Below are 288,358 nucleotides of genomic sequence, written 5' to 3' on the forward strand. Positions count from 1 at the left end.
TGCTGAGTAAAGAGCGGGCAGCAAATATTTCGAATAGACACGTAAACATAAAAGCTAGTTTTGGAAAGCGTTCCTGCCAATTAGTAGTATTACGACCTCGCATCAGAGAGGAGCGTCACCCGAAGATAAATAAGCTCTTGCTTTCTCTCTTCCTTCCTCCTCCAGCTTCCCTACTTGATTTCTCTGTTTTTCGAAAATTTTAATGAAAAAAACCCAGCTCCTCTCAATGGTGTAGTACAATAAGGATTAGCGTTTCGAATTATTAACAACTGATTTTATTAATATTCATCGAGGTGTTTATTGGAGAGATCCACTGGAAGAGCACGTCGTCTTTTAACAAGCTCAGCGCTGCTGCCTGTCATTCTTTGGACACTTCCGACAACCAGGAAAAACGGTTGTCCAGTGATGATGGTATTGGTGGTGATTTTAAAAGACCGGTATTTTATTTTTTTCTTATTAAAATCTTCTTCCTGAATGGATGCAGTTGATTCTACTTGAATATTTTAATAATGATGATGATGATGATGCGTTCTGTGTGTGTGTTACGCTCATTTGAAACAGGAAGCTGTGAAAACTGAACTTTTCAAGAAAACGTAGACTCACCCGATTATTACGTTAATATTTATAAAAGTAAAGCTTCCCCCACCCAATATCGCCAGGAAAATATTAGGCCCAGGTTTCTGGGATGTCCCGTTAATGCATTCTCAGATGTCTGGCAGCCTATGTACAATCTAAAATGGTTGGGATGGGATTATTAGAAAGACCACTCCAGCATGGCTATGTGGCTTCGGGGTCTCAGAGGGATTAAAAAAGTGGAACCGGTGTCCTTTTTTTGCACGAAAACTATGCTTTTCTCACATGATAAACACCATTGCTTCCACAGAGCTGACCTTAAACTAAAATGCAAAACGAACAGACAAAAACCCCTTAGGACCCTTTCCATTTTTTGTAAGTCTCTTTTTAACCAGGTGCTCCAAGTGGTGGAGATGCCAGGTTGCCGGTCTTGTAACTAAATGACACCGACTACCTGCCCACTGCCTGGGAAAACCCATGGAAATACCACCTCTCCCTCCCCCCTCCCCGTTTTCTTCCTGGGCCCTTTACCTGATGACCCCTTTTGTGCCTGGATTTCTTTGTATTCTCTGGGAACTTCTCAGGCCTTCCTTACCATCTAAGCATAACCTCCTCTGTCGGGGCCCTTCCTCTCCCCCACCCCGTCATTTCTATCTGCTGAGTAATTTGTACCCAGTGGCTTCCCTTTGATTCCTGCACTTTGAAATGCAAACCTGCCTTTCAATGCAAATGCTCCGGGAGCTTGGCCCAATAAAAAGCCTTTCCTCAGGGAGGTGCCTTTGCAAAGTGGGGAAGTGAAGGGAGGAAAAGAAAAAAAAACCAAACCACACCACTGACCAAGACGTTCAGGTGAGCAGCTAATCAGGAAGAAGCTGCGAGTGATCGGCAAGGGCAGGCCTGGGAAGAGGCGGCTGTGGCACAGGGCGCACACATTATGCGCGCAGGGCCACTTGGGGATGATGTATGTGGGATACCTGTTGGATAAGGACGCCACCAACATGTACCCCAACCCGGTCAGGCACCCCAGCCTGAACCTCAGCCCTCAGAATTACGTGCCGGTGCCCCCTCAGTACTCGGAGTTTGCCAGCTACCACCACGTGCCAGGGATTAACAGCGATCCTCACCATGGGCAACCCGCGGGCCCCTGGGGCTCTCCCTATACCCCCACCAAAGAGGACTGGCACTCCTACGGGGCAGGAGCCCCTTCTTCTGTCGCCAACCCGGGGCAGCTCGGATACAGCCCCCCTGATTTCAATCCAATTCAGCCACCGGGCTCTGGACTGCTGCCTCCGCCTATGAGCAGCTCGCTGCCCCAGCTCTCGCCAAATGCGCAAAGGCGCACGCCTTATGAGTGGATGAGGCGCCCCGTCCCCACCAACAGCGGCAATGGTAAGGAACCGTCTCCGTTTCTGTCCTCCTCCTGGCTCTTGGGGAGAGGGCTCGCTTAGGTCACGCAGGAGACCAACTTCTGCTGTTTCTCTGCCTTTCCTTTTTTCGCTCAGCAAGCCCCACACTAGTTTCCGTTGCTGGTTAGTAGGACTGGGCTGTCAACTTTATAAGGTTTACTCTTCATTATCTTTCGCCCATCAACTTGTAGACACAAGAGTTTGTGGTCAAGCGGCATTTTAACATGAAAGGGTGCTTGAGAGGTTGGCTGCAAACCCAGGGCCATTTCAGACTCTACGCTTAGCAGTTAAACCTGCAGAATATATGCGGTTGGCATGCGTAACCTTCATAGTGTACATGTAGATTTGTCCGTCAGTGAGGTGTGATTGGTGAGAGAGTCTATAACTTGGTGCTTTGCTTGCAAAAGGTGCCAGGTTCAATCCCTAGCATCTCTGGCCAAAAGAAGTGGCAGGTAGTGGGAGCCTCTGCCAGTCAGAGTAGGCAATCCTGGGATAGATGGACGAATGGCCTCAGTACGAGTTTGCTTCATATATCCAAGACAATGGTCGCAACTCAGCACAGAGTTAAGGGCACTTAAATGTGGATCTTAGCTAGTGTGTGTATGATCCATACTATATGTTAATCACATTGATTATGACTAAAGAGATTTACCTGGAAGTATGACTTCTTTTTCTGTAAACGTTATAGCCAAAATTATAAAGGTTATAGGTCTGAGGAGTGGGTGCAGTGGAGGATTTCTAAGAACATAAGATGGGATGAAGACAGTATGTAAATTAATAACATGTAGTTTATGGTTTGGGCTGATGACTGTGTATGTATGTGTTTGCTATAAAATGGATGGCTAGAACTTTCAAATAGCTACCTTTAACTGTCGACTTTTTCAGTATCATTGTCAAACACTTCACTCAGATTCTAGCACTGAGTCACAAGTTAATTTTTCTCTCATCTAGTAAGCCTGTAGTAAACTGACATTTTCTCAGTCTAGATTACTGACAGCCTCTGCAGGTAAATATTATGCTGAGAGACAACTCTGGTGGATAAAGCAATCTATGTTGATTGCAAATAGTTTGGTAACCTGGAAATTGCAATATGTTGATTGCAAATATTTTGATTGCAAATATTTTGGTAACCTGGAAATAATTTTTGTTTTATTTTGGTAGACCCTTTGAAAAAGGTCCAATTGTGGGGAAGGGGTTAATATACATACTGTATTTGGATGTGTTAGTTACCCATTTATTATTAAACTAGCAAGGGGGTGGGCAATCTTCTTACTTTGTCAACATTATTTTACATTTCAAGGGTCATCTTATGTGTTTCTGTTTTAAAATAAGAAATAATAAAGGTGGCATCTTGGGGAAAGTATGCCCCATTTGCGGGGGCTTGTGTTAATTAATCAAGGAGCTGCTGTGCTTATGAGCTCTCTTGTTTGTGGGGCACATCACACTTTGTTTTTAGTATATACTTGCTAGCAATGCAGTATTATAAGAATGTTCCACTATGTTCAATAACACACAGTTTATCTTGAATTGCAGTCTGTGTACACTGACAAAAAAGTGTCCATGTTCCAATTGTCTGCTACATATACCTTTTAAAATATAAACAATTGTTTCACATAAGATGCGAAGTGGCTCTGCTTAAGCACAGCCTCAAAGATGCACTCATGTATTTTTCCGGAAAAATCAATATTCCACATGGTGTCTAATCAAATTTTGGATCATTATAGGACATGGGCATGCCACAGTCTTGATGACCACCATCTCTTCTTTAAATGAGAAACTGTCGGATCACTCATTTGGGTTTGGGCTGATCTGTTGACAAATATGGAACTACTAAATTGGGTGATGGATTTGCTTTATGTGATGGTTTAGTATGCAAAGAAGAATGAAAAGATATTTTTGTATGATTGTATGGAAGAATTCGATGTTTTGCAAGGATGGCTTACACCTATGTATGAAAGGAGAGTTCCACTGGATCTGATATGCTTTGTTTTTGTGGAGATTCTGTACATATGTGTGTGTGGTGAGTGCATACATAGGCATCTGCACATAGTCAAGATCACTTAACACAGATTAGTTACTCTTTAATACTGTCTGTAATCATATTGTTTTATTCATAATCAGAGTGGTAAAAAGGTAGATTCCCACCTTTCAATTCTTGTGTTTGTACTCTAATCCAATTTAGTGAGTGCAAGTATGAAACCACTGAGTGTTATTTATATGTTCTTAATTAAGGCAAGAGTATGTGAGAATGATGGATCTGTAGGGTAGGGTAGGATTGTGGGTAGAACTATGTGGTTTTCTGTGAAAAATAGGTGTTGTACAAGAATCAGCTACTTAATATCACCATAAGAAGTTAAAATAATAAAGAGTTCAGTGGCTCTTTTTGAAGTGTGACTGCTTATGTGACAATAAATTGGGTATAACTAACACATTTATTGTGACATAAAGCTTTCACAGACCAGAATGCATTTCATCATGTGCAAAGTGTTCTTCTAATGCTGTTAAAGCAGCAACTCTTCATCACTTACCTAGAAATAAGCTCTATTGAACTAAATTGGACTTATGTGAGTAGTCAAGATCAAACAGAGTTACACTGGGAGTATTTTTAAAGAAACGTGAAGCATGGTTTGCAATCAAATGAACTGATTTCACATAGTATGTAGTTTTACAGAGGCCGTACTTGTGTGGGTGGGGTGGAGGACAGGTCATCTCTTTATAGTGTTTATGTCCACATGACAGCTATAATAGGAGTAGCCTATCATTTTAATCTTTCTGCTGATGATTGGGCAAACAAAGATTTGTAACTGTAATTTTCTAAATAAATAGAACTTCTGCAGAATTACAAAATGTACAATTAAATGCAAACTTGCATTCAGTGTTAAAAGGAATTAAAAGTGTAAAAAGGTGGGGAACGGACAAGAATATAGATACCTGTTGACAATAGATTACATAATAATTTAACTATCCTCACCAACAGCTGTGTGTGGTAGGTCCCAGAGCAAACCTCATGGCTGGGTATTTGATCTCCGCTGTCCAAATCTGACATTCTGCTCACTGTATGCTTGTGTCTCAGTTTCCTTTTAAAACATGATTTGGTGTTTCAAAATGTCACAAATCCAACTTGACTCACAGCGAAAAAATGGGATGTAAAATTATAAATTCTGGGGTACTTTTTTTTTTACAGGTGGGAATTATGTATGTGGCGTGGTCAAGCAATGCACCACATGTATGTATGTATGTATGTATGTATATGCCACCTTTCTCCAAGAAGCTCAAGGTGACATACTTGGTTGGTTCTCTTCCATCCAGTTTCATCCTCGCTACAACCCTGCGTGGTAAGTTAGGCTGAGCGCCACCCAGTAAGTTTCACGGCTGAGCAAGGATCTGGACCCTGGCCGTCCAAGTGCTAACCCAACGCTGGAACGTGACGGACTGTGGTTCTCATCCAGCGTTAGCCATACTCCGAGTAGAGGCGCTGAAACGAATGGATTTTTAAATCTCTTCCCTACGTTTCTATGAGGGGAAAAGGGCGCGAGCGAATTTTCCCGCCAAGTCCATAATCCCCTCTCGTTGCCTATATTGCCTTGCCGGGAAGCCGGGCCTCCCCTCGACAGGAGCTTTTCGTCCCCCTCGCGTGTTCGCGCCCACCCGGGAGCTCTCCAGCAGCCGGCTTCGGGATGGCGCTGAACTCTTGAACTCTGCGCGGGGTCGGGATTTTAAAGGGCTGGGCTTGCTGCCGGGTGGGAAAGTGGAAGTCTCTCCCCAGGGAAAGGCAAATGAACATGTCGGGGAAAGACCCCGCGGCGCTGCCCAGTTCAAAGGCGGCCGAGACCAGGAGCTGGTTCATGAAAGGGCCTGCGAGCGCCTCCCTCAAGCCCAGGGCAAATTTACAAGCGTGCCCCCTTTGTCATGCAGATAGGCAGCGGCCCTGCGTGCAGCGGGGCGCCCAGCGGCTTCCATTGTCCTCAGCTTCGGGGGCTGGGAAGCGGGGGCTCCTGGCGCCCTTTGAAGTGGGGGCAGCATCTGCAGGCACTTTCTGCTTCCTGCCCGGCTCCACTTCGGGCCGGGCAAACAAGCCCGCTGCTGGCGTGCAACAGGCCTCCGCTCGCTCCTGCGCAGAAGGGCCAGACTCGCACCGAGGAGAGGCCTGTCTTCGCCCGCTGAATGCGAGCGGCGAGATGTACTGGTGTCTCTTCATTTAAGCCAAGCGGCCTGATGCAATACTTAAGCATCTATCTCACAAAGAGGCGCTGGCATAATAGGTGAAAGCTTGCTTTTTCAGAATCTCCGCTTCAGCTGGAAATTTGGCATTGAAAATCCTTCAGGTTTGGAAATGTGTCGCTCAGTTCGGGTTTGAACCACGTTTTATATACCATAGGCCCAACCTTGCCAGACTTGATTTCAGCGAGAGAGATTTAGGCAGGAGTTTAACGTTTCCTTGAAATCAGCAAGACTTTTAAATATCAAACTTGTTATTTAAAAATACTGTAAAACAAAGCAGTGGGTTTTGTTTTGGTTTTAGTTCACCATCTTTATTCCTTGTAAAGAATGATTTTGCCGATCACAAAATTGCCTTCACTTGGGCATACAGTGGCCCAAGTCACAATCATGCCATCAAACTTCATGATTTTTGAATGGAATGAATGAATGGGTGAGTGGGAAATGAAAACCTGCTCTGGTCATATGAAGATGCACCTCCTCTGCAACATCTGAAGCAAGCACAATGACTTTAAACACCATCACCACCTTGATTCATGGATTCATCCGCAACAATAGTGACTACTTTTCTGCCATCTGACAAAGCTATGTTTTCCAGGAATGGTGTATGTCCCCATACTGTTTTACTTACCCCTCTACAGCCTTTTTAGTGAGAGATAATGCGTACGTACTGTTTTGTGGTATTGTGATGGCAATTGCAAGCATGTCTGCACCAAAGTAGATGTTGAATCATTTAGGAGTTGAGCAGGCTGTTACAATACAATGATATCCAGAGACTCCTGATTTCCTTAAATAGGTTGCTAAAGAAAAGTACAATGAAGTGGGCTGGCTGGGAAGGTCTCGGAACAGTCAATATTCCCCTTAGGAATTCCCCTTCTGGAGAGTCGATCCTGGGCTATTTCCCTGCAAGAAATCTTAACAATGTGTCAATTCTCCTGTACTTTACAGATTCTATGAAAATCTGTTCATCTGCAGATGTCTATTTTGGTTTTGTTCAGTGAATTCATGCATCACAAAATTTTGGAAGACATCTCACCTTGGACTGAACCAGTGCTGATTTAGTATTTGCATATGAGAGTTGAACTAAAGCACAGAATTAGGGGTGGGGATGTATTTTAGTTGGTGTTTTCTCTTGAGACTGGAACCATACACACGGTTTACAACGTGCATGCTTTTCTAGACAGGCCTAAGCAGGGGTGAGGGACCCATCACCTTCAAAAATACATTTTTAAATTGAGTTAAGTCTTAATGGTATGTGAAGCTCATTGCTTGCAGTGAATTAGATTAGTAACCTTTCTAATTGAGTATATGGTCAATTAGACTGAACTCTGGAAATGTACACCCTTAGCCCTAGATCCTCTAGGAACTTCATTTTTTTTCTTTAGCAAGGATAGGGAAACTACAAGAAAATCACAGCAGCTGCCATTTGTGTGAGTGGGTGGTCAGACACACAGGTTCGGGAATCTGTCATTCATGCATCTCAGACCCAAATATAAAAAGGGGGGGGGGTCAAATATTTGGTCATTTTCTAGCAGTATTTTTAGAACATGTACATTGGAAGTGCCTCTGGAGAGTACTGCAGTATGAAAGGCCACCACTGCATGAGTCACTGCTCAAATGGGGACCTGTAAGAGAAGACTGAAATTTTGTCATATTATAAACTTACTTTCTGGCTGCCCTGGCAGACTGTACTTAAAATAGAGCCAAATCCTGGTGCACCAAGGAAAAAAACAACCCAGTTTATGTAGCCTGCATTAACTATAAAAAATGATCTCTGCTTATTCTGCTTCTCTGAGTGGCAGTGAGGGGAAAGGAGTGAATTCTCCCAAGGCCTCTTCTGCTCTGAGATTTAGTTATATACACATTCTCAAGCCAATCTTCCCAAGCAACAACAATGAATAATATGAAATCTAAGATTGCAAAGAGGCAATCCAGTGTTTGATGTCCATGATGGGCTGGATAAGGGCTAACAAACAGAAACCAAAGCTAGTTCTTTTGATCAGTAGGCAGGATCTTGGTTTGGAGGTTCATTGGCATTGAAGGGGCATGCTATTTGGGGAAATTTGGACTGAGTCTTAGACCTGGTTTTTCAAATCTTGGACATGGCTAGAAACATCTTTCCATGAATAAGATTTCTGCGCCATCCACATACTTTCTTGAAAACTTAAAATTTGGCTGTGATGATCCATGCCATCTTGTCTTGATTATTTTAACATGCTGAATATAGGGCTACCTTTGAAGACCATTCAGAACATTCTGAAAAGTTGTATCAGAATGCTGCCAGCAGGTTTCTTATGCAGGTGAGATATAGTGCTTATGTTACCCAACTGCATTCTGCATTGGCTGCCCATTTGTCTCCCAGCATAAGTCAGAGTTCTGGTTGACCAATAAAGCCCTAGGGACAAGGTTATCTGAAATACCATCTTCTTCCATACAATCCTGCTGAGAATCGAGACCTTCCAAATATGCCTTTCTCACTGTCCCTTCAGCTATTCCTAAGACAACAATTAGGGATGGAATTTTCTGAAAATCTTTATGTCGACCTTATCCAGAGAGATTATTTCCCCGCCTAATTCCTGCCTTGCTCCTTGATCTCAGTGACAAGCAAGTTTTTTTTTAAACCAGCCCTGCTAAAAATAGAAACATTCTAGCATTTTATATGCATATTATATGCATATACATTCCAGGTTTCTTATGGTAGTGCTCACATAAAAGAGATACATGCAGCAATGCATATAACGGAATAATACTTGTGTTTTAATACTGTACTTATATAGGACAAAATGGTGCTTCTTTTATATACTAGATATACATATACGTATAATAGATGTATAATTTTGCATATAATTATCCAGGTTTTTTAAAAACACAAAAATGCATGAGAGGTTCTGACACAAACTTTTGTATTCAAGAGGTGATCCAATACTTGATTGGGTCAGAAAAGCCAGATTCTATGTCTAAATCCATCCAAAAATATTTTTTGCTCCACCCCACATGACCATGCACAAAAGGGCATTTTCTGTGGTGGTTCCTGCCCTCTGAAACACTCTTCTTCATGAGATAGAATCCTAGAATTGTAGAGTTGGAAGAGACCCCAAGGGTCATCTAGTCTAACCCTCTGCGATGCAGAAATTCCTCCCACAGCCATCCCTTGGTGGGCACAAACCACCAACCTTCTGGTTATCAGCCAAAGCCACTGACCCATTCCTCTCTATGGTTACTTCACTGCTTGTGTTCAATAGGACAGTTAAAACATTTCATTTTAATAAAGGTTTTGAGACCTCTTAATTTTGGGGGGCTGCTGTGAGTTTTACTGTTTTCTATAACTTGTCTTTATTTCATATTGTTTTTAATGTACACGGCTCTTAGGGAGGAAGGATGTACAATATTTTAAAAACAATAAACATGCCCATTATCAGGCTTCTGAATTGAGCTGAACCCTGTGTTCCCTACCATAGTCACTGCAGTTGATTTATTTGCCTATTTTCTCTCTGCCTCACAATAATGTGAATGCCCTACCGTAGCAGCCAGTTATATGAGAAGCGTGGACAAATTATGGAAATGCTAATGTGTGTAAATTGTGTGATGAATAAAGAGTCAGAAATGCATTGTATTAGATGAAGTATTCCTTTCCCTCATACTATCTGCACTGGGTTGTTGAACTTCATTTCTGCTGGATATTATTTGCATTCTGACATAATGTTAATTTATGGTTTACAGTTATGAGAATAACCTACACACACACACACACACACCACAAGAGCTTCCCCACTCCACTAGGAGATCAGAAACTTCTGCTTTGGTTTTAGATTAGCCAGGTTTAGGACATGGCTTTGAACCCATGGCTGTTAAAACAATCCAGTTTAATAACCAATACTCTGTGTTTATTGTGATAACCAAACACAACCATTGACTTGCATGGCTTGTTTGCACAAATACTTTTTCATGTGTTAGTGGTGACTTTAGGCAACTGTAACATATGACTAGTTTGCACAGAATGAATTGCAACCAATGGGAAAGTAATGTAGGTGCACGACTGAGAAATGAAATATTTGTGTGACCTTTTTCATAATAAGGTGCATGGGACAGGTGAATGATACACCTTCTTTGAAAGGAGCAGTAGGACCCAGTTTTGTGAGACCATTATGCCTGGAAACCCTGATCCTTTTCCAGAATGATTTTCCCAGTGGTCGGGCTGCATTTACTATGTTTCACGAGGCAGAGTTTTAATTTGTCTGTGTTTTTGATAGTTGGTAGACCCAGAATGACACTAGGTTTCCACTATTTTTGTTTTGTGCAACATCTAATGGGCTTTTGATATATGTTTGTAACAGCCACGGCATTGCAGAATACTGTATAGTAATAAAATATGGCCATTAGATGACATGTTTAATGTTTTTATAATGCCTTCGATTATAATGTCTTAATGTTTTTATAATGCCTTAGACTTTAATAAACCATTTAGAGAATGGTAGCTTAATAGAGAGGTCTTTTTGCTAGTTTTCTGATTGGTTATGTCGATTCATTGTAACACTTTAAGGGCCTCGAACTTTCATCTTTTTGATTTGTTTACTTCCCAAAGGGTCTGTAGAATAGAAAACATAAGAGAACTGGTACTGAAAGAATCACACATTTGTTATCTGTGTGGTTAACTTGAGAGCCTTTTTTAACCAGGAAAGGATTACAATCTAGTTCTGCTTAGAACTCATCAAAGGCTTGGTATCACCTTCACTTTATCAAAACTGGAGCCAGTTGGTATTTTGAGGTCCTGGGGCAGCAAAGAAGGTGTCTTATTTTGTGATGGTGGGAAACAAAAACATTGTAACTAGATTTTACTTAAAATGTTACACAACAGAGTTGTATTAAGATAAAATAAAATCTCAAAAACATTTCTAAATAAGTTAAATGATCTAGTTGGATTGGATTATGAGAAACTTATTCTCTCCTTAAATACAAATAAACAAAATAATTTTTTTAAAAAATAATAAACTACCGAAAAATTCATACACATTTCAGTTATAACACTGAAAGGCAAATATATACTTGTATATTATTATGAAAATGGTTTTATATAAAGTATCATAAATCAGGGTGAATAAAAAGCAATTATTTTCAAAAAAATAAAAAATTGGATTTTAAAAAAATTTAAATTAGATTTTTTAAATTTAAATTGGATTTTTAAAATAAAATGCTTTTGGAGGAAAAATCTTTCTAAAGATAGTTTTCTATTTAAGTTACATTATAGTCCAAAGGCTATTCATCAGGAAATAAGGATTTGTTTTAAGTTTTTCATGTGTGCTAAAACTCAGTCTAAATTTTTTTTTAATCGTTTAACCACATCAGTTAACAAACATGAATACATATGCTATAATGTTATTGTTTTAGTTAAATAAATTGTTTAAATTGTTATTAAGGAAATGATTATTTTTCTCCTTCTAATAAAGTACAGCAGAAAAGTTGTCCAAATATAAACAGTTAACTTATTAAACCTCACAATAATTTCATAATTATCTGTCAATGTATTTCTAATAGTATAACCAAATCAGTAATTTTTGATATAACTGTAAAAACTACTCTGAAAATTTATTATTCCAAAAATGTAACCTTCATCTGGTTGTAAATATTAAGATTATACCAGCAAGAATGAGTCTTTCTATTTAAAAAAATCATTTAAATCAAGTCTTACTGACTAGTGACTTAAATAGTTTTTTTAATTGATTTGATTTAAATCAATCCACCCTGTCATAAATACATAACATTTTTCAATGAACAGTATTTTATTGCCCAAAATAACTTCATTAAAATACACTTAGTTAATAAAACAATGCTCCAAATATTATTGAGCAGTTCTGAGATTGGTAGCACTTGTCATAAACCCCCAACCCCATAAGTTGTTATAGGGATTCTCACTAATACAAATGCATTTAATATCAAATCAGAATAAATGTCTTAGAACTAGGCACCTAGGTAGAATTTATTGTATATACATATGGTGCCAGACGTTTGTAACATCCAAAAGATGTGAAATTCTTTTTTAGAAACATAGGGTGGTATCCAACGCTACTCAAAGTAAACTCATTGGGTTTAAGTAAGAATTGATTTCTACTGTGGGTCTACTGTGAGTATGGCTTAGTCAGGTGTCACACCATGAAATTTCATTTCGAAATAGAAATTGAAAATATGAGCAACGAAAGGGAAGAACACATAAAAATACAAGATCACTAATTAAGAGAAAAGGGGAAAGAATAATAAAAAGTGAAGCTTAATTGGTTATATTCTTGGTATATGAGGTTGTGAGCCATGCTATTTTTCTAGAAAAAGAGGTGCCAGAGCTCACCATGAACTTCTCCCTCATTCTCTTAGAATGGCAATGAGAGGTGCCAGAACTGAGTGCTCGGGTGAGCTCCGGTTGAAAAAAAAAAAGCCCTGGTTGTAAGGCGATTATAGTAAAACAGCCCGATGATCTCTTAACTATTGAAAGCATCAGATGTAGAAATGATATAATTGAATCATAATGAGAAAATACTTGTACACATATAGAAAAACTGTTAATGCACATAGATTGGAATAATCTAATTCTTCTGAAAGTGCAAACCCTTTCATTTCATTTTGGCCAGTGCAAGTAAGTCACTTCATATACAGATGCTGTCCTATGTACATTAGGTACATTATATTATTTAAAATCTGTAATCATTTTAAAGCATTTTTAATAAACAAAGGAGTAACCCGCTCAGGAATAAGATTAACATAGAGAGCAAATAAAACTCTTAAATGAATCAAACAATCAAACATGAATCAAACAATCAGTTTGAATTGATTAATGGCTGGCATCATGCTGCAACTGGAGTATGCATTTGCCTTAAAAATATCAACAGTTTAATTATGCATGTTATAAATCATAATCCTAGATGGCTATATTAAAGGCTCCTTCTCAGCTCCTTATTGACTAAATTGCTACTGGGATGTATCCTGAGAGCTGCTGGAAAATAACGTAGTAGTGTTATTAAATCTTGGAGAACCTGGGAGAAAAAGGGACCTTTAGATGATATGATTTAGTGTTCAAGATATCATGAATGAAATTATTAAAAGCTTCTAACACCTTGATCAACAGGACTTAGATCTATTGATTTTAGTGGAATTTATATCCACTTGTTTAGTGTTTAGTTGGATAGGGATTTAGGTCATTTTGTTTGCTTATAACCAAGCACACATTTCCAGCTTGTGATATTGAGCCTACCAATTATTTAAGCAGGAGCAATTTCATCTAAGCCAGCCCAAACACCTTTTGCTTGAAACTAAACAGATATATAGGCACACGTACTTTATGCATCATTAGCAGCATTAGGGATTGGGCCAGCTTTAATTTGCTTGTTTGTAGCATTTTAAGACCACGTACCGCTAAGAGGAACAGCACCTTTCACAATTAACAAAAATCTAAGAGCATCAAACATAACTGCAACTTTATCAAATTATGAAAACACTTAATGAAATAAGAATAAAAATTTGTTGTTGTTTAGTCGTTTAGTCGTGTCCGACTCTTCGTGACCCCATGGACCAGAGAACGCCAGGCACTCCTGTCCTCCACTGCCCCCCGCAGCTTGGTCAGACTCATGCTGGTAACCTCGAAAACACTATCCAACCATCTCGTCCTCTGTCGCCCCCTTCTCCTTGTGCCCTCCATCTTTCCCAACATCAGGGTCTTCTCCAGGGAGTCTTCTCTTCTCATGAGGTGGCCAAAGTACTGGAGCCTCAGCTTCACAATCTGTCCTTCCAGTGAGCACTCAGGGCTGATTTCCTTCAGAATGGAGAGGTTTGATCTTCTTGCAGTCCATGGGACTCTCAAGAGTCTCCTCCAGCACCATAATTCAAAAGCATCAATTCTTCGGCGATCAGCCTTCTTTATGGTCCAGCTCTCACTTCCATACATCACTACTGGGAAAACCATAGCTTTAACTATACGGACCTTTGTTGGCAAGGTGATGTCTCTACTTCTCAAGATGCTGTCTAGGCCTGTCATTGCCCTTCTCCCAAGAAGCAGGCGTCTTTTAATAAGAATAAAAATAGTTGATGCTGAATGTCAGTGAATTTTTTACTATCCGCTCAGCAGCAATAATTCTAAAAAGACTCAGCAGCCAGGAGATGCCTTTTTAAATAAATAAATAAAGACCTCACTTGATGCCAAAAAGCAATGGGACAATGGCAGTACATGATCTTATTTTTAAGCAAGCTACCGTCTTCTACACAAGCTACAGCTTCTTTAAAGACAGCATGTGTAGAGTGGACTACAATAGTTTGCCAAGGTATAGGTGACTGGCCAAAAATTAGAATAGCAGCAAACTTTAGCACAAATGGGACAAACATCACATGAGACTTCAAGAGTAACACTGCATCCATAAACATTTTGAAACTGCAACCACTCCTTATTTTTTTTTACGCACACAGTAGCACTCATACCTAAACTATATGTAATGACGAAGATCATTAGTTTTTAAACAAATCACTAATAGTGATTTACAGGGGCGTAGTGTGGGGGGTACCAGGGGGCTGTGGCCTTGGGAGCACAATATTTGAGGGGGCAAAAACCAAGTGCCCCCATGTAGGCACCTCCAGTGCAGCCCAGCCCAGTCCAGTGCTCCTCTCCATCCACAGACTGGGCTCCCCCCTGCCTAGAGATGAGAAGGCCTGGGGGAAAACTGGAAAAATTGGGGTAAAAAACAGGGGTTTTCCCCCAGAAAAATTGAAAAAAATAGTTTGATATAGTTTGAATATTCCACACATTTCCCCCCCCCCCTTTTTTTCCTGAAAAAACTGGCTTTGGGAAAAAACAGAAAATAACATGACCCACCCATTTTTCCATCCCCCCCCCCCAGGCCTTCCAGCACCCACACTTTAGAGCTCCCAGCCAACTGACACCAGGCAGGTGCTTTCACTGTACTCTTTCCGGCAACTGCTCAAAACATTTTCGTTAGGACCAGCCCATCTGAACACGTAGAAGCTGCATGCGATTTACTTCCTTTTAACCACTGCTGACTTTAATCATCTTTTGAATACTCTTAAATACCTGCTTTTAACTGTGTTTTATCAATCATTTTAATGTTCTGTTGTATATTTTTGTAAACTGTTTAGAAGCTCTTACCATCATGCAGTTTATAATATATAATAACAAATTCAATTTAAATCTCTCTCTCTCTCTCTCTCTCTCTCTCTCTCTCTCTCTCTCTCTCTCTCCTTTTCCTTTCAAATAGAGTTTGAGCCTTAGCGCAACATACTATTCAGTAACTGGATGTTGGTTCCTTCTGGGCCTGGCATGCAAAAAAATTGCCTTATGTTTTACCCTGGCTGTCCTCAAGTAGAGATGGGAAGGCCTGGGGGGGGGGGAATTGGGGGACAGGTTTCCCCCCCCCCCAGCCGTTTTTTAGAAGTCCATGAGAAAAATGACAAAAGAGGAAGAGGAAGAAGAAATGGAAAATGATAGCAGTAGTTCAGAAAATGAGATAGAATAAACTGCATGTATATGTTGTATCCTCTGTCGGTTGTTTTTTTTAAAGCACCACTCAAAGTGTAGACCTTCTATGGAGCTTAAATATTGAGGCGGACCTTAATTTTATTTGCTGTTGGTGCTAAGGGGCAAATCTGATTATTATTTATGTTGATAGTTTCTTGCTTTTTTATTTGTTGCTTTTGATGGAAAGGGGGGGGTCATTACCTGTTTTATTGCAAGCATAATACTTTTATATAGACGGTGTTTCATGCAATTTGTAAAACTACTCCACACTGAACTTTTTTCCAAAATTTCCTTTTCCCCCGGAAAAAAACTATTTCCCCCCATGGCTTCAAAATTTCCGGAAATTTTACATCTCTACCCCTGCCCAGGCAGGCAGGCGGCTCAGCGCAGCCCTGCTTTGCCCTGGTGGGGCTGGGGTCGCTCCGGCAGCATTGGTGTTGAGGGCTGGGCGGATGTCTCCCACCCCTGTGCATGCCCACAGGCCCTGGGCACTGACAACTGATCTACGCTGCTGGTGATTCATATTGAGACTGTGGGGCTAGAGAAAGGAGATACTCCAGAGGCACGTTCCAGCAAAACAGTACTGAGTAACATTTTACTGAAATTAACTGGACTTGCCATTGCAACTAACTTGCTGGATTGTGTCTATAATGTTGTTTGGAATATTGTTTTATTTGGACAACAAAACAAATGCCTATTATTATTATTAAAAGCTACAGTCATTGTTAAATGTTGCTCTTTTCCTCTGCAGAAGATGTTCACAAACTATGTGTGAAAGTCTTGCACTTCTTTGCAATTTTTCACAGACTTCCTTGTGATTTTATTTTCAACCCACCTTTGTAAATAAATAGTCTATGAATAGTTCATTGCCCGTGTTTTATATGTGAGCTTTGAAACTCGCCCTTCATATAAGTAGTAATGTGGCATAATTTCCACTCTGGTTCAATACCTTTTTCAAAACAATGAGTCCCAATATTTTGTTGCTAGATATTCAAGCTTGGCTATTGTCATTTTGTCACAGTGGTTGCAAAGAATGGTGAAACGAGGATTTGAATGCAGTGACAAGCCGATGTTTCCAAGTTGCAGAAAAACAGTTGATTAGAATCTAAATAAATATTCTCAGAAATACTACTGTTTCTGTTATGGGAAGGAGATTAAAATTCACTCAAATTCTAGGAGATGAGTGTGTTTCAGTCTGAAAATACTGCTGCAGATTTCACATTAGAGCCTTTATGGAGTCTTTAGCAGAAAGGCTTTTCATCTTTGTGTGTAATTCCTATGTGTGAGTTCATTGTGGATTTTTCTCTATGATAAAACTTTGGGGTTTGTTTTCAATATGGAACACATCACTGTCAAATACCTGAAACTGATAGCTTCTCTTCTCCATGCAGAGATACATATAGAGGCATGCTATATGTACACACAACCATGCACGTACACACACAAGTCTTTCTTAAATTATTAACCACAGCATGCTGCTGACCTCATATGAGATTTGTTGAGCAGCCAGTCCTTTGTCCAAGGTACATACAGTCCTTAAGGTATGGTTTCTTTGAAGATGCATAGAATAGCAGCCTCCCTTTAAATATGCCTGTATATTTAACCGATACAGTGGATGCTTGGGTTGTGAACGTGATCTGTGCGGGAGGCACGTTCGCAGCCCACAGCATTCGCAACCCGCAGCACTGTGTCTGCACATGCGTGGGTCGCGATTTGGTGCTTCTGCGCACGCACAAAGCGTGATTTAGCGCTTCTGCGCATGCGCCAAAACCCAGAAGTAACCCATTCCGGTACTTCCGGGTTCGGCGCAGTGCACAACCCGAAAATGCACAACCTAAAGCATCTGTAGCCCAAGGTATGATTGTATATCTAATGTTCATTGTACATTGAATGCACTAAAATTAGAGATCCGAATGAACGTTTAGGGACTCCAGTGGTGGAAGATACATCTGCCAAAAATAAAAGCCCTAAAAGGATTTATACTGGAATAAAACCAGCTTTTAAATTGTAGGCAAGCAGATCTCATTCTCTTTTTACATATAATATCTCATGACTTGCATCATTATATTAACAAGAACAGTTCTGTTCTGTAGCATTGCTTGATGCATATTTCCTTGGAAACAATAAGGCTTACTTTCAAGTAGGTGTGCAAAGGATTACTGTTTTCATTCCACACTGGCACAGCAATCTACCTGCCCCCTGCCGCCACCAGGAAGAACTTTTTGCCAGTAAGAGCAGTTCGACAGTGGAGCAGACTCCCTTGGGAGGTTGTGATTTCTCCTTCCTTGGAGGTTTTAAAGCAGAGTTGGATGACATGTATTAACTAGCTGAGATTTCTGCATTGCAGGGGGTTGAGCTAAATGACCCTCTGGGGTCCCTTCAAACTCCACAATCCTGTGATTCTATGATTCCGCCCTGGCCTTGCGCAGCAGAGATGGGCGGGGGCGCGACTTCAGAGACTTATGATTGCAGTCTAGATCTATTACACAGAGTGAAAATGACAAAGGTGAAAACAGCTTAAAAGGCAGCAGTACAAAACTAAAAAGTTAGCGGATCATTTAAAGCAGCCTTCACCAACCTGGTGCCATTCAGATGTTTGGGACTGCAACACTGTGGCAGCTTGGGCTGATGGGAGCTGTAGCTCAAAACATCTGAATGGCACCACATTGGGGAAGACTAGTCTAATGAATGGCAGAGAGTCAACCTGGTGGATCTTCACTGTGAAGTCGCTCCACAATTTTGATGTCACCTCCAAGAAAACCAGTCTCTTATATACACCCACCTGAGCTGATGTATAGATGGCCATGAGAGCAGGACCTGTGAGACTGATCTTAAAAGCTGTGGGTCCACAAGGGAGTGGGCAGTTTTGGAGATTATCTGGTCCCTAAGGTGTTTTTGTAGCTATGCAAGGGAAAGCTATTGTCCAAATTAGCTCTGGCTCCTAAAACAATCCAGCCTAATCTAGATGGACACCTAGATATTCACCTGGTGAGTCAGCATCCACAAGCCTGAACTGAGATAAAACCAATTCCACTCCAAGACTGAGGGGGATGGGCAGAATCAAGGAGAGAACAGGAAAACAAGAACTCTGTGGTGTGGTGAAAGGCAGCTTGGGAGAGCGACATTTTGATCAGGAAAACGTCCTACTGAGAGAAGATTAAGCAGCCACCCCCATTCCACCACAGCCACTGCTGCAATCAAATTCAGAGCCCCTGAGACGGCATTAAAATAAAATTGAAGCTTGCTGAGAGACATGTATTTGCTACTTTATGCCTAGTTTGGTCCTATTATGAAATGCTGTGATGCCTAATCTTGTTTTTTTAAAAAAGAATCCCTTTACTCCACAACAGCTGTTTCGTAAATTATGGCGCTTTCCCCCCCATACACTGCTTGCTGGATTAAATAGTGTTCTGTACTCAAACATTCTGCATCTTTCCGCCTCTGTGGTGAATAATCTGCATGCACACTCCTGTCTTCTTCTAGGTAACCAGGCACACAGAAGAGTTTTAGTTCCTGTTGTGGCACACTTTAGAAAGTATGCCAACCTTGCTCATTATGCCAGGCAGCTTCACTGCTATTTTAGGTTTCACAGCTGAGAAGATGGCTGTTCCTTTGGGTTACGAAATAAGGGAGCACTTGTCCTGGTTGGAGAGGTGTTGTGTTTCAAAGGTACTAGCACAGGGAGCAGGTGTGGCATGCTTTTCACACAAAGGTGCTCAGGTAATTACTAATTATACTGCAAAGCCACAATCCACTTGTTTTAGGGCCCCACTGTTGAATATTCTGCTGAATGGCTAAGAATATTCTCTCAACTCCAAATGAAATCTATTTATTACTTCTTCCACACACCCCTCCTTTTTTGTTGCTATATAACCTAACACTCACCTCAGAGGACAGTTTAACAAGAAAAGTATACTATCCACAGTGAGAATCTATGCCTGCTTATTTGAGGCAACTTATTCCCAGGGAACTGTGTATAGGATTGCAATAATATAATGGGAATCACTGTATTTGTTTGGAGTCTGCTCTTTAAAATTATTTAGCATTTGGGATATTGTGGTTAGGTAAACCCCTGGTACAGTGGCACCTCAGGTTAAGAACTTAATTTGTTCCAGAGGTCTGTTCTTAACCTGAAACTGTTCTTAAGCTGAAGCACCACTTTAGCTAATGAGGCATGTAACCCGAGGTACCATCATCACTTGACTAAAAGAATAGTGGTCCCTATAAATTTCATCTCTTGTTTCTGACACACCTAGGGTGGTAGTCAGGTAGGTTTTACTCAAAATAGACCTGTTGGATTTAATGAACAGGTCTAAGTTAATTTCAGGGTGTCTGTTTCGAGAAAAATTTAGTTAAATACCCACCTCAGCTTGGAAAGGAAAATCTGTCTGAAACAAACTGTAAGCCACCCAATCTGATGCATTAGTTTGGAGATGTTTTTGGTAAGTACATTTTAGCTTGTGTCTTTAAGAAAACACAGCTTTTTTTATTGTCAGAGATTGTGAGCTTGCATGCACATGACATTGGCCTGCTTTGGATGACACACTAAGCCAAACGTAGGCTAAGCCAAACCTTAGCTTGGCCTAGAGCAGTCTGGCAGCAAAATGGACCAGTGGTTGTGATCTCCTCTTGGGAAGCTTGTACACTCACTCAATTTCATTAAGCTAAAGTTGTTTCGCATGTTGTGTGAACCAGGTAGTTGCTTCTCCAGTTACCCAGAACTGACAGAGATTTGGAAGTAAAATGATTCCTTATCAGCCTGACTCATCCCCCTGCCGCATGGATAACGATTCTTGAAACTGAGAGGAATTCCAAAATAGTTCTTGGGTATGGTGAGCGCGTGCTGTTCCAAGAGAACAATGTCATGGGAACTTATGCAACCCCTTGATAATGCCTCAAGCAATTCTTGGAATCCTACCAGCCATGTGTATTTATTTCATGTTGGTTGTGTGCTGCTGCCATATTGGGAGAGGTGCCATTGGTCTTAGATGTGCATTCCTTTTGTGGTCTCCCCCCCCCCCAAAGAGTTGCTATTTACTCAAAATCACAGATTCCTGAAATACTTTAACAAATGGCATTAATCTTCCCACTTTGGGCAAAATTTCACATTGGTTTTCTGTGAGAAAACTGCTATTTCAGAAGGCACAAAACTGGTTCATGGAAAATATTTACCCTCCAGCTCCTTTGTGCCCTTTTCCATGCCTGTTCTGATCCATTGATAGCTCATCTACTTCTGTTTAGAGTGACAGGGAGAGAACATGTCCACCTTGCCCTCCCTTGTCTTGCCATGCTTTGCTGGAAGCTTCATTGCCCACCACTATTGAGCAGCAGGACTTTTGCCCCAGTCTAGCAGTTCTGGTGATGCATCATGAATGACCAGGTAGGGAAAGAGTGTAGATGTGGATGGGCATGCACATCTGGATGGTAATCCAAATGGACATGCCATTAAACACTATGCCGAATATTCACCCGAAAGTGGAATGTGCATCATTTGTATGTAAGCCAGGATGTGAATATTCATCCACATTCTGCATCAACTGATCAATTTCATTTAGGCTTTAAATATACTCTTTTGTTATTTGGGAGTACATAAATATTGCAAATCAATAAGTACGACTGGAGTGGAGTGAGGGAGCAATGAGGCGTCAGGGAACACATCTGCAACCTTGCAAACAGTTTTGCATTCTGTTGAAAACGTGTGCAAACCATTAACAAGAGGGTGTATTTAACCGAGTGAAAAAAGACCCAAATGTTTGGCTGAACACAGGTGTAATTCCATTTCTTTTTTACGTCCATGATCTATTGAGATATTGATATACTGTAATTGGTTTATACTCTGGTGTGCCACTCCGTTTTCTTTGGGGACAGCTTGCCAGCAGAGAGTAGATTAGGTTATGCAGATTAATTGGGATAAATCCTGGCCCCAGAATAGCAAACGATACAGAACAAATCCTTGGATCATGACTAAATTAGTACTTAGGTGTTGATTGTTTTAGGGAAAAAACCTGAATGTGTATCAGTGCGTCTATGCATGTGCATACACTCAAAGGTGATTCCTTTTATGGTTTGTGTAGCATATTAAAGCAGTTCCCTTATCTAATGATAGCTAAGTTGAGCGCTATTAGGGTTACACATTAACAATAGTAACGATACCTTCCCTCCATACGGACATTAGCCTCCCCTTGATCCCCATTTTGAACTTCTTGCCTCTGGCCTCATTAACAGGTTTATTTGGGCTGATCAAGGAGGTCATTTACCTCCCATAATTGTGACAAGATTGTGGATGGGGGCGGGAATTCAAAATAAGTTAGCCCTTCTTATCAGAAGATAGTCGGGTGGTGGCAATAAAGTTTTCAAATATTAAAAATTGGACAATTGGGCTCAATGCCTACTATCAGGAAAAGTGGTTTAATGAATAAAGAATAGGAGTTAATTGGAAAGCAAAGATAGCAGGAGAGCTGCCTTTGAAGTTAGGGATTAGGGCTGGGTGATATCTGGTTTTCAACATCACAATATTTCACCAGCTAAACATCGCGATATTTCAATATATCACAATGTTTGAAATAAGGCTGAAACTATGTAGAGGTGAATGTGGTAATGCCCTGGCAACTGCTACTACTTACGGGTTTAACTCTAAAACTGATAAATTTTTACTTACCTTTAACATATTGTTAAAACTGTTATGTTATAGTACTACTGTACTGATAATGTTTAAATTAGCACATTATCTCTAAAACTAAAGCTGTAGAAGTAATTCAGTAGCATAGATATCAAAGGTAAGGTGAGACAGTTTCCTAAAGAATTAATTACATTACTAAACAAGAAAAAAGCCAATTCACAATCACTGTCACAATTTTAGATATTCCAATATATTTCACTATTTAACCACTATAACAACTAGTGGTTAAAAACAGCTTCTTAAAAACAACAAACAAACAAAATAGTTTTAAAGACACCCAAAGTTTGACGTTCTGCTCGAATCAGTAAAACTTAAATCCTATTCAAATATGAATTTTCTGACAAAATTGTCTCCAGCTAGATTTTAGGAGTGGGTCTTACCACTTTGTCATCAGAGGAAGAAGGAAGTTCTCAAATGGGGAGGGTTTGCATTCAGATAAACAATATATTTGCGACAACTGCATGTAAAAATGCTGTTAATTTTTTCCATTGCAGATTATATTTTGTTTAAAAAAGGTGTGTGGGGGGGAGTATTCAAGGCTCACACTCTTCAGTCAACCTTAGAAGGGATGTGAATGCCTATGTATAATGGGGAATGGCTTTGCTGAGGCTGGCAAACTGTTCTGGTAACGCCTATATTTACTGTCCATATTACCAGCAGAACATCCTCTTAATGGACAACTGAGCATGGTGGAAACAAGGGGAAAAAATCAATTGATATATGGATGATACATACCGGATTTTTCCGTGTATAAGACAATGTTTTGTACGATTGGTGGTCAGGTGGGTGTGCGATTGTTGGCAACCCGCCCCCAAAAAAGCTCAACAATTCGAAGCAATCTCCCCCCCATTTCCTTAATAAGGGGTCCCAAAAATAGGGGAGTGTCTTATACATGGGGGTGTGTCATACACAGAAAAATACGGTACATAAAATCTGGCATGAAATGCAGTATTACCATGCAGTGGAATGTTGGATTGATATTTAAGAAAACTGTAAGTATGCTGTTTAACATATACGTGAAACAGCTTGATGGGGTTACACTTCCTCTGAAGGAGCAGGTACATAGCTTGGGGGTCCCTCTGAATGAATCCTTTGCTTGAGGCTCGAGTGGCCTCAGTGGCGTAGAGTACCTTCCATCAGCTTCAACTGATGGCCCAGTTGCACCCCTATATGGACAGGGATAACCTAACTTTTGTCATCTATGCTCTGGTAACCTCTAGGTTAGATTACTGAAACACATTATGCTTATGGCTGCTCACTAGGGCAAGATGGTTTCAAATTTCACTGATCCTGGCCAGACTGCACTGGCTAACAGTTAGTTTCCAGGCCCATTTCAAAGTACTATAAAGCCTTAAAAGGCTTTATGAGGCTACCTGGACCCTGAGATCCTCCTCTGAGGCCCTTCTTCTTGTGTCTCCTGCATGAGAGGTCCAGAGGGTGGCAACACAAGAACAGGCCTCCCCATTTGCAGAATGCTCTCCCCAAGGTGGCTTGCCTGGCACCGTTACTGCATCTCTTTAGACACCAGGTGAGATCATTACTCTATAATCAGGCCTTTGGCTGCTTAACATTCTATGGCCTTTAAATGAGTTTGTCGGGGGAGGGGAGTTATTGGTTTTGTTTTTGTTTTCATTGTGCATTTTGTGTTCTCATTTTGTATTTTTATGTTATGAACTGCCCTGTGATCTTTTGCTGAAGGGCGGTCTACTACTACTACTACCATTACTACTAAATAACAGGTGTTCAGAAGCCCATCATTTCTGTCTTTCTCTTTGATAATCATTTCAAATGACACAGGCAACTCCCTATTTACGCAGGGGTTACGTCGTTTTTGCCATATTCGCACTCTTTGGGGAACTGTTTTTGCCTCTTTAGGTGCCATTTCTGGGTTTGCGGCAATGTGGGCGGTCACACATGACTTGATTGTGTGTAAATGGGGAGTTGCCTGTTGAAGCAATACACAGAAACCTGTCACATGAAATGATTTAGGTATAGTTGTCTTTTGTATCCAAACTACCAATCTTCCATGCTTTCTGGTCAACACACATTCCACTAATACAGGGGAATTCCCACTTATGTGGGGGGTTCTGTTCCCGGCTACCATGCACATCAGCGGGATGTTCTTAAGTCCCTTCCCCCCCCACCCCCTTTCAGCACTGAAAATAGTGTGTGTGTCAGCAGTTGCATGTGTGCTGATCGTGCACGAGTGGGAAATGCCTGTATGTCAGAATTCGCAAATTGTAGCTGATACATTTTCCCTTTCCCCTTTTTTCCTAATAGCCCTCTCCCCACAAACCCATCTGATAACTTGGAACTGATATAGTAATTGTGTTCACTCTCCACTCAGTCATTAGTTTTTTTCTTCTGTTTATGAATCATCCGCATTTCTGTGCTCTACACATATTTGCTAATTATTGACATGGATGAGTAATGCAGCTAAGCCAGGGGTTGCCAACCTTTTAGGGGCCACAGGCACATTTTGAATGTTGAAAGTGCCATGGGCACCACCCCCTCTGGTTATTTCTCCCCCTCCCAACCAGACAGAAAGCAGATCTGTGTACGCATGCACATATTCTTTGCTTTCATAAGTGGTCTGAGTAAAAGTCAGGTGTAGTAGAATTAAAATGGATCCTCTTGAACTTGCAGAATGTGTGACATGGTTTAATGGTGGTTTTCAGGGGATCCCTTGAAAAATTAGAGTAAATAAGGATCCGTGTCTCAGATCCATGTTTTTGTGTCATGGCAATGCTGGAAAACAGTGGATCTGTAGGGGGTTTCCAATGGATACAAAAGTGATCCATGATTTGATGGTGGCTTGGGATATGTGTGAACCCATTAAGATTATGAAATTTCAGGAGGATCAATTTTACTGGATCTGATTTTGTGTGTGGCACGTGCACCTCCTCTCACTCTTTGTCACACTTCACCCTTTCTCTCGACTCTTGTGGCACAACATTTTCTCCTCTCAGCTACACTCAAGTTTCCCAAATCACTCCAGTTTTCCTCTTTGCCTCCCTGCTTCCTCACTTTTCCTCTTGGTTACTCTGCTTCCTGTTAAGCTGCCCAGAAGCCAATCTGAGACTCAGAAAGCACAGAGCTGAAAGAAGTGGCGAAGAGTGCCACTCTTTCAACTTCCTCCTCCAGTTCTATGTAGTTTTTAGGAGGGTGAGGGAAGATAACCACTCTGGCTACTTAGTAAAGATAGTGCAGTGAGATGGGCGAGGGGATTAAGAGCTTTCACAGGCAGGTATCAGGGGAAGTCCTCCAGGGTGTTGTTGTGCCCATAGGCACCATGTTGGCAACCCAGAATGAAATAATATATAGGCTGTATTGTTTGTGGACGCCTCTTAATACTCCCCTGCTTCCTTCTAGTTCCTTTGAGTGACAGAATATTCAGATTATTTGACACTACTTAACAGCCTGATCCTATGCAAAGTTAGACATGCCTAAACCCACTGATTTTTTATATGCATGGGATGGACTGTTAATCCTATTTGGCTGGCTGATAAAATAGATTAGAAAAAATGAGTTATCAAGTATGAGTAATTAACGACAAAACAAGCATGCAGACCTTGTGTTTCTCCAGTTAATTGGGGGCTGGGATGGGGAGGTTTAAATTCATGAAATGTTTGAAATTGAAAGACAAAGTCATGAAGAGCGTTGTAAATGTTCTAGTGAGATGCCCATCAAATGGGCCAGAGGCGGGAACATATTTCAGAAAGTGGTGATATAGATGGACTGTAGCTGAGTGTGTTGGCGGGTTGTGAGTCAACCTCCACTAAGTTTTCCCATTCTTAGGTGGGTTTTGGACACCTTTCTTTTCCTCTGCATCTTTTTCCTCCAGGCTTGCCCTCCTATATTGTAACAGGGCTCCTATGCCTTTAAAATGCTGCATGTCCAGCACAAAAGTAACAGCTGCTGCTGCTGCTACCCTCATCTATACACTCTTTTTCTTCTATGTAAAGCTGGTGTTGTAGGAAAAGAGCAGAGGGTGAACTTATAGTAGGAATGGGAGAGCATAAGATTGTGGGTCCCAAATATCAATCAGGTTGCTTGACTGTTTAAGTTACATCCCATTTGGATTACTGCACTGTGCTCTATGTGGGGCTGGGGGGCTGCCTTTGAAAAGTGATCAGAAACTTCAACCAGCTCAAAAAGCTGCAGCAAGATTGCTGGCTGGGGCTGGCTATAGGGAGCATACGATTTCCTTGCAAGAACAGCTTCACTGGGAGGGAATGCGAAGGTGCTTGCACTCTCTAAGACAGAGGCACTGACGCAGGAATAAGATGGAGGGCTGGTCGCGTGTGCGCAACGTCATGACGGCGGTGTCACGCATGACGTCACAATGTTGTTTGCGATGCCTGGATGGGCGCTGTTGCGTGCAACATCCAGACATCACGCAGCATCTCTCCCAGGAGAGACACATGGCTCGGGCACGCTGCAGGCCCTGCGGTAAGTCCCACCCCCTGGGTGAGTGGTACCCAGTGTGCCCCCCCCCAGCTACACCTCTGGTGAATCCCCTAGGGCCTGTTGTGAATCATGGAGGCCAGTGTAATCAGTACCTGTTTCAGCAGTGGGCACACAGCAAAATGGCATTCATGCAGGCATCACGAGAAATACTTGTGTGGAGAGGCACATCGTGGAAAGCCAGTGACAGCCAATGTGGTACAGTAGTTCTCGGACAGTGCATTGTCCCTCTGTGATGGCCTGGGAATCCGATTCAGAGGCTGAACCGGAGGAATCCCAGCCTGCACAGGAGTCCCCACCTCCAGGGCCGGCTGAACTGGGGCAGGGCCTTGATTCTGAAGCGCCTGCACCTGTGCCGGATCCTCAGGAGCAGGAACCAGGTGAATCCACTCTGGCTCCGGAGGTGGTTGAGGACTCAGTGCCTACAGGTGAGTCTCCCCCTGGGCCCAGTAACCCTTCAGCTTCTCCTGAACTGCAGAGGCTCAGGGCAGAGAGGCGAAGGGAACTGGTTTCTCCCAGGAGGAGTGCTCGCCTTAAGGCCAGGAGAGGTGGGTCTCCTGGGGGCCGGGACCGCCCCTGGCCTCAGAGAAGATAAAGGCCAGTCAGCCTGGTCCCAGGTTGTGGGAGCAACGTCGTTGATGAGCTGTTTCGGCCAGCATCCAGTCCTGTTTCCCCCAGAGTTCCTGTCCTTGCCCGGCTTCCCTCTGTGGACCCCGCTTAGCCCGAGGAGGACTGTCTGCCGACCCTCAACTCAGGTCCTGGACCTCGCCCCACGGTAACCTCCCCCCCCCCGGACCAGCACACCCTCCCATACTGCTCACTTGACTGTCTGGATTAGTATGTAAATAAAATGCTGTAATAACTATTGAGAGCCAGTGTGGTGTAGTGGTTAAGAGCGGTAGACTCGTAATCTGGTGAACTGGGTTCGCTTCCTCGCTCCTCCACATGCAGCTGCTGGGTGACCTTGGGCTAGTCACATTTCTCTGAAGTCTCTCAGTCTCACTCACCTCACAGAGTGTTTGTTGTGGGAGAGGAAGGGAAAGGATATTGTTAGCTGCTTTGAGACTCCTTAAGGGGAGTGAAAGGCAGGATATCAAGTCCAAACTCCTCCTCTTCCTCTTCCGAACTGAAGTCAATGCTTCCTATTTAGAACAGAATTTGGCCTACTTTTGCTAATATACTTCAGCAGCGCCAGGGCCAAAATCTGGTGCTCGACATTTGGTGAGCAGCTGGAGATAAGCAATTGCAATTGCCAGGCAGAATTCTCACCGACAACTGATGTTGATCCCAGGCATTAAAATTAATGAGCAAATGCTCTGGATTTCTCACCCGCTGGGTGCTGGTTTCAATGCCAATCTTATTGGCAAAAGTTAAGGAAAAGACAGCTAACAGACATCTGCTCTTCTCTGGACTGGTTCCTGTTCAGTGGACTGAGATTCCTATTCAAAAGGATGTTGATATCTTAAATGGTCCTGCCTGATGTTTTGGACAGAATTTATTTATTTGCTGTTGAGAGTCAAATGGTCATACGGTACTCATGCACTGTGTCACCATAGAGCCCACAAACCCCATAGTTCCCTCGTGGGGCTTCCAAGCCTCTGGAATAATGCAGAGGTGTAGAAAGTTAATTGTGAGGACAGTTGCAAGATTACACAGCCTCATTTCCATTTTTGTTCCCTACTCCACTGTGCACAAGAGCTCCAATGTACATGACTCATAATTAGTCTGCAGGGGTCCAAGCTGGATAGCTGATGTGAATGTCAGGCTGCCCACAGAGAACTCTGCTCAGTTAATTTCTGGTGGATTTAAATTAAATTCATCTTGAATGCTAACAAATTGAACAGGGTGCTTGAGAGACCCTGCAATGGTTAATTAAATATATGAATTGTTTCTATTCTTGAAATTACTGCCTCTTCTTTTAGCAGTGAATGTTGATCCTTATGCAACCTACCTGGCACCATCCATGCACAAAAGGGGAAGTACCAGCAGATCTACCGAAATAAATAAGAAAGGGGGGGGGGACCCTAAGAGGGTGGGAACCGTAAAGCAGCCCAGTGAGAGCAAAATATGCACAGTGGCCACAACAATTGCTGACTGACAGCTGCAGCAGAGAGATGGAGGAAAGCAGAAAAATGAGTGAGAGGGAGAATTGGATGGAATATCGTGGATGAGAACAATGGCTGGACTGGAACCCTAAACAGGAGCACTGCACATGGCTACGTTTTGTTACCAGTTCCACATGTACAGCTGTTTTATTACTCACAAGGGTTTCTAGATGGCAACAACACAAAACACACACAGGGTGGCACACACCTTTTGTGTTGTCTTAAATTATGTACAAGCTAGCCTGATTTGTGCAAATTCCACAATATGTAATCCCCTCTCAGGGGTTTGCCCTCTGTTTGCATTTGTCTCTTGGGGAATGGACACTTGCTGCCATTACGGGGAAGGAAAGGATGTGTACGATGTGGAAATGTCTCTTAGCGCACTCCTTATAGACAGAGGTTTCTTTGTAAAAGTGAATTGGGGCACAGAAACAACATGACTTCCGATGCCAATGGCAATTGCTAGGTCACACCTCAACTACGTGAACATCAAGTAAGAGCAAAACAGGGCACATCAAGGGAGCGACTGCAGCTGCTAAGAACGTGCTGCTGTTAAATGGGAAGCCTGAATACCTCTGAAGAATGGAACACTGGAATGAAGAAATGTCAACACTGGCAATCAGAGAAAGCTGCGTGGTGTACCACTGAAGAACTGGAACTGATATGTATCTTAATACTTGGCCAAAGTACAAAAAAGCATACATTTAAGAATACACTTCCTGTAACTTTAAGAAAAATCTATAGCTAGAAGTTTTAAAAGGCACAACATGAAATACGAATTTTAACTCAGAGAAACATTCCACCTCCACTACCGCTCCTGCCATTCTCCACCAGCTTACCACTTTGCCATTCCCCGCCTCTCCTGTCCTCTTCCTCCTTTTCCCATTGCTGCTTTCTTCAATGTTGTTGTTTCAATTAAATTAATGTACTTCCCTTCATCAGATGACCACAAGACGGTTATGGCAATACATTTTCCACATCCCTTCTGCTAATTCAGTGTCTTACTGTTTGCTGTTTATTAGGGAAGACCAGAACGAAAGACAAGTATCGTGTTGTCTACACAGACCACCAGCGCTTGGAACTAGAGAAGGAATTCCACTACAGCCACTACATCACCATCCGGCGGAAAGCAGAACTGGCAGCGACGCTGGGACTCACCGAGCGGCAGGTTGGTACAGAAGGGTCTTGCACAGGAGTGGGGGGTCCTGTTGGACTCCCCACTAACTCCAATCAGCCCCAGCTAGCATAGCCAATGTTCAGCAGTGGCGGGAATTGGGAATCCGGCAACAACTGGAGGGCCACAAGTTCCTCGCCCCTCATGTAGCAGGATCACAAACCATCACAAAATGTAAAGCATTACAGTGAGCATCTCAGGCACAGATGCCAGTGCAAATGTTGAGGACAAAGACTGCAATCTTATACACACTTACCTCGAAATTGACCCCACTGAATACAGTGGCTTACGTTTGTGTAAATACGTATAGGATCAGGCTGTGAATGTGCTTCATGGTTGGTTATCCTCTGTCTTGCTTGGCAGATATCAAATGTAGGCTAGATACCTACATAACTGTTTTTTAGTTAGGTGGTCCAGGTTGGCGGGTAGTGATGGGCCAAGGAAAACGTGGTCAGATGATGAGCCCTTTATAGCATTGGCATCATTCACCTGCCTCAGTGTAGGTCCCACTTTCCTCCTCACTGTTTGACTATGACTGAATAGTTCTCAGCAAGAAACCTTAATGCTCAGCTATTACTATGTGGAACATTAAAATGACACAGAAGATTGGAAGTCCCCAGAAAGGTATCTGATTGCAGACTATTAGGGGCATTAGAAAACAGCAAAAACATCCTAAATGAATTCTTACCGTTATGTATCCATTTTGCCTCTGCTCTGAATCATGCCATGCTCTTCCTCCTCTCAATTCCTTTTCATCTCTGCCTTTCCTTGGCCACTATATATTCTTTTACTTTGCCTGTCCCCTCATTTGTCTTCTTTCTGTAACTTGAACCATCTCATAACTACAGTACATACACACATCATTTTATTTGTATGCCACTTTCCATATTTCAAACCATGCTCAAGGCAGCTGACACCACGAAAGAAATCACGTAATTACAAACATAACAAAACTAGTCATAAGCAATAAATAAAACACCAAAAAAGTCACAACCAAACTGAACAATTTCAACATAAGTCATAATGCATTTAAAAATATAGTATCAATAACACTAATACTAATAACACTAATACTAATAAAGATTTGTATCAATAACAGCACACACACCTGAACAAAACCCCCTATGCACAGCCCAAGAGTCTTTTCAGAAGCCTCAACTTTTGTAGATGGAGTCAGTCAGGGCTCCGCTGTCCCACGCCAGGTGAAAAAGGCTGACAAGACAGGTCTTCCTGGACTCACAGTGAAGATGGTCTTGTCCTGGGCATCCATCTCAATCCTCTTTCTCTCCCATCTTCCTCCTTTATATTCTGTATGGCCTTTACCGCCTTCTGCGTTTGTCTCTGCAGGTGAAAATCTGGTTCCAGAACCGCAGAGCAAAGGAAAGGAAGGTGAACAAGAAGAAGATGCAGCAGCAGACCCAGCCTGCCAGCACAACCACACCGACTCCTCCAGCAGTTGGCACCCCTGGTCCCATTGGAGGCATCTGCAGCAGCACTACCAACCTGGTTTCCTCATCACCAATGACTATCAAGGAAGAATTTATGCCTTAAACCCAGCCCTTCCAGTTGAACTGCATATAAACCAAAACAGCAATACAGTGGTACCTCTAGTTAAGAACTTGATTCGTTCTGGAGGTCCGTTCTTAACCTGAAGCTGTTCTTAACCTGAGGTACCACTTTAGCTAATGGGACCTCCAGCCGCCACCGCACTGCCAGAGCATGATTTCTGTTCTCATCCTGAAGCAAAGTTCTTAACCTGAAGTACTATTTCTGGGTTAGCGGAGTCTGTAACTGAAGCGTCTGTAACCTGAAGCATCTGTAACCCAAGGTACCACTCTATACGGATTAACCACAAGAATCGGCACTAGCTGGCATACTCTCGAAACTTACACAGAGGCAATGCTATCACTGCTGAACCAATGAAGCCATTTCCTCTTTGACCCACTGGGTTATTTTCTATGATACCACTGCAGGGGAGAATCATGGACTTATTCCTAGGAATAGAAGCAATAGGCTCCTTATCTTTTCTGTACTTTTCTTTGGGAATGACTTGCTCCTGTTGCAAAATATTTAAAGAGAAAAGAAAATGCAAGCATGGATGCTTTGGGGTTGGGGGGAAGAAACGGACAACCAGGGTACTTAGGAAGTGTTTCAGGAGCATTTGCCAGTATCTGGCATCTGACCACAACCAGGCCTTGATATCTTGGCCAGAAGGACTGAGCTTGTCAGGTCAACTATCCAAAGCCAACTCCAAGCCATCACAGAAGCCCATCCACACTAGGCAATGGAGGTCAGGAGGCCAGTGCCACACACCTGAGTTACAGTTGATATTTGTAGCACTAGGAGCAAAAGTCATTTAAAAAGCAAATAAATAGGGGCCAAGTATGCAAGAGCAAAACAAAAAAATTGAGATTAAATGCTGACACATACAAAACAATGAAAGAACCTTAAATGAGGTAATAAGGTATAAGGGAAAGGAAGCAAAGGGTTGGCTTCTGCACAGCACTGTCTCTTACTACATCAAAGATTGAATGCAAAAATGTCCTTTGGTTGAGTTTTTTGTTTTTTGTTTTTAAGTTTTATGTGCCTGCACAGAGTTGTATATTTTGTCCAGTGCTGGGCCCTGGTTCAGTTCCTGGTAGGTGGAGTGGCAGAATTCAAGACAACAGCCTAGCAGCTTTCTGACTCAGGTTTGTCCAGTTTCCTCCTACCACTTCCTTACATGATGTTTGAGATGTTGAGGAACATATCTTTGAATGGATTGCCAGGGCTTTGTATTGGTTGTTGCCTGCTGATTTGGCTATACAGCCATACCTTGGATCTCAAACGCCTTGGCTCCCGAACGATCAAAGCCTGGAAGTGAGTGTTCCTGTTTTCGAATGATTTTCGGAAGCTGGACATCTGGTGCGGCTTCCACTTGGCTGCAGGACCATCCTGCAGCCAATCAATAGCTGTGCTTTGGTATCCAAACGTTTTGGAAGTTGAACGGGCTTCTGGAATGGATTCTGTTTGACTTCTAAGGTACAACTGTACTTTCCTTCTTGCTTTTATATATGCCAATATTTGAATGACTTGCACATTGAGATGAGTAATGGCCGTTACACTTCCCCCTGAAGGTGGGGAACCTTTAATTACGGTATCAGCCTGAGGCCTGCATTACTTTCTGGACAACCTTCCAGGGGCCACATGGCTGTAGTGGGCAGGGACAGAAGCAAAAGTGGGTGGAGCAACACATGCAAATTTTACCTTTATACAGTAGGCTAGTTTCTACACTTATACACACACATCCCTCTAGCCTCCATCCCGGCAAGCAAAAGACATTATCAGAGTTCAGGGACAGATTTCAGTCAGTCAAAAGCACTCAAGGAGGGTGTGAAGCAGGGGAGAGGGTGTGGTGGTGGGGAAGTCTCAAGGGGCAGATATGAGAGACTTGGAGGGTGGAATTTTGCACCTGAGGTTTCCACCCCTGCCCTGGGGAGATGGAAAACCTAAGCACAGCCCACAATTACTTTAACTTAATGTACCAGTTCCTTGTTTCCACATGTAAAGCACTGAGGCAGAAATAGAGAGTAAAATGATTAATCAGTGAAAAATGGACTCGCTTGTAACCAGACTTTGGAGCATGCAAAACTTGTTGATTTGGTGTACCAATATGACTTGCTGCAAAGCTTCATGAGCTTATTCCTGATCTTCATTCAAACTGTATTACTTGGAAGTAAAATGAATCTTCTAATCCTGGAAGACCAATGGAAGTTTGGAGAAGTGGCGATAAAGCTGATGTCTCCCCGATGAAGGTTAACAGTTGGCTGAATCAGACCTACTTTCATTCATTCGTTCTCCACCTTTGATGTATATTAGGCTTTGAACGCTTAGTTCTCTCCTCCTGAGTATTCCCTCTTGACACCAGTGCCTTCTGAGCTTGGTGTCAAAACCACTGATGTTTATATTTCTTCATAATGGCTACTCAGGCTGGTGATATTTTTTGTATTTAAGGTACATTTTTTAAAGCCTCTTTAAAAATAAAAAATACATTTTATGTATTTGTTATTCTATCCTTTGTACACTGTGGTGAGATTTGTGAATTCCTCAGTTTGAAATTGGGGCAGCAAATGGCCTATAAAAAAGTTTGGCATTGAAAATAACGTATGTGATCTATTGGTGTTGAGAAGTGGGAGTTAGGACAAGTTGTTGTACAGTAGCAAACATGGGTCTGAACCAGCTTTCATTGTTCAAACATACATTTTTAACAGGCGACAATCACACTGCACACACAGCACTGAATGTGTGCTATGATCTTCTAGGTTGCCATGTGAATTGGGAATCCAAATATCTCCCAACAACATGACTCCTCCATTCTACTTTTTTTGGCCACTGCACTTTGGTTGATTGTGATGGGTGGTCTTAGTCAAAGTGACCAGTGACATTGTGGATGAGGAATTTTGTGATGCTCTTGTAGTAGTCTTCCCTGCTAAAGTTGCTATCTTCCAGATACTCATGCTGATGGAACTGCCATTGTGCTAACATTCTGAGCCATTGTTTTAGGACAGCCTAGGTTTTTTATATAGAAAAAAAATCTCTTATTAGCTGCTTCCAGTCCTCATCATATTGTTCCCTGACTACTGCTAGACTGCATCAGGCTTGACAAGGCCATTCTTGTCCAGGTTTATCTCCCTCACCACTAACATTCTTGCAGATAGTCGCTCAGATTCAGAAAGAGGGAGACCCCACCGTGGTAGCAAGACCAGGGTGGGAGAGTGCTAGAGCCCTGTCGAGTCAAGCTGCATGGGATCAATTCCAGTCTGTTACCTCCGGGGATGTGGACTGGCTGCTTAGACAAGTGAAACTGACCACCTGTCTCCTTGATCCTTGCCCATCCTGGCTCATAAAAGCGAGCCAGGAAGGGCTGGGTGATGGGCTTTGTGGGGTGGTAAATGATTCCCTCTGTGAGGGAACTACTGCATTGGGCTCTACATGGGGCAACATTTGAAGGTGACTTGGAAACTACAACTAATCCAGAATGTGGCAGAATGTGGTGACTGGGAGCGGCTGCCGAGATCATATAACACCAGTCTTGAAAGACCTACACTGGCTCCCGGTACGCTTCCGAGCACAATTCAAAGTGTTGGTGCTGACCTTTAAAGCCTTAAATGGCCTTGGCCCAGTATACCTGAAGGAGCATCTCCACCCCCATTGCTCAGCCCAGAAACTGAGGTCCTCCTCCAAGGGTCTTCTGCTGGTTCCCTCACTGTGAGGAGCAAAGTTACAGGGAGCCAAGCAGAGGGCCTTCTTGGTAGTGGTGCCCACCCTGTGGAACATCCTCCTTTCAGATGTCAAGGAGATAAAGAGCTACACAAATTTTATAAGACATCTGAAGGCAGCCCTGTATCAGGAAGTTTTTAATGCTTGATGTTTTACTGTGTTTTTATATATGCTGTAAGCTGCCCAGAGTGGCTGGGGAAACCCAGCCAGATGGGCAGGGTATAAATAATAAAATTATTGTTATTGTTATTCTTATTATTACTACCACTACTACAATCTGGTGTTCCTTTGTGCAATGGTTCTGTTTTAAAATGTATGCTTCTTATTAATAACCTGATTCATGAGTTTTAAGGTTATTGGTAACCTAACCTTCCCTGTGTTAAAAGGCTGCAATTCACTGCAAACCATTTCTTATCCCTTTGCAGCCTTAGTCCATTGAGGTGCATTGTGATTAACACAGTTCAGGAATTTGGCATGTCTTCTTGCTGTTGGTAATATAGTTTTTAATCTGGTGCCTCATGCTATAAGATAGAGCTCACACAACCCTTTCAGGTCTTGAATTTCCTTTCCCATTCCAGAATAGGTACGACTTGTACCAGAAGCCAATATGTATCTCTAGATAATATTTTCCCCTTTAACTGGATACCTATTCCATTATGTGCTGTTTGGATTGTTTTACTAAACTATTAATTTGAGCTGTGCTGGCACTTTTGGTTTTGAGCGTCTTTGTTTCTCCTGTCCTTGGTCTATAGTACATTTTGTATGATCTGAAGGACACAAAATATCCTTGGGATTGATGAATAGAGACTGCATCCTCTTCAGGCCCTTTTTTTAGCTGTATGATTCTATAAGAACGTAAAAGAGTCCTGCTGGCTTAGGAAAGTGGATCATGGAGTCCTATCTCTGGTAAGTAGCTAAGATCCAGCTACAGAAATAATGTAAGAGAGGAAACAGGGCTATTACAGAGTGATCATTACGTATTTCCACCTTCCAGCAACGAGGTTCAGGAATATCTTAAGAATTAGCTCCTTGTTCACACTGATAATTTTATCCATCCATGATTTAATTAAATTCTCCTTTGAGAATGAATACACTTGCATTGTGCGGAAGGGATCCTGCTGTGCTTGTTTTAAACCTGCTTCCTATGCTAAATTTGGGGATCACAATTCGTTTTTCGCAGATACGGCGAAGAAAGCTCTCTTCCTTCTCACTTGCACCCAGTGGCAGGGTGTGTGTGTGTGTGTGTGTGTGTGTGTGTGTGTTTTCCAGAGGCTAGTTTGCTTTGCATAGAAGCCTGGTAAAGGGAGTTCTTGAGAACTGTTGCAATCTTGACACTGGGGGCAGCTGAGGAAAGCAAGAGAAGGGAAGGGCTTGCTTCTTCCTAGGGTCAAAGACCAAGGCCAGCAAACCATAAACTATCAGTTGCGCTGGGCTTCTAATCTCAGTTTATGGCTGTCCACAGGCTGACGAGCCTCCCATCCAAGAACAACAAACACAGAAGGAAGGCATGCAATACTATCGCATCGGGATAGTACAAGGGGCAGCTGGCAAGGGTACATTCGGGACCCAAGGAAATTGCTTTGAAAACATGAATGGTACACCTTGGCCTCTCACAAGCTTAGTTGTTCTGTTACACACATTCCTTCCACTAGCAGAGCATCAGGACCAATTTTGCAGGTGGTACTTCTCTCAAATGGTATGTGGAGTCATAGTGTCACTTGAGGGCAGACAAAGAGAAATGGTGGTGAGTTATCCTAGTTTCTGTCAAATTCAATGTCTTGCTAGTCAATCACATGACAGCAAGATGGCCTTGTGCGCCTCTTATTTTCAGTTTTATTTTTTAATTCAATTTATTATATCCCACCCTTCACCAGCTCATGAGCCCCTCAAGTCATCATTAAGCAACCAGGAAAATCAGTGCAAGCAATTAACAATTCAGATACTTACAGTATATAAAATAACAATACGCAATGCAACAGCAGACAAATCACTGGTTTACATCTGGCGCATCAGGTACTCTCGTCACAGAAACCTGGTCAAAGATGTGTGCTTTTACCCATCACTGAAAGGTAAGCAATTAGGGTACTATCCGTACTTTGAGGGGAGGGTATTCTACAATTGAGGTGCCACCACAGTAAAGTCCCTGTCATGTCACCACATCATTAATTTCATCCAGTGATGAGGCTATGAGAAATGCCCATCCAGCTGATCTTAATGCACAGGCAGGTTGATATAGGGGGAAGTACTATAGGGAAAGGTCCCACTGGAAGTCAAACTGGTAGCATATAGGCAACTGATATTGAATCCCAGTATCTGGGGACTATTCCATAACCTGGGTGGGATTAGATTTGGCAAGCGCCTGCTAGGCTATAAAAGGTCTGCAGCATTTTTCAGGCCCTTGTGATGGAGATCAGACAACACATTTCAAAAGATGAAAGTGATAAAGTACATTTACGAGTTGTGTAAAAGGCACCAGGTACCGTAAGTGAGGACCACTTTTTTAAAAAATTCTCGCATATACGGTATACAGAACTCCCTTTGCACCTTTTGGGCTGCATCTATAGGTTTCCCCCTCTGTGTCAAATAACTGGGGCCAAATACAGTAAGTGTATTTTAATTTTTATAGTACAGTGGAACCTCGGGTTGCGAATGTGATCCACGCGGGAGGCACGTTTGCAACCCACAGCGCCGCGTCTGCACATGCGTGGGCCGCAATTCAGCACAATTTAGTGCTTCTGCGCATGCGCCAAAACCCAGATATAACCCGTTCTGGTACTTCTGGGTTCGGCCCGGTGCGCAACCCGAAAACACATAACCTGAAGCATCTGTAACCCAAGGTACCACTGTACATGGAAGATGGATCTCCAAGGAAGGTTCTGGACTCTCCTTCCTTGGAGATTTCTAAGCAGAAGTTGGATGGCCATCTGTCATGGATGCTTTAGCTAAGTTTCCTACATTGCAGGGGGTTGAACTAGAAAGATGACTCAGCTCTATGATTCTGTTTTTCTGCTTCAACAATATTATGTTCCTATCATTTTATGCAATTATGTTTTGTATAAATTATTTTTTAAAAACCATGTTCTATTTACAAACAAAACATTTAAATAGCTACCTTTCTACCGGTATGATGGGGGGGGGGCATGGGCATAGCCAAGATTTTTGTTGGGGGCAGGCTTTTTTGGGGGGGGACAGAACCTCAGATTTGTATTGATTTTTACTTATTTGGGGGGCAGCTGCCCCCCTGGCTATACTCATGGGGGAGTCACAGGAAGGAAACAAGGTCGGGAGGGGGCCACGATAGGAAAAAGGTTGGGAAACACTGGTCTAGGTGACAAGTATATCAGCAATCTCTACAAGCGAGGGGCTATCTCTAAGAAACAATGTCTTCAAAGGCTATATGACTTTGGTCAGCAACTAATTTTTAACAGCAGAAGTCATATTTTGAACCGAACAAACATTTAGAGACTCAGCCGCATTGGGTCACATAAGCTGAACCCCAAGGAATTACCTCTCCCAAATTCCATCTCAATGCCAACAGCACTTCCTTTTAGCATTACAGCTGCTCACCATCATTCTGCATATGTGGAGCTTGCTCACAGAGCTTTGTTGCTGTTCCTGCCGCAGATGAAGGGGTGAAGGAATCTTTGCCTGCATCTTAGTATGTGTGAAGTTTCCATGTATGCTGGTGGTTGAATTTGGCCCCAGAGCTCCAGATACCTGCTGCTTCTTTATAATTTCGCTGTATTTCTGCATCTTTATCCCAGCAAGCTAGATAAATTAGTAGCTTATTGCAGCATGCCAGGATTCACAGCTTATCATTGCATATGCAAGTGTCAATGCGGGTGAGGAATGCACATGCCCTACTTAGGAGAAAGAAGTAAAGGTAGGCAGTGTAATCTAGAATGGGACAGAGCTAATAACATTGAAGAGGCAGAAAAGGGGAGAACACAGGATAGCTCAGTCGGTAGAGCGTGAGACTCTTAATCTCAGGCTTGTGGGTTCAAGCCCCATGTTGGGCAAAAGATTCCTGCATTGCAGGGGCTTGGACTAGATGGCCTTCCTGGTCACTTCCAACTCTATGATTTTATGAGGAGAGAGGGAGAGGGGAAGAGGGAGAACACACGCTGGGGATTCACTGACTCAACAGCAGTTCTGGCCATGTATTGAGATGATGAACTTCCAACCGAAACTCTATCAGGCTTCTGCCTGTTTGCACAGCAGGGTAAAAGTCCATGGAACAACAGGCTGGTCCCTGTGGTTCCCGCCAGGCATGTGTGCACAGGGAGCAGGTGATGATGAGAAGCAGTCATAAAAGTGCCCTCTGTCCCCACCCCCGCTCAAACGGCTTGGCCCAGGTTATGAAATGGGCTCAGGTGCGTTTGCCCAAAGTCATCTCCCCACCTGTGTGCACTTTCAGGAGCTTAGCTGAGAGAGTCCTGTTTGCCTTGAACCAGAAGTGAGTGCAAATGTGCAATTTGGCTTCATCAGCTATCTACTGATGCTTGTTTCCTGGTTTTTCATGCTTCTACTTAAAGGGGGGGGGGATTTCAAGGTACCCCCAGAAGGTCACATCAGGTGCTCTCTTCCGTGGTTCTGCACGAAACCCAAAAGGCAAGAAGAATGATTTAAGTCACTGCTGTTTGTTTTCTGCAATTGTATCTATGTATACTTTCTACATACATTTGGGGCTCTGTGGCATAATTTTGATCTCTGCTTTTTAGTCCTCAAGGTTGTAGTAACAGATGGCAGATTAATGGTCTAGGTGGTTCTCTTAGATTTTAGGGAAGAAGATTTCCCCAATGTTGCTTGGACATTTTTTTTTTAAGGAAGAAGACAGCAATTAACAGGGATTTCATCTAGCACATAAAACATGTGCTCTACAAATGAGCTATGGCTTTTCTGGAAAAGGCTCCCTTGGTTTTGAAGACTGAGGAGACTAAAGAGTCCGTAAAGTGGGGGGGATCTAAGTACTGTGATAATTCCTGCCATCCAGTTACCACCCTTTTCCTTAATTAGTTTGGAATACTTATATACTACTACCTCATTAACCCGTTTCTGTATCTGTCTTGCTGCATTTCCCCCTAAACGTTCTGGAGTCTGTCAAAATTTGGAATAAAGCATTTCAGGTGAAGCCATTCCATGCAGAATAAGCCAATAAAGTGGCACGTTTGTCTTTGTTTGCATAATGCATTTTGTGCCTTTTGAACCGTGTGTATGGGTGAAGAGACTCCTCTAGGGAGACCTGCTCTTTCCTATAGAGAAGAAGGAATTTCAGCAGGAGAAGCTGCAGGAATCAATGTTTGTGCATCAGTGCAGGCCTCCTTCATGCATTTGCCAGTAGAGGGAGCAAGGATATTGGGTGAGGGGAGGGGGGACTGGCTCAAAACAGGAAGATGTCACAAATGCTCCTGATCCCCGAGCTGCTATGGTTCAGTCCCTAAATCCCTGGGTCACAGTTCAGTGCAAATCCATTTAGAAGTGGAAAAGTACTGAGGAGGTAGCTAGTCAAAGGAGGGTCAGGCAGGTTAGAAATGGGCAGGCAGGGAAGATGAAAGTAAAACATGAATTCAGCTCTCGCTGTGATGAATTTGGAACAAAATAAGGACCTGTCTCATCTTGACTGAAAGCATTTGTATACGTGGCAGCTGCTAGCCTAATCTAGCAGTCACACTGTGTTCTGCTGCCTGAGTGTGGGGGTTTTTTCCCCCCAGATGGCACAACACAGACCTAGACCAGATCTGCTACCTTTGTTATGAAGTTGGCAAATCAGAGCTGATTACTTGCCATTGGATAAAGCAGGTGTGGGAAACCTCTGACCCTCTGGAAGTTGGTGAACAACAACGCCCATTATCCTTGGCTGTTGGCCATGTTTGCTGGGGCTGATGGGAGTTGTAGTTCACCAACCTCTGGAGGGGCAAGAGTTCCCCACACCTGGCATAAAGTAAGGCAAGCAGAATGTGGGGTGGCATTTAGGATTTGTGGGAGCCAGTGTTAGGGACAGTAGTGCTTGCGACAGGGCAACCTGGAAGCGTGAGGCATGGTTCCTTATTGACAGGGAGACAGGCAACTGAAAATAGAGAAACAGGGCAAAGAACTGCTATGGGGCAGGTCACAGAAGTTGTGTGCCAAGTGGTTGGGGCTGACAGGATCCAACAACCTTCTACTTGCTAACAAGAAAGTATTTCTTAGAGCTCAGAAATGATACACTCCATTGCTAGAACCAGTAATAGAATCATAGGTACTTTGTTTGGCTTGGCAGAAATTCAGTTATCAAACCAGGCAGTTGCTGTGAATCTAGGTGAATACTAGACAGGCATTCCATTCAGTCTCAAGCCACATAGAAAAGGTTGGTAGCACTTTAGTTTTTGTTAAAATCAAAGTAAATCCTACATACCAGAAATCTGCTTCCCCCCGGAGTAGATTACCAGTGTCAAACATAGCATGAGAAATGGAAGTGTGTTAAGTACAGCTTTAGTGTAGGTGTCTTTTAACACTACTGCTGATAGCGTTCACTCCATTCTCTTCTTTCTGATAATGCCTCCGAAACATGTTCAAAGCCCAGCTCATTGAAAAGCAACAGATCTCTTGAATACCACTCCACTGATGATGAAGTAACAACACAGTCATAGGACATGGGGATCTGCCTTGTATTGAATGAGACCATTGGTCTGTCAGGTTCAGTGTTTCCTACACTGGTTAGGGTTCCAGCGATTGTTTCCTCCCAGCCTTTTCCAGGAGATGTCAAGGATTGAGCTCTGCCACTGAGCTATGGTCCAGTGTCATGTTCCCCAAATATACCAAGATGACTCTGGGAAATCGTCAAAGTCAGACATGGAAGCAACAGTCCCAGCATCTTGCTTGATCCCCAGAAACAGGTATTGAGAGGCATAATCACTTGCTTCTGTATACAAAAAGACAAAAAGTCCTGTTAGCCGCTGGCAAACCTCCTGCTCCAGGCATTTGTCCCCTCTTCACTTACTGCTTGACACAGCCTGCAATCTCCATCTGACTCCGAAGCAGAGCTGTGTGCCAAACAGCCAACCTGCTGCTGCTAGCCCTCCCTGGCAGCTCACTCTTATTCTGCCTCATTCTCTAGCTAGCTAATGTTAACAACATACTCTGTGCTGGTCCAGAGAGGGACAGAAACATACAGAGAAAGGGAAGGTTTCTCCTGCTCACTTGCTGATCTATTTATCTGCATGGTTCTTCTGTCTTCCCTATTGTTGCAGAGAGAGAGGGCGGGGGGAGGGAGAGGGAGGGAGGGAGGGAGGGGGAGAGAGAGAGAGAGAGAGAGAGAGAGAGAGAGAGAGAGAGAGAGAGAGAGCGCATCTCTGGAACAAGTGGAAGAGCCAGAGTGCGAACAAGCGAACTGCAGGGAGGGAGAAGGAGTGCATAGCAACGCGACTCCACGATGAAGAACCAGGAGCACCATCCTCAGAAGGTAAGACGAGGAGGTAGCGAGCAGCTTGTACCGGAGGCACATAATTAGATGCCACAAAAGGGGAAAGTGTGTGTGTGCATGTATCAGGGGAAGAGAGCTGTAGCAGGTGCCTTTTTCTGGATGGCAAAACAATCCAGGCTCAGGACTGCACATCCCACAGTCCCTTTATCCTTTCCCCAAGGTAAGGTTAGCAGGGGATGCTTCCTCTGGGACCCAGACCCTTCAGAGTAGCAGGTTGTCTGCTGCTAAAGGTGGAGAGAGACAACACCTTCTGCCCCTGGCAGGACCCCAGGAAGCAACAGGTGGGGCAGGTGGGAGGCCGGGGGTGGCTGTCTGTCTGTCATTGCACAGCCAGCTCTTCTCACTCTCTTTAATTAGCAAGGGGGGGGGGCTGTGCCTATACCTGAGTGCACCCGCTTTTCACCAGCCAGCCTCATCACGCAGGTGTTTCTTTTTCCTCTGGAAGGCAGGTGTTTCCACCAGGGGATGATGCATGCTATATGGCTGGGGGTGGGATTTAGGTAAGGAAGAATTGGGTGGGGAGAGAGAGGATTGCAAGTCCCCTGTAGTGTTTGCATCAGTGCTTGTCCTCCCACTGCATCCTATCTGCAACAGGTGCTAAAAGGGAAAGAGCGCCCAGGGAGACAGGCTAGAGATGTTCACATCGGACATGCCTGGAGCAGGAAATCGGGTCAGGTCTATCAAGCCCCTCTTTGCTTCTTTCCATATCCACTCCCTCTCAGCTTGCATCACCTGGCCGGCTCCTCCCTCTTTCCCCCTGGGAAGCCTTCTTCTGGCAGTGATTCTTTTCCCCTTTCCCCTCCCCACTTTTACACCACCCAGGCAGAATCTCTTACATAAGCATGCCAGTGTGGCATAGTGGTTAGAGTGCCAAGTAGGACATGAAAGAGCAGGGTTCAAATCCTCACTCAGCCATGAAGGTCACTTGGGGCCAGTCACAACCTAACTTTACCTCATAGGGTTGCTGTGAGAATAAAATGGAGTGGGAGTGGAGGACCATGTGCTGTATGCCACCCTGGGACATGAATGTATTAATGTTTATTCATTTATTTATTATCCTTCCCCACATCTCCCACTTCTGACTCCACTGTTGGCTGTTCCAAGACATTTTGCAGCAAATTAAGGTAGAGCAGTAAATAGCACCCAGTGCCCCCCATCCCAGTTCAAGGCCAGCCAAGTTATTTTGTCCCTTGAGGCAGAAAATCCCACACGACTCCAACCACCATTCAGAGTGTGCTGTCTGAGAAAGTTCACAAGATTTGCAGGGATAAGTAGTCTATAAGCAAAGCCATCCATCCTGTTTCTGACTGGTGCTAGCAGGGGTGGACTTTGGTAATATTTTGTAATATGACGTCCTGTGTGAGGCCAACATTTGGCGCCCCAAAATGGCTCTTCTAAGTTTTGAGCCCCCTTGGCTCGGCACCACCCTAAATCTGGTGCTAGTGCTAGTCTTTGAACCAAAAGGCTCTCTCACTGCGGCAGGTAGCAGGCAAAGCAATTTTTTTAAAAAACAAGTTACAACCTCCAAGAAAACCCCCTAATTAAAATGCGCAATGAAACAATTTAATCAAAACGTTAGAATAAAAATCCACAGTCAAAATGCACAATAAAGCAATCCCATTAAGGCAGCAGCAGAAGATTCAAGTCGGGAGCTATGGGGAATACTTGCTTAAATGGGGATTTGCTATGATTTTGATGAAGCAGTGAGCCTTGTTTTGCTCTAGTGACTTTCAAGGTGGCTTCCTACCGTCTCCAGGTCTCCACCTCCCATCCAGGTCTCCACCTCCCATCCCAAATTTTGAGAGAAATGAAAAACAATTTGTTTCTGGGCTAGTGGTGCTGGATAAGTAGGTGAAAGTACCACCATTTCACCAAATAATGAGCCTTCACCAGCACAGAGTGGTGGAGATGCCATGCAGCCTCAACCAATTGATCTGAACACCTCTGAGAGGCATGAATTTATCTAATCCCCAGGACACTTACTCATGTCTGCTTTCCCCCCAACTTTTGTGTGTGGCATGCACACTGATGGGGTTCAGACAATAATATCTCAGCAGCTTCAGAACAAGGCAAGGTATTAAACCAGCTTCAAACTGAAGTTTAATATCATAAGCAGCTGCTCTACAACAGAGCTAAGCCCTCTCTTTTACGCACATGTGCGCGCGCACACACACCTCACATAAATGTAACTTAATGCTAAGGTCCCTCTTCTCTCTCCCTGTAATGTGTAGCTGAGGAAATGAAAGATATGGCATCATTACACTGTGCTAAAGTAGAGTAAGGGGAGGCTACTACATATCACATCTGGTTCCAACCAGATCTGAAGTCAAGGTCTACAAAATGGGACACTCCCCAAAACTGTGGAGAAAAATATTCATTTTGAAGTGTTTCGGGGGAGGGGGTGTCTGTTGATTTCTCCAGCTGCCAGCTTGTGACTCAGATGTGGCACAGATGCATTTCTTAAAGTGAGGGATTTTCTCTCTCTCCTGTAACTCAGTGTTCTTGAGTGTGATGTGGAACTAATGACCTAAATCAGTAAAATAAAGGCTTTTGTGGGGCTTACGCACACTCTAAGAAATGTTTTTCGTATTCCAAAAGGCAGTCTATCACATTTATCTGGTGTGTATTGGAATAATATTTGTCCTTTTTGCCTTTTTACCACAATAGTCACCATATACTTTCTTTTTATATATATGCAAAGCTAGCTTATCCATTGTTCCTTCGTTTATCTAAACTATTCCCCACCCTCCCGCTCTGATTCTGCCCTTGTTTTTTCTACTCTGAACTATTTCTGTTTGAGGATGCCTTCATAGAATACCTAGCTGTCCAAAGGACAGGAGAAGGGAATGGCAGAAAGCTGTTAAAAATTTCCTGCTGAGGAACCTGTGCTGGAGTCTCTCAGTCTCCCAGCAGAGTTTGGCATTATAGATTAACCACAATGCTTAAACTTTGCAGCCTGGGAAGAAAAGCTTCTTGCCTCAATTTGTTGTTCCAAGCGATGGTGTGTATGATTGAATTTTTTTTCTTCAGGAACAGAAGGCTGCCTAAGAAAAATGAAAAGCAAAGATGCTCAGAATGCCACCAGGATTCTAAAGAAAGCACCAGATTGTAGCATGGAGAGACAAACATGTCACTCCAAAGTATAGCAGTGATCACACTCAGTGGAAACTAGCCTTGGCCAAAAAATGGGGTAGGGTCTTTGTCAGAATAAACTTTAGGCTGATTCATATAACTTCAGTTGTGGGATAACCCTTCATTAACCCTTCCCGGTGCTCAATTTGTAGAAAGCCAGGTGCTAGAAACTGCTCTCAGGTATGAGACATATGTACTCTACATATGCTCAGAGGCATACTCTTTCTTCAGACATCCCATGGCATAGTATATAGGTTCCAGGAATGAGCCATAGAGCTATGGCCTTCCTGGACAGACATAACCTGGCCACTGGTAACTTCCAGGCTGGATTACTGTAATGCACACCATATGTGGCTGCCCTTGGGTCCAACTAGTGCAGAACATAACAGCCGTACTGTTGATGGGGGCATCTGGCCGAGAACCTGTGACACCATAGTTAAAACAGCTGCACTGGCTGCCCATCTGCTACAGAGCCAGGGTCAAGATCCTTGTATTAATTTACTAAGCCAGCCTGAACCACTTAGGTCCAGGGTACGTCAGGAATCACCTCAACTGTTATATCCCAGCTCAGTCACTGAGCTCATTGCAGGGGCATTGTTGGTCGTTCCTCAAATGTATGAGGTCTTCTTGATAACAACAAGAAATAAAGCCTTTCATGTCATTGGTTCAGTCCTGTGGAACACTCTGCCACTAGAGATTCAGCTGGTGCCTTATGTTCCAACTTTTCAACACCTGCTGAAAACTTTTCTATTTCGCTAGGCTTATGCAGTCAATTAAGAATACATCTTTCCACAATGGTTAATTGATTTCTGTTTTTAACTTTTTAATATGCTTTTTCTGTATTGTTTTGTGTATTTTTGTTGTAAGCCGCCTTGATATATATATTTTTACAAAATAGCTGCATATAAATAAACAAATAGAGGGATCTCTGGCTAAAATTCAAGTTCTGTGGGCACCCTTCCCCTCTCCCATTTTAATTAAGTATATATTTGGCAAGCAAGCTCCCATGAGTCCAAAAGTGTGTGCAAGTGACTATAAGCTGTGATGTGGACATTTTCATACAGTAATTTATGTATGTGGCTGGATATCACAATGAACACTAGTTCGTTAACTGCCTTCCTCATACTATGCCTCTGCTTTGCTTTGGGGCAGTTAAAAAGAGAGAGAGAGAGCCAAGTATTGTGTGGGTTGATTCATTGCACCTGAGATACTGACACTGATAAGGAAACAATAACCAAGGACCAAGCTTAGAGTCTTCTTACTCATAGTGGTCTCATAGATGATGAAGGGCATTTAGACAAAAGAGAGTATGGCAGGATGGGGACAGAAGGGAGAGATTAAGCAATCAAAGGTAAGTAGTATAGACCATAATGTGGGCTGAAAATGGGGTTCAAGATAATCTATTAGAACTACCATTCTAAAGATTACTAGTTAACATTGATTTCATGCCAAGCAGGTGCTAGAAAAAAAATCCTAAAGGATTTTGACTTATTTAGTGAACATGTTTCCTAAAACAAAGGCATTTATTTTTATTTTTATTTTCAAAAAACCCTCCCAAAAAGAAGTGTTCTGGAAAGTTCTGGAAAGTGTAAGCACAGAATGTAATATATATATATATATATATATATATATATATATATATATATATGCATTACAATGCCTGCTGAAATGATTTCTTTATTTCAACTATTTATATACTGCTTAATCACTGAAGTGTATAAGTGCTGTACATAAAGATTACAAAAGTAATACCATGGATAAAATCAGTTAAAATTGTTCGTAAAACAGAAAACTTCCTTAAAATTTACTGCTTTCTTAAGTGCGTACACACACATATGCACACACAGTCACTATTATTATATCAATAGAAAAAAGTCATCATAGTTTCCTTGTATACCTTACTCAGCTAAGCATTTTTAAAATACATTTGCCGCTTATTTTAAAGGCACTTTCCCACCCTAACTTGCTTTAGAACACAGATTCCATTGCACCTAGCTAGTTTGTCCTACTTTCTCTGTGTGCTGCCCCACTCCTTTTTCTTACAAGGGAATGATTGCAAGATCTCATTGCTTCAGCAAAAACCCTGGAAAAATATAAACCGTTACTGCAAGAGGTTTAGAAACTGGAGGTTCACATGGCGTAATGGTGAGACTTAGGCTGTGTACACATGGATACCATTTACTCCAGCTTCAGTGCACTCCCACTACTGGAACAGTGAAACTGAGTACACATGATATTGGCTAAAACCCATCTGTATCCTGCAGTTTCTTGAGAAATTCTCTTGTTCAATGCATTTCTCCTTAAACCACCTTCCACCTGATTTGAAAACATAATCTGAGACAGCCATTGCACATGCATTGATGGTAGCCCATTTGAAGATGACCTCTTCATCAAATAGGACAGGCATAGACAAACTCAGCCCTCCAAATGTTTTGGGACTACAACTCCCATCATCCCTAGCTAACAGGACCAGTGGTCTGGGATGATGGGAGTTGTAGTCCCAAAGGATCTGGCAGGCCGAGTTTGCCTATGCCTGAAATAGGAGTTTGGTGCAGAGAAACTAAATCAGGTAATGGGCATGGGGTAAAGACATGGTTTGAAGCTCTATTGAACCCAAATTAGGTGATCATTCTGATCTGGTTGGGGCTGCAATCTCCTGAATGATCGCGTAGACACTTTTTGAAGTTTCCTGGATCCTGCTCTGCTCTTGGGTGCCCTCAGTGACCATAAGCACTTTTCAGCATAATTGGCTGATGCACCAGTTGTGTTCCTAGCTGGAGAAGACCTGGCCAGTTCTTCATGCCCCTATTATGCCCAGTTTAGATCATTGTAACCTATTCTATACATGGCTGGCTGCCTTTCCAAAGCACTTGAAAGCTTCAGTCGCTTCAAAATGTAGCTGCCTTGGTACAGTATGATGCTTTCTGATCTTGTCATCCCAGTGATGCTCCCGTTGTACCAACATGAATTTTGGTTCCAGGCTTAATTTGAAGTCTTAACCTTAAGGCCTTAAATGATCTGGGGCCAGCTTGATTTAAGGACTGCCTTTTTCCTTTTGCTCATGCTCAAGCACTCTGTTCAACTGCCACTCTGTTGGTAGTCCTGCTGCCTGAAATTTGGCAGGTGGTGACACAAGATGGCTTTTCCGATGGCGGAGCCTAGACTGTGGAATGACCTCCGCAGAAAGGGCCATATGGCTACCTCACTTGCTCACTTTTCAGTGAGAAGCTAAAATGTGGCTTTTTAAAGGAAGCTTTCGGTCTGTATTAATTTTATCTTGTAGCTGCTTAGCGTTGCTAATATATTTTAGATTTTAAAATGCTGTGTTGTAAATCACTTTGACAGCCTTTGGGAGGATTAATGGCATATAAATGTGTTCAGTGAACAGATGAATGGCTATTATGGTGCCTGGAAAAATATATAGTACCATGAAGGGCATTTTTAGTAGATTTTCCCTGGTTATATTCATTTCTACAGATGTTGGCACTGTCCTGTCCATATAGTTACTTTCTGCTTTGATGTGTTAGGTCTAGATTATTACAAATGTAAGTGTGTATGTGAGAAAGCAAGTGAGTGTACATGATAATGAACCTATCCACATGAGTTACAGAAATGTCATAGGCATCTTTTGCACTAAGATGTACAGACGTTTCTCTGGGTATCATGTTCATATATGTGCCATGAAGCCTTGGGCCAGTCACCATCTCTTGGTCTAACCTAAGCAGAACCATGTGCACCACCTTGAGATCCTTGGAAGATAGAGGTGGTATATAAATGTAATAAAGAAATAAAAATATATAATTGCATCTATGAGGTCTGAATACGGATACACATGTTATTCACATGTGTGTTGTATTAGCTTGCCCATGTACAGACATGTTTGTATGGCTGGGTCTGAGCAGAGATATGTGCGCATGTAAGTGCAAGAGCGTGTAAACATATGGCAGGTAAATCTGTGCTTCATTATTTCCTCAACAACTAACACTTTCTTCACTTGTCTCCATGGAAACTGAACAAGAGGAGCATTGCTACAACTGTAGCCTATTGTGGGAGAGGAAAGGGCAGCTACTGGAGAAAAAAAGGAGAACCAACGTTTAATTTGGGCCAGCGCTCACCAGTGCTCTGGCTGTTTTCAAGGAACATATGAATTAATAATAAAGATCAAAGAGTTCTCCTGAGTTTCGGCAAGTGAATCTTTCAGCCGCTGCTGAGTAGCCAGAGCCTGTCCCCTCATGTCAAGGATTTTAAGGGAGAGCTTTCAAGTCAGAGTGTGTGGTTTCCATATAGGGTTGAGCCCCGTCGCCTCTCTTTTTATGAAATTAAGAACCAGATGCAGGCAGCTTCTTGTGTTGGGAAAATATATTTGGAAGCCATATCAAGTGAGGATCATTTTAAGTCAGGCTAGTTCAGGCAGTGTCTTAGCTAGGCAGGCAGTTCTTAAATGAGGCAATGGAAGCCAGAGAGATGATGGGTTGCTGTTTTTTAACTTGGCAAACCAAAGAGGGTTTGTTGGGCCAGAGAGAGGTAGCCAATGTACTCATTATATGTTATACACTCCAGGAGTTATGAGACTCCAATTCCCATCAGCCTCCGTCAACTAGATCATTGGTCAGGGATGATGGGAGTTGGAGTTCAACAACGTCTGAGGGCACTATGTTAGCTATCGCTGGCCCAGGGGTGTGATTCAGGTGCAATAGGGGCTAAGTTAATCCCTGACAAACATCATGCAAGCCGGGAGAGCAGGACTGGACATGGAGAAGTGGTGTAGCTCTGCCAGAGAACAAGCTTTGCATGATGAAGATCTCAGATTCAATTGCTAGCATCTCCAAATATGGCTGGGGAAAACATCTATTGGAACTGAATCCCCGGAGAGCGTAGTCAGTGTAGAGTAGACCAAGGGTAGTCCATGTGGTGCTCTCCAGATGATGTTGGAGTCTACTTCCATCAACTCTAGCTGGCATGGCCAGGGATTAGGAAAGATGGGAACTGTAGTCCCAACAATAACTGGAGGTCACAAATGGGCTGGCTCTGTATAAAGCAGACAGGCAACAGCTCCTGCTGTGGACCTCTGAGGCTGAGAAGATTGACTTCACTCAGCTCATGACAGATGCAAGTCTTTCCTTGCAGCTCCCATTAGCCCCAAGCAGTATGGGCAGTGATGATGAAAGCCACGATCACTCAGTGGCAGATCTCCTGGTGTTTCAAATTTCACTGGTGCCCTGCGTGACGCCAAAATTCAGAGCTCCTCCACCTCTTGGGCTCCCCAGAAGGCACCATGCCCAGTGCGACCTAACCAGTTGTGCTCCCCTAAGTTTGCTGTAGTCCAATAACATGGAAGCCCAAAGGTTGCCCACCCCTTCTATCAAACCTTTTCTTTAAAAAAAAAAAATCATTTCCCCTTGCTCTCTGAAGTTTCACTTGCATTTCTTTCTGTCTTCTTCCAACAACCTTGTCTTTAATTCCTCACTTCTGCGTCTTGTCAGCCAGTGATTCCAGACTTGCTAATGACGCCAAGCGATCAAGGAGATGGTGACCTGGAGATTGAGTACCCTGAAGACAGAGGGAATTGGACAGGCAAGCTGGATTTCCTTTTGTCCTGTATTGGCTACTGTGTTGGACTGGGGAACGTCTGGAGGTTTCCATACCGCGCTTACACAAATGGAGGAGGTAAGCCCTGGGCTTTTCTTACCTCCTGTGCTGGAGGGCTGCATCTCTATATTGAAAACTGACAATAGAAAACTGGTGTCAGGTAGGAGGTGTGTGTGCACGCAACTCCCACAGCAGCAGCTGCAACGCAGACATGGCCCAGAAGGACTCCCCAATGCTGCTGCTTTGCCTGTAGCCACAACCAACTTCAGGAAACACACCAAGCAGACACCTGATTTCCTGCATCAGCTTCAGCTTGGAGTCACAAACGACTGTGCTGGTCCCCTGGGTTGGATGTGCATTTGCTCTTGGCTGGTGCACAAGCACCCTGGGGACACTGCTGAGTTACTGTCTCTCTCTGCAGCTTGCAAGACATTGATCTGGCAGGTGGGAGCGTACACTGCCCACCCCAAACGACAGCCACACCTGAAATGCAGGGCAGGGGGGATGGACAGACACCAGGGACACAAGTGATATTGCAGTGGTATCTAAAGAATATCTGCCTAGGCTATGGTCCCTTTAATTTTTACAAAACCAGAATGGGGACGGGGTGATCACAACAAAAACTGCCAGGAAGTCGACACCTAAACATACAAAATTCCTGTAGTTCACTCCAGCTCAGTGCTGGATGAAAAGGCACAGGTCCCAAGATTGTGTACCCTATTCATGGGTGCTAGTCCTCTGTGACCCATTTCCTATACCCCTATGGTGTCCTGGATATACAACTAAGGACACATTTATCAAGGGGCTGGCTGCCATGCCATATGAACTGTTTACTCTTAAGCAGGCTTCAGCATGATGCTAGGCACCTCTGTCAAATGTCCTGCGTGTTTCTGAAAGCAACGCTGATGAATCAGTAGGAGGCATACATCCTTCTGAGTCAGTGCATAGTGCAGCTTGCATGAATTCAGGATGTGAAAGGGCAGCACACTCCTGGAGATACCATCTTCTCCACTGGGGAGAAAAGTAACAACAACAACAAGATTCTAACCATTCACTGTAAATCTTTATCAGTGTTTTCCTTATGCCATAGGGGTGTCGGTCCCAGAAAGCTGACAGAATTCAGAGAAATAATTTGATTTTGCTTAGTTGAATCTTCTGGTTAGTGTTTGATGAATAGTGTCTTCAGATTGCTTTTCTAAGAATGGTGGGTGGAATTGTTTTTCTTTGACAAAATTGGCTGGCTTTCAGTAGAGTAGAAACTGAACCCTTTGAATTGACAGAAAATCTTGTGAATCTCAGACAGCTGCCAAAAATGCAAATTTGAAAATATGTGCCATGTAGATAGTCTTTGACAATTTAGGTTTTTTCCCCATTTTAATCCACTGATTAGGATACAATGGGGATTTAATTGGGTTCTTGGCTGAACCACAGTCACTCCAGTGATCTTGTCAAGTCATTTAGATTCAGCTTTCACCTTAAAGTCCTTGCTCTAAGTCCCCCAGATCATCTCAGTTTCCTATTACTGTACCTATTTCCTCATCTTTGTAACCAAAGATGCTAAGGAATGATTCTCGACCTTCTACAAGCAAAGCATGTGCTCTATCACTGAACTATGGTCCCATCACAAGCAAGTTATTATGATAGGGGGTACCTCCAATTCTAGAGTTATAGAGTTCTCAGATGGCAACCTGGGCATTTGCACATACATTTAAGGTAACTGGAAATCAAGGGAGCTATTGTAGACTTGGCACTGCTCAGACATGCAAGGTTTTTTTTTGCAGTATCCACACAATGACATCAAAGTGTCATCCCGTTCTCCTCACTCCCATTCTCACTTAATCCACATTTACTGTTTGCAGTTTTTGTTTTAACCTATTGGGTTTTCCATAGAAATGTTCAATCTAGATTAAAGTTGCAGCCTGCACTGTAGATCCTACATTGAGCTGGTGTTGCATTAGATGACCTCCAAGGTCCCTTTAGCACAATGAATCTATGCTACATAGGGAAGTTATATAACAAGGTCTCACATTTAACTGTGCTGCTTGCCCAACATCCAGTCATGCCCCCTGTGCCTTGTGTCACAATTTTCTATCCTACAGGGGCATTCCTTGTTCCTTACTTCATCATGCTGGCGATCTGTGGGATTCCCATCTTCTTCATGGAGCTGTCGCTGGGCCAGTTCTCCAGCTTGGGGCCTCTTGCTGTTTGGAAGATAAGCCCTCTGTTTAAAGGTATGTGTGCATGCAAGGCAGTTCTCAGCTTCCTTGATGTTTCTGTCTCCCTCTCTTCTGCTGAGAACTATAAAACCAGGGTCCATTGTGTCAGTAGCAAAAAGGCATAGCAGCAGCTGTTGCCACTGTCTCCGCTCAGCATGGAGCAAACTTAGAACATAGGAGTCTATGGGTGCGAATGGGTGGTACACAAAGGGATCAGTGAAGCTGCATGGTGAGAGGCACAGAGAAGGCAGCCTTTCTCTCTCTCATTGTTTCAGAGTTTTAATGGTCCAGTCTCAAGCTCCGAGTTGCATAAGAAACAACCCCAACGAGGCCAATATTTTCACATGGCTTGTGTGCTTTTAAATGCAACAGCTTACACTAGAGATGGTGACAAATGTGACAGCCAGGATGAAAATTACTGGTGTGGATAGTTATAAATGGATAGAGATGCTTAGTCCCTTGCTAATTCCAGTACAAGCAGACACAATCCACACCTCCCAGATGAATGTGCAGATTGGAATGCAACTATCCCTTGGGATTTCACAGTTTTTCAATTTCTGCAAAAAAACCGATACTAAAACGCATATAGAAATGTGTAGTTTGAGACAAAATATATTTAGGGTGATTTCAGACTGGTGTTTACAGTGGTACCTCGGGTTACAGACACTTCAGGTTACAGACGCTTCAGGTTACAGACTCCACTAACCCAGAAATAGTACCTCGGGTTAAGGACTTTGCTTCAGGATGAGAACAGAAATCGTGCTCTGCTGGGGCAGCGGCAGTGGGAGGCCCCATTAGCTAAAGTGGTACCTCAGGTTAAGAACAGTTTCAGGTTAAGAATGTACCTCCAGAACAAATTAAGTTCTTAACCCGAGGTACCACTGTACTGTGGTGTTGGTGTGTCTCACGTATACACGTTTTTTGCAGTATCCAGCCTGTATTCCTTCCCCACCCCCTGGCATGGCATTTAATCCAGATTTACCCTTTCCAGGAAGAAGAGGTAAAACAAATACCTGTTTGCATTATCTCAATAACCTGCTTGCATATTAACTCCCCTCCTCAAAATCTGGAAGCAACCTTTGCAATGCATAGCGATAGCCACCAGCTGGATGGCTTCAAAAAAGGATTAGACAAATTCAAGAAGGACATTGCTATTAGCCACAGTGGCTATGTACTGCTATGCCTCTGAATACTAATTGCTGGAAACTGCAGGAGGGGAGAGGTCTGTTGTGCTCCACTCCTGCTTGCAAGATTCTCAAAGGCATATGGTTGGTCACTGTGAAAATAGGATGTGGCCTAGATAGCAGAGCTATTTTCATGTACTTATGTAATTTGTGAGAAAATATGTGTCTAAATGTAAATTTTAGTTTGGATTTCTTTTTTAAATGTAGATTAATTCAGAAATAGGGCAAAATGGATTTATGAATGTAGACATGCAAAACTGACACGGACCAGGAATAGGCTGGTTCTTCCATCCTCTGTACATAATCATGTAACCAAAGCAAATGAAGCTTTCTTCTCCAGTGGTCAAGTGCCAGCCTATGTGGTTATGGCTGACTCAGATTTTCTGGCATGGAAATGTTCACTATGAACAGTGCAGCATATAAGCAGCGCCCAAGGAGCTGTTTGAGTCTTGTTGCCGTTATGTTAATCTGTCTTCCATTTTTGTTCCCTTTTCAGGTGTTGGCATGGCCACAATCCTGATTGTCTGCTTGGTGGCCATTTACTATAACATGATCATTGCCTACGTTCTCTTCTACCTCTTTGCCTCGCTGACACAAAACTTGCCCTGGCAGTACTGCGGCAACTGGTGGAACACAGATCTGTGCCTGGACCACCACATCATGCGCACGGGGAATGGCGCTGTCCCCTTCAACATCTCTAACACTGTCAGCCCAAGTGAGGAATACTGGAGGCAAGTACAATAGGCCAGGCAATGTTTAGGTGACCACTGACGACCATATTGGATCTGATTGACAACTACACACTCTAAATCCCCAGCCCTTTTGGGACCCTTGGCCCAGTCCAGTTTATGTTCCTAAATTAGGTGGTTTTCCATGGCAGATTTGCTTTCCCTTGTACTAAGAGAGACATGATGCTCCTGTCCATTAACCGCCTCCCTTTTGTCCTAGTCGTTATGTCCTGCACATCCAGGAGAGCTCGGGGATTGGCGATCCTGGAAGGATCCGCTGGAATCTATGCCTGTGTCTTCTCCTCGCCTGGGTCATTGTGTACCTATGTATCCTAAAGGGAGTCAAATCCTCTGGCAAGGTAAAGTATGAATTGGCAGCAGGCACTAGTGTGTTTGAAGCTATGCTTGTTCTGGAACTATTAGCTAGACTCAATGGTTAGCCTCTTCCCCTCCATTGCATTCGCAGTGGCCCAGCCAGTAACCCTCTATACACTGGGGCTTAATGTGTATGAATGGCAGGGGGGCGTGTTTGGCTTTACATGTGGACATTCCCCACATATTTTAGAATTTGCTGCCAAGGTTCTAAATTGTATGGGGAGCTCTGCAAGTAAAGCAGCCTCCCAGCTGCAGATGCTCAGCCCTCCGATGCATGGAGGGAGACAGGACAGGCTACAGGAGACCTAACAGAGCTGGTGGGACCAACAAGTACAGCTCCAGTCTCCTCCCTCGCACAATTGGTATCATTATCTGTCAGTAACCATGTGTACCCCCACCCAGCTGCACTAGGAGGAATGTCTTGATGGTAAGAGCAAACTCAAGTCAATTTCCAACAGGGGTGGTGGGCTCTCCATCACTGGAGTCTGGACAACCATGTCTTGGGGATGCTCTAACTCTGAATTTCTTGCAACGTGCAGAGGATTTATTTATTTATTACATTTATATGCTTCCATTCCTCCAAGGAACTCAAGGAGTCATAAACCGCTTTTTCTTTCTCCATATTATCCTCACATAACTTTTATTAGATAGGTTAGGCTGAGATTTGGTGACTGTCCCAAGGTCACGCAGTGAGCTCCATGGCTGAGTGGCAATATGAACCCTAGTCTCTTGGGTCCTAGTCTAACACTCCAACCAATACACCACAATGGTTGGACATTATGAGTACACAACAACTGCTCTGCATAATCTGTGGAACACTGCAAGACTTCTACAGAGCTGTCCTGTAGACAGCCACCATCTCCACATTTTCTTATGCATACTGAAATGAACCACTGCAGCTTCAATCAAATACCTTTATCCTCTTGCAGGTTGTATATTTCACAGCTACCTTTCCTTATCTCATCCTGATCATGCTCCTGATTCGAGGTGTGACCCTGGAAGGAGCCTGGTTAGGAATCAAGTTCTATCTCACGCCACAGTTTGACCTGCTACTGTCTCCCAAGGTGAGGTTTATGCCATGTGATTTCACTGTAGAGTGGAGCTTAATTACATAGACCTGCCCTTTCAGCTGCCACACACAAGTGCTCGCCATGTTCAGACCAGATGTGTGCAGCAGGGGGCTCCTCAAGCTTGGCGGGATGCACAAGGAAGGAAAAGGCTTTCGTTTTAGAAGAATATTTAGGGGCTGGATAGGCCAATCAGGTTTTAATTGGACCCCACTTGTAAGCAGAACAGCCCTTGCAAAAATAAAATTGAAAATCAAATGAGATTCCAGTGCTATGTAAGAATAGCATTTTAGATCCGTCCATGCAAAATATACATCATGAGACCAGAGCAGCATGCTATATTAAATGTGTTGCTGCTACCATAAACAGCAGTTGTGTATTTTAGCACCTCCCCCTATAAAATCAAAGACAACTTACCCATTTCCAGCCCCCTTGTTTCCATCAGCATCACTCACTTCCCTCATATGAGACATTTATATGAAAATATAAAGTGGCTCATATATATATATATATATACTGAGCCTCATTTCTCATTTTAGCCCATTGTTCCCTATTTTGACTAGCAGCTGCTCTCCAGATCCTGCTCCTAAACCTGTAAGTGGAGATGCCAAAGACTGAATGCAGGCTCTTCTGTGTACACAGCATGTGCTGGACCACTAAGCCAGGGCCCCTTCCCATGCGTTGACTTGTCTGAGATTTACTACATGTATTGCATACACTCTATAGAAATGCACTTAGGTGGGTCCAATCGAAACACAGAGTTCTCTGTGCATTAGAGGAAAAAGCAAAAGTATAACATGTGTTTACTGCCTTCACTTCTGCTGTAACGTGCAAAGTAGAAATTAGCATGCATCCTTTATGAGGAGATGTACAGAAACACTTTAGAATCATTTAACTTCATTATGGAATAAGTGCAGACATTGGCAGATTATTATTATTTATTAAAATTGTATACATTGGCAGATGTGCTTTGGCAAAGCTCTTCCTTAATGTTTTGTTGTCATGAGAGGTTAGGTAAAGGTAAAGGACCCCTATACAGTTAAATCTAGTTGAATTCAACTATGGGGTGCGGCGCTCATCTCCACTTTCAGGCTGAGGGAGCTGGTGTTTGTCCACAGACAGCTTTCCGGGTCATGTGGCCAGCATGACTAAACTTCTTCTGGCGCAACGGGACACTGTGACGGAAGCCAGAGAGCACGGAAACGCTGTTTACCTTCCCACTGCAGCAGTACCTATGCTTTCGAAGCTGGTATGCTTTCAAGCTGGTTAGATCATCCTTAGAAAAAGCTTCACTGTGCAGATGAATGGACTGTTTTGTCACTCAAAGCAGAGTCTTGACTCTTCTGCATTTCAATGGACTTCTCCTTTACCTCTTGTTTTCAAACACTGTTTCAGGTGTGGATTGAAGCAGCTTTACAGATCTTCTACTCTCTTGGGGTAGGATTTGGGGGACTTCTCACCTTTGCATCATATAACACCTTCCACCAGAACATTTACAGGTACATGTTTTCAGTGTAACATGGCATGGAGATGGAACATACAGAGGTGGTTGCTCATCCATGTCATCATGGATGTTAGCAACACTCCCTGATCCCTGAATGGAGGCTGTATAGAGTAGCAGGTGAATGATGGATGTGGCAAGAGGAAGGAGACAAAACGTAACTACCAGAAAACAAGTGGGAATGTACAATGGAAAGGAACATAGACTAAATCAGTCAGCCTTTTCCCTGGCTCCCCACCATCCCTCTAATGGATGCTTTGCGACAATGAAGTCAAAGGATGAGATTCACCCAACAAGCCCTGCCCCATCAGAGAAAGCTCTGTGCAAAGACTTCCGCTTGCACAATGGGGCCTCCCACCCTTTCCTTCCCCTACACCCCCCAAAATTGGCTTGGGAGATGTTGGGAGATCCCCAACAACAGCATGGGGTGGGGAGGAGAGAGGGGATTGTTCTGGTTCTGCTGAAATGCTTGTGCAGAAGGAAGGTTTATTGTGGCACAACCACACAGAATTACAGCTCATCATGGAATTCAAATAAAATCAACATAAAGATCCAGTGGCGTAGCGTGGGGGGTGCAGGGGGGGCCGGCCGCACCGGGCGCAACATCTGGGGGTTAGGGTTAGGGGGCGCAAATCCATGGGTTAGGGGGCGTAAATTACTTGCCTTGCCCCGGGTGCTGACAACCCATGCTACGCCACTGTAAAGATCCCATGAGAACTCTGTTTCTGCTCTTTACCCTCAGCAAAACATATGCTCCTTCATATTTCTACAGGTGACATATCGATATTTCCATGTAAAACCAAAGCCCAGCAGAGTAGCATTTTCTAAGATATGAACCCCCAACTTAGATCCCAATAGATGGCAAGTATGGCAGCCTAATTTGGTTGTGGTGTCATCCTTTCCTTCCTCTTGCCTTCCAACTCAGTACATCAGGGATGAAACCCTCTGGCTCAGGGGCCAAATGTGGCCCTTCAATCCTCTCTGTCTGGCACCAGGAACTCTTCACAGACCACACACTGTCCTGAGCTCTTCCCAGCTGTGCTCTGCAATCTCCTTAAGTCTTTCTGCCTGCCTGGAATGTGTCCTTGAACTCTAATCATGCTTCTTGCTTGGTGGTGGTGGTGTGTGTGTGTATACATGTGCATGCAGAAAGTAGCCTACTGTTCACAGGTGGCATTCACACTGCCCACTTTTGCCTCTAGTCCTGCCTACTGATAGCATGTGACTGCCAGAGCTGAAAATGGCTCCCCACCACTGCTGTGGGGTCTCAAATGGCCAGTTCATGATGCTAGAGACTGCTGATCCAGTTCCTGTATTTTTTATTCTGTAGGGATACATTTATAGTTACTGTGGGCAATGCTATCACCAGTATCTTGGCTGGCTTTGCCATCTTCTCTGTTTTGGGCTACATGTCCCAAGAACTTGATGTCCCCGTTCAGGAAGTTGCCAAAGCAGGTAAGGCCTGAACATTCCTTCCCTCTATCTTCTGTGCAAGTGTGTGTATTATCTACCAGGTCTTCCAAGCATTACATGTCTGTGTGCAACATAATGAAATTGGCTTGCAAATGATTTCTGAGACTGCAGGACATCGTGAACAGAACATCCTCCTTTTACATTTTAATTTTTTATCTTCCTTATTTTAAGGGGAATATTCTTTTTTATAAACACACACACACAAAACACACACACAGAGTGGAATTGCTGCATAATTTCCCTCTGGGTATACAGCTATTCTGGGAAATTTAGAGTATTGTGACCATTTTCTAATTATGCTCTAGGTAGTTTCCCATTTATGGTCTATATTGCTCATCTAGGAATCAGCTCTGTTGCTTTAACCCTTCCCTTTCTAAATAACATTGTTTTTATATCATTTTTTTTCTTCCTTCCCACTCTAAATTACAGCACGCAAGGTGTGGTAGGGTGTAACTGCAATTGTGATCATGGTGAGAGAAAGGGACTATTTAACTCCTTCCACACAATGGTCTCAGTAAAATTACACACACCCTCCAATATCTGGGGCTGCTCACTTTGCTAGCAGGTGTTAGAAATCTGGAAGCAGAGTTAGTGTCCCACTTCCAGCTTAAATCAGAACAGCAACAACTGGCTTCTGCTAGATCATCCATGTCTTGAAGCATCCTAAGTTGTGATTTAGGGTATCAACGACTTATTTCCTGAGCCTTGGCTTTCAAAAAATACGGTCCAGAAAGCAAGTAGTACTTCAGGGACTGGAAACCGTTTCTAGTTGGGAAACACTGCTCTATGCCAACTCTAGACTGTTTCTGTGACATCTTTCCTGACATCTCTTACTATAAGTTGCCCTTATGTCTACAGCCATGAAACACGACTCTCTCTCAGTAATATCTTCTTGCCTGTAGCTGTATAATCCCACTTGTGATTCTTCTCCTCCTTTGCCTGTCTTCTAGGTCCAGGCTTGGCATTTGTGGTGTACCCACAAGCCATGACAATGCTTCCTCTTTCTCCTTTCTGGTCTTTCCTATTTTTCTTCATGCTGTTGACTCTTGGCCTGGACAGTCAGGTAAGAGTGTACTCTGCTGTGAGGAAGGACTTGAACTATATGCCCACAAGCGAATGGTGCTTATGGCTTACAGTACAAGAGAGCATCTGTTATTATCTGTGTGCAGTTTGCCTTTCTAGAGACCATTGTTACTGCAGTGACAGATGAGTTCCCATATTACCTGCGGCCAAAGAAGGCTTTTTTCTCAGGCGTCGTTTGTATTGTGATGTTCCTGATGGGGCTCATCCTCACAACAGAGGTAAGCAAAATGGACAGTCAAAGACTGCAGCAGCCAGACCTTTCTGTTGATCATTTAAGTTGAGGATTTACAGGGGCAATTGATGTGTTCTACCTCTTTCCTCTCTCTCTGTGCCCTCCCTAAATGTTCTAGGGGTTCCCCAAACCCTCTGGAGCAGATTTGGGGAGGGCATAGGGACACACAGGGAAACAAGAGGGGAATGTCCTGTTGTGCAATCAGAAACCCTTGTGCTGAAGGGACTCAATAGAATTCCACCTGTAATTTGAGCTGTGATTCAGAAAGCAAATCATAGTGTTTTCTGTGCCCTGATAGAATGAGCCCATGAAATTCCTAGAGTGACTTCTTTGGTACGTGACACCCCCCATTCATACTTCCTAAATATTCAGGTTATTAAAATGCTGATGCTGGCCTGTAGAACAGGATGTATTGACACAAGTAAACTCACTGAGTTGACAATCCCATGTCTTGATAGAGGCTTTGACCATTCACTGCTTCTTCTCCCTAGGGCGGGATGTATTGGCTGGTGCTGCTGGATGACTATAGTGCTGGATTTGGACTCATGGTAGTGGTCATTACCACCTGCTTGGTGGTGACACGTGTCTATGGTAAGATGAGATACACTGATAGTGTAGACATTCAATTCTGAATTGCTGAGTATGTGTTGAGATTTTTAAAGTGACATTGATAAATACAAAGAGATATACGCTGGCTTTTGTGGGGTAAGTAAGACTGCCAATAAGCTATGCAACATCTCAAGATGCATGTGGCAGTGGGTAAAATACCGTATTTTTCGCTCTATAACACGCACCTGACCATAACACGCACATCGTTTTTAGAGGAGGAAAACAAGGGAAAAAACATTCTGAATGAAACAGTGGATGTATCATTTTTGTGCTTCATGCTGTGGCCACAGACATGTGATCTGATGGTGAATTTGGGCTGACCCAATGCAAAAATCCTGAGAATCCCTGTGGATCCATGCTTTGTAACCACGTTTTTGCACCATTGCAGCCCCAGGCAACAGTGGGTGCGTGATTTTTGGGGGGCAGGCTGTAGCCATGGACATGCTATGTGCTCTGATGGTGAATTTGGGCTGACCCAATGCAAAGATCCTGAGGATCCATGTGGATCTATGTTTTGTAACCACGTTTTTGCACCACTGCAGCCCCAGGCAACAGTGGGTGCGTGATTTTGGGGGGGCAGGCTGTAGCCATGGACATGCTATGTGCTCTGATGGTGAATTTGGGCTGACCCAATGCAAAGATCCTGAGGATCCATGTGGATCCATGCTTTTTAACCACATTTTAAGTGGGGAGGGAAGGAAAAACACAGAAGGGACAAGGAGCAGGAGAGGGGTGTGCAGAGAAGCAGCTGGCTAAGAATGCAGGAGAGGGGTATAGGGAGGAAAGGAAGGCAAAAGTTTTTCCTCACCTACCCACCCAAGCCAGCCAGCTCCCGCTCTCTCTCTCTCTCTCTCTCTCTCTCTCTCTCTCTCTCTCTCTCCCTCCTGCATGTTTTCAGCTTTCCCCTCTGCTTGCCTGGAGGGGAGGGGCTTTCCCTGCTCTTTGTTCCGTTTGAGCAAACACAGCAAGGAAACAGAGGTGGGTGGGCAGTAAGACCCTGAGGCAGAATGCCGGAAAGCAGCCGCTTCCTCTTTTCATGTTTCCCTTCTAGGAAACGCGCGATTTGAATTTTGCCTGCTTTTTTTTGCCTCCCCTTGCACTATTTGGCTCCAGGGACCACACATTCGCTCAATAACACGCACAGACATTTCTCCTTCCTTTTTAGGAGAAAAAATCTGTGTGTTATAGAAGGAAAAATACGGTAATAACTTAGAACTGTACCACCCCTGGCTTTCACACTGCACCAAAGGAGGTGGTGGTGGTTGTTACTACAACTAAAAGTCTCAAAACCACTAATATATAATAAATACAGTACATATAAATAAGTTTTAACATTTAACATATTGTTTGTTTTGTGGATAAGTCACACATCTTTATGTACTATTAAAAACTGCTTCTCTGGAAGTCAGTTGAACTGTGTTCGATGGAGTTTACTCCCAGATAGCCTCAGGCAACCATCCTTTGCATTATTACTTGGGGCCAAGCCACATTAACCATAGTGGGGCTTACTTCTGAGTGAACTTGCATAGGGTTGTGCCGTTAATGATTTAGTGGAAAACAGCTGATTTAATATCCCATTTCTTACACATCATTTTGTTCTCTGCAGGCATGAAGAGATTCTGTCGTGACATTCATATGATGCTGGGTTTCAAGCCAGGGATATACTTCAAAGCCTGTTGGTTGTTCCTGTCTCCAGTGACAATGATGGTAAATATGCTCCAATATCCACAGCTGGACAATACCCTCATCAAAACCATCTAAAATGTCACAAGAGAGTGAGAAGCTTCTCAAATGGAAACTACAGACTGGTTAAAGGCTTGACCACATTTCTGCTTGCCCTGTGCCTAGAAAGAACACGTCCAAATGGTTTTCCGCTTGTCCTGCACGTTCTATTTTTTTATATATATATATAATATTTATTAATAGTTTTTTTTAAAATTATAACATAATAAACAAAACATACAAAAAACATCACATTTCATAACATATTTTCTTATCCTTTTTGGACTTCCTCACATCTCCCTCTCCTACGTTCCAAAATATAAAAATTAATTCAGCAATTTATCACCTTGTCCCCACCTTATCTAATTTTCCAATGTTATATCTTAAATTTTAGATATATTCATTTAACTTTTAAAAACTTTTTAGTTTAGCCTAATCATTATCTAAAAGTTGATTTTTTCCTAAATTTAGCTTATCTTCATAGTTCAGTTTATCTAATTCAATGGTGCCAAGTTGTTTGTGATCAAGCATCCTCCTTAACATTCATACAGTTTACAATATTTTTGCAAATAGTCCTTAAATTTCTTCCAATCTTCTTCCACCGTCTCCTCTCCCAGGTCTCGAATTCTGCCAGTCATCTCAGCCAGTTCCATATAGTCTATCAGTTGCATCTGCCATTCTTCCAGTGTGGGTAGATCTTGGGTTTTCCAATGCTTCGCAACGAGTATCCTTGCTGCTATTGTTGCATACATAAAAAATGTTCGGTCATTCCTTAGCACCCTCTGGTCAACGATGCCCAAAAGGAAGGCCTCTGGTTTCTTAGGGAAGGTATACTTAAATACCTTTTTCAGCTCATTGTATATCATTTCCCAGAAGGCCTTAACCCTAGGGCAAGTCCACCAGAGGTGAAAGAACGTTCCTTCACTTTCCCTGCATTTCCAACACTTATTATCAGACAAGTGGTATATTTTTGCAAGTTTGACTGGGGTCATGTACCATCTATATATCATTTTCATTACATTTTCTTTCAAAGCATTACATGCAGTGAAATTCAGCCCAATGGTCCATAACTTTTCCCAGTCCTCAAACATAATATTATACCCAATGTCCTGTGCCCACTTTATCATAGCCGATTTAACCATTTCATCTTGTGTGTTCCATTTTAACAGCAAGTTATACATTCTTGAGAGTACCTTAGTCTTAGGCTCTAACAGTTCCGTTTCTAACTTCGATTTTTCCACCTGGAATCCTAACTTTTTATCAAGTTTAAAAACTTCTTTAATCTGAGCATAATGTAACCAATCTCGCACTTTGTCTTTCATTTTCTCCTGACTCTGCAATTTCCAATTATCTCCATCTTTTTCTAATATTTCCCAATACTTCGGCCATTTGGCCTCCATTTTGAGTCTTTTCCGGGCCTTAGCTTCCAATGGTGAAAGCCACCTTGGAGTTTTGTTTTCCAATAAGTCTTTGTATTTTGTCCAGACATTAAACACTGCTTTTCTGACAATATGGTTCTTGAAATTCTTATTGATCTTAACCTTGTCATACCATAAATATGCATGCCAACCAAACGCATTGTCAAAACCTTCCAGATCTAGTACATCAGTGTCTTCGAGAAGCAGCCAATCTTTCAACCAGCAAAAAGCTGCTGATTCATAGTACAGCCTTAAGTCTGGCAGGGCAAAGCCCCCTCTTTCTTTCGCATCAGTTAATATCTTAAACTTAATTCTGGGCTTTTTGCTCTGCCAGACAAATTTAGAAATATCTCTCTGCCACTTCCGGAAACACTCTGTTTTGTCCACAATCTGTAATGTTTGAAATAAAAAAAGCATTTACAGCAGCAATTCGGCCTAACAAGGAAAGTTTCAATCTTGTCCAACTTTCTAAGTCTCTCTTAATTTCTGCCCAGCATTTCTCATAATTATCTTTAAATAGACTCAGATTTTTTGCTGTTATATTTACCCCTAGGTATTTTACTTTTTTAACCACGTTCAACTCTGTCTCTTTCTGAAACCGTTCTGACTCTGTAACTGTCAAGTTTTTCCCCAATACCTTAGTTTTCTGCTTATTTAACTTAAATCCCGCTACCCGACCAAACTCTTGAATCAATTGTAATACTTTTTTCGTGCTAGATTCTGGCTCCTGAAGGGTCAAAACTAGATCATCTGCAAACGCTTTAAGTTTATATTGTTTCGCTCCGACCTGAATACCTTCCACCAGCCGGTCCCCTCTGATCATGTTCAAGAGCACCTCCAGAACAGAGATAAATAACAGTGGGGAAATCGGGCAGCCTTGTCGTGTTCCTTTTTCAATTTTGAACTCTTCAGTAATCACATTGTTAACTATCATTTTAGCCTTTTGTTCTGAATAAATTGCCTCAATCCCGTTCCCAAAACTCCGTCCCACCCCCATCCCTTCCAAATTTCCCTTCATAAATTTCCAAGAAATATTATCAAAGGCTTTCTCCGCATCTATAAAAATTAAAACTGCTTTTGTGTTGATATTTGTTTGCAAAAGTTCCAAAATGTCAATTATGTTCCTTGTGTTAGCAAACAAATGTCTTCCTGGGAGAAAGCCTGCCTGGTCTTTGTGAATTACCTGATTCAAGACTTTTTTAAATCTACTTGCTAATATGTCTGCAAATATTTTGTAATCCACGTTTAGGAGGGAGATGGGGCGGTAGTTCTTAAGTTGAGTCTTTTCAGTTTCCGATTTGGGTATCAATGTGATAAAAGCTTCTTTCCACGATTCCGGCGCCTTTTTCCCCTCCAAAATTTCGTTGCTAACCTCCAGCATTGGTTGTATCAAATAATCTTTCAATGTCTTATAATACTTGGAGGTTAGTCCATCTGGCCCTGGAGATTTGCCCAATTGCATATTCTGAATAGCTTGTTCAATCTCTTGTCGTGTTATTTTAGAGTTCAAGATTACTCTATTTTCTTGTGACAATTTTGGTAATCCATTCTTTTTCAAAAATTGTTTTATCTCGTCCTCATCTTGCGGCCCTTGAGTATATAATTTTTTGAAGTATCTCTGGAAACACTTTCTAATGTCCACAGGGTTCTGAATGTTTCTTCCTTCAATCTCTAAATTTGTAACTGTGTTTAGTTTCTGTCTCTTTTTCAACTGCCATGCTAGCAGTTTCCCACATTTATTCGCCGAATCAAATGATCTTTGTTTCATTAATTTGAGTTTCCACTCTATTTCCTGGTTTATCAATTTAGAATACTGTGCTTGATGGAGTTTAATTTCTCTAAGAATCGGCTGTGACTTCGGATTAGATCTTAGCTTCTTCTCAAGTTCTTTGATTTTCTCCAAAATCTTATCTTTTTTCTCATTTTGTGTCCTTTTCTTTACAGCATTCTGTTGTATCAGGAACCCCCTCATCACGGCCTTACTTGCATCCCTGATGATTCTTTTTTCCACCGTAGTGTTCAAATTTATCTCAAAATAGTCCTTCAAAACTTTTTGGGCCTTCTTGGTAATCTCCTGATCTCTAAACAAATTGTCATTCATCTTCCATCTAAAGGAGCCGGCTGGTAGTAGTGTTATGTTCATCTTTACAGCATTATGGTCGGAGCAGGTCTTTGGGCAGATTTCCACCTTTCCAATCTTAGGTGCCAGACCTCTAGATATCCATATTTGGTCGATTCTCGTCCATGTCAGTTGGGCTTCAGAAAAGAATGTTCCTTCTCTTCCCAGGGGGTTCTTTGTCCTCCAAATGTCAATCAAGTCCATGTTGTCAGTTAGTTCAAAAAAGGTCTTTGGTAGTCTTCCATCTTTTGTAAGATTTTGATTTTGTGACTTATCCATGTTGGTTGATACCACGCCATTCATATCTCCCATCATAATGATGTTGTCATAGTCCAGATAGTCCAGGACATTCTCATGCAACTTCTTATAAAATTCCGATTTCCCTTCATTTGGTGCATAAATTCCTAATATCAAAAACTTCTCTCCTTGATAATGTATCTCTATTGCCAAAATTCTTCCTTGCTCATCTTTAAATAAAAATTTAGGTGATAGGCTCTCCTTTGCATAGATCACCACTCCTCTTTTCTTCACTCGGTCCGAAGATATAAATTCTTGGCCTAATCTTTTATTTATTAGCACTTTTCTATGGAGCCTTGTCACATGTGTTTCTTGCAGACAGATAATGTCCAATTGTTCTTTTTTCAATATACGAAATAATTTCCTCCTTTTTTCCGGAGAGTTGCACCCATTAATATTCCAGCTCAACAGTTGCAGAGACACCCTGAGCAAATCTGTTATTTCTCAAGGGGTGGTATCTTTTTCTCTGGATCTTCAGGTTCCAAGGGAGTAGGTACAGCAGATGCTCCAGGCCCCAAGGGTGTTTCGATTCCTTTCTGAAGGTCCTCTCCATAAGCAATCAAAAATTTATCTCTATCTTCAAGTGTTTTAATCTTGACTTTCTTCCCTCTGAAGGTGAAGGATAATCCCTGAGGAAATTCCCACCTGAAAATGATTGAATTACTCCTTAACAGTCTCAGAGACTGTCCTGCACGTTCTAGGCATGGGTCTGAGCACTTTTGTATTTGCCCCGCTGCTATGTGGAACAAATAGTGCTAGTGCTATGTGGAACAAATAGCAATCTGCAGAAAATCCAATTGCCATTTGTTCTGATTCAGCGCTGCAGATTTTGGCGGAAGTATGGATAAACCTTCAGTCTCTGCCAGGTGGTAGTTTTGAATCATTTCCCCCAGCTCATCTCATTCTCCCCTGGTCTGTTAGCAGGGTCTTGTCCTACACCTCCTGAGATTAACAGTTCATCTGTAGGACAGCACTCCCTACAGCTGACTCAAAATGGAAGGGGAAATGCCTCGTGCAATTCTATGATGACACTCTTTGTTTCAGGCTCTGCTGGTGTACAGCATCATCAAGTATGAACCATCAGAGTATAATGGATCCTATCGTTTTCCATTCTGGGCTGAGATTCTGGGCATCCTGATGGGAATCATCTCCTGCCTGATGATCCCCACGGGGATGGTTTTTGCTGTGCTCCACGAGGAAGGAACACTCTGGCAGGTAAGCAGCTTCCGGGGTCATTTTCTTTGTTTTCTCATACCCTCCAACATTTCTCTGATGAAAACAGGGATGTCCTAAGGAAAAGCGGGGCATTCTGGGATGAAATCAGAGACCAGGACAGTTTCTGATGAAAACAGGACTGTCCTTGGAAAATAGGGATAATAATAATATTATAATAAATTATTATTTATACCCCAACCATCTGGCTGGGTTTCCCCAGGCACTCTGAGTGGCTTTCAACTGAATATTAAAATACAATAGTCTATTAAACATTAAAAGCTTCCCTAAACAGGGCTGCCTTCAGATGTCTTCTAAAAGTCTGGTAGTTGTTGTTCTCTTTGACATCTGGTGGGAGGGCGTTCCACAGGGTGAGCGCCACTACCAAGAAGGCCCTCTGCCTGGTTCCCTGTAACTTGGCTTTTCGCAGTGAGGGAACTGCCAGAAGGCCCTCGGTGCTGGACCTCAGTGTCCAGGTAGAACAATGGGGGTGTAGACGCTCCTTCAGGGACACATGGAGAGTCTGTTTTCTCATGGGATCTTTGTTTTTGCAACTTTTAGGTCTACTTTATATGACCATTGTGGCTACAATGAGAAGATTGGAAGCTTTCTCTTTTGTTTTAACTAGCCTCAGTTTAACACTTTGTCTAAACAGAGTTGGTCATACCATTAGGTACAGTGAATGAAACTGCAATCATTCCCCTCTGCTAGGACAACTGGTTGCCAGTTTCATTTTATTTAGCCATTTAAAAAGAATGTGTGGAGAAAGCAAAGGAACTTTCCTTGCCATCCAATCTTCAAAAAATTGACTTTCCAGAGATACTCTAAATACCAACACCCCACACTCACTATCTTCATTTGAATTACTTCCTTTAAATAGCTTTTAATAAGGTCAAGTTTCTATATTGCTGGGACAGAGGTTGCCATCTAGTGGTGTTTATGTGCATTGCATAAACTTGAAATATTTTCAAACATAGAACCAATATGAAGATCTGTAGAAAAATAGCAGAGCCTTGCACTTCTGCTTTGCAGAAAAGAACATGATATTGCTGCTAATCTCAGACTATATTGCATATTTGCTGTGCACTGCTGAACAGGGCACCTTGTGAAATTAACAGAACTGTCTGCCTCCACAGGTGCTGATAACTTCTTTGGAGTTAAAAAGTTAACACTAACAGTAAACAAACACCAGTGCTCTGTGTTCATCAACCTTACTGGCTGTGCAAACACTAATCACTGTTTGGGTTTACTTCATTGGCAATGCCTTGGGAGCTTTGGAGATGTTCTTCCATGCTCTTTCACAGAAATGCTTTGGGCAGTATCAAAGCAATTTTGGACTCCCAAAGATGGACGTTCTTTTGGATGTCCTTCACGGTACCTCCTGTAATTGTTTGTCCTTCTACCTGCAGAGAATCCAGCAAGCTAGCAGGCCAACCATGGACTGGGGTCCATCCCTGGAGGAGAACAGAACTGGCATGTATGTGGCTACTCTGGCAGGCAGCCAGTCACCTAAACCTTTGATGGTCCATATGCGGAAATATGGAGGGATAACCAGCTACGAGAATATAGCCTTTCAGGTAGATAAAGAGATTGAAGAGGATGAAGAAGAGTCCATGATGTGAATGAAGTGGCAGCCTCCCAGCTCACCCCCTATGTGGGGGAAGGTGGAGGGAACGCAAGGAAGCAGACCACTGAACATTTGCACAAAGTTGCACTTTGGCACTTCCAGATGCATTTAGCATCTCATAGCAGTGAACTCAGCATAACTTTGCTGAGAATCCCAGTGTTGTTGAGGTTTCTGTTTGATGTGGAGAGGTGTGCAATGAATCTGTGTCTTGCTGCTCTAATGTCTAGGACAGGTCACTTGGATCCACTCATGTTTTCCCTTCCTCACCGAAGCAGTGATGAATTCCTCAGGGTCAGGGCCTAGCATCCCATAAACTTTCTTCTTCCTAGATAATCTATCTCCCCACCCCCTTGATGGTCACCTAGCTATTCGTTTGCAGTTTTTAGCCTACATTGTTTCACTCAGTATAGCTCTCTCAAAGCTGCCACTACGTTCTGTGGCCTAACAACTAAGTCAAGGATGGGGGACCCCTCAAGCCTGGGGATCAAATGTTGGCCCTTGAGGCACTCATTGGGTCACACCCCTCTTTAGCCCTGCTTTGCACTTTGAAAATGCTTCTTGCTTGCCACTTGCCAGTGTAGAGGACAGGGAGAGATGTGTGAGCATGTGTAGAAATCATCTTACATGTAAACACAATTTGTATAATCATTGGAATGTAGGGTTGTATCCAATGCAGAGTAAACCCATTGAAGTTAATGGGCATTGCTAGCTTAGATCCATTCATTTAAACTTGGCTGGATAAAACCCATCCAGTGCCTGAAGTACAGAGCAGAGGGGCAGACATGCAAACCTTCTACTATGTCAGGCAGTTTGTCCATCTCATTCATCGTTGTCTACAATGTGTGGCAGGAACTCTCCCAGGCTCTTTCAGACAGGATTTCCCCAGGCCCACCTGGGGCCTTTTGCATATAAAGCATGTTCTTTACCACTGAGTTACAGACACCTCCTCCTCTTTTTGAGGAGGAGCTATCACAGCTATCACTGGACTTAGCTTTGTATGGCCATATGTGCCCCAATGCCACACACTACCTGAAGTACATAGTGGAGGGGCACACATGCAAACATGATGGATGGGTGAGTGACTGAAATGGCCCAAAGTGTAGTTTGCTCTTCAGTTTTCAAAATGTATTGGGTTGGCAATTTTGCTTGTGAGGCTTAAATTGCAGTTTTATGCTTGAATCAGTGTCTAATGGGAATATAAAAAAAAAGCCTACAAGAATGACTAGAATGTGCATTCTATTTAGCTTCTGAATTCTATCCCCTCACACCACTCAAAGGTTGCATAAGTAGCAGGAGGGAGGATTTATGTGCACTTTGGGTCCTATACATGAAAACAGCTTCCTATAGCAGGGGTAGGCAACCTAAGGCCCGTGGGCAGGATACGGCCCAATCACCTTCTCAATCCAGCCCACGGATGGTCTGGGAATCTGTGTCTTTTTACAATGAGTAGAATGTGTCCTTTTATTTAAAATGCATCTCTGGGTTATTTGTGGGGCATAGGAATTCGTTCATCCCCCCCCCCCAAAAAAGATAGTCCAGTCCACCACTGGCCCACGGTGGACCGACCCACTGCTGAAAAAGGTTGCTGACCCCTGTTCTGTAGCAACCACCAAAGAGAGAGAGGAAACACAGGATCTGAGGAGGAGTAGTTACAGCTGAGAAGGAAGCCAAGCTGAGGGAGGAGTTAGCAACCAGCAGCAGTCAAACTTAGCTCAGTGCAGATCCTGGGAGCTTGCAAACAGACCTCGCAAACAGGGGTGTTTGCCAGGGCGTTTAGCAGGGGAGGCTCGGAGTTCTGTCTCTTGGTGTGCACAGGACCAGAGATGTGGTGGGAGAGGGAGCTGCTGCAGTGACCTGTAACACCTGTGCCATGTTTGCCATTCTGCCAGAGAACAAGCAGCAGTACACTTGTAGCAAGTGCAAGCTGGCCGTCTTTCTTCCTGAAAGAGAAGGTGCTTGAGGCCCACCTAGCCACACCTCAAGCAACAGGACAACTTTTGCTGAGATTCCTGCATTGCAGGGTTTCGGACTAGATGACCCTTGGAGTCCCTTCCAGCTCTAAGATTCTATGATTCTAAGAGGCAAACTTGGTTCTGTTAGCACTGCCACTTCTTTATATAAAGGTTCACAGTATTTCAAGGCACCCTCTTTCCTGAAGTGTGTGTTACAGTAAAACCAGGAAAGATCAAATCTGACATTCTAAGTCTTATTTTTCAAAACTGTATGAAATGCTGCTATTTTACGAAACAATGCAGATCAGAGTATCTATTCTTTCATCCTCTAAAGAGAAACAACAGGTAGGAGCAATTTTCTACCTCCAGCTTTGGGGAGAGCTTTAGTGAATGAAGATCAAGAAAGGACTTTGGTGTGAGGCCATTACGTATCTGCCTCGCTGTCAGCGAAAGTACAGACTGGAGGCTTGTTGTATTGTGTGGGACCTGTGAATAGACTGGGTTTTCTAATACATTATGAGGGAAAAGGTACCTGGGAGCTTTTCCCTTACATGGCTTGATTTTCTAACAGTTGGCCTTTTTCTGTTCCTTCTTAAACCAATATGCATTGGGAAATGGGCTATTTGTAGAAGCGCAACGCAGTTCCCATTTCCTGGCACAGATACACGCTGTTCTTCTGTGTGACTGTCTGCATTCTTTTCTCTAGTGGCCTCTGTAGTTATAAGTCGGGGGGAGGGGAGGCAGTCCATTAGTGAGCAATATTTTAAGATTTTGCTAAAAATAATTGGCAGAAAAAGGGGGAAAGAAATCTCTCTCGCCTCTAGCCTGGCATATAAATGTGCTGTCTGTAGTCTGGCTCCAGATGATTTTCTGGGACTGATTGTGCACACAGGCTTTTCTTCCTGAGTTGGCCAGCAAATGTGTGCATCTATGTATGGGTGTTCCAAATCCCAATGAAAACCCCTGGAGAATCCAGGCTTCAGAAAACTTTTATACACAATCTACAAAGCCTCTTTTGGGTGTTGAGAAGTCCCTGTTTCCTTACAAAGCAAATAGATGAATGGAGAAATAACTCTGATCAGGCATTTCTAAAATTCTAAAATTCAATAGGTTCCTGACCTCATCTCTGTGTTAAGTGCACATGTGAGTCTGTGTGTCAGAATCTTCTTATTTTTATGTAATTATGGACAGCACAGGCCACTCCCCCTTTAAAGAGCAGTTCTAATGCTCAGCTACAGTGGCCAGCATTTACAGTGTATTCCAGCTACTGATATGTGTTCTTGAGTGAGCGTGGGTGTGTACTGTTTGACATTAAAATAAGGAAGAACCAGTCTGCTCAAGTGTCATGTGTCTGTGGAACACTAGTCTTAAGGAGTGATAGTAATATCCATATGAATTATTGCTATGTATCTTTTAAAGTCTGTGTTTTTATTTGTTTAATGAATTTATATACTGCCCTATACCTGCAGGTCTCAGGGCGGTTCACAGAAGAAAAACACAAAATACATAATCAAAATAAAAACAACAGCAACCCAATAACCCTGCCCCCCCCCAAGAGGCCTGAAGGATCAGGCCAAAGGCCCATCTTGCCCAAAATGCTGTCTCCCACAATAGCCAAGTAGATACCTATGAGAAGCACACAAGCTTTAAAGCACATTCAAAGCACATTCTTTAAAAAAAAAAATATTTATTAACATTTTAAAGACTGCAAAAGAAAGACAAAGAATTAAACAAAACAAAACAATACAATACAAAAACAAAAACACCACACAACACCAACCCCCAAACATTAAATTAACAAAACCAAACAAACACAATTTAAAACACATCTAATAAGTTCAGTATCTTAACTTTCATTTACTTGTTTCAATGACCTCCTCACACCTCCCTTTTTGTATTCCACTTTAATTAACTGTTTCAGCAATTCCTTTCCATCTTCCTCTGTTTTCTGTCCTGTAATTTATCTTAACATATTCGAACCTTATTTTTCCCTTTAATATATAATTGTCTTAACATATTTTAACTTTATTTTCCCTTTAATACTCTAATAATCTATCTGTACTTAATTCCTTGTAACATTTCTACTAAAGCCATATAGCTCCTTTCCAACATTTTTCTAACACTCATTAATTTTACAATATTTTTATAAATAGTCTTTAAACTTTTCCCAATCTTCTTCCACCGACTCTTCTCCCTGGTCCCGGATTCTGCCAGTCATATCCGCCAATTCCCTATAGTCCATCAACCTGGTTCTGTCCGATGCTCTTAATTCTTTTCCAAGTCCCTTCTGCGAGTCTTCTTCATATTTATACATGAACTTTACTTTGTCTTCCACTGATCTTATTTTCATTTTCCTTCCTTTGAGGCTAAAGAGTAGATCTCGGGGAAACTCCCACCTAAAGATGATTTTATTCCTTCTCGACAGGGCAACCAAATCTCCGTAGTTAAATCTAAGATCTGAAAGGTATTTCAGGACGTCTTTCAAAATTTCCACTCTTGACTGTTGTTCTTCTAAGTTCCTCTGGTATTTCCAACAGTCTCTTATTTTGTTCTTCTCTTTTTTCCCTCCTCTTCCAAGTCCGAGAGCCCTCACAGTTTTAATCTCTTCTTGACCCAAGTCCCGGTCCCAAAAGTCATCAAATTCCTGTGTAAGGAAATCTATCAAACTTTCCTTCTCCAGTTCAGGTAGGGCTCTGATCCTCGAAATCTGATTTTCTTTAAATTCAGTCATAGCAGGCATCAACTTTTGGTCATCAAATTGCATCTGTAAGGCTGGGACTCTCCCTCTCTCCAATTGTGTTACTTTAGATTCAACGGCAATAACTTTCTCCCTAGCCTTCTCCGCAGTTTGCCATGTGAAAGTAGATTCCTGTGTCAGTTTCTGAATAGTTTCTATATTGGTGTTCACTTTTTGTCCCAAATTGTCAATTTTGGTAGTTACCACATCCACCTTTTTGTGAAGCTGTTCCAGTGAGTCACTTATCTTACATAATACAACCACTAAGGCCTCTTCTGTCAACATTCTTAACCAATTCAAGGTCCCCAGAATCTCACAGGTTTTTATCTTGCAGCTGGAAATTCCCCCAGCTCAACTCTTGTGACAGTTTCAAAAGCTTCCTCTAGAGGGAAACAGTTCCTCTAGAGGGAAACAGTTTCTATTTGTATTAGTCCTTTTAAACTCAATTCAAACAATAAAGTTAGTTTCAATTTTCTGTTACTTTTACTCCTTTTTAAACGCAGACGGAGACCATGGAAACAATGTATTCCTCTTATTTAACTAACTGTCAGTGAATGTTCTAATCACGGTCAGTCCTGTTGGCAGCTCGTTTCCAGGATCGGAGCGGTGATATATTAACTCTGTTCGCTCTCTCCTGCAGGTATACTCAGTCCAAAACTTTCCCCCCTCTTCTCCTGCCACCAAGGGGGGTTTAGTATTTTTTACTGATGGAAATTTAGTCCTTTACAATAGGCTTCCTAAGACTTCAGCTTGCATCCTCATTGCTTCAATCTATTTACAAAAGGGGAAGGTGGACTTCCTGTTTTAGACCTCCCCGTTTCGGCACCAAATTAAGATGTTTAAAAATCCAATTCTCCGCTCTACTCACGGGTAGTTGCTTTAAGATCAAATTGTCCACAGGATAAGCCAGCACTCTCCGGCAACAGCTATGCGGCTTCGCTCCGTGGAAGAAGCAGTCAATTCGAAGCACCGCGCCGCTCACCCCACGTCGCTCCGGATCCCCGAAACCGGGTTTCCCCGTGAGTAGGGGAGGCGCAAAAGGTGCCAGCCGAATCCCACGTTCACAGGCTTCACCCGCCTGTGATTTTTAGTGGGTCTCCGCCTTCTAGTGGGTCTCTGCCTTTCTTTCCCTCAAGGAATTCTGGCTTTCTAGCTTGTTAAGAGTTGCTGGAGAGTGTAACTCTGTATGGAGTAAACTACAGAGCCCAGAATTCTTTGAGGGAAAGAATATGCTTTAAGCGTATTGTGTGTATGCAGCCTTCAAGGAGCTTTAAGCCTCTGTAGATGTGCGTCCTATTTTAAATCCGTAGACAGGTAACTGTGTTAATCTGTGTTTATTTTATTTATAAAAATACATATAAAGCAAAAATTCATTAAAATTCATTAAAATCAAAGCAGTGTGCAACAGCCACACCCACACCATGTAAAAACCAAAATCACAGATCACAGCTTTGACAAAGAATTTGCAGCAAAAACAGCAAAGAGACTTGTATCTTAAAGGCTGCTAGCACGCCATAAGCTCTCATGAACTAGACTCGAGTCTACCTCATTAGGTACATGTCAAGTGTAATCCTCAGTTGCATGTATATATAAAGAGGGGTAAGTGGGGATTCTGAGCAGTGGGGTCAAGTGGAAATGAAATGCAAATACTGCAGCCAAAGACAATTCAATAGAGCATTGCTACACTGACAGTGTACACACCTGTGAACAAGGCACCCACTCATTCTATCCTTCCCTGCATGCATGGGAAGGCTTCCTTACCCAGTTCCCCTTTCCATGACCATGAATATCTGTGTGGCGTGACTATTTTTTCGCTGCCTTTTGCAGTCTCTGGTGAAACAGACGAGCTAAAGGAAAGCCCTGATGGTGTAAGGACTCTAGCGCAACCAGATGTCCCGGTTTCATGAAGTACTTACTCTTGAGCAGGGCTTTCTTTGCAGACAGCCACAAACAACACGTGTTTTAAAGGAAGAAGCTGCAATATAAGGGAGTGGGGCTAAAAGTGCAGCACCACTCTGTGGTCTACACAGTGATGCCCTACACATCAGCTAATATGAAAACAGACCACTTAAAGTCACTGAGAAAGCATCTGTCCACTACTCATATTTATCAAGTGTCAACAATAGGAAGGAAGTGGCATGGGTTAACTAGGCCTTTAAAAACAACCACCACCTGAGACACCCCTCTAAGCATAGTTTTAGACACACTCTTTGAGAACCTGATAGTGTGGACTCACTGTCCAGCCAAGCTCATGGTACTGCACCCATTGTTGTTTTCTCCCAGGTCTGATTCCCAGGTTCTGAGGTCTGATTCCCACCCACCCACAGGTTGCTCTCTTAGAATGGTAAAGTTGGAAGTGACCAGGAGGGTCATCTAGTCCAACCCCCTGCAATGCAGGAATCTTTCACCCAAATTGGGGGTTGAACCCACCACCCTGAGATTAAGAGTCTTATGCTCTACCAACTGAGCTATCCCATACTACAGGATTTCTAACTATCAGCTGGCTGGATGAATGCCACTTTGAAATCATGATGTCTGAGGTGACAAGAAGTGAAATAAAAACTGTATCTATGGATATTTCTGTCATGGCTCGCAGGTTGTCTCTGAATATTATAGTCATCAAGTGATGATGAAGATGCATATGTGAAACAGTTCTTAGAAGAGTGATGGACAACCTCTGCCCCTCATGCCCAGTGTTGTTGAAGTACGACTCCCATCGTCCCTGAGGATGGGATTTATAGCCCAACAACATGAAGTGCCACATGGTTCTCCACTCCCTGCCTTAGAGTCACCTGAACACAGATAGCAGGGTTGCAATCAATTATTTCCAATTATTCCAAGAATGCCAGGAATAGTAATGGCTGAAATTGAAAGCACAGCTGCTGTTTTTTTCTCAATGATACTTGAGCTAATAGGTTACAAATTCAGGAATTAACCACTGAGATATTTATGAGAAAGAGAGATTCTATTATTAGAGTCCAAACAATGCAGAATTCAGCATTTAAAATAGGATCCCTCAAGATTTGTGACTACAGAGCGAAGTGCCTTAAAAATAAGTAAGAACCTAGAAAGGGGGGGGGTGACACAAATTTTCTCATCAGGTCATTGAACTGTAGCCAATTTCTCTCCTCATTTATCTGAAAGGGAGGCATCAGAGACGAGGAAGCTTTGAAATGCTAGTTTTGAGGTGCATGGCAATTTGAATGTTGATGGTACCAGGCCCTCATACATACATGCATACATACATTGCAGAATATTCCTTCCCTCTTTTGTTCTCCTCCCACCTTGAGGCAAGCGTTCTGAGGGGGTTACCAGAGATTTATGTGTAAATCATTGGGGATGGAGATTCACAGCCCAAATTCATTTAAATGGCTCCCCCCCCTCCGTTCACAGGGATGCAAAATGTGTGTCCTTCGATTCTCTCTTTGCCTCAGGAAGTTGAAATCATAGACAAGTCACCACAGCGAAATCTAAGGAAAGGAATCAGCCTGCCATGTGAATTATTTAAATGGACTTCAGGGATGGGGATAAAGGGTAAGGTGACAGTTCAGAAGAGCAACATCCTGTTTACATACCTCCTTTGTGGAAAAGATGTTGGATTCTCTAATGTGTGGTGTCATAAAATAAAATGGAGCTGCATGTTAAAATTAAGATCTTGGATTGAGTTAAGCCTAGCACTTCTCGTTTTAATAATGAATAAAGGACAGGAATTTTCCCTTTTATTTCTCTACTTACATGCTGATTTACAAACGTCAGGAGAGTATCCATTTTGCCACATGTACATAAATAACATTCTATATCCAACTGCACCAAACCACGTTTCATTTATGGGTCATGTTTTTAATGCCAAGGTGCAAACATTTTGAATGACAGCAATAAAAAAGGAAGTTTTCCATATATATTCAATGTTTTCTCCTTGGCATCAACAATCTCTCTCTCTGTGTGTGTGTGTGTGTGTGTGTGTGTATAAAAAAGAGAATGTGTGCTATTCTTATTTATTTCACATTTATATTCCACTTGATTGTAATAACACCTCAAAGTGTTTACAAAAAGATTTTACACACACACACACACACACAAACACGAGTTACTTTCCAGCTCCGCAATGGAAATGCTTTTCAAAATGTCAAGGCTTCCCCTGGGGCAGCAATTCCATTTGTCATCAGCTCTACAGGAGAGCAACACTGGCAGTGCATAATGGACTGCAGCTGCAAGTTCATAATGTCGGCAGATTCCCACACCCTGTTGCTTTCCTTGCTTCCCAGCAAAAAAAAAAAAAAGAGAGAAAGGGAGAGGAAAACATTAAATACCAGATTAAGATTCAGAAGACCAATCCTGGATGTAAATAACACTAAAGCCAAGTAAAGGGACTTCCTTTGGAGCCCCTGCTTTCTCAGCGCATATCACATGGCACTATTTATTTCATCACATGGCACTATTTATTTCATTTACAATATGCCAGCCAATAACAATGTTTTCTAGATAGCTTACAGTTGCAAATAGGGGAAAGCTGTTGCAACACCCTGTAGCTATTCTCCCTCAGGTGTGCTGCTCATATCAGAAGCAGATATACGTAAAAAATACTCCAGGGACATTACCCATTGCTCCTGGTCATTCTGACCTCATTGGCAAGAACGTTCTGCATGAGGGAATGTGGTCCCTCAGACTGAAAAAGACCTTGCAGCTCTAGAGTGGAGTAGAACCAGACAGAAGATCCAGAGTGAAATCCTCCTTCACCCATGAAACTCACAGACTCTTGGTTTGCTGTGTCTTTTCAAGGCAGTGGGGGGAGCGGGGTAGGGGGAGAGAAACTTAAGGGCCTTGAGGGGAAAGGTGTTGTGTAAATATAATAAATAAAAACTATGCCTTGCGAGATCTGTCCATCAATTCAAATGCTAGTCACTTCACATCAGCGATAGTGGGACACTGAATTTCTTGCTTGCTCATTCTAAGGTGACGTTTCCAGACAGTTCAAATTTTACCTCTTGGTGGAAGCCATAGTGGATGAGGCAACATCCACAGTATGTATTACTGTGCTCTGCTCTTAACTAGGGCTGGGCGATATATCAGTGTATCATCCAAAACTGGTTTCAAGTCCATATCATAACTGACTGGGTCAATTTACAGTGTAGCAGGCTAAAAATAGAAACCCGGGATGCGGCAGGGAGTCCCATGTAAGAATTCCCAGGACTTAATGACATTTTATTTTCAGATTAGTTCTCGTTCTAGTGTATCTTGGTATAGGAAACTAGCCTCTTAAACCACAGGACAAGCTTTAATTTAAGAAAAGGTCTGAAATTCTCTCTCCTATACCCTTTAAAAGGTGGCTCTTTGGGGGGGGCTATTGAATTATTTTTATTTTAATGTTATATATTGTGATTTTTAAATGTAATGAAATGAAAATTACTGTTTGCTCTGCACTATGCTTTACAGAGCAACATGAATCAAACAGGCAGTCTAAATCATGGGTCACCAACATGGCACCCATGGGCACCTATGTGCCCAAAGAGGCCTGTCCTCTCTTATCCCTATGCTGAAGTCTGACTCAGTGCAACACTACAACAGAATAGGCTGCAGTGTGTACTTGGTCATGAAGTGTGTGTAATGCCCACAGTTTGCAGAGGTACCCATGGGCCTTTTTTTTTTTTTTTTTTTTTTTTGCATCTCTTGATCTAAATTAATTACAGGCTTTATACAACTTCCTTTAATGTTCTCAATGGAAAGCATTTCAGCCTAGAATGATCACTCTTCCAGTTCTACCACCATCCTTCCTTCCTGAAATGATTTCCCTCTCTCTTGTTGCCCCTGATGTTTGGAAGGACCTCCCAGCATACCTGCATGATGCCTCCTCTCCCATTCATTCATTCAACCTGGACAGCTCTAAAAGGTGATTAGACCAATACATGGATAAGACTACCAGTGACTACTAGCCATGATGGCTATAACCTACCTCCAGTATTAGAGACGGCATGTCTCTGAATACCAGATGCTGAGGAGCACAAGTGGAAAGATCACCACACGTTATCGGCACCTGGTTGACCACTATGAGAACAGGTTGCTGGCCTGACTATCAGTGGATGTGCCTTTTTAGGAAAATGAGTCAATCCACTCAGAAGATGGGGTTAAACCTCTTTTGACAATAAGACCACACCATCTGCATAACAATACTTTCCATTCCATTTCAGAACTTCAGGTGGGGAAACTACATTGTTATAGCCTTATTTAACTAGAAAGGAATTGAGCAGGTTTCTTTGCTTTCTCAGTTCTAACACTCTTAATGCTGGAATCAGGCAATTGTTTCTGCAGCTTAAAAGTCAACTTCATGCTAAGAAGAAGAGACTGCAGATGCCCTTCAGAGTTCTTGCACTACCAGTGCCTTCTGCAGAGCTTTGCAAGCTGCTAAGCTCCAAGTTAATCATTAGAAGAAGACCTACTATAAACCTAGCGTTTATGGAAAGTTTAGTTTATGATGGGGGATGGGAAGAAGGGGTTGCAATAAAGATTTATTACGACAATGAATGACTTGCTCTAACCTTGACACCGTTTACCCAAGGAGAGGCTGGTTTAATTGCCCAGATTGCCTTTGATTGGGTGAGAGTCGGGGAACCCAGGAACATACTGAATTCAGACGGAACAGGAAATAGGAAAACTATTGGTTTGTGCAAATATAACTAATTAACAGGTAAGTTACTGGTTGGCTCTGAAAAAGATCACAGGCAAACTGTGCTGAATCCTGCCCTTTTACAACACAGTCCAGTGAGGCCATAGTGCAGTAGGAATGTAAGAACGTAAGAAGAGCTCCGTTGGATCAGGCCAAAGGCCCATCTAGTTCAGCATCCTGTTTGCACAGTGGGTAGCCAGATGAATAAGGGAAGCCTGCAAAGCGGTGTGAACCAAGGAGCTGCTCAAACTGATGCATTCCTCAGTTCTGTTGTGCACAGGAAAAATGACGGCATGGAGACAGGTTTGTGTAGACCAGGCTGCACATGGAAGGAGCAAGCTGCCTTTTCAGTTTTCAATGAGGGGGAAATGAAGCCACGGGCATAGAAATGTCTGACCATCTCCATGTGTTCAGTTTGGGTCTCCCTTGTCTTTCACCACATGAACCAATCCATCCTTGTGCATCACACACATAATGTGACAGTGCAGTGAGGATTACAGATGTATCCTGGAAAATGCTATGCCATTCCATGCCACCATATCAAAGTTTTCTTTTCCTGAACATCCCCAAATTCAATGCAAAAAAGGGCAGTCCTACATTTTACTAACACTAGACAAATTGTTCTCACAGCATTAATTCATTTCAGGTCACCATTGTGACCTAAGATGTGAAGAGATCCATGTGCTGTTTCCTTCTTATGCAACACAAACAAGTGTTGTGTGAGGCTGCTCTTATATATAGGCTGAGCCAGGAGGCGGGAGGGCAGGGACGACCAGCCTCCGTTGCTGGACCCCTGTGGTTCCTTAATGCAAAGGCACTTTTCACATGCAAATGATAACAGGATCATAAACAGGCTGTAATAGTAGGCATGCTTACTTCATGGTTAACTCCATCAAATAAATAGGACTTATTTCAAAGAAAGCGTTTCCAGGGTGGCAGTGTGAATATGAAACATACCGTTACTGATCTTTTAGAAATCTAACTTGTGGGACAAAACTCTATCTCTCCCAGATTACATGTTGCTCCTCACACCCCATCCTCAATTATATTTTCCTGCAGATTCCACTGGTCCCATGCAAAGGCACATGGCTAAGGCTATGTACACATTATCAGCTTAAAACGCAGCAAGGTTGTCATCCCCCACTGCCCTTGAAGTCACACACTTGCATGTTGCTGTACACACCAGAGAGGGGTGGGATGTCTTCATTTCCTATTTGCGTCCCTCACCACTGCAACTCCCAGAACTCCGATGCATGAAGCTGTCATCTGTACATGTACAATGGTTGGCTCAAATGTACGCCCTTCAGCTTAATGGTGAAGTGACTGTGGCTTATGTTTCAAATCAGATGGAAGCTGGTTTAAGGGCAATGCATCAAATAGCAATATTTTTGAGGAAAATTCAGGATATACCGTATTTTTCGCTCTATAAGACGCACCAGACCACAAGACGCACCTAGTTTTTAGAGGAGGAAAACAAGAAAAAAAATATTCTGAATCTCAGAAGCCAGAACAGCAAGAGGGATTGCTGTGCAGTGAAAGCAGCAATCCCTCTTGCTGTTCTGGCTTCTGGGATAGCTGCACAGCCTGCAGCTCCATAAGATGCACACACATTTCCCCATACTTTTTAGGAGGGAAAAAGTGAGTCTTATAGAGCAAAAAATACGGTATATGGACTGTAGCTAATGCCCTTCAAATACCAGTGGTGGGAGTGAACTGGAGCCAGAGTAAACAGAATGTCAGATGTATGAACCAGACCCTAGTGTGTGTGTCCCCGTTCCCCAAGAGCTGCTTCCTGAAGTTCACATGCAGAACCAAATCACAAAGCAGTGTGAGAAGCCTTCCGGACAGGTGTTTTGAAAAAATCCCTATTCTGAGGGATAGGAGTTCTTCCTCATCAAATGGCAATTTTGGGGTGAGGATGAGAGTGGGGTAGGGGAAGGTGAGTTAAGACTGAGGTGAAAAATCTGTTGCCTTAGTACAGTAAGGAAGTTTTCCTCAGAAGCTGAATTCTCATGGGAATAAATCCAAGCTGTCCTGACTTGATCTAACACTTCCTCTTGCTCCTAGAAAAGATGTTCATAAAACATTTACAGAGCTTGGCGCCTATGTCAAATAAATTCATCCAAACATCTTATGTCACTGCTATGCTGCGGAGAGAGGGTGGAGAAGCAACAGTACACACTCCCATGCTCTGTTTATTGTTGCTGTTACCTGACTGTGACTATGGTAATTGTTCCATGGGGGGGTGGGGAACCCCACGTCATCAACAGATACACACAGTAGAGCGGTAGAGCAACCCTCTTCAATGGGGGGGAGGGCTACACAGAGGTCTAGTACAAACACAAAAATTCATAATTTACATGGGGAAAGTCATTTGGCAAAAAGGCAAGAAGAGAGAACAGAGCATCACGTCCAATGTACATATGTAAGTTAATGCGACGTCCTTCATGTTCAGGTCTGTGCAGATTGTACACCCAGGTTGGGTAAGGCTGATAAAAGAGGTCACATTGACCACCCTGCAGCAGAAAGTATGGCCACCTTTGTCTATGCATAACTAAAACATGTGTGACCAAAGGTCTTCTAAGACTCCAGCTCCAGCCTAGTGCCAGGACTATCAACACAGAAGGTTCATAGTACCAGAACTTAACCTATTCAACCAAGCTTGCTGTATGTCACAAGCAGAAAACAGGAATATTGCACAAATATATCTATATGTAAATATAACTCAGATTAAGCAATATGTGGTACAAATGTCATAACCAGTCCAATCCTCCTCACCCTGCATGGAGCCCAGAAGGCTTGTGGGAAACACAGATTAAGTACAGAAGACAGGTACAAGATGCAGGGCCTTTTCCGTTGTGGCCCCCAAGTTATAGAACTTTCTCCACAACTGCATGTAAAAAACCCAATTATTTCAGACTACTTTTTTCTTTAATGAGGTCTCTTAATGCTGGAGGTTTTAAATTAATGTTTTAGTATTAGTAATTTATTGGATTCTATGCTGCTCAGTTGATTCATCCATCCCACCAAATCTTGCACTTACCAGTGCCATTCATTAATAAGGCAAAAAGAAATGTAAGGTCACTATTAGAATGCAGGGAAGCAATGTAGGTTTCTTGACAATGTTTTCAAGGGACTGACCAGCTAGCAATCAAACAAAGAAAACTCTTCTGGGAACTATTGCTGTAAATTAAAAAGAAGCAATTTATTATTTCTGTCAGCGATGGGCCTCAGTACTGTTTTGGTTAGGATGGATTTTACTGTAGTGTTTACAGCAGAATGATGTACATGTTTGTTTGAATTACAGTATTTTGCTAGATTATAATGATTGTGTTCATTTATAATATATAGTTTATAGGGAATAGCTACTTCATTTTGAAGGAGGTGAAGACCTGGCGGGGTTGTTTAAAAATCAGCAAAATAGCTTTGCTTATATAGTCAAATTGAAACTCTCCTTATCTAGGAGAGAGCCAGTGTGGTGTAGTGGTTAAGAGCGGTAGTCACATAATCTGGGGAACCGGGTTCGTGTCTCCACTCCTCCACATGCAGCTGCTGGGTGACCTTGGGCCAGTCACACTTCTCTGAAGTCTCTCAGCCCCACTCACCTCAGAGTGTTTGTTGTGGGGGAGGAAGGGAAAGGAGAATGTTAGCCGCTTTGAGACTCCTGAAGGGGAGTGAAAGGCGGGATATCAAATCCAAACTCTTCTTCTTCTTCTTCTTCTTCTTCTTCTTCTTCTTCTTCTTCTTCTTCTTCTTCTTCTTCTATATTCCTCAGTAGAATATCTCAATGGGAAGCCAGCCTCAGAAATTCAAATTTCTCTTCTAGCTTTCAGTTGCATGTAGGCATTCTGCTACCATTGACACTAGAACCCTCTAACAGCTCATGAAGATTACTAAGACTACATACAGTGAGTACCCAATAAATCTGATGTGCAATATACTTTCCTATACATGTTCCACGGGACGCGGGTGGCGCTGTGGTCTAAACCACTGAGCCTAGGGCTTGCTGATCAGAAGGTCGGTGGTTTGAATCCCAGCAACGGAGTGAGCTCACATTACTTGGTCCCATCTCCTGCCAACCTAGCAGTTTGAAAGCACGTCAAAGAGCAAGGAGATAAATAGGTATTGTTCTGGCGGGAAGGTAAATGGCATTTCCGTTCACTGCTCTGGTTTTGCCAGAAGCAGCTTAGTCATGCTGGCCACATGACCCAGAAAGAATGGTCTGTGGACAAACGTCGGCTCCCTTGGCCAGTAAAACGAGATAAGCGCTGCAACCCCAGAGTTGTTCGCGACTGGACTTAACTGTCAGGGGTCCTTTACCTTTTTATACATGTTCCACTATTCAGGGATGCCAACCTTTTTGAGCTCTTAAGCACATTTTCAAACTGGAGGTCTTAAGTAATGCCCTACTGTAGGTGTGGGGAATCTTTGACTCTGCAGATGTCGCTGAAATGTAACTCCCAATATCGCCACCCACTGGCCATGCTTTTTGGGGCTGGGAGTTGTGGTTCAACAGCATCTGGAGAGCCAAATCTTCCCCCCACACCTGCCCTACTGGATCATGCCAAAGGCTCATCTAGACTGCAGCCTTAGAGACTTAGTGGGGCATCATAAATTGTAAAGCTCACATAATATCCTTTGTATAAGTATTCATAAGTTGCTGACCGGCCACTGCAAGGTGTTAATGGGTTTTGTCTCCAGAGAGCTGGAATGAAGGCACTATTAGGATTTGTAGTAACAATAATAGGCTATGTGGAAAAAAAACCTGCATATGATGTACACTGGGGTCACAATACCAAAGTGAGCAAAGAGTGGATTTGTGCGAAGGTGGAAGGGAAGAAGACTGAAAACTAAAAGCAGGTTAAACGCATAACAAGTCTTGATTGCAGCAAAATGAAATGTAAGTGGCAAAGAAAGAAATTAGTTGGTGGGCTTTGGGCAATGCCTTATTAAAGGAATTTTCACTGGCGGGGAACAAATTCCAAACAGCTTTTTTAACTATATAATATGGCACTTTAAAATCTTCATAAAAATACATATCACATAAACAAAATGAAGACTATAATAAATGTATTTTAACATTAAATGTGACAAAAATAAATTTGGCACTTACATTTCAGAGTAATCTTCTCTGACTGTTACTCCAGTATAGAGCAGTTTCATTCTTTGAGAACTTCTTGCTTCCGCTGTATCACCACAGTTTATGGGCAATATGCACATCCCCAGGCCACCACTTTCAATTATTGGATTTTTTTATTTTAAAAATCCTCACATCAAGCCTCATGCCTTGATAATAACTGAGTCCATTTTGATTGGCTGCCTCTTTTGTACAGCAATGCTGGTTAGATTTTGTCAAATCCTTCTGTAATTCAACTTCTTGTGAAGGGGGGAGTGATTTGCCCTCATTTTTAGGCAGTATTCTGTTTTGTTTTCATGCACCTCACCTGAGACTCAGGCTGCTCAGCTGCAGGCTGCCATTTAGGCCTTCCTGTCTCTCACACAGAGGAAGAGTGCAGGGAAGTGCTTGCTTGTGCTCTGATTGGCTCTCCAGTAAAATCTTCCTCTTGGCCTTTATTAAGATAGGGCAAGATATTTTGTTTGCAGGCCAGCGGGAAATTACTTACATACATACAGGATCTCTCTACAATCATGTAGACTAGGGAAGGGATTCAAGGAATGCACGGGATTCCCAAAGTAGATGAAAGCAAGTTAACTCTCTTCACAGTGACCTCAAAAGTACTCTCTCATTTATTATGTTGTATTTAGCAAGGCAGAGTGAGATTCTCTCCCTTCTCTCATTCCCTCTTAGCACTATGAACAATACAAAAGCCTGAGTATGGGGAATTTTCCCAGACTCTTTTCTGTCTGCTTCCAATTCTAAGAAAAGAAAATTATTGAAGTGGGCGTGTAAATACCTCCTCAAGTTTTCCTCACATTTAACACTCAAGCTTACGTCCCCCCCCCCCCCGCCTGCCCCCCCAGGCAGCCCTGTCATGTCCATCAGCATTCACAGCTCCCAGCTGGGCCTTTAGAGAGGCTTTCAATGAACTTTCTTGTCATGTTCCCTGTCTGGGGAATCTGAATAAGACATTTTGGAGGGGTCAGAGCAAAAAGAGCACCAGAAGGGGAGAGTTGGAGTTTCCTGAGAAGGGACACAGCATTGGCCAGAGGAGCCCATGTCTTCATACTGAATAAAGAAACTTGGTGAACACAAAAATGCACGTGAGGAGAATTCCTTCACTTTTTTAGATGTTCTATTAAAAAAAAAGCTTTGGCTTTTGGGTTCAGCTGCTCCCAAGGTCTGGAACAGCATGCCTCGACTTCCCTGAGGCATTGGCTTCATTGTGAGGCTTCCAAGAGAGCTCACCAAGCCATTAAATCTCTGGGATGAGGCTTTTAAAAATGAAACTTCCATGCCCAAAGGCAGCTACTCATGAATTATTCCCCTCAGCAAAAAGGGTGACCCTAGACCAGTGGACCCATTAATTAGCAATCCTATATTTATTTGCAATGCAGCAACAGGCTGTATACATACAGTTAAGGCTGCAGGACTGGGGGAAGCTAGGGGCCAAAAGATCCCTTTCTATTCAGTGTGTTCTATTATGTGCAGAAAGGACTCCAGTCAGGCAAATATGCTCTCTCCCAAGATCCAGTCACTCACCCAACGCAATATTAGGGCTCATATACACAGTTTAAAACTCTCCCATATACACACACGGTGTAGGAACAGTTAATGTATTAAATTTTATTTACACTCTTTGAATCCTTGAGTATAATTGCCCATCTCATTAAAAAAAAACCCACCCCCATCTCCCTACATGATTATGGCCTTTCTCCTTTGGTGCTAGCTTTCCACAGACAGGAATTTTAGGAGGGGGAACTCCACCATACAAAATGAAATAATCCCAAGAAACCTGTGCTGTGTGTCATGTTCCACACAGAGTTCCATTACTACAACTGCACAAACTTCCTCACAGTGAGCTGCTGACATCTTGTGGGCAGAGATAGTGTTGCACGCTTAACCTGCTACAGGTCAAACTTAAATCCTTTAAAAATGAAGGTGAGCAAGGACAGGTTGAAAAGTCTCTTCTTCACTCTCTTTCCTTTGCAAGGCTGCTTCTTCTTCTTCTCAGCCATCTTGGTTTTGGTCTGAGAGCTACATAGAAATTAAGTAACTCCCCTATTTTATTTTAGTTTTTCAGGGACATATATTCTTAGATGCAGTTGGGTTGCTTTTCCTCATTCTTGTATGACTCAGAGATCCTTGATATACACAATATTCATTCAATTTCATCTAGATTTAATTTGTAACCAGATATCCAAGTAAAAACACCATTGTCATTTAGCACCTCCTAGTGATGTTAGAATTCATTGATGTAAATAAATAATATAGAGGCTAATTTTAATCCTGATTTCTATATATTCTATATATTCTATAGTTGCATAATATTTTAACAAGGAGTTCTATAAGCATAGTGAACTGCAGTAGATATGGGAAGAGGATATGGGAACTATAAAGATATGGGTATCCTTATCTAAAACCCCTCTAAAAACAAAAATCACTCATGAAATTATTTCATCCATGTTACAGTCTTGTTCCTTGACAGTAACATCATTCAATTACAATGGTACCTCGGTTTAAGTACTTAATTCGTTCCAGAGGTCCGTACTTAACCTGAAACTGTTCTTAACCTGAAGCACCACTTTAGCTAATGGGGCCTGCCGCTGCCGCTGCGCCGCCAGAGCACGATTTCTGTTCTCATCCTGAAGCAAAGTTCTTAACATGAAGTACTATTTCTGGGTTAGTGGAGTCTGTACCCTGAAGCGTACGTAACCCGAGGTACCACTGTAATGCAGTAACATCATCCAATTAATGAAGGTTTTCTGTTAAATATATTTCCACCTGACTGCTTCTAAGACCTTCCTGTTCACCTTACAAAATGCCTTTTGGACATTTAGGCAGTACATGTTTCTGAAGGCTTAACTCTGTCCTTATCCAGAGAGTCATGCTTGAAATAGTGGGCTGTACATGCACTGCTATGCTCACATATCTGATGGATGATGTCAACTCTGCCCAACAGGTTGGGGGGTGGGGGGACAGATTCAGCAGTCATCATGAGTGGTGGTTAAACTACCTTTCATGCAATTGAATGGTAATTACAACTACTTTATGAAAAGTAGTTCAAAATGACATATAGTCGTACCTTGGAGGTCGAACGGAATCCGTTCTGGAAGTCCATTCAACTTCCAAAACGTTCAGAAACCAAAACGTAGCTCCTGATTGGCTGCCAGAAGCTCCTGCAGCTAACCAGAAGCTGCAGAAGCCCCGTCAGACGTTCGGGTTCCAAAGAACGCTCGAAAACCAGAACACTCACTTCCAGGTTTGCAGTGTCCAGCAGCCAAAACGTCTGAGTACCAAGGTGTTCGGGATCCAACTGTATTTTAAAACTATTTTTGTTTATCACTACTAGGAGGGGGGGGGACCTGTTATATAAACAACTGATCATTTACTATCATAATGAACATTGTGTATAAATCTCAAGGGCCCTTCCAGGCTGGTGTTTTTTGGCAGGTGCACCCTGCAACCTGTCACTGACACAACATTAGCGGTGATTTTTTATTGAACCATCCTCACATCATTTCACTTTGCTAGTTGTTCTGCAATGTGAACAACACTGCATTGTTGCCCTTGGGAGAGACACTCTTGCATTGTGGCACAACGAATACAAAAAGCTCTCAGACATTTGTGGTATGAACATTACATTATTTTCCTAGGAAACTACAGGACACACAGTAACAGGAAACAAAGCAACATGTTTGTCGTGAAACGGCCGCAGGGGCAAAGAGGATAGAAAAAGGTTTTGAGTATTACTGCACCAACACCATTGGCACAAATAATCACGAATGCACAGTAAACAAGATGTCTGGATGGGCCCAAGAGAATACAAAAGGAAACACTAAGAAGAATGCAGGCATGCCTGCAATTACCAGCAGAGGGTGTGGCAACCCTTCTATACTTCCTACAAAGTTAGCCGCTAGGGCCTTGCTCAGTTTGCAGCATTTCTAAAGGCTACGGTATTGATTATTCTGGCACAGGGATAGGAAACCTGTGCCCCTCCATAGGTTGCTGCTTACAGGCTGTGGTGGCTAATGCCCATTGAGACTGGTAGTGCTGATGGCAGGGAGACCCATAGGAGGCAGAGCCAAGGATAGGCCATTCTAATTTTGTCTCCATCCTCCTTTCTCAGATCTGCAAGGGACAACACTGAGGACCAAGGAAGAGGCTGATAAGGCAGTGTCACCCCTTGGAATGAATGTAAGTAAGAAGTCAGGTAGGGCCACATTCACACTACTGGACCAGCCTCCATTGCCAGCAGCTCAGCCTTGATCAAATAGTGCTGATGAATATTGTATTTTAGATTTTTGTTTTAATGTTGTGGCTTTTAGATTTTGTTAACCACCCCGTGCTCTGTGTGAGAAAGGGGAGGATAGAAGACAGTAGTCGTAGCAGCAGCAGCAGAGGTGTTGTCGTATTGCTGTTATTTTTATTATTCCCTCCTCAGAAGCGAAAGAGGGCAAGCTAGATCTTTGTGTGAAAAGATAACAAGGGACAGAATTTTAGCGGACACCCAACTTGTGTATATTTTAAAGGAATAAGCCTCCAAGGGACCTCCTTACAATAAACCTCCAGAGGTTTCTAAACCACCACCCGTCTTTCCATCCAAGTATATCAAGAAGCATAATCACAATTGAAGGAAACATCCCAAGCAGGAAAAAGCACCTGAGGAGTAGAAGACAGGCCCTAAATCACCAAAGAGGACGAGAACTTTCAGTCCTCCTTTCTGCTCTGCCCCTGAGTGTTGTATTCCAGATATGATACCCCTTAAAGACAGAAGCATCACAATGAAATAGAAAGTAAAACAGAGTCTGGGAGTCATTTAGTGACAATCAGCATTTTCCATACTCAAGAGTTTGTAGCTATTTTATTGCACTTGAAACACCAAGAATAAAACTGACAATCCCCATCTCCCCCACCCCAAAAATATAGCATAAAATTTTAGCAGTGATCATTTTGTTCACAGCCACAGCTTCAAAAAACTGGAACAATGAATCCAACACAGTCACACCGCTTTACAGGTCTGATTCACTTACAAAAGATACTGAAGGATTTTGGAATATTCCAGTCACATCAAGTTAACAAACATGAGAGGGACGCTCTCTGACTGTTTTGTTTGTTTACATTACAAAGCTGCTTTTTTTTCTTCCCTTCTTTTTTGATTTTTTTTTTTTTGCATTCATGTGAAATAAATATTTCCATAAAGATTTCATATATTTATATGCATATATATTTATATCTTTATATATATCTTTTTATATACATTTATACTTTCTTCTCAAACCACTTTTCCAGCTTCTCCCCCCAAATGTTACAAAAGCCAAAAAATTGTGCAACAGTTAGAAAAAAAAACAAAAATACCAAACTTTGCCTTCTCGCGGATTTTCCCTTACCAAAAAGGGGCAGGGAGCAGGACAAAAAGTGGCTGATTTGCAGCCATGCAAGAACTAAGGAGGAGGAATGGAAGCCATCCTAACAAAAAGGAGAACATGTGGCATAACTGAAGGAGAAAAGACAACTGGTATTCTCAGTTAGGTAGGAAGCAAAGTCTGAACATATAAGGCTTTGCTCATCTATCTGGAGTATATTTGAATATATTTATTTTTTCGTTCCACCAGCACAGTGGCAGCTGTAATGTACAGTGGAAAGGATTTCCTAGGAATCATTCTGTCACACATAGGAACCTAGGAAGCTGCCTCTTACTGAGTCAGATCCTTGCTCCAGCTAACTTCACTTATACTGACTGCCAGCTGCTCTCCAGGGTTCCAGGCAGGAACCATTCCAAGCCCTACCTGGAAATGTTGGGGATCAAACCTGAGAACTCTTGCAGGCAAAGCAGATGCTCTGCTACTAAGCCGCGGTCCTTCCCTACTGCTAACTTCATCTCTAGCTGGAAATTAATTTCTGGGATCAGTTGTGAAGTAGGTAAGATGACTAGACTTCAACAAGAGCAGGCTAACTTTGCAGTTGTTTTCGCATCAGTGGTAGAATGCTAGGTGAGGTAGCCCAGTTTCCCCCCACCTTGTCCAATTCAATAGGCATAAACTGTCCCTGATACAGGTATATCCCGATTCATCTTGAAAGTAATGAAATATAGAGATTACTCCTGTGCAGCTGTAGAAAATGCCAATAAATGCAGCACACCTTAATCCTGGTTCTAGATTGTTATGAGGAGTCAGGTATCCTCTTGTTGCTGTTTGTTAGATTTTATTTCAGATTAGTTTGTCCCTCCTTATCCCTCTCCTTCCTGGTTATTGTGCCTTTTATTGCTCTACACTGCTTTCCTATACATCCATGGTTTCTTTCTGTTCAAGACCGTAGATGAGGGATTTTTTATTTTATAAAATAAGCACAAATATAGATGTGCAGCCCCTCATGCACCAATAACTTTGATGTGGGATGCCAAAGGGGTTGAAATATTTTTGTGGGGTTGTGTAGAAGCTGAGGTTGTGCTGTGGGAAAGCCCCTCTATTCCACTTCCACAAAGGGTAGCGGAAGGTGTTTGTGAGGTTTCTATGGGGAATGGGTTGAAATGCACGAAAGCTTATAGTTGTGGTTAAAAAGGCAGGGGTACGCTAATGCAGGAGGAGGTCCAGGACAATGCTCTGGATAAGGGAAATAGCAAGATGTTTGAATAAACATTAGCAAAGGGCATTGTGATGGGAAAGGTTAGCATGGGTACCAGCAAAACCCAGTGTCACATTACTGGGACAGATTGTAAGATAAAAGTGTAAGCCATTTGCAGCACTTCCTCCCCAGGACAAACCATGACAAAATAGGCCTGTCCAGGCACAACTTCAGAATTTTTAACTGGTGTTTCCTCTTGGATCATATCACTAGGCTGTGAAAGGGAAGGTGTCACTGAACATTTGACTTGGCTGATGGTGACAGTGATGGTGATGAATAGTCAGAGCACATTTTCCAACAGCATCCCTTCTTGTTGGAATTCATAAAGCTCATATGGAGCCATGATCTTGTTTTGTGCTCAAATAGATGCTGCTAACAGCCTACCACATACTAGAGAGGAAATTCCAATTACATTTGTACCTTTCACCATCTGAAATCTGCCTCACTGCCTAAAACCGAGGGGCAAACTACACATTGTCTTGCAGGGGGTTGGAATAGGTGACCCTCAAGGTCCCTTTCAACTCTATGGTTCTCTGATTCTGTTTTATATTACACACAAATGCACACGGTGAAACCCTGCTAATATTTATAATGAAAAAGAAGCTTCAAGAGTCTATAGTTTTGAGTGTTGTACTAGGAGAAATGGAATGCCCTGGCAGGTGTTTTGTTGTGTTTCACCCACCAACACTACACACAAAACTGTTTCACCTCTGTGGGAATTCCAGGAGCGTTTACCCCCCTAAAGCACTTCAACTCTAAAGCACTTCAACTCTATTGTGGGGAGGATGGGGAGGTGGGGTGGCTTTGGGGCAGAAAGATGGAAAGCATTCCTTTCCCTTTACCATGCCTTCAAAATCCCAGCCCCTTGATGCTGCTTGTGGGTTTGCTACATGCATTTCTGTGGAACATGTACTGCCTTACTGGCATCTGTAGCCTATGGAACCAGAATTGCACTTGGAAGAGGTACCCAGGCTATGTGCTCCAGAAGTGATTAGGATTCATAGGCCAGTGGGCCTCCATGATGGCAGAGAAAATGCAAGCGTCCTTTATTGTGGAAGCCAGGAAAGGTGAACTGGTTTGTCTCTAGGTATTATGCCACTGATACGGAAGAGTAAAGGTGGGGTTTGGGGAGGTACAGACAATGGATCAAAATCTGGGGTACAATTGCTTTCATGGTCAAAACAGGGTTTCAGAAATGCCAGTGGCAATCAGGGCGAAGAATACATGAGAGGGCCTTGAAAAGAACTTCATGGTAGGAGGCCCCTCCTTAAAGTGCAGGTGCTTAATCAGATGTTTTGGGCAAAACTTTAATGGGATGGATTAGATGCCTTGTCACCTGTCAGGTTCCCCTCTTCACTGGAAGACTTGAGAGAAGTCAGGCTCTGCTAGGACAGACTCCCCCTTCTCTTTGAAAGGTTGAGGTTTAGGTTTGGAAAGGATGTCAGAAATTACGAAATATAAATTCAATGCAGGAAATAGTATTAATGTTGCCCAAAGAAACACAGTCAAGGCAGCTAATGCTTGACAGAATGTGTGCTTGGGAAACAGGAAGGGCCTCCTCATTCCTGAAGTACTCATCATAATACACTGGAAGCAAAAGCCCGGTGCAATGGGTACAGCCCAGACAAGCCAGGCTATCAAGGTTTATCAGATTCATCACCTGAGCAGAGGTTTTCACAGAGAAATGGGTCAAAAAATACCCAGTGGTCAGGAAATTTCAGTGCTGCTCAACTCAAAAGGAGAGAACTTCGTTGAAGTCCAATGTAAAATCAAGATATGTGAACACTGGCAGCTGAAAAATTAGGCCTGTAGTTATAGATATGTAAAGATGAGCTGCCATGTATGTTTTAAATGCTACTAGTAGGTGAGGATAATGAAACAAAAATGAAACAAATTGACTGAATTCCAAGTAATTTGAGTAGGGAAATGCAAACAGGTCCTCAGGTCTATATTTTTATGGCAAGCCCCCCTGATATGAAAGCCCTTCTCACCTCAGTATAATTTTTTGTATTCAGTTGAGCATCAAAAAAACTCCAATGATTCAATCATGTTATACTTTTTCTGTTAGAAATTGGAAAATGGTACACTGACAGCCCCTTCTGAGTAAAAAGCAAACTCCTGTTTAGGCAAATCAGATCCTGTCAAACGGCCCTCCTTCCCCCTTAGTCACTTCCCCCCCCCCTCATCTCCAATGGGAAGTTATTCTTGCACTTTGCAAAACTTGGCTTTATATTGACAGATGTCTGCCCTGCCTTACAAGATGGAAAGCTAAGCACTTCAAACCACGGAAAAGGCAAAATTACACCATTCAAAATTTACACAGAGAGTTTCCCCCACTGTTGTTGCTGCTGTTGTTGTTGTTGTTGTTACTGTCCCCAAACAAGCATGTTTGTTTGCTTTGAAGTACACGTAGCTGTCTATAAAGTTAAATGTCATGCAAATGAAGAAAGTGCCATTTATAAGTTCCCTTGGTAGTAGAAGTGCACGGTAGTTAATCTCACATCAAAGAGTAAAGACTTTTAAAGTTTCAAAAAAATAAAAGATAACAAGAAACGGAAAGACTGCCAAAAAAATTAACAACCATCACACTTCCCATACCTGTACTAGAAGGCAAGAAGGTGATGCCAAAAATAGAAGATCTTTCAGCCACTCCATATGCCATCAAAACAACAATGGTGTCAGGGACATACTGGCTTGTGAAGAACCCATTCCTGCATTCCTTGAAGATGACGCCGGTGTTTTTAAAAGCAGATGCTGTCGTTTGACCCCAGTTTGGAAGTTTCCTCAGTCTCTCCATTGGGTTCCTTTCATTAGGATGTGCGATTCTGATTGCTAAACCTTTCTCATGGCATATAGAGAGTACACGACCACAAGGAGTCCTATTATGGCGTAAAGCACTCTGAGATTTGCCAGAAGCCCACATCAGAAATCCTGCCCACATGTCCAGCTTATTGTGCCCTTTTGCACTTTCAAGAACAATTTGCCACAAAGTCAACTCCAAATGTAAACAATAACATATTAAGCCCCACCCACCCCATCCCAACTTCATTAAAAATCAGCCACAAACCCAAACAATTGATATTTCTAGGTATTACATAAAGATCCATTTTAGCAAATACTCAAAATCCATTTACGAAATAACACGGAAGGGTTTTGTTTGTTTGTTTTTCATATAAAAAGGCATGCGCTCAAAGTACAAGAGATAGCGAAAGGTTTCATTTTGTTTGTTGAAAGCATAATCAAAACGCCTCAAAGTGTCATTAGTAAAGCTTGCATTCTCTGTCTTTGCTGGAAAGTGTTGGCCTCTATTTTTATGTCAAATTGAAGGGGCAGTTCTGTTTCCATAGTGCCCGCATCTTCAATGCTGTCAAATTGCCTGAAGTGTGTATGTGGGAAATTGTGGGACTAAAAAGGTTCAGCCTCCCCTCTTCCTCTTAATGGTGAATCTAAGTCTTGAAGGGACAGAGGGAAAAAGCATGACTCAAAATCCTGCCAGAAAGGAGCAAAAGGCCAGTTCAAAGAAAACTGAATTCTAAACAAAATGAAACATCTAGGAGATCCTTACTAAGCTGAATAAAGGAAGTTCCTATGGTGTGCTGGATAGTGGCAGAAACTGCCTCAACTATATCACTGCATTACAAATAAGGTGAAAAATACCCTGCTGCCATGCTGAATTTCTAACCTATCATTTCATTTATTTATGTGCTCTTAGACACATTATAATGCCAATATAGTGTTAACAGTTTCATTTCATGCACGTTGAAAAGAGAAAGGAATTGTCATGAACCTCAATTGGTCCAGGCACACAAAAAGGTACGTTCTCTGGGAAGAGAAATGGATTCTGCATTTTATGCGCCATAAAGCCATATTCATCCCAGCAGAATTTTACTAGGCTTTAATGAATATAGGCTGATACTTGTAAGATTTTAACTTCACACAGAACAGAAGATGTAGATGTAGATATGAGTGACAGTGGCGCAGTATGAACTGCTCCGGATTTAGATACTGAATGGTGGCATAGAAATATTTAAAAATAAATAAAATGACTGAGGTCATGATCAAGCAAGAATCTTGCGTTGCATGTATGCTTATCGATCTGGAATTTAGGTAACGCAGGTAATACAGTATAAAAGTATTTTTGATTTTGGCTGAGATCATAATCGAGCAAGAACTTTGCATTGTGTGGATGGGCATCAATCTGCCATTGCAAGGAGGTGGCTTCTGATTCTGCACTGGAACATGCTCCCCTTTCTCTCAGGCCCCTTAAGACTTAGTGGAAAACAGCAAAGAGACCAAAATAAACCATGTCCTTGTGGGGAACACAGTTAATTTTAAGTACTGAACCAGGGTGGTTCCATGAGCTCTATGGGCAGTAGTGGCTGAAGGCTACCCCCCACATTGGGTTTCTCCTGTTAACCACAGAAAAGCTTTTTCATGCAATAGGGTGTCTTGCCCTGTTCTACTACAATGGCACAAAGTGGCAAAACGCAGAGCGTGTGAAACAGAAGGAGAAAAAGTCTATTAAATTCTTGGTTTATTTTGGTGAGGAGCTCTGTGTGTGAAAGGAATTCCAGCAAGAACCAAGGAGGAGAGTCAGCAGCAGCAGCCAAGTTCCCTAGGTAAAGGATAGCAGGGATCTTCCCTTTGTAGTGAGGCAGTGAGAAACCTGGCCTGAGGGGCTGATGCTTCAGCTGAAAAACACAAAAGGAAATGGCTTTTTACTCCACCAAAATGGTGATCTTCCCATCTGGTTCTCCCCCCAACGCCAGCCACCCCCACCCCAAATAATTACTCTTTTCTATTTGTGAAGCCTTGTCCTCCAGCTGGCATCTACCTCTCAAGCTTTGTGGCGGGGCAGGGGTGAAGGAGTGAAGAGCACGAGAGGACAAGAGATGTCCAGGAGAATGTAAAACATTCGGTCACACCCACACTGTACACTGAAAGCATTCTTTGGTGTCATGGCTTCGCCCCAGAGAATCCTGGGAACTGTCATTCATTAAGGGTGTTGAGAGTTGGGTTGGAGACCCCTCACAGAGCTACAGTGCCCAGCACCCTTAACTAACCACAGTTCCCAGGATCCTTTGGGGGAAGACATGACTGTATAGGAGTGCTTTCAATGTGTGGGGTGGATGTGATTCATGTTGAGGGGGCCCACCTTCTTTCCGCAACTACCACTACTACTTTTCAACAGCCTTGCCCTGAAAAGAGAGCAGCAGCAGGAGGAGAATAAGAGAAGAGCTGGGTGAGGGCTGCACCATCTCGGTAGCCGCTTGCACCCCAAACTACTAAGTGCCACCATCTCTCAAGGGGAGAACAGAGCATTCAGGCAACCCAAATGAAAAGAACAGGCAGGAGCATACACCTAGCCTCAGACAAGCATAAGAAGCAGTACGCCTCTTTAGTGCTGCTGAGACATCACTCTTGCAGTGCGAGCTGGATGGGGAATTAAAATAGCGGTTCCGTGTAGCACAGATCTTCCCCATTAGCATCCTGCAATGCCTATACACATGATGAAGGAGGAACAGGGCATGGCAGCTATTGAAAAAAAATAGGGGAGGGGAATTAATTTTGTTTTAAAATATTGGCTTCCTCCGCCCCTTTATGAACGTACATTCACTCTAGAGTACCAGTTAACTTTTTTTCTTAAATTCCCACATGCCACAAGGCATCTCTGAGAAGCAGGGGACAGAGGAAGGATTAGGCCTGCATTGCCTGACATACCATTTTAGGTGCTTTTAAAAAATGGTCCTTCCTTGTTATACTGAAGTGCAAGTGCAGCAAGGCATTTTCATTAGAATTCCAAGCTCTACAGCTGAGAGAAACCAGAAAATGATGGGAGGGAATCCCCTTGCTTTCACTGAGCCCCAGAGAGGCTTGTAAAATAGTGAGCAGTCTCCCTAACCCTCTCTGGCTTGAAACTGTAAGGAGCATCACAATGTCATTGTGGTTCCCTACCCCAAATTTGTGCATGCATCTATTGCTGTACATGCAGCAGTGCAATAAGGAAGTGTCAAAAATAATTTTTTATCCCTAAAAGTCTAACAGTGGCTGCACATGGGCAGAAGTGAAAGCCAGTTTAATCAATAAAGGTAAAGGTACCCCTGTCCGTACGGGCCAGTCGTAACCAACTCTAGGGTTGTGTGCTCATCTCACTTAAGAGGCCGGGAGCCGGCGCCGTCTGAAGATACTTCCGGGTCACGTGGCCAGCGTGACGAAGCTGCACTGGTGAGCCAGCACCAGTGCCGCACACGGAAATGCCGTTTACCTTCCCACTATAAAGCGGTCCCTATTTATCTACTTGCACTTAGGGGTGCTTTCGAACTGCTAGGTGGGCAGGAGCTGGGACCGAACGACGGGAGCTCACCCCGCCGCGGGGATTCGAACCGCCGACCTTACGATCAGCAAGTCCTAGGCACTGAGGTTTTACCCACAGTGCCACCCGCATCCCAGTTTAATCAATAGCTCTCTGCATAATCATGCTGAACAAGCTAGTGGGTCGTCGTCGTCCCCCCCCTCCTGTTCAGCTGGAAGAATTGCCAAAAATTAGATATGGGATGGGGGATATGGCAAGGTAACACAGAAAACACCAGAATGCAACCATCTGACAAAAATGTCATCTGGATTCTCTATGGTACCTAAATAAGGGAAGGATGGCAATTCTTCAGAAAACAGTTAGTGTGGATGCAAACAGGAAAAGCAGCTACCGCAAATAGGGTAGATGATTCTGTCAGTTTCACTTTTTCTCTGTCCCCCCCCCCAACCTTAATTTAAGTTCGCCACATTTCTATCAGTCTGTGATTTTTCTTTTTAAAAAGTCCTCATTAAGATTTGCTTGCATTTTAGTGCACATTTCTCCTAATATACATATTTGTGCAAGTAAATTATCTAATGCAATGCATTTTAGCATGTTGCTTTCACTAATATATATGTATTTTATGAACACTTGCCCCTAACAGACATATTTTTGTTCATATTTTCTGAACATTTTCTGAATTTCACAAGTGGGAATTACACAGGTTTGCACGACATTTTTCCTCCATCCCTAACTGCAAACAAATTTGTTTAAGCCCCAGCGGAGTGTGTTCTTGTACATCACCTTGAACACTTTTTTATTTAAGCAGAGAGGCAATTCATACAAGCAATGAATGAATGACTCTAACTTCAGTAGTAGTTTTCAACAGAGTGAGTAACCCCTATCACGCTGGCCACTAAGGGCTAGCTGTGGAGTCTCATCAAACCTGGACAAAAGATACTCTTCTCTGCTATCAGGGATGCCCATATGGAATCTTCTTGCACTCACATCAGAAACAGATGATCAGACACACGTGAAGTATCTGATGCTGGACTGTATCATTCCAGAGTGCAGGTAGGGGCTTGTGTGTTTGAATGTTCCCGCCTATTAAAAAACAAACAGTGTATACCCTTAACTTCATTTCTGCACCTTCGCACCTTGTTATCAAGAAGTTTAGAGAGTGATAAAATAACACAGTTTTTCCCTCTTCACTTTCAACTCTACCTTATGGATAATAAAGTTATTTTCATTTCTTTTGATGATTTAAACTGGCAGTGCATTTGTTAACATGAAATACGAGGATGCATCTCTCTTTACTGAGAAAACACCTATGACAGTCATAACATCACAGTAAGAAAATGAATGGGGATGGGGAGAAGAACGTGGGAGCCCCAATTCTGAATGACATCACTAAAAGTTGAAACTTCTAAACCAATATAAACCAGGTTGGGTTGGTATTTTGCAATTAATTTGGCATGCTCTGGCATTATAAATATCTCCTGTCATGTGACCAGATTCGAACATCATGTTCACAAATAATTTGACATGGTGAAATTACCATGTGAAAAAGTGACCTGTGAACTGGGTCTGAGAGAGAGAGCGAGAGAGAGAATGTTAAACTTGCTCTAACTCCAAGAACCAGTCATTAGACACTTCTATTCCAGGCATGTCATTGCCACCAATAAAATACCATTCTGAGCCTACCACATTTGGGGGGTCTTCTCCATTCTGGCAGCATGCACATGGATCTTAACAAATCATTAAACAATAATGTGTGACTGTAACTGGTGGGACGTTAAACTAAATATGCATGAATTGCCTTCAAATCTCTTGTAATTTAATGCCATGAATGCATCCTTGCATAAAGGCAAATGAATAATCCCCATCTGGGGTTCCCACTGTGGTGCCTGTGGGCACAACAGCACTCTCAGGCATCTGTCAAGGCCCCCTCCAATTTTAAGTTTTGTTTTAAAATCGTGGTTTGGGGCTTTTTGTTGTTTGAGGGGGAGGTACCTGCATTGGGGGGGTGTTGCATTTTTTTATTTAAAAAAATCTGTTTTATTTGTTGAGAGTGGTGGTGTAGGTGTTTGATATTGAGAGACGGGGGAAGGGGGGTCTGAGCACTGTCAGTTTTTCTTCTGGGAAATGTATTTTATTTTGTGGTGCCCACAACAGTTACTTAGATTTCCAAAAGTGCCCCCAGGCCCAACAAGGTGGGGGACCACTAACATAGATAAAAGTTATTTCAGGAAGATTTTGACCTAGCTACAAATATTGTTAAGCCATGCATAGATGTGTTACATTTGGCCTTCGCTGCTGTTCTTTCCTTCTACTGCCTTGCTTATACTCTCACCTTTAATTTACACTTATCTACTCCTGTTTACACTGTGGAAACGGAATATTCAGTTTTCAATGGTATGACAAGAGTGGCTTTGAGAGGGATCACCAAGGCCTGGGGATGACTTACTGTGGTAAGACAGAAGGTGCTCCAGATCTGTGGAAGTGAACAATTTGCCATTTGCCATCCCGGCGGTGCCAGATTCGGGTCTCCTCCGACTGTGCAGTGCGAGGGATCCCACTGGTGTCGACGTACTGCGTGATGCGGATGTAGGCAATGCAGGCAGATTCATCTCCCATTAAGTGAATGTGAGGGTTCAGGATGGTAGTGTGCACCGGTTTGCTGTTTCTAGACCACACTGGGGGTTGAGGGGAAAGCCAGTGAGATCAATGCTGCCTGCGTCTCCCCATAACTAGGACTCTTTATAAAATCATTGTAGCAACAAGGAAAAAGAAGGAGTATGCAGAATATTCTAGGCTTGTTTCAGTTTATGTCCCAATCATAGGGAGATTATTCTCTTAAAAATTCATTAAATTGCATTCACTGACCAGTTCACATTCTAAAAACTAAAAACATTGTTTGGGATTTCAACATTGACAGCAAAAGTACTGTAGCTTGCCAGGTGGAACAATCCCCCCTCCCCCCCTGTGTTGTTCTGTGGGGGGTCTCCTGACCCCCACCCCAGCCAGTGGGGATGGGGCACTGCGCAAGCAGAAGCCCTCAAACAGGGCTGGTGCTGACAGAGTTCATTAGGTGAATCCTGCTCATCCACTCTACATTCAACCATTTATGATTTGGTTTGAAACTTTGGAAATGAGTGAGAGATTAAGAGCACAAGCCTAACCAAGTCTACTTAGAAGTAAACCTTCAAATGCATACCTATAAGCTTACAAAGCTGACACATACTATTGGTCCATCCAGCCCAGCATGGTCTATTCAGACTGGGAATGACTTTGCAGGGCCTCAGACTTTCTTACTAGCCTTGATAAAGATATGCTTTTTAACAGGAGGTGTCAGCAATTAAATCTGAGTTCGTGCTGTATCTCTGATATACTGTCCTGCCCTTAAATGAATGTGCTAGTTCAGCCAAGTTGTTCTTATCTTTTCAGAAAGCTCAAAAAGAGATAAGACAAATTTAAGGGATGTTGGGCCTCTCTATTGCTGTGAACCAAAATGTTCAAAGGATGAAATTTCTCCTCTGACAAGCAGAATCTTGGCAGGTAACAGGATAGAAGATTCCATCTATATGCCTTCAAATCTCTTAACATACTTTATTTTAAAACAAACTGGTTGTAATTAAGAGGCTGGTCACTGGGCTAGAAGGCTGATGAAGTGACCCAATATTGCAAATATTTCCATTCTGATAAGAGAGTCAAAGGGCCTTTTGACAAGGCAGAGGGTGCTTACAGTTTTCAAAGTAGAATCTATGGAAATCCAACCCCTCCACCAGGTTCCCTAGAGCTTCTGGTTCAAAAGCTGTCATCCCAGGGTCACACATTTTCCTGGAAGAGCCCACGAAAGAACCAGGGTCAGGGTGGAGAGAGAAAAGGAAGTGAAATAACCTCATTGTCTAGTCACATGTCTTCATTCCTATGGATTTAACACCAATGAAGTTAACCTGTCTACGCAATACAAATACACAATTTATTTCTCATAATATATTTTAATTTCTTTTTCTTAGCTCTTAAGCATACCACTGTGCTCAGTGACATACTTCAATAGTTTCTCTGCTTCTTGGCCTGTGACCTTAAAGGACATGTTTTCCTCAGTTTTGAAGAGTGAGGGGCTGCAATAATTTCCTAAAGGACTGAAGAAATTGTCATTTTGATGGCAGGTTAAAGGAAGCATCTGTAAAATCCTCCTGCAGGATGGACAAGCTCCATGTCTCAGGTGCCCTTTATTTGCCCCAGAGCTTTCCCCGCAAAAACTCGCTCTTTAAAGCTCAATCGTAGCAAATGGCAATCCACGAAAAATCTGAATTGAAATTTGCTCTGATTTTGATGTGTTGGTAGGTGGGCTTTTTCTAGGCCCAGGTAAGTGTGAATAAACTCAGAGCAGTGCTGGCTCCCAATGTCTTTCCAAGCACGATCTGCAGGGCTGGTGTTAATAGCCTTGAATGGTTATGGTCTGTTTCATATTAGAGAACACTCCCTGCTCCTGTATGAGACCACCCACCAATACATCAAAATCATCTGACAGGTCTCTGCTTTAACTTTCATCTTTGTCAGAGGCTAGAGGGAAAACAACAGTAAGTAGCGCCTTCATTATGGAACGCTGTTTTCCCGAAGACTCGCCACATCAGCTCATTTTTATTTTTAGAAAGTTAGTTAAAAGACAAAAAATCCTTTTGTTCCAGTGGGCTTTGGGGAGGGAAGGTGGGAGGGTCGTTTTGTTGATTGTGTGAGCTGGCAGAGATTTTTATGTTTCATAAATCTACTAGGGAAGGTTCTCTGTCGACTCTTCCTTGCCACTAATTCGTTCTTGATTTGTTGCCTATATCTGTAATCTAATCCGATATTGCTTCATATTGTTTGTATTAATTGTTGTTTTATGCCATGCTGCTAACTGCGTGGGGGACTTTATGGAGCCATCCTTGGGCAGATTCAAAACAAATCAATAAAATATATCCAGCTTTCTTGAAGTTAGCAGTTCCAGTGTGCTGGCATCCTCCCTTAGTAAACAGATGGGTTTCAACTAGTATATTTAAAAATAAATAAATAGGTGAAAGGCACTCATTTAACCCATTACCCACAATGGAAATACTATTATAAATTACGGAGGTTAACTTTGGGTTCCTCATTATCTTGTTAAGCTTTAATGATTTAGTGCTAACTATTTTGAAGTTATGCTGAGATGAGCGTAAAGTAAGATTCATTTAGGAACATGGGAAGCTGTCTTATACTGAGGCAGCCTATTGGTTTCTCTCAGCTCTACCTGGGAAGGCCAGGGATTGAGCATGGAACTTTCCGCACGAAATGCAGAAGCTCCAGCACTGACCTGTGCTCCTTCCCATAACATTACCGTGCTAACTGGTTGATTCATAAAGACAGAAAGGGGTTTTGTTTGCACGTTTGTTTTCAAACAGGCCCTTCTTGTAGACAGGAGAAAAACAAACTCAGCAGCCTCTACTCTTCATCAATAAACCCATGCTTCTTTGTTCTCTTAACCAGGAATCCAGGGCCTTTGCTTGCTCACTCAGCAGTAATAGCTGCGATTTATCCTTGGCCAGACTGCAAAATGAATCCATCCATTTTAATTTTGATGGGAGATAATAATGACAGAGTGGCTTAGTATGAACAGAAGAAATGGAAAATACAAGTTCTTGAAGTCCATTTCTAGCTGTCCTTTGAAAACCCATAAAAGAAAACCACTAATTTGCTTGCCTTCAGAGCAACCTGACATTTCAAAACTCTTTTTCACAGTAAGGCCATTTGAAGGATTTCCTGCTAACCCTCTTCCTCCATACTGGGCCAGCTCAGGAATATACTTCGCTCTCTTGTTAATGTCAAGACACCCACTGGGCACACTCACGTGTAGGACTCAAAGTCCCCATTGCTTATTGCTTCAATCAGCTGCTCCGTCACCTTAATGATTTCCTGTTTTCGTACTGTTGGTTTAAGGGGGGGGGGGAGAAGGGAGAGAAAATATTGAATGTAAATAAGACAGTGAGAAAGGGCATTGTTAGAGCTGTGTGGATGTCACAGTGCTGTGAACCGCAGAAAGTGGTAGTGCACGTAGAACTCGACTTTCTAAAAATGCCTGCTTTCATTTTAAAAAGCACCTCAAGTTTCTAGTCCTTCTTGCTGTGAAGATCTCTGGGGCAATGCCTTTGAAAATCTCAGCAGGCGGCCAAGAAGATCAGAGGTTGAGGACAGGGCTTCTTTGCTTCTACCCTTCTCAGAACTACCAAAACTAGAAAACTGAATTGCTTGCATACAGAATATATTTATTAATTTTTATTTTTTTACGTACAGACAGCCCTGAATAGTCTGGCAGAAGGGGAGGAATTTAAAGAAAGACTTACTAGATGCAGAGATTATAAAAACGGCTGGGAAAAGATACTCCTCCAGAATGAGGAAGATTTAGAAATCTTTGGTTCTGTTTCTACCTTACAGTGGAAGGGCTGAGGGAAAGGCCAGCTCAGTATTTAGTGATTGCCTAGAGCGGGGGTGAGTCCATGCAGCCCTCCTGATGTCGCTGGACCACAACGCCTGTCCATTTAGCTATGCAGGCTGAAGGTGGCAGATTAGTTCCCAGCCTCGGAAGAATCAACTACAGGGCAAGCCTTACCATAAACACCTCAGCTGTGGTAGTGCTTGGCAGGTGACACACAAGCAGCCTTCAGAGGCATTTAAAGACATGGCTGGTGCTTTCCTGCCAGCCTGCACAGCTCTTTCAACACAGTGGCTGAGGCACAGACAAGCAATTACACCAGGCTTAGGGAGGCAAGGTTTTGTTGCTCAGCTACATTACACCCCAGCAGGGAGAGGAACTGGCAGAGGAAACAAATGGAGCAGCAAAGAGACCCTGGCAGAGGGGGAAGGATAGTAAGAGGGGGTAGAATGAGAACAAAAGGCATCAGTGCAGACTAAGGACTGAGAAGAGGCGGAGGAGAGCGTTGTTACAAAACGGCACCTTTCTTGGCGGAAGAGCAGCTTGTTTTCACTTTTGGCCACGAGTGAGTGCCTGCCACTTCATTTAAAAACAAACCTTGGCAGGGCAGGCTGCTTTCCTGGCACTCTGAGCAGCACTGTTAAAATAGCCATGGTGGTATCTCCTATTGTATGTGCAACTTTTTGCACAGTGGACAGTCTCAGACTATGGCCAGGGGGTGCGACAATCACATATGCAAACACGGCTCGCCAGTTTGTGGGAGCTTCCCACACCAGTAGCAGCATCTTCACTGGAGAGATGGCTCTGGACACACCAGTCAGGAGACCCACACAGGTGCCAAGTGGGACCTGTTGTATTCAGAGGCCTGAGACTCTTAGTGGCCTACAGCACAGCGAGGTTGTCCCCTTCTACTGGCCTGCTGTGTTTCAAGTTGCAGTTGCACACTGTACACACCAGAAAGGGGGCCGGGATGCCTTCACCTGATGTGTGTTACCTGTTTGGTTTCCCTGCCAAACTCCTATGCGTTAAGTTGTCATCTGAGCATGTGCAATGGTGGTCTCAAATGTACACACCTCAACTTAACGGTGATTGTAGCTTATGTTTTCAAATCAGATGGAAGCTGTTGTGAGGGAAAACACACCAAACAGCAGGATTTCTTTAGAAACTACTGGTTGTTGTTTTGTTATTATTATTAGTAATATTAGGGTTAATTGCAGGATTAGTATTAATTGATATCAAGCATAAAATGAATAAACGAATGACATGTTACAAGGTGCTCCCTTCTTCGGGCTTGTGTTTAAAAGCTCAAGATATGTGAGGAGGCAATTTTTTCCTTCCTTTAAGTTTCCAAAGGTTCAAAACATTGGTAAATATGTAATTTTGATCTCTGCATAGGGAAGCTGTTGTGGGGATGGCAGCTTGATGAGCTGAGAAATGCCAGATAGGGAAATAATTAAGCACACAGTATCCCAAGCCACTGGCTTCTCTGCCCAAAGCCTTCCTCACACACAAAAAGCCTTCCTCACAAACCTTTTCTTTTAAAAAATGGTGCTGGGACTCGTTACAGGTACTTGCATCTCACGTGCTGTTAGCCCCTACACCCTTGTGAACAAATGACTTGTCATGGGAGGCTGTGTGCCCCGATTATATGGGATTATTATTCCTGAAAGGCAGGCTTGAAGTAGTGGCTGTGAGGTTTACCTGGATCCCTGGGTCAGAATCTGTGTGGGTTGCTTGCAACAACAAAATATGAACAGCCTCTTTGTGCCTCCCCCCCCTCCCCCAAGGAATGAGAAAATGTGCCAAGTCAAGTTCCTCAGGTTTCTTTCACTGCCCTTCAAAAGATAGATGCTCTAAAGTTTGGAACAACAAACTTCTTTCAAAAACAAACACAGAGACCTCACCATTACCCTCCTTTTCACTTTAAAGAAGCCTTGAAGACAATACAAATTTTAGGATGCTTCTTTTCTGTCCTCCTTCCTTACCTCTGCTTTTTGTTGGATCTGCAAGAGGGCTGAAATCTCTTAGAAATCCAGCAACACATTCAGGGAACTGGATCTTCCAAAAGACTGTGCCAGAGCATTCCAATGTGCTTATTAATAAGGCTAAAATATGGGTGTCCTGTGGGTAGATCTAATTCCCTATACTAAAGAGACAAAGTGGTTAATGATAAAATGCGCAGGGAAGCCTTTCCTCATCAGCAGTGTTTCTATCATTTCATATTAATTTGCCACACACACACACTCCTGCCTTTCCTGTGGGAGTTATTCCCAGAGAGACAAATTTTCAATTAACTTTAATGTCAGGCCAAAGTCCATGTCCACAGCAGATGAGTTCCTTTCATTTGGGGAGACTTTACAAATTAACACTGATTTCCCAAGCTATTATGGGAACGCTGTGGCCTTGTCAGGCAGTAAGAAAGAGGCCTCACTAAGGTTCTTCCCAAAGACTGGTTTAAAATGGTGACAGTGAAACTACTTCCATAGAGACTCAGTGGAGAAGAGGAATGGAAAAGTCAGTGTTTGCCAAGTTGTTAGAAAAATCACAACACACTGCAAGCTGAACCGAGGGAGAGCAAGGGATTTAAGTATCTAGGGCAGCCTTTTGCAAACTTGAGTCTCCAGATATTGCTGAACTTCAGCTCTCATTAGCTCCTGCATGCATAGCAAACGGCCGAAGACAATGGCAAAGGCGAGGCCGGGATTGAAAGGTGCATGACTGTGAGTCCTTCGCATGCTGCCCTGCTAGCCCTATGCCACTTTGCGAGGCTGGAATCTGATCTGAATGATTCACCCGGCAAATCATTCAGATCTGATCCCCGCCTCGTCATGTGGTGCAGGGCTGGCAGGAGGTGTGAAGAGCCAAATGTGCAGTGCTCCCCAGAAAAATGTGCCCAGGGTCATCACCCTGGCAGCACCCCCCCCTCCAACGCTATGTCCCTGAGTAGGTGTGGTGCAGTGGTATGTACAAATGAGGTCTAATTGGCTTGCTAATTCACAAATGGTAGTCACAACAGCGGTATTATTCTGTAGGAGAATTTTGCGCATTGCACATAAATTGATACAGGACCACTTATAATGAAATTTGAGTCTTTTAGACGCATCACAATAAATTTCTGCACACAGTTGATTTTTCTTTTACTTCACAAAATAAGTTTTAGATTGCAAATTCACAACAGAATAGTTTTGTGACAGCTGAACAGTTTTACTGACCAATCCTGGTCAGTAGGCTATAGAGTAAGGATGAAGTTTTCATTCATTGAAAAATGGATGAAAAATAAAACCCTAAACTTCAAATTTCATGTTAGTATTTGAACAGCTCTACCTATATAGGCTGACAGCAAGAATTGCCTAGGGGTCCATAGTCACACAAGTCATGCTTACTGGAAGTCATTGACTAAAAAGGGTTTCCTTTTACCTCTTCCGCCACAGTCTTATACTATACCTTTGGTGTCTTCATCCTCAATGGTGGTGTTTGTGCTCTCTGAAGATTCCTGGAGAAAGAACGGAGAGGACAGAAGCAAAATAAGATGCACCCAAATGGCTTCCCCCCCCAGAAAAATCCTGACCGGTAACCCATCACCCAGGTTCTACCTCAACAGGACCAAACACTGCAAAGGGACGAGAAACCAGGTAAGCATCAGATAAAAGCACTTGTCAGTAACCACAGATTTTGCTTTGTGACTGTAATAAATACTTGTCTTGACTTTGAAACCACAACTGAGCCGGAGGTCCGATTGTGAAGCATCTTGCAGGAGTGAATTCACTAGTATTCCACTGCACTACTATCAGGAGTGAGAGGCTTGACATCTCCTACAGCTACAGCTAGCAGGGAGCAAGAAGGGCTGTGTAGGAGTGAAAGACACCATGTTGACTACAGTTGGGAGAGGAATGTACAAATTAACAAAGAGAGGGAGCTAGGATGAGAGAGTGAGGGAGATTGTGCAGGAGTGAAAGAGACCACATTGACCGCATAGTAAATAAAGAAATGTACACTCAAACAGAGAGGGCTGCGAAGAACCACATGGACCGCCAAAGGCTGACACACACCTCTTTCCATAAACAGCCAACTGGTACACAGATTAACACAGAGAAAGGGAACCATTTGCTTCTCATCAAGACAACTCTGGTAGCTGGACTGCAACCACCAGTTCATCCCACCAGAGACATATTGCAAACAATATTAAACAGCAGATTGACCAAGGCCGTGCCAGCCATTTGGTCTCCTGTGACCGAACAGTTCCAGCAAAGCCATATAAGATGGCCTTTCCTTCATGGCTGCTTGGACTGGTGCAGCTTGCAGATCTGCTAGAGGAGAAGTTCCATGGAGAACCTTTCGCTAGAAAATGGAATTAGGTTCTCAGTGCTCTTGGGCTTCAACTATCCTTCTGCTCCAGCCGTTCCTGTTTAGAAGGATCCCCATAGAGGAGGATGCTGCTCTGAAGGAATTACTTTCATCCCTGCTCTCCACACCTCAGAGTGATTCCCCAAAACAGGGAGGGCTGGAACATGTTGAGAGGCCCAACATTATCAGCATTGAGGAAGACAAAGGACACTCACCATTAACTGAACGCTGGAACTGGACTTTCTTTTCTGGAAAAACAAGGAGAAGAGATAGGACAAGAAGAGACACAGAGTGAGAAAGAAGGAAGAGAGCAGAACATGGGATCCAGTAGGTCCTAGGACACCTTTTTCCGATCCTACTAGAAAGGTGAAGAGTTTGTGAATAAATCTGATGCTTAATGCCAAAGAGAAGTCAAAACTCTCACAATGCAAACCATGCCAATCTAACTTTCCAGCATAATTAACAAATCCATCAGCCTTGTCCACTATTCTATGTTTGGACCCACAGATGTCTGCATCCCTATGAACCTTAATATCCTGACCCAGGGCAGGGCTCCACCTTAACATCTCTCCTGCCATTTTCTAACCCAATCCAACAAAAGATTTCCAAGCTGAAGAGGAATCATGTTTTGAGATCCGTAAATACTAGTCATCAAGCTAAAACTGCCACACCAACTTAACTTGTGGACACAACAATATCTGAATACAGCCCTCCGTAAATGAAATGCTATACTTTTCCGACCCTCCTTGCCACTGTGACTTTGCATCATTCTACTTGTGGCAGCAAGAAGCTGGAGACCTTAAAGACTGGAATTGTTCACTTTGAATCCTAAAAGAATAAAGCCAGAAGAAATCCAAATGATCCTCCACTGCACCGAATGAGGATGGGCATTTTACATCTATTGCATCTCTAAAAGCCTTCATAGACAGTTACACTAGTGTTGAACAGTCTTGTTATTCACTAATCTAAATCTGCATTTTCACTGTGATCAAAATTTGTTGCTTCTCATCCTGTCTTCAGTGATAACTCTTCTAAGGTCACGTCTGCACATCATTTTGGCATGATAATTCAGGTACCAGTAAAGCACTTAAAAGTCTTCACTATCCACACTAAGATGCAAGCATCTTGCCATTTGCAATGGTTATGAGATAATATCAGTGTTTATTTGGAGCAGCCCAGTTATAATGCTGTACACTGCACCAAATCAGAGTGGGGGTTGTTTAGGTGGGATGTGAATGCCGATATCAGAGCTAGGAGAGGCTTGCTAGGGCATGAAAAATACAAATGAAGTAGATGATGGTCAAACTTTGAGCCAAGTGACGCCCTTTTTCTAGATTTGTGCAAGTTCAGCAACAAGTATCTGGGTGAGAAGAAACAGAGCAGTGTGCAGGAATGTGCTATCACATAGCTTTCGCCAGGGATTTCTTTTAAAAGTGTGATAAAATCTTGAGAGAATGACTGAAACCACAGGCAAACTGCAATGTTTACATGGACTACGACTGCAGTTTTTAGGAGTGGAAAGTCTGATTCATATAATCACAGCATTGTACCAAAGGTGGTAAATCAACACAATGCCAAATGGTGGAAGTGAGTTTATTTGCATTGCAGACATGACCTAAGAAGCTCCTTCTACGCCTCAAAGTAGTACTGAACAGCTCACAGCAGAAATCCTGCAAATAATTCAAGATTTAAGACTTTTGTCTTTTGATTCTTGATGAGCTTCTCTCAACACAGTGCTTTAATGTACATCAAAAGAGAGGCACATCATGTCAGATTCCTAATTATCACTCAAAAGAGTCTTGAATAAGTTCTCTATTTCCTACCCCACAAATTCATTCTTGGCTTCTTCTTGCCTTCTCCACACTACTTCTTTCTGTCCTGTAGATGAAACTTGGAAAATGGATCTAGATGAAATCCAGAAAATGCAGCATCTGAACAGGCTTACCATAGGCATAGTGTAGAAGCCTCCATCCTAACCTTCTTCACTATTATTTATTTAAAAAGGTATCAAAACTGCATATATCTGGTGAGATGAAATGTGTTCTATGAGCTACAGTAGAAAGAGCCCATGGGCACTTGGCGATTCTGACTGCTTTATTTCATCATATGATATCCTCAGCTAGCCCTCTATAGCTTCTTCTCCAAAGCCAACAAAAAGACAGAGAACAGACTCTACTACAACTCTTAGATTTGGTACTTAAGCTATATAAGATGGAGGTAGCTAGGCTCAGATGCATGGTGGCTCCACTGAGAACATACCAAGAACCAAGAACTGTCTAGGAAACCTTACTGGACGGTAACTGTAGAAGCAATTGACGCAACATGACGCAACACAAAAGTGGTGACCTTATTAAAGTAGGACGTACATACAATAAAAGGATGCAACACAGGGCAGTGACTTTATTAATTTAGGATGTAACAGGAAGTGACATGGGGCAGTGATTGCATTAATTAACAATGTAACAGGATGTGACACAGGGCAGTGAACTTGTTGAGTATCCACTGGTTACATGAGGGGCAAAGCCTCTTCTCTCAATAAACTATTGGTGAAAGGGGTCCGTCGTCCTTTCTACTCTCCATGGATAGCATGTTTGCAGAAGTGGCACATAAATATCTACTTTTTCACTAAAAGGTGTAGCCAAAGTAGGGGGTAATATCCTTTCTGCAATGGGGGGTGTTGCCATTATCATGTTACTCCAAACACAGTAGGTAGGTTCTTTCTGTTAGCATGAACTGGTTAAACCAGAGAGTTTCGTCAGAAAGGCAAGCTAACCATGAGATCGTGAACTAAACCCCACAATTTGTGGTGCCAACAGCCATCTCCTTCTACAGAGGGGGATATCAAAACCAAACAAGGTGAGGGGGAAGGGGAATCTGCAGCCAAGCCAATTTGACAATCTAGCCAAGTGGGATTCCACTGCTGGAATTGAGGTCTGTCCATCTGGGGTATTTCTGCAAGGAAATGGGGGTGAGATGAAAGTGCCAGGAGTGGCTGTTAGCATTGGAAATAGGCAGATGGGCAAGCGTAAGTTTATCTCTTGGCCAATGAACACTGTTGTCAGAATCTTCTTCATTCTTTGAAGAAACCTTTGCCACATCCTCAGATAGTCACCAAGTCTCAATTTGGCACCGTGGAAAGAGATGCCAGGCACCTGTCCAGAATACTCCAGTTTGGTTTCCAGAAAAGAAAATCATTATAGTATCAGCACAAAGCCATTCTTTCAAACGCTAGTATTCAAACCTCAAAATTATTTCAGAGCTGGAATGGGTGATGTCACTGGAATGAGCAAACCTGTTCATCCATTAATCTGCATCTCTGCCAAATCAATGAACCAGGTTTCAAGGCATGACATGAGTGCTGCAAACCCAAAGGGACCAATGTAGAATCAAAAACCTGGAGGAGGCGAGTGTGTGGTGTGTGTGTGTGTGTGTGTGTGTTGGGGAGGATTTCTTGTGTCCCTAGTTCTGTTTTCAGTTTTAACCCCTTTCTCCCCTCCTTTTGGGTTGATGACAGAAACATCTATATTTTCTCATTCCTCCCATAGTTTCAGTTGATCAGAAGATAGTTCATCAGGCCACCGTGGGAGACTCAGACTCAGATAAAACAGCAATGACCTATCTGAAAAGAAAAGGTAGCAGCTGGGCCCCTCGCCACTGCTCAGAGGCTCAGTCTAAACTGATGTCCACAGGAGCCAATCAAAGAAAGAGTCATCCTTGCTCCCACTCCCAATCCCATCTCCCTCTCTTCCATATTAAGTGTCTTTCAGTTTGTCTTACCTGTCACAGCCCCCTTTACAGTATTAAGAAATGCCCTAGAGCCAATTCAAATTGTTGGGCAGGGGGATGCGGTAAAGCTCTCTTGGCAGATCCATAACACAAATCAACACAGGTGTTGATTTGTTTGGAAGTGCTTCCTTGTCAAGATATTCCTTCACACAGAAAGATAACAAGCCAGGAAGAAGGCCTGCCTGATTTCTGAGGCACACTGTGGGATAATTCACTCCCACACAAGGACCAGAGGAGCATCAACCTCCAGATTTCTGAATCAGTTGGACTTGTGAGTTGCTGTCCTCTTGTGGGGCTGTTTCACCATGGCCTCCAAACATTTGGATTGGCTCTATTTCCCCGAAATGACAGTAGCATAGTAACAGTAAAACGGTAGGAGAAAGGCACAAGCTTTTTTTTCCTCCTCTTTATGAAAAGAAAGCAGGAATGGGAAGAGATTATGAGGATATGAGTTAGCCAAGCAAATTGAACATGAGTCAAGGCATCCATTACTCTAAGCAGCAAACTTTGCTTAGGTAAAGGTATTTGTTTTTCCTTTTTTGCTTTCAGAGTGTGGAAATGTATTTCATGATGAGAAGAGGATGATGCAAGAGATCCACTAATGCAAGGCCTTAACGCAAAGGGCCTGGGCCACGCAGGGACCCATGACCACACAGTCCACCAGCCCAAACATTCCTGCCTTCTTGAGTACAGGCAAGCTGGTGGCTTTATGAGCCCAGGACTTACCTTGACGCCATCGTTCTTCTTGTTGCCACCACTTTTCCCTCCTGTGGAGAAAAAGTACCACGTCAAGAGGAACAGGCACGGTATCAGGGTCAGCACACTGAGAACCAGCAACATGGGGGGAGTTGTGTGAGAGCAGCAGAACGCAGGAACCGAAGATCACAGATTCAGTGCCACCGCCTCCTCTGCTGGTAGCGAACTTGCTTTGCAATGATCCAGAGTTCTGGAGGAAGTCTCTTTCAGAAAACTATGAAGCTCACCAGCTGGATTACTGGGATCCTTCCCCGTGAAAAGCCACAGCCACTTGTACTCTCGGACTCCCAAATCTTTGAAGGAACCAGCAGAATGGCCAGCGACGGAGAGAGAAGGGAGCTGACAGAGCATTCTCTGATACTTGTTTCCTTCCTGAGAGGGCTCAAGGATCCTTCAACATGGCTTACAGGGATTCAGTCCTGCCCTGTGCCATCACCCTCACCTCCTGGGCTTGCCTGCCCTGTTTCGCGGTCTCAGATATGAACGCTAATGGCTCAACTACGATAAGATCAGCGTGCAATTGCCTGCCTGCCTGCCTTTCTCACACTCTGCCTCTTTCGCTAATTTTAGACCCCCATGCTGGTGGGGTCATGTGCTACAATTATGACATCCTGACAGCTGCAGCCCACATTTTGACAATGATGAAAAGCAGACATCTTCCCCCATGCCTCCCTCCCCCATGACTATCCCAGAGCCAGCCTCGTCTCCTGGGACTGCAGCCCACTCATAATCCCTCCCTCTTCCCTCTGTTGCCTTCAAATAGATTCTGAATGCATAAGACACACAGATATGAAGCATGGCATAAGCACGCTTGGCCTGACTGCAGCTTCTGAGCAAAAGATGACCCGGATAACCCTACCATCAGTAGCAATCACTACTCTGGTTTTGGGCGGGGGGGAACACACATCTGAACATGGAAGACAGAAAACTAAATAAAGGATCAAGATTTGAATTCCCTGATTTGAATTTCAGTGGTGAACCCTTATCACTTTTAGAGCAATCTCAGCTGATTAACTCTCCTCCACCTCCACATTTTTTCATTTTTTAAATACAAACTTCCTAAGAGTGTCATGGTAGACAATCAACCCTAATTTCCTAGATTTTTCTTCAGTGATTTAATTATGTCCCCATTTGACCTTGTTTACTCCATTCAATAAGCAACCAGCCTGCATTAGCTAAGCATCTAATGTTATCTTTCCCTACAGTTTAGCATTTATTTATTTAAATTCTATCCAGCCCTTTCCCCTTCGTCCAAGTGCTCATTGTGGCTAAGTGTTCTAGCTTATAATATGCAGCCCCGTGCATAGTTTGTCACATGTGTATTTTGCACAGGTGTACTTCACCACATGTGCATGCTGTAGGAAGTCACAACCAATTGTGGTTTCACACTGCATGTACTCCGTGTTGGAACACCAAATATTTGATTATTATCAGCTGTGATTGTGTACATACATTTGGCACATTATTTCCTACATGAAGCAGGAATGAGGAACCTTTTTCAGCTGGAGGGCCACATTTCCCTTTTGAACAAGTTTCTGGGGCCACATGCCACACTACTTCTAATAATTTGGCCACATATTAAATGTAATCACAAACAATTGTCCCCCTGCATTTTCCAAGGAGCTAGTTTTTGCCATGTTTCAATAAAAATCTCAGCAGATGGAAGTCATCCTCGGAAGGTCCTCATAAAGTGCTTCTTGGAAAAGCCTCTTCAAATTCTGCCTACCTTAAATTAAAATTTAAAAAACAGCTCAGAAGGGGCTTTTCCTGAACACTGGCCTTTTGAGGACACTTGTAAGCAATTCCTGTGTGCTGGGAAGGAACCTTCAACCTATCTAGTTCCTGTGTTCCAAAGAGGCAATCACAATTTTGTAATCCTTCTCCCCTAATATCCCGCCTCTTCCCATACGGTATATTTCAGGTGGAGCTGCATGTCCACACAATAGCTCCCTCTCCAGAGTACAAGATTAAATCTTGCCCCCGCCTTTTTTGGGGTCATCCATAATTTAAAGCAAATGTAAAATCCTGCCAAATCAAGGTGATGCTGCAAATCTTCTGTTGTGTGAAGGGAAGAGGATTGGCAGCTGCACTTATCCACTGACGGCAGCCTTTCCAGCAATGTGTCACAAAGCGTTTTAGGAATGATCAGTTGTGCTTTGTCACTTCTTTGTGATCTTTGGGTAAACGATTAATAACTATTTATGAATGTGACGGGGGGAAAGCCACAAGTCAGTGCCTGAGTTAAGGACTGACATCAGCTTTCTGCCGTTGACAACTAAGCCACAATCCAGCACAGAGTCGGGCACACTTAAGCCTCTTGAAAGAAGTAAGTTGTGCAGTACTGCACAACCATACGTGTCTCAATAGGACTTACTCCCCGCCTCCCCAGATATCTGTGTATAGGATTGCAGCTTAAGTGCACCTAACTGCGATCAATTGTAGTCCTGGTTGTGTATAATTACCTCCAAACTGTGAGCTTTTCACTTTGAGTAGTTATCACAGCGTGGAACCAGGGGGGAGAAGGAAAGAGGGGAAGCTTAGTGGAGATATGTGTGTGTGTGTGTGTGTGTGTGTGTGTGTGTGTGTGTAAAAAGCTGAACTGTAGAGTGTGAGGTCCTATGCATAAGAAGTAGTTTTCTTTCTCTTTCAAAATTACGAAGTGCTCACTTTTAAGTAGTAAACACACCTCAATACCTCCCACCTGTGGAGTGGAAGAATGCATGAATCTTATTAAGCTATATAGTAAATCCTTGTCACCTCTGTAGCATCTCTAACATACATTCTTTCCACGTTCAAACTGTGCTGCTTGGAGACCTTTGGAAATAAGTCTGGGGTGGGAAGCCTGTGATTTTCCAGATCTTGTTGGACCCCAGGTTTCATCAACTGCAGCCAACATGGCCAATGGTAGGAGGTCCAGCAACATCTGAGGGCCACAAGTTCCTGAAATAAGTAATATGTGAGCTATGTCTGGACACCAAACGTTTGAGTCATACTCCAGGAATAGGTCTACAAGACATCGAGTGCTTTCTTTCCAGGCTGCCACGACAAGGAAAGCCTTGCTGAGCTAGATGCCCAGTGAAATGAAAGGAGGCTGTGCACAGAAACAAATCTTGGATGAAGTTCCTGACATAGCAGACAGCGACAATGCATGTCGTGAATATTTAGGGAATTTTAAAATGATTGTTTATACATCAGTACTCCCCGCCGCGCTGTGGGTTAAAGCCTCAGCGCCTAGGGCTTGCCGATCGAAAGGTCGGCGGTTCGAATCCCTGCGGCGGGGTGGGCTCCCGCTGCTCGGTCCCAGCGCCTGCCAACCTAGCAGTTCGAAAGCACCTCCGGGTGCAAGTAGATAAATAGGGACCGCTTACCAGCGGGAAGGTAAACGGCGTTTCCGTGTGCGGCTCTGGCTCTGGCCAGAGCAGCGATGTCACGCTGGCCACGTGACCCGGAAGTGTCTGCGGACAGCGCTGGCCCCTGGCCTCTTAAGTGAGATGGGCGCACAACCCCAGAGTCTGTCAAGACTGGCCCATACGGGCAGGGGTACCTTTACCTTTTACTCCCCGCCACTAGCAAACTAAATTATTTTACCAAGGCACTTGATCTATGCTGCAAATCTATGCATGCTTTCTTCTAAGTGAGTAAGCACCATTAAACACCATTTACTTCTGAGAAGCAACGCACAGGAACACACAGATAGTTATTCTGTGCCACTTTCCCAAGCATAACCGATAACAGGGCTGGAGCCCAAACTTAGAGGCAGGCTGCTGGTGCATTTATCAATTCCATTTGTCAAGCTTTTTTTCCTAAAATGTAACTCCAAGAGGATGGTGAAATCTGGGGAATGTTATAGAAAAGGAACATGGTGCAAACAGACCTACCCAAACATCCAAAAGGTTTTGGTGTATTGGGGGGGGGGACCTTAAGTTGTGCTGGTTTATACCAGGGATGAGAAACCCTGCCTACTGCCCCCAGGGACTCATGTGGTGGTGTAGGTAAGTGGTCAGGTGCTGCATGCCAGTTGGCATGGCTGGCACAAGCAGGGCGGGCACATGCAGGTTGGCTGCCTGTGATTTACCTAGTAATAAACCCCCTGAGTATTAGCAGTGTGTCAGTATGGAAAATGAGAGTACAGTATCAGTTCAACCACACCCAGACTTTGCCTATTCCCCTGACTGCACCGCAACCAGGAAGACCCAAACATCATATTAAAATGCAAGCTATCTCCAAAGCATGTGGTCTTCATTAGTAAATCAAAAGTCAACATCCCTGGATTTTTAAGCATAAGTCAAAACATCCTTATAGGATTCCACTGCAATCCCAGTATCTTGCTTTCCAAATTGTATCTGCTTGTACAGTGCTGAAAGTAGAAACCTGCAAGGAAGCTGCAGAAATGCTAGAATTTCAAGACAAGCAATAGGCAGCCTTATCTACTGAGTAAAATCCAGCAAATGGATTTATGCATGGAGCAAGTCTGGGACATACAAGTTGACCTTCATTAATGCCAAACCAACAAGGGTCAGAGTGTAAATTTAAAATGCTTCTCCACTTTTCTTTCTTTCCTGCATTAATGTTTAGCTGCAGGTAGAAATGGCAGAAGAATTCCAAAATGCTATCATAGCAGGGGTGGGGAACCTCTGACGATGCAGTTGCTGTTGGACCACAATTCCCATCATCCCTGACCATTGGGCCATGCTGTTTGGGGATGATGGAAACTGGAGTCCTGAAGATGTTGCTGTCCAACAACATATTCAGGATCGAAGGTTCCCCACCCCTGCTTTAGAGCCATGCATGAAGATGCCTGTGCCCAGTCTTTTCCAACGAGAGCCAGGGTTTAGGGAGCCTGTCACACTGGCCGGTCATATTAAGCACATATGACTAGCATCCAACATATGAAGAGGCAGCAAGTCAATACTGTCCTGGAGAGAGTTGGGTTACCTACCAGAAAAATTCCGGGTTGCTAGCATTGTAGTGAGGATTGCACCCTGAAATACACAAAAGACAAAAAGAAAACAGGGAAGCAAGAAACATCACTGGGTTCAGAATCAGACCCATCCCTTCCCCCAACCCTAGTCTCCTTCCTCTTAAAGGCATCTAGTGGGAAATGGAGCTGGCTGGGGCTCCAAGAGGGATGGCTCTTTGGCGTGGTTCCAGGGGTATGATGAATATAGTTCGGAGGTGGTATTAATAGATATAGCTAACTGTTTGCAGAAAACAAGTCACTGGATAGTGGCTCAGGGATTTTTAACTACTCTGCAAGTTTCTCAATGATGGCAACAGGGGTTTATTATAACCACCTTATAGAGACTCAGTATCCTTTCTTGCAGTGTTAATGGGATTTCATCCTCTGATGAACAAGCAACCTCCACGCTCTGATGAGACCAGGACAACTGACAAGTTTCTAACAGTCACTGATGAGGAATTCCCATTGTGTCTCGAGGGGAACTCCCCATATCTCATCTCCCCATAGAAGCTGCAGTAGCAGCTAGACTCTACTAGACACATCAGCGATAGAAGCTCCCTGCCCTGCCCGAGAATAACCTGCTTTCCTATTGTTCAGAGCTGTGCCCAAGCCCCAGAATGCTACATGGTACTCACAAACTTGATATATTGTGAAATTAAAAAATACTGGACATTTAGAGACAGGTCTATATATGCGGCATGGTTGGTTTGTTTTTAAAAAAGCAATTCAATTTTAGCACCTGATAATAAAATCTACCACAGCTACCACTATTTCTACTACTATTACTACACATATCTGTTCTCACATAGCATATTGTCCCATAGATGTCAAAGAGCAGATCAGTCTCCTCACATCCATTTTATAGATGGGAAGACTATGGTACAGTACTGAAGTAACATCTTCAGAGCCATTCTCTGCAAGTTAATAAAAGAACTGGTTATAGATCCCTGCTCTCCTTTGCCAAGCATTTAACACCGACTATCTCTCAGTTACGACTGCCTGTTTTCTTACTGGAAAAGAAAACACCTCACAAAAGGAAGGGGCAGTACTGTGCATAAAACTGTTTCTACTTTGTCAAAGAAAAACAGGATGTAGACACGCATATTGCCGCTGGATAAAGATGCTGAGCTGTACCCGGACATTCTCTGTCCGCTAGCACAAGAGCTCTTGTTGTACTAAGGTGCAGGTGAGTTTTAATGTTGCACAACAGTTAAATCCTGTGCAACAGCCGAGATAGTGAAAACTTGTTGTGCAGCAGATTGTTCAACCTGTGCAACAAAGTTACAAGCAACCTGCTAATGCCTTCTCTTCCACAACAAACGTTCTGCAGTTGGAAAACATTTCACCAGTGGAACAAGTGTACCACTAGGGGACTAGAAAGCGCCATGTCAGATATACCCTGCATGATGGAACTTAGCATTTACTCCCACTGGTTGCACAGGACTCAAAACTTCCATCCAAATATAACTTTCCAAGAGGGGAAGTGAAAAAGGTCAACTGGGCTATGCCTCTTTGTTACTCTTGGTCTCTCTCCTCATTTTTGTGGGTGGGTGCGGACACACAGAGCATTTCTCAATTTCCCAATCAATTTCATGAGCTAGTAAGAGGACATGTATAATAGGATTACATTAACATAATTGAAGCAGTAACAGATTACTGGAGGAAAAGTAAACACAAATCATTATCTGTTTCCTTGCTCAGTAATCTTATTAGCCTCCAGCCCTGAGGCTGGAAACTTGCACAGCATTCAAAGGAAGAATAACAGCATGTGGAGATATCCAACAAGGCCTCAGAGGAAGGTGCTGATGATAGCACTGGTGGCAATAAACTTCTTAGCCTATACTGAACTTTCCCCCTGGGCATAGGGCTAGCAGACAGTGATTTGAAAATGGTGAATTTGGACCCTGATCCCAATTTCATTGTCTTGAAGGACGTTCCATGGAAATCAATGGAAGTGCCCTTAAGGAATTCAGATTCAGTGATTCCTAGGAAGCAACTTCAGTTTGTCCTAGAATCCTTTAAAAAAGGGGTTTAGTCTAATCAGTGTTCACTTTTCAGGAATTATTTTAGTGGACTTTATCAAAAAGCAGAGTCCTTGACGTGCCAAGAAATGGTGACACTGCAGGCACTGCAGGCTCGAGTCAGCCTGAAATGGGTTGTCTCTTCTGCAGACACTAGCATCTAGTTATACAACAACAATCAATGGGGGCAGTGGGGAGCCACTGCTCTACTTTATCCTTTGTCATTCAGTGCATACAACCCAAAGACTTAATTAAGATATCTAGGAAGGCCTTTCCTTTCTCAGCACGAAGGTGGCCATTCTGAAAGCCAATTTCTTGGAAGCCTCACAGCTTTCTTGGAAAGTCAATTCTTTGGAAACCTTTATGAACACGGGAAGGCAGATGAAATGGAAAACAGTCTGGTGATGTACACCCATTTCCTAGAAGACCACCTACAAGTCAGAGAAGAGGCGTGGATTACCTTTAGCTTCCTTCTGGCATTGAACTTCTTCAAGCAGTCCACAGTCTCCTGCCTGTGCATGCAAGATGCCACGGTGGAACGGTGCTGTAAGGCAAAAAGAAAGTTGCTCAGAAATGGAAGGGAATAGAAAATAGAGAGGTCTCCCCCTCCACATACCCTGCCTTTTTTTTTTAAGCAACCTGGCTTCTTTTACATGTGGTATTCCTTGGTTTGCATGAACCCATGTGTCCTAATCAGAACTTGTTCCCTGCCCACTGTAACCAGGTAAGATCAATAAAATCTTTTGGGGAGCCTGTGTTTGGAGACTCCAGCCTTTGTGCAGTGGGTTAGCCTAGATAACTCTCAGCTTCTTAAACCTTTGTGCAGGATGGTTATTTCATGGCTACACATACAAGTCTGATCTCTGTGTCTCTTGAATGTGCACTCATATATTAGGCATATGTTTGAATTCTCCAAGCAGTAGCAAATAAAACTTTAATGGTTTGTGCAAACTAGTTTTCCTGCTTATTCATTTGTTCCTTATTTTGCTACACCAGAGATTCTGGAGATGGTTCATTAGGCTGATGGTGGCTTAGGTAACCCTCCCCAGTTTGATTCTCTTATGCACTGATGGCTCAGACTATTGTCCTTTTTGAGCACAAGGGACATTCAAAGCAAAGAACTGAATATAAATGTTCCAGCCCCTTGGGAAGGAAACCCATAGTTTAGCAATCTATGTAGTTGTGGCAGCAACACTTGATAGACAGAAGTTCACAAGTAAAAAATGTTCCAGGAAACTGAGGATATTGCTTTAATGATAAGCAGTGGGGTTTGGGGAAATCATCCTATATAGGCTCCCTGATTCTGAGTGGATGAGAGCTAGAGTTTTTTTATTATTATTATTAAAAATAAACTTGTCAAAGTCCTCTGTAACAGTTTTATTCCAAGAGCACAGCTGAGTTACAATACTGGACTGGCTGTGGAAATAGTAAAAGTGCAACTCAAACTGTTATTTCTATAGATCAGAATGACTAGGTCTGGTGGAAAACAGGAAAAGTGATTTTAAAAATTATGTGCTTTGCACTCCTCTGAAGCTGTTTTTTTTCCCTGGGAGCCCATCTTGATTGCTATAAGTGGACTGCATGAACACAGACAATAAGTGCAATCAGCAAATGGTTCAGTGCTTTTTTGGAGCCACATAACGAGCTTGCCCATAATAAGCATATACCTATGGCATGTACCTCATGTGATACAATGCTTATTAATCAGCATGCAAACAAATGATTACTCTGCTGTGCGTGTGCTACATAACTGAACTACAAAATACATAACTGTATTTTGTCCCACTGAGACCCTCTAAAAAAACTGCTTTTCATCCAGACAATCCTCAGGATCTGGGCAGTTGCACTTACTGATATCCATGGGTGCTTCAGAGCTTCAGCTGCTGTGATACGTTTGGATGGGTTGATCGTCAACATTTTATTGATGAGATCTTTTGCTTCAGGAGTGACAGTATCCCACTCGGGAGAAGGAAACTGTAAGAGCAAAGGGACAGCACTACTCATAACAATGTGATCAGGAGCTCCCACTCCTTTTTTGCATCATGCAGTTTGGCCTATTTGCACACTCTCTTTTTCACACAATACAATAATGCGGATTTGAGATAGGGAAGGGATAAAAGCATCCATTTTTGTAGGAAATGGTCTCTGACATGCACAGGATACTGCAAGAGTTTGTTAATATTTTTACCACTGATTTCCACCCAGCAGCTTTTCTTAAAAGAACAAACAAACAAAAAAAACAGTTTCACATGGCCAACCTTAAGCCTGGGTGCATTTCTTGCTAATCACAGTCAATGCAAGGCAGTAAACATAGCACAGAATGACCACTGGGTGGGGGCCAGCTGCTGAAAATGCTCTGCCAAACCCTGTTCTCTGCTGAACTGCCATCCAGCTGCAGGTTTGCCAGCTTGTTAACACACACAGCAAAAAATAAAAGCATCCACGGAGCAGCCCCGCTGCATGGCCCATTTGGCCTTGGTGTGCACTGAGGGGAAGCCATAAGGCCTTGCCCTTGAACTGTCACAGAGTGGGGTGGAAGAGGTTGGCAGCTAGACACTATCAGTACTTTGTCCAGTATCTTTTTGGTGTGGATTTTCACAACTGAACTTTGTAAACTTTTATTCCTACATTCATCCACTTGGTGGGTAAAGCTGGAGGAGAGCCAGGTGCATGGCTGCAATTTGCATGTTCATTCCAGGTCGTCCCATTTGTCATCTGGCCCAGATCCACTTTCTTTGTTCCCTTAATGGCCCATCACCCAGGCGATTGCCTCACCTGGAAGCTAGCCTGACTATTCCAAGAATTAGGAGGGGGCAGGTATTAGAAAGGGCTTGGTATACAGCCTACTCCCCCTACAAAGCTCACAACACTATCAAAAGCCCTGCATGCCTTAGGATCAGGTACCTGAAGAAAACCTGTTCCTACATAAGCTTGCCTGCACATTGAGGTCAGCAAGGGTGTTCCTGAAGTGAGGGAAGTTGCAACCAAAGAAAGGGATATTTTAATTGTCACTTAGTTATGGAAATCCTTTCCCCAGAGACTCTCACCTGGCTATCTTTTCAACAACAGGAAAATACCTTTTTCTTCTCCCAAGCTTTTTAAGCTTTGAGTTTTAACCATTTAAACCTCTGCTTTTATTTATTAGGGGGGGCTGTGCTTTAATTGGCCTTTTCTGGTTTATTTATTTCTTTTACTGTTGTAAACCATAGAATCATAGAATCATAGAGTTGGAAGAGACCACAAGGGCCATCGAGTCCAACCCCCTGCCAAGCAGGAAACACTATCAGAGCACTCCTGACATATGGTTGTCAAGCCTCTGCTTAAAGACCTCCAAAGAAGGAGACTCCACCACACTCCTTGGCAGCAAATTCCACTGTCGAACAGCTCTTACTGTCAGGAAGTTCTTCCTAATGTATAGGTGGAATCTTCTTTCTTGTAGTTTGGAACTATTGCTCCGTGTCCGCTTCTCTGGAGCAGCAGAAAACAACCTTTCTCCCTCCTCTATGTGACACCCTTTTATATATTTGAACATGGCTATCATATCACCCCTTAACCTCCTCTTCTCCAGGCTAAACATGCCCAGCTCCCTTAGCCATTCCTCATAAGGCATCGTTTCCAGGCCTTTGACCATTTTGGTTGCCCTCCTCTGGACACGTTCCAGTTTGTCAGTGTCCTTCTTGAACTGTGGTGCCCAGAACTGGACACAGTACTCCAGGTGAGGTCTGACCAGAGCAGAATAGAGTGGCACTATTACTTCCCTTGATCTAGATGCAATACTCCTATTGATGCAGCCCAGAATTGCACTGGCTTTTTTAGCTGCCGCGTCACACTGTTGGCTCATGTCAAGTTTGTTGTCAACCAAGACTCCTAGATCCTTTTCACATGTACTGCTCTCAAGCCAGGTGTCACCCATCTTGTATTTGTGCCTCTCATTTTTTTTGCCCAAGTGCAATACTTTACATTTCTCCCTGTTAAAATTCATATTGTTTGTTTTGGCCCAGTTCTCTAATCTGTCAAGGTCATTTTGAAGTGTGATCCTGTCCTCTGGGGTGTTAGCCACCCCTCCCAGTTTGGTGTCATCTGCAAATTTGATCAGGATGCCCTTGAGTCCATCATCCAAGTCATTGATAAAGATGTTGAATAAGACCAGGCCCAAGACAGAACCCTGTGGCACCCCACTAGTCACGCTTCTCCAGGATGAACCAATTGCTTAAAGGGATGAACCAATTGCTTAAAGGGTCATATACAAACCCATGAAATAAATAGATACAAATTATTTCCTTTAAAAAAAGAAAAAGAAATATCCCCACTTAGCTCACTATTTTTTTCCCTCACAATTAACTTGTGAGGTAGGTTAGGCCAAGAGACTGAGACTGGCCCAAGTTCACTCAGGGAGCATCACAGGTGAGTAGGGATTTGAGTCCAGGTCTCAGAGTCCAACCTACTAACTACTTCACCGCACTGGTTCTCAAATAAGCTTTCAGACCTGGTGCTCTGTCTCTCTGTGTGTACGAAACAAAGCGGGAGTTGAGAACTCTTCAAAGAAATGATGGCATGTGAGAAAGGAAGAGAAAACAATGAAGGGATTTGGGAGTGGGATCACTTACATCATAGGCTCCAGCTTTGATCTGCTGGTATAGTCGATGTTGATCCTCATCCCAGAAAGGAGGATAGCCAACCAGCAGAATATACAGAATAACTCCTGTGTGAGACAGGGACAAGCATCGTTATGTAAGCTCCAGCCACACACAGGTGGGAAAAGTGGTTAGTTCAGTGACTCAGAAGCCTGGAGCAGCAGGCCTACACTGTCTGTGAGACTCAAAACTGAAGAGGATGTGAAAAGGCTCCTTCTTGTCTGAATTGTCAATGGTAAGTAGGAGCATTTTTATAGTTCAGGCTGAGTTGTCAGTTAGCATCAGAACCTGCCTGACAGGGGGCACTAACAAATGACCAGCTCACTGAGCAATTGGCTATTTAATTAGCATTCACTCATTAACTTGTGGGTAGGTTAGAGTCAAAGCAAGTGTTAACACACATTTTTCAGTGTGTTTCCCCGTCACTTTCCTTACTGCAAAAAATCCTATGCTTTGAGGAAGCCATTTCTTGTCCAGTTGTTATCTGAGGGAAGCACCCTCTGTACCAAACAAAGAAATCACTTGCCACTTAATTGTCAGATACCCTGAATCCAGTTAGTAAAAAGTATCTTGTCAAGTGTCCAGAACAGCATCCATCCTAGCTAAGTAACAACATCCAGGAACCGCAACACTGCAGTCTGCTCTGTGGGCTTGTTTAAGTCCAGTCTTTCCTCCATATCAGTTCATACAGCTGAACGTCGGTGGGGCAAGGAAGAAATCCTATTTCTCATCTACCATTTCTACCTGTTCTCTTACACACTATCAGGTCCCTATGTCTGATCTCAGACACCCAAAACACTGTCTGAGGTTTATTATTTTGAAGAAATTTCTTTATCAACAACACACATCACAATGTACTGCATATACTCTTTCTGTACTGCATATATGCTGCCCAGGAAATTTTCTTCCACTCTAATAGTTTTTTTTGTATGTGGGAATTGAACTTTGAACATCTGGGAATGCCTTGGCAAACTTTTGCAAGGATTGGCACCGTTATGCATGCTAGCAGCAGTAATGCAACATTCAGACACATCAGACCCTGCTCAAAGATTCTTTTGGAATGAAAATGTAACATCAGGTGTATGCTCCTCATCTGTTTCCTACAACATTCTGCAACCCAACACAGGAAAAACTGTTCCTTCCATGTGTGTGCTGTGAAAATGAGGCTGAAGGTAAAACGTTTAATTAAGTGAGTCACTGATGCATCAACATGCCAAATAGGCAACATACACATACAATCTGGCCTCATGAGAAGGCTTGTCCTTTTTTGAGAGCACTATCTGATTTATTTATTTTTAAATCACTGAACTTGCATGATGAGCAACATATGACTGTTGAGAAGCGGACTTTCTCATAGAGACTGCCTGAGACTCCCCTTAAGACTCTTATCTTCAGAAGTGGCCCTGCTGAGGGGATGACTGCATGTTAAGACATTGCACCAGGACACAGTTTCAGTTCCTACCGTTCAGAAGATCTTTGTGGTTCATTATTCACATCAAATATTTTTTTTAAAAACACATGCCATAGGAAGCCAGGTGTTTTGCCAGAAAGGAACACATTCCATCTGAAATAGCACCCATTCATAAAGTTTAATTCAGGCCACCTGCGTTCACTTTCTGCTCTACTGTAACTACTTGTTTGGGTTACACAAGTGAATTAGGCTTACTATGTTTCCTTTTTTCATTGCACAATATGGATAAGAGCTCTTCCCTGAGTCTCAAAAGAATGAGGAGGATAAATAGATTAATGAATGAGAGACTCCTTGATGCTATGGTGAGGGGGGAATATAATGGACTCTCCAAGTTAACAAACATCCAGAAACACAATTTTTAATCTCCAAATTGCTCTTGTGGAAGTTACTCTCTGGTGAATGCTAATCCTATAAATCCATAAACTTTGTAGCATAATGCTTCCTGGCTGCTAAAAGCTCATTCAGCTAGCTAGCCATTCCTCCCACAGGTCATAGGAGTAGGGTTTTGGTTGTAAGATTTTCAGCCCATCGCTTACAAAACATTTCTATGGTTTCCTCTAGCACACATGATTGTGGAGTCACAGATTCATACATGAGTTTGTCATATTGACCAGAACAACTTTGCTATTTTTACTTTAAGAACAACAACCCATCAGAGGGAGCACTGAAGTGGGGAGGGAGCCATGCCAGTGCTTTTACAACTGCATTCAAATACAGAGCATAAAATATTTCCCTTCAAAAAGCTTCCCTTATTTTATCATCACAACAATTCTGTGAGCTAGGCTGTGTGGAGAGACTGTGACTGCTCTAAGGTCACACAGCACTCTAGCCATTGCACCACACTGGCTCACATGGGGGTAAAGAATTCTGGCTTTCCATTTGATCCACGGCAGAGGATGACAATGAATGCTCACATCCTCTTGCATGATGTGCTACTAGAATTCTGTTTCCTGTAGAGTTTATCAGTCCACTGACACTAGTTCACACAGCAGCACTGACATATCTCAGAGGTAACCAAGCCCTGTGAACAAGCTAGGGACTGTACACAGTACGAAAGATGGGGAGAGAATCACAGCGGCCTCCATCTCATTCCTTAAAGTTTTATCTTGCCTGTTTAGCCACTTTCGAAACATAACCTCACTTACCACATGCCCACAAGTCCACAGCTTTGCCATAGGGGTCCTTTCGGAGCACCTCGGGCGAAAGGTAGCCTGGAGTACCTGCAAAACCTAGTAAGGCAAAAAGTTACAATATGCAGCTAGTTACACATCATGGGGTCCAGCGGAGTCTTCAGCAAAAAGCACAAGGCAGCTATCAGTCGAATGGGAAAAGAGAATTGCTCTCTAATATTCCCACCGAACCTAGTGTTTGTTCTGCACTAGATACATGCTATCCTGGAGCACCTTTGCTGAAAATCACTCCTAACACCTCTGATTCAAGTCTTCCTGTGCTTGTAGAGCTAGTGCCACAACCTCACTGCCCATCCACAAGAGAAAAGTGTAGGTAGTCTTGTGGTAACCTGATATTGGTTTCCGGGCCCAATTCAAAGTGCTGGTTTTGACCTATAAAGCCTTAAACAGCTCAGGACCGCAATGCCTCAAGGACCACCTCTTTCCATATGAACCTACCTGGACCCTGAGATCATCTTCTGAGGCCCTTCTTGGTGTGCCTCCTCCTTGAGGTGTCAGGAGCGTGGCAACACGAGAACGGGCCTTCTCTGCAGTGACTCCCCATCTGTGGAATGCTCTCCCCAGGGAGGTTTGGCTGGCGCCTTCATTATACACCTTTAGGCGCCAGGCAAAAACGTTCCTCTTTAACCAGGCATTTGGTTGATTCGATTTACATCCTAGGCTCTTTTAAAATGTGTTTTCTTTTGGGGGGGATATTGGGTTGCTGTTTTCATTTTCATTAGGTTTTCATTTTCATTCATTTTGTGGTTTTATATCTTGATTTTATTCTGTGAATTGCCCTGAGACCCCTGGGTATAAGGCGGTATATAAATTCAATAAATAATTATAATAATAATCTTTAGAAAATAGTCCAGAGGGGAGAAGCCCCCAAACCAGCCCCATAAGAACTCAATGGCCAGCTTCACAGCTATCTCTTTCACCTCCGCAATGCCTTTCACTATGTTGGATCTAACCCTTCCTCTCCAGAGGGGGCAGAGACACTCCCTCCATCACCTAGCTACCAAGCTCCATCACCTAGCTACCTAGGTACCAAGGGAGGTGTGAACAGATGGGAGAGATCCTGCCTTCACGTCGGAATGTTAGGTTGCTTGCTAAGGAGCTGAACCACTCAATGCACTAAGTTAAGCCTGCCCCATATAAAAATGTGTATAGCAGAAGCCATACTAAAAGGTTGAGGAATGTTTGTGAGGATTAAAAAATAATAATAATCGTAAACTGATGTAGAAAAGTGGAGTATTGAATTTAACACTGTAAAATGAGAAATCAAAATGGACATGTTTGTTTTTCCCAAGTGTCTATGCAGTCCTAGTTTGCCCCTCAGAAAATAGGCTGCTACCCCATCTAGGACAGCATTTTCTGAGCTAACAGAAGGATCTCTTCTAGCCTTGTTGCTGAGATCCTTTTGGGACTTTCTGCATGCAAAGGTTTGTGCTGTGCTACTGAGTTATGCCCCCTCCCCTAACAAATTGCATCCGCCAAAATGTTTTTGTGGTTTGAGAAATTATAAATGGATTCCCTTAACAGCCTATGTCTACAGCTCAAAGATACAATAGCAATGTAAGTTATGATGACCTTAGTAGGTTCCATTTATAGCTGCAAGTTATCGTGAGTTCATTAAACCACATCTAGTACCCAAGTAGACTTTTTAGAAAATGCAATTAAATGGCTAAACAAATTGAAGATATGCCACTAACTCAGTAAAAGAAACCTCAGGGGAGAAGAACTAATATAGTTTAGCTAAACATATTGGCCATCGTAACTCAGTTAAGTCAGGGGACTCTACGTAGTCAAAATCAGGGCGGGTGGCATTTTTAGAACTGAAGACTATATTGGAGCAACTGGATCTAAAAATGCTTTGCATATTTCAGCTACACAAAATCCTCACACCTTTTACACAAAAGGCAACAAACCATAAATGGTTGGTGTGTTCCGTTTCTTTCAGTAATGTATTTACTTAGCCTCTTACAAAGCATGACAGATTGCCGTTTGGGGGGTTTGCTTTCTCAGCTTTTAGTTTCCAAAAGCTTATTTATGGAACTAAGGTGGCTAGAACGTTTCTCAGTATTTTTTTACCAAGCCTGCCTGTCAGTCATATAGGAGTTCCAAAGGGACCAGATATATGGAAACATGGGTCTTTTGTTTACCGCTGAATCGAAACAAACGTCAATCCATGGAAAACACAATTGGTGTTTGTTCTTCCCCACACCTTGACCTCACACACATGGCAAGGAATTCCTTAACCCAAGCCAGAAAAAAGCTGGGACTTTGAATGCCACATCACCATACTTCTCAGACCCTTCCTTCTCCTAGCCGATGTTCTTAAATTATTAGTTATGATTGGCCAAGATTATAATCAAATGCATCAACCACATCAAATGTGCTCCCACGCCTAATTAGTAATAAAATTGTACTGTAATTGGTATGCCTGGATTCTTCAGTTGCAATTAATGAAGGCTTCCTGGTCCGAGAGTACTTCATGATTGCACCCATACTCAGGCACAGATAGGCTGGTGCCTGTTGCTTTCTAGCAAAACATTTTGCTCCTTTCTGGGAGGCAGGTGTTCCGGGAAGATGGAGTGTGTAGTGGATCCCACAGGAGTCCCCCTCAGACATTTGTAACACTGCTGCAGGTTATCATGTTCCTATCTAATATGTATTTACACTGCATTAATTATGGTGCATTATCCCATTTAGAAGTGCAGCAATCCTGTTCCATATTTTGATTATCAAACTGAAGCTTACTGAGCTGAAATATGAAAGAGCCTCATTCACTTCCATGCAGCCCCTTCACTCCAAAGCAGAATGACCCATAGAAGAAAAATAACACAGACCATACTTAAGGCAAGTGTGGTTAACTTGTGGTCCTACAGATGTTGCTGTACTACAACTCCTAGCATCTGTGACCCCCCCCCCCACCTCTCTATGTAGTGATAGTTCTAAAATATTCAAAAAAAGGAGAATATGTTTTGGTTGGTGGTTATTTGGGAGTTTTTCCCTGAGGTACTAACCACTGTCATACACCTACTCTGCAGCATAATAATCCACATGTTTATGGTTTCTAAAGCTTATGCAACAGATATGTACAATGTACTGGGCCTAAGGTCCGAAGATCCTTAAAATATTCACAGCAATTGAGTCCCTTGTTACATGAGTGTAACTAGATCCACAGAAGTGTTACACCCATGACACCCAACTTTCCCCCACTCACCAAACCAAGCCTGCTGCTCCCCTTCCACTTCAATGGCAAGGCCAAAGTCAGCCAGTTTTACAGCAGCTCCCTTCAGTTTGGATGCCAGCAGGAGGTTCTCCGGCTATGGGAGGAATCGGTTAGAGGATAAACATACAGAAGCACAACTCTGAAGGACCCTTCAAATCTGCTTAGCCCTCTTCTAATTTCTGAGTCTTTAAAAAACACCACCTGCACATTTTCAATTATAACCATACTGGTCAGAAAGCATGTCTATGGTGCAGCCCTCCTCTCTCTGCCCCATGCTCAGCATTGTGGATACTTATGTACCCCACTCCCCTCACCATGGGAAGGTGTGGGATACACAGCACGGGTGGCGCTGTGATCTAAACCACTGAGCCTCTTGGGCTTGCCGATCAGAAGGTCAGCAGTTCGAATCCCTGTGACAGGGTTAGCTCCCATTGCTTGGTCCCAGCTCCTACCAACCTAGCAGTTCGAAAGAACATCAAAATGCAAGGAGATAAATAGGTACCGCTCCGATGGGAAAGTAAACGGTGTTTCCGTGTGCTGCTCTGGTTCGCCAGAAGCAGTTTAGTCATGCTGGCCACATGACCCGGAAGCTGTACATCGGCTCCCTTGGCCAGTAAAGCGAGATGAGCACCGCAATCCCAGAGTTGTGGTCCCTTTACCTTTATGTACCCTGCTCACCTCACCATGGGAAGGCATGGTATACAACATTATTTATTTCCCTCGAGACTGCTTCCTGAACTTCCACTTGTACATTCAAGCACTAAACATCAAGCCCAGGGTGCTTCAGTGTGAATGAAAACAAAACTGGAATGCTCAGAGCTCTCCAAACCAACTGAATGGGTGACCGAGTGGCAACTGCAGTGCCAAGTGAGTATAAAGTGATGCAACATGGGGCAAAAAAATCTCCCTAGAAGCCTATCATCACCAATGGCTACTAGTTATGCTTGCTATATATGCTGCTTCCAGGATCAGAAGCAATAGTATCTGTCTGAACTCTAATTGGTGGGGAACAACCAGAGGAGGGGCCTGTGTCCTATTTATGGACTAAGCACTGTGGGAAACAGGATGTTGAGCTATGGATGCCTTTGGTCTAACCCAGCAAGGATCTTCTTATGTACCAGCTTCTGTTCTCTCCTGGCCACTTAGCGGGAGCCCTGTCACATGGCTGCGTGGGCCATTTTTCTTGGTAATGAGTGTGAGCAGGGAGTTTAGCAGCACTTCAGTAGGTGGGAGAAATATAGAGGGTGACGTGTATTCTGGAGGAGGGAGAAGAAGGAGCGAAATAACAGAAATGAAGCGTGTGTTTTTTAAAGCAACAGGCAAAGGAATCGCTTATGGTGGTGATTGCAGGTGGGGACAAGGATTTGGAAACAGGACATTCAGGAAGGGCTGTCTCTAAGGGCAACTGCCCCAGGTACTGCATGTTGGATGCCCTGTACTTGATAGTGGCAGTCACAGTCAGCATGCTTGCTGCCTGGCCAGCCCAGCTACCTTCCACCCAGCTGGGAAGGTTCTCCACCTCCTCCCTTCCTAGAGCAAGGGAGGGAGGGAGGGAGGGAGGGAGGGAGGGAGGTGGAGGAGGAGGTGGCAGAGGCAAAAGGGAGATGAAGGCAATGGGGAGAGCCGAAAGGTGTCATTTTTCCTGGGCCCCGCATTCCCCTAGAATGGTCCAACGTTCACATGTCACAAATCGGTTTTTAAAAACTTACTGGATTTTCCCTGGAAAGGATTAAACTGTGGGTGGGATTTGATGCCAACAACATGGCATGCATGCTGTGAAAATTTTGCATGCATGGTGAGCTCCCATCCCATAATAAGCCAGCCCACAGATAGAACAACTCCCTAATTAGTGAAGAGGTAGCTCATATGGCTGGCTGTTTTGGCAGACAACAGTGTACTAACAGGGCTGTCAGCTGCACCTCAGGACCTAGGATTGCCAACAGCACTGAGTGAAGAAACATAGATCAGGTTTTCTTCTCTGCTCGGCTCCCTGACTCCCAGATCACATTCAGCAACCATGTTATTAGTGCATCCACTATAGAGAATTATGGTCAAGTTGCATGCTTACAATTGCAGTTGCCAGCAAGGAAGCAGCTGGCTGGCTCAGTAATCCCAAGGCAAACAGCAAAAAAACCGCCCCTTGGTTTCTTATTGAGTCCCAGGTACAAGCTACTTGCAGTTTGTTTGGGTTTTTTCCAGTGAGACACAAAACAGAGTGTGAATCCTCTGACTGCTGCTTATGTCCAAATGAGAAAACATCTTATTTGGAGTAGGAGGTGGAATACTAGGATGGTGATATGCCTCAGCTAGCATCTTTTGGTCAGATTCTGACCATGCCATGTGGTACTCATTTGGCTTATGAGCTACTGCAGAAATGTGGGAAACTGAATTTAAGATTGAGAAAATGAGAAACAGAGAAAACAAAAACCGACAGATTTTTCCAACCCTACCTTTGGTTTGAAGTATTCTTGGATACACTTACATTTTACAGCTGGGTTAATTAGGAAGGCAGATTTAAAACTGGAGGTGGCCACCTGTATCATTTCAGGCTGAGGGGAGGGCTCACATGATTGAATGTTCCTTCATAGTACAGTGGTACCTCGGGTTAAGTACTTAATTCGTTCTGGAGGTCCATTCTTAACCTGAAACTGTTCTTAACCTGAAGCACCACTTTAGCTAATGGGACCTCCCGCTGCTGCCACGCTGCCGGAGCACGATTTCTGTTCTCATCCTGAAGCAAAGTTCTTATCCTGAAGCACTATTTCTGGGTTAGCAGAGTCTGTAACTTGAAGCGTATGTAACCTGAAGCGTATGTAACCTAAGGTACCACTGTACAAAAAAAGTCCCTCCTTGCAGAAAGCTAGGTATCAGCATGAAGGATTTTAATCAAGCTTTCTCCCTGATATGCTAATTTTCTATGGACAGGAATTTGTTTTCGGAGGAGGAGCATTCAGTCCAATGCAATTAGAAGGTCGTACAGCTCCGAAAGTTTACTACTGTACGTCTGTGAAAACTAGGACCTATGAAATCTATAGACTTCAACCACTTAACAATTCTATTTCTATCGAAGCTATGCTATCATCTACTTTCTATCAAAGTAAATCATCCAGGGTATGTATGCTGGGTGTAGGAGTTGGCTGCAGAAGGGATACACTTTTAGTCTTACAGTTTATAAATATTTTACCTTCAAATCCCGATGCACTACACCCATCTGGTGGCAATGTAAGACAGCTTCCAGGATCTGTTGAATGCAGTGACTAGAGAGAGGAAACACAGTCACATTACCTTGGAAGGGGTAAGGAGATGGCTTTAGGCAAGGTTTCCTAGCAGAGTCCTGTCTGCACTGCTATCTTTTTGCCATTTCCTATTTTCCCCATCTCCTTTCCTGCTAGCAGCCATGAAGAATGGCTCGGTGCCTTTCTCTGTGGAGCCAGGCTTACCAACAGGACGGGAAATGAAATAACCATTGTAATCTGATTGCCATTGAAACTCTATTACAGGAGGGCATTATTGGAGGCATTCGGGTTCTTCCGTGAGAGGAAGAAAAAGCAAAGCTGGTTGCTTTATGAGCATGCAGTGTTGCAGAAGCTAATGAGCAAAAACCACTGGATCGGTTTCTCACAGAAATTATGGCAGTAGATGGGGTGGCAAGTTCATGATCACTTTTCTCATGTTGGTAGGTGTCACTACGACAGCTTGATGAGACACACACATCATGTTGCAGGCATGTGGAAAACAGAGAATGAAGGCCCAGGTGCCAGAACAGCTGTCTGCAAAATGAAATGGCTTTGTTTACGTTTTTGACAGATGCTAATAAAGCAATCGTTTATAATGTTCTGGGCATACAGGAAACTTAATAAAAGCTGTTTGCTAAGAAGCACACCAAGCTGATATGCCAGGTGATTGTAAGCATGTGTGTGTTGTTAAGGCTGCAAGTCTATGCTTACTTACTCAGAAGTTAAGTTCAGTTGAAGTTGGTGTGACCTATTTTCAAGTAAGCATCTTTGCACGGCAATCGTCATCTCACTAGTTTAATTCATTGTCCCACAAAGCCAAAGAATCAACCTCCACCCCAGCCCAAGAGTCACTATCCAAATTAAAAGCTGGCAAACTTTCAATTAAGGGCATTTCAGGGCAACCTGCTTGTTGAGCATGCATCCTGATTTATTTGCAGAGCAATCACACAGTGCTGGTTATTTGATGAGCATTTGCCCAGATAATTTGTGCAGAGGTTAGATGGCATTGCATCAAAGCAAGTGCCATTTTACACTTTCCACTGTATTTCCCAAGCACTGGGAAAGGACCAGGGAAAGACAGAGGCTGTCGGTGCTGAGAAGGGAGCAGATTTGTCTGAGATCAAGGTGAAAAGGGAAGACGGAAGTGGGCACTGCAGTTGCAGTGTCTGTTTTTGTAGCTGCTCCCACCGCAGCTGCCTATATCAAGAAGGAAGTAGCAGGGCCAAAAAGGGCTGGTTAAGGAGGTTTCATGGGCCAGATGCAGTCCGTGAGCCATCAGTTCCCAGTCCCTCACCTAGAGTCACACTGTATCACAGATTGTGCCTATATTGTGTATGAGCAGCTGCAATGGCTCCACTCCCACCCCAAAACAAGGCACACACCAGTACTTTTTCATTTACCCTGATCATTGCTGGCCCATGATGTCTGTCATCATGAATCTTACTTTTATTTGGACTACTGGCTGTCTTTGGATTTTAATTTTATTGTGTCTATTTTGCATATATGCACACACACACACACACACACACACACACACACACAGAAAGAATATGCACTGTATTTTGTATTGTTGTTGGACACTGCCTGCTTACATGACAAGAAGCATAGTGTAGCAATACAAAAAGATTGAAGGCAAAACTAATCAGTGACAGAGACAGAGATAAGCAGCAGGTTCTCAGCCTTGTTGCCTGTCAGCTTCAGAGATGAAGTGTTGTACAGTTTTTCCTAGGCACTTATTCTTTCCCCCATACCCACCTGGCATCTGCTTCACTATAGTATTCTCTAGCAACGATGTCCTCAAACAGTTCTCCGCCTGTCACCCTGTGAAGAAATTAAAGAGGAATCAGTCCCAGCTCCAGACATCCTCCTGCTGCAAGGGACGGAGGAGAAAGTCAAGGCAGTTCACGTTTAAAGGGGGGAGTGTGCTAAACCCACTCTTTCCCAAGTAACACACAAAACAAAGAACCATCTTTTGAAATGCACACTTCTCTGAATTTTGCAATGAAGTTCTGCAGCCAAGTAATGTATACATTATTTTTTTAAACCATATACTAGGGTAAAGCACCCATAAGAATGCCTGTATTAGTGGCAATGAGATACAAAATGTATTTTATTAATGAAAACAGCTCTGAGCACACACTTTGTATGCAGAAGGTTGGAGGAAGAACTTTCTGATGGTAAGAGCTGTGGGAAAATGGTGGATTCTCCTTCCTTGGGGATTTTTATGCAGAGATTGGACGGACATCTGCCATGGATGCTTTAGTTGAGATTTCTGCATTGCAGAGGGTTGGGTTAGGATGACCCTCAGGGTCCCTTGCAGTTCTATACAGTTTTATAATTCTATTATTCTAGCAGTGCTATTCATCCTATCAGATTTTTTTGCCTCATTCTGCAAACTGTAGGACCGTAATTCTGGAGGAAATGATGAAATGGGCTATCACCATTTCCCCTTTGTTGTCTTAATATCTTGCCTCGTGTGGGCCATATGCTAAGCATGCAGAACAGCAATCCCCTCTCAAGTGACCTTGCCAACCTCACTACTTCCTCGCTAGCCTTCTTAGAATTTCTCGTGGAGCATTCCTACTGTGATTTTGCTTGCTGGATAGGAAGGAGAAATTAAGAGCAGCCTGAGAAGGAACAGGTTGGAACGGGAGATGTATCAGTGCTGTCTTGGATGCCAGACCCCTTGTCTCAAAGCAGTAACAAAGAAAAACTGCAGCGCCAGGCAGGATCTCTTAAAGGATTTGGAGAACAGTGCAAGAGCAGCTGGTCCTCCAGAGACTTCACATTCAATATGCTAATTGTTGCTCTAAGAAGCTTGAAGGGCTGATCTGCATAAAGAGCAGTGCTAATTCTCTTAAAGCTGGATGCTGCAAAACGCTTTGCGAAATCCAAGCCACTTAGCTGCTCTGCTTTCTAAAAGGGTTGGACACAAGCTACCCAACACTGATATCCAACTGTGATAGGGCACCAACTTAACCTGGAGACAGCTTTTAAGGAAGTTGAAGGTTGTTTGGCAGAGCCATTGTAGTCTGTGATGCACTACATACCAATTTATTTGTCTCTTGTCAAATGAGTTTTGCAGGGTTTTGACTCATTCCAAAATATCTGTTTGCCTCGTGATGGTAGAGAGACAGAAAATGTGTGCATGAGGCATGTGGAAAAATGGCTCCATCACACCACGTTCACTTTTCAGTAGGTGGGTGGAGAAACTCTATGATCTAAGTCCACTTTGGACTGAGTAGCTCTCAAAATGTGTGTGTGAGAGAGAGAGGTAATGCTCCCGTAGTGATTCACAGAGTACTTAACATGCATATGAAGATTTATTCATGTTCCGCCATTACTTACAGGTCAAATATCAGGTAGTGGTGTGCCTCCTCTGATATGCTGTCATGAAGCCTCACTGCAGAGACAAAAATGGAACAGGTTACCAGCCAGAATAAGCTTATTATATTCAGAGGTAAATCTACTGGTCTTTCACCTTGGTCCATTGAGCTGAAATACTTCCCTAGTGCAATGCAGGCTGCAAGTGTATGAAGTGGAACCACACTTCCCCTCACCTATATTCATGTATGTATTTATTTTCTGACATTGACAGCCTTTCCTCCATCACTGAACCCAAGGTGAGATCCATGTGGTTCCCAGAGGGCCACCGATCGACACACTTACCAGACTCAGGCCCACTTAGCTTTATCAAAGTAGTGGCGTCATATACCATCAGAACATGTCCTGGGAACCTTCCCCATCTTGCCATATATTCAATGCTTCAAAATGTTGAAAAGGAGGTAAACCTTCTGCAACATACATGCATCCAGGGAGTATTTTCTGATCACTGAAGTCGACTTTACTGACCTTGGCAAACACTGCCGTTTTTCTGCTGAAGGTCTTTATGACTGCAGACTGTCAAGTAACAGAAACAATAGTTTCCATATAACACGGAAGAGGGAGAAAAGAAACAGTGGATTTCAATGGAAAGAAGGCAGACTACGGGCCAATTCATGGGACCTATTGTGTGTGTGCCCAGGTGTGGGTTGAATGGATTTGCTTTTCAGCTGAGGATGTGCTAAAGTGCTCGTTTGTTTGTTTATAATGTGCCTGAATTACTTGTCAGCCTTACACAGTGGAGCCAAGTACATTTGTTTCTCCATTCAGCTCACTGATGGCTAACTGGATAGTTGGACACGCGATGAAATGATCGGGCAGCTTTGCCAGGGACTCTGCTGCAGTTTGAATCCACCATTCCCCATATCTCATCCATTTTCAGGGAAACAACAGATCTTTATTGTGGGATCGGTGCATCTCATGCATACAAGGTTGGTTGGTTTTTTTTACTGCATTCATATGAAATCATTGTCATCAAAATGCCAGTCTGTATTGTTTTCTCCCTTTAATACAGATTTACCCTTTCCATGTAAATTAGATGCATTTTTTTAGAAAAAATGCCTTATGTGTATGATATGCCTTATGTGTATGATATTTCAACAAGAGCTTTGTGATCTTACCACCACCACCCCACAAAAAAACCACATCATTTACCTCTAGCTGCTAGATCGTGCAGACTCACAACAAGGAATGGATGACAGCATCTCACTCTGACTATAAACTTCCCTGAGGCTTTGGGCCAGCCATTGTTAGAATGAGTCAGGCCTAGCTTGGGAATTCCAAGTTTATATTCTTTTGAGAACTGGGCTGCAATTGTATGCAGCCTAAAACACTAACATCCGACAGATTTCCATTTTAGGGTGAAAGCTGAAATTCTTCAAAGGGAAAAAACAAATCATACGGTTGACCAAGGTGGCTCTTCCCACTATTCAGGGTTGTACAGTTAGAACCCAGCAGCTAATAACAGCCAGTAGATGCCCCAGCCCAGGTGACAGCAACCTCTCTATATCTCCCTTCACCCTGCACTCAATGCCTAATATCTTCTCCATATCCCCATATCCCAAAGATTGCTGCCATTTGCTTGGCTTGATAAACACAGCTTCAAAGGCAGTCTTGCTAAGACAGTACTCTGGCAGGCAGGGCAGGGTTTCTCTAGCAGCTTGGGTTGGTGATGGCATTCCCTCTGACCTTTTCCCTCCTTATTGGTGCCAGATATCAAATTATCCTGGCATCCTCCAAGGATAGCTTCCATAACCGAGGGAACACTCCTCCTCCATCATCCACAACTCAGGCAAAAAACTGGGAATGGAATAAGAAACACGGAACAGCCTTGATGTTCTCTGTGTGAGACTTCACACATACAACTTCCAGGGAATCCATTCTATATTTTTCACAATGTGGGGGCTGTGCTTAAATTTAACAATTATATTTTTTTCTGAAGGCTTAAAAGGAATATTGCTGCACCTTTAAGGGTTGCCTATAAGAGACAATTTCACCAGGTTTGCTTTTTCTCATCAGGGAAAATACTGTGATGAAAAAAAATAGCCCTTAGAAGAAAAATTGACAAGAATTATTACAGTTGATTTCCACAGATGTAAACTTGACAGAAATGGTTATTATCCTCTGCAGTACAGAGTTTGCACTACTGCAGCCTGGTTTAGCTGCTGAAAATGTGATTAGTCAATCGCTTGGGATGTCACAATGCCACTTAGATAAATGCACATTATCAAAATATCCCTTGACCCATGCATAAAAAGGTAAAGGTAAAGGTAAAGGTACCCCTGCCCGTACGGGCCAGTCTTGACAGACTCTGGGGTTGTGCGCCCATCTCACTTAAGAGGCCAGGGGCCAGCGCTGTCCGGAGACACTTCCGGGTCACGTGGCCAGCATGACATCGCTGCTCTGGCCAGAGCCAGAGCCAGAGCCGCACACGGAAACGCCATTTACCTTCCCGCTGGTAAGCGGTCCCTATTTATCTACTTGCACCCGGAGGTGCTTTCGAACTGCTAGGTTGGCAGGCGCTGGGACCGAGCAGCGGGAGCGCACCCCGCCGCAGGGATTCGAACCGCCGACCTTTCGATCGGCAAGTCCTAGGCGCTGAGGCTTTAACCCACAGCGCCACCTGCGTCCCAGTTTGACCCATGCATATTTAAATATTACTATTTAATCTAATCTCAGTATGTTCTAGAATGATGAGATATTTCTGAAAAGTGTGTGTGTGTAAATGCATATTCCCAATGGTGGGCAAAAAAATGGAGGGAGAAACGAAAGAGGGGGGAAATGGGTTTATATGTATTTATGAAAAATCTAAGCAGAGCAATTTCAGCTACTGAAATTTTAATCACAACTTCTGCATAACCTTTGGAAAATATCCAGTTATCTGATTCCTGCTATCACCAGAAAATTATTTGGTGCTAAGATACATTTCCAAATGTAAGAACAATCTAACAATCAGCTGCAAGAAGCCTGGGAAGACACCCAAAGAATCCTTAACAAGAAGAATATGAGTTGTTTCATATAATAACAGAAATGGTTATTATGAACAATCAGAGGAAGGGATCCACATAATTCAGAGGCTTGCATGTCATTCTTGATTTTGAAGGAGGTAACCTCTCTACTTCCCATATTTCTTTAAACATTTAATATTACCCACTAGAACATAATTCCAAAAAAGGCCAGGATAAAGAGGATGCTGATGTTGCCTAATGAAAAAATGTTTTTTAAAAATAAAATTTAAAAATCCACAAGTCATCTTCTCACCGCAAAATTATTCCATTTACAATATAGGGGATTGTTTTAAGGAACACTGAAATAATACATGTGAAGTGCCAGTCTAAAGTGATCTATAATACAAGTGGGGCAAGTGCCACAGGAGCCAACTCTTAGTGACCAAGGTCCTTTTGCCCCTCCCATAAAATATTTGAGGGGGCCAGGGGCTCCAAAGTTGATGGGAAGTGCCATTTAAATGGTGTGCATGTGCCACGTATTGTGAGTGATTATGCGAGGCAGGGCTTTCTGGGACCCCCAATACTTTATTCAAGCTGGCACCCTAGGTGAGTGCCATTGCACTCAAGCCCTGCATGCGGGCTTCCTATAGGTATCTGGTGAGAACAGGATGCTGGACTAGTCGGGCCACTGGCCTGATCCAGCATGGCTCTTATTTTGTCCTTATGTCTTGTGTTCTTAATAGATAACATGATGAGGAACAATGACATATGAGCAGAATGTGGGACAAAGAAGAAACAAAGTGCCAGTACCTGAAAGACAGGTAGGTAGGGCAGAGATGAGAGAAGAATAAAAATCTGCCCTCTTGTTGCTCTGGCAAGAGGTCTTTCTTGTAAAACACATGCTTCCCCTTGCAACACTTCATCTTTGTCCCCTTGCAAGTTTGACATGAAATTCATTTTTCAAAGTTATCATAAATACATCACAACCTTTATTAAAACTTTGCCATCTAATTTTGATTTGCACTGAACTTGCTGTGAGATTTATTAGGGCATTTTCATTCAAAATTATCACATCATTATTTCAGAGAATGATGGGTTTTGCTATGCTTGAATGAATCTTTCTTTCTTTCTTTCTTTCTTTCTTTCTTTCTTTCTTTCTTTCTTTCTTTCTTCTTTCTTTCTTTCCACCTCTGTGTATTTGAAGATTTGAGGCATGGCCATTACTCCTATCTATTTGTTTTATTTTTCATCTTTGGCTTCTGCATTTTGCTGCTAACTTTCAGAGATATGTGCTTACCCAATTTCCCTCATTTGTGCTAAGAGTTATTGCTTCCTCTTTTTTGTTGGTATTTTAATAGAAATGTTAATAAATTTATGTAATCATAATGTTTCCCCACCACACCAATCATTTGTTGTTGCTGTTTTCTAAACAAAACAAAAAACAAAACAAGCAAACCTATATGAGGCCAAACAATGAGAACCATGCCTCATGTACCTTCTGTCTACTTTGGTCTTCAGTCATAGTCTTCCTCTATATACCTCTACTGAAAGGTAAGTCTTGATCAGTACAGCTGAGCTAATGGGTTTAGAATTGTTCTGCTAACACCAGTATACACTTAATTCTGGGGCACAGTGAGGCAGTTGCTTCTGGCTGAATGGCAGGGAACAGTGAAGAGGTACAGAAAAACAGGTAAGAAGACATCAGGAATCACAAGACAGAGAAACCAGTAGGAGAACACTTCAATCTCCCAGGATATTCTATACAAGATCTCAAAGTAGCTGTCATATTACAAAAGAATTTCAGAAACAGACTGGAAAGAGAAGTTGCTGAATTACAACTTATTACCAAACTTAAAACCATGGATAGACCTGGTCTGAACAGAGACATTGGATTCTTATCTCATTATATATATATATATATATATATATATATATATATATATATATATATATATAAAATATTTTATTAAATTTTCATAGTACACAATATACATACAAGATCCCTTCACCAAAAAAATAGTACTTTTTTAACCACATTTAACTCTGTCTCATTCTGAAACCTTTCTGCTTCCAAAGATGTCAGATTTTTTACCAAAACCTTAGTTTTTTGCTTATTCAATTTGAATCCCGCCACCCGACCAAACTCATATATCAGTTCCAAAACTCTTTTCGTACTAGATTCTGGCTCCTGTAATGTTATTACCAAGTCATCTGCAAAAGCTTTCAATTTATACTGTTTCACTCCGACCTGTATTCCTTGCACCAACCGGTCCTCCCTAATCATGTTCAAAAGCACCTCTAGGACTGAAATAAATAACAGAGGGGATAAGGGGCAACCTTGTCGTGTTCCTTTTTCAATTTTAAACTCTTCTGTCACCACATTGTTAACTATCAATTTAGCTTTTTGCTCTGAGTAAATTGCCTCTATTCCATTTTCAAACCCCCGTCCCACTCCCATCCCTTCCAAGTTTTTCTTCATAAACCTCCAAGAAATGTTGTCAAAGGCCTTCTCCGCATCAATAAAAATTAACACTGCTTTTGTGTTAATATTAGTTTGCAAAAGTTCCAAAATGTCTATAATGTTCCTAGTATTATCAAACAAATGTCTACCTGGAAGAAAGCCTGCCTGATCTTTATGAATTACTTCATTTAGCACTTTTTTAAATCTACTTGCCAAAATATCCGCAAAGATTTTATAATCCACATTTAGGAGTGAGATGGGACGGTAGTTCTTAAGTTGAGTCTTTTCAGATTCCACTTTAGGTATCAATGTGATGAAAGCTTCTTTCCACGATTCTGGTGCCTTCTTCCCCTCCATGATCTGGTTACAGACCTCCATTAGTGGTTGTGTCAAAAAATCTTTCAATGTCTTGTAATACTTGGAGGTAAGACCATCAGGTCCTGGAGATTTGCCTAGTTGCATATTCTGAATGGCACCCTCAATTTCTTGTTGCGTTATTTTATCATTTAGGATTGTTCTCTTTTCCTGGGATAATTTTGGTAGTCCATTAATTTTTAGGAAATGGTCTATCTCAGTCTCTTCCTGCGGCCCTTGCATATAAAGTTGTTTGAAATATCTCTGGAAGCACTTTCTAATTTCCTCTGGTTTCTGGATATTCCTCCCTTCAATCTCTAAATTGATAACCGTGTTCAATTTTTGTCTCTTTTTCAACTGCCATGCAAGCAGTTTCCCACACTTATTCGCTGATTCAAATGATCTTTGTTTCATCTGTTTAATTTTCCACTCAACTTCTTGATTTATCAATTTAGCGTATTGTGCTTGGTAAAATTTAATTTCTCTCAGAACCTCCTGTGATTTAGGTTTTGATCTCAATTTTTTCTCACCATCTCTTATCTTGTCTAAAATCTTATCCTTTTTTCATTCCAAAGTCTTTTCTTTATTGTGTTCTGTTGTATCAAAAACCCTCTCATAACTGCTTTACTTGCGTCCCAGATTATTCTTTTTTCCACCGTAGTATTCAAATTTATTTCAAAATAGTCTTTTAAAGTTTTTTGGGCCTTCTTGACAATCTCCTGATCTCTTAATAGGGTGTCATTCATTTTCCATCTGAAGGAACCGGTTGGAATAAGTCTCATTTCCACTTTCATAGCATTATGGTCGGAGCAGGTTTTTGGGCAGATTTCCACTTTTCTAGTCTTAGGTGCCAGTCCTCTAGTTATCCATATTTGGTCGATTCTTGTCCATGACAGGTGGGCTTCAGAAAAGAAAGTTCCTTCTCTGCCTAAGGGGTTCTTTGTCCTCCATATATCAATCAAATCCATATTGTCAGTTAGTTCAAAGAAAGTTTTAGGTAGTCTGCCCTCATTTGTTAAATTTTGATTTTGTGACTTATCCATATTTGTAGAGACCACTCCATTCATATCTCCCATCATAATGATGTTGGTATAGTCCAGATAGTCCAGAATTGTCTCATGCAGTTTCCTGTAAAATTCTGATTTCCCCTCATTCGGCGCATAAATTCCTAATATTAAAAACTTTTCTCCTTGGACCTGTATTTCAATTGCCAAAATTCTTCCTTGCTCGTCTTTAAATAAGAGTTTTGGTGACAGGCTCTCCTTTGCATAAATCACCACTCCTCTTTTCTTAACTTTGTCCGATGAAATAAATTCTTGGCCTAGTCTTTTATTAATTAACACTTTTCTATGAAGCCTAGTCACATGTGTTTCCTGCGAGCAAATAATGTCCAATTGTTCTTTTTTCAATATATGAAAAATTCTTCTTCTTTTTTCTGGGGAATTTCCGCCATTTATATTCCAACTAAGAAGCTGCAGAGACATCCTGGATCAGTCTGTTAGTCCTGTGGTGGCATCTCTTTCTTTTGGTCCTCTGGTCCCGAGGGTGTAGGTGCAGGTGTAGGTATAGGTGGAGGTGGTGGCCAAGATCCTGTTGTTCCTTTCTGTAGGTCCTCTTCGTGGTCGTTCAAAAACTTTTGTTGATCCTCTGCTGTTTTGATTTTAACTTTCTTTCCTTTGAAGTTGAAGGATAGTCCTTGAGGGAACTCCCACCTAAAGGGAATTGAGTTGCTTCTCAGTAGTCTTGTTAATTCTATATAAGTATCTCTAAGGTCCAAAAGTTGTTTCGGGATGTCTTTGTAGATTTCTGCCTTGATGCCTTGAATAACAAGTGATTTTCCAAAATGAAGGCCTAGTATTTTATCTCTCTCTTGCTTAGATCTCAAGATGATCAGACAGTCTCTGGATCTGTCCTTCCTCACCACTCTTCCCAATCTAAAAGCAGTTACAATTTTAAAGTCCTTATCTTCTTCTATACCCCAGAACTTTGTAATTTCTGATGTCAAATAACCAATCAGATCTTCCTGTTCAAGTTCTGGGATAGCTCTCAACCTAAGATTATTTTCCCTATTCTTCAGTTCCGTCATAGCCAGGTAGGCCTGCTGTTCCTTGATCTGTTTGTGCAAGGGCTTTACCTCCACTTTTAATGCGTCAACTTTCTGATTGGCTGCCTCTGCTTTCTGATTGGCTTCCTCAGCCAATTTACGGTTTTCCACAGTTGCTTCCTGAATATTCCCAATTGCTTGTGTGTGTTGAGCAACTTGATCAGTCAGTTTGCTAATAGTGGCTGTTGCTTGGTCAATTTTGGACGAATGCTCATCCGCCTTTTTATTTAAAATTGTCAGTTGTTCCAAAATTTGATTTAAAACTGTTTCAGATTCTCCAGATGCCATATCCTTTGGTGCAGTTTGCGCAACTACCTCTTCTTGTACTAGAACAGCTGGGACAGAAGATCTGCGTGGCTGAGAAGTCAAAGTTGTTTGTACTAGTTGTTTAGCTTTCGTTTTAGCCAATCTTGCTTTCCCTGTGCCACTCATTCCAATCCTGACTACGTGCCAAGGTTAAATTGTATACAGTCCCGTGGGAAAGACAGTTCCAAAGAGTAAACAACAAGGCAGCAAAGAGTCAAAACAAAATACAGTTCCCAGAAAATTATAAATCCAAAGTCCTCTAGGGGGAGTACATTTCTACTTCAGCAGAAAGAAAGGACTGTTCCGCCATTAAAATCCCAGCAGTTAAAAACAGATTTAAAGAGAGCCTTCAAATTCCTTTTGGTTTGCAGAGCTTCCTCAATGTTAAAACAAAGTCTTTGAAGATGTGCAAGATACAGTTCCCCAGTTTGTAACTAAACTGTAGCGCTCAAATGTAGCACTTTCAGAATTAAAAACATTTCAGCAATTTGACAGCTCTTTGTTGCCCCGGCAGTCCGTGACTTTGGGCTTCTCAGTTTATGAATCCACAAAGGAGAGGAAAGGTCCAATCAAAAGCCAGCAAAATTAAAGCAAAATTGTCTCTTTTCAATTATTATTAAAAACAAAGTTCAATTATTGCGCGAAAATCCACGCTTTTTACAGCCCTTTTTGAATGCTTCCAGCTTGTCAAAGTCTTTGCTTTGATCCTTTAAGCACAGTTAGGAGACGGACTTCCTGGTTACGTCTCCCGCTTTTAGCCGAATTTCAATCACTTTAGTCCCAAATTTTTAGGATCCCCTACTCACGGGTTTGTAGTTTGAAGTCTGATGTTCCAGGAAAAAAGGTCGGCGCTCATCGGCAGCAGCCGCACGGCTTCACTCCCGCAGAAAGAGCGATGAACTCACAGCACCGCTCCCCCTTCCACGCTCCGGAGCCCCTTACGGGGTTCCTTCCTCGTTTCTGGGGGGGCTTCTGGTGCCCGCCGAGTCCCACGGCCACAGGCTCACTCTGCCTGTGGTTTTTCTTAGTGGGTCTCCGCTTTGCCGTAGCGGACGACCCTTTTCTGCTGGGCCCCTCTTCACAGCGCGAAGAGGACCGCCATTGCCGTTTCGCGCCGCCTCCGGAAGTCGGATTCTTATCTCATTATACATGATAAAGCTATTTTTAGCCATCTCACCCCTTGCTTTTTCCTGTAAGACCAATTGCAGTTGTTAACAGTCGTCAACAGGTTAACCACACCTATCAGCCAATCACCCATTCCCACCACCCTTCTGAGTAATACCCCTCCCCACTATATATAAGGGTCTGGTGACTTCTGTTTCAGTGTATCTGAAGAACTGTGCATACACACCAAAGCTCATACCAATAACAAACTTAGTTGGTCTCTAAAGTGCTACTGGAAGGATTTTTTTTTTTTTTTTTTTTTTACTACGGCAGACCAAAACGGCTACCTTCTAGATAAGAAGAAGGGCCCTGTTGGACCTGCCTAAAGGCCTACCCAGTCCAAAATTCTGTTCTCACGCTGTGGTAAACCACTGAAAGCAGAACAACACTCCCCAAACAGTATTTAGAGGCATACTGCCTCTAGCAGTGGTCATAGAACATAGGCATTGTTGACTAGTGGCTATTGGTAGCTTTACCCACCATGTATTTGTCTAATCCCCTTTTTAAAGCCTCCCAAGTTGGTGGTCATCACTACCTCTTGTGGGAGCAAGTTCCATAGTTTATGCTCTGTGCATGTCAGGTGCCCCCTTAAGTGGCCTGCTGCTTTCAGTTGCGGTGGACCATGCTGTGCCAGTCCAGCTGACTTCTGTATGTGGAAGGGAGTGTGTGTGAAAGGGAGTGGCATCATCTGTGCTGTGCCTCACACGGCAAAATGTATTGAACTGACTCTAGTTACTTCCTTACTTTTGGCTCAAGGGCTGTGGAATTATATCCGTGAAATGAAGTATGCTCTGTGAGTGCTTGGCCTGGGATAAGGCTCCTTTCGGGTCCCCAGCAAAGAGGCTGAGCTGTTCCTTCATGCTAACAGCAATGTACCCTACAAGCAGCTGCTTACTCACCAGGCAATGTCAAAGTCCTTCCTCCTCCTCCATCCCAATTTGCCACAAGAATTAGAAAGGAAACAGTGGGGGGGGGGGGCTGACAGTGAGAGAGAAGGGCACCAGAAGCTGTCTCTACATAGATTCGGTTTGTTATGCTCTCTTGAAGGACCAAATGGTTCCATAATTGGATTTCACACCTCAATAAATTAATGCCAGCTATTCCATTCAAGTGATGTTGGTTAAATCAGATTGGTTAATTGAACACTAAAGGAAGAGAAGGATCCCGCCCCTAAAAATGACCAAGTTGGGTGTTCTAAGCACATCAGGGTGAGCTGAGACAGCATACACATATCTGTACACAAGACACAGTAAAGGTAAAGGTACACCTGACCATTGGGTCCAGTCGCAGACAACTCTGGGGTTGCACACTCATCTTGCTCTATAGGCCGAGGGAGCCAGCGTTTGTCCTCAGACAGCTTCCGGGTCATGTGGCCAGCATGACTAAGCCGCTTCTGGCGAACCAGAGCAGCGCACAGAAACGCCATTTACCTTCCCACCAGATCAGTACCTATTTATCTACTTGCACTTTGAACTGCTAGGTGGGCAGGAGCTGGGACCGAAAAACAGGAGCTCACCTCGTGACACAGAGGTGCTATCCCCACCCACTTTACAACCTTAAGTGGCATCCTTTGTAGAAACCAGACTTTGTTCCACCAGGTGACTTTGACTCCTGACCTCTCTCTCTAATTCTAGGCTATCTATTCCACCCATTCAGCCCTGCAGAACTACTTCCCCTAAATTTCTCTGTCTCTTGATAATGCCTTACCTGCTCACTCTGATGATAATCTCTCTCCTGATTGCACTTAGTAAAATTCAGCCCTCCATCCAAAGACATGAATGTTCCTATATATGTGTCCATGGAAAAGGAGCAAGCAACTCTCACACTGTTACTTACCGTAATCGCCACCTAAGATCTCCTTTGGTTCACCTGGCCAAGTCTACCATCTTAGTCTTTCTCTTAATTGTATCTTCCCTAATCTCTTTGTCTGATTTCTCTCCCCAGTATTTGATCTGGGCTAGGAGAAAAGTGATAGCTGGGATAGAGCACAGCTGGGATAAAGTGAGGGAGGGTTGGATCGTTTAATTAAAATGTCTCCTAAGGCAGCTTACAAAAACAATGAACCAGTTGAGCACCATAAAACATCAGGCAATGGCACAGTGTCCTCCAATAGATCTTAGAAGGCCAAGCCAAAGGCCAGCTTACAAGGTACCAGTGGCTTGTGGTGAAATTTTTCATAGAGGTACCAGCTTGTGAGAACAATGGGGGGCAGTGTTGCAAGCATGAGCATTGTGCCTCCCTCCCTAAGCCAGGCAAAAGGTTCCTAGGCTTTGGGAAGGAGAAGCCAGGTCTCTGACATGATACTGGGGCCCTCCTGCTTCCTTCCCAAAGCCAGGTGGGTTTTGGGAAGGTGTTGGGAGGGCTCTTGGACCCATCAGAGCATCACACCTCCTTCCCTGAGCTGGACAGAAGCTTCCCAGGCTTTGGGAGGGAGGGGAACATTTGGGGCACTAGCCTAGTCCCCCAGTCCACTGATTGCATGCCACTGAGTCCAACCATGGTTGTTCTGAGGGGGTTCCCAGCAACAGAATGGACCTGCCTGCCTTTTGCTTTGCTCTTTGCTCCTTGTTTTGTTTTCTCATCCTGCCTGTAAATAAAATGTTTCTCAAGGAACAACCTTTGTATTCTTTGCCTTGTCTGAACCCTAAAAGAACCTCTGCTCTTGGCAGAACATTCACATGCAGAAGGTTCCATGTTTGATCCCTGAGATCTCCAGGTTGGACTGTATGCATAGGAAGCTGCCTTGTACGGAGTCAGACAATTGGTCTACCTAGCTATCACACAGGCAGTGGCTTTCCTGTGTTTCAGGCAGGAGACCTTCCCAGCCCTCCCTGGAAATGCTGTAGTCCAGAACAGGCAGCTGAATGATTGCATGGGCCATAGAGGCTTTGTTTCAGAAAAGGCAGACTTATGGGGATTTAATACTGCATAGCCTCTGTTAAGAGATTATTCAGACTCGTCCACCAACAGGCCCTGGGATCATGAGACTCCTTGAAGAGCTGTTCCAGTCAATAAAGAGTCGTTCTGGGGAAGAAAAACAAGGACTCTCTGCTTCTTGCTCTGCTCAGCCAGAACCTCCCACTCATTCCATCAGGAAGGGTCCAAATTGCTTCGCCTGCTTTCAGCTCTCCATCTTTCTAGAAGTCACAACATAAATGCAGTTGCATAAAAGGCATGCCTCTTTTATGAATAGCGAGCAACTGAATTATTCAATGAGCATGAAAAGGTTTGAATAGATGGATTGGAAAAGGCACACCAGACCTTCACTGTTGTAATTAGAGGCAGAGCAGAATAGAATGACTCCTTAACACGCAACACCACCGAAGCATAAAGGAGACCACTTTAGAGCGATGCCTTTTGACTCTAGAACTGACCACTTGGATTAAAGCAGAGCTGCTTTAAAGTGGGGGGGGGGATGCTAGGGGACCCATTCATCAATGACTACAGTCGATATTCAACCATAAATCCAAAACTAAGCTTAACTATGGGTGCAGGTGATGCTATACAAAATGCCTCTCTGAGCATTCAGAATCCAGCATCTGAACCAAGACTACATTATTCTCTCTCTCCCCTCAGCAACACTGTAAGGAAGATTAGCTAATTATGTGTTGAGTGAAGGAATTCAGCTGCAGGGAGGGAATAAGCCACCACAGTAAAGCTAGTTACAGAGCTGGATGCAACAGGCTAGGACAGGCTTCCTCCACCTTGGCCCTCCAGATGTTTTTTGGCCTACAACTCCCATGATCCCTAGCTAGCAAGACCAGTGGTCAGGGGTGATGGGAATTGTAGTCTCAAAACATCTGGAGGGCCGAGGTTGAGGAAGCCTGGGCTAGGACCTAGTCCTCCCTTCCACTCAAGACTGCTGCTTACCAACTTACAGCCTTGGGCAAGGAAGCTCTCCAGCATTCCTGTAGCAGGGAATTGTGAAAACACATAGGCTACTGGGGTAAGCTTTGCAGGACGCAAGGGATGTTGGGCCACAGTTAGGAGCCTATTTTGACCCCCTACTGCACTGACCAGGATGCATGAACATTACACAAGCATAAGACAGCAAACTGATTGATAACATTAATCTATTTTGCTATTATCATTTTACGTTTACTTATTTATGTAGTTTGAGAGGGACAAATCACTTCATAGAGTACCCCTCTTTTTATTATGTTTCAGACAGGGTGGAGTCAAAGTGATTGCCTTCCTCACAATTTTAAATAAAGTGAAGATTCAACACAGAGGACGTGTCTCGTAAACTAGGGTCAACCCAGCCCCAGAAGCCAGGGGTTCAGCCCTTTGCACATGGCTCTGTGCCACCACAGATATCACTCTGTTCCTCCTGGCAGCATCAATTCTCCTCTTTAATTTCAGCCTGCAGCATTTTGGTTCATTTTAGATCATCAGTAGATAATTACCCTGTTTGTGCTGCTTTCATTGGGAACTGTACTCCTGAGTTTCCAGGCAGCAGCGAACAGTGGGGGTGTGAAGGGAGGAGAGGAGAGAATGGCTTTCTGGGTATAAATAGCTACCAGATTGGTCTTGTTCAGTTATCTTGCTCTGTTAACACAATCCTGTCTGTTCCCACAGAGTAGCACTGCCACTCTATGCAGCTCACATCTGTGTCTCCAGGGAGAAGGGCAAAAAAGGAGCAGGGGGCAGAGTTGCCAGATGACCAGAGGGAACCGTGGCACGGCCTGTTCTTGTGCCTTTAACAGCAGCTTTGAAAATCAGCAAGTGAAGCTTTTTCAATATGGAGATGAAATGTAGGTTGCAGCCCTTATTTCCAAGGTGTGTGTGTGTGTGTGTGTGTGTGTGTGTGTGTATCTGTTAATTTCTGAAAATCAAGCTGCTGTTCAAAAGCAGTGTTACAGCGGCTCAGCTCGTTGAAAAGCTGGCAACCCTAATAGGGTATCAGATGGCTCAGCGAAAAGATTAGAGTTAATGATATATACCATACATTTGAAGCACACACACACACACACACACACACACACACCAAGAATCCTAAGAACTGTAGTTTACCCATTACAGAGCTACAGTTCCCAGCACCCTTAACAACTATAATTCCCAGGTGTGTGGGTGGGTGTGCTTTAATAGTGTTCTAAATGTATATGCAGCCTGTGACATTTGCATAAAAACAGGAAATGCAGAAGAAATAGCTTTCTTCCAGCCCTGCAGAACAAGCAGCATCCCTCTTCTAACATAAAATATTAAAGGTGTAGGGGACGACACAGGAGTCCTGTCACTCTCCTTTGCATCTGAGCACCCTAACAAAAGGGAAAGCTAATGCTGCGTGCAACAAAACAGACACAAAAATGAAAAACTGTGGTTTTCAAAGCAGGCCCACTGAAATTAATGGGTCCATCTTTGCCACGTCCATTAACTTCTATGGGTCTACTCTGAGTAAAAATGAAGAATGACCTACAAAAGAGCAATTTGGTATCTAATGATATTGAACACTCACTCCAATTAATCTTGGTTTTCATTTGTAAAAGGGTGTGCAGGTGCGTGTGAAGGTTTTATGGCTGCAGAGAAAATGCACACAATAAGAGCTATGTAAAGCAACTGAATGAGTCTGCAGAGTGTCACTCTCAATTGTCTTCAGAGGCATAAACTGCCTGTTCCTCTTCAGTGTGGGATTAACTCAAATGCCAGAGATGTGAATTCAGATGTCAGCAATGTTAACTATTCCATCCCTTTGAGAAAATAGGAAAGCCATGGCTGCAGCACTCCACAATTTATTGCAAGCTCGATTGCAAGCTGTGTGCAGCGATTCTCACAGAGGGAGTACATTTTGGAGTTGAAGAAAAGAAGGGACAGTACCAACAATTTTTCTCCAGCCCAGTCATCTCCTACCTTAGGGTAGTTCTGTAGGGCTGGGAGGAGTTTTGATTCAGTTTGCATTTAAAGGGAAAGCTACTTAATTCACACCTTCTAAAACAATGCGAGAGCTGAAACACAGTCATTCTCTGAAATTTGCACTTCTCCAAATGTTGCAGTGTAGTTCTCCAATCAATGTTTACCCAACAATATGCATACTATTGAGGAGGGGAAACATGCATTAAAATTAATAAAATGGATGGTACATGACCCCAGTTAAACTTGCCAAAATATACCATTTGTCTGATAATAAATGTTGGAAATGTAAAGAACACGAAGGAACATTCTTTCACCTCTGGTGGACTTGCCCTAGAGTGAAGGCCTTCTGGGAAATGATATATAATGAGTTGAAAAAGGTATTTAAGTATACCTTCACTAAGAAACCAGAGGCCTTCCTTCTGGGCATTGTCGGCCAGAAGGTGTTAAAGAAGGACCGAACATTTTTTATGTATGCAACAACGGCAGCAAGGATACTCATCGCTAAGAGCTGGAAAACTCAAGATCTACCCACACTGGAAGAGTGGCAGATGCAGCTGATGGACTATATGCAACTGGCCGAGATGACTGGCAGAATTCGAGACCTGGGAGAAGAGAGGGTTGAAGAAGACTGGAAGAAATTCAAGATTTATCTACAAAAGTATTGTAATTTGGTTGAATGCTAAGAAGGATGCTAGATCATAAATAATTGCCTACCATTGAATTAGATTTGAATTTGACGATAAGTGAGATTGAGGGAAACATAAAATTTTTGGAGATTAGATTAAATTAACTGAACAAGATTTAAGAACATAAATAAGATGATAAATTGCTGGAAAAAATTTATAATGATGTAAGTGGGAGTGGGAGACGCGAGGGAGTCCAAAGAAGTTCTGAAAAATGTCTTATGATCCATGTTATATTGTTTATTATTTTTGCATTTTGTATTTAAAAAATTTCAATAAATATTTATTAAAAAAAAAATTAATAAAATGCCTCGTATTAGGGGAAAACACTTGCACAAAAATGTTTTTTGTTAAGAGAAATTATTCTAATGGGGATTTTTTATTATAAAAATCACAAATTGCAGAAATGTAGAGAACTGAATGTGAGATTAGAAAAATTAAAATCTGGGAGAACTGAAATTGACAGATCTTGGTCTATCCTTGGTTCCTATATCACAGATGTTGCAGCTGATGGTGTATACAGCACATTGGAGTGCAACTGGCATCATATCCTGGATGTATGGATATGATTCTTCTGTGTGTATTGCTTCATGACACCCATGTAAATCACACACAAAGACACTGGGTAGTTTGGGAGACAGAGCCAAGGTGATCAAAGACAAACAGCATCAGATGCTGAAACCAATGCATTCGGGTGGGTGGGGGAACCTATGGCCCTTTAGATATTGTTGATCTTACAATAGCTCCAGCCACCATGGCCAACAGGCAGGGATGATGGGAGTTGTAGTCCAGCAACATGTAAAGGGCTACAAATCCCCTACCCTTGCATTAGGGTGACCCATTCCACCAATGTTTGTGGAACACCTTAGGATTGCTTGTGATTTACACACACACACACACACACACACACACACACACAAATATATTGTACTTTGTATCTAATGGTTTGAGTTCTGAAACTTTTGGCAAAAATGATGACCACCTGACCACAGAATAAAAGATCAGATATTGATTTGTTGTTCTTTTAGAAGTTTGCATTTTAATTGTGTGATAAAATCTATTTCGTGAATAGGGTTTCTGTTTTTCTTCCTATGTCTACATCTCTGTTTTAACAGCCTTCCACTCAGAAATGTATACATTTCTGTATACTGAGTTGCTGGGCAAATGAACAGCAGTATTGCTGGTAAAATAGGAGATGACCTTAAAAAACAAACCACCTGGTAGCACAATGTGTATTGAACAAACCAAAATAGCCTGGCAGAGATCTGAACTTGGTGCCAGATGGAGCCACGGCATTATTGTCAATGCTGTTTATTTTTAACTAATTTTATTGTATTGCTGAGATTTTTTAATGGTTGTTTTTAATTGCTGCTAGCTAGCCTGAGGCTTTTTATAAGCATGTGGTGACATATGCACTGAAGAAATAGACAAATTACATTTCTTTTCCATTAGAATGAGTTTTTCCACACTGGTGTCTACATTCAATTTAAACAGCATTGGTCTTGTTAGTGGGTAACATTATGCTAATAATAATAATAATAATAATAATAATAATAATAATATCTTCAAAAAGAAAAGAACATTGGGAGTAAAAGAGAAAAGAATCATTTCCTTTGTCGTCCCAGCACCTGATTCTTACCCCACATGCATCCCAAACTCCATTGTCTTCTTCTTATGTGGATTTTTATTTTTTAGCTCTAGAGAAGCAACCCTTCAGTTGGGGCAAGGAAAAGAAAAGGAGGGGGAAAGAGGAAAGGCCTCTGTTGTCATAGTAACAGCTTGGTCCAGCTCAGTCTGTGGTTCTGCCTGATGTAAAAGAGACCTGACGCTGCTGTGCAGGCATTTGCCCAAGACAGATTGAACCTGACAGGCTCTTTATGATCTGAAACATTTATAAAGCAGGGGCCATGTGTGTGAGCATGTGTGTGTGTGTAGAGAGAGAGAGAAGGAAGGGTGAGATGGAAATCAGAGCAGTGGCAACAGACTACTGTTACAGACAGAAAGAGGGCAAGAGGACCAGCCAAGGATGTTCAGCACATTCCACCAAAACATATTCTGCACTCAAGCTTCTGGATAAAGGATGGATCCTGCAAACAACTGTGGTGCATAAACCAAGTATTGTGCTTTGAGGCTGTGTTAAGATTCTGTGGTTTTTATCAGCTTATATGTAGATCTGTAAGCAACCCAGAGGACTTTTTTGTTCTTGGGTGGCCTGAAGTTGTAAGAAGTCAGTTTGTCAGTGAATAAAAGTGATCTGAAAAGTAAAGATGGAAAGCCTTGATGCACACAGCACATGGGGTTGCCAACTTTTTAAAACTAGCCCTAGTTCTATGCCCTTGATCTGTAGACATTAGCAAGTGCTTCCTTGCCATGAAAAATTCAAAAGCTTGTTGCTTATCAAGCAACTGTTAAAGGCACAAGAGGAGCCACTCGCACAAATCAAAATGATAGAGTGGGAAATACGGGGCAAGGTGATCCTGAAAATAAACTGGAGGGAATGGCTCATTTTAGTTATACATACTAATGCACAGATTATGGGAAACAAGCAAGGAGAATTTGAGCTCCTAATAAAGGACAGTATTACTGAAACACGGTGGGAGGTGAACCTGAAGCATTTCCTACTATAAAAAAAGTAAGTAACCCAAAAAGCTTCCCCTATTATGTCAAGCACCTGGAGGAGAAAGCATTTTTAAAAGCAGGTGATTTTAGTAGCAACTGGAAGTGAATATGCACGCCTCCATTTGTGGACTACAACCAACAATCTTTTTTGTTCTCATTGGATGTTAGGAGGTAGTCCAGGGTTGAAGAATCAGACTACTATGCAGTCTAAGCAGTATGTCTCGGGAGACAGTCTCACTGGGAATTATTCACAAGCAGTTGCACATAGAATAAACTGCAGCTTTGCTTCTCAAATTCAGCAGCCATTGAAAAATATTTAAAGGTGAGACTTACAGCTTGTGCCCCACTTGCTTTCATCCCCAGCTCCGAGCAAGCCATGCTTTCAAGGGCAGATCAACATCATCATCCTCATCATTAGGTGAAAGAGCCAGGTAAATCAGCATGATAAAGAGGTCCCATTCCTTCACCCCAAATCTTCATTGTGCTAACATCCATCTTATAAGTTAATTCTGGTCTATGTGTGCAATATCATCCTAAAGCACCAAAGCTTTATGCTAGGTGTGTTTAGCTTTTATGCAGCGTACAAAAGCCCGGCAGGTTCTCTGCAGCTGATACCGCTGCTTTGACTAATAGCCATCATATAATGGAAAGGTCTGTTAGCCAGGCCCGAATGCTCCCATTAGGTAGGTAGCTAATGTCAAGTCATGAACAACTCCAGCTCTAGGAGCACAGGAACATGACAGAGCAAATCAGCATCATGGCTTTGGCTTTTGAGGCTAATTCTCCCACCCTCTCTTCTAGCCTGCTTCTTTCATATGACACATATTCATCCAATTACTTCTCAGTGCTATGGATCAATGCGTCGAGAATAACTACTACTACCCACCTTCATCACTATTCTGTTCTGTGAGTGAGATTGGTTGGTTAAAGGAGAAGCTAGCCCCTACATGTTAGGAATCTGAACTTAATGCTTCTGAGAATTGTCTGTTTATTTATTAACATATATGAAATTTATTATAAAAACACAACTTTTAAAAAAATCATGCATAGAAGAAAATAAAACTCAACCAACACAGAAATAGTCATAGAAAACAAAACTGAAATCAATATTAGCCCCATTTAGGTACTATTCCAAACTGTACAGATTATTTAAAAAAAAATTCCTTTCAGTAGCACCATAGAGACCAACTAAGTTTGTTATCGGTATGAGCTTCCGTGTGCATGTGTGTGTGTATCTGAAGAAGTGTGCGTACACACGAAAGCTCATACCAATAACAAACTTAGTTGGTCTCTAAGGTGCTACTGGAAGGATTTAGTTTGTTTGTTTGTTTCGACTATGGCAGACCAACACGGCTACCTACCTGTGCAGATTCTTATTACTTTGTACCTTTTTACCCTCTTTTTTTGCCCAGCTATTTGATTTGATCCAATGCTAATTAAAGTCATTGGTTGGTTTTTCTTGCTTTTAGCAGCATTATAATTCAGCTCTTTGAGGTTTTCTGAGGGCATAAGGTAAAGGTAAAGGTACCCCTGCCTGTACGGGCCAGTCTTGACAGACTCTGGGGTTGTGCGCCCATCTCACTTAAGAGGCCAGGGGCCAGCGCTGTCCGGAGACACTTCCGGGTCACGTGGCCAGCGTGACATCGCTGCTCTGGCCAGAGCCAGAGCCAGAGCCAGAGCCGCACACGGAAACGCCGTTTACCTTCCCGCTGGTAAGCGGTCCCTATTTATCTACTTGCACCCGGAGGTGCTTTCGAACTGCTAGGTTGGCAGGCGCTGGGACCGAGCAGCGGGAGCGCACCCCGCCGCAGGGATTCGAACCGCCGACCTTTCGATCGGCAAGCCCTAGGCGCTGAGGCTTTAACCCACAGCGCCACCTGCGTCCCTCTGAGGGCATAGGGTTGCTTAATAAATATGCAGTTTTTATTAATTAATGGCAAAGGAACCAGATTCTTTTAAAGATACAGGAAGGTATTCAGCTACAGTATTTCATGAGCATAAGGATTTCTGCTTGCACAACAGAATTTCTTCCCTTCTCCTCCCCCCATGCATTTGCCTCCCCAGATCTGCTCCAGAGGGTTAGAACATATTTAGGGGAAGCAGAGGGAAAGAACATTTCGTTGCACAAGCAGGAATCCTTGCACTGGTGGAACAATCCCCTTAGCGCTACACTGAATACAACCCACACCTTCTGAGATTCTATATTTATTCAGAGCTTAAACCAGAATATCTTGTCATTAAGAAATACAATCCCCCCCCCACCTCCAGGTAGTGCTTTATTACTATTGGGTCTCCTATGTAGAACATGGCTGTATACATGGGATGCGCAGCTATTGAATACAGTATCTTTGGCATTGTTCGTAACAAGCAACATTAATCCCACAAGTCCAACATATGTCTGTTTCTTTTCCCCTCCTAATTTTCAATATGACACATTTTTTTCTATGTCCCCTGTGTCTGTGGACTTCTTTGGTGTACTACTGCAGTGCTTTAGCAATTGTCAAGTTATGGGAAGGGGAGAAGAGTTTAAAATCTGTATTCTTATTATTCTTTTTCTTCTTCTTTTAATGGTTTTGTTGATTTCTTTTCCCCATTGATGCCTTTGGCAACTCCCATCATCCGCAACTATCCGCTAAACTGGCTGAGGATAGTGAAAGTTGTAGTCCAACAATTTACGGGGACCCAAGGTTAAAGAACACGGCATAACATGAAGTACTTGCTGCCAACGTCATACTTAGGTCACCACAAGCATAACACTAAGTGGGAAAATCTGGATTGTATCCAATACTGATCCTGCTCAGAGCAGACCCCTTGAAGTTAACAGAAATGACAAACTTAGGTTTGCTAATTTCAGTGGTCTACTCTAATTAGAACTTAGTTGGTTACACCCCTCTGCATAGGAGCCAACTCCTAGGGGCCATGGGGGCTTCGGCCCAGCAATAAAATATTTGAGGGGACTGGGCCCCCCCAAAGGCGATGGTCATTGCCATTCAAATGGTGTGCATGCACTGCATCACGTGATTGATTATGTAGGGCAGGGCATACCTGGGCCACTGCAATATTTTATTCAAGTTGGCACCCCCGGCCCTCTGAACTGATGTTTGAAAGAAAGTCCCATAAACAGGAAAACAGTTCATACAGGCAGGGCTAGCATACGTGGGCCTACAGGCAGGTATCCTTGGGCACCTTCATAGGGCCCACTGCTGATGCCTACCACATCCCCAAGACCAAAAATATTGGCCACTGCAAACCGGATCTAGTCACTCTTTTAGTTTCCTGCAATACCCTGACCTGTCATTGATCTGGGGTTTTGTGGGACAACAAAAGGGGTTCTAGACCCAGCTGCACTGAGCTGGTATAAGAGACAGGCATGTCTGTTTACAGAGGAAGGGCCCACCAAATGACACTTTGCTCAGGGACCCCTCAAGCCTAGAGAGAGGCCTAGTCATCATCTTTCAGGACTGTACCACATCAGATTGAAAAGGGGGGTTCACATGATGGAATGCTGTTCCATACCAAAAAGTAAAATACAGGTGACCCTCAACTTTCATGGAGAAACACTGGAGTTGACACATTCCCATCAGATGAATGGACTCATTATCCCAAAGAGAAGTGAGAATTCTTCCCTACCTATATTAGGATGCTTCAGGAGACGGCAGATCCGAGCCTCTCGTTCCAGCTTCTGATGATCTGTAGGGAAAGATGGCAACAAATCAGTGTGTCTGAAAGAGCAGCATGCATGCTATCCTCAGCTGATTGTAGGCTAGTCATTAGCTCTTCATATTATTCCTCTGGGATTTATAGCATGCAATCCAGGCAGCAATAAGAACTTGGGATAATTTAACAAAAGTTATCTAAATATTCAGCTAAGGGGCAAGTACCTATAGAATTGCTGAGGCAAACTTTTCCAGCCGCTGTCAGAATTGTCAGCCTTTAACGTCCTTAAGAAATCTAAATCACCCACCCATCCACTTAGTGGCTATTCACCCAAAAGCCCTTCTATGACCAACCTGGAAATGATTATTCTGTCTGAAAATAAAATTACTTCCTTGAACTCTAGGAAAAAATGATATAGGAATGATTTCTTGGCAATATCCACAAGTACCTTGAAACTAAGCTAGAGCTGACAATCTCCTGTGTTATGTTCCACTTTTAAAAATTAATGCTAATTTATAATACGCTTCTGTTTGTGCCACTTCCCCAAGGGACAAGAAGTTCCAGGGACAGTGTCATAGTGCTTACTTCCTTTCAATGAGATTACACCTTTTGTAATATATGTTTATCTGCAACACACAAAAAAATGCAAGTAAGCAGTCAGGACAATGAGAATTGATAGTCATCAAAAAACAAATTATCCTCTGATTCTGCAGGTAGCTATAACCCCTTGCACCTCATAGAATTGTAGAGCTGAAGGAGACCCACAGAGTCACCTAGTCCAACCTCCTACAAAGCAGAAATCACAACCTCAAAGGTAAAGGTAAACAACCTCAAAGGCATGTCTTTAAAACACAAGTCAACCTAGCACTGGCTACTTTCAACTCACTCAGGATCAAGCCACACAAAAATCTGGAGTTATTTTGCATCATAGCAAGCAGGGCTCGCATCAATAGCAACAAGATTTTTAACAAAGGTGGGTGAGTGAGTGGAAATACCCACTGCACAACTTCATTTGCAGATAGTGGGGAAACCTTTTCTTTTGGCATTTAAATTTAAAAACAAGGGTCTCTTGGCCAAGACCGATTTTACAAATGTGAGTTCTTCCCTAGCAAGCTCACTGACTGCTGGTTGAATATAACGTCCTACAAACAAACAGCCTAAATGTCTAGCTCGGTTTTGTTCTGATGTAGCAGCCATGTGCCTCTTTATGTCCCCACCTCCCATTTTCCTTGCTCACCTTCCTAGTAACAAAGCGCCACTTGTCCCCTTTCTCTCAGCCTCTTTCTTGAGATAAACACACACAATTAGGTTTGTGTTGAAGTAAGATATGAGGAATCCAGCAGTGTGAACTTTCTGCTGCCTGTTCCCCATTGTGTTGCAAATGTGCCTCGGAGCTTGGGGACAACAGTCTCACACTCCGCCAGAGGTGCCAAACATCAAAAGCTTAACAAGCTCCAGCAGACCATGAATGGTTATGTATGTGCGAGCACAGCACTGATCTTTCACTGCTGTTTTCTTTTAGCCTGCCTATCCCAACAGGGCATATGGCAATAAGAAAAGCAAGCTTAATTCTTCCTTGGTGTTCTTTTGCCTCGTGGCAGCCTCTGAATTGTCAGATTCCCTCCCCACAGAGGGGCATCTAGCGTATCTGTTGTATACATTCCCCTGTACTCTGAAGACACACACAGGCCTCTGGCCTCTGACAATTTATATATTTTTGTAGGCTGGACCTCTTCTGTTTTTGTTTAACCTACACTGTGCTGCTTTTCTTTGGAATTACTTCCTTTGTTTTAAATAATACATACCCTCCAACATGATGTCCCTTTCCATCATCACCCTCACTTTATTATTTACACCCCACCCATCTGACTGGGTTGCCCCAGCTACTATGGCCTGCTTTCAACGTATATAAAAACATACTAGAAATTAAACATTTTAAAACTTCCCTATACAGGGCTGCCTTCAGATGTCTTGTAATCAGCATTCGAAACTCCCATTGTTCTAGGCGCATTTTGCTACAGGGAATTTCATAAAGGCAAGCAGTTTCTGAGCTCTGGGCACAATACAGCACATAAGATTTCAGATTAAAATTGCCACTGTTCCTAGGAGGTAAATCCCAACCAAGTTCAATGGGGCTTCCTCCCAACTAAAGCATGCATGGATTGGGGATCTGTAAACTTTTCTTTTCAACCCAACATTAAATGTTATTTTAATGTATGATGTGCTTTGAATTCAAAATATACTAGCCAGTTAGTTATGATGGTTTAAGCAGCACATGTTAAAGTGTTATCTACCTCAGACTCTCACAGTGATGCTTAAAATCAAAACAAACTTTGGAGTGGGATCACTGAACAACCCTTAAGTCTCAGGTTTGCAAACTGGACACTCAAGGTGGATGTCTCTGCCATCAGTTGTATAGGCCTTTAATATGTGTTAATTGTGGTGCCAAAAAGATATATTTATATGAAGGTAAGGAGGTGTAGGGAGAATCCAGGGCTTGTCTGCAGAGTGGAAGGAAAAGAGGACCTTTTTCTGCCTTCCCACTTTCAGCCACTCTCTGAAGACTGCAGAAGGGACCCTCTTAAGAATATTAGAGGGGTGGGCAGGGAAAAGACTAGACCACATGAAAAACGAGCATAAGATTTGAGCTGCAGTTCATTCATTTTCAGCTTTGTATTCATGTTATTAAAAAAAGTGCACTTAGACATTCCATTGTCGCGCCCATATCCTACATTTTAAGGTGCCATTTAGCTCCTAGCTTTCATATCTCAGTTTCTAACGCTGCTTCTAATGGCTGTGTAGTTACTTATCTCCTTGGCCTGGGGGTTACATAAATCAATAAATCCCAACATTTCTACAATGAAACTAGGGACATTCCTAAGGAAAAGCAGGACATTCTGGGATCAAACCAGAAACTGGGACATCTTCTGTAAATCCAGGACTGTCCTTGGAAAATAGGGACACTTGGTAGGGTCTAATTATATGGTATTGTTGGAACATGCCCTGGGGCCTTATGGGTGAAGGGCAGGTAAGAAATCTTATACAGTGGTACTTCTAGTTACGAACTTAATTCATTCCAGAGGTCCGTTCTTAATCTGAAACTGTTCTTAACTAGAGGCGTGCTTTCGCTAATGGAGCCTCTTGCTGCCACTGCGCCACCGGCACACAATTTCCATTCTCATCCTGGGGCAAAGTTCTCAACTTAAGGTAACTCTTCCCGGTTAGCGGAGTTTGTAACCTGAAGCGTTTGGAACCTGAGGCGTTTGTAACTCAAGGTACCACTGTAAATAAATCCACAAGAATCACTATGCAAGAATCACTATGCTTGCACAAACACATCTGAAAGAACATGAAGTTGTAGAACTTCACTGTTTTGACTATGCTCACCCTCGTGATACACCTCAGGAGCAAAAATTTATCGGCCTCACATCAGTAGTAAAAAGGATTGTGAGCAATCACCTTTCTGGCGGGAACTTGATGTTCCACAGAATTTGCTCCTTGAGCTTTGTGGCAGTCCCAGATTTGACTATCATAGGGCCCTCCCTACAAGGCACCTGTGCTTCTACCTTCTTCAGGAACAGTTTCCATTTATGACTATACAAAGCTGCTTTATACTGTAGAAAACCTAATTGACGGTTGTCAAACAGCAGGTTTTCCCAGAGAAAGCGGCAGGACAACAACAACAGCCTCTTGGACCTATGACTTGAAATCACTTGAAATCATGGGGCAAATGGGAGTGTGGATGGGCCCTAAGTTTCAACAGGGGATGAGGTCTAAGGGATTGAGCCAAAGGCTTGTTCTAAATCAAGAGAGAAGAAAGGTATCACAGTTGTTCTGGAGGACACTGCCTGCATAAGGGGGAAAGAGCAGAACTGAACAAGTTTGGATGATAGACATCCTTTAATTGGAGGTGCTGAAGCTTGAACCTTGAACTTTTATGGATGCAGATCATAAGCCCTACCACAAAGCTGTGGCTTTTAGCGACAAGGCTCACCCTCTGCAGCTGCGTAAGTAGGAAGGCGCTGTGAAAATGAAAAACAGCAGGATATAAAATGTGGTTCTTCACACAGAATTGACTTCGATCCTCTCCCTGGCACTGGCAATGATACTCCTAATTTGATTAAAGATTATATATCAGCCATGGGATCTCAGCACCAGCGTGAACCTTGCATTCTCAACAAAAAAAGGGTTAAAAGAGCTGCGCACAGATTCTCAGATATCTTCAACACTCTTGAGCCTTGTTAGCTGAACTAGCAATGGTTGTTTTCAAGAACATTGAAATATAGAATCTTGTATTTGTTTCTCTCCATTTTACAGTGTAGTGCTTTGTGCCCATCGCTCTACATTTTATTGGCTTCTTAGTACATAGAATGAATATCCTGGGAGCAGAGTGCTCCCCTTGCTAGCATTTATGAAAGTGTTTTATTGCACCAGGCACCAACAACTGAAGCAAGTGTTTCATCATCATTATTGGAACACAGCACAGCTCAGCCATTGCATTTAGTGGCTATTGAGAATGGAGCAGACCTTTTGCACTAGCCTCCCTGGCCACAGAGGGATTCCTGGATGCTGTAGCTTCTGGTAGTACTTTGAATGCAAGAAGGATTCCGCAGGCTAATGTCACTGAGTCTGACAGGCAGCTCTTCCTAATACAAAGCTAACATTTTCCCTAATTCGGCTCCACTGCATTTCTACTCATGCACCTGCCATGTAAAGCTTTGAATAATCCTTTTCAATCCTTGGCGTTTACATCTAGAGACTCATCATTGCAGCATTTTCTTGCTATGCTATGCTATGCAGACATAGACACAGCTCTTAATCTTTCCCACCTAAATCACCTCCTCCTCATTGAATTCATTGTTGTCTCTGCTTACAATTCCCTCCCATTGCTTTGTCTCTGATGCGTGCAGTGAGTGCGGGTGTGTGTGTGCAAGAAACAAAGGAGGCAAACCAACAAAAATGAACCAACAACAACAGTTTTCTTCTTCTCATGGGCACACTACACCTCTTCTTCTAATCTGCTTTCTGGAAAAAACACACTGGCTCTTAAGTTTTCAATATGTCCATACCATTGGTGCCACTAGCTGCCAAAGACTGCAGAGCCATCAATGGTCTAAGCCATTATAAGGCAGTCTTGTTCTCTGTGCTATAGTTCTGGCTGCAATTCCAGCAACGGCAGCCAATTATGTGGAACAAGAGCGAGGAAACACACATCGTAATGATGTCAGAATGTCGGGTTAACTGGACTAGACATTGCAGTGGGAAGTGGGGAGCTTCACGCAGGCTTCCCATTTCCAGCAAGAGCTCCTTGTTCCTTGCAAAGGGAAATAATCTTGACTTCATTGACTTCAATGGGATTTAAGCAGTTGAGGTGTCGCCACCATTCTCTGCATACTTCTGTCAGAGGAGGTACCATGAATTGAGTAAACATGCATATGACTATGCTGTATGCGTAGGATTGCAGCCTCAATCTAGAGGGGTAATAAACCTTTAATTCTATGATAAACTGGTTGAGGAGGCGCAGTGTCTATTTCTGCATACTTAATGGTACTGATTCAGTACTGAATTTGTACCGAAGATGCAACCGTACCAATTTGACAGGTCAAATGATATCTACCTTGGATTCCCTCCTCCCACACACATCTAATGATCTTGCTGATGCACAGCTCAATATTTTATTTGATCTGTGTACAACAGCCCAAGGACTGAACACCACGCCCTCCCCACCCAGCTCCCCTACTGTACTAGGCCTTCGGTACTCTTCACAATCCACAAACCCCAATCCTGGCTACCAAGGGCGCTGCTCTGCATTCTCCTCAAATGCTTTTTCCTGGCTGGAATGCCTAATCTTAAACTGGGATAATTCATCTTGTTGGCCTTGATGGAGGAGAAAAGATGTGAGTGCTGGTTAGTGGGTGAGCGTATGTAGAAACATCTGGCTTTTAGTGTTTCAAGGCAAAAGAGTGCCACCTTTTGCTCCACCCATTTTTGCCTCTGATCCCGCCCACCACGGGCACGAAGCCCTTGGAAGGTTGCCCTGTGATGAAATGCCATCCCTGAGACTGAAAGGACCCATGCATGTAGCACTAGGTCAACCTTGTAAATAAGTCCATTCAATCCCGCAGAAATTCCTACTAGCCTGCTTAGTGCTGTCAAAGGAACACAGAAGGGCTCCTGTACCCACTGCAATTTCTACACTGAGTGTGGAGAAGAGGGGCTTTCCCCTCCTTGGGCAATCCACTTGTTTTTTATGCAGGGCACAGAGGGGAGGCTGGGCTCTCCACTCATCCTCTGCCGACCCTCCATGCAATTCCTTGTTGCCAGCAGTGAGTGCTTAAATACAAGGTCGCATTTGATGCACATTTGTAGTACTTTTTTAAAAAAGAAATGAATAATCCCTAAGTGGTACATAAATACAAATTAAGTGTAGGTTCCTAAATTTCTCAAGTGGGTTCTGTCAGCTGCCAAGGAGGCAATCAGCTTGCTTATACCACTCACACTGTCCTGAGGAGAACACCTCTCACCTAGCGTAGGAACAAATGTTCCTCTTTTGGCTGACAAAATGTCGCAAAGAATGGTTGAGCAGCACGAGAGAAAGCTTTCTTCCCTGTGACGTCTGTCCATGTATTTCCAATTGCGTCAGAGTTATTGGCGTGCATCAACCATATCCTTCTCAAGAAATGAAGGAAAAATAGGAAGCAGACTTATACTGAGTGGAAGCCCCGGTTGGTCCAGCTCACAACTGTCTACACTAATAGAGGAGGCTCCTGCCATAGCTGCATACCGTCCAGCTTTTCTGGAGCCAAAACTGGGACACACAACTTCTGGGATGAGCTCTCAGGTGAGTCACATGACATGTGCCACACTTTTTTCAGCGTGAGATCTCACACAGTGCCCAAAAATGAACATTTTTGGGCGCCACACAGCCTGAAAATGTGCTTTTGGGAGGAAGTCAAGTGCTTTAAATGTTTAGTGTGGTTGTATTCAGCTTAAACTCTGCCCAAGGCCTGGTCTGAAAGCATGGCAGTTGCTGGTCCTACCTGGAAATGCCAGGAACTGGTTGTGTTTATATTTCCTGTTCAGGCATATAATGCCTGAATAGGCTTATCTTGGAGTAAACCCAATATTGTGGACTTGGCTCAGGTTTACATGCAATTGTTAGGTGGCTTTAGGCACCTAATAACTCTCTCAGCTATCCCACCTACAATGTGCAAATAACAATGTGAGATACTACCCAGGGCTGTCGTAAAGGAGATATGGGAAACCTTTGGCCCACCAATTTTGGCTGAACTATAACTTCATCAGTCCCAGCAGGCATGACAAATAGCTATGGATGATGGGACCTGTGGTTCAGCAACTGTTGGCAGCCAACCATTTCCGTGAAATGTTGTGTGAATTGCTTTGAATCCTTTAAAATGCTTATTATTTCTAGAGAGGGATGTTTCTTCGAGCCCCCTGACCAAGCGGCAAGGCAGAACAATTTGTTTTGTTCTGCTGTTGCCATGTCATTTCCAACAAGTTGGATGGCTGTTTGCTGTACAGTATTTAACTCCAGTTGCCATCCTGTGTGGGTTTGCTGCAAACTCCACTTGTTCTATTGTGAAAGAAGAAAGTATCCTCCTTCAGTTTCTGAGGAGAGCCAACAGGAAATAATGATCACTGTGTGAACAGAATGTGTGAGGATACTCAGATATAGCAAGGAGCAGGGCAAAGCAGCAAGAGGAGCCTTTTTCCTTTTCAGAAAGGACGTAGTGTGTGTTTGGTTGTACATGGTAATATTGCTTCTATTCATGCTTTTTAAAAAGGCCAAGAGGTGCTATGATATCAAACACATGACATGGCAATGAATTTGCATTGGGTCCTGTAGTAGTACTGTACTGTTATGTGAAATCTGTAGTTCTTCCAGAAGGTTTGGAAATTGTCACTCACTTATCAACATCAGCAAGATTGTCTATGTTTAAATAATAGTAATAGTAGTAGTAATAATAATAGTAGTAGCAGTAGTAGATCCATCTTCTGTATCAGAATGTCTGAGAATTTGGGACAAAGAGTGTTTGGTTGGGTTGACAGGGAGATAATGGCATCATTTAGATAACACACCAAACAAACCATGGTTCAGTGTAATATGAATGAGCACAGCTTTTTGGGAACTCCTCCTTCCTTTGCCTTCCTCCAGCATGGTGAGGAGGAGGATTTTTAGGCCTTTTCTCTTTGTCTTATTTAACAATAGCACCCCATTTTGTGTAAGCACACATCATGGTTCAATACAAACCATGATTAGTTTCAACAAGCCAGCCTAATAATCCATGGTTAGAAATTGGCTTGTCTGGAAACTAATTTGTCTCAAATTTCAATTGAATTTTGTTTATGCTACGCATGATGGGGATAAAATCCCAGAGCCCATGCAAGTAGGAGTGATTCCACAGACCACATCTCACTCCTCCGCTTTGACCCTGACTCTCCCCCTGAACAAACCCTCCTGCCTCACACTGAGGATGCTATAACTATGTATTTTGCAGAGCTTCCAGAGGGTCACTCCAGCCTGGTTTGTTGGGGTTCGTAGTTAATAAGCCTGGTCATTCTCCTAGTTGGAAATCATCCCCCCAGGGATCAGTGGTCCCCAGCATCCTGCCTGAAGCAGTCACAGGCCAATAAAATTTGCTGGTGGACAAAGCACAGCAAGCTCCCTGCCTTAAGTACAAAAGCTGCAAACAGCAGGGTGTTACTGCCATTGTAGATAGCTGGGGGGGGGAGGGGGGTGCACCTGTTCTTTTAACTGTGACTGGCAGGTGAGATCTCACTCTCCTGTTTTGCAAAGAAGTGATCGCTAAGCATTTCATTTTACCTTCACAGCCAGGGAACAAAGAGGCAGGGAATTTTATCCTCCCACTCTGCCCTTTTATACAGAGGTATTTCCTTCATTCCCTTAATACTGAAAGCGATGTGAGAAATGTAACCCTCCTATACAATCACAAGCTTGAAGGTGGGGCAGTGGGGGGGGGGGGAATAGCCAGGAGGCTCTACAGGATATCTCTTGAAACACAGGCCTAGTTTCAACTGTAAACAGTTGATTCATGTGTGGCAGATGTCTGGCTCGAAGGGCAATCCAGCCAGATGGGTGGGGTATAAATAATAAAATGGTTATTATTATTCTTATTATTATTACTCAAGAGGGGGCAATGACATTCATGAAAGGCAGAAGAATGTCCACCCTTCTGCTTAGACTGCCCTTAAACCTTAGGCTGCTAAAAGATTGTCAAGGAATCAAGAACTCTGTTTCTTCCTTTTGCACCTGCTGTTGGGGGTCTATACTCTGTTGGACTAGAGCCACTGGCAGGGAACCAGTTAATTGAAGGAGAGAAGGTACCCAAGGCGGTCAGATAGATGGAGGGAAAGATGGCTCTGCAAAACGACAGTCCTATAAACGTCACACACTTTGGGTTCTGGCATGCATCCCCTGACAGATTACAGCCAAGTGAAGGTAGCACTCAGCAAAGAGAAGTCCCCCCACTACTGAACCAGACATACCTTTTCTCTGACATACTGAGTAAGTTCCGAGTTCTCTGGGCTCACTTTATGGCTCCTGTGAACAGGTCTATCACTAGGGGGTTTGCACTGGTAAGTGGGGCGCACGCTTTATCTCAATGGGAACTAATGGGATTATCTCTCTCGAGTGTTTGCTATCAGAACTTTGAGAAGTGAACCCTCTCCCTGGATAAAGCGTGAGTGGATGAAGATGAGTCTAGCTGAAAAGCTGAGATGGATGCCTCTGTCTGAAGACCTGAGGTGAGGTAACAGATCTGCTGGTGGGAGTGCACATGCTGCTAACTTGCATTTTTGCTATACTTGTGTGGTAGTGAAATAAACAAAATGTAACATAACCACAGTAAGTGTTCACAGCTTTCTCCTCCAAAGGAAGCCAACTCTGCCTCTGGAACTTCTCACTGTTTGGGGAAGCAGAGCGTGCAGAACACAATGAACTTTTTGGGGGGTATTGTTATTGTTGGTTATTATGGTATGCATTTTTGTGTTTTTATACTGTAAACCTCTCTTTGATCTTCGCATGAAGGGTGGTTTAAAAATGTAATAAATAATTGCATACATAAATAACACTATGTCTCCTGTTTCTAACCTTAAGCACCAATACCGTCCTAAGTAGACATCATTGTCTCTTGGGAACATCAGAAACAATCTGAGACAAGCCAGTGCTTAACAAATATGAATTTATTTTATTTTTTCTTTTATTGCAAAATCTAATTATTTGTGACAACCTGTCTCAGAAACATGGACCCACACCAGAGGAGGAAAAGTCCCATTGCACTAGCAGCAGTCCTTCCATGAGTGCAATTATTTAGTTGAATACCACCCCCAGTCCACATGTATGTCTACACGTGGGAGAGAAGTATATGAGGTCTCTACATCACTGTCTGCAGAATACTTTGAGATCATCAGCCCCATATAAGGGATCTGGAAAGAGCCAGAACCAGACAGTTATAAACCTTTCCCTTGCTTTTACCCATCTCCTGTCATATGGACTGAAATGCTAAATGAATGTCTCCTTCTTCCTCAAAGCAACCTCTCCTTCTGTTTGTGCTATTGCAATCTGTCACTATGAAATGAGAGAAAAGAAGGAGCAGCAGTTAGTGTGGAGGAGACGGCCAGAATGTTCAGCACAATCCTCACATACACAAAAGTAAGTCCCACCCTTTTCAATGGGGCGTATTCCCACATAAGTTGATATAGATGCAGCCTTAGTGGTCCACCTAGAATAGATCTGGCTGTCACATTGGGCCCCAGAATCCACACCAGACTGATGCAGAATGGATTATATTTGGTGATAATAATATGTTGTTATGGGTTTGATTTGCTTACCTTTTCAGGGCCAACTCCATACATTACATTTCTAGGTATTGTAAGCAATGCCTACAAACACAATGCCACACAAGCATACTGATCAAGGACCTTCGTATGACTGCTTCTACCTCCTAATGTTGTTGTTGTGATTATTAATTTTGGCCCTCCTCTTCACTGCTGCGCACACAAGCAGTTTACAACACATAGGTATAAAGCATGATACAAAAGCTCTCTGAAATTAAAATGGGATGGTTTTAAATGACTAGATTTGAAGCTTTCAGTAAAACCAATATCTGAGACATTTTCATTTTCTTATTTTGATTCAGAATATGTATGCAGCGTCTAGGCAACATTATGAGAAAGGTTGACTGGATAAAATTTGACCCTGAAAGCATGCTCTCAGTAGCAACCTTGGTTTACCTCTGTGTGAAACAGCCCTAAAATATATAGAAAAGCTGTTGGGTGGATACTGAAAACTATTTCCAACATGGTTGCCAGGATACAGAAAGCCACGTGACCAGGTTTTCTGTAGCATCTATCTACTTGTGGAGCAAGTTTTAGCACACAACCCACTATCATGCATCTGTGCTAAGAACTCACATGCAGAGAAGTCGCAAGGAAAGAGATCTGTGGAGGAACTTTCCATTGCATTCCTTAGCATTCATGTCTACTCAGACTGGCATCCTCTCCAGGCATTGGTACAGGTTTCAGGGCAGCTTCATTTATACCTATTCCTATTCAGCTGGAGTTGCACCTACAGTTAAACTACAGCAACAATCAAGCATTGGCAAACTTAGTTGTGTTAAATATCCCAAAGGAAAATGCAGAGGAAGCTGTCCCCCCCACAATTTCCAGTGCAGAGTCCTGTCTGTCAGTGGCTGTAGCACAGAAGAATTCTTCCTTCCTCATCCTCAGGAAAGAAAAGTACCCATACACAGCACAAATATGTGGTTTGTATTCATTCATGCTCATCCTTAACATGCTGCTTTCAGTCTAGATTTATTGCGTAGATCCTGCCATCCAGGCAGGTGGGTGTGCTTACTTGGCATGTGTTTGAAACTCTCCCCTTGTGATCTTGATATATGCCTACCCACAATGTCACTGGGCAGGTATGGATACACACACACACCACTGCTGGGACCGCCTGCATCTGTTTTCAGATGGGCAAATACAGAATTAATCTGCTATGAGCTTTTATTTTTGGAATGAATCCAGCTTGCCAAGAAGCATTTTTCAAGGGCAAAAAAAAAAAAAAGTGCAAAACAGCTAGGTAGGAAAACCAACTGCTCAGTCGCTCTTCATTCCAGAATGATGTATGTACAAAGCCTGTCTCAAGTAAAAGAGATGTGGAGGGTAAGCTTTTAGGAAATATTGTTTGTAAAGTCCAGAGCCATGCTTTTGTGGAGGAGCATCCAGGGAACTCCTCACACACCTACTGTTCATGCCTCTGGGCAGGGGGAGTACTTCTAGGGAATCCATCTATTTCAGTTTCTCTCAGTTTCCCATTTCTCCAATCTTAAAATACATTTTTGCATCAGTTTTTGATTTTTTAAAAAGTGTTACATCCCCATGAGAATTTGTCAGCATTTTTTGTTGTTGATTTTTCCTAATACACACAGTTTTGCAAGTAACTTTCAACATTTTTGTATTATATTCACTAATATATTCACTTTCCCCTGATAAAACACATTTTTGTAGGCATTTTTTTGGTTGGGGAACTGCACTGCAAAATTTGGAAGAATAGCTGTGTTAAGCCTACATACTGTATTGGGAAATATGAACCAGATTGAATATTTTTTTTCTCACATCCCAAAGTGTTTCCTGCATCTTTGGGGAATCATGACTTTAACATACCGGTAGATACCTCTTCCCCTATCTGTTGTGTGCTATAGTAATGCCTGCCTCCCCCCCCTTTTTTTTTTTTTACAACACAGATAAGGCACCACTTTTCTGTTCTCTTCTGTTCTGTTCTCTTCTCTTTTTGCAATTCCACATACAGGGTTCGGCAACCTAGCAATTATTCAATCACTCTTCTTTGCAATTGTTCCCATTTAAGTTTCTCTATTTTGACTAAAACCAGATTCTAAATGAGGCCAGAGCTTCTTTGTATAGTGGTATTTAATATATTCTTATTCCCTACTAGAATTCCCACCTTAAGAGTTATAAAACGGCTTATTTTGCCTTAGGCTCTACGGCAGCATATGGTGAGCTGAAACACCCTTCCTTACAGGTACCTGCCCACATCCACCTGCTCAGATAAACACCTGGCACAGTGCTGGCAGTAAACACACTTGCACTCATGTATAAATACTCCTCCCAGCGTTTCTGCAGTGACACCCTGTGCCGCAAAGTTGTGCTCACACATATCTATGCAATAAAAAATGCACATCAACATTTTGAGCAGAATCATTCAATCCAGTTCATACATCGCTTGATTATGCAACATAATTTCTACAGTTCTCCCACACCTGGCTCACACACTGCATCCATGATGTATGCTTTGATCATATAGGTAAGCACAGATGAGGTACTTCTTGAGGAGGTGTTGATGTGGAAAGCACCCAGTGTGATCCAAGCTGTGGCTACTCATCTGATGCTGATGAGTGTGATGTGGAAGTGGCCTCATGGCAGTAACCATGTTGCCAAGCAGGGTTAGAAACTGGGATAGGAAAGCTAGGAGCCAAATGGCTCCTGGGACCTGGGTTCTGGGCGCCAAAACAGAATGTCTGGTCGCCACTGGTGGGCGGAGTGTCAGCAACACTTTTTATTTATTATTTTGATAAGCAATTCACATAAGAGACATATTGTTAATATCACATTTTTATCAGAAATTGTAGATACGTGTTTAATTTGATGTTTATAATAAAAAATATTTGTACCTTACTTCAGTTTCCAAAACATTCTACTCTTTATTGTTAAACTCCTTAACATACTGTTTATTCTTAATATCTACATCAAGGTTTCAAAGCACATACATTTCAGTAATGCTTGAGTGTCAGCCAGGCACAAAAAATAGCACCCATACTTTTTGAAGTACTCGCAAATGGATAATCTTTAGGTGCAAAATGCGCCTGGCACCCTGCTAATTTCGAACCCTGTTGCCAAGATACTGTATTAATTGGGCCTAACACACACACACATATACTACAGTCTTTCCTACATCCAATGTCAGTCTCTAACATCAATTGAGACCAGCTACTTGAATGAACTACTCTTCATACCACACAGGGACTGTGAGTAGGATTTGCCAGTGATGACATGTTGTGATTAACCCTAAACCCTTCAGATAAGGCAGAAAAGAAATAAAAACAAAGTAAACGATGAACCCCCTTTCTCAGGAGACTCACCAAATCCCAGCCCAAACATCTGAAATCATTGCAAGACATGGCCACATTCACTGCAAAATATGTTTGTGTTTATCTGCAGTAGGACTGGGGCTGGAAGAATTTAGACCATTTCTCTTCCATGCTGCCCTAGACCAATAGCTAATATCTGATGCTTCCCAGTAATGCCTTAATTTAGAGTTTCTACATAGGGGCAGCTCATACATGCATGCCTACATCCAGCACAACCAGAGGCGTTGAAAGGTCTCAATAACTTTTCACATATGCATATTCACAAGTACCTATGGATGATAGTTCCCTCTTGCTACCAGTCCTTGGACGCATTAAGAATTTTTTAAAAAACAGATTAAAATCTGTACATTAAAAAAACAACCAATCCAAACAGAAACTGTAGAAGGAAATGGGAAAGGGAGTTTCTAAGTACAGCATGTCACCATGTCCTTTGGCAGGATCTGCACTGGGGGTGGGAGGCGGGAAGAGGCAGGGGGAATCCCTCTTTATTCAAACAAAAGCTGGTGTCACCGTGAAGCATGGCAGGGCAGCAGGGAACCTTCTGCTTATGAATATGTAAAGCTACTGATTTCTGGGTACTGCACATGTCGCTTGAAACAATGGTCTCCGTGTTTGATGGCAAATGAATAATGGAAATATGTGGGGGAGTTTAGTTTTTAAACTAGTCGGCTAATTGAAAAGCCTCCTTTGTTCCTTTACTCAAAACACCCTTTTGACCTGAAAGAAAGGCAAATTCTGCATTTTCCACCTCTCTCCCACTACTTTACTTATCTAAAGCAACACACCTAACCACTCGCCTTCGGCCTTCCTCTCAGCACATCTCTGTCTATGCAGCAACCTATTCACCAGGATGCCTGGTGAAGGTCCAGCACCTCAAAAATAATATTCTAGAGCTGCTCAGAAAGGTGCAAAAAAGAGCAGCCAAAATGATCAAGGAGCTGCAGCAACTCCCAGAATGGTTGCAACATTTTGAGGCTTTTCAGTTTAGGAAAAAACTTTAAAAGAAAAAGAAAAAGAAACTTTATTAATTTTTAAAATAAAGACAAAATACAAACAACATTGAATGAACAGATACAAATGTGGGGGGAGAGAGAAGTAGAATGGATAAAAGGGACAAAAAGGGAAAATAATACTCTACATTAATTCATGTGATGCATCTTTTATAATCACAATCCAAAACATCGAGAAAAAGATGATTTTGGGTATAAAATTATGTATATTATGGAGACAGTGGACAGATTACCCCCCCCCCCCGCCGCCTTTTCCTAATGCTGAAATCCGGGCTCATTCAATGAAGCTGAATGGTGGGAGAATCAGGAGAAAAGGAAGTACCGTACTTCTTGACATTAATCAGCTAGATAGCTCAGTTAGTTAGACAGTGGTGCTGATATGCTAAGGTTGTAGGTTTGCTCCCCATATGAAACAGCTGCATATTCCTGCACTGCAGGGGGTTGGGCTAAATGATCCTCAGGGTCCCTCCCAACTCTGCAATTCTATGATTCACGCAGCACATAGCTAGAATGCAACTGCCACAAGACATGGTCTAGCCACCAATTTAGGTGGCTTCAACATGGGCTTAGAAAAACTTGTGGGTGATAAGATGACCAATGGCTGCTCGTCATGATATACTAATTCCAGGATCAGAAGCAGCATGCCTTTGAACACCAGTCACTGAGGAACATGAATGGGAGAACACCATTGCATTCACGTTCTGCTTTTATGGACTTTCCATAGGCATCTGGTTAGCCATGGTGGGAAGCAGAATAGTGTAGCAGATGAGTCTTCTGGTCTGATTCAGCACAAATTGTCATGCATTCATATATGCAAGTGTCCTGACCACCTGAAAGAGGATTGCTCTGAAGAACAGCAGGGTATTGTACAGGATCAGTGAGCAGAATATTCTTATTATTGTATCCTGCCCTCTGCAGGGTTCTGTGGGTGAAATAGGTGTGCAGGCTATACTTAAGACAGCACACACTATGCATTATAAGGTAGAGTCCATTCCACTGCCTGTCAGATTGCAGGGAGGGAGAGGGTGCTTTGCAGTCTAATTGTGCTGTTAATGGGGCAAGTAAAAAGCAAGGATTTCCTGCTTTCAGGCTTCCCATAGGCACCTGGTTGGCCACTGTGAGAATCAAGGCTTCCCATAGGCACCTGGTTGGCCACTGTGAGAACAGGATGCTGGACTAGATGAGCCATTGGCATGAACTAGCAGGACTTTTTCTTACACTGCAATCAGCTACCTTTGAAGCTTGCAATTTACTTGGCTGACTGCTGGACCCTAATGAGAGGGAAGCTGCAGCTGGTGAAGCTGGCCTGCATCCCACTCTCTCCCTGACAGCCAAAATGCCTCTAATGATGCTGTCCCCTTACCTAGTTTCCCAGGTAGCCTGCAGAGGCACAGCAATAGCTTAGTAGTGGCCTTGGAGCAGGCTATCCAGGAATATTGTCCTGCCGACTTTAAAAGGATTGCCATGCATCAATAGCTATTTATCCAAGGTCATTTGCAAAGTACACTTAAGCCTTGATTCAGACAGTGTTTAGCAGTGTATTTTTCTGCTATGCAAATGAACCACAGCAAACCTCAGGTTCTTATTTCCCACCACCTCCCTCCCTCACACAGAGAAGGAGATTGGGAACATCCAGTTACGAGTTTTAAACTAATCATAGTTCATTGAAATAGGAAACTGTGGTTTGTAAACTATGAGCAGTGAAAGCAAGTCTGTATCTGAAACCTAAACCTGTTCTGGGCTCCCCCCACCCCCAAAACCCAAAGAGTATATTTAGGAGGTGCATGAGACGAGGAGATGGAAGGGGAAAGTCCAGTTGCATGAGCCAACTCTGTTCCATGCATGCAACAACTTAGTTCAATCCCAGCCCAGTTAGATCCTGGCAATTCTCACTAATCCTGAAGCAAAGTTCTTAACCCGAGATAATATTTCTGGGTTAGCGGAGTCTGTAACCTGAAGCGTATGTAACCTGAAGCATATGTAACCCGAGGTACCACTGTAATTATATTTTAAACTACAGTTCCTTGAGTTTGGACATCACCAATAACTGGGGAAATATTTGTTTTCTGTGAATATAATTTCCTGCAGCAATTTTCTAATCCAGTGCATGAAACAGGAGTTGAACGGGAAGTCAAGGCTCACCATGCCTTGTTCACATAGTGAGAAACCATGGTTGCCTGTTTCATCTGAACTGCACCTAAGGCAGCAATCTGAAACAAACTTGCTTGGGGCTAAGCCCCGTTGAGCGCAGCAGAATTTGCTCTTGAGTAAATGCACAGAGGACTGTAGATGTTTCTTGCTATAAGGATGTACTCCTGTGAGTCTGAGAAGAGGGAAAAGGGGGGGGGGGAGAGATTTTAAAAATAACGGGGGATGGATTAAGGTGGAGAGGAAAGAAATAATGTAACTCAATCTGTGCTTCCTGAAAGATCTGGAGACTGCTGTGTTTCCTTCCCTTGTCTGCTGCCAACTTGCATTCACATGGAGCATCGAAGCACTCAGTCCAGGAGGGCACACCCTTCAGAAGAATCACACCATCTGCTCTCAGTGGCAGCAAGTTATCTAAGTCCTGCGCCATAACATTTTGGAAGAAGTTGAGTTAGAAATGAAAAGGACTCGATATGCCAGTGTCTACACACAATATTTTACCAGCCAATAATACTAATAAACCTGTGAAATATGTCTGGAGCGAATGTATCTGCAGGATGTGCAATGCCCAGGTCTAAATGGCTCCTTCAGCCTTCCAGGTCACCAGAACAACCCGGACAAGTGAATCTCTTATAAATCTAGTACACCTTGTGGCTGGATATGATGAATGTGATACATCATGCAGCAGACACCTGTCCTCTATGGGGAAGTGTCATGCATCTGTTTTGCATGCAGAAGGTCCCAGATTCAATCCCCGGCATCTCCAGGTACAGCAGGGAACGTTCCCACTCAGAAACCCTGCAGAGCTGCCACCAGTCAGTGTAGACAATACTGAGTCAGATGTATCAATGGTCTGATTTTTATGTCAGTGACCACATAGCCCCATGCCAGCAGTGGATACACCAACCGCTTCTCTCCCCCTCTCTGCCACCCCTCCATCACCCACATACACCCTTTCTCCTCTTCCTCTGCCACGCCCTCATCCTTTCCAGAAATCTAAACTAATTGCCAGCAGAGGCTTCTCCCTCTTCCAGTGCTTCATCATGCCTGCATTTTCCTCACTTCATTCTCAACACAATCCTGTGTGGCAGTCAGTTTAAGTCTAAGAGTGAGCAACTGGACCAAGGTCACTCAGTGAAGTTCATGGATTTGAACACAGGTCTCTTTGGTTGCAGTCTAACATACTTGTCCACTTCACCCCACCGGTTGAAGCTACTTGGGAGGTGGGAGGACCAGGTCGGTCTCTCCAGCAGACTGCAATGAACCAAGGCTGGAAGATCTGCAGTGCTGTGGTTTCTGGGGATTGTGTTACACTGGCAGGGATGTGTGTGGGAAGCCTGCAAAGTACTGTTCTATTTTGGGGGCCTGAAAGTAGCTCCTTTATTTCATTCTTTTTTACCTTTTGGAGAGATGAATAATGGTGTCATGAAGAAACAAAGGGAAAGCTTTGCCCATTTCCAGGCTTCTTATTCACACTAATTAAGTACTAGCAGCTCTGCTGAAGGGAACGCCCCCACTTTGAATTTTCAGAAAACAAAGTCAAAATGAATCCCAAAAGAAGCAGCAGCACACAGGCACCAGCCATTCCTTCCCCATTAACGCTGCCTCTTCACGTGCAATGCGCGGAACTCAAGATGCTTCTTTTGACAGAGAAAAGCCTGGTCACTTTTTGGCAGCTGAGGTCTGCTATGCATGGTGCAGCTCACCTGTGGAGGTGCCCTCGCACTGGCCATCCACAAGGGAGTCGCTATCATGTAATGAGTCGTGAGCTACCTTGCCACATAGATCAGGGATTTTCCCCATGCCACCACAAATAGCTCCCTGGCCCCAATAGATCTGAAATCCAGCTGCACACCAGTATTCACTATGGAGTGGCATCTTCTGTAATGAAGAAATTTAAAATTCAAAATGGCTTCCATGAGGCAGCCGTGAGGTGTAAATGAGTCATCTGATAATATCGTAAAGTGATATGTAACAGTTGACCAAAAAAAATGACATCCCTATACAGTCTCTCCAAAATGATTGACATGGTTTTCAACTAGGCCTGCTCCGAGTTTGAGTGGGGCCTGGGCAAAGGACCCTCCAGTAGGTCCCCTTCTCTTAATGGAGGCCCTGGCAGATTTCATGGCAATGATGGTTGCCAGAATCAGTGCTTCAAGCAGTGTCAGCCGTCTGACGGACACTGTTTAAATTACCCACAGTTCCCTAGAGCAGTGTTTCCCAAGCTTGGGCCTCCAGCTGTTTTTGGACTTCAACTCCCATCATCCCTAGCTAGCAAGACCAGTGGTCAGGGATGATGGGAATTGTAGTTCAAAAACAGCTGGAGGCCCAAGGTTGGGAAACACTGCCCTAGAGCAACACTATGACAGGGGCATTGTGGGAAATTAAAAATGGCAGCCAGACTCAGTTGCTGGTGCTGCTTAGAGCACTCTGACAATGAAAGGGAGTCTAGGAAAGGTTTCAGTGGTGGTGCCTGTCAAGCTCCAGTTTGGGCACCTAGCTATTACGTTGTATTTACTGAGGGGACAACCTGTTGCTGTGCTGGAGGAACTCCTACTCCTTCCTTTCTGAAGCTCTTTTTATTCCTAGGGCACTTTGACGACCTACCATTGGTTTCTTTTCAGATGTATCACAGGATTATAGGAAGGTGCCTTCTACGGAACCCGACCATTGGTCCATTTAGCTTAGTGTTGTCTTCACTGACTACTATCAGCCTCTCTCCAGGGTTTCAGGCAGGAGTCTCTCTCTCAGCCCTACCTGCAGATGCCAGGGATTGAACCTGGGATATTCTGCATGCAAAGCCATCCCACTAAGCCACTGCCCTTCCCCATCTTTCCGCGTCTCCCTACTTTCTCCCTTTAAAACATGTATAGAAAGGATTTATGTACTTTCATTTTGTTGTATGTCATATCAGTGGGCTTGGTGTAAACTGCATTGCATTTCACTGTTTTAATCAAAACAGCACAAGACAATTAAAATCATTAGTTTAATTTGGAGTGGTGGTAGCCATCTCCCAGCTATTTGCTTGACTTCCCCCAACCCAGTGTAATGTATTTCTTTGGTAACGATGCTAAATCTAATTTTACTTTCAGAGTCATGGGCATGCCCTTATGCCCATGTCATGTTCCACTGATATTCATTTATGTGTGGTAACTAAGGCCACCATATTTCAAAAAGTGAACATCTGGACACAGAAGTTGCTGGAAGCTTTTGAGCTATTTTTAAGGAAATTCGCCAAAATCTACACTTGCATCATGACACTTACATATGGCAACCCTAGTGGTGACCCTTCTGTTGTTGCTTTAATCTAGTAGTATCTTGGTGATGATGAAATTTCTAGGCAGCCCTGAGAATGTTTCCAGGTACACCAGAAAGCTCTGTTGCACCAGGACTACAGGAAGTACAGGCAGCTAGATGTTTTGGCAAATTATCTACCCATGCATTGCCACAGAGGAAACCAGAAGTGGGAAATGGGACAAAATCTCTGCAGAGGAACATGCCACAGATATTTTGAAGCATAAGTTCCATCACACTAGGCTGAAACATAAATATTGCAGCATTATAGAAATGTCAGATTTATATCATGACTGGCTGGCAACCATATACAGTAAATAGGATGTCAGAAAACCCCCCAGTATGTTTCTCTGAATGTTCAGGTGGGAGTTGAGGAACTTGTGAAAATTATTGGGAGGAAAATAATTGACGGTGCCTTGGGCCAGTCCTTCCATTGCAAGAAGGAAAGTTTAAAAGCTGCATTTGAGTGACAGCTGCGCACATACAGGCTCCTCTTGTTTGCTTGCACACTTACTGCTCCTACTCACTGCCTTATAAAGTGTATTGACACCTCGGGTATGAAACGCATTATATAAAGCTCAATTCAGTTTCATATGCTCTACATTGAATGCCAACCAGTTATGAAACACAATGCAGTTCCTCCCAGCTTAGACCTCCAACCAATAAATCTTCCATAGCTGGAAGGCTTTTGCCCTCTGACTCTCAAACTCCCCCAAAGTTGCATTTAGAGGCATTTCCTTTCTGACACGCAGCCTGCCTGATATTGACAGAAAACATCAAACTAAGCTGCCACAAGAAATGGGTATTGATGGAGTGCTGCTGGGATAACTCCCAAGAGAAATGACTAGCAGCTTAAGCCTGCGGCTCTCAAGTATGCAGAGGTGGAAATCATGAATCTAAACTCCTGGGAATGGCAACTTACGGACTGCTATGCTGTAATTTATATAGCTCTATAGGGAGTATAGGGCATAACAGTAGTGATACAAGCCACCCCAATCTCCATGAGCAGTGCGAGATTCCAGGGGCTCCAGGCGCTTACCCAGGGTTTGTGCTTTTTTTTGAGAATAAGGCACAGCGAAGACTATGTAGCAGTCGATATCCCGATGCAGATCTTTATTCCCCCCTTGTTCTTCACTCATCTTTTTTCTCTGGAGGGGAGGGGGATGCCATTTTGTGGTTCACCTCAAGGGCCAAAATGTATTGGACCTGGCCAGATTCCCAGCACTCTTAACAGACCACAATACCCAGGATTCTTTGGGTGGGAAGTGTTTAAATGTACAGTCATACCTTGGTTCTCGAAAGGAATCTGTTCCGGAAGTCTGTTTGACTTCCAAAAACGTTCGAAAACCAAGGCACGGCTTTCAATTGCCTGCAGGAGCTTCCTGCACTCAACCAGAAGCTGTGGAAGCAGCATCGGACGTTCAGGTCCCAAAGAACGTTCACAAACCAGAACACTCACTTCTGGGTTTGCGGTGTTTGGGAGCCAAAACGTACAAGTACCAAAGAGTTTGACAACCAAGGTACCACTGTAATTTAAATGTATTGCACACATACAATCCAAAAGGAATTAAGCCTACAGTCCTCTCTCTAAACATTCCAAAAGAAGAAGAAAAGTTTCAGCAAATGCTAATAATAAGTATCGTAATATGTGGCATTTGTAAAGCACTTCCAACGTGCATTATCATGTTGTAACCTTCACGACAACAACGTAAGGTGAAGGAGTGTTATTATCCCCATATAGTAAGTAGGGTACACTGAAGCTTAGAGAGAATGCCTTGCTAAGGCCACCAAGAAAGAGCTGAATGGGCAGCTTCCTGATTTATAGCACAAAAGGAATAAAAGTCACAAGACTTTCAAATGGTGAGTGGATTGAGGAGTGAAACAGCTGTTTTGCTAGCTGAGCAAGTGGAGAGTCAAGGAATTCAGTGCTGACAAATACATACTTGTGCTATTCCTTGTAAAAAATCAAGTTAACCTTAAAGAGTTTTTTGTTAATTTTTCTGATCCAGGTAAAGTGATATGTGTGATGTGGAAGCCACTGGAATGCTATACTTGATTTTAAACAGAAATAACACTGGATTCCATTTGGAGGTGGGGGGGGGGGCTTGGTGACCCATACCTCCATTGGCTTTGTCCTGCCCTTGTAGGCTACCAAGACAAGATAGGCCCATTGTACTGGGAACCCATCAGCCTTGAATGCTTTGCATGGAAACTGTGTATATAACCACAAACACTTTATGCATAATCTTTCATTTGCCTTTTCAGAATCATGAGCCTTTGAATATTGAACTGGGACAGGGTGGATTCTGCAACATAACAGGAACGCAATAATAATACTGTACACTAGTGGGGGACATATACTAGACCAACCACACATACTTCTGCTTTATTGGTTGTTGCAATGCTTCCTCAATTTTGTCATCTAAGAAAAGCACTCTCACGCCACTATAGCACAACAAAAACAAGACACACACCTCAAAAAAACAACAACCCTGAAACATTTCTGGTTTGAAAAATTACAGGATTTTATCAGGAAGTTATGGGACATGCACTGGTTGGAAATGAAGCATTATGTCTGCCCTGAAACTTTTGCAAATGTAAACAGTGTTGAAAGTGAGATCCCGTATAAATGCCCCAGTACCATCATGAACATAAATAATCATAAATGCACAATAAAAATGACACCTGGGCATGCCCACAGTCTCTCTGCTCAAACCCATTCAAAAGGATAAAAGGGAAAACCCAGCAATATAAACCATTGGATGTTTATTTCTCTATCCTGCTTTTGATATGTGTTTGTCAAGTGTCAATCCTGGACAGACTGAGCAACCTATTGGCCTGAATGCCCAAGCCATTGAATTTGGATATTTCTTTCTAATATTACTGTGCTTTTCATCTCCACTCAGTTTGTTGAGAGAGAGATATTATTTATGTTAGAAATGTAAAATATACAGCCATTCCAAGAAAACAGGTATGAGATTAGTTAAAAATGATATCACTCCATCATCCTGGTTTTTGTTGTTGTTGCTGTTAATTCCCCCCCCCCCCCATTCATCTCTTCATATTGGCCTATGTCGCCAACTAGTCCTGTAACCAAAGGCACGTACTCTGTGCTTCTGAAACTCAATCCAGAAAATCCAGAAAAATGCATGATTTAGGGAGGATGAAAGTCAAACGCAAAGTAAATTCTTAGAAATAACAGCTGGAACCAACTATGGTGAGGTCCAAATGCAGAGTGTTTCCACTGAACGCCTGGAGCTATCCCCACATTGGTGAGAAATAGTTCCACACATTTGCATGGTTCCTGATCAAAGATGGCATATTGTGATGTTGAGAACACAAATTCACATAATTATGTCGAAAACCATGTGAGAGGAAGCTCTGTGTAACAGACTGTCATGGCTTTGTTGGTACAGGTTGATGGGGTTTTAAGATCAAAAAAGGCCACTGTAGGCTTGCTAACCTTGCTTCATAACACAGACTGATAATGTTCCTTCGGTAATTATCACTTTGTCAAGCCCACTCATTTTTCCCCCTGAAGAGAGCTAGAGAGAGTAGTAAATGCAAATTAAAAGGAAAGGCAGAACAAAGGGAGAGTTTATTAGGGTTTCCATTTTCCTTACTATCCACTGATGTAAAACAAGCTTCAACAGAAGAAAAATAAAATAAAATCTATAACATATGGCTTTTTAAACCTTTGATCCAGGAATGATTAGCACTATTTAACGAAGTAATATTCCTCTTTTTGCCTATGCATACATTCTGCTCCTGACATGTATAGTTATTATAGGGAACACTTCACAAAATCACCTTAAGCAGGAGCAGACACCTGTGATAGGCTTATTATCCCCTGGCTTGCCTCTCATTAGTTCATTGACTGGAGATACCAGAGAAAACTCTATAGTCTACAGCAGTTTTGCAAGTAAACAAGCAATAACTGTGGTTACCAAATGAAAATGATTCCTCAGCATTAACTCAATGCTAAACAGCCAAAGGTAGGTGCAGTACACTATGATATGAGTAGTTCTGGCATATTTTAGAATGAGACCATTTCTGTCTACCTGAACTCCAGTTTAGATTAGATGATTTGGAATGGGTTCTATAATCAGCATATGTACAAAGACACCTAAGACATGGCTAAGGACATCCCTGGCCACCCTTGGCCTCCAGCACATGCCCAAAGGTCTCAGTGCATTAGAAGTCTCAGTTATATCATGCACCCTCAATGAATTGGAGAACTGTTGGAACAGGCACAGACCTGAAATAGTAGTGGGCGGCAACTCCTCAACTTGTTACAAGAGCATCTAATATTTCCAATAGGAGCCAGTCCGTCTGGTCTAGCTAGGGTGGCCACTTACCTATCACTAAAAAAGAGGAAATGCATCACCAAAACAGAAGAGACAGATTTGCATGAAATTTGCACGTGCTAATATATACACATTTTTCATGTAATATACCACCAGATACAGTGGTGGCGGTGGCGGCGGCAGCAGATTACCAGAGGGGTTAGCCACTGGCCACCTTCCTCCTTCCTGTACTGCTGCTCCTGACAGCCCAACTCATCATCCTAAATGGTGGTGGCAGAAGCAGCAGAGCCCCAAGTGGGCTGAGGAGGACGAAGCTGGCCAGCAGGGGTGCGAGTTAACCTACAGGTGTGGATCCTGGAGACAGGGGCCCCAGGAGTGGCAGGCGAAGGAGCCTGTGGATTGGGGCAGGGGGCGGGAGCTGCAGCAGCCTGTTCTGGCTGTCCCTCCATGATCCACCCACCGCCTTTCATCATACTGTGGTTTGCAGTGCCACCTTTCTGTGGCCAAGCAAACTGCAGCATGACAGCACTCCTACATTTTTATTATATAATATACAAATTTAGAAATAGAAATGCAATACATCAGTTGGGAAGACTGACCAGGTGACCTGTGTGTCTGCTAAAACTATTGTCCAGCTGCCAACTGTTGATGAACAACTTTCAGGCCCCTGCTGCTTCCCCTTCTTATGGCTCCTTATCTTTAGACTGGACTTGTCTGTACACCTTACGAACAGAAGGCTCCTTCAAATAGAGTACTGTCAGAGTGGGCGTTCAGTTAGAATACAGTCTTCTGCAAATCAGAGTGCCAAAATTGAAATTTGGGGATCTAATTCCATACGGACTTATTTGGGGCATTGGTCCATCTTGCCCAGCATATTCTCTGACAAGCAGCGGCTCCAATGGCCTCAATAAGCCGTCTTTCCCAGTCCTGCAACATGAGATCCTTTCCACCAGAGATGCAGAAAACCGAACACGGGGCTTTTCTGAGCACAGAGCGTGTCCTCTAACCATTGAACTATGAGCCCCACCACCTGGGTGCAAATGGCATTTCCTTTTCCCAGTTATTCTTCAGAGTAACCTATTGTACTCCTACAGGTAAAAACTACGATGAGCATGCTTTCTTCAACTTGCACTAAGCATACACGGCATTGTTTGCACCACTGTTAACTCAGAGTCTCAAATTATGCTTCTCTCGCAGGTACAGGGCCCCCAGGTTGTCTCTGCCCTCTGAAGCAAACTCTGCAACTCTTACAGCTGACCTGCCTGCCCTCCACACCCTCTGGTGATCTCTGTCACAGAAACCCCAGAGACCCGGCCTCAGACAGTTTGTCACCCAGCTTCCTCTGACTTCCTCAGTTGCCTTTTGCAATTCATTGCACACAATCTGGTTCCCTCTCTTTGGCTCCTCTGTCACCTAATTGGCTGGCTGCTGTCCCCGGACTACGCTCTGTGACACAGCTTAAGCCCAGGGCACTGCATCTTTGGCCAAGGAATCTCTTGCAGAAGGATGTTTAGCAATATCTCTCTCCCTGCTTTTCTTCCCCCTAAAGACTGAGGGAAATCTGCTCCATTGCTGCTGAACACTTGCCTGTGCAGAGGTTTATAACCACCGCATTAATTAATCTGTTGTGACCTTTTTAAAATATGAGGTTAATACTGATTGACTGTGTCTTTTCTAGAGTCAATGCCACACCACTTTAATAGATTTAAAAGGAAGGTGGTATTTTGAATCCCCTTGACAGCAGGCATGTTTGGGAGAATACATATTAATTAACTGACTAAATAAGTCCTTCCAGATTCCCTCTCTCTGCATGGGGAGCCTGCAGGACAGACAGCCCATCCCACTTCTCCAGGGCAGCACAGAGAGGAAAATGGAGAAGCTTATGAAGCTCCCTTACACTGGGGCTTGTTTGGACAAAGCCTTAATGAGCTTTGTTGTTATTTTTATATTTATTACCTACCCTTTACTAGCAGGTCCTGTGGGTGGTTATAAAAATTTTAAATTCTGTATTAAAAACATCTCAGGTGTCAAAGGCAAGGGCAAAAAAGTATACACGCAACTCCCGGTTTGCATACATTCAAAGATCGCATCACTGCAACCCAGATATAGACAGAAAAGGGGGTGTCACAGGGTTGGGGGCAGGCTTACATGCCAATGGGGGGGGGGCGGTTTCAGGAATGCAACCCCTGTGCAAAATGGTTGTTGTCTGTATATTAATGAGCTTCATGCATCCATGTCAAACTGCTTTGAGGCTCCTTTTATCTGAAAGGGCAAACAAGCCACATTTAACCCTAGCTTCCAGTCAGATCTGAACCAGAAAACTATGGTTAAAAGCATCCAAACAAGCTGGTTTCCAGATCTTGGCTTGTTTGGAAGCCATTAACCATAATTCTAATTCAGATGTAATGGGAAACTATGGTTGAATGTGACTTCCTGGGTTCTTTGCCCACTCAGACAAAAGGAGAAACAAAGGAGCTATGTGCAGACATAATATTTTGAGTGTGGCTGCTGAATCAACCTATTGATCAATATTATTCTATTACTCTGACTGGCAGTGATCCTCATGCAGGGGTCTTTCTCACCATGAGTTTGAACCTCAGACCTCCTGCATGCAAAGTATGATTGACAAATACAGAAACTGTGGTGGCAACTTCCTTCAAGTTCCATTAGGAAGCATGAGGGAAAACATCATGCTATGCAAATTTATGAGTCCTGTCCTGGGGATTGAATTAGGGAGGGCATGAGGGTGAGCCACCAGCAAGCGTTTAGGGTTTGACAGTTCAAAGGGTGGATCTGAAGACAGGAGCTCTGACTGGCCCTTGAACATGGCTTTTCTACTGGAAGGCAGGCAGCTCAGGGCATTAACCATCACCAAGGCCATAACTGAGATGCTTGACATTCTCCAAAGCCTCTGCTTACTGACACCTATCCAAGTGGTGATTTCACCATGTAATGCTACTCTGATGCGGCTTATCTGTATGTTTGCTGTTTTATAAGACAACGTGCTCTTCAAAAATGCCTGGAGGAAAGATGACTTGCTTCTTATGAGTGTTTTCATACACAAAACCTAAAGCAGCTCTTAAAGCAGGCTTTATGATTATGAATGTAAAACTTATATTCACCAGAATGCCTATTTGCATTGCAAATGCTGTCCCTCTGCTCTCTCTGCCACTTAGCAACAATAGCGAGACAGAGGCTCAAAAGTGATGTGCGAAAACACTCTTGATTTTACCTAGTTTAAAAGTAATTGGAGAAACCAATAAAAGTTGGATTTTGGCTACAAGAAGCAAGAAGGGCTATTGATTGTAAAATTTTAGAGTTGTTTCGCCACAGTAATAGAATCAATAGTTTTGCAAAGTTCCTGTAATTCAGAAACCCTGAACTGATTGTTATAACTGAAGAAAGAATCTCTTTGGGAACTGGGTCTGGCTGCTCTTTCTTGTGTCTGTCTCTTATGTTGACAGCACAAAATCCCAAACCTCAAAAGCCTTAAACGGACAGTGTGGCCACTAGTTACTGTGCACAGGCCAAAGCTATGTGTTTAAACCTAGCCTCAGAACAAGAAACTATCTGAGCCTCAGTTCTCCATCCATAGAATGGGAAAAGCAACCACCTAGTTGTGGGAAGGCTGGAAAACCAGCCACGTAGCATTCTTTGCAGTTCAAATGTTAGATCAAGGATTGTAAGGGATAGTAGCCATATATATCTCTCTAGCAGTTCAAGAAGGCCATTCCCTCTGTCCTATTCTCATTCCATTTCTCATCTTCACTGTGTGTCAGTTTCAAGGAGGTGGGAACGTACAATATCCAAAGGTGGTTTTTTTGCTTTAAATGCTGTCCTGTGGGCTGGGCCTAAGGGATTGAAAGAAGGGTGCAAAGGGGTTGTTGGAGATGGAGCATCAATATTGATGAAAAGTATGGCTTTCAGACACATGCAGGGTTTTGCATGTGGCCACTCTAGTTCTACAGCTGGTGGGGGGGGGTTACCTTCCTAGGTGCCAGCTGATCCTACACTAAACGGATGGATGAATGGGTAAAAGTAATGGTTCTAGCATGTATGAAAACGTGTGCCTAGACTTCTTCCTTTAAACATGTGCTTGTAGCAATTGTCACCACATCAGTTCCCAAAGCATGTAAAAATATATAGGCCATTCACTGCAGCACACAGGTCTGAGGAATCCCTTTCCAACATGTAGTAAGATCAGGCAGCACCTACCACGAGCTGAGAGCTTCTTGGTGTTTATGATCTTGGCAGCATATTCTTGTCCTGACAACACCTTCACACACCTCCTGACAATTGAGAAAGCACCTCTGTTGGAGAGAAGAAGAGAAGAGAGGGAGAAACCCCCAATACATGAGATGTTTGCCGAATAAAGTCATGTACCCCACATGCCTACATGTTTAAAAGTGGGAATGTTCAAAAGAAGAGCCAGGCTGGTGGAGGCAAAAGGCCTGTGCACAGTCTAGCATCCTGTTTCCCACAGTGACCCTCTGGAAAGCCCACAAGCAAGACAAAAAGGTAACAGATGTGTCCTCTGATCCTGGAGGTAGTATAAAGCCATCATGATCAGTAGTCATTGATGCTCCTCTTTTTATTAACAGCACATTAAAACCTAGAACAGAGGTTTTCAACCTTTTTGGGTCCACGGCTCCCTTGACCAACTACATTCTTTCTGTGGCACCCCTGTGGGGCTCAGCAGCCCAGTTAGGTCACCCCTTGCCTGCAGAGCTGGCAGCCCCTCACCCCTTTTTGAACACCTTCCCTTGTGGGGTATTCCCTCAGCCTCCTCTCTTCTCCCCTCTCCTTGCCACAGCTGCTGTCCCTGGTCTCTGAGCTGCACCCCCCCTGCCCCAAAGAGAGGTGCCTCCTCCCACTACCCCACTGGGGCCTGGGAAGCACCCCCTGGCCAGCTCCAGAAGCACCATTCGCCCTGGGAGCTTGTAGTCAGGGCTACTGCAACAAACAGCTGTGCAAGCCTTTGTGACAGAGATGTCAGAGGGCATCAGAGGAGGGAGGGAAGGGAAGAAGGACAGAGGCCAATGTTGCCCGCAGCACCCCAACCATCATTCAAGGCACCCCAGCACACTGGTTGAAAGCCACTGTTCTAGAGAATGGTCAGGTGTTTAGAAGGAAGGTTGCAGCAGTTCATCCTTTTCTTATGATAACCCCTAATCTGAACCCCTACCCCCTTCAATCCCCTTCACCAAAGCACTCTTCCCTCCCTTTCTCCCCCTTTGCCACAGCTGCCAAATCTTAGCTCTGCCTCTATCTTCAACACATTACCTACCCCAAATGAGTTCCATTTCCTATCTCTTTGACACATTCTGAGAGTGACGGGGAGGGGGGGGAATGGGAAGAACTGGCTGTTTTACATATGTACCACATTAGTTTCATGGCCATCATAGAATTGTAGAGTCTGAAGGGACCACAGGGGTAATCTAGTCCAGCCCTCTGCAACCCTCTTTTGCCCAATACTCTAAGGCTGAAGTGGAAATTGATAACTAGCTTGAGTAGAAACACTGGGGTGAGGTGAGGGGTGGGGATTTTTCCAACAGAGAGGTTCAATATGCATTAGATCCCCTTAGGGAAGCTTTCCCAATCAAATGGCATTTGAAAGAAAAATCAGCAATGTGGATGTAATAAAGAAAAAAAATCCCTGTTATAAAAAGTGACAAATTGTCTCCTTCATTCAAGCATTTGGCATGTTTCCCCTTCCAATTTTTCACATTGTCTTCTCCCCACTCCCCCTGAATAGTGACTTTTTCCACTGGTGGAAAGCATTAAGCACCTTCTGTCTTATCAAATGTCTCTTGGTACAAATGGCAGTCAGTGCCTGCCAATAATAATGCATTTTAATGAAGGAAAGATTGACACCAATGCAGTTTTTGTGCAAAAGACCCAACTTGAATCTGATGTTGCTGAAATTTTAAAACATGACCTGGTGGCAAAGATTATAGTGACAGCAGCTACAAGGGCTAAAATATTCTCATGTTAAAGAAATAGAAAATTGCATTCTGCAGTCTATATAAATTGTGCCAGGTTAAGAAAATTTGAATAGTCTTGCTTATTTCATATAATTTGTTTTGTGCCTGTCAGTCAAGCAGGCCTGGCCGATATATTTTTCTGTCAGAGGCAAAGATGGTGGTGTCCTCCACTCCATGTATGGAATCTAATTGGGCTGACAGCTGAATCCTACTTCAGCACTGGGGATGAGGCAACATCCTCCTCTGTACCTGGGGACAGATGTCTAGTTTAAGGTGTGCAAGGAAGGCTTGTCTAGGGGACTCGGGGAATGAGGGTGGCATATTTCTGTAATTCCCAAATTTGTGGATATTGGGGGTTTGTACCACCTTCAGGCTTAAAGCACATGCAAGTTCAAGCTTTGGAAATAAAACTTGTACCCCACCCCATAACCCTAACCACAGGTATACAAAACTTGCTTTACTTTTTGCATCCCTTTCGGATCCTAACTGTTGTGACAACTTCACTGCACCACAGTCTTTTATGGGACTGGTCATTTTCATTTATTAGGCTAGTGCATCCACAGTGGCTGGAGAAGGAATGCTCCATAGAGAAGCAAGAGCGGATTAAAGGCAGAGCCCTTTGAGCTCTGCTAAGAAGATGATGATTTGTGATGCCACCAGGCTTCCCACAAGTGAAACTGTATTATGAAACATGCTTCCTACAGGATGCTTCCACATCAGGCATTCAGTTCATATCCTGGTGGATTTGTAGATGCCAAGACTTCATTGACCCCTGATGGTAAACATTAAAGCAGAGGTGAAGAAGACTGAAGATGCGTGTCCTTTCCTCCTCTTCATGGGCAGCTACTTTTCAACCAGAAAGCAAAGCTTTGACTTTTTCAACCTTGACCTGACCAGTGCCATTTACCTACAGGGAGAAGTGGCCTGCTAGTTTCTAAAACAGCTTGGCTTCTGTTAATCTGAGCCTCCTCTGCAGAAATAGAAGAATCACCTTACCGAGTAGAGATAACTACCTCTTGCTAATACTTAGTAGAGGCAAAGGAGGAAATGAGACATGCTGTGAAGATACGCTTATATTCATTGCCTGGGAAATAAGATTTGCAGCGGGAATCTTGTCATTTCTTGGCTCTGTGGTGCTAAAATTGAATGGTAAGGTGTTTCCGGATGTGAGGTTTAAACTGGCGCTTGCATTTCCCACACAAATATCACTCCTGGAAAACCCTACAGTGACCTGTGTGTAAATTCAGGCTAACCTTCACTCTATTCCTCTTTATACTTTGCATTAACAATATTCACATGTGCACAAATGGTATGGGAGAGGACCACAGAAACAGGTGTGAGAATGCTCTTAAGGGAAAGAAGACTTTGTGCCTAATTAGATACTTCACCCTTCTTGTTTTTTATTATGCCTTTAACCACTTATAATAAACAACTTGTTTCAGGCCCTAGCCACTCGGGTGGCAGATATGACATTGGGTTGGATCCTTAGTTTAATTGGCTGGGGGTGCCCCCCCAAGGGATCAGCATATCCCCTTAAGGTGATTCTGGGGAGATGCTTCTGTCTGGATGCCCAGACAGGGGCTGATAGGCCACAGCACCCCCAAATAGTGAACTTGGAGGGGTTGCCCTGATTGGATGTATGTTATAGGGTGATGCTTAACTTTGGTTAACCTTGCCAAAAATCAACCAGCAGTCAGGCTGGTTAAGTCAAGATACACACCCAATGCCTAGGCCAAAAACTGCTGACACCTGTAATCAATAAAGTTGTGGGCTGTTTAAATCCCATTTTGGTCGTCCTGTGCTTATTGCCTCTACATCTTTCCTTGGCCCCCACTGCCTGCAGCTCCACTGCACCTGGGCCTGCAAACCAGATTCCTGATGAATCTCAAGGAGCTCAGAACTGAAGGTATACTTTATGCTTGACTGAGGGAAACTGAGGCATGGCTCATACCAGCCAAGGGCATAAAGTAAGCAGTGCTGGGACTGAAACCTGCCTGAGGGCCACAACCGCTGCCTTGCAAGCCCTCCTCCCTAAGCTGAGGTGGCTAGATGTTAGTGCTGTGAAAATGCACCCTTTGCAAAATAAACAAAAACAAAAACCACTCATGGGTCCAGCAACTGATAATGGTGTCACAGAATGTTCCTTGGTGATTCCTGGCTTAGATTAAGCAGTGATGGTACCACAAGAGTATCCTACTTGCCATTCACAATGTCTAGGGATCTGCATCCAGGGGGCAATGGAAGGTGGAAGTAGGGGGGTGTTCGTAGTACCACTTACTTCACTTCCATTGCACTCCCACGGCTGATTTCTGAAGCCACATCCACACAATCCGTATTGATCCTGTAGTTACTTGACGAACACTGTTGTTTGATGATGCCCCCCAACCTCATACCAGGTTCAATCCAATTAGAAAAGTGAATGAGGAGTAAGCGGTAATGTGAAAGTACCCTAACAGTCGCTGCACTGGCCCAGATGAGCGCAGGAGACAGATTAATGAACAGCAGAGCTGGAGGGGTGAGGGAACCTAAGAGGTTGGGAGGCATCCGGGGGACACATCCCTGCCAGCTCTCTTACACAAACAACTCTGTGCAAATGTGGCTTGAAATGCAGTGCAGGGTGGTGGTGCAGGAATGACCTTGCTGTGTTTCATGTGGGGGTCTCTCAAGTGGGGCCTTTATGATGCAGAGGTCTCATTCTGCACTCTGGGGGCTAGAGACAGTAATAACTAAAACGGGAGAAGGATTAAGTCGTTTTTTTAGATATTATACGTAGTAGGTATAAATCATGGGTCCCCTATTTGAAATACCCCCAAGTGTGATGTCTGCGCGTCTTGTCTCCCTAATAGGCCCACATATCAGAGGCACCCTTCTCCCCTCACCCTTCTCACCCCACCCTGCACCCAGTTTCCATTTAGTTGGGAAATAATCACGCTCCTTTGTATCTAGCGCTATTTCTGCCAAATCTATTTCGCCTGGAGGGGGTGGGCATAGGAATTACAAACATCAAGAGCAATCTCTCCCCACAGCAAAACATACATAGAGAAGGAAAAGAATAAACACAGGAAAGGGGGCTCCAAAGCCTCTGAGGAGAATGGAGAGTAACTGATTTTCCCGGTGGGGTGGAAGGATGAGGGCAATTTGGGCATGAATATGAATCTTTAGTCAAATAGGAAAGCGGCGGGGTGTGAGGAACAGAAGCAAAATGTTCGTTGAAATTCACGTAGCAAAGCAAACCCACACACAAAGGGCCCCTGCTGGAAACCATCGTTCTGGGTCACATGGCAGTCAGGCCTGGCAGTGAGCGGGGTTTGGAAAAAGGAGACCCTTCTGGAAGAATTAAGGTAGCTGTACTAACTATACAGAGGGGACTGGGGCTGAGTACTTGCCGGCTGTCTTTGCTGTAGGAGCCTGAGAATTATTCTTTGCCTGTGTATGAAGTGGACTATTAATATCTCATTCACCCAGAGGGCCAAGGGCTTAATTTGGACGAAGGGAAATAAATGTTGCATTTCTTCTCCACAGAGGGGCCCACCAATCCATTCTCGGTCCTGATGATTTTACTTTTATGTTTCCCTTCCCTGCGCTTTTGTCTTAATCGCATCTGCTTTCCCAGCAGCAGGAGAGGGGGATGTGAGAACAATTCCCTGACAATTTCTCCACAACGGGCTCCAGTACCTGGCTAGGGTAGGAGGGCAAGTGGGCGGAAGGAAAGATGGCAATCTTTTAATACCCGCAGAGCCTTTGCAAGTATAATAAGCTGTGCATGAGACTGCAAGTTGCCTGCCTCCATGTTCTTGTCATAGCTGCTTTGCTCCAGTGTAACGCAGCGCTAGGCTTGGCCATGTGAAATTCAGATTCAAATTCCCTCTCAGTTCTAAAGCTCATTGTGGCTGTATACACGTGATAGCCTTAAAGCACTTGGGAAGCACATTATTTCCCTCAAAGAACTCTGGGTCCTGCAGTTAACTTCTCACCGAGTTGCAATTCCAAGCAACCCTTAACAAACTACACTGGCTGCAAAGCTTTGAGCTTCTCACAAGTATACACACTCTTTCTCTTGGTACCTTCCATGTGTTCTATACACAGTGACCGACCCAGAACTACTGCCTTCCACATCCTGGTGCCCTGCAGATATTTTGAACTACAACTCCCATCCCATCAGCCCCAGCCAGCGTGACCTGAATATAGCAGTTCCAAGTCTCCCCTCCCTCTTCTCTCGCTCAGAATATTCACAGCTGGGGATGCAATGATGCAAAATGATGTTATCACCATGGCACAAGTTCCCCCCACCCGCCCCACTTTACTGGGGAAGCTTACCCATCTCCCAATAGGGTATTTGGCCCAGATATCTAGAACACTGTTAACAAACAATGCAGATAGGATTTCAACAAAAGAAAGCAAAGAAAGCAGCATTTACAGAACTGGGGGTGGGGTGGGAGGGGAGCCCCCAACAGCCCATCTGCCACAGGTTTCTCAAACTTGCAGAGAGTCCCCTAGATAGCTGGAGACTAGTTGCTATGGCAATGCAAATTATCACTAAGAAAGAAGCTCTGGTGGAAAAGAATAGGCTTCACCTCTGCTATACAGGATGCTTCCAGGCGGGAGTTTATTGTGGACTCGCTGTTGCTCAACCACATGACATCATTGTCATCAAAATGCCAGCCAGCCTCTCTCTCTCTCTCTCTCTCTCTCTCTCTCTCTCTCTCTCTCTCTATATATATATATATATATATATATATATATAAATGATCTGGATTTCCCCTTACCATGGAAAACCCGTTAAGCAAAAACAATCCATTATATATATATGTCTGCAGCCACTGCAGACTCCACCCCCACAGGTGTGAATGAAATTCAGCACGACAGGCTGAATTTTGCTCTAAAAGACACCGTTCCATAACACAACAGGTACTGCAGTCTGGAAGGAATGTTAGAAAATGGGACAGAAGCACTAGCATTATAACCAGGAAAGCCAAGACAATATTCCCCACATCGAAATTCATCTGTAGTCTAACCACCATGTATGATTTGTGCAAGCAAATCAGGATGGATTCTGAATAAACAGGTCACCCGAAGGTCCCTAGCTCACTCACACTGTGTGATCTCCCAGGCCCTGACCCTGCTAGATCATCACCACTGCATGCTCCTCACCATTTCCTCCCACCAAGCTCTGCAGCCCATCCATGGTCAAGCCTGCAAACCCTGCCCCGCCTCTAAGCAGTGGATCCTTTCCAGGTTTCTGGTATATTTTAAAACATGGGTCTGCACCATGCATTTAAAGCACATTAGTCGTTTAACCCCACCCAGGGACGGCTGTGGGTGGGATTTCTGCATTGCAGGGAGTTGGACTAGATGACCCTCGAGGTCCCTCCCAACTGTACATTTAAAGCACATGGCTTCCCCCAAAGAACTATAGTTTCCTCACTCTAGATAGTTAACAAACTACAGTTCCCATGAATCTTTAGGGGTAGTCATGTGCTTTATATGTGCATTGAGTATACTCTAAATGTATGCTGTGAATCTGTCAATAATACAAACTGTTAAGGGTGTGAATACTACTACAGTGGTACCTCTGGTTAAGTACTTAATTCGTTCCAGAGGTCCGTTCTTAACCTGAAACTGTTCTTAACCTGAAGCACCACTTTAGCTAATGGGGCCTCCTGCTGCTGCCGCGCCGCCGGAGCACGATTTCTGTTCTCATCCTGAAGCAAAGTTCTTAACCCAAGGTACTATTTCTGGGTTAGCAGAGTCTGTAACCTGAAGCATCTGTAACCTGAAGCATATGTAACCCGAGGTACCACTGTATATTTGAAGATTATTGAAAATTGATGATGGGGAAACTCCCATACCCTTTAGATCTGTCACATAGTCACACCTATGCCTACCATTATCCAATTTGTTTAGGTGGGAAGTCACACTGAAAGCTGCTCCTTACTCAAGTAGCTTGAAATCAGAGGTGGCAGGTGAAAGGTAGATGTTTGGATGAAGTGTGCACATAGCAATCTGAGCACTGCAGGTGCCTGTTAACAAAGGAACGTGCAGGGGGGAAGAAGTGGTTGGCTTAGGAAGCATTCTCTGAGTATTATGTGTGTTTCAGGGGAACCAGTGTCTCATATGGATTAGACAAGACCATGATGTGCAGTACAACTGTGTAACCTTGTTCTATTAAAATTGAGACACGCCCCGATGAACAGGTCAGATATAATGAAAGGGATAGGCAAGCTTCATGGAAACTGTAGTTTGTTTGTTTTTTTGCATTTCCCCTTCTCTCTAGCTAACTGCTCTCATTATCACTAAGCATTCAATGCATGCTACATACACATGCAACACACACACACACACACACACACGCGCGCGCACTGGACTTCTTGTGAGCGATATTCAGCTTGCCCTTTTTGTACTGCATGCAGGACCACCTCACAACTTCACAAGTTGCTCAGGAGAAAATGCTTGAGACACCAGTGTTCTCAAGGGGCACCAGTAAAGGAACCTGTGGCCCAGGCATTCTCCGTGTGGTACCTGTAGGCACACATATATCCACAAAGGCCTTCTGTATCGCCTGGAGGGTCCCCTTCCCCCACTCCTTCTCCCCAATTAGTCCTGAAAGACAACTAATTAGTCTTCTGTTCCGCAGCCCTGCTTTACATTTCACCGTCAAGCCAATGGACTAGGACCTGAGAGAGCAGTGTCCAAATCCCCACTCAGCCATGAAGCTCACTGGGGGACCTTGAGCCAGTCACCATCTCTTAGGCTAACCTACCACACAGGGTTTTTGCGAGGATGAAATGGGGAGGAGGAGAACCATGTACATCACCTTGAGATCCGTGGAAGATAAATGCCGTATGTAAATGCAATAAATAAATAAACAAAAATTCAGTTCAGTTGATGGATGTTGCACATATTACGGGTGTTTGCTTGTTAATAAAAGATCTGTTCTACATGGAATCTGGAACTTCATGCTGAAGACAACACTTGGTACAAGGAATGATATACATTGTGTGAAAGTGCTGTGGAATATTTGAGGGCTCTGCATGCTTTATCTCTCTCATGTAAGGCAGCTGAACAAAGGAAGAGGAAGGTGTTTGAGTATGAAGAACAGAGGAAGAGCGGAGTGATATTGAGAGGAAAATGGCAGCTTTAAACTTTGTCAGAGGTTTGAGCAGTTTAAAACAAGGTTTCAGTACAGCAAGAAAGGAACTGGGAAAGAGTCTACAGTATCACGTTAGCTTCTTGGTGTTAGTTTCTGTGCTGTATCCATTTCTGCTATTTCTTCTTGTTAAAACTTTTTTTTTTTTTTTTAAATAACCCTAAAATTCCATATCCATTCAGACCTCTCCCACCACTTCCCATTCTCAGTGACCTTCCCTTCTAGCTCCCATGCCATGGCCACTACGGCTGGGCAATCTGCCTTCTCTTATGCTCCTCTGCCACACCCTGACTTCACGCAAATCCAGGATTTTGATGTAGCATTACAAATCCTTCAAGGGGAGCCATGTGGCGACACTCTTACATTTTTATTATATAGTAAGATTGGAACTGTCTCTCTCTTTTCTTTCAAAGGTTGTGTGCGCACATGTTCAGGAAGGAACTAGAAGGACATGTGTGCAAGAGCATATTGCGTAGAGTTCTGTGTACTGTGGCTGGGATTCACTGTGTCCATATTTCAGTTTGCATGTAGGTGGTTGAGTGGGTGATGCATCCCTGCTGGCATTCAGACACGCATAAAACTCGACAGCAAGTAGTGCTCACATGAGCCCCCCCCCCCCACAAATATATCCCTTCGTTCATCCTTCACTACGATCATGCACATTGTACAAAGGAGGTCTGTAGAAGAGAGCAGAGATGAAAGACCAAACTAGATTTGCCGTTAAATACAACTTTGGTTTTGTTCTTTAAAAAAATGCATATGACATCCACTAGGGTGGCTGATAATTATTGGGATCACTACAAGTCTATGATTCTATGATAAGTGGAGAGGAGGAGTTTAACAATTTCCTCCCCAGCTGCAGCCCTGAGGAAAATCCATTCTGAACCTGCTATTTGCATTGGGAGGAAATCCCCAGCTGGCACCAAATTTGGCTGGTCCAGAGCTATCCATAAAATCCCCTTCACTCCTATTACACCCACACTTTCCTTCCTCAATATGATTTGGTATGATTCAATGTGAACCAGTTGCCACCACTGCATATAGAGAAAACATCTTTTCACAGCTGATGTAAATGAGCATCTTGGAAGTGCCTCTTCCCCATAAGTCCCATGGGGAAAATAAGTCCATTCTCTCTCTCTCTCTCTCTCTCTCTCTCTCTCATACACACACACACAGAGAGAGAGAGAGAGAGAGTAGCGTCTGGTTTGCCACTGTTGGAAACTGAATGTTGAACTACATGCAGCTTTGGTTTAATTTGGCAAGCACAGCTTTAGTCATAGTATTGAAAGATAACGTTGGTAATAATCAGCAGTGTTGATCCACTCATACGATTACGGCTCATGGCTCCAAAGGAAAACAGCTCTCTACGACTATGCAAAATAGACACACACAAACACACACACATTCAGCCAATGCTATAAATGCCTTGCTGTTGATGGTGTCATGAATATAAACCTGTTGTCTGAAAGCAAAAAATGCTTGAAATATATTATTTATATAAGGTCAGGATACCTGAATTTGACACTCATGGTTGAATTTCCATGTGGTGTGGGAGACCTCAGGCCTGTGGCCCTCCAAGCCTCTCTATCTGGTCCTCAGGACTCTTCCCCACACCCTCCCCAGAGTCACACACCCTCTTCTCTCTAGGGCACCAACACTGCTTTGCACCCTCCTTGACTGGAATGTGTCATTGAACTGCCTTTTGCCTGCCTGGGTGCAGAATAGAGGGGGTGTGTGTGATGAAACCAGCTGGCCTACTGTACAAAGATAAATTTTACTTCCTTTTTTTGTTCTGCCTAATTTTGCCTCTGGCCCTGCCCACCCCTGGCATGTGGCCTTCAGGACATGGTCCAAAAGGGAATGTGGCTGCTTGGCTAAAAAAAGTTCTCCACTCGTGAAGCAGAAGTTTCTAAGGTGTTTGGAAAGTGCTGTTTTTGCACTGGTACCTCTTTGTTCAGGATCAGCAATGCCCATGCAGGCTGCACCACCAACTTCTCATTCCTGAAACAGGGGAGGTGAGGGTGTAAGTATACCAGCGAGGTCTGAGAGGCTCTTCTCATCTGGGTTACACGTTTCCAGGAGATTTATTAACCAGAATGCCTACATGCTTTGAGGATGTGCAATATATTTCCCTCTGCTACAGTGTAATTTACATTCATATTTACATCTGTGTGATATTTTTACATTGCCCTTCCACCATGTTCCTGGGGTGCTTTACTAAAGCAGGGGTAGCCAACTCATTGTTGGACTCCGATTCCCATCAGCCCCAGTCAAGGATGATGGGCGCTGTAGTCTAACAACACCTGGGAGGAACTACCATGGCTACCCCAGACAAAAAAGAACAAGGCAATGAAAATACTAAATAAATAAATAAATAAATAACAACAATGCCATGCAGGACACTTGTTGAAGAACCATACCTGAGAACTGCACCCTCTCATCATCATGGTGCAACTTGAACAAACCAAGGGAACCAGTTACAGGTTCTGTTCTAAAATGATGGAGGCCACACAGTATATAACTGAAGAACCACTGTGGCCCGGTGGTAGACTAGGGATGGATCTATACTCACTCTTTAAACATTCTTAGAACGGTGTTGTTGATATCATTCTAACATAAAAGGAATCTTGATTTCTTATTTGCCTCCTTTTCTACAAGGCCTAACCACTTATTTCATGGGGAGAACTCTACAGCGCTCTCTGGTGTCACATTTTAATAATGCATTATTGATGTTTTAAAAGAACGTCGTTATCATAACCCTTTAAAAACTCGTTTTTAGTGTTACGAGTGTAGATGAGTCCTATGTCTAGTGGGGACCAGACTCAGGTTCCCACTCAGCTATGAAGCTCACTAGATGAGCTTGGGACAGCCACTATGTCTCAGTCTGCCCAGCCTCGCAGCCTCTTGTAAATATATTATAATGCCAGGGGACAGAAGTCCACCATGTTGAGCCCCTTCGAAGACAAACAGGAAATAAATGCAAAGAACATGCACTCTGGCTACTGGAAACAATATAACTGAGCTCCCTTTGTCTGAAAAGTGGCAAAGGAGGTTTTGGCACACCATGTTCATGAATAAACTTACTTATCAGAAGAGGTTTGGGGGGAAGTAGCCAACTGTCAGTGGGAGGAGAGCAGCTTCTGCCTTAATTTTAATTTCTGGGTGCATGCAGGTCCCTGCCACACAGGCAGCAGCATCCCTGAGGCAAAAAGAGCTTCCTTCCCCACAGTTCTTCACACTTGTGAGCCTGTGAGGCCACCTGCCTGCCTCCCACTCCTCCTCCAAACCATTTTCAGGGCTTATCTCCCTTCTAGAAAGAAAAGTGTGGGTTGGGAAATTTCTCCCCTTCTTATTTGTTCAGCAAATCCTTTCTTTCCCCTTGCAGCTCCGGGAATGAAGGGCCTGATTATATATTGTCACATGATAATTCCACTCAGCCACTTCTTTTGCCTGCTCATGGGGGGGTGAACTCAAAGAACTCAGACAGAGGCGTTCTGCTCTTTTTCTTTGCCTCTCTCCGATTCCCCCCAGCCCTGCCCTCTTCATTTCTATGCCCCTTCTCCATCTTCTTTGCCCCTCCCCAACCCTCTTTGGGACTGAGTATTCTTACAATTCCATGACAAACATTAGGGTGGAAAACATCTGCTTCCATCAGGTATCAGCTCGTGCATTCAGAGTGATCGATCAATGGCATTTTCCCCCAAGAGAAGCTAGTTTTCTCTGCCTCACTAATGATAAGAGCTGCCTCTCCCAACCTGCTGCGCTCCGAATGTTTGGGACTACAACTCCCTGCCCAAATCATTCAGGGAACTACTGGGGTTTTGACCATACTATCAAATTTTCGAGTGCTGCAAGAAAACTGAATTCTGGAAATGCTGCCTTCACATTCCTGGGATTGGGGGGAGGCCAGTTTAACTAGACCCACTCAGTAATGCTAGCATTGAGAAGGATATTCCTGGTGTGGCGTCAGCTCTTCCCTGCTTTTTAATTATCGCCATTCCCCATGCCTCAAAAGAAAAAGAAAGTCTTATCTTCTAGTTTTGTTCTAGGGACGGGAGCAGTGTGACCTTGCGCAGTCAAAGGCTCTGCTAAGTGTCAAGATGTATAATAAAAAGTAGTGGCCATCGAAAAGATAATGCTGACAAACACACCAGTGGATCATTGTAACAGGAATAATTCATTCCAAGTGAATTTCTGTAAACAGGGATTCAGATTGATGTAAAAAATAATAATAATCCTGCTGTAAAGCACCAAGCAGTTGTATAACACTTTACGCAATGAAAAACTCCTTGCTGAACAGCGCAAGTCATGGTCTCCCCCCCCCCCCGTTATTTCTTAACATAGAGGATATTTGATACAAAAAGGTAATAGATGACATTACATTTTCCATAGATGACATTAAGTCAGACCTTACAACCATTTCCCTCCCACGTCACAAGTGTAATTTACTGAAACTTATCATTTGAATTTTAAAAAACTGCATTGAAGACATAGTTTGTAAAAAAAAAAAATTAAACTCTATTATGCAGTTTTCAAAAGCTAAGAAATAAAAAAATGATATTACAAATAAAAATGTAACCTCCCCCGAATATTGTGTTTTAAAGAATCTAAAGGATACTAGATCATGTGTGTGAGAGAGAGAGAGCGAGAGAGAGAGAACAAAACCAAATTATAAGGAGCTTCTCCAGGCTCATATTTTATATGTTCTCTAGTTCCTGCCTGAGGCTTCAGTAAATGTTCAATATTACAACGGTATGTTCCGTTCTAAAACCTTTCAGAGTTTTTCGAGAGCGCCAACAAGTGTGCTATTGGGGTGATCTAGTGCACATTGTTCACTTAGGTTTTCAAAATCTTTTGGACGACGTCCCTCTCCAAAAAGCTCCTGAGAAGGCTTAGCAGTCCTGGGACAAGAGGAGAGGCCCTCCTATGCTTCAGTAAAGAACCAGAAGCAGAAAGTAGGAATAAATGGACAGTTCCATGCTAGAAATCATTAGGAAAAGGATCAACAAATAAAAACATCAAGATTGCAATGCCTTTAAAGAAACCTATGGTGTGACTGCACCTTGGAATACTGTGTACTACTGTTTCCTGCATCTCACAAAAGTGCATTGTAGAGGTGGAAAAGGCATAGGAAAGGGCAAGCAAAATGATCAAGGGGATGGAGTAACACCCTCATGAGAAAGGGTTACAACTTTGGGGGCTCTATAGATTGGGGGGAGGGCAGGAGAGTAATGGAGGAACGTGATAGTTGTGTATAAAGTATGTACAGTATAGAGAAATTATTGTTATTATTATAGAGATATTCCGCACTCCCTTTCATAATGCTAGAACTTGAGGTCATGCAAATGAATCTGAATGTCGGGAGATTCAGGCCAGACAAAAGGAGCTTCTTCTTCACACAGCTCATAGCTGAACTACAAAATTCACTTGCACAATATGTGCTGATGGATGTGCTGACTTAGATAGCTCTAAAAGTGGATCAGAGAAATGCATGGAGGAAATGGGGATCAATGGCTATTATTGTCATGATGGCCATATACCACCTCCAGGTGCCAGGTGCCGAGGAAGAACAGCTGGGGAGCGCTATTGCTCTTAGGTTCTGCTTTTGGGTTTTCTATAGTCCTCTGGTTGGCTACTGTGGGAAAGAGGATGCTGAAGAGGCCCTTGAACATAAGGGTGCTCTTGTGTTTTTACAGTAATTTTAATATTGATTTACTGGATAAAAGGTGTGCATTTCTGCTGGTGACAACACCTGGGAGCTAATGATATGGAATTCCATGCTCTTTAATTATCCCGTGCTTTCGTACAGGGCATGTGGACCATTGGGAGCTGGACCATATGTGCATCTAGAAGATGCATGATGCTGGTCTTAAGCATATATTGATATTATTGCAAACTGGAACTACAGAGCTTGAAGGGACTGAAGGGTAGTTTCACCACTGCTGGTATACCCAAAGAGGAAGGGATACAAATCTTCAGAAGAGGTATCAACCTGTAGGAGAATTGGGCGCTGATGGCGCATTTTAGTTTGTGAGCTATCTGTGCTTACTACTCTCTTTGCACCAGCAATGATCAAGGAGGAGACATGGCACAATCCCCTTGGGGGGTGATGATTCAGATGTGCTGATTCAGCATTCTGAAGACTTGCCGCTCACTATGACCAAAAGCTCTGTGGCAGAACATCATATGCTCATTACGCCTTTCTAATCTCTCACTGAAAACACCACTGTATACAAATTACTGTTTTCCTAGGAAGTTCACTCCATTACTGATCAGATCTTAATTTAGAACAATGTTCTTAATGGTTAACTTAAAATGACTTTAAAACCATTCAACATAGCCAGGTAAAGATAGATGATAGATAAAACATAATGTTTCTCTACCAACAGTTCTGTTTCATATGGCACTGGAAAAGCTGCCCTCAGAATTTGACGGAGTTATTGTGTGTCTCAATATACTGGAAGCCTCTCCAATGAGCAAGACTGAATTCAAATTTGGATGTTCCTTACCAATGAAAGCTCTACACTTTGGCTACCTTTAAAGGTAAAGGTAAAGGTACCCCTGCCCGTACCGGCCAGTCTTGCCAGACTCTAGGGTTGCGCGCTCATCTCACTCTATAGGCCGGGAGCCAGCGCTGTCCGCAGACACTTCCAGGTCACGTGGCCAGCGTGACAAGCTGCATCTGGCAAGCCAGCGCAGCACACGGAACGCTGTTTACCTTCCCGCTGGTAAGCGGTCCCTATTTATCTACTTGCACCCGGGGGTGCTTTCGAACTGCTAGGTTGGCAGAAGCTGGGACCGAACGACGGGAGCACACCCCGCCGCGGGGATTCAAACCGCCGACCATGTGATCGGCAAGTCCTAGGCGCTGAGGTTTTACCCACAGCACCACCTGCGTCCCCTTTACTTGATATCAATTCTGAAAATTGTTATTTCCATGGCCAAACAGTAGGGTTGCTTGGTTCCAACTACTACTACTACTACTACTACTACTACTACCACTAATAATAATAATAATATGTTGGATTGGTGGGATTTTTCTTTTGCTTTGATTTTGGACAAAAAAATTACTTCAGCCAAGGGTGCTTCCACACAACCTGTTTACTACACATTCAGCCTGATTTGTTTACGGGGAGGTTAAATGATGCTGCATCAAAGTGTTATTCTGAACTTTCCTTAACACAAAAGGTCTGATCCTTTGGGGAAGTGGTTTTGCAGTGCAAGAGCTCCCAATCAACTCTCACTGTGGAACCTGAATTTGCCAGTATGCAATTGAATCCCACCTGGAGACAGTGATGTTCCAAGAATGATTTTCCAGTCCAATTTAAGACAAACATAAATATCAAACCACAGTATTTTATATGCTGAATATATTTCCTTTCTAAAGTCACTTTGTTCCCCACAGGACCCTGGAAATGTACATAATCGGAGGTATTTCACTCCGTCTCCACCAGGGGCAGCATACTCACAAGTTCCTTTTCATTGCTTGCAGTGTGCCAAAATGTACTTTGCTTTCTCATCCTGGAGTGCCTTTGTCTTATATAACACAAATAGCAACCTCCACACACCACATCTTCCAACTAACATACACTCCATATAGCCAGTGGTGTGTTAGATCTTTCAAAGAGCCATGTTTTAGGAGTGCTGTGGGGAGAATGAGAAATGCCAAGTCTACTCCCTTGGTGCTGCCATCTTTATCCTGGTGGGATTTGCAAGCCCATTATTTCTTCGTTGTGTGAATCTAGAATATAATAAGCAGGGGGATGGGGGACGTGTTCCCTGAAAGAGCTGTATTTTTGTTACACATTTACTCAATATGAGAAGGGTGTGACATTAGGCATTTCCACAAAAACATAATGCATGTTAATAATGCTAACAACGACATAGCCAAAATTTATTGATAGTAGCCCAGTACTCAAAATAATCTCTTGAAACAAATAATTTGCATACCAGTGGATCATCTGTGAGTAGTTCAGTTTGAGGACTAGGACACGAGTTGCCTCAGTAAACGCATGGATAAGCTTTTAAGATGCAAATAACATTCTTTGGGGTTTGCTTGTGTTTGGAAGAAGGTGCCTGCCAAACAAACCCCTTCATGTCTAGTAAAAACAATCTCTGACAGTGTCCTACATAAGAGTACACTCTGAAATATCTTAGGATGAAGATATGCATAACCTCATGCCTCAAGTTAAACAAAACCTCTCCAGCAAATCCCACTTGTTTTGGCTTTCTTCCTGAGGAAGTGGCCATCTTGCAACCGTGTTGAGTAACATGTAATGCAATATCCAGAAAACATTTTAACAACGTGGCTCACTGCTCAAAGGACTATGGAAAACAGTGGGTGAAGTGTGCTTTGGGCAGATCCGCCAGACAGAGACATGTTCCATGCAACACTTATCCTTTCCTTCCTGCGTCACAGTCAATAACATTTCACAACCAAAGGCACATGCAGCCTTCCATGGGATACTGTGTGACACCAACAATCTCCTCCTAAGCTGTAACAGAGGAGGAAAAATGGAAGTTCTGCCACACCCTTCTGACCATAGGAATGTTTGAGTGAAGTGCTGGGTGAAGTGACAGGAAACGAGCCAGGGCGGGGGGGAAGTCAGTAATGGATGCTGACCATACCAAAGATAGCCAGCTTTTTTATTTTTAACCTGAATTCTCACACTGTTGGAACACTGTGCCCTCTCTTTCTGAGCCATCTAAACGCTGCTTCTTATAAGTTCTCCATCCAATTCAGTGGCTCTTGTGAACACTTCACAGACTCACAGCCATTAGCACCCCTCAAAATAGCGCCTGCATGAGGGCTGGGGGTGATGTTAGAAAGCTTCCCGAAGAAACAGGTTTGAGTCTTTCCCAGGTGTCAATTAAGAAGGAATCGTACTCATCTTCTGGACTAAAATAAAGCTTTGCAGAGATCTGGCCACTGACTCATCACTCCGCCACCTATCCATGATTCAACAGCCCAAATGTTTGTGAAAATAAATGCAATGTCTGGTGAACCACATCTAAATATGTTCCCTGCATAAATGCATATGTGCACACACATCAGAGGGGTACATGTACCCTGCTAGTTTAAACGGGTTCAACTTCTGTGGAGTTGACTCTTACTGAATTTATCCCACTTTGTCCTGTTCTCCGCTTTAAATTGCATGTGCTAAACCACATGTGTTAACACATGAGTCTAATTTCCTCTACCACCCCTTCTCGAATCTTGTTTGCTGTGAAGATATCCCCCAGTGCAACTAAATGCATCCAAAATTCCAGGTACTTGCATGCAAACATTTATACGTATGCAAAGTACCACTGTGTGGACTTGGAGAAACACGAATATCAGCAAATAGACACACCTACATATTCAAATCAGGGGCACATATTCACAATATGTTGCAAAGACAGAAAAATGCCAGCACAAACAAGAGGGTCTCCAACAAAGGATTATTTATACAGACACTTAGGATTGTCAACGTGTGTGGAGAAAAAGCACATAAACACACAAAAATCCATAAATACTCACTATTCGAGGTTCATTTATAGGAGATACCTTTCCAGTCTTGAACATAAATGTGTTCTTATGAACAAGTTACATATCTATAGATCTAGATATACAGACACACATATACAAGGCACACTACTGACACATGAAAGATATATGCATTGCCTGATATGCATCTAAGATACTTGATCATGTAAAGTGAATTCTCACATTCTTTAAAGTGAAGTGCATATGCAAAGTGAAACAGATATATAAATTCACAAATGTGGTCATATATATGCACACAAACATACTCGGGAAAAGAGATATGCAAGCTGACTGCAAAAGAGAGGTGCAAACCTAGCTGTGCATGCAAAGATGTGGTTTAATATGCAAAACTATACACTGTCACATCTGTTCATTACAGTCTCAAAAACCCAACTGGCATTCTCTCATTCTGTTTCTATTGCATACCTGTGAGTGTTTTTACACACAGGTTTCAGGGTTCTCTCTAAAACTGCCTCACCTGAAAAGAGGGTTAAGGGAATGTAAGGAACGGGGCAACTGCAATCCAGGGCTGCTTTATAAATCACCAGTCCTTTGTTCCCTGGGAAGACAGCGACTTCCCCGGAAAGTTGTGCTTTGCGAGGCAAATCAAGCACATCAACTTCCCCAAGAAGAAAGTGGCACTTGGCGTAATTATTTTAACCAGGATCCTAGTGCCCTTGCCCTCTTCCGCTGGGTCATCTCAGAACTACAGATAGCAACACAAGTACAGTATACACACACAGCAAGTGTGAACGATGTTAGCAAGCGATTTTAACACTTCCCACACTGATCTCATTGCTTTACAAAAGTGGAGGAATATGGAACCCTTATTTTATCAGCAGACTGAAAAAATGTTTTGCCAGCTCCAAGACTGGCTCTCCTTTCCTGGAAGCCCCCCTCCTGCCCTCTTTAAAGCCTACATTTCCCTGCTCTCCTGCGAGTTTGTTTTATTGTTCACTCCGTTGCCTTTTCTCCCCCCCCCCCGCTCCCCCCCCGGGATGCCAGCTGTTCCCATTCTGGCTGATGCCTCCATCCCCCCTCCGACTCCTCAGTCCAGTACTCTCATTCATTTCCAGTACAATCCCTGCCCCCAAAACACACACACACTGTATCTGTCTTAAACTTACTTCCCCAGCTCTTCAAAGAGCTGGTATTCTTCCGTGAACCGGGTGCAGGTGATGGTTGCCATCCTGGATGGTGACTGCCTCCCCTGGCGTGAAGTTTTACACAAACACCTCTCCTCTCTTGAGCACGCACTTTCTCGTTTTCCTCTTCACTCCTAGCGCTCTCGCCTTCTCAGAGGTAAATAAGCGAATATGTATGATTGACAAGCCTGGAGATAATGATGAGGGCAATTTGTCTTCTCAGCCTCACAAGCCTTCGTCAGCATCCAGTTCTCCATAGCAACCACCTCTGGAACGCCCTGGTTTTGTTGCCTGGGTAACTGCTTCCCAAACACCTGCTTCGCCCGCTACTTTGCAGCTCTCTAACGCCCTGACTCTGTCACTGTGAAAACTGCATCCTTAGCCAGAAAACAGAAGATGACTTGAAGGAGAAGACCATATATATAGGCAAATTAAGTCAAGCAACTGAGAACTAACTGGGGCAAAAAGGTTACTATGGAAACTGCAGTTTCCACATTACAGGGTGGTCTCTGGAAAGACAGGATGCTGTTGCCCTGGCAACTGCATCTTATTCTCCAGAAAGACAGGTATTGCTGCGTTGCCCAGGCAACTGCAATACTTTCAAGGTTTAAAGGAACATTGTGCTTCCTTCAGCCAGAGCTACTTTTGGGGGAGATATAAGGGGCTGCTTCTGAAGGCACTTGTGAGTCTTACTTAGGACCATTAGAATGGGGTGCCTTTAAAGGGATACACCATGGTTTTTGAATAAAGTATAAAGCAGTCTGAATTTTTCCAATTCCTGTAGGGGGAGCAGCTAAAACTAATTCAGAATCTGCAAAACCTTCTGGAAAGCAGCAACAGAGCTTTATTCCCAGTAGGGTGTCTGGCCCAGATTTCATGCACTTTCTGTTTCTGCCATTGGAACTTAGAAAAAGGAAAAGGGGAAAAAAAACATTTCCTGAGGAGTGGGGGAGGAGAAAGAGAGAGAGAAAAAACAAGAACAGCATGATACAGTAGTTAGTTATATGCAGCTGCTGATGAGGAAAAGCATCCTGATGGATGCCTAGCAGACATCAGTCCTTGTGTGGATGTGATTATGGAGTGTGGGCTGAGTTAAGGATGCCGGAAAAGTATGCCTACATTTTGAGAGCCATATCTTCTGCCAATAACCCCGAAATCCTCCCTCTCTAGCAGTTGGGAATGCAATGAGCCAGCCTTTTCGCATATTAAAAGGTCGCCCACACAGGAACAAACATATTAAATATGTTTAGGCTTTTCCACATCTTTGTAATGCTTGTGAGGACTATTTTATATTAACTATCCTGAGTTGTGTGGCAAATGCTTGCTTATTTCCAGTTTTCATATTGTTATTTTTCAGCATTTCCATCCATGAAGGTGTGTAATCAAAGGATGTGCACACATAGCATTTTATTTTAGAGACCATGGAAACTGAGCATCTCCCCCCCCAACTAGTCCACACACAACCTAGACCTGTTGCTTGTTTTTCCCTCCTAAAAAACACTTCTTGGCAAACTGGTTTCATTGCAAAAACAAAAGCTTATTGCAGATTGCTTCTGCATCATAACCCACAGCATAATTGGTAGTCTCCAGCAATGGGGAGTGTATCCTCACCTGCCCAATGATATGGTTGGCGGGCATATACCAAGATTGCAAGGGGAGAATTTCCAAACAGGGTTTTTTCCATAGCACCCACACCCAACTGTCTGCATGGCAGGATCTACAGCACAGTCAATCTATACTGAAAGCAGCATGTTGAGGATGGGCATGAATGACTGCATAGCAAGAAAAATGACATTTCTGCGCTACAAATTGGTGTGTACACAGCCAAAGAGCAACCAATGTGGAGTTATTTCCTTTTCCTTCAGATACTAAATTCTACTACTGGGCTTCTCATTCTTATACAGTGTTGTATTTTAAAATCAAAGTGCCCCCATTTCCCAGCAAGTTATCTTATTGGCAGGCTTTGAAAGAGACAAGAATTCATCATGCTCAGTGGTAGCCATGCTCCAGCAGAGACTACAGGCATTAAATGTTCCAGATGCTGTACTGCCTACATTAGATCCATTCATTGATCCAGATCAGGATTCCAAAATGCTCTGATCTAAGCAGCATAGACTTGTCCATGCCAGGACTTGCAGAGAATTCTGGAAGGAAGAACACCAGTCTGTACAGGTATGAGCAAGCAAAGCACTGTACTAAAAAATAAACCTCTTCATTGAACAATCATGGTTTCAGTTTGTGTTCTGATTTCTAAGAGTTCCAGGCCTCTTAACTCAACAGATGCTTGCACATTAAGAAATATTTCTTTCGTAAAACAGTGACAACAAACTCAGAGATTTATACTCAGAGCTTTGTGGTGTTCACAAGTACCGGAAATGATGGAAAGCATTGTACTGGCTGCAGAAATCAACCTTCTGACCTTTAATATTGAAAAAAAATTTTTAGACCTCATGATGTCACGAGTTGAGCTTGAAAATGTGTGGGCAATGTCTGGCGTAATCTTTGAACCCATAAAGGGAACAGTAGAGGTTCTATTATTAGACAGCTTTCCTTGAATAACACCACATTACTATGACGAACATACACAGTATACCAAGTGTGAAGGAGTGCCCTTGCTAGAGGCAATGGAAGTAATCACCCTCTCCTGTTGTCGCTGTCCTGCAACCGCTATTAATGGTGCAACCCTGTACATGTGTAGTCAAAAGGATCTGTCACTAAATGCAATGGAACTTATTCCTAGGTAAGTGTGTACATGATTGCAGCCTCAGCGGTATATTGCCTTTGAACTTGCACTGGTAGCTATTAATAATCTTATTTTCCAACCAGATAGCTCAGGTAGAACATGAGACTCTTAATCTCAGGGTTGTGGGTTTGACCCCATGCAAAAAGATTCCTGCATTGCAGGGGGTTGAACTAGATGACCCTTGTGGCCCCTTCCAATTCCATAATTCTGTGATTCCATGAATTTGCCCAATTCTCTTTTGAAACCATGTAACCTAGCTAGCAGGCATTAATAGACCTTGCAGCAGCAAATTCCACAAAATAAGCATGTATTGTGTGAGGAAGTACTTCTTTTTGCCCGTCCTGGATCTATTGCCAATCTATTTCATTGGATGATCCTGGGTTCTAGTATCATGTTTTTCTCCACGCCATACATACCTTTATAAACTTCCATCCTGTCCCATGCATGAATCATAGAAAATCAGCAAATAGATACACATGGGTTTAATAGACATGTTTCATGCTACTTACAGAATTCACCTTTCCTTGGCACGGAATTTTGATCCAAGTTATTTATTTAAGTGAAGACACACAGAGAGACCTAAAACTAGGGTGAAAGGCAGACAGGCCATTGCAGTTGCAGCCTGATCCAAAATGATTTCATCACTAAGGAAGCATGCCACTCACATTCCATTCTCAAATATATGCAGGTGTCATAGTGACCGGAGCAGTTCTGAACAATTTGTTAGCAGCCAGCATTATTCTCAGTAATGCTAAGAAGCAAACTACTGCTAGTGTGGACTTGTTGCAGAGATTCCTCTCCACCACCACCCCCATTTTAGAGGTTTTGCACCCCATTCTGTAGGTATGGTAAAGAATTGGGGAAAGGCGCAAAACTAACCAGGCTGAAATCAAATCCCAAGCCACAGTGCAGCAGGGAGAGAAGGAGGTAGAGAGAGTGGACCAGAGTGGGGTGGGGTGCTAAGGTGGATGGAGAAGGATAGCCAGAAAGAATAAGATGGGGGAGAAGGCAATCCTGAATGGCTTTCCATTTAATTGCACTTTTGCCATCTTCGTGAAAACACCTGCTTTTTATTCCTCCACACAATACACTTCAACTCCATCCACCAGCAGATTTCAGTCAAATGACATGTTCCATAGGAGAATCAAGCTCCTGTCCACCAGCATGGGGGGAGAACATTTGACTGAAAAGTGGAGAACTACAGTAATTATTATTTTTAATTGCAAAAGGAGAAGCTGGGGGCGAGATGGGCCGGACTGCATCAAAACTGCATATATCTAAAGCCAAAAGCAGATTCTGTTTCTCTGCATTCCTGACATTGTTACCTCAGCAGTGACTAATGAATGGTGTTTGTTTAAATGGCATGGAATAGTGTTGAGAACAATTTGTCAGCAAATGGCAGGAGACCCAGCTTGGAACACAGGTCTTAGAACGTCTAGGAATCTATGAATGTCAGACTTCCTGTGTTAGATCAGAGCAATAGATCCAGGAGCCCAGCATTCTGTCTACCAACAGTGATTAGGCAGATGCCTCACAAACATGGCATGATGGCCCCTCCTCGAAGAGTTTGTACAGATGACTGTTTTGGCCATTGACTTTTCCCTTTCTGCTTTGCTCTCTCTAGCCTTTCTAGAAACAGTAGAAGACCCTTACAAATATAATGGCTAGTCAATTGCTTTGCTTCCAGGGGGAAAGTGCTCTAAGGAGACAACTTCCACATTGTCCAGAAAGAGAAAACACATCACCAAAAAAGAAGCACATGGTACAGGTTTGCATAAAATTTGCATGTGCTAATTTATATGTACAGATGCAGAATTATAAATAATTACTATAATTTAAATAGAAATACATCTCGCTATATTGGGAAGGCTCTGTTTGCTGGCCAGGTACTAATGATGGTCTCCACTCTTTCTTTTTACCAAGGACTTGGAATTGACAACAGAGGGGTTCCTTGAAAACAGAGGACTGTACTCTGATAGCCTTTCAAATACAGGACACGTGGCCACCCTAATTTAGATCCAACTTGTAAAAAATGAATGGGAGGCATACACTCCACTGATGAAAGTCAGGAGCACACATCTTTCTAGGGAGGGAAACTGGTGAAACCACAAGGGGATGGAACGGAACAGTCTTGCTCCCTCCACCCTTTTAAAGGGATGCAAGAGGCCTCATGATCCACCCAGAAATGTTTGACTCAAGAAGAACTTCTTGAAAAAAATTCAGGCACATTGGACTGGAGAACAGTGTTTCTTCTTGCCATCAACTTATTTATTTTTATTTGTTTATAACATTGAGATCTTGCTAAATAGCCAAAAACATGGCTCTCATGAAGACTGCAGTGCCAACAATGTAAAAATACCACATATATTGGGTAAAAGCAGATTATAACTACAAACAAGACAACAAATCAGTCATCAACCGCCCCACATAACAAAAATAGACCAGCAACCACATGCAAGACCAAAGGTGTTTCTAAATAAAGATGTTTAGGGCTGCAGTCCTAAACCCTGGTCCTTCCAGCTGGAGGGAATGATTATGTAGCAGACATCCCCATCCATTGGCCTCTGCTAGAGGGAGGGAGGTCCACCAATGCAGAGACTCCTGCTTGGGCTGCAGAAACCGCAACACATTGGACACGTCCACCAATGTCTCTAACACAGGACCCCAAAATGGGAGGCTGCAGAGGAAGAATGGGTGAAGTTACTCAATTCCTAGGACATACCCCATACCTTCCAATACAAGCTAGGAGGGCAGTTGAGCTGTCACTCCACTCTGGCCAGCTCTTCTTCTGCAAACCCCCTTTTCTTTGTAAGAGGGCTAGAGACATGCTGTACTTTGCTTTTTAAATGAAAGCTCAGAGACTGGGACCCCTGCCTGGGGCTGCCAATGGAAGCCTTTGCATCTGAGGCTGCTGTGTTGGTGATCCATACCCACACTGCTGAGGAGAGGGTCTAAAATAGGGTAGTGTGTGAGAACCCTGCAATGTAGACTTCAGGGTTGCTCTTCAGCAGGCGTAGGTAAACTCCAACCCTCCAGATGTTCTGAGACTACAGTTCCCATAATCCCTGACCACTGGTCCTGTTAGCTAGAGATGGTGGGAATTGTAGTTCCAAAACATCTGGAGGGCCGGAGTTTGCCTATGCCTGCTCTTCAGTCTCCTGACATTTGTTGTGTGTGGTGGTGGTTTTTTAAGTGAAAAGCTGTAGGTGATGGGTGTGAATTTGTTGGCTGTGGCGTCAGTCTGGAGCAAAGAGGGCTTTCCACCAATCAGGAGGGGGAATAGGGGGACTCTTGGTGGGCGAGGAAGGTTGATTATAGTAAATCCAGAGGTAAAGTGTTAATCAGGCCTCCCACGCTCCTGCTGCTGCAATCAACTTACACACACACACATCCCAAATGCATTTTGCACCCCACAACTATATGAACATCCAGAGTTATTGAACAGGGCTTTAATAGAGCCAGTGTGGTGTGCTTTAAAGGTATTTTATTTATTAATTTATAAAATATTTATAAGTCAATGAAAACAAAAAAGCAGCTTGTAATAGTATCTATGTACAACAAAAACAAATAAAAAACTAGATTCAGACACCACCAACGAACCATTATAGCTAAAGCTGTTTCAGATAGGATCACGTGCCTTCAATCTCTTTTTCAACATTTTCACTTTCACGATTAGACAAAAAAACCCAAACCTTGGAGGAGTGAAAGCAAACCACTGCAATTCTGGTCTGCAGACACCTGCCAGAATTAGGCCAGGCTCCTCTGCTGTCCCCTTCCACCAAATTGCCGTGTGAAACTTGCAAGGCAGAGCCTGGCAAGCTGATGGATGGAGGCTAGGGAAGAGATTTTAATCACCTTGGGAGAGAGTTTGCCTCGGTCTATACTTTTCTGCTTATACCTTGCCAGATAATTGCAGCGCCTTGCAGAGACACATTATGTCTAATGCCATCAATGCTAAATCTGAACTAAAGAAGTATGCCATTGCCAGCAGCAAGAGACTGATGGCTGAGCACCTGTTGAGGTAGCACAATGGAAATCTAATTGAATCCAGGAGATTGTCCCTTATAAAATGAGGTATGCCCACATTTACAGAGGCACACACATTACAACGGGACACTGGGTCACACACCCCTGCACGCTGATCTGCAAGAGGGAGTCTCTTCCTTCCTTCTTCAAGGCCAGCTAAATATTTGCTCTATATTAAGGGCATATGTACACTACAGAGACCTTTCTGCTTTTAGAGAACTTGCTATGTATTGTAAGGGCACGTAGACTATGGACATAATAACTTTTCTAGAGATCCCTGGCCACACAATTCTCAAGAGGCCCCTGGAGGGAAGGAAAAGACTATTGCATCAGTTCAAGGCCATGCTGTCTGCGTGGAGCTAATCTAGTTTCAGGATACTTTCAAAGGTGAGGTTAGAGCATTGTCGCAATATGAACCCAATGTGGGAATTATTTCTTTACAGCTGGGGTGGGGAATCTGTGGCCCCTCACAATGTGGTTGGACTCCAATTCCCATTAGCCTTAGCATAGACAATGGTCAGGGATGATGGGAGATGCAGTCAAACAACATCCAGAGAACCACAGGTTCCCCTTCTTTACCGTTTCCACATTTTGAACCAGTAAAAAAACAGGATGCTGAGTGACCTATGTTTGCTTTAGAAAAAAAGAGCAGCTGTGATTATCCTCCACCACCTGATTACACAATTACCTCCATGTTTGTTGTTTCTTGCTTTTGCAGTACCAACCCCGGGAGCCTCTAGCAGCCAGGCCTGATTTCATGAAACATAAATGAACACATAATTAGAAAGATGCTTTGAAGACTGTAAAAGGAGTAAAACTACAGTAAGTTATGTAAGCAGCTTCTTGGTATGGGGGAGGGGGATTTTCAATTCGGCACATTGCCTGCAAAAACTGGCTATGGAGAGACCGGTTGAGGTGAGCGAATGACAGCATGTCTTGTTTCTGATTGAGTGAGTGATGACATGTGTCAGGAAAACTCAAGGCAGCGAGGCTCTTCCTGCAGTGCTGGGGAGGGAACGGAGAAGCATTTCTTGGAAACTGGACTGAAAATGAGAGAGCCTCAGCCATTGAGAAAAATTAGGCTAATGAAGAAGTAATGATGGGGAGAATTATTTGATTAATCACACTCAGCAGGCCCAATGAAGCACTGTGAAATGTGAGCGAGATTAGAATACAGAAGATGGTGGGGGGGTTGTGTTTTTTTAAAAGGAGATTAAAGCTCTATGGTTTTGCTTTAATTTGCAGAAGGTGCTGACAAGGAGGTATGGTCCAGATAGATTCTGAAATATACATAGATATATTCAGATTAAGCTAACCTGAAAGGAGTTCAGCAACAGCACGTGACATCACACTTGGGAAGTGACCATCTCCAGACAGAAGAAAAAACACCTTTATTTAAGATCCCCAGCGCAGGAGATTTTCAGGACCAAATTTCGAATACAAGGTATTCAACAAAAGAAAAATAATTTTCTGTGTACAATCCAGGAGTAGGAGTCATGCGACTATTTAGTTAAAATAGCATTACACTTAGCCCACTTCTCCAGGTGGAAAGAAGCTCCTGGGGTGCAAGTACTAACCAAGTACACAGGTTGAGTGTGAGTAGGGGCACGGTTCAAATATTCCAGCACCCAGCCCAAGTTTCCACATCAGGTCTCTAGGGAGATAGTCAGCACCCCAAATCACTGTTAGTTTACAATGTCCTAAACTCAGCTCTGTCCGTGTGCCTCAAACTCCAAATTCCTGTCAGGTGCAGATTACATAATTCGCACCATGGGGGTGGGAAACATGCCCGTTTTCCAAAATGCTCCCCATCTTCTCCTGCCTTTTCCTAGACACATTAAAGAAAGTAATCAGCCAACTTCCTACTGAAAGGCAGTTACAGTGGTACCTCGCTTTACAAACTTAATCCATTCCGAAAGTCCGTTCTTAAACCAAAGCCATTCTTAAACCAAGGCGCGCTTTCCCTAATGAGGCCTCCCGCTACCAGTGCCCTTCCACTGTTCGGATTCCATTCTTAGATCAAGGTAAAGTTCTCAAACCAAGACACTATTTCCAGTTTTGCAGAGTGTGTAAACTGTTAAGTTGTGGGTGAACATATCAGACGACACAGCGATTCTTCAAACAGCTCTTGTTTATTCACAGGCCAGGACAGAACTGAGCTGAAGGGCTCAGTCAGCCTGCTTATATAGAGCTCCAGTACCACGTTACTGTAACAACTTTCTAAAACTATCCAATCACTGAACGTCACTTTCGATCCTTCATTTGCATAACTATCTACAGTATCCATCGAATCACTGAGTCTCACTTTCGATCCTTCATTTGCATAACTATCTACCAGTAGCGTAGCGTGGGGGGTGCAGGGGGTGCCAGCCGCACCGGGCGCAACATTTTGGGGGGCGCACTCGCAGCTCTCTGCCCCTACCTGGCTCACTCACTCTCTCTCACAGTGCTGGCTGTGTGAATCCGATCCGAGCTGCCGGGTCGCCGCCCACTGTGCGGAGTGGAGAGAGAGCGAGGGAGGGACTATCTGGGGGAGGGACAGTGCAGCGGCCGCCCAGCGCAGCGCTGAGCGCGGGAGAGAACCACACCAGACCAGACCAGCCCAGGCAGCAGCAAGAAGAAGCTGGCAGCGGTGGCAGGTTAGGGGTTAGGGGCGCAAATTACTTGCCTTGCCCCGGGTTAGGGGGCGCAAATTACTTGCCTTGCCCCGGGTGCTGACAACCCACGCTACGCCGCTGCTATCTACAGTATCCCCCTGCTGGCCCAGAGTGAGAACTTCAGTACATAACATAAACCAAATCTTTCTTGAAACAGACTGTTCTTAAACTGAGGTACCACTGTACTTGATAACTTTGCTAGGCCTACTGAGGCAGTCACCAGCTGTAAAAACATAAGAAGAGGCTGCTGGATCACGCCAATGGCCCATCGAGTCCAGCCTCCTGTTCTCACAGTGGCCTGCCCGGTGCCTACGGGAAGCCACAAGCAGGAACCAAGCACAGGAGCACTCTCCACTCCTATGGGTTCCAGCAACTGGCATCTAAAAGCATCCTGCTTCCAACCTACCGCAGGTACGAGCAATCCACACATGGCTGTACCCGCATAGCCTATCACTTGGAGGCTGGGAGTAGGGACAGCAGGCATGACACTAATTCTCTCTCACACACATGCGCATGCAAACACACACACACACACACACAACCCACTCGCTAAATGCCTTCACAGGGCTAAAAATCACTCTCACACACTTCCTGTAAAGCTGGCTTTATGGAACCATTGCTGAGAATTCATAATGGTTTTTTGTGTTTGCCTACAAAATCCTTACGCCATCTGGATCTTACTCATTGCTGTGCTGAAAGTGAGAAGCACTAGGAGAATGATGAAGCTATGGATAACCAAACTCTTTGGGGAGGTTGAAAGTGCAGCGGATGACTTGGGAGGAAATTATGCCAGCCTTCGGAACCTATCACTAGTCTCTCCACTCAACAGAGAAATATTCCATTCTGTATATTTGTATGAGAGGAAGATGAGAGGATTGTGCATTGTGTATTTCTCAGAATATTAACTTCTGGCCTGGGCTTCTTCTACTTGGAATATAAACAAACAATGAATTTTTAGTATTGGTGCTGTGGATAGGGAACAGTCTCTCCAGAGGGGCTTGCCAAGCCACCTCTTAGCGAAACATCTGAGGCCCTTTTTCATGTGCCCCTCCATGAGAGGTTTGGAGGGTGGCAACAAGAGAACAAGAGCCTTTCTACTGTGGCTCCCATTTGTGGAATGCTTTCCCCAGGGAGGTTTGGCTGGAGCCAGGCAAAACATTCCTCTGCAACCAGCCCTTGAGCTGATTAGCATCCTATACCCTTTTAAACTGCATGTCGTGGGGTTATTGTTTTTGTTTGTTACTATGATATACATTTTTGTGTTTTTATATTGTAAACCGCCCTGTGATGAAGGGTGGTATAGAAATTTAATAAATCACGCAAATAAATAAATTAAGACCACCCTCACCTCCAGGTCATATTCTTCCATTTAATGCCCCCTTCTCACTGCCCAGTTAGTTGGAGCCTGCCCTGCCTGCACACATGCAGCAAAAGATCTTTATGCTAATAAGAAGCCTGATCCTTCCTTCACATCACAGCCCTGCTGGTTTTTTTGTTTTGTTTTATTAGCTACCAGCTTTGTTCTAGCTTGTACCTTCTGTTCTCTTCTGTCTGTCACTGCAGAGCAGATCTCCATCTATGTGCTGAGAATCGCTAGTCTTCCATGTGCCTTGCAAAGCTCATCCACAGTGTACGAGGGCTTCCTTTGTTTTCTGGCTAGTCAGGTTTCCATTACCTCACATGGTGTTTTGCTGCTCACACTCTGCTCTGCCAGTTGTGCTCGAGGCAGATTTCACTGCCTTCGGTAGCGCCTGCATGCTGAGTGAGGCGTTTGAAATAGCTCCTGTGGTGTTACAGCTTATGCTCTAAAGACTTGTTGTCTTTGCTTCATGTGCCCCGGAATTTTGAGGGTTCCCCCTCCACTAGCCATTCATCCTGCTTTGTGATTTATTGCATCTTAATTAAATGTCTTGCTTTAAACAGCGCACAGCATATCACATTGCTTGCTGCTTTCCAAATACAAAATGGCCATTGCAGAAGCCATCTCATTTGTTACACGTCCTTCCAGGGTGCCAAGGAATGTATGTCTACGCTTGAAATTGCAGACATTCAGAAAGGAAACAAGGATATTCTGGTCCCCCTTTGTGGATATATGTGTCTATGCGAGAGAGAAAGAGAAAACATGGCACTTCAAGGGCCTCAAATGATGAATTTACGGTCTGGATTGGTATTGAGGTATCGTGGTGCTGAGCTGTTTAAGGTTTTATAGGTCAAAACCAGCACTTTGAATTAGGTCCAGAAACTAATTGGCAGCTGGTACAGTCAGTCCAGGATTGGTGTTATATGCTAAAACTGTCTTGCCCCAGTGAGCAACACGGCTGCTGAACTTTGCACCAGCTGAAATTTCCGAACCATCTTCAGAGGCAGCCCCACGTATAACACATTGCAGTAATCTAACGTAGAGGTTACCAATGCTCCTTTCATTGTTGAAGGAGGGCACTGACAAGCAATGATATTATGGCTGTGCAAAGTGTGGGCATTTTCTCAAGACTTTCAAGTCTAGCTAACAGCTAAAGATGTGCCTTTAACAGGCACAAGGGGGTTTCCAGAACTGAGCTTGGATGGCTTTGGGTTGCTGGTGGCTGCAGCTACTTAATGGTGGCAGCAGGTTAAGTCTTCAAGCACATAGCTTCCTCCCCCACCCCTGCCAAAAAAAGGCCTGTGAACTGCAGCTCTGTGGGGGGGAAACTATGGTTCTCAGGATCCCTGGGGAGAAAAAAGGTGCTTTAAAGGTAAGCTGTGGGTGTGACCTCAGTTTGGAATGAGGTCAGCAAATCAGAAAGAGGTTTGACACTTGTGGGCGACAGGCAAAAAGGAGACTGCAAGGAGGTTTGAAGAGTCAGTGGTTTGCAACTGAGGCCAGTTTACAGACCAGCACTCTTTGGAGAGGGCTCTCCCATCTTCCATTGTATATCTCAAAGCATGCCCCAAAGGCCACCTTCCCTTCTCACTGACATGCTCTGTATCTGCAAGGAAACTGACCTAAGAATGTCCTCAGAGAAGTGCACCAAGCAGTTCATTCTCATTTTGTTAGGATCTCTTCGAAACTCAGAGCCACAAAAGCACAAGCGAGTAAGCTGTGCCAATGCCTTTATCGATATCCGCATTCTAGATACCACTGCAGTTATTCAGCGGAGAGCCGGCACCACCACTTCTACAACTTTATGCAGTCTTGTGTTTCCAGCCTGCGGAGCGTCTCAACAGAAATTCTGCACATGTGCATATCCTTAAACTACTGTTTTCCTTTGGTCTCTTAGGTCTGGTATTCTTTCACGGGAAATTTATAGTTACTCCAAAGCAGCGTAATCCCAGGCCATTTTACTGAAATGTTAAATCCTGGTTGCACTGACAGAATTATGCATTTGTCAAGCAGCTTGTGTATGCAGACTTGCAATCAACATTGCATAAATCCTCGTTTATCTGGATAGGTTGGTCAGAGATTATTCATCTACACTCCCCTTATTTTTCCTTTTAAACTGTTTCCCAGGACTCCTTTGCTTCTGGCTCTCTCCCATCTGAGATGATCCTTTATCTCCTTTGGGACTCCCCAGTCCCTTCATTGCATCCTCCACATGATGGAACATGGTTGGATTTAAATCTGCAGCCCAATCCTAACTATTCCTAACATAGGATATTACTTTGTGAATTATTTAACAATATGTCTATTGCTCTGGGATATTTTTCAAGTAGAAAAGAGATTTATAAATTATATACTTATAACAGTATATAAATACATAGGCCAAAAAGTCCAGTGGAGAATTAAGTGTGCTTATTAATGCCTTTGAAAGTAGAGTGCTTAAGCAGGTTTAACCCTTTCTTGGGTTTTGGCCAGTATTAATGTTTATTTAAAAGAGAATCCAAATAAGTACGTTTAGGACAATAACTTGTGCATATTTTAATTTTTACTAACCTGGATATGTTATCAGTCAGTAAAAGTGCTTAAGATAACAGGCCAGGAGTAAGACCTATTGAAGTCAATGGGACTTGCCTCTGGATAGACATGTATAGGATTGCACTTTAATTTTGGTCACACTGTGACCTCAGTATTTTTTATCTTGCCTTATGCATGTTGTAAACCAAAACTGCTTACTTTCCCTAATGGGGTACACAAGAGCCCTTATAGAGTCCTTTGTATGTTCTCCATCAGTAGGAGAAAATAACAGAGGCCAACTAGAGAATATTGAGAAGCAAAGCGGCTAGTAAACCTTATCTTTATTAAAGCTGTGGCAACAGGGTGCTCCCCCCACACACAGGAGAGAGAAAGAGGACCCAGGACAAAGGTGTGCAAGCCCTTATATAGACTTTTGAGCTGCCCACCATGGAGCCCAAGACAACCCCCCAATACATCATACATACATCAGAGAAGGGGCAGACTACAACAGAAATCTGAGTGTGTTGTTTTTATCCTGTCTGCCAGGTTACCTGATTGGATTACCTGGGCATCCTGGCCACTCTTTTGTTATGATAACTACTCAGTTATTGAATCCAGGTTACAGGTCACAGGCTCACCCTATCTTAACTGTGCCCTTGAGACAGGATTTGTGAGCAAAGAGACAATGGGGAGGCTCCCCATTTCCTTCGACCTTGCAGAGAAATATTTGAGGTCAATTTGGAAGAGACAAATGGTTTCAGGACTTTTTCTGTGGGTCTCAGACATGTGGTCTATACATTTATGTACTGTATGTGCTTGCTTGGTACATTTATGAACAATTACTTTATATATATAAGACCTTAAAATTCTTATAACATGCATGTGCTACCATACCTGCTCATATGCCTGTCTGATTTGCAGCTGTATTGAAATAGGTGTTATTGTAACAATGCCTTGTGTAAATGTTCAAAACAGAGAGAACTGTGGAATTGTAGAATTGGAAGGGATCCAGCAATGCAGGAATCACAGCTAAAGAATCCATGACAAATGGCCATACTGTCTCTGTTTAAAAACCTCCAGTGAAAGGGAGTGCACCACCTTCTGAGGGAGTCCATTTAGGACAGCATTTTGCAGTATTTTGCCCCTTCACAGTACCTGATTAATCTCAGGAAGTTAGGTTGTAAGGCACAACTCTATTTATTCCAGATTAATCCTGTTCCGATAAATGAGGCTGTTCTGGTGTAAGTAAATTTGGATTATGGCCTAAAATTTCAGAATAGGACATCAGCCAGTCTGGAAAACCATTTGTGATACCATTTTCTTTCCCAAGGAGAACATGGTTGGTGCTCCTTTGTCAAAAGATGGTGGGGTTGTGCAATATGTTCTAACATTGAGCTGCTGTCAGTTTCAGAAATGTTTGTAATATTAGTAGCCTGGCTGGCATGAGCAACATTTCAGGGCAGAGGAATGCAGAATTCCTGTACTTTTTGCAAGCCATTTTATACTGGGTCAGAGCACTGGTCCATCCAGCTGCCACTGAAAGGCAATGGCTCTCCAGGTTTTCAGACAAGACTTGGAACCTTTTCCAGCCCACTCTGGGCAAGCCAGGGATTGTACTTGGGAACGTTTCCCTGCAAAGCATGCACTCAGCCACTGAGCTGCCAGCCTCCCCAAAAGCAAGAAAAGAAACCCACTTAGTGCTGAAATGATAAGAGGGACTTTGTGGGTGTGCGGTGAGCAGGGAAGATTAGGAAGTTTCTCTCAAGGAAAAGAGCACAGAAACTTTTAAATTGTTTTTGAAAGCGACCTAGTTTGAGAAAGAGTTTTGAAGGCTTGGTGGGGGTGGGGCTGCACATATGGATAAATGGCCACAGCGGGAAGGCCAACTGCAAATCTTGCGCAATCCCGAGCAAGAGACATCTTTTATCCCAGATGTCACTAGGGGGCGCTGCAACCCTCATTAAAGAGAGGCTGCGATATGGAATTTGTAAGTAGGAAATGTCACTCTGATGTATATGTGGAATGAGCTGACAGTTTCTTGAAGAGAGAAGGCGGTACAGCAATGTCAAATGTGAAGAATGTGCAGAACACCTGCTGCACCAGATCAAGCCAGGAAGGGCCCGCTGAATAAACGCCCAGATCTTAAGTGGCTGCTCTTCCAACTTCAAGTGATGTGATTGAGGCTTATGCTTGCTATTCCTCAGACTTGATCAGAAGCAGGACAAACTGCACCAGCCCACAGTGTGTTTTAAGTGGATGTATAAATCTGTCACTAAAGAATACTGTGTCATTCTGCTGTACATTTTATTTATACACTTTTGGCATACACCCCCACCTCACTTCCGGCAAAGTTATAGGAGCACGGAGGAGTTTGTCATGGTAGCAGAGCGAAAGTACGGCTGAGCTGTTAAGAGATGAGGTATATGCAGAGAGCATAAAATGGCAGGAGCATCTAAAGGCACACATACCAGACATAAATTAACACCTGTCGGTTCCCTTGAAACCTATTTTGTTTTTTTGTTTTTTTTAAATATTTTATTAAATTTTCATAGTACACAATATACATACAAGCTCCCTTCACCAAAAAATAATACACAAAAAAGCCAGAACAAATACACCAAAAAACCATATAGAAAAAAGGAAATAAAAAAGAAAAAAGAAAAAGAAAAAAACCAACCATTCAATACAATTCCAACCTAGCAGTTCGAAAGCACCTCCGGGTGCAAGTAGATAAATAGGGACCGCTTACCAGCGGGAAGGTAAACGGCGTTTCCGTGTGTGGCTCTGGCTCGCCAGAGCAGCGATGTCACGCTGGCCACGTGACCCGGAAGTGTCTCCGGACAGCGCTGGCCCCTGGCCTCTTGAGTGAGATGGGCGCACAACCCCAGAGTCTGTCAAGACTGGCCCGTACGGGCAGGGGTACCTTTACCTTTACCTTAACTGGACTTCCTCACATCTCCTTTACCCTGCATTATTTATATTAAAAATATCAGCAAATTATTACCTTGTTTCATACCTTATTTTGTACTTTCCAGATATTATACTTCTAAATTTAAGATAATTTTTATCATTTACTCATACCTTAAATTTAAACATATTGTTGCCTTAAATTGTGACCTTTTCTTACTTATAACTTAATTTTCTATTTTACAAAATCTATTTGCTGGAACTGAGATTTTCTAAATCGTGCAGATACTTAACATTCATACAACTTATATTGTTTTTGTAAATAGTCCTTAAACTTCTTCCAGTCCTCTTCCGTTGTTTCTTCTCCCAAGTCTCGGATTCTGCCAGTCATTTCAGCCAATTCCATATAATCCATCAATTGCATCTGCCACTCTTCCAGTGTGGGCAAGTCTTGTGTCTTCCAATACTTTGCAATAAGTATTCTTGCTGCTGTTGTCGCATACATAAAGAAACTTCTGTCCTTCTTTGACACTTTCTGGCCGACAATGCCCAAGAGGAAGGCCTCCGGTTTCTTAACAAAGGTATATTTAAATACCTTTTTTAGTTCATTATAGATCATTTCCCAGAAGACCCTCACTTTTGGGCATGTCCACCAGAGGTGAAAGAATGTCCCCTCAGCCTCTCTACATTTCCAACATTTATTATCAGACAGGTGATATATTTTTGCAAGCTTGACTGGGGTCATGTACCACCTATATATCATTTTCATAATATTCTCCTTCAAGGCATTACATGCCGTGAATTTTATTCCGGTGGTCCATAACCTTTCCCAGTCCTCAAACATAATGTTATACCCAATATCCTGAGCCCATTTTATCATGGCTGATTTAACAGTCTCATCCTGTGTGTTCCATTTAAGCAGCAAGTTATACATTCTCGAAAGTACCTTAGTCTTTGGTTCCAACAGTTCTGTCTCTAATTTCGACTTCTCCACCTGGAATCCTATCTTTTTATCCAATATAAAAACCTCTTGAATTTGAGCGTAGTGTAACCAATCTTGCACCTTATTCTTTAATTTCTCCAAGCTCTGCAACCTCCATTTGTCTCCAATTTTTTCTATTATTTCCCAATATTTCGGCCAACAGGCCTCCATATTGAGTCTTTTCCGGGCCTTAGCCTCCATTGGTGATAGCCATCTCGGGGTCTTACTTTCTAGTAAGTCTTTATATTTTGTCCAGACAATAAATATTGCTTTTCTGACAATATGGTTTTTGAACATTTTATGAATCTTTACCTTGTCATACCACAAGTATGCATGCCAACCAAAAGCATTGTTAAACCCTTCCAGATCTAGGACATCAGTGTTCTCAAGAAGTAACCAATCTTTCATCCAGCAGAAAGCTGCAGCTTCATAATATAACTTTAAATCTGGCAGGGCAAACCCCCCTCTTTCTTTTGCATCAGTTAATATTTTAAATTTTATTCGGGGCTTTTTGCCCTGCCAGATAAACTTAGAAATATCTTTCTGCCATTTTCCAAAACATTCCACTCTGTCCACAATCTGTAGAGTTTGAAACAAAAACAACATCTTTGGCAATACATTCATCTTTATAGCGGCAATTCGACCCAGCAAGGAAAGTTTCAATCTTGACCAAATTTCTAAATCCTTTTTAATTTCTGACCAACATTTTTCATAATTATCTTTAAATAAATTCAAATTTTTAGCAGTCAAATTAACCCCTAGGTACTTCACTTTTTTAACCACATTTAACTCTGTCTCATTCTGAAACCTTTCTGCTTCCAAAGATGTCAGATTTTTTACCAAAACCTTAGTTTTTTGCTTATTCAATTTGAATCCCGCCACCCGACCAAACTCATATATCAGTTCCAAAACTCTTTTCGTACTAGATTCTGGCTCCTGTAATGTTATTACCAAGTCATCTGCAAAAGCTTTCAATTTATACTGTTTCACTCCGACCTGTATTCCTTGCACCAACCGGTCCTCCCTAATCATGTTCAAAAGCACCTCTAGGACTGAAATAAATAACAGAGGGGATAAGGGGCAACCTTGTCGTGTTCCTTTTTCAATTTTAAACTCTTCTGTCACCACATTGTTAACTATCAATTTAGCTTTTTGCTCTGAGTAAATTGCCTCTATTCCATTTTCAAACCCCCGTCCCACTCCCATCCCTTCCAAGTTTTTCTTCATAAACCTCCAAGAAATGTTGTCAAAGGCCTTCTCCGCATCAATAAAAATTAACACTGCTTTTGTGTTAATATTAGTTTGCAAAAGTTCCAAAATGTCTATAATGTTCCTAGTATTATCAAACAAATGTCTACCTGGAAGAAAGCCTGCCTGATCTTTATGAATTACTTCATTTAGCACTTTTTTAAATCTACTTGCCAAAATATCCGCAAAGATTTTATAATCCACATTTAGGAGTGAGATGGGACGGTAGTTCTTAAGTTGAGTCTTTTCAGATTCCACTTTAGGTATCAATGTGATGAAAGCTTCTTTCCACGATTCTGGTGCCTTCTTCCCCTCCATGATCTGGTTACAGACCTCCATTAGTGGTTGTGTCAAAAAATCTTTCAATGTCTTGTAATGGAGGTAAGACCATCAGGTCCTGGAGATTTGCCTAGTTGCATATTCTGAATGGCACCCTCAATTTCTTGTTGCGTTATTTTATCATTTAGGATTGTTCTCTTTTCCTGGGATAATTTTGGTAGTCCATTAATTTTTAGGAAATAGTCTATCTCAGTCTCTTCCTGCGGCCCTTGCATATAAAGTTGTTTGAAATATCTCTGGAAGCACTTTCTAATTTCCTCTGGTTTCTGGATATTCCTCCCTTCAATCTCTAAATTGATAACCGTGTTCAATTTTTGTCTCTTTTTCAACTGCCATGCAAGCAGTTTCCCACACTTATTCGCTGATTCAAATGATCTTTGTTTCATCTGTTTAATTTTCCACTCAACTTCTTGATTTATCAATTTAGCGTATTGTGCTTGGTAAAATTTAATTTCTCTCAGAACCTCCTGTGATTTAGGTTTTGATCTCAATTTTTTCTCACCATCTCTTATCTTGTCTAAAATCTTATCCTTTTTTTCATTCCAAAGTCTTTTCTTTATTGTGTTCTGTTGTATCAAAAACCCTCTCATAACTGCTTTACTTGCGTCCCAGATTATTCTTTTTTCCACCGTAGTATTCAAATTTATTTCAAAATAGTCTTTTAAAGTTTTTGGGGCCTTCTTGACAATCTCCTGATCTCTTAATAGGGTGTCATTCATTTTCCATCTGAAGGAACCGGTTGGAATAAGTCTCATTTCCACTTTCATAGCATTATGGTCGGAGCAGGTTTTTGGGCAGATTTCCACTTTTCTAGTCTTAGGTGCCAGTCCTCTAGTTATCCACATTTGGTCGATTCTTGTCCATGACAGGTGGGCTTCAGAAAAGAAAGTTCCTTCTCTGCCTAAGGGGTTCTTTGTCCTCCATATATCAATCAAATCCATATTGTCAGTTAGTTCAAAGAAAGTTTTAGGTGGTCTGCCGTCATTTGTTAAATTTTGATTTTGTGACTTATCCATATTTGTAGAGACCACTCCATTCATATCTCCCATCATAATGATGTTGGTATAGTCCAGATAGTCCAGAATTGTCTCATGCAGTTTCCTGTAAACTTCTGATTTCCCCTCATTCGGCGCATAAATTCCTAATATTAAAAACTTTTCTCCTTGGACCTGTATTTCAATTGCCAAAATTCTTCCTTGCTCGTCTTTAAATAAGAGTTTTGGTGACAGGCTCTCCTTTGCATAAATCACCACTCCTCTTTTCTTAACTTTGTCCGATGAAATAAATTCTTGGCCTAGTCTTTTATTAATTAACACTTTTCTGTGAAGCCTAGTCACATGTGTTTCCTGCAAGCAAATAATGTCCAATTGTTCTTTTTTCAATATATGAAAAATTCTTCTTCTTTTTTCTGGGGAATTTCCGCCATTTATATTCCAACTAAGAAGCTGCAGAGACATCCTGGATCAGTCTGTTAGTCCTGTGGTGGCATCTCTTTCTTTTGGTCCTCTGGTCCCGAGGGTGTAGGTGCAGGTGTAGGTATAGGTGGAGGTGGTGGCCAAGATCCTGTTGTTCCTTTCTATAGGTCCTCTTCGTGGTCGTTCAAAAACTTTTGTTGATCTTCTGCTGTTTTGATTTTAACTTTCTTTCCTTTGAAGTTGAAGGATAGTCCTTGAGGGAACTCCCACCTAAAGGGAATTGAGTTGCTTCTCAGTAGTCTTGTTAATTCTATATAAGTATCTCTAAGGTCCAAAAGTTGTTTCGGGATGTCTTTGTAGATTTCTGCCTTGATGCCTTGAATAACAAGTGATTTTCCAAAATGAAGGACTAGTATTTTATCTCTCTCTTGCTTAGATCTCAAGATGATCAGACAGTCTCTGGATCTGTCCTTCCTCACCACTCTTCCCAATCTAAAAGCAGTTACAATTTTAAAGTCCTTATCTTCTTCTATACCCCAGAACTTTGTAATTTCTGATGTCAAATAACCAATCAGATCTTCCTGTTCAAGTTCTGGGATAGCTCTCAACCTAAGATTATTTTCCCTATTCTTCAGTTCCGTCATAGCCAGGTAGGCCTGCTGTTCCTTGATCTGTTTGTGCAAGGGCTTTACCTCCACTTTTAATGCGTCAACTTTCTGATTGGCTGCCTCTGCTTTCTGATTGGCTTCCTCAGCCAATTTACGGTTTTCCACAGTTGCTTCCTGAATATTCCCAATTGCTTGTGTGTGTTGAGCAACTTGATCAGTCAGTTTGCTAATAGTGGCTGTTGCTTGGTCAATTTTGGACGAATGCTCATCCGCCTTTTTATTTAAAATTGCCAGTTGTTCCAAAATTTGATTTAAAACTGTTTCAGATTCTCCAGATGCCATATCCTTTGGTGCAGTTTGCGCAACTACCTCTTCTTGTACTAGAACAGCTGGGACAGAAGATCTGCGTGGCTGAGAAGTCAAAGTTGTTTGTACTAGTTGTTTAGCTTTCGTTTTAGCCAATCTTGCTTTCCCTGTGCCACTCATTCCAATCCTGACTATGTGCCAAGGTTAAATTGTATACAGTCCCGTGGGAAAGACAGTTCCAAAGAGTAAACAACAAAGCAGCAAAGAGTCAAAACAAAATACAGTTCCCAGAAAATTATAAATCCAAAGTCCTCTAGGGGGAGTACATTTGTACTTCAGCAGAAAGAAAGGACTGTTCCGCCATTAAAATCCCAGCAGTTAAAGACAGATTTAAAGAGAACCTTCAAATTCCTTTTGGTTTGTAGAGCTTCCTCAATGTTAAAACAAAGTCTTTGAAGATGTGCATACAGTTCCCCAGTTTGTAACTAAACTGTAGCGCTCAAATGTAGCACTTTCAGAATTAAAAACATTTCAGCAATTTGACAGCTCTTTGTTGCCCCGGCAGTCCGTGACTTTGGGCTTCTCAGTTTATAAATCCACAAAGGAGAGGAAAGGTCCAATCAAAAGCCAGCAAAATTAAAGCAAAATTGTCTCTTTTCAATTATTATTAAAAACAAAGTTCAATTATTGCGCGAAAATCCACGCTTTTTACAGCCCTTTTTGAATGCTTCCAGCTTGTCAAAGTCTTTGCTTTGATCCTTTAAGCACAGTCAGGAGACGGACTTCCTGGTTACGTCTCCCGCTTTTAGCCGAATTTCAATCACTTTAGTCCCAAATTTTTAGGATCCCCTACTCACGGGTTTGTAGTTTGAAGTCTGATGTTCCAGGAAAAAAGGTCGGCGCTCATCGGCAGCAGCCGCACGGCTTCACTCCCGCAGATAGAGCAATGAACTCACAGCACCGCTCCCCCTTTCACGCTCCGGAGCCCCTTACGGGGTTCCTTCCTCGTTTCTGGGGGGGCTTCTGGTGCCCGCCGAGTCCCACGGCCACAGGCTCACTCTGCCTGTGGTTTTTCTTAGTGGGTCTCCGCTTTGCTGTAGCGGACGACCCTTTTCTGCGGGGCCCCTCTTCACAGCGCGAAGAGGACCGCCATTGCCGTTTCGCGCCGCCTCCGCAAGTCCCCCTTGAAACCTATTTTGCACTCTCAAAATATGGAGTTAAAATTGTGGATTTCCTTCCTCACCAACGCATACATTTTAGTCCATAGGAGGATCAGTTAGAATCTGGATGAAAACAGCCATTTGCATGGAGACAGAAAGGGTAGTGAATCTGGATTAATTCATCCAGAGTAAAAGGTTGTGCCATCCTTTGTGGTTTCAATTTATGTACTAGCCAGCATGCGATAAGCTTCTTCCTCTTCAACTCTCTCATCCTTGGGTAATTGACATAACTGATTGTGTTATACTAACTTGAAAAATATGAGTGAATTCCCTGTGCACTGCATCCTGCAGCTTCCTGGCTTCACACCTCCTACGTGCAGTGACATTTTTTGTAGGGGAACAGTTAGGGCTAGTTGCCTTGGGAAATTATGCCGCTAGATAGTACCCAGCGTTTTTCAAGAATAGTTGCAGGCTCCGCCCAACTGTCGGCGTACATTGGAGTTGCATTCACGCCATTCAGTGCATCCGATATTTGACAGGTAGAAGTATTAGAACAGAGCTAAGCTTCATACTAATTCCTTTGTTGTGCCAGCATCTTCCATGTCTCAGAAGTAGTGTGCTCTGAATGCCAGTTGCTGGGAGTCCCAAGTGGGGAGAGTATCGATGTCCTCTGGTTGGCCACTGTGAGAAGAGGATGCTGGACTAGACAGGCCTTTGGACTAACCCAGCAGGGCTCTCCTTTTGCTCATATACCAATTTATAGCATTTGAAGTTCACCTCAAAATACAGCATAGAATTAATTGCCTGTCAGCTCTAGCAGCAAATGCTCAGATTCTTTGGTGCTGAAACTGCCAGAAGGACATTCGTATCCTACTCTCCTTCCTATAATTATCAGCTCCACTGCATCTAGATTTCTTAGAAGCTTGTGGAAATAATTCCTCACCAACAGGCATGAAAGAGGGTGATATTCCCTCTCTAGCCACACAGTTAGCCTCTGGTATAAGGAGAGCTTCCTCGGAGAAGCAGAAAGAATGGAGCAGGCTTGGAAACCAAATGTCTGAGAGATGGATGAGAAAGGATCAAACGAAAATGTGGAGGAAAGAGAAAAAAGAAGTCAATCAACCATTATCTTAAGACAAAACAACAATCAGAATGTCTTGTGTTAATTTCAGAAGGGGGGTTGGAATTGCTCACACAATGCGCATTTGAGACAGAAATGAAGAAGGTGTAGAGTTGTTGGAAGGCAGAGTGATGATGCTGGTGCAGAACATTCCAGAAGTGGCAACAGCGACAGGGACAGGCAGGGATACGGCTGCAGTGCATCTTGGGTGATAGCTCTGCAGACTCAAAAGGAGCCATTTCACTTTGAAAACCTGCAAAGCTCACTTGAACTTAATTGTTTTTCTCATTTGCTCTGCCCTTTACTGATTGACACCAGGCAAGAAAGAAATCAGCCACTTTCAGAGACAGCTCCCTTAGGCAATTTCAGACTCTCTCCAAGTATTCAAAGCCTTCCAAGTTCACAGCAGTGATAGTCAGAACAGCTTGTCCAAGATGGGCCTTAATGGGACTATCAGAGACAGTGGCTTAGCCAAGGAGAGACAGCTGCAGTAACACCCATCATCCCACTTTCAGGTTTCCATGCCAAAATCATGTTGCCAAGACCATATGGGCTGTGAGTCTGGGAAGACCTGCTCCCACCTGGCTGGGAGGATAGTGCCCTGACTATCTCCAGCTGCAAAAGCTGCACTGCTAAATACTCTTGGGCTGAGGTATTGTTTTTGGGGAGGGGGTTGTTGGCATAGGATTTTTTCTGTTGATTTTTTGTATCTTTAATTTATATTTTGTAGTGATTTATGTTGAAATTGTTCAGTTCGGTTTTGCATTTTAAAAATGTTTCATTGTTTATGTCTACTTTTGTAGTTACGTATTTTACTCATGCTGTAAGCTGCCTGGAGCATGGTATGAACTGTGAAAAGGCAGCATACAAATAAAATGATGTATGTATGATCAGATGCTGCTCATTGGCCAGATTCCACCAAAAGACTCCTCTGTGTGGCTGGGTTGCCTGGTAAATATTAACTCTTTTAAAATATACTTCTAAGTTCCCAGAGATTTAGCAAAAAAAGACTCAAACCTTTGCTGGATGCATAAGCCATCCAGAGTGGTTGGGGAAAGCCAGCCAGATGGGCAGGGTATTATTATTATTATTATTATTATTATTATTATTATTTCAGACCTGAGTTTCTGATCAGCAGGGCCAACACAAGACATTTTGGCACCTGAGGTGAACCACAAAATGGCGCCCCTTTCCCACTAGGGAAGAAGGCATGAGTGAAGATCTACACTGAGAACAATATGACTGGATCAATATCTCTATCAGGATCTGCTGCCCCTATGAATCCTGCCACCTGAGGCTGTCGCCTAACCTTGCCTCATGAGTGGGCTGGCACTGCTGATCAGGTGTATATGTTGGGTCAGCACCACATCATTTACACGACTTTTCAGATGAGCAGTATACAAGATGCTCACTGCAGAACAGGGTCAGTTGCCACTTAGTAAATGATGAACTGTGTTCATTGCCCCCTCTGCATCTGCATCACTGATTACCAAGGGCATTTATTCAGAACACCATCAAAAGAATCCACACTTTGCTCAAATGCTCAGAGGCAAACTTAAAGCCACAGAGTATAAATGCTGCCAACTATCACAGCTTTCAGTGACAGATTTTAAATCCATGTTATTTCATTATTATTATTTTTAAGGAAAGGAAAGAAAAAGACCCTCACACAACTCATCCAAGAGCTGACAAGTCATAAAAGGGCTTATTTTCCCAGTGACAAAAATATCTATTTTTCAAACTTCACAGCAGGGCTTTCGCCTACACACACTACACCATGTAAAACCTGTGGGGAGAGAAAATGTAAAATGCATTGTGTAAATGTAAATGCAGCTCACATGGGAAACTGCTTTTAAAGCCTACCCCCAGTCTGTGGTGCACATACGGACACAGAACGTGGTCTCCAGACACACAAAAAGGCATACGTGAAAAGAAGCAGAATGGAGAGGCCATGCCAGCCAATGTCGGTTTGCCCCGTAAAGTTCCAGTGACGTCTGTCAGATGACGTATGGTACTGTTTTGTAAGTGAGGCTGAGATATATTCAGTGAGAAAGCAAGTTCTCATTGCAGTGGTCCAGGAAGTCCCAGTATGATGCAGCCAGGGTTACTTAAAGCACCTGCATTCCATAGTTCACTAACCAAAGAGGTGTTCTGAGCTCAGGAGACTCCTGAGCACAATTATTATAGGTTTCCTATCCCTGGAAGCAGTGGTGGAGTTTGGGCTTTCAAATTTCAAAAGCGCCCTGTGCAACACATCAAAATTTGGCACGCTCTATTCTCAGTCAACCAGTCGTGCTTCCCTAAATATGCCTCTACTGGAAGCTGCAGTCAAGTAATACTTGCACCTGCTATGTTAAAAGGAACCGATCGATAGCAATCCTCAAAACAGGATAGGACATTCAGCACCAGGCTTCGAAGGACAATCTCTCATACTATGATTGTTTTCAGTGACACAACAAGGTGAGTATCAAAAGCCTGTGTTTGAAAATGCAGCATCAAAAGGAGGGGTCCACATTGCTAGTCAGGTGCAATACACCTTTCTTATGCTATGAAGATTAAAGGTTTTTCTCAAGATAACAATCCTCAAATATAAAAAAGGAGTTTGTTCTCTGCATAGAGAGGGCAACAGATTCAATCCCTGAGCTATCTTGGTAAGGCTAGGAAAGACAGCAGCCTTAAATCCACTGTAGAGCTAGGTAGACCAGCGCTCTGACCCAGTAACCTGGTTCACACATCACATTAAGCCATTGTTTAAGTAAATTTTAAGGCAATACAGCATGGGTTAGTGCCTTAACTATGGTTTATTTGTGAAAATAAGCCATGGTTTGTTGCTGGCTTGCTGCCCTTAACCATGACTTAGCGTCTTGTATGAACATAGGCACCTCTCTATCTATGGCTTAAGTCTAGATTGTTTCATCGCCCAACAAGCGAGAGAGCGGCTGTAAAGCAAAGCTGCTCTCAACGCTCAGCTCCTCTAGCGAGCACTTTCCCTAAAGCTGATGCTGCTGCTAACTCCGCAGCACACCTGCATGTGACAAATATACACACACATTTCCTCCCCCGTTTATATCTCATGCAACATCTGCTCCTGATTAGTTTTTTTAAGCTACATTTGTCTCATGCAGTTTTCAAGCAAAGTCCTTACAAAAAAAAGAGACTTACTGAGTATGTTATATTTCTATGGTTAGGGTGGGGTGGGGTTCAAAAATGTAGATGCTCAGCACTGCAGGGTTGCACAGCTGGGATGAGGCTGGGATGCTACCAGACAGACTTGTGCAGCTGGAAAATGTTTGCATTTTAACATAGAGAAAGAAATATAAACACCAAATATTGCCCATATGGGTTGCGGAGCAAAGACACGGAGTGCAAAGTCCTGTTTTGAAAGAGGGGGGGCGGGGCATTAACTTTCTGCTTCAATCATGAGGCACAAAACAAAACAGCAGATGTTGATAATGGAGAGTGGTGCAAAATAAGGTTCCGATCCTGGCAGTCATTACAACAAATGGTTTAAACTACACACACACACACACACACACACCAGTAGTAAAGGAATAGTGGACAGATAAGCGGTGGCTCCAACATAGGTGAGGGTTACTAAACTCAAAGCATGAATTCCCAGAAACAACCAATTGTTGGTTGGGGAAGTAAAAAGCAAAACTAAACCATGGCTTTAGAATGGAGAAGTGGAAGAGAATAGCTTTTAAAAACCACAAACTCCAAAGGGCTGTGGGTGTTTCCTTCTTAGAGGAAGGGGAGAATAGCTGACAAAATTGCCGAGAAGATTCCCACACCCTCGCTCTCACGGCTGACCAGCGACAAGGGAAATGGTGATGTGGTGAGACAATGCCATCCGTTTGGTGCCATGAAGACTTAAGAAATGTTGAGCGGAGGAACAGCTGAAGGGAGAAAGGAGAGAGAGCCAAGGATGATGAAACAGACGAGAGTTACTCTGAATGTCTGTAAGAACAACCAGCTGAATGTCCTTTGCTTTAAGCATGGTTTGTTCAATAAAGAGTGGTTTAAAGTGGGGGTGAGGGACCTGTTTCAGCCCAAGGCAGGAACTACAGTGGTACCTCAGGTTACATACGCTTCAGGTTACATACGCTTCAGGTTACAGACTCCGCTAACCCAGAAATAGTGCTTCAGATTAAGAACTTTGCTTCAGGATAAGAACAGAAATCGTGCTCCGGTGGCACAGCAGCAGCAAGAGGCCCCATTAGCTAAAGTGGTGCTTCAGCTTCAGTTTCAGGTTAAGTACGGACCTCCGGAACGAATTAAGTACTTAACCTGAGGTACCACTGTACTGGCCAGTGGTGGGTGAGGGCAGAGGCAGAAGTGGGTGGAGCAAGAGAGAATGGCTCATACCTCTGTATACTGAAAGTCAGAGGTTTCCACATACAGCTATACCACACATACACTCCCCTTCCTCCACCATCCTAGCAAGCTATATAAGCATTGTATAAAGCAGGTGTCCTATGTCTTAACTGCCAGTATAAATATCAAGGAGAATTTTCCTGGAAACCAAGAGCCAAGTTAGGGGCAAGTACTGTTTGGTGAGAGGAGCCTAGCAGAGATTTAAAGTCACAAAATATGCCACAAAGTGTGGAAATATAGGCCGCTAGACGTTTAAAGCATGTGCCCTTTCAAAACATCCCCTTAAAAAGTTTCTTTCCAAAGTTTCCCTCTTACCCCGGCATAAGAGGGTCACTCAGAGGAGAAGATGGTGAAATGCAAACAGGGGACACAGAAAGGGCTGAACTCCTCAATGCCGTCTTTGCCTCAGTCTTCTCCGATAAAGAAAACAATGCCCGACCTGAAGAATTTGGAGCAAATGATTCAGCAGAGGAAACACTGCCCAGAATAACTAAGGAGATAGTACAAGAATACTTGGCTAGTTTAGATGTACTCAAGTCTCCAGGGCCAGATGAACTGCATCCAAGAGTATTAAAAGAACTGGCAGATGTGATCTCAGAACCACTGGCAGTCATCTTTGAGAATTCCTGGAGAACAGGCGAAGTCCCGGCAGACTGGAGGAGGGCAAATGTTGTCCCTATTTTCAAAAAGGGGAAAAGAGAGGACCCAAATAATTACCGCCCAGTCAGTCTGACATCAATACCAGGGAAGATTCTGGAGCAGATCATTAAGCAAACAGTCTGTGAGCACCTAGAAAGGAATGCTGTGATCACCAATAGTCAGCATGGATTTCTGAAAAATAAGTCGTGTCAGACTAACCTGATCTCGTTTTTTGACAGAATTACAAGCCTGGTAGATGAAGGGAACGCAGTGGATGTAGCCTACCTTGATTTCAGCAAGGCATTTGACAAGGTGCCCCATGATATTCTTGTAAAGAAGCTGGTAAAATGCGGTCTTGACTATGCTACCACTCAGTGGATTTGTAACTGGCTGACTGACCAAACCCAAAGGGTGCTCATCAATGGTTCCTCTTCATCCTGGAGAAGAGTGACTAGTGGGGTGCCACAGGGTTCTGTCTTGGGCCCGGTCTTATTCAACATCTTTATCAACGACTTGGATGATGGACTCAAGGGCATCCTGATCAAATTTGCAGATGACACCAAACTGGGAGGGGTGGCTAACACCCCAGAGGACAGGATCACACTTCAAAACGACCTTGACAGATTAGAGAACTGGGCCAAAACAAACAAGATGAATTTTAACAGGGAGAAATGTAAAGTATTGCACTTGGGCAAAAAAAAATGAGAGGCACAAATATAAGATGGGTGACACCTGGCTTGAGAGCAGTACATGTGAAAAGGATCTAGGAGTCTTGGTTGACCACAAACTTGACATGAGCCAACAGTGTGACGCGGCAGCTAAAAAAGCCAATGCAATTCTGGGCTGCATCAATAGGAGTATAGCATCTAGATCAAGGGAAATAATAGTGCCACTGTATTCTGCTCTGGTCAGACCTCACCTGGAGTACTGTGTCCAGTTCTGGGCACCACAGTTCAAGAAGGACACTGACAAACTGAAACGTGTCCGGAGGAGGGCAACCAAAATGGTCAAAGGCCTGGAAACGATGCCTTATGAAGAACGGCTAAGGGAGCTGGGCATGTTTAGCCTGGAGAAGAGGAGGTTAAGGGGTGATATGATAGCCATGTTCAAATATATAAAAGGATGTCACATAGAGGAGGGAGAAAGGTTGTTTTCTGCTGCTCCAGAGAAGCGGACACGGAGCAATGGTTCCAAACTACAAGAAAGAAGATTCCACCTAAACATTAGGAAGAACTTCCTGACAGTAAGAGCTGTTCGACAGTGGAATTTGCTGCCAAGGAGTGTGGTGGAGTCTCCTTCTTTGGAGGTCTTTAAGCAGAGGCTTGACAACCATATGTCAGGAGTGCTCTGATGGTGTTTCCTGCTTGGCAGGGGGTTGGACTCGATGGCCCTTGTGGTCTCTTCCAACTCTATGATTCTATGATTCTATGATTCTAAGAAAAAGACGCTTGCTAATACAGTGGTACCTCGGGTTACATACGCTTCAGGTTACAGACTCCGCTAACCCAGAAATAGTACCTCGGGTTAAGAACTTTGCTTCAGGATGAGAACAGAAATCGGGCTCCGGTGGCGCGGCGGCAGCAGGTGGCCCCATTAGCTAAAGTGGTGCTGCAGGTTAAGAACAGTTTCAGGTTAAGAATGGACCTCCGGAACAAATTAAGTACTTAACCCGAGGTACCACTGTAATAATAATAAATTGTCTACTTACAAATTCTTCAGAGGTCAGATTCACGTGCTTCAGAAAGTTGGGCAGGCAGTAAAACTTAGCTTCATTTCAAAGTGGTGAAAGTTCCTAAATTATTGGTATGGGAACCCAAGACTGGCTTGTGAGAGCCATGTGGAGCAACCAACTCCAGCCTCCTCACACGCTGATCTTCTCAGGCTGACTGGGAAGGCCTGATTACTTAGTTCCTCCCAAGGTGAGGGGAAGGGAACTAGCTAAGCCTGGTAAAACAGCTTACTCTATGGTATTAACCCCTTCATGTATAACATGGGGCTGGTTATCCCACATAAACAATTTATTTACATTGGGATGACACACAGGCCTACATGTGTACATTCTGAGCCAAGCCAGAATCAGGGGGAAGTGTGTCTCAGGGGGGCAGAAAAGTGAACAATCAGGTCCCTGAACTGATTAGCAATCCCTGGTTTACATGCATACAGATTCTTAGATGAAAGAGGGGAATAGTTTAATTTTTGTTTTCCGGTGGTGATTGAATTCTTTTCAGCTGCTTGCAGGCTTTGATGCCTTCTTTGAATGGGTCAACGTTGCTCCTTCTGAAATGTTAAGATCAAAAGAATTGTCTTGTTGGGGCAAGCAAGCTCAATTCATGGTGTCTCCGGGCAGGGCTCAGAAAGGCTGCTGCCTTGAACCCCGAGACTCTAATGCCAGTCACTGTTGACAGTATCAAACCATTTGGACAAATGCTAGTGGAAACAGGCAGCTTCCTGTGTACCTGTGCAACAGACCAGCAGCCCATCTAGTAGAACCCGTCTCCCACAATGGTCAATCAAGCACTGCCGTTGGAAACTTGCAAGCAGGGACGGGGGAGAAATTCAAAGCCAAATCTATCCAATTCCCACTTTCTGAACAAATATGGGCACTGAAGCATAGCCATCCTTCAAAATTTGCACTTATCTTAATTTTGTGATGCAGCTCTCCAACCAATCCATGTATACAAAAATGTATATATCAGAGGGAAATGTGCATTAAAATTAATGTATTGGTGAAAAAATAAAATACAAAATGCATTATATGAGGAGAAATTGCTTGCACATAAATCAAAAACTTCAAACAAAAGTGTATTTATTAGAAGAAATCTGCATTAAAATGCTGAAGAATTTTCATGAGGATTTTAAAAAAACGACAACCCTGCAAATTGTATGAACTGAATTTAAGATTGGAAAGAAATGGACAGATCATTCCAACCCTACTTGCAAGTAATACATGATGGTCATTTCCTATTTGCCTTCAACGTCTGCTTGTCTGCTTTCAAATATAGGGGAGTTTATTTTGCTATCACAGCTAACATGCTAACAAGTCCATATTTGTAAAGCAGGCTATACTAGTAGGCATCGCTACATTTGTAGCAGTACTGCAAGTTCATTGTGCACTGCAAGGTGTATTTTAAGCAGGGCATTTTTCTGACAGAGATGGTACAGAGTACCATCCCTTTTTGGTTTTCTTTTTTGCTGCCCATGGCACCCAATTTGTGCAGACACCCCAAGCACTTTTATGAATAGACGCATAACGGTACCTCATTTTATTTTATTTTTACCAAAGGAAAAAAGCACTGTCTTCAAGCAACTGCTCCCAAAGTTTAGCAGCAGCAGGCTTTGTTTAATGATTTTTGAACTAATTATATTTATACATCTTGCTCATGTTAAGTTTTTTAACATGAGTGGTTTATGTAAGCAGTTTTTGCCAACGCTCTTAAGCCCTTGAACTGAAGGACGCGGGAAGAGGAAGAAAATCCTGTGGCGTGCCCAAGAGAAAGAAAACCCGGGTAGTTAAAGGAGCTCTGTAAGAGCTGTGGCTTCTTCTCAATCTCTTGTACTTGGTGGCTAAATAAATAGATGTGGAAACATCTCTCTCTCCATAAATGATGAGGTAGTTGGATCAGTATGTAAATATTGCTCAGTCATTTTACATTTTTTCTGCGCACCGTATGCCTGCAGTGCTCACACACCCTTTACTGATGTCCCTGCCTATGAGATGTTAGGCATTATGTATATTTCGGGTAAAATGTTCACAAGGTTTGAGCTCAGCTTTCTCTCTCTCTCTCTGATAAAAATAACTGTCCTAGGTCTTCTGTATCACCGCCCACATGCACTGAAGTGATCGGGGGCGGGGGCTGCAGCCTTGAGGGAGGGGAGAACCTGCAGCCGCCTTCCCAGAGCAAAAGTGTTACATAAGTTAAAATTATTTATGATATTTCATGATGCATCCACAGAGCAGCTGCAGACATTTTCAAACACCTTTCAGTGATTTTGAGTACAACTGGTTTGGTCCTTGGGTAGTGGATAAGACCTTGCTCAGCGTGACTACTGCTGGATAGCGGTACTATATCTAACTATGATACACACACCTTCATTAATCATGATGACACTTGACAACTGTGGGTTCGGAACATTCTGAAATAAGGAAGGGAAGGGAAGAGACAGTCTCCAGAACCTGCTGAGGCTAAGCAGGCTCTCAAAGATTAGAGATTACAAGTCCTGGAGGGTTTCCCAGTAAAAATATTCATTGTTGTGGACAGTATCTAGAGTGGAAGAAAAAAGGAGGTGAGGTGGGTTAGGTCAAATTTTATTAAAGGCCCTTCCAGACCGGGATTTCTTTCTGTAACATGTCATTGATGCAATAATAGTACATCAGTGGTGGGTTTATACTGGACTGTTCACACAACATTCCGCTTTATTACTGCTTCCCCAATGTTAGCGCATTATTGCCACCTAGAGGGACACTCTTGCACTCTAGCGCAAGAAAACCAAGACCCACACAAAGAAAACAGAAGATTTGTGGATAAAAAGTTGCAGGATTTCAGCAGGGAGTTATGGGACGTGTGCTAATTGGAAACAAAGCAGTCCGCCCGCCCCAAAACTGTTGCAGGTACAAACCATCATGAAGGCTCAATAAAAAGGCCACCTGGAGGGGCCCTACCTCCACTGGAAAAGAAGTGGACCAGCATCCCAACCCATTTCACACACTAGGTATGGGGGGGATTAAACTGCCCCATGGATTCTATTTGGAACTGCACCCCTTGAGGCTGCGTCTGGCACCACCCCTACTCCCTCAGATGCGGTTGGACATCAGCCTTGTGTTCAGCTTCCGGAAGAAAGAGCGCAGCTTGCAGATCTTGCACTTCTTCTTCCGGTTTTTATTTTTCAGTTTTCCGTGTCCTCCCTCCCACACGTCCTCCTCTTCCGTCGCCCAAGGACCCCAGGCGCCACCGTTGAAGTCCGGGTGGGCACGAGGGTTTTCTGCCGGGTATCTGACCGGAATGGCCGTCTGGTTGTAGCGGACAAGTCTAATGAGGAGAGCTCTCACCACGTCGGGCCGCTGGTCCGACAGATCGTAGCGCTCGTACGGGTCGGCGGTGATGTTGAAGAGCCAGACAGATTTGCGTAGGCCATCTGTCAGGCGCTCCAGGTTCCACCAGCTCCCTGGGAAGTTGGTCAGAGTCTGTGGCGGGATCCAGTCACTGTAACCGGGGTCTCCAGTAAGAAGCTTCCAGTCTCCTACCCGCACCGAGGCCTGCACTGCCGTATTCCATATGCCAAAGCCTCTCTCCAAAGAGCCATATTTAGCATGGTTATAAAGAGGGTCAATGTTATGCAGGATTTCCGTGCGGGGAGACTCTTTGCCCTCGCTGATTGCTGGCCACACGTTATAGCCGTCCAAGTTGTCTGCCTCGGACAAGTTGCCCCCGGCCAAGGTCACCAAAGTTGGGTACCAGTCCGTGATGTGAATCAGGGCCCTGCTGGTTCTCCGCTTGCGTTTAATCAGCGGGCTGTGCACGAAGCCAATTCCACGAACTCCTCCTTCCCAGTAAGTCCCTTTGCGGCCTCGCAGAGGCCAGTTGCTTCCCCCGGAGAAGGTCTGCCCGCCGTTGTCAGTGGAGAACACAACCACACTGTTTTCATAGTAGCCGTACTTCTTGAGCGCCCAGGTGATGTTCTTCACCGCTTCGTCCATGCATGTGACCATGGCAGCGTATTTACGCCGCGCAACGTTGCCCATGGAGCGGTAGCGGTAGATGTACTCCTTTGGGGACTGCAGCGGTGTGTGCACAGCTTGGAAGGCTACGTAGATAAAGATGGGTTCCTTGGGGTTGTGGGTGGCCAGGATTTTGTTTACTCGCTGGGCATAGAGGAAAGTGGAATATTTGCCACTTTGTTCCCAGGCCACGTTCTCGCCATCGTGAAGGTCGTAGCCGCAAACGCCCGGCCCGTCACAGTTGTCATAGGTGTAGTAATCCACATTCCCGGTCAGCGAGCCAAGGAAAGTGTCAAAGCCCCGGCGAGTGGGCAGGCACTCTTTCCTGTAGAAGCCCAAGTGCCACTTGCCCACCATGTGGGTGGAATAGCCAGCTTCCTGCAGCTTCTGGGGAAGAGTGACCTGGTTCAAGGGCAAGCAGTTGGGTTGCCGGGGACGGATGATGGAGTGCTGAAGGCCGGTGTGGATTTGATACCTAGGAGGAGAGGAAAGGGCATCAGAAAGGGAAATCGTTAATGGCTACAGTTCAGCCCTTCACTCATTCTGCATTTGCAGAGAGCCCGAGGGAAAAAGCTGCCCTTGCAGGGCATTAGGTGCACTTGAGAATGTTTATTGAAGGTCCCATGGCTGCATATTCAGGATTCTCAAATTGGAGGCACACCTAATATATGTATATTGGGGGCAGATTCAACTAAGTAGTTCCGCCAGTGGAAGCCCACACAAGGACTTTTGCTAGTGCCATGGGGCGAAGCTTCCCTTAGGGTTGGGGGTGGGAGAGCCCCAGAAGAGCACACAGGTGAGGGAGAAGGCAGAAATGTTTGCAGTGGCAGAGCAATTTGCTCGGTGCTACATTGAATGATGATGATGATGATACTGTAGCCCTAATCACATTGTTACCACACCATGTTATTCACCATGCTGTCCCGGACTAGAAATGCACATTTGAGGCACCTCAAAGACCAATAGATTTATTATACCATGAACTTTCATAGACTGGAATCCATCTCATCAGATGCATAAGCATAGTCTCCAGTCCATTGTGCATCATTCAGTAGTTAAGGTGACACAGTACCCTTTGCCTGTTTTTGCTCCAATACCAAGCTTTTTGACCAGGCGTTGGGGACCTCTGTGCTAGGTGCCAAATACATTCCTGCAGGCCTCTCTGTTGAGCCCTCAGGACTCTTTCTAGGCCACATTGTTCCCTCCAGGCCAAACCTTTCCCAGGCCCTGCTCTGCCCCAGTAGTGTCTTGTGAGGCAGTGTGGGTGGGGCTTTAATGCTCTCCCCTTTTCTCAACACCACAGGTTGCTGGTGGGGGTGGGGTGTAACACATTGTAAACTGGGAAACGGTACATGGTAGCAGGAGTCGGCTTAGATCTGGCCCCATGCGCCGTGCCGTGCCAAGCTTCCCACACCTCGTCTCTCCTCTTTGGGTAAGTGCAAGTGACCCACTGTGTTTACAGCAATTGAACCTCACCTGCATGGCCTCCCCGGTCACTAACGCTCTGCACCCTCCTTGAATGTTTTTGCCTGGCTGGAACATGTCCTTGAACTGTGATTGCTTGAATGAAGATATGTGGGATGAGGTGAGAAAGCCTCTGGCTTGTGCTTGGCTGGATTGTAGTCTCTTGTGCAAAGATAAGAGCCACAGCTATTGATCATCTGGCCACACCCACCACTATCACTGGTAGCCTTGATAGATAGGCTCAGCCAGAAGGGAGAAACTATTGTGCAATGCAATCCTATGCACTTCAAAGTAATTCCAACTGAATGCAATGGGACTTGATCCCAGGTTACTGTGCAGTCAGATTGCATGGGGGGAGGGGGGAGAGACCTTACACACCCTCCAAACTTGTCCTGGGCATGCAGGCAATTCAAACTGCAGCCAACATGCTAATTATTCACCCAACTGCTCTTAAGAATTCTTCTTGTATTTATTCCAGGCAGGTACAAAGAGGATTCCCCTTTTTAACTGGCACTGCTGACTGTCCAATCTCTTGGAAGTACTGTAGAGTTAAGTCTTCCCAGGATGAAATCATTGTGACTCACAGCGAGTCTGTTCTATTCACCCTGTTATTCAGTCCAAAATGTAGTCTCCTTTTGAAGGAGTGACCACAGCTGACTCTGGCCTCTCTTTCTTACCCTTACATTGGTTTGGGCTGCATAGCCTGGAGAGGTCACTCCAGTCCCTTCTGTCTTTGTTCCGTGACTGAAAAGTGATTGGTTACATGGGATCAGGGAGGTTTCTTTGCTTCCTGATTTTCAAACTGCAGATCATTTCATAATCATTTGAGGAATTATTACTGTTAGAACATAATTTTTATCCAGAATACTTATTTTGGTGGTTTGAGACAGTGGCAATACAAGGGAGTGTAGAGTAAAGAGCGTTTGGGAGAATCCTCAGATGGTCTCTTCTGGTGCAGAAAATGGGTGTAGCCAGGATTTATGTTGGGGTGGGGACGAACCTCAGCTAGTAAAGTCTTTTTTATTGATTTACTTGATTTAGAGGGGCAGCTGCCCCCTTGCCCCCCCCCCTTGGCTATACCCATGGAGCAGGATCTGCTACACTTGTATTTTATTTGAGTTGCTGTATTACATTTGATTTTAGTTTTTTTATTGACTGTGGAGAAATCTGTGCGTTTGAAGACCATGCCCCACCCCTCTCCTTTTAATTATGTCCTGGACAATTTATATGTTTCCATTTCCCTTAGCAGTAAGAGTGATTTATTTCCCCCCTTTCACTTTTTTGAAGTTTATTGACTAGTTTTTTATTGTCGTTGGATTTTTTTCTATTGTGTTTTTTTCTGTTGTGTTTTTCCCCTATTGTGTTTTTAAGTCGCTTTGAATCATTTTTATTGAACAAAGCAACTAACAAATGATGATGATAATAATCTTCTCTATCTAGATGCTCTGTTCTAGTTGGCCAAGGGAGTTTTTTGTTCAGCAAACTATTTCAGTTTGTACAATATACTTTGTCATAATGCTAGATGTCTTCTTCCTTACAAAATAGGTGCATAGGTGCAAAATAGGAGGATGCTGAAGGGAAAATGTCATTCACACACCCATCAATATTGTTGGGGTTTTGATGTCAGGATCCACCCTTCCCTTTCTGTGCCACCCATGGACGTCTAAACCTACAATGCAGACTGTGAGGCTCTTACTAACGGCACTGAAGTCAACCAGTCAGTAAATTATTATGCCCATTAATTGAACACTAATTCTATCCTCATGTTGCAGACACAATATAGAAAAGAGCCTGCATTCACCCTCTCATGAACCAAAATTTACAACAGTCCCTGCATTTATCTGTGGATTTCAATAGACTGTATATCCATGTAGAGAAGCTCAGGATTGCAACCTAAGGCCCCAGGGGCACATTCCTGATATAGACTTTTTTAAAATTAGTTTTCTTTAGTGTTCTACACAGCTTTCTCCTTCTTATGTCTTGGCAGGCAAGCGATCTTTTGTTCACTTGACATCTACAGTACTTTTCAGCCCAGTATCTTTTCTTATAACAGGAGCCAGATCATGCCTCCAAGTACTTCATAAAAATGAAAGGGGGGAAATAAATCACTCTTACTGCTAAGGGAAATGGAAACATATAAATTGTCCAGGGCATAATTAAAAGAGAGAGGTGGGGCATGGTCTTCAAACGCCACTGATTTCTCCACCCAAATAGCTACTGTTTGGAAGGGCTGACTAAAGATATTTTGCTGTCTAAGACTCCACTAAAAACACACACACATATGTCAAGGAGCATAAGATGCAAGGCTGGTCCAGTTATTTTGACACTACAGTGGTACCTCAGGTTACATACACTTCAGGTTACATACCCTTCAGGTTACAGACTCCGCTAACCCAGAAATATTGCTTCAGGTTAAGAACTTTGCTTCAGAATGAGAACAGAAATTTTGCTCCAGCGGCGCAGCAGCAGCAGGAGGCCCCATTAGCTAAGGTGGTGCTTCAGGTTAAGTACAGACCTCCAGAACAAATTAAGTACTTAACCTGAGGTACCACTGTACAGGCAGAGAATCCTGCATATGCCTCTATCCCTCCCTGGCAGTGAAAAATACAACAATTATAAAACAAAGAAATAAATAACAATTTGCTGCTGCCCCTCTGTGATAACCCAAAACAGCTGTCTCTGAAGCAGCTGCCTTAACTCTGTCTTAGAAGTAGGGTTGGTGCTTTCTCCTGTTACATACTACATCCTTCTATGGTACTCCTAATGGAAGAAAAGCTTTTCAAACTACATGTATCATTCATCCTAACTGTAATTCTTAGGTCAGCGCAATCCCCGTACTGCGAATGAGCTGTGATGACTTGTTTAAAGCCATCCAATGAAATTGCGCCTTCACTGAACGGTTGGAATGAGTATCCCCTCCCAGTGATCCTCACACTGTCTACACACCAACCACGCTGCATTTCACTATTTTGATAAAGTGATGTATTTTACCCAGTTAGGGTTATTGTTTGTGCCCCCACTCAAAAAAAAAAAAAAAAAAAGTCCTAGTATCTTTAGCATCCAGGAAACAAAAGCAAAACTTTAATTGCCTGAAATCTGTTTTTGGTTATTTTAAATCTAGTTTCTCACTTGGCTTTTAAAGTCCCTCTCTCTTATTTTACAGAACGCTGTCGAGTTACCGCCAGCAAGTAGCACGCAGATCTTCCCCCTGGTATAATACCAGTTGTTATTTTATGTAGTGCTGATAATGCCAAGGTTGCAGGTTCGATCCCTGTATGGGACAGTTGCATATTCCTGTATTGCAGGGGGCTGGACTCGATGATTCTGGGGTCCCTTCCAACTCTAGAATTCTATGATTCTAACCCTGGGCATCTTCACCTTACCTTTTGAATTCCGTGTCCTAACACTTGCCAGGTGTTTCATGTGAAATTATTGGACGGGGGGTACACACCACACCATCCTGATAAGAAGCTGTGTGTGTGTGTGTGTGTGGTTTTTTTTGGGGGGGGGGGTCTGGTTGCTTGTCCTCCCCCTCCGCCCCAGAGCCCTTACCTGCCGGTGATGAGCTGGCTCCTGGAAGGGGTGCAGATGGGTTGGATGTAATAGTTCTCCAGCTTCACCCCTTCGGCCGCCAACCTGTCCAGCGTCGGGGTCTGGATATCGGAGCCGTGGTAGCCCACGTCATGGAAGCCTTGGTCGTCCGTCAGGATGAAGATGAGGTGGGGCGGCCTGGCCAGAGCGGCGGCAGCAGCAGCAGCCGCCGCCGGGAGAGGCTTCCCCATCGGGTCCCCGGGCACTTCGCCCACCAAGCCGGGCTTCATCCAGTCCCAGGAGAGGTAGCCGAAACTCAGCAGGCTGACGAGGGAGAAGCCGGTGAGGGCATACACAGCCATGCTGGACCGAGCCGGCAGGCATTTAAAAGCGGGAAGAAGCGCTTTCTAGTGCAGCCCCGGCATCTTCTGCAGCAGGAGATCTCCTCTTTCCGCCCCCCCCCCCAAAAAAACTATTTTGCTTCCTGAAGCAACTTTTATGATTTGATTCACAATTTCCCAGCCGATCTAGGGGAAGCCACAAAAAGGATCCTCCTGAGCGATCGTATCAATTGTTAATATCAGCCAAGGTACGAGAGAGCGACGCCCTCAAAGAGTTCAGGGTTTGAAATCCCAAAAGTTGGGGCTTTGCCGTTATTTATTCTCTCTTTCCCCGCCCCCGCCCCTGTTTGCGGGCTGAGCGTCCCGGAGCCCCTTTGGAGAGACAGGATCTTTCCACGTGCTACTCCTGCCGAAGGTGGCGCGGGAGTTCAGCCCCCCATCGCCGCTGCGCCCCCTCCTGGCCTGCGGAGCGGGGGCTTCCCGGCCCTCTCCGCGCTTTGCCCTGGTGGAGATCCCTGGCGAGGGCAGAATCGCATCATTAGCCCCCCTTGAGATGAATAATAATAGTAATCTTAAAACTCCCCCGCCTCGAAAATCCACGCAGATCTTTGTCAACGTCCTCCTCTTCAGCGCCCTCCACCCTCCACTGTCCGACCAACCCGCGGGAAACCCAAAATGTGGAGAGCGCAGCCAGGCAGGAAAGCCCGTCCTGAGCAAACTCTGAAGAATGCAAGAAGTTGTAAAACATCTGCCCAGGATATTGGCCGGTTTATGGGGAGCCTCAAGCGCCGGCTCCTCCCAGGGCTCTCATTGATTCGAAGGAGTCATCCGGGAGGATCTTCCCGGGTCCTAAGAGCGGTTCCTTTTCCAGGCGGTCTCGACAGCGTCTCTCTGCAGAGTCTGCAAGCCGTAAGCTGAGCAAGCAGCGTTTGCGCGACACCTCACAGGGGGCTCCGTCCGCGCCCGTTTTTCTGCCCCACCCGCCAAAGCAAGCGCACTATTCCACGCTGTAAATGTAACCACGTGGCCCAGTCGGGATCTCCTGGTTGTGGAGGAACAATAATACACGCGGAGCCCCCTCCTCACGTATTCCATGGTGGCGGCCTGTGCAGGCCCATGACTCGCTTCATGCATGTTTGTTAGTATGTGTGTCTGAACGCCACTTGTGAGTCACTCACAGCGCACCCTCCCCCTATTCTTCTCTTGCCCCTTTCGCCTTAGAGAGCTGGACAGGTGTCCTTTTTAGGTATCACTATGTCACCCAGTGCTTTTGAATTACGGTGCTGGAGGAGACTCTTGAGAGTCCCATGGACGGCAAGAAGATCAAACCTCTCCATTCTGAAGGAAATCAGCCCTGAGTGCTCACTGGAAGGACAGATCCTGAAGCTGAGACTCCGATACTTTGGCCACCTCATGAGAAGAGAAGATTCCCTGGAAAAGACCCTGATGTTGGGAAAGATGGAGGGCACAAGGAGAAGGGGACGACAGAGGACGAGATGGTTGGACAGTGTTCTCGAAGCTACGAACATGAGTCTGACCAAACTGCCGGAGACAGTGGAAGACAGGAGGGCCTGGCATGCTCTGGTCCATGAGGTCATGAAGAGTCAGACATGACTAAATGACTAAACAAAAAGTCACCCAGTTACCATTGTGCGACTGGGAAAATATGGCCGCATGCGCTGGCCAAACTCCCACTGGCCAGGATAATCTGAAGCAGGGAATCTTCCCTACAAGCACTTGATCAGCACATGGCTTCGAACCTTGATCTTGCACCATTCTAAATCAGCAGAGCCAGTCCAAGCTAGGTGAGACAACCGCCTCAGGTGGCAGGATCCCAGGGACACCGGATCCTCATCTTCCCCACCCCTTGGTTCACTCACCCATTGTTCCCTGGTGGGGAGGGGAGGGCGCTATTTTGGGGCTTGCCTCAGGTGCCAAAATGTCTTGGGCAATCATGGGAGGCTGTACATGTGCAGCAGCAGCCCTCATAGGGCAGCTAGGAGGTGGGGTGTGCGGCCCATGGGTCATCTCTGCCCAATAGGGGCTGTAGCTGGTGAACCAGCCGTAACTGGAAATATGCACCCCTAGCCACGTGGGCCTCATGTGGCAATGCAGGATCCAGGAGTATCCTCAAGCCAAAAACCTGCTCCTTCTAGGGGAGTGCAGTCTCATCCAAAACAGGCTTTATTTTCACTTCAAGAACACGGAACACATAATAACGCCTCTGTTTTTTCCTTCCAGGATTCAGCCCATCAGTGCCTCCCTAACGCCTGCCTAGCACCTGAGCTGCCTCTTCTCATTCAGATTCCATTTTTTGGTGAGCAATTCACTCCAAAACGCCTTCATATAGATTGCTTTTTTAATAAATAAATTTAAAAAGGCTGCAAATGTCTTGCACTAGAAATTTTGTTTTGCCACTATCTTAATTGTATTCTAAATAAGAATGAAATAGCATGGGGGGAAAGATGGAACTCTGTGGGATACCACAGGAAAAGCCCCATGGTGATTAACAGTGCTCCCCACACAACAACTTTCTGGAAACAGCCCTGAAGGTAAGAGAGGAACCACTGAATTGCAGTGACCCCCACCACTTTGAGCTGCTCCAGAAAGACATCATGGTTAATGAAAGCCACTGAGAGGTTCAGAAGAACAAGCTGGGTAGTTCTCTTAGTAAGCCTAAGCGCTCTGTAGCAGGACTCATCCATTATGAGACATCATGCTGATGGCACCGAACTAGAGCTAATGTGAATGTCACACTAGGGGAAATCCCATTTTTAAAATCCCCATGAAAGCCTGGGCTTGCTCCATCGGGCAGACAGATTGCTTTTCAGTGTGTGATGAGGTGAGTAACCTTTTTTACTAACCTCACTGCAGGGCAGATTGGAAATCACAACAAAATAATTGAGCAACCTCTGAGGCTCTGCAGCTGGCCAGGACTGACTTTGGTTTGTGCAAATCTGCTCTTAGCAAGCCAGCAAAGGGCTCTCTACTACTGTGGAGCACCTGAATGGTCCATAAACACATGCATACAATGATACTTCATATGTGAAAAGAGATGGTGTCAGGACTCAAGCCTCTTGGAAATCATGCCTTTTGCCTTGAAAGCCATTCTTCAAAGCCTTCTAGATGTGGAAGCACCTTCTTTTCCCTTTTTCTGAAGGCTCTGCACTCCGCACATGTTCCAGTGCACTCTGTTTGAGCTCCGGTGTTGGAAACAGGTTGTGGGGTCCAGTCTTGCTAAGCCCTGACTAAAATTGAATGCTGTTAGTAAAATCACTGCCACCAGAGGATTAAGAGATGATCTATTTCTAGGGGGTATTCATTCATCCCTGTAAAATTTTGCAGGGCTAAAGTCCCCATTGAGAGCCATAACCTCAACACATCTCCGCTCCCGACCCTTAATTGCTTTCTAGTGTGTGTGTGTGTGTGTGTGGTGGAGTCAGATGTCAAAACATGGTTTCAATATTCTTAAAGCTGTGTGACAGATAAATAACTTTTCCCTCCTTCTGCATTTGGGTTCAGGGCTGTTGCTGTTTTGCAGCTTGGATTCTATCATGTGCAGTTAAATTCAGGTTGTGCAATCAATTTGATGTTCTTGTGCAACAAACCCTCTTCCAATAAATAAATGAAACTGGACTTCTGCAATAAAGAAAGTGATGGGAAAACACACTGGAGAATACTGAATACCCATTACTTAATGCAACATTGTATGACCTCTCCACAAACAAATCCAAATGAATAGTTAATAAACAATGGGTACTGTCTGAGCTGCCCTCAAACTTTGTGCAATCAGATCAGGATTTGATGCCCAATTAACAGGCCATCTGGAAGTGACCTCTGTCATCGCCCCGTGGATACTAGCTGGCAAGTGCTCATCCTTACCATGGCAATTGTTTCTTCAGTCTAGGCCATTTCTCATGGGTGCAAACTGATCTCATTCAGTTGATACCAACGTTTGCTCCAGTTTAACACCAAAGAGTGAGTTTTCCCTGGGAAATGAGTGGGGCAAGGCACAGGGCAAGCAAAAAAACCACTTGGACTCATTCTTTCTAGGTCAGAAGGGAGATTCTCAACACATTCAGCTTAGCATGCTTAGAAGTCTTCCCATGATCAGGAACCCAGATAGCACAAGATTTCTGAGCATGAGGCTTCTGAGTGCGTCCAGCTGAATGCACTGAGATTTTCCGTTAAGTTTGTGCTCTCACACATTCAGGGCTCCAGTCTAGAACTGGGACATCTAGATTCAGCCTCTCACTTGCTGAATATGGCTCCCTGCCAAATTCCTTGATTTCTCTGTGTCTCATTTACACTGGAGCTTCATGAACACTTTCCAGAAAGTTAAGTCCTATTGAACCCAGCAGGAAGAACTCCAGGAAAACATGCAAATCCATCAAGTGACCTACAAAAGCCTTTTGTAAGAAATCACTAATGTGTGTAAAAACATACTGAGGTGGTGGTATACCTTCTGTCATTTCAACCTATCCTTAAAGCCACATTTTTTAAATGGAAGAAACTCTAGTCCTTGCAATGCATTTCCATAAATACTTCGAAAATCTGGGCTTTCTCCTTTCAATGTTTTCCTTTTCCTTTTTTGGAAATAAAATCTACGGTGCTATATCTTTTCTGTTTATTATAAAGCCTGGGAGTTCTTTAAATTGTCTCATTTGTATATCCTTAGGTCATGTAAAGAATTTCCCTTCAGACTGGATTTAACATGACTTGTCTCTGCCGGTTCCAGTTCATCAGTATTTTGCTCTTTGGCTCAGTTCCAGTTCATTCACTATCAGCCACTTTTTATATGTTTCAGACAGATTAACATCAAACTGAGGATCGCCCTGTCACTCGTGTCAAACGAATGCAAAGCTTGAAAAAAATTGTATTTTAAAACATGCTACTATATGTACAAATACAGTGGTACCTCAGGTTAAGTACTTAATTCGTTCCGGAGGTCCGTACTTAACCTGAAACTGTTCTTAACCTGGAGCACCACTTTAGCTAATAGGGCCTCCTGCTGCTGCTGCTGCACCGCCGGAGCACAATTTCTGTTCTCATTCTGAAGCAAAGTTCTTAACCTGAAGCACTATTTCTGGGTTAGTGGAGTCTGTAACCTGAAGCGTATGTAACCTGAAGCGTATGTAATCTGAGGTTACCACTGTACCACAACTTCCAGAATCTCATTTCCCACATACAGTGGTACCTCGGGTTAAGAACTTAATTTGTTCTGGAGGTCCGTTCTTAACCTGAAACAGTTCTTAACCTGAGGAACCACTTTAGCTAATGGGGCCTCCCACTACCGCCACATGATTTCTGTTCTCATTCTGAAGCAAAGTTCTTAACCCGAGGTACTACTTCCGGGCTAGCAGAGTCTGTAACCTGAAGCGTCTGTAACCCAAGGTACAACTGTATTACTTCCCAACTTGCTTACATAGCAGGAACATGATTTTAGCTAATTTCAGGTACACACCTGCATCTCTCAGATCTTTTCCCCCACCCCAAAACAAAAGGGGAGAGACTAGTTTGATCAAGAGCGCAAATGGGGCAGGTTCAAAAGTTGGCCTGTCAGCCAGGAGCCCCCTGAGTCAGGGACACACAAGCCCCCTGAGCCAGATTTCTCTGAGGAATCTGCCACCCCCTTTACCATGGGAGTCTCGCACCCCTCAGTTCCTGTTCAGCAGTGCAGGTAATGCACCAGGAACCGCCTGAGAGGAGATGGAGGGGTGGACTGCAGGCCAGAGGCCTGCTCTTTTAAAGCTCTCTGGAAAGGAGGCAAAGGCCAAAGAGGAGAAAAAAACCCCAAAGCTGGGTTCTAGACTTCCAGCCAACTTCCTTATAATGAGCATTCATCATGGTTAGTTAGTGGAGAGATTAGATAAGGTTTCTGAGCTTCTGATCATTGAACCACTTATTCTGAGTTGGTTGCTGCTTTTACTGTAATTAGAGTTTCACTTCCAGTTCATGTTTAAGTCAACCAAGAGGTTTTTTAGCCCAAGTTCACTTCCAGATCACTGAAAAAAAAAGTATTTGAACTGCTGTGATTTAGGCTCAGGATGATGCCTATTCCCTTGCTGCTACAGAGGCACATTTTTTTTCATGGAATCATAGAATTGTAGAGTTGGAAAAAGAAATTCTTACCATGTATGTTATTGGCATTTGATTCCTTTGAAGTAGGCTGATGGTGTCGTGACTTCAGAGACTTGGTAGAATCCCAAAGAAATTTCTCCCAAACAATATTATTATACATTTCATTTTTTGAATTAAAACTTCCAAGTGGCTTCCCATTGAAATGCGTTATCTGAAGAAGTGACAGCGGTAACATCACCAAATGCATTACAGTCCAATGTAAGATTTTCTTTTCAAGGCTTATTACCATTTTGAGGTAACTGAGAAAGCGAGAGGCTCAGTTTGGAGATACGAGATCATAAGGAAGCTGGAAGAGGTTTAAAAATGTATCAAGGCAGGACTACTTCAGACAGCAAGTGGGGGCTCACAAAAATTCACTTTTCCTTCATCCACAGTTCTTCGCCCTCATTGAAAAGTAGCATGTTGGGGAGAAGCTGGGCTAGAATCCTTCCTGATATCTAATTGTATGAACTGCTGCAGGCTTGGGGTTTGGACAGGAAAAGGACTGCTTAAAATCGGGTGAATCTGCTAGGCAGGTCTGACCTGGCCTTTGTTAGGCAACAATAGGCAATATGTTGCCGTGGGAACTGATTAATTATCCAATTATTTCTTGGTACAGAACTATTTCGAATAGGAACGACCTTTTGAGAAGGGGGCAGGCACACACACATCAGCCCACTAAACGTGATATGATCTAGGCAGCTGCTTATGAAACTGCAGCTCAAGTATGGGCAGATGGAGAAAGATCCTGGTTGTCATGGATCCCATGGGGCCAAGTGGGATGGAGCAAGTTTGGAAGGATCTGTCAGAGGAGGAGGAGTTTGAGGCATGGGTGGATGTAGCCGCAAGCCAGTCCCTACTCTGTTTCTGGAGTGTGATGGTCCCACCATAGCTGAGGAGCTAAATGACCACATCAGAAGCAGAGGGAGAGTGAGAGGGTTAGACTAGAATCCTGTCACCAAGGATGTACCAGCAACTGCACTACCATGAGAAGGGCTCATTTGTCTTCTCTCCTTGAAGGACAGCCATGAAGACGACTGCTCCTGCCCTGTTCCTTTAAAAGCAGAACAGGGGGCAGCATGTCAAGTATTGGGACAACATCTTTGCTTTGCCTAGCCATGTATCCTAGTTTCTGCTGGTGTACCTTTTGAGCCCCAGAAATAAAAAAATAAAAAAATTGTCCAGTAGCACCTTAGAGACCAACTAAGTTTGTTCTTGGTATGCGCTTTCATGTGCATGCACGCTCATACCAAGAACAAACTTAGTTGGTCTCTAAGGTGCTATGAGGGACGCGGGTGGCGCTGTGGGTAAAACCTCAGCGCCTAGGACTTGCCGATCGTCAGGTCGGCTGTTCGAATCCCCGCGGCGGGGTGCGCTCCTGTTGCTCAGTCCCAGCGCCTGCCAACCTAGTAGTTCGAAAGCACCCCCGGGTGCAAGTAGATAAATAGGGACCACTTGCTAGCGGGAAGGTAAACGGCGTTTCCGTGTGCTGCGCTGGCTCTCCAGATGCAGCTTGTCACACTGGCCACGTGACCCGGAAGTGTCTGTGGACAGCGCTGGCCCCCGGCCTCTTAAGTGAGATGGGTGCACAACCCTAGAGTCGGACACAACTGGCCCGTACGGGCAGGAGTACCTTTATCCTTTTTAAGGTGCTATTGGACAATTTTTTTATTGTTTTATATATATTTCTACTGCGCAGACCAACACGGCTACCTACCTGAATCTTTTGAGCCTTATAATCTGTATCCTGAGCTGACGCAGAGATCCTGTGTTGATTTCCTAGTCTTTCGTCTGAGGATAGAAGCTGGGACACTGGGAAATAACTGTGTTGTGGGCTTTATGACTAACACCATTTGGGGATACTAGCTGTCTCACTAAAGATCTGATGTGGACGCAGTGGACTTTGGCCCTCTGTTTGAATATTTAAGATGAGCCTCCATCAGTGCTCAACCTATATATTTGGAAATACATTGCCAATATAACAAAATACCAGCAAGCCCCCAGTGACCTTCCAAAGGGAACCAAATCTAGATAAGTGCTGTGCAAAAAAACAACTTTTCACCACTTAGAGAAATTGAGTGACAGCAGCAGTGTATTTGTTATATGAAGGAATGTACAGTCATGTCAGTTCCCACCTGCAGTCCAGATTGGTGTAATCCAGAGTCAAACACAAATTCCCCACCTTATTGAGAAGAAGGCTTGGAATATATATTAAATGCAAGTTAGGATATGTTGGTACTACCACACTGGGGATACAAATGAGGTGGATTTGTAGAAATGGGGTTTCAAAAGTGTCAACATGGGAGTGATACAGTTTTTGTTTTGTGTACTGCACTGGGTAGCTTTCAGAACACATGTTTGAGAAGAAAAATTGCAGCACTCCCTATTATATAACAGTTGCCACATTGGGGCTGCTTCACACAACCAATAGTTTGCCTAGTTATATTGTTAGCACAGTGCTTATTTCAGCTGGACACAAAGCAAAACAGCCATCTGATACCTATGTCATGCAACCAAAATGATTACCAACTTGCAATGGGGGTAGCAATGGGAGTGCAGGATTTTCCAGCACACCACAGGCAGTAAATCAATCTAGCAATGGGATGAAGCAAGCTGGCCACTTATTATTTATTTTAAACAATGGTAAACCACCTTTCAGTTAAATAGTCTCAGAAATTATTTATATAGTACATTTATATCCTTCCTTCCAAAGGAGCCCAGGGAGGAAATGTATTATATGCCTTGAACACACCACATGGCTAGAGCCATTCTTGATGCAGGATACCATATAAAAGGACCAAAGGACTCTGTTGGAGTTCCACGACAGCAATTATGCAAATGGTACAATTGCATCCACAACATGAATCAGAAGGGTGATTCATATAAACAAAGTTCATTTGGTCCAGACAATGACACAGAATGTTATCGTTGATCTCAAACATAGCAGCATAAGGCACATGAATTCATTTCTCAACCGGTTAACCATTTATTAGGCCAAAAACATAACTGGGTGGTGAGAAGTGCCAGCATGAAATGCAACATACTTGAAGAAAAGGGGGAAATTCTTAGTATTAATGCAGTGTTTTCTCAAAGTGCTTAAAGTGATTTTTATGACAACTCGGAGAAGTAGGCCCAAATTATCAACATCACATTACAGGTGGAGCCTGAGAAATGGTGGCTTGTCTGGAGCTTCTATTTCTAGAATCTATGTTCTATCTATAAACCTAGGAGGACTCCCATGTCATAGAATCATATCACTGTCTCTCCCTTATGAAATATTTTTGCCCCTAAATTTCCCTTATGAAGCATTTTCCCACCCTACATGTCAGCATATCATTTCCACTCGTTATTATCCTGCCCTCCTTAGCAGTTCAGGACAGTATACTGTACACGGCCCTCACTTTTACCCCAAACAACCCTGTGAGTTATACTAAATTTAGTATACTGATTTCTCACCGCTTATAAGCAGTTTTCATGTGCTTTGTTAAAATTTCACCAGACTGCTATCTCCTAAAGAGAGGTCTCAGTTATGCTGGTATGACCCAGAACTGATGACTACTAGGGAACAACCTTCCCTCATGTCCAGCTTGTGGGCTCCCCAAAAGTATCTGGTTGGACCTTGTGGGAAATGACATGCTGTACTAGATAAGCCTTTGGTCTGATCCAGCAAGGCTGCTCTTACGTTCTTAATTTCATGCTGAAGTTGGCAAAATTGGCTCTGAGCAGTGTAAGGAATTGGAGAGAATGAGAATAACCAGTAAATCCATTACAAAGGGAAAATACATTTATGAGAACATAAGCGGAAACATTGCCCAGAGCCTAGTTCATTTTGGAATCTCTTGGGTTTTTAAGATTTTGGTGTGCTTTTTATTGAACGCTAAATTTCTGAAGTCAGGAAAGAGACAGTGGGCACCAGTGGAGTGAAATAGTTCTGGGAATCCCTTTCTGAAGAGATCCAGATTCAAAAGTGATCAAAACATATGACAATTAACAAATCTGAGTGCATTCAGATGTGGGGATTGTTGTATTCATTTTCCTGGTTACAATACTAGTACTTCTGTCCAAGTTTCTAACGTTCCCTTCTTACCACAGTGCCTGTTGCTTTATGGAACTGCAGTTTTTTGATCAAAATACCACCATGTTGTGCTAAATTCCATTCACACCAGTGGGTGTGATGTGACACAACTACATACATCATTAAGTGTGTCAGTACCCTTTATGTGCATGCATGCTTCTGTTCCCCCAAGGAAACATGCCCAGGAAAATGGCAAAAAGTAGCTGTATGTTGGAATAGCACTCCAAATTTTATCACATCACATGATCCATGGAAATGGTGGGGGAAATTACAGTGCAAAACTCCAATGACCTTTTGCATTATTGGGGTTGCAAACAGATTCCCCCCCCCCCCCGGAAGTAGTTAACATGGAAATAAGTGCTAGACTTCTACTAGATTCCACTTGATTTTCCGAAGTGGCTTTTATGTCATGTGAAAGATCACATAAAATGTGGAAATTATCAGGTAAGGAAATGTCAGCAAAATGCAATGAAGTGCTGCCTAAATGCAGCTCTTGTTTTTCATACCCGACAGACTGAGGGGAAAGATGGAAAATTAATCCAGTGAAAGGAGCAGTTGCTACCTCTGCTTTCTTTTTCTTTCTTTTTTTTTTTTTGGTCATCCTTTGTCCAAGGACATCCTTTGTCATCAGCTGCACTGTTAAACATATGCAGTGAAAACCAAGATGTACACTTGAGTCATAACGTCATACTGTTTACCAATAAATCCTTCTACAACTATCTGGCTTTCTAGCTCTCACACTCCATCTGTAATATGATACCACTAATGATAATAATTCTGGCCAATATGACTGGATTCAATACTGAGATTAACAAAAAGTGCTTTGAGCACTTTAAAATTTACTAGCATTTTTACTAACATGTACAATTTTAGCATTTATTTAACGGCAATCAATTGGATGCCATTATGAATCAATATGGTGGACTGAACCTTTAAAAATGGCACTAAATTTAACCTCTAGTTTTAAAAAAACACTTTTTTTCCCTTAGAATTCTCAAGCAGTGTTGTGTATGAGGCCACACACACACACACACTGTGTGTGTATGTGAGGTTGGGGGTAGAAGAGAGATACCCTCCCAAGAGGTCTGAACATAATGTCTCTAAGACCAATTTACCAGCTGAGATTGTGAAATAGGGAAGTCCTGTGTGCACTGTGCTTACTGTCCTGAACTTCTAGAAGGATACGTAGGATATGAATGTATTAACTACTGCAATTAGATGAAAAGAAAAGACTTAGGAGCCATAGAGGAGTGGCAGCTCATTGAAATCCCAGGATCCTTAATGGTTGGCCAGACTGGTCTGTACAATGAGAGCTCCAGTTGTTGAGAGCATGTCCAATTGCAGTTACAGGCTTCAACATAATTGTGGTAGGTGTTAGCATTTCTCAGATTTCTCCAGACACTGTCAGGAAACAACGGTGTGTGGGAAACACCTTAAGGTCATGTCCATTTGTGTTACTCATAATCGTTCTGACAATCAGTAAAACAGCCTAGTCTCTTCTTGCTGAGCTGCTGGATAGTTTAATGCTGACACCGTGCTGTTCCTCTGACAGCTGTTGCTAGTCAACAAGTACTCTGGTAATATTCAAAGCCAACTTTGACAGCAACATAATCTTGATACGTCACCTCAAAGGAATTCAGTACCGGGTTTCTAGATCCATCCCAAATCATGCACTGGCTGGATCTCAGCTGATGTAATAACCTTTATCATGCAACAACATTTTAATTAATGTTTAATTACTGCATTTTTTAAATCTCAGGGTGGTATAGATGGTTCACCCCACCTCACCCTCATTTAAACCTTACTATAGTTTTCAGGCTATAAAGTCACATATCCAATAGCATCTGTGATATGTGAAGTTGCCTGTAGGGGAAATTGCTACCTGCAGGGCAGCCCTTATCCATGCTAAGGGTACGTAGGCGGGGGAAACCACACACATTGTTTTGCTCACCATTTTCAGTACCATGGCATCTGCCTACCTGTAAGAGAGAATAAATTCTGAAGGTAAAGGAGCAGTGAAAATGAACTTCTCTTCAAAAACCAAGAGGGGGAAGCCTGACTCGGGGAATGTAATGTGATCAACATATTAATAAGTATACCAATATGGCATGTAAACATACCCATAGACTGGACCAAGGACCAAAATATGTACTTTTCATGATGGAAATAGTTTGAATGCACAGCATGCAGCAAATATGTGTTCACTCTTAAACACATTTCCATTGTCTTTACTTCATTTCCCTCTGTTAATTTATCTATATATTTTACTATGGATGTGTGATTCATTTTTCATCAGGGATCAGACATATATGGCACATTCCTCTTAATGTACTACCTTGTCTAAAATATATATTTTTCTCTCCAAGCCAGTAGTTTGTGAAGAAGGAAACCGCGGGAATGTATAATATAAGTAATGGTATGGATTTCAAAGGTCTGCTTGTCTGGTCTTTATTAGCAGCTCACAATGGATCTGAAAAGAGGGGGCTTACATTCCCTCACCCCCAGTGTCTTTTTCCAAACAAAACCATTCCCCACTCTCCAAAGCTGTTATTTTTCCTGAAAGGGAAGCTGAATTTAGCTTTGCTGCCAAATTAACATTTGGCAATATTAAATGTTCGTCATACTGATTACTCATTACAGTAAATGGATTTAAGTCTATTGATTTCAGTTGGTCCTCCTCATTTGTTTCAGGCGTCTTGTAAATACATATCTTTTGGCCCAGCTTTCCTTGACCCTGTTTTGTGTATGAATCCCCTGAATCTTTGCTTGATGTGATTTTAAATATTTTTATGTGGTTCTATACTGTTATTTTTTTTTATTATTGATTTGGGGTTGTCTTTTGGTTTTAATGACGCGGGTGGCACTGTGATCTAAACCACAGAGCCTAGGGCATGCCGATCAGAAGGTCGGCAGTTCGAATCCCTGTGACAAGGTGAGCTTCCGTTGCTCGGTCCCAGCTCCTGCTCACCTAGCAGTTCAAAAGCATGTCAAAGTGCAAGTAGATAAATAGGTACTGTTCTGACAGGAAGGTAAATGGCCTTTCCGTGCACTGCTCTGGTTCGCCAGAAGTGGCTTAGTCATGCTGGCCACATAACCTGGAAGCTGTCTGCGGACAAACGCCGGCTCCCTCAGCCTATAGAGTGAGATGAGCGCCGCAACCCCAGAGTTGTCCACGACTGGACCTAACGGTCAGGGGTACCTTTACTTTTACCTTTGGTTTTAATGGATATTGTTTCTATGTTGCACATAGGATACACTGTTTTAAAAACTATTAAGCGGTTCAGAAATGCTTTTAAATTCTTAAATAAAATACTGCAGCGACAACTAAGGTGCAATTGGTAAGGAAATGCTACAACAGGTTCAGAAAAGGGCCACCAAAAGGATCAAGAGGATGGAGCAACTCCTCTGTATGAGGAAAGGTTGCAGCATTTGGGACTTTGTAGCTTCGGTAGAAAGCAAGTCAGAGGTGACATGATAGAAGGTTATTAAAATGATGCATGGCATGAAGAAAGTGTGCCAGGGCCATGGAGCACTTTAATCCACATTAATTGCTCAAACCTAGATTTCCATTATGAGCTTTAATCTCTCCTGAAAAATAGCGACACTATGGAGGCACTTTTTGACAGCATGGAATGCTTCGTCGATGTTGACGGCTGCCTAAAAGGAAGATCATGAGCGCTTGTTGATTCTCCTGGCCTTGGGTTTGGCTTAACAGGAATGAGTCAGTGTAGCCAGGGGGAAGGAAAGCTCTGACCTACTTCACAGATCCAGTAATTTCTGACATATCACATTGCAAGAATTGCCATGAAAGTGTCAGCTTTTGTTTTACCAGTTACCACAGAACTGGCATCTGAAGAGCCACGACACTTCCATTCCAAGCTTTCACTTCCATTCCAAGCTTTCACTGCAACATCTTCAGAACTGGGAGTAATAATGGGATATTTTTACTCATATCCTTCAACTGGCCGGTCAAAAAGTAGAAACTGTATCATGCCATTGTCTTCAAAAGTGGTCCTTACTGCTGAAAGCAGGTTAGTCAAAGCTCAGACAAACTTCTAGGGTGCTCAAGACTGTTCAGAGATTTGTTTCTTAGACTGGAGTTTTGGTCAACCCCAGTTTCCCAAACTTGGGTCTCCAGCTGTTTTTGGACTACAACTCCCATCATCCCTGGTTAGCAGCAGTCAGGGATGATGGGAATCGTAGTCCAAAAACAGCTGGAGACCCAAGTTTGGGAAACACTGACTTAGGCAATGGCTAGTTCTACGATGCTTCCTCAGTGCTACCACATTCTTGCTGGCTGTAGGGGCTGTATAGTACAAGAAAAGAGGGATAAAAATAAACCGGAACATTTATGGCATAAAAAGTTATGAAGTTATGGGATATGCACTGATTGGAAATGAAGCAACATGACCACCCAAAAACTTTTGTAGGAACTTTATTGTTGGACCGCAATAAAGATGATGATGATGATTATTATTATTAAAAGTGGAATTGTATATGACTGCCCCAATAGCATCATGAGCACAAATCATCGTAAATGCACGATAAAAAGGATGGTTGGGGTTCTCCTAAAGAATTTGCAAATTATAGCATGTTCTTATACATGCATAGGATTGACTCCCAAACTGGATATAGTAAACTGCATTGACCAGACTGCGACTACAGCATTTTGTGGGACAGATTCAACCATGTTCCAGAACTTCAGGTTTGCACAGTTAAAGTGGTTCAAAGCCTTCTGTCATCCAAGCACAACAAATCAATTTATGAAAAAACAACAAGGAGAAAATAAGGTCCAGAGTGTGGCCTGCCACATGTGTTGGGCCAGTGACATGTTGGGACAGTCCCATGGTTGTCCTGGCAGTCATGAAGTCCTGAGCTACTCCAGACCCAGTCACCTCAGCATGGAGTTGAAGTCTCCGAGAACCAGAAGTCTCTTAAAAATAGCATTTGCTCCTTGAAATCCATGCACTCCTGCTATCTAGATGTGTGCATCTTCTCTGATTATTTTTTAAAATCTGATACTATGGAAGGAATTCATTATGAAAGAATGAGATGTGCTACCAGTACTAAATCACAGCTCACACAAATAACAGTTCTAAGAGAAAAATCTAGGATTGGAAGAAAAAAAAGTTTTTAAATAATCTGCAAGACCCATAATGGCCAAGCCAAAGCAAACCTAACAGCCATGGAGCTCTGGAGTCATCGGTTAGGTTTGAGTGATTTCAAAGGAGTTTCTTTGACTTTTTATTTGTGTTTCTGACTTGCCCAGACCCTTTAATCAAAAGCCCAATAAAAGCAGAGGGGGTGAGGAGAGGCTACACGCTGGCTAGGGGAGAACGGAAGCCCTTAAAGATCTAAGGCTAGGAGATCAATGCCCTCTGCAATTTAGGTCTGGACCCCATTGGCCTGTTAGGTCAGAAGTCTTGCTATAAGGAAGGTGATATGGGACTTATTAAACCCCTTTCATATATTCGTTTTGACTTCACGTTAGGTGGGATGGGAGGTTAAAAGGGTGTGGGGTGGGTGGGGAAACGGGAAGGGAACCAACAGCCCGTGCAAACAGCTTGTGCAACATCTTGCCTTGCACAGAGCTTTCATTGTAAAGCCCAAGAGTTCTGCTTTCAATAATCCTGCCACTAATAATGCTCCATTGAGTCCGGAGAGAAAGACAGCATTGAAGTGCCAAAGGGCTAGCTTTCACAGGAAGGGTTAATTTTATAAAAACGCTGACTGGGAATGATGCTGTGTAGCTCCTCCGGTATATCAGGGCAGCTGAGAAACATGCACCGCTGATACGCGTAACCCATTGGCAGACATAGTTTTACGAGGTAAAATGCAAATGCCCAGAAGTGTGCAGGTTGGTGGCACAACATTCACAGAGGCCTTGGGTCGGTTTTGTTCTTGCCCCGGGCCCCGTTATTATTTTGCTTTGGGTTTTTTAAAAGGAATAATAATAATCTTTAAAATGTGGTAAATTATGTGTGAGTTAACAAGAGGCTGTTTGCCAACTGCCAAAGCCATGAAAATATTCCACCTCAGGTTAGCTCAGAAGCTTGGGTACAGGGAGCTAATGCCTGAGCATGACTAATGTAGCTCAAGGAAAAGCATCTGGTTTTGAAATGGTTGGAGGTGGAGGGCTTCCATTCTCGTCCCCTCATTCCACAGGGGAATCGGCACTGATCTGTCGCTAGACTGACTGTGGTTGGTTGACCCCAGATTGTACAAAACCTATATTGTTTTGTAAAATGGTGTGGATTGTTTCATTGTATGGTTTAGTCACTTGATGGCACTGGGTGGTGTCAGGAGTTTCCTGTTTCCGATCTGTTCTTGTTCAAGAAGGACAGTGAAGTCCTTGTCAAGTTTCCCAACTTCTGAGCTCTCAAAGCTTTCCGTGACAGGCAGTATGGTCTGCATACAGCATTTTGGAGATCTCCGATTAGCTAATTCAATGGGCCTGGTTTCTGGCAAAGCTGTGTCTTGGCAGGGCAAATTGTAGGATCAGTGCAGATAGCACATCCCGACCCTACACAAAGAAAAGGCAGGCAAACTCAGTGCTTGCCACTCCTATGCTTACATCAGAATAAACACCTCCACCGCACTGGTAAGAACATAAACTATTTTCCTTCACTTAGTGTAGGAAAGACCAGACACCTTCCTTCCACGAGAATGCAATAATTGAGGAATACCTTCTGAATTGCTATTGCAGAGCAAATGTTCACAAGATCCTATTTGTTTTTTATTGTAATGGGTTTTTTCTGATTTTTATGTTAATCTTTATGTTTTCAAGCTTTTGCTGTCCCACACTTTCTCCTTCCTAAATTCAGAGATTCCCTACACGCTGAAAACCTGAATAGGAGAATAATATCAATTAATTAAATAGGGAATCTCTGGATATAAGGAGGAGAAAGTGTGGGGCAGCAGTAGTTGGAGGAGAATGTCACATGGACGAGGGGGAATTAAAGGAGGCAAGAGGGGTTCACAATCAGCATTAAGTTGAGGAATGGGAAGGCCCTTAGTGTTACGTTGCAGTGATATTTGATACCTTATGGTGTATTGTCATTGTATTACCGGTACTGCATTTAGACTTGGAGTTTTGTGCGAATCGCTTTGAGCACAGATTTACTTGTTGAAAATGCAGTGTGTAAATAATGTAAATAGATAACAGCGAATAATATCTTGATTGTGCATATCTAAAAGCAAAACCATTTGGTGTATCAGACGAGGAAAACTCAACAGGTGATATAGGCTTTAAAAAGAAAAAAGCAAAGCAAGCAGTTCTTGTGACTTGGAGATAGAAAAGTGCCCTCCCAGTCTGAATGATGTTTCAAACACAATATAACCTGAAGCCATTTATCGTCTTAGGTTTATACCAGGTGTATTCCTCCTGACTTTGTATTTATTGTCAACCAAGCTAGGATGTCCTCTTTGACTTGGGAATATTTTCAATACTTTGTTAAAATCATTCCTGATTAATAGGGTATGAGCTCCAAGAAAATTAAAATCCTGATTGAGAGGGGCAGAGGGGGAGACTCATTGGAAAGCCAGAAGGATTATTATTATTAGATTCAAAGATATATATGACCCTCTGTGCTATCTTTAAATAGCCAGATACCTCCAAGGCCCACCTCTTATTAAATTTCTGACTTAGTAAACCAGCTTCTCCTTTATCAGAATTGCTTATCCCTCTGGCTTAGCAAAATATCCACAAACCAGAGATTTCCGCATTCAACCACATTCTGCCATGTAAGCCTCCTGCCTTCCCTTCAAATGAAAGCAATTATGTACACATTCTCTCCATCTAAGAGAAAATGCACCACCTCTGATATGATGTGTTCATTGTCTCAGCATTTAATGTGGCATTTAGTGTGTGCTTTTATTATTTTTACTGTGTGTGTGTGACATGACAATAAAGTACATATGTTGTGACTTTTCGTATAAAGCAATATACAAATCTAATAAATTAAACTGAGTCTAACAACGTAAGGCATACACTGCAAAGTTATGATTTAATGACTTTCTTGCCATCATTATCTGCTTCCCTATTTGGGGAACAAACTGCAGTGCTATCGTTATGTTCTCTCCCTGTTACCAAGTGTGATTTTAGATCAATGCCATCATTTAACACTTTGGGTTCAACCTTGAAAATTAGTAATTCTGAGAATTGTTCAGCTTCCTTCTTATTTCAAAAAACTCTAAGACTTGTGGAAGTTTGCATTCCTCTTGTAGGTCAGTGCCAAAAGCAACAGGAACCAATACTTGAACATTCACAATAATTGAGAATTGAACAAGGGGAGAAAGAAAGATTTGTCCCCACTGTGTAGGCCAGTCTCTAGCAACCTAGTGCCCTTCAAGTGTTTTAGACTACAAACAAACCCCATCCAAACAATAGTCCAAAACAAAAGAGGGTACCAGGTTGATGAAGGTTATTGTGGGTTGCTTTTATGTCTTTATGTGAAGCGTACCCTTTTCTCTCAATTGTTCACTGCCTTTTCTAATTATTTTAATTAATTATATCTGAGCTCCTTTATTCTTCTTACATGCTTGAAGTGTTCTACAGCTTTCTTCAAAATCAGACTTTGTTCCTACAAATTAAAACCTTGTTCCTATTTATTTCTAACCTTTTATAAATGTGTTGCTCCAAAACATTTGAACTTCAAGGTGAGCTATATAAGTATTCTTGCCTCTGAAGTTTTCCTGCAGCTCAGGGACTTAAAAAAACAAAACTATATGCTTCAGATAACAATAAGCATGCCTCTAAAAATTACATAGACATTTCAAAATTGCCTTTTGTCTAAAGCCACAGTACTCGTTTGCTTTGATATTTCTCCAATTCTACAGTCAAACTTCTATTCTCAACACTTTGCATGTATACTGCTCCCATGCCCTGTTTTGTTCCCATATACCAGCGCAAATCCTCAAGAAAGTACACATAGTATTACTGTTCATTAGCTGCACTGAGCCATCAGTGTACATGACACATTACAAGCTGTTTGACAGCAGAGCAGACTCAGAAGGCAGTGGACTCTCTTTCCTTAGTAGTTTTTAGGCCAGCCCTACCAGGCAGCAGCATGAAACAATCTACTTCAGGGGCACTATAAGGTGGGGTTTGGCAAAGGCAGGAACTGGTGTCTGAATAGTGCAGCAAGAATTCTTTAAGTGCTGGCCCTGGTGGGCTGTGCTCCAGGCAGCAAAATGCCTCAGGCCAGCACTGGTTGGATGAAAGTGGCCAGCTGCTTGCCTGGAAGGAATTTTTACTAACCTTAGGCAAGTGGGCAAGTTGTTCATGATGAAGGTGATGTTTGTTCGCCCTCAGTCTGCCATAGACAGGGTACACAGGGGCCTCCTGTACTCTCATTCCAATGCTTTACCACTAAACTGGAAATGCCAGGAAAAGTGTAAACATGGCAAGACAGTGTGGGTTGGGGTGGCAAACCAGTGGTGTTCCTTCCTCTGTGTAGAATATGCCACCCATGCATTGGCTCTGATTCTCCTCCACATCATCTCCATGGACCAGTCTTCTTCTTTGGCGATCACTTGTACCTGAGTAAGATTGTCTTCCATGAACACAGTCTTAACAGTGAGCCCATAAGTGACTGTGGAGGCCAATTTCTGGATCCACGTGTCCTTCCACAGTGGGGACATAGGTTTCCGAGTGGGAGTTGATCATGGTGAGGGTTTGCCAAATGTGCCTTCCTCTTAGCACGTTTCTTCTTTTTGTCCTGAGTTTGAGCATCTTCAAAGTCCATGAAAACTTTGGTAAAGGCTGTTCTCCAATTGGAGCGCTCGCCTGGACCAGTGGAGGCAGGTTCATTAGGGGAAATAAGGCACTCCCCATCAACCCGTCTGCCCCCCAGGCCAGCTCCTAACTATCTTCCTTCCTACTTACAACCAGTCCGTCGTAGAATTCAGCAGGAAGGAGAATGGGGACAAAACTAGAGTTCATTGGCTCTGTTTGTCACTGGCTCTGCATCCAGCAACTGTTGTAGGGCAGAAGACAGGGAGGACTCGCCACTGGTGTGAGCAGGTGGCGGTGTGAGCAGATGGCGGACTGTCAATATGGACCATGATTTATATGAAGAGCCATTAAAGCCTTCTTGCAGATATCCCCTCCATAAACTTGCAATTCGTATTCCATTTCCACCCGTCTTCTCTTAAATGACTAGTGTATTTTTCTTTGAAGAGATGAGAAGCTGGAGAGAAATCTTGTGGGTTTGGCTGAGCTCCCTTCTTCACATGCCTGATGATTTCCACATTGCTTCAACGGGCTCCATTCTCTCTTGAATTCAAGCCCACATTTCCAGTACGGATCTGAACTGCATCCAGTTTCTCAAGTGGTACGAGAGCAGCTTTTTCACCAGGATGCTGAAAGGCGCAGAGAAAGTCCATGCTCTTGCTGAAGCCCTGGACCAATTTGGGCAGTGATTCCTAACAGGCTCTTGAGGATGTGCTTTGATGCAGAGATGGGGGAACAATTAGATCCAGGTGATATTCCATACCAGTCAGGGCCAGTAGTTTCTCAGTAGTGTCTTGCTGTCTACAATGCAGAGCAACATTGCTCAAGCCGAAGTGCATCATCTTTGAGAAATATCACATATCCAATTTCATTATGCTGACTGATTATGCAAGAGACATTTCTCCACGCTCCAGCTGTTGCTGCTAAAAAGTGCTAGTGCAAAGAACACATCCTGGCTTATGGGATTTCACGTGCATTCCCACTGTTTGTTTGGAAAGACATGAGATTAGTCACACTCCATATCGACCCTGTTATCTATTATGTTGTCTTTTAAGAAATACTCCATTTTGATATGTTCTGCCCCAATGCAGCTTTGATCCAAATTGGAGGGGAAAGAACAACCTAGCTGTGTTTTAAGCCAGTAATACATACACGGCCCCAGTTGGCCATTGAGATGCAAGTGTGGTGGAAGGAAAAATGTAAGCCATTAAAGCAGCACAGATTCCTGGCAGCGTTCCCCGTTCCCAGTGACCCTGACACTTAAGCTTCAAGGGCATATTGACTTTGGACTCTTCGAGCCTAATTCCTGACATGATTAATCACGAGGCACACGTAAACGTTTTCACTCCTGAAAGTATGTCAGGAGCTGGCATGACCTCCAGTCTCATCCTGGCTGAGCAAAGAAAGAGGCCACAAGATCTCCTTCCAAGCGAGAGCCAGACGCTATCCCTGGTTCAGTCTAGCAAAGCCCAGGAGTTGGCTCCCTTTGGCTTCACTGAACTTCATAGGAGGCCCGGTTGCAGCTCAGATGATTCTCTTCACTGCCTTCTACTTTCCTGCTTTGGGAACTTTCCCATGGGTCACAAGACAAACTCAACGTGCTGTTGATCTAGAGCCCAGCTGGCCTTGTACTTTGACAGAAGCGTGAAGTTAAATGGCGTTCCCTCTCCATTGACTGCTGCCAGGGAGAAGCGTAGCTGCCTTTTCAAATTCAACAGTGTGTCCATGCTGTAAGCGCAATGAAACAAACTAAAACTGCAGCGCTTTTTTTCTAGAAAAATAGGTGTATGTATCTGAAGAAGCGTGCATGCACACGAAAGCTCATACCAATAACAAACTTAGTTGATCTCTAAGGTGCTACTGGAAGGAATTTTTTTTATTTTGTTTCACCATGAAGTTGTTACAGTAAGCGCCACACTTTTTAACAACAACAACAAAAGAGGTGCTGGTACTGTGTACCCTTGAGTACCCCCTGAAAGAAAGAAAAAACAATGACTAAAAGTATTGAAAATCAATTTTTGCATGGTAGGCTTTAGATATGCACATATGTGGTGCTTCCCATCACTCCTTCTTTTGAAAGTTCCCATTTGGGCATTATAGTAAAAGCTAAAAGGAAAAAAAATGAGAAGTGCAAAGCAGCTCATGCATCTGCCATCAGCTCTCAAAATAGCCAAAGCAACTTTTAATAGACTGTGAAATAGATGCTCAAATACAAAAGCAAGAAAACAAAAGTTGGAAAGAGTTGTGTGCTGCTGCTGCTGCTGTTTTTTTGTAAAAGTTGCCGAATATGTGAAGTTAAAGAAAATGTATTTAATACTTGAGAAAAGCTTTGGCAGAGGATAGGAGGAGGAATGGAACAAGGACTAGGGTGGAAGGTTCTGCCAAGACTTCTCCAAATGATCACTGCCGTCTCTCAGATCCCTTGTGTTATGCTTGGTACCTGTACTGTGAAACAGGAATGTTCACATTAAAAGTCTAGAAATACAGTACGGCACAAAATGCAACAGGGCTCAATAGCAGTCCTAGGCACCAACTGCACAACTTCATAGCTGGATATCCTCTAAGCATCATGTGCCCCTGTCTCTCTCTGTATAATTCCTGCCCTTTTGCAAGGAGAACCCATTCCACCTACCTATTTCTGCTGCCTTGGCAGCATTCAAGATCCCGAGAGATTGCTCTTTTCCTGGTTCCTTTCGTCCCTTTGAGGTATAACCACTCCAAACACCGGAGGTATGTTTTGCCTGGTTAGAGACCTAAAAAAACCCTCTAGCATACAGACAAATGCAAGGAGTGTTCTTGACTCTCCCTGAGGTCTGTTGCTCCCTGTAGATGCAGCCAAGCACAAAAAAGAGGGGGTTTTTTGTTTTGTTTTTTGTTTTAAACTGCTTGGCTCATGTCGGTGCTTGAAACAAGGAGCCCTTTCTTACTTGAGAAACTTTTTGGAAGGGTCCAGCGGAGGGAACATGATCACCTGGTCTTTCTGTTTATTTGTAAGCCAATCCCAGTTCACAGAAATGAAAACACACCTGTCTGCATTAGGCCCTATGCTAAAACATGTAGTCTCTTAACAGGAAAAGGGTCGTCTACTTATGTGTTCCCAGGACTTTGTGCTGATGTGGTCAGTTTCTGAGAGGTGAGTGGGTGTTGCTTTTCCTTTGGCGAGGCAGGATGCAGACTATATCTCAGGAAGGTAACAGGCAGGCCCAAGATAACAGGCTCTGCAAGAAGGAAGGGCAAAAACACTGGTGCCTGGGTTGATTTCACAGAAACCAAGAAAAAAGAGGCAGAATTTGCCAAATATCCTCTATCTGACCACAACGTGCTTCACAGTGCAATGCTCTGCTTGCCTACTCAGGAGTAAGTCCCAAAAAGATCAATGTCACTTATTTTGCTGGTAATTGTATACAGTGGTCCCTCGGTTTATGAACTTAACCCGTTCCAGAAGTCCATTCATAATCCAAAGCCGTTCTTAAACCGAAGTGCTCTTTCCCTAATGAGGCCTCCTGCCGCCGGTGTCCTTCCACCATTCGACTTCCGTTCTTAGACCAAGGTAAAGTTCACAAACCGGGACACTACTTCCGGTTTTGCGGAGTTCGTAAACCGAATAGTTCGTAAATAGGGCTGTTCTTAAACCAAGGTACCACTGTAAAGGATTGTAGCCTAAAACAAACTGTAAGCATTTGAGTTTCACATCTCTCTTTTATCAGGAAGAAACAAGTACTCAGAATACTAAAAAAGGTAACAAGCTATTAATACTCACGTAGGTTTCAGTTTGACTTGTTCCCGCAGGCAAATGACAGACCTGTTTGCTAATTAGATTTCCTCCTGTCCACAGGTGACTTGTTTTTGCTAATTCTCAGATTATAGAATTTACAGGTGTCACTGAATGACAACAAAAAAGAAATATGCCTAAATAATTTCATAAAACCATACAGTTGATATGATGGCTAAAAATGGGAGCGGGGGGAGAGGCATAGGCACTGTTGGTCTGAGAGGGGGACAAATGCACCCCAGAGAAGCAGCTCACCCCCTACTCCATCCCATCTTGATAGGAATTTTGAGGTCTTAGATATATGGTAATGTTCATAAGTGTACCAACCAAGCACGTACATAGATCAGCACAGGAAGACTGACCTGGAACCATTTTGATTCCTAAACTGAGCAAATGTTTTCTCTGCAAGGTCAAAGTGGGAAACCTCCTATCGTCTCTTTCCTCACAAATCCAATCTTAAGGGCACATTTAAGATATGAATAGGGTGTGAGCCTGTGACATGGCCCAGGAACTAAGTATTTATCATTACAAAAGAATGGCCAGGCTCCCCAGGCAATCCAATCAAGTAACATGCCAGACAGGAGATAAACAACGACGACAGAAGAAAAACAACATTCAAAATTTCTGTTTTAGACTGCCCTTTTTTGTGATGTATGTATGATGTTTCTGAGGATGGTCTTGATCTACAGGGTGGCAATTTCAAAAGTCTTTATAATGAGGCATCTAATCATAAGCCTGCATTTTTATCAAAGCTTATATTTTTGATTAAGGCCTGTATCTTAAAAAGAGCTTAAAGATTTTCAAATGTTTATGCCAGGCAGAAGACCAGCTGCCTAAGAACCTTGGCAATGTTTATTCTCCTGGACAAGGGGCCCCCCTGATTTATAGCAGAAAACAATTCTCAAAGTCGTAAAAAGGGAATTACAGGCTGAGAGCCAAGGTTACACTGACCCTACATATTACAGAAGATAAAAAAGAGAGATAAACATAATTAAGAGTGGGTAAATAGTAAAATAAAACCATGTGCCTCCCATTAAACTTGAGCCATATTTTCCTAAGGTTGAAAGGTCAAGAGCAGTGAAAAAGGCAACTGGCTTGGCTGGAGAAGATAGGTTTCTTCCTATCTTATTTTGAGGCTGGAAACTGTTCCTTCCTTTTTTACTTTGAGAAGGTTTATTCTTCTAAAAAGCTATCTATGTTATGTATTAAATATATTGGCTTAAATGTAATTATGCAAAGGATTTAGAAAGAAAGAAATGTTAAATCCTTATGCTAGATTCTTATTTCATATAGTTGGAAGAGATCACAGGGGCCATCAGCCATCAGCCCAGCCCCCCTGCCAAGCAGGAAACATCATTAGAGCACACATATGGTTGTCAGGCCTTTGTTTAAAGACCTCCAAGAGAAGGAGATCTTTCAATGATGATGTGAACTCAAGATCCTTGACATCTGTTTAAGATAAAAATTTAAGATTAACCATTTGTTTTGGAGGGCAATAGGGCAAGGAGGGCAAGAGGTGAGCTGGTAATTAAGGTTCCTTGTTGAGACACATGTAAGATATATTACTACTTATTTGTCATTTATAGATAGAAGAATATATAGCTTTTTGTTTCCCATAAAAGGGCAAAAGGAACCAATAGGAATTTCAACCAGGCTGATTGGACAGAGGCAGCCACAGGAGGAGCAAGGGGGCTGGATTAAGGAAATATAAGTGCTGGCCAGAATGGCATGAGGGGAGGCCAGAGCTTGGTAACCATATACCACTGTGCCTCTCATTTATTTGTCTGACAAATAAATTATTATTTTAATTTCTCTATTGCTGCGTTGAATATTTCATTCCAGCTAAGCGTTAACCACAAGCAGGGTGCTACAATAAGGCCTTGTGCGCCATTTTTCTCGGTTCCTCCTCCTCTCCTGCAGATAAGGGGAGCACCCTGTTGCAACAGATCAATAAAGATCAAGCTTACTAGCTGCCTTCTCAATATTCTCTGGTTGGCCTCTGTTATTTTCTCCTACCAATAGGGAACCTATGTAAGGACACTATATGGGCTCTTGGATACCCCATAAGGGAAAAGGGCAATTTTTGTTTACAACACATCCCATAGCTAAACCCCTGTTTGAAAGAAAAGCATTTTACCAGTTAATCAGCCTGAAAAGTAAAATAAGGCTTCATGCTTAGTTGAAAGCTAAAGAGATGAGAACATTTTTCTACCACTAGTGAGGGAGCAATTTCCATCGTGGCTGTGGCTGCGGAAAGAAGTCTTAGGGCTTGTTCAACCTTCCCCTTGTCCTGGGCCTAGAAAGAACGAGTCCAAGGTGTTTTCCACTTGGCAAACACTTTCCAAGTGTGGGTCCTAGCGGTTTTCCCCTTGTTTCATTCTAATGGAAAGCCTACTCTTTAGTCCTAAATCAGTAGAAACGTTAATCCAGAGAAAACCCTACAACTGAGTGCAAAAAGGGACAATAGGAAGTGTGAATGAGCCCTCTAACTCCCTGCCCCCCACGTACTGCAGTTCCTATGGAAATGCTTTGCCCTCCCCATGCCTAGGTTTTTATTAAATAATAATAATATATGATGTGGCTGCAAGCCATGCAATTAATGCAACATGTAGTGAGGCCCTTCCTTCAGAAGAAAAATGCTTAGAATGGGAGCCTTAAAGGGAAACGAGCTGTTTCTGCCATTTCCAGAGAGGCTTAACAATCAATTCCTCTTCACTCCCCTTAAAAAAACCCATTTCCATCTAGGATGTGTTCTAACTTTTTAACCGTTGTTTTAACCCCATTAAAACATTAACAGCAAAGAAAAAAACAAAAACCAATCAATTCCTCTTCCTAGGAACTCGGAATTGTACCTCTGCAAAAGGAAATACAGTAGGGGTCTCCTAACAACTCTCAGCCCCTCCCCCCAACAAATTAATTGTTCTTTGGGGGAAGCTATGAATGTGTAAAATGGTATCATAGTGCTTTAAATGTATGCTGCGATTGTGGTATATGGAAAGATGCAAAAATGTGCTGTATAAAAGATTATTTTGACAGTGTTAGAAATGTTTAAATTAGAAGATGGGGTACTTAATGTGAGAGGTATTAGTAACTAACATAATGAGAGCTCTCTTTTCTTGCTGACAAGGCCAGGAGCACAAATTCAATTCTTGTGTCAGAGCAGTTTCCTTTCCATAGAGAATGGTAGATTAGAGGATGAGTAGGAGGACCTAGTGTATTATTAATCCTCTAGCGTTTCTGAGAGTGGTAGAAAGACTAGCACACAGGATACTTTGAAGTATTTCTCTGAAATCTTATGGACCCAGTGCCTTTTCAATAGAGTGCGGTGAAGGCTTGTGTTGTGTGTGTTCTGTTTTATTAATAACTGGATATACTGATTCAATTGTCTCTTAACCAGATGGAACACATTGTCAATAAGTCTGTTCCTTATCTCCCAGCATGCTTTTCTTCACAACAAGCAATAGCGGAAGACGTTTTCAAAATGGACATCAGTCTTTTTCACCTCACAAAGAACTGTCAACTGTTAGTACTGCAGTAAACTATAACCAAGCTCTAGAACATGGTAGAAAAAGGTATCCATGTTGGCCTATAAGGTGGTGGTGGGGGAATCCATAGTGGGATAATATCTTTATAACCCAAGCAAAATGTCACAAAAGTGTGAGAAACCTTTTGAGTTCAGGCTGCATGTTATGCAAATCGGATGTGGGGAGAGAAAAATGTTAAAAGCTGGCTTGGTATTAAAGCCACAAAGTCTGCATTTAGTCATAAGACTTAAGATGGAAGTATGTGAAGGCATATCAGACACAATAGATTAGACTCTCCAAAGTGCTGTTCAGGTTTCAGGTTACACATAGGGAAACGTGTGATGAAGAAATGTTTAGTAGTTGGTTCCCTGTTTTGGAAAATATAAAATCCAGCAGGAAAAAATAGAAATATGATGGAGGATCAACTGCACATTAGTTTCAAGTGAGGAAAGCTGACATGTAGATATGTAACTACAGGCAGGATAACCATAAACTGCTGCTCTCTCCCCCACCTGTTTTTTTGACACAGTTGAGCAAAACTGGAAATGTGGAGTGTTCCTGGAAAAATGCAGCTACTGTGTTGCCCAGGGCATCTCTATGGCACTTACAGAAACAATTCTAGAGTGTGAAGCCTGTGCTGATCAGTCTGTGAAGTTGAGAGTTACGAGCATGGACTGAGCCGCACCCTCAGTATTTTGTGATCTGAAAGGAAGAGGAACATGTCTCATTCCTGAAATAACAACTATGAGGATATATATATATGAATGAATGAAGTTCAGTACACAAAATGCTTCAGTAAACTAAGCCGCCCATCACTGCTTGATTTTCATTCCCTTAACAGAATTATGCCTGTTGTCTTTGTCCATGGAGTTTTCTTGGCAGGGATACTGGAGTGGCTTGCTGGTTCCTGCTCCAGGTGGATCACGTTTGGTCAAAACTCTCCACTCTGACCTGTCCATCTTGGGTGGCCCTGCACGGCATAGCTCATAGCTTCTCTGAGTTATTGCCGGAAGAAATATATTGCCGGAAGAAATATCAACAACCTCAGATATGCAGATGACACAACATTGATGGCAGAAAGTGAGGAGGAATTAAAGAACCTTTTAATGAGAGTGAAAGAGGAGAGTGCAAAATATGGTCTGAAGCTCAACATCAAAAAAATGAAGATCATGGCCACTGGTCCCATCACCTCCTGGCAAATAGAAGGGGAAGAAATGGAGGCAGTGAGAGATTTTACTTTCTTGGGCTCCATGATCACTGCAGATGGTGACAGCAGTCACGAAATTAAAATCCACAATGACAAACCTAGACAGCATCTTAAAAAGCAGAGACATCACCTTACCAACAAAGGCCTGTATAGTTAAAGCCATGGTTTTCCCAGTAGTGATGTATGGAAGTGAGAGCTGGACCATAAAGAAGGCTGATTGCCGAAGAATTGATGCTTTTGAATTATGGTGCTGGAGGAGACTCTTGAGGGTCCCATGGACTGCAAGAAGATCAAACCTATCCATTCTTAAGGAAATCAGCCCTGAGTGCTCACTAGAAGGACAGATTGTGAAGCTGAGGTGCCAATACTTTGGCCACCTCATGAGAAGAGAAGACTCCCTGGAAAAGACCCTGATGTTGGAAAGATGGAGGGCACAAGGAGAACGGAATGACAGAGGACGAGATGGTTGGATAGTGTTCTTGAAGCTACCAGCATGAGTTTGACCAAACTGCGGGAGGCAGTGGAAGACAGAAGTGCCTGGCGTGCTCTGGTCCATGGGGTCACGAAGAGTCAGACACGGCTAAACAACAACAACAAACAGAATTATGAAGTCCCACTGATCTGATACTGAACCAGCACCATTGACAGCGCAATTCATTTCTGTCAACATTTAACGTTGTGCAGGAAAGCAGTACGGCTTTCTCTCCCTCCCCTCCACCACCTACCCCCGCCCTTCCAGGTGTTTGGCTGCGCAGATTTTTTTAAACGTTATCCACAAAAAAGTTTTAATTCAAATTTATTGCTAGCTTTATTTACTTACTGAAGGAGAATTTCCTTAGAGGCAAGAAAGTACTTGGAATGATGTAACTTTATGATCCGCACTGCCATATGTCTAAGGAGAAAAAACGAAGCACGAGGGGGGGGTGTTTGTGTGTGATGGAAACACGGGGCCTTATGCCATTTCCAACACCCGACTATGGCAAGAGGTGCACAGCACTCTTAGAAAGCTTGGTAAGCATTTCTCCAGATGTAACAGCAGGAGTTACAGGCCTCTCTTGTATTTACCTTTGCAGACTGAGCTGAATGTAGTGTTGGCAATTCCCAATCCTAAAATATATTTCTACACTTCCAGGCTTTGTGGTTAAGACACGCATGCAGGCAGAATCATTAAGTGAATTTATTTCCTTCAGTCTGTCTGCAGACAGACTAAAGGTTCTGCTCACTACTGCTCATTCATTTGATCACTTGGTGTTCTTTATGTATGCATGCCATCAGTGGGTGTCTGAGGACGAAGTAACATTTTTAGAGTCACTCTGGAGGAGTTCAAAAGTACCTGTTTCTCTTCAGAATCGAGCTCTGAAAGAAACAGTGGTTCCACAAACTTTAAGCAGACAGAAGCTGCGGAGTTGTCCACTGACCTGCTGGTGCCCTTGGATGTTAAACAGAAACTTCCCCAGACCTGGGAACAGTTTTGCACTTTTAATTTAAAATGCAAACAAACCACACACTGAATCAAGTAACAAATGTACAGATCAAGTCCCAAATGCTCTTTTAAATAAAGAAACCCACATCATGGATAGTATATCTGAAGCAGGGTAGGGTGGTGGAGAGGCAGCACTGATCCAGTATCCTATTTTCTCATATGGATGTCTTGCCATTTCAGTTGTCAAGTTGAAAGCAGACCAATAATAGAGCTTGACAATTTGCTGAGTAAGTTTTGTTTTCCTGTTATACCTGTCTTCACCCTCAGGAACACGAGCTCTGAGAACTATCAGGAGCACTCTCATAAGACATCTTCTGCTGTTATGGAATCAGCCTGTTTTCCAGTCACAACTGAGCTGTCTTAAGTCATGTCCAGGTGGCTTGTTTGTGGAGCGTTCTTCCTGATTTGTTTCTGCAAAGTTTGCAGGGAATCATAGAATATAGAGGTGGAAGGGCCCACAAGGGCAATTTAGTACAGCCCCCTGCAATGCAGGAATCTTTTGCCCAGCGTGGGGCTCAAACCCACGACCCACAGATTAAGAGTCTGATGCTCTGCTACTGAGTGAGCTTTCCCAGCTTATATGATGTCTGATGTTTATGGAGCATTCATTCTCACTGGTCAATTTCCAGTGCATTTTCCTAACAGCAAAATGCTTGTGGTTTTTTTTTGTTTTTTATTTCTGTTATTATTATTATTACTCACTGCCAAAGTTCTTGATTCAAGACCCCTGTGCCTTAAATGTGAAAACTGACTAGGGCTGCATCTAGACACGTCAAAGAAGCGATTCAGTTAAACACGCTGCAAACTCATATAGGGAAATCCGGGAGGGAAAGATGGGACTCCACAGCGCCATCTGGTTTCACAGTCTTATATCACATATATAACGCCTCTTATTTTTTTTTTTATAAAGATTTTTATTAATTTCCAATTTTTTAACATAAACAAAAACAACATAAAAACAAACACAAAAACTCATATTTTCTTAACCTTATTTCCATAACCCTCTTTTCCCGGACTTCCCCATACCTTTCCCTTTTTGCATCCTTAATTTTAAACCATTATTCAGCAACCCTTCTTAACCAATTAAATGTAAATTCATTCTCTTTTTCAATTCCACCCTAAAATTAAACCCAATTTTCCACTGCAATTCTACGTCTTCTTTTCCCTCAGCATTTTAGCACTCCTCAATTTTATAATAATTCTTAAGATACATCTTAAATTTCTTCCAATCTTCTTCCACAGACTCTTTCTCTTGGTCGCGGATTCTGCCGGTCATTTCTGCCAGTCCCATAAAGTCAATCACTTTCGCCTGCCATTCCTCCAGCGTGGGTAGCTCTTGTGTCTTCCAATACTTTGCTAGAAGAATCCTTGCTGCCGTAGTAGCGTACAAAAAGAAATTCTTATCCTTCTTCGGCACCAACTGGCCGACCATACCCAAGAGAAATGCCTCTGGTTTCTTGTCATATATAACGCATCTTAAACACTTTTACTTTACCCATCTAGCTGTGTCCCTAGGTTTCAGAGTCTTACACAATCTGGGAGAGAGCCCTGTGTAAATGTTATGTAGGAACTAGATACAAAGAAATGGTGTGTCTACAGTCTCCATATAGCCATATGGCTGAATCCTTTATTGTTAGGCCAAAGCCACATAAAACAGCAGCAGAAAATGTCCTGTGTGTGCCTACAAATGTTAGAAGATCTGATCTGCTTAATATCAGCCCTAGATCCAGACCGGGGATAGTAATGTCTCTTTAGCTCAGAAAAATTTGGATTAGCACTTCATCTGTTTTCTAGAACATTAATTCTTTCTTGGAAAATCTGACAGCAACAAAATTAAATGCCAGTCCATATTTCACAACATCAGGACTGAACTGGTGGCGTCTTTCAAATTCCTAATTTCAGGATCATGAGTCTGTCTGAGGCAATGTTCTTTGACCTTTCAAAATTGCTTTTCTTTTGCATATCACTTCCCTTATCTCCCTTTTGCTTACAGACTTCTTGTTTCTATGAATTAAAAAATGCTCTCAGAATTCTCACAGTGAGAAACTTCATGTGCTTAAATTCCACAAAATGCACCCAAACCTGTTCCTTGATTTGCTTTGGAATGATTATAATCTAAAATCAGCATGCAATTCCAGCAAAAGTTTGATATGCTTTCCATTTATAACTCAGAGAAGTTCGCTCCTTAGAAGAGGCAAACAATTTAGAAAGCATTTAGGAGCCAAACCCAACTAGAAGTTTACAGAGCTTTTATGACACTAGGATAATTTGCTGTAATTCCAGATTCAGAGCAAAAGACCAACTATCAGCATTTTCATGAAATACTGTCAGATTGAGAGGCTTCACAGCTCAGCTGCTCACATGACAGGGAAGGTTACAGCTTAGGCAATCAAGACAATTTTCAGTCGCACATTTTAAAAACTGATTGCTGGAGAAGTGGAATTTCAATATGTATATTTTTAAATCAGTGAACAAATCTCTCTATTAACAACCTTGCTAATAAACTGATAGATAGAATGCCACTATTTTTAATCTTAGGTATCTAAAGTTTGGGAGGTACTTTGCTATAATAAAGTGCTGTGCTTTAAAAAAAATAAAAATCCTCCATATCGATATATTTTTATAGTGAAGAGTAGTCCAAGACAATGTTGAAAGAAAGACTGAGCAGGCTAAGGGGCTAATATAAATTAGCAAACCTCCAACATCAAGTCTGTCAGACTTATACACAAAAAATGTTTTCTAAAAATCCATGTCTACAAGTCCCATTTGCAAGGAGGAAATGGTGACAGGGAATTTTGTGTGTCAAATTGTAGCCTTATTAGACTTTACCGATTGGTGGGCTCTGCATTGCTCCCGGACAGGAGGAAGGAAGTCAAATGACACCGAGGGTTGATTCAGAGAAAGAGTTCTTTATTTCTGCTCTCCGGAGCAGCAGAAAGGCACTTGCGTGGTCAGTCCACAGCAAGTCCAAAGAAATGAGAAATTTCATGCAGTATATATATCCTCCAGGCACCCTCTCCCCCCTTCCCCAGGAATCCAGCCACGTCAGCTTGTACACGTAGGTTGACATCACAGATGTTCCTGCTCCGGTACTCTTAACCATAAAAGGGTTTTCCTTCCTGTACTTCTGACCATAAAAGGGTATTCCTGTTCCTATACTCTTATCTTGGAGCAAGAGGTCACCAACTCCAAGAACACATTCTGGCGCTGTTCCCAGACTAGGTCTGTGTGTCAGAGTGTGGTAAGATAAGACCCAGACATGTCATCCTTACTCCACTGGAACAGCCAAGGTCGTCCATTGCCGTGACTAATAAAGGAGAGAGCTTTGTTTATACAGCTGTGTTCTTGTTATGCATTTGCTCAACAGCTCAAGTTAAGGCATTTTAGAAATGCTCTCTTGGAGAAAGAAGAAAAGAGAGGTTTTGGATCCCGTTTCACACTGACTGCACAGAAACCCATTACTTCAAAATAAAATACATACACATGGCTTCAGACTCATTTTCCACTCACTTTCCACAGTCCTATGAAGTTGCAGTACGTGAAGTGGGCTATTTCTTTGCATGGAATCTTCAGTAGGTTCCTCCTGCAACCTACTGGGGTTTTCTTCAAGGATCTCAAAGTGGCATTCATGGTTCTCCATTTTATCCTCACATCAACTCTGTGAGGTAGGCATTTCTTTCTACTGCAAGGTTGCCCAGACTGAGCCAGTTGCCTGTTTCTTTCTGGGTGGGTCATCTTATGCTTAGCAGACCTTCAACCCCAACCCTCATTTCCAGCATCAAGAGCAAATTCATGCAGATTGGCTCCCAGTTCATACAGAAACTGACATTTTTATCCTTCCTGCCAATACTGCTAGTTCTGCCAAATATGGAAAATGTTAGTTCTGCCATTTACACATTTATTTGTACTAAGTGAAAAAGAATCTCTTCTATTAGAAAAATCAAAGGCTTCGGCATGAAGTAGGATCTAATTCCATATTATATTTAAAGAGAAAATAGAAAGCTTTCCTTAGAGTACTAACTCAGTGATGAGTATTCTGTTGAGTAGATGCTAAGGAAATTACAGTTCTTCCTGATGAAAGATGTGCATATTATTCTGGATACAACTAGGCATATTTTAAACACAGATTTAGGTCACAAGGCATACCAGCAGACAAATAATCTGTCTTTCAATGTTTTTGTATTTCTGAATATACTCCCGAATCCCACACAAGCACAAAACTTTCCCACACACCATTCAATATGGATTCACAGAGTGAATACAGAATTTGTCTTGGGATTGTCAACTTTCACATGTGGTATGTGGAATGCATTTCATGTTGCTCATGCACCTGAAAATTATTTCCATAAATCCCAAAGAAAAACAAAGGCCAACTATCTTCAATCAGACACTGTGATTAGATGCTAAAATAGGGGTGGGGTGGAAATGCTTTGGGCACTGTTATAACCTGCGCTCCCTCCTTTCTCTTCCTATAGTGCTAAAGATATGGGCCCCCAAAACAATAAAGTGGATTCCTGGAACCTGCAGACATTACCTTGATCTCTCATTCTAGTTTACCTGCCCACAAAAGTACCGTAATCCTAGATAGATTATAGTTATGTCACCAAGTTCTAATAACTCTATTTGTTGTGAGATTTGGGGTGGGGTGGGGCTGATCTGTGACTTGGGGCCCCAGGTGAGAGCCAAGGTGGATGGGTGGAGTCCTGCAGGAGAGCCAGGAGGCTGAGAGGTGGTGAACAGGGGAGGTGAGTCAGAAGGAAAAGAAATCACTGAATTGTAAGGTTGGTCGTGATTCTATCATATGAACCATGTACAGTCAGATGTGGTACAATTTAGGTACAGGTTCTTAAGAATGTGCATGTTTGTAGCCAGGGGGGCGAGTGAGGTGAATTGAGGGGCAGGCAGTGCACGACCAAGCCAAAACAATTCCTACTTTCTTTCTTCCCCCCCCCCCAAATTTTTATTGGTTTTCACAATATTATAAACAAACACACAAGACAAACAAACAAAACAAACATAAATCATAGCCTTATTAAAAATTACAGTTGTTAACTTTGTTAAGTGACTTCCTCGCATCCCCTTGGTTGAATTTCATTGCATGTCCTTTTAACGGTTTTCCAAATCCCAATTTTTATGAAATTTAACTTAAACATTAGCATCCTTAAATCTTCACCTTATAGAATTAAACATATTAATTCATCACTTAACATAGATAAAATCCTAAGCCCATTAAGTATCTGCAAGCTATTTCCAGTCAGTTTAACTTAACAAATTTAACTAAATAATCATTAAAATTATTCCATTCTTCCTGATACTCCTCCTCCTTCTGGTCGCAGACTCCTCCGGTCAGGTCGGCTAGCTCTGAAAAATCCATCATCTTCATCTGCCATTCTTCTATTGTTGGTAATTCTTGGGTTTTCCACTTTTTAGTCAAAAAAATACGAGCAGCAGTTCCTACTTTCAAAGGAAGCCAATTGGCTTAATGTGGAACGCCCTCCCATCAGATGTCAAAGCGATAAACAACTACCTGACATTCAGAAGACATCTTAAGGCAGCCCTGTTCAGGGAAGTTTTTAATGTGTGACATTTTAGTGTATTTTTGGTCTCTGTGGAAGCTGCCCAGAGTGGCTGGGGAAACCCAGCCAGATGGGCGGGGTACAAATAATAAATTATTATTATTATTATAAAACTTCCCAAATTTCTGCGAATCGTCCAACATGCAGCTTCATTGGTCGTCCACAAGTTCTAGTGTTATAAGTGATGTGTAGGTGGGTTCAGGCATGAACCCAAGTCTGAGATTCAGCTTAAAAAGTATTTGCTGGAACAGCAGGAACAAGAAGAACAAGACTGACAAACAGGGGCACTTGGCCCAGTATATTTACCTTAAGCCGCCCAGACAAAACACACAGGTTGCCTGTGATAGGTCGCCTTAGTGCTGCAATCAACGAATCACAACACTGGCCCTATCACAGCAGGGATTGGTGGCTTGCCAGCTACTAACAATGTCATTGGAGGGTTTTAGAATCCTCTGTCTTTTGTTATGCAGATGAAGCTCCTGAGCTCCAGGAGGTCTGAAGTGCATGCATACATAATAATAAGAGAGGGGGAAAAGCTTTTCTCTATTTTTCTCCGTTCTGCATGACATCTTTTATTTGGTCTTTTCTCTAAACTGAAGTCCCAGGTGCTGCGACCTCTCCTCATGGGGGAGCTGCTCTTCTCCAAAGGCCTTCATTCTTTGACCCGAGTCATGCTGAGAAATTGCCATGGTTTGTCCAGACGTGACTTTTTTCAATGCTTTATTTGCTGCTGCATGGAGAAATTTTGGAGACATTCAAGACTTATAAACACTCGAGATTTATAAACAATCTAGAATTTCAGGCAGTTCTGAACAAACCAGAGACAAAATGCAGTTGCTAATCTATTTATAACAGTTTTGTCATAAAATCTGGTGTACGCATAAAAGGTCCTTTTACATTGTTATTTGCTTACACATTAAATCAGCAGCCTTACACCAGGAAATTGCCTTAACCTCGGCATTAGCAAGAAGATGCTAAGTTAAACAATAGATTTCACTCCTGTTACCATAGGGAGAAGTGCTCTTTTTCTTCAGTGAATTAACTGATAATGACAATTACTGTTAAGTGATAATGGCAGTGTACTGTTAATGACAGTTATGTAATTATTTTTAACTATTGCATTCTTTTTTTTCAAAAAAGGAATTAAGCAGAGGAAGGGGGAGCCAGGAATCGGCACAGTTCAGCTATTTCATTTTGATGTCAGATTCACCTGCATTACAAAGATTGGCTGATCAAATCTGCAAGATTAGGAACCACATCCAAGAATCTTGACAGGACAAAAGCGATGTGCAATAATTAGTATATTTTAAATGTATTTGCAATTAGAGTCTACCATGAGAAACAGCAGGTTTAAGAATGTCATAAAATTAAACAGCTAGGAAAAAGAGCACAAAACCTAATACGGAAAGAGAAGAAAGGTGACTTGAAAACAATTGCGCCCAGATGGAATGAGGGATTGAGCTACTGCAATGGCTAGAAATTTGGTTACAAACCCTAATAGCTACGTTCTACCTCCCCTTTGGAAGCACAGTATGCTTCTGAATACCAGTTGCCAGGGACCACAAGAGGGAGAGAGCTGCTGCTGCTGCGTTGAGATCCTGCTTATGGTCATTCCACAGGCAACTGTTTGGTCACTGTGAGAACAGGATGCTGGACTAGATAATCTACTGGCCTGATCCCATAGGCTCTTCTTATATTCTTAACATTGTCCTGTACTAATTTGTCTGAATATCTAGGATAGGGCAGTCCAGCGTCTCAGACCAAGTAGGCTGCAAGAGTACCCATAGACCACACAATGAATTAAATTTCCACATCATAAAGCATTCACAATATACCATATTTTTCCATGTATGAGACTAGGTTTTCCCCCCTAAAAAATAATGTCAAGAATTGGGGGGTGTCTTATACACGGATACATCTCCCCCCGTTTTCTTAAATCGGAGTCCCCCAAAATAGGGGGCATTCTTATACATGGGGGCGTCTTATAGACTGAAAAATACAATAGTTAATATTATTTAATATACGTATACACAATATATTTAAGTGAATATATATAATCAAATACACAATAGTTTTGATATATTTATTTATTAAACAAAATTGAATACACAAGCAGAAGTATGCACTTTCGTTAACAATACAGACATTGAGTCCCTGTCAGGATAAAAAGTCCCTGTCAGGATAAAAAGGGGTATAATATAATATTGTTGTAGATCTAGGGGGGAGAGCCCCCTAAACACTAGGAATGCATAAATGCTAGGATTTGGATTAATTGGGATATGGATTAAAACACATACTGCAGAGCTGTGCCAGACAGGGAATTCCTGTGCTGGCTTATGCAAACCAACCTGGCCGGAACTATGGCTATCAAGAGAATAGTAAAGGGTCACTAACAATAACAGAGAGCTCCTTCCACCTTGCCCTGAAGTGTGAACAGAGACGGGTTTGAAGGGTTACCAATGTGATAGGGTGTGTTTTTGAACAAAGGGATGTTGGGAAGAAGAAAGGGGAGAAAGACTGAGATCCATCTTGAACAGGGAGACTGAAGGTTGCCTGTGCTGCTGTATACCAGCACCTCTTGAAAGGACTACGCTGTAATATCTGGACTCCCTCCACGTAGACCAAAGGTGTAAATAGGTGAATAACCATATTTCTTAAAGCCACGGCACCACACCCTTTGTGGGTGCCTGGGACCCCATGGGCTCTTGCCACTGCTTGGCAGAGAAAGGGGCAGGCACCCGACTTTTGTAACAATATAATAGTAATTGAAATAATAATATATTAGAACGTTTCTAATCAAAATGATTTGAGCCTCTTGTGAATCCAGTAAATGAATGCAGCTGAAGAAGAAGAAGAAGAAGAAGAAGAAGAAGAAGAAGAAGAAGAGGAAGAAGGGTGCACATAGTCTCCTCATACTCCTCCCCTCCCTGTTCAGAGTGGAATATTGAATCTGTTCCAGATCCCAATCTGGTGGGAGGGATGCTTTCAGCTGCTGGTGGGGGCCTGTTGCTTTGCCTTTTGTGCATAATTGCCCTTTAGTTGCTTCTAGTTTATTATGTGGCTTGCGCTGTACTTTCGCTCAATCTTGTGAAATATCCTCATATTCCCCCAAGGGCAGGAAAATGCAATACAGACAGAATGAATTACATTGCAAGCTCTTCCTATGACACCTTGGACACACGTATTGAGGCAGAAGCCTCTGTCGACTCCTCAGTATTATTATTAATGTTGTTATTTGCA

The 288,358-nt window shown here is 43.1% G+C and overlaps 4 protein-coding genes and 3 long non-coding RNA genes across 11 annotated transcripts; 4 read left to right on the plus strand and 3 right to left on the minus strand.

Moving 5' to 3' along the window:
• The first annotated feature begins 1,384 nt into the window (after positions 1 to 1,384).
• On the plus strand, positions 1,385 to 31,748 carry CDX1 (caudal type homeobox 1). Its single transcript, XM_079968333.1, has 3 exons — positions 1,385 to 1,962; positions 29,976 to 30,121; positions 31,475 to 31,748. The coding sequence occupies exons 1-3, from the start codon at positions 1,530 to 1,532 to the stop codon at positions 31,676 to 31,678; spliced, it is 783 nt and encodes a 260-aa protein (XP_079824459.1). The 5' UTR covers positions 1,385 to 1,529; the 3' UTR covers positions 31,679 to 31,748.
• On the plus strand, positions 6,808 to 7,696 carry LOC307211622. Its single transcript, XR_013836545.1, has 2 exons — positions 6,808 to 7,452; positions 7,503 to 7,696. It is a non-coding gene; the product is annotated as an uncharacterized lncRNA (long non-coding RNA).
• Positions 31,749 to 42,670: 10,922 nt separating the features above from the next.
• On the plus strand, positions 42,671 to 70,929 carry SLC6A7 (solute carrier family 6 member 7). Its single transcript, XM_079968239.1, has 14 exons — positions 42,671 to 42,827; positions 51,464 to 51,647; positions 53,669 to 53,800; positions 55,466 to 55,700; positions 55,918 to 56,056; positions 57,002 to 57,136; positions 58,535 to 58,638; positions 59,971 to 60,095; positions 61,064 to 61,176; positions 61,283 to 61,414; positions 61,920 to 62,019; positions 63,644 to 63,744; positions 68,638 to 68,808; positions 70,215 to 70,929. The coding sequence occupies exons 1-14, from the start codon at positions 42,798 to 42,800 to the stop codon at positions 70,425 to 70,427; spliced, it is 1,914 nt and encodes a 637-aa protein (XP_079824365.1). The 5' UTR covers positions 42,671 to 42,797; the 3' UTR covers positions 70,428 to 70,929.
• A 15,972-nt stretch (positions 70,930 to 86,901) lies between these two features.
• Positions 86,902 to 122,589, plus strand: LOC307211611. Of its 2 annotated transcripts, none has more exons than XR_013836531.1 (3): positions 86,902 to 88,004; positions 91,031 to 91,098; positions 120,479 to 122,589. It is a non-coding gene; the product is annotated as an uncharacterized lncRNA (long non-coding RNA). The 2 variants fall into 2 exon arrangements; XR_013836532.1 differs by lacking the exon at positions 120,479 to 122,589 and adding an exon at positions 103,837 to 105,678.
• On the minus strand, positions 91,747 to 210,502 carry CAMK2A (calcium/calmodulin dependent protein kinase II alpha; the record flags this gene model as incomplete). 4 transcript variants are annotated; one of them, XR_013836517.1, is made up of 20 exons in its annotated part: positions 210,164 to 210,502; positions 190,595 to 190,689; positions 161,384 to 161,443; positions 139,232 to 139,286; positions 137,639 to 137,704; positions 135,832 to 135,904; positions 132,639 to 132,741; positions 129,386 to 129,469; positions 126,743 to 126,837; positions 123,987 to 124,109; positions 122,596 to 122,679; positions 120,094 to 120,136; positions 115,125 to 115,165; positions 110,828 to 110,860; positions 109,713 to 109,761; positions 105,687 to 105,762; positions 103,563 to 103,657; positions 102,285 to 102,513; positions 100,826 to 100,921; positions 91,747 to 98,216 (listed from the first exon to the last, which is right to left on the minus strand). XR_013836517.1 is itself a non-coding variant. In XM_079968259.1 (19 exons), exons 1-19 carry the CDS (start codon positions 210,223 to 210,225, stop codon positions 98,213 to 98,215), a joined length of 1,470 nt encoding a protein of 489 aa, XP_079824385.1. In that variant the 5' UTR covers positions 210,226 to 210,501. The 4 variants fall into 4 exon arrangements, 2 of the variants coding, with proteins under 2 accessions (XP_079824385.1, XP_079824386.1); XR_013836518.1 differs by lacking the exon at positions 110,828 to 110,860 and having other exon boundaries at positions 210,164 to 210,499; XM_079968259.1 differs by lacking the exon at positions 100,826 to 100,921 and having other exon boundaries at positions 210,164 to 210,501.
• A 32,364-nt stretch (positions 210,503 to 242,866) lies between these two features.
• On the minus strand, positions 242,867 to 250,362 carry ARSI (arylsulfatase family member I). Its single transcript, XM_079966591.1, has 2 exons — positions 249,309 to 250,362; positions 242,867 to 244,767 (listed from the first exon to the last, which is right to left on the minus strand). Exons 1-2 carry the CDS (start codon positions 249,647 to 249,649, stop codon positions 243,369 to 243,371), a joined length of 1,740 nt encoding a protein of 579 aa, XP_079822717.1. The 5' UTR covers positions 249,650 to 250,362; the 3' UTR covers positions 242,867 to 243,368.
• Positions 250,363 to 269,720: 19,358 nt separating this feature from the next.
• Positions 269,721 to 276,875, minus strand: LOC307210241. The gene is made up of 3 exons (XR_013835930.1): positions 276,425 to 276,875; positions 275,466 to 275,624; positions 269,721 to 273,438 (listed from the first exon to the last, which is right to left on the minus strand). It is a non-coding gene; the product is annotated as an uncharacterized lncRNA (long non-coding RNA).
• Positions 276,876 to 288,358: the final 11,483 nt, after the last annotated feature.

Source organism: Podarcis cretensis (assembly GCF_951804945.1).
Source record: "Podarcis cretensis genome assembly, chromosome: 2".
Taxonomy (NCBI): Eukaryota; Metazoa; Chordata; class Lepidosauria; order Squamata; family Lacertidae; genus Podarcis; species Podarcis cretensis.

What these genes read in the sequence shown, in the direction of transcription:
- CDX1 (XM_079968333.1), top strand. Translation starts at nt 1,530, where the DNA reads ATGATGTATGTGGGATACCTGTTGGATAAGGACGCCACCAACATGTAC. An exon ending in CCCCACCAACAGCGGCAATG is followed by an intron (nt 1,963 to 29,975) that starts GTAAGGAACCGT and finishes GCTGTTTATTAG; the next exon opens with GGAAGACCAGAACGAAAGAC. An exon ending in TGGGACTCACCGAGCGGCAG is followed by an intron (nt 30,122 to 31,474) that starts GTTGGTACAGAA and finishes TTGTCTCTGCAG; the next exon opens with GTGAAAATCTGGTTCCAGAA.
- SLC6A7 (XM_079968239.1), top strand. Translation starts at nt 42,798, where the DNA reads ATGAAGAACCAGGAGCACCATCCTCAGAAG. An exon ending in CGCTTACACAAATGGAGGAG is followed by an intron (nt 51,648 to 53,668) that starts GTAAGCCCTGGG and finishes TCTATCCTACAG; the next exon opens with GGGCATTCCTTGTTCCTTAC. An exon ending in TTCCACCAGAACATTTACAG is followed by an intron (nt 58,639 to 59,970) that starts GTACATGTTTTC and finishes TTTATTCTGTAG; the next exon opens with GGATACATTTATAGTTACTG.
- ARSI (XM_079966591.1), bottom strand. Translation starts at nt 249,649, where the DNA reads ATGGCTGTGTATGCCCTCACCGGCTTCTCCCTCGTCAGCCTGCTGAGT. An exon ending in AGCCAGCTCATCACCGGCAG is followed by an intron (nt 244,768 to 249,308) that starts GTAAGGGCTCTG and finishes CTCTCCTCCTAG; the next exon opens with GTATCAAATCCACACCGGCC.